The 211,633-nt window shown below is 43.4% G+C and overlaps 2 protein-coding genes across 10 annotated transcripts; both read left to right on the forward strand.

Annotated features, from left to right (window-relative positions):
- The first annotated feature begins 16,967 nt into the window (after positions 1–16,967).
- SFMBT1 (Scm like with four mbt domains 1) lies at positions 16,968–150,818 on the forward strand. 2 transcript variants are annotated; one of them, XM_032650306.1, is made up of 22 exons: positions 17,060–17,217; positions 92,475–92,629; positions 101,768–101,862; positions 112,790–113,030; positions 116,643–116,783; positions 120,007–120,095; positions 123,280–123,526; positions 124,232–124,326; positions 124,833–124,934; positions 126,826–126,976; positions 129,374–129,456; positions 131,814–131,940; positions 133,002–133,115; positions 135,086–135,128; positions 137,316–137,380; positions 139,600–139,739; positions 140,490–140,599; positions 141,665–141,840; positions 146,039–146,217; positions 146,398–146,643; positions 147,507–147,635; positions 148,744–150,818. In XM_032650306.1, the coding sequence occupies exons 2-22, from the start codon at positions 92,602–92,604 to the stop codon at positions 148,882–148,884; spliced, it is 2,742 nt and encodes a 913-aa protein (XP_032506197.1). In that variant the 5' UTR covers positions 17,060–17,217; positions 92,475–92,601; the 3' UTR covers positions 148,885–150,818. The 2 variants fall into 2 exon arrangements, with proteins under 2 accessions (XP_032506198.1, XP_032506197.1); XM_032650307.1 differs by lacking the exon at positions 116,643–116,783 and having other exon boundaries at positions 16,968–17,217.
- Positions 150,819–156,319: 5,501 nt separating this feature from the next.
- On the forward strand, positions 156,320–210,879 carry LOC116762578 (store-operated calcium entry regulator STIMATE). Of its 8 annotated transcripts, XR_004352284.1 has the most exons (11): positions 156,351–156,631; positions 192,581–192,629; positions 194,692–194,787; positions 198,187–198,308; positions 203,399–203,511; positions 204,552–204,629; positions 205,379–205,528; positions 207,344–207,454; positions 207,726–208,675; positions 209,144–209,233; positions 209,816–210,879. XR_004352284.1 is itself a non-coding variant. In XM_032649709.1 (9 exons), exons 1-9 carry the CDS (start codon positions 156,472–156,474, stop codon positions 207,783–207,785), a joined length of 939 nt encoding a protein of 312 aa, XP_032505600.1. In that variant the 5' UTR covers positions 156,351–156,471; the 3' UTR covers positions 207,786–210,879. The 8 variants fall into 8 exon arrangements, 4 of the variants coding, with proteins under 4 accessions (XP_032505603.1, XP_032505600.1, XP_032505601.1 ...); XR_004352283.1 differs by having other exon boundaries at positions 207,726–209,233; XR_004352282.1 differs by having other exon boundaries at positions 209,144–210,879.
- The last annotated feature ends 754 nt before the right edge of the window (positions 210,880–211,633 follow it).

Consider the following 211,633-nt stretch of genomic DNA (forward strand, 5'->3'; position numbering starts at 1 on the left):
GGAACAACAGCCTCACCCAGAGAGTGCCAACCAGAGCCACACGAAGGAGGGTGTGGGGCTGATCCTTCCACTCACAAGCACACCGCACTGCCAGCCTGGCCTCCTTCTCTCCATAAGGAATGGGAAGAAGCCATCTGATGGTTTCCCCCTGTAATCTATGCCAAGCTGGGCCCAGGCCTGGGTGGGGGTGAGTGGTAGAGGAAGGGGCTGCTCAAGTGGGGGAGTTAAGCACTAGGAGCTTCGCCTGCCCTCATACCCACCTGCACGGCCCTGCTGATCAGCTTCATGTCTATCTCTGTGGTCCCAGGGCCTGGTCCTAGGAGGTCCATGGACACTTAATGCATGAATGAATGAGTGAATAAATGAATGAATGAGTGGATGACGTATGGAGTGAGGACTGGGAGCAGAGGAACTGGAGAGGCCAGGTTGGGATGAGGAGCTTGGGGGAAGGCCTCAAAGGAGGTGTTTGTCAGGCTCCCCATCCTCCAGTCTGCCCCAGCCCTGGGGCAGCTCCCATCTTCCAGAGGGACCACTGAGGTCCCTGGCAGATGTGGCCCTGTCACTTGATCCCCCTTCAGAGAAGCAGGGACCCCAGGGCCCTTCCCCCAAGGCCCTTCTCACCTGGTGCCTGATGGGGACTGCCTCCCTGGGACCCCACAGACCTGACTGCTTTTGCTACAGGGTCTGTGGGTTCTCCTGCTGTCTAATTAGTGCTAATTGGGAGCAGGAAGTGTGTGCGTGAGTGGGGATTCGTGGGGGGGGTGTGTGCCTGGAGCTCGTATGTCCTTGTCAGAACATAGAGGCTTCTTGGGACGGGCCCTTGCCCAGAGCCACGGGGTCTCTGTGGGGCCTGGGTGGGGCTGACTGGGCATCGTGTGCGCTGAGTGCTTCTCTGCTGAGGCCTGTGCTCTCACTGGCCACCTCCTACCCTAGGTGCCAGCTGCCCCAGGGCCAGGCAGGCCCACTTTGTTCATGTGAATCCTCAGCGCCTGGCACAGAGCCACAACTCTTTGCATTTCAGACTCCAGGAATGAAGGGAAGAGGCCTCCAGGGCTGGCAGGAGAGACATGGAGGGCCTGGGGGAACGACCCAGTCCCAGGCTCAGCTCATGGTTCAGTAAAGGCAAGGAAAGACTTGTTTATCTGATGGGTTCACACTTGTGCCTCCCTTGAGGGACAGAGGATGCAGAGGCCCTCCCTAGAGAGGTGTGACTTCCCCTTAGTTTTCCCTCCTTCCCCAGGTCCCCGCCTCCTTTCACTTGGGGCACAGATGGGGGTGTCCAGAAGCAAAGCAGCTTTTGTGTCAAGCCCTAGGCTAAGTTCTCAACTCCTGTGGTGCTCCCCACATCCATAGGCACTGGTCATAGCCAGATGATAGGCTGCAATGGGGGAAGCAGGGGTGCGGGCGTGTGGGGAACCTGGGCAGAAGCATGTGCCCCATTCCAGAGCTAAGGCTTTCTCTGCTTCCTGTATTGCTTGTGTTGACCGTGGTCCGTGAGTACCCTCATCCTGGGCACAGTCAGGCCTCCCTCTTAGTGGACCCAGACCCTGTGACCCTAGGACCCTAGGACCACCAAGAGCCCGGAAGCAGGGCCCTCAGGGCTCAAAGGTGCTCAGAGATTAAGATAGCTGAGCCGGCTCCTAGGACCAGCCTCAGTTTTAGCCACTGTAAAACAGACTTGTTCCTGTGAAGCCGCACTGGAAAAGGTAGAGTGGGCAGTGGGTTCCTCTGAGGCCTGGGATCCAAAAGGAGAGGCCTGACCGCCGGCGGCCACTAGAGGGCAGGACCCTCCCGTGTGTTTCTTCCAAAGGGCTGGCGAGCAGGGTGATGGGAGACAATGGCAAGGCAGGCCCTAGACACAGTTGCCAAATGCTGAATGGCTGCTAGTCAGGTCCAGCAGAGGCTGGGGCACTGACCAGAAGTCCACCTGGGCCCCACACCCCACCAACCCTTGCTGAGCCTTTAGGCTTTCCCCTCCTGAGCCTGCTCAGCACCTCACCTCCCTTCTTAGAATATCAGCGGCAGAGGAGCAATTAGTACTGGCTCTTCAGCCTCCTCTGGGGACACTGAGGACACTGAGGCAGGTAGGAACTCAGCTGGCCACACCCCATGCGTTGGCTTGGAGTAGACCAAGGGCTGACCGTGACCCAGGCACTCACAAAGACTCCGTGGGGTCAGAGTTGTTGGGATCATGCTGCTTTGGCAGATAAGGAAACTGAGGCTCAGAGGGGCTTTTGTCTGCCCGAGGTACACCAGCAATGGTGGTACAGGGATTCCAGCCCGGGCAGAGGGACGGCAGAGCCTGTGTTTGAGCTACCACGCAGCGTTGCCATCACACATGCAGAGACACCCTCCCATGACCCTCCCAGACATGAATGTGTGTGTGCCCACAGGGCCCTGGTAGCTAGCTACAGCAAGCACAGGGTGTCTCTGCACCCTGCCTCTCCCAGCCAGAGGCTTCTGCTTCATCCGGGCCTGGCCGGTAGCGAGGCCCAGGAGCACTGCCTCCCGAGTACAGGCTCCTTGAGGATGCCCACCCCACCCCTGGGCAGGAGGAGCTGTGTGAGAAGCTGTCCATGCTGTGACCACGCCTCCTTCATGGCCCCTTGGTGCTAGTGGGGAAGTGGGTGCCAATTAAGGGAGCAGATGGTGGCCCTGTCCACCTCATGAGGCTGTGCTTACAGCCACAGGAGTCAAGGACCTGCATTTAAGCCCTTGTTTGGCCTTGTTCCTCCAACCAGGCTTGGAGCTCTTTGCCCAGGGCGGGGAGTGGGGAGTTCCTGACCCAGGCTGCCCTACTTCTGCCCTTTCCCAGAGAGGGCGAAGGCCATGCTACTGGGCATCATATTTCCGGTGAGGGCCTGAGCAGTTAGAGGCTGAGTCCAGCTGTCCCAATACTGCCTTGGAGCAGTAGAGAATGAGGGTGTCTTTGGGGCCTGTTTCTGGAGCTCTGGTCTGAACTGAGCTATAGCTCATACAGCTGATTTGCATGGAGATCCCCCACTGGGCTGCTGGGCTGAAGTAGTGGGCCCTGTTAAGGGCTGGGGTCTGGTTGGGGAGGTAGCCCTGTTGCCAGATCTTTCTCTGTGGCCCAGTTGGCCTCCTGGTGTGTTGAGACGTGTGAGCATCAGGCACGCCTGGGAGGGCAGCTCCACAGGCCAGCCTGAACAGGGTACTTGGGGGAGCCCTGTCTTCCAGCCAAGTATCTGGGAAACAAACCCCACAGACTTCAGAGTGCACCTCCAATAGTGCTAGGGTCCTCTCAACAGCTCCAGTGACCATAGGATTCAGTGCACCCATTTTACAGATGGGGACCCCCAGACTCCGGCCACACCACCTCTTCACCAATAGCTTCTTCACTGGTCTCCTTGACTTCAGTTCTCTCTCTTCCTTCCTTGTTCTCAATTAAAACAATTTTTTTAACTTTTAAAATTAGTTTTTATTACATAAGAAGTACATGAAAACACCGTCTTTTTTTTTTTTTTTTGCAGTACGTGGGCCTATCACTGTTTTGGCCTCTCCCATTGTGGAGCACAGGCTCCGGACGCGCAGGCTCAGGGGCCATGGCTCACGGGCCCAGCCGCTCTGCGGCATGTGGGATCTTCCCGGACCGGGGCACAAACCCGTGTCCCCTGCAACAGCAAGCAGACTCTCAACCACTGCGCCACCAGGGAAGCCCAAAAAACATCCTCATTTTTAAAATGTGATACAGTAAGATTAAATTGAAAGGCTCCCTTGGCCTTGTTCTTCACAAGCTCAGGGTTCACAAGGGTTAGGAGTTTGATATTTCTCTATAAAATGAGAATAATTATACTTGTGCTACCCAAGCAACAGATTTATTGTATAAAAAAAAAAGAAAGTGCTTTAGGAGAATGTGTGTTTAACACATATAGATGATTTATCAAATGTCCTGTGAATGTGAAATGGTTGTGTCCCAGTGGTGGTGCTCAGCTGTGCTAATGCCCTGGCCCTGCAGGCAGCCCATCCCATGATGAGACTGCCACTAACGCCCTGACTTCCTATCTCTGTCCCCTTATTTTGGCTTCAAGACTCAATCATTTTCTTTTAAAAGCTCACATCTCAAACTATTTTCAGAGTTTATTTTCTTTTTTCTCCCAACCCCCCACAATAAGATTTGGGGTGGGTTGGGGATAGGTAGGGACGTGAGGGAAGCCAAGCAGGGCAGGAAATGTCTAGCAGAACACCCCTCCCAGACTGTAGACCCAGGTGCTCCTGCACAGCCTGTGCGTCTGGCAAAGCCTGTGCTCCTGTGGACACGCAGCACCCCCAAACCAGCCATGTCCCCCTCCCCCTCCTCAGTCATTGTAATTGCAGCAGAGGACATGCACTATATGGATATCCTACGGGCTTATCTGTTCCTCTGTTCCTGGATGTCTAGGCTGTTTCCAGTGGGGTGCTATTCCAGACTGCCACAATGGACACCCCTGTGCACGTCTCCTCTGGGGTCTTTCAGAGATGCTGAGAACTGAACTCGCTGAGCTGAGAGGCAGGTGCTAAATCACCCTCCAGGGACTTCCCTGGCAGTCCAGTGGTTAAGATTCCGTACTCCCAATGCAGGAGGCACGGGTTCGATCCCTGGTTGGGGTACAAAGGTTCAGCATGCCACACAGTGCAGCCTAAAAAAAAAGAAAAAAAAAATCAACCTCCAAACTCTTGAGCTCACACCCAGGATCAGAAGATTTTGTTGCACTAACAACACTTTGTTGCACTAACACTTTGCCAAAACATCTCCTTTCAATGTGAATTTCTTTCATTACTCATCTTATATGTTACTTATTAATTAATTAATTTATATTGTATATATTTAAGAGGTATAACTTTACATCTTAAAGGCAGGATCTGTCTGGTGAGGCCTCTCCTGAAGCACAGCCCTGACCTCAGCTCCTTCTCCAAGGCCGGGAGACTTGGAGATTGAGGTCAGCGGCCTGCTGGGCCCTCTCCTCCAGGCTGGATCTGAACTATACCCTGGCCCCATGTTTCTTCCTGACAGCTGACAGCAGGGCTGGCTGGAGGTGTAGCTGACATGGTCCCTGCTCAGGCTCAATCTAACTAGGGGGAAACTGCCCCAAAGCAACTCACTTGGAAAAGATTGACCTTTCCTGGACTTCTCACTCTGAATTAACAAATCCCAACCTGTCTCGGCCTTCACTTTCTGCTTCTAGAAAATGGGGCGAAGGAGGACCCAGAATAGGAGATTAAGAAGCAACAGACAGGCAGGTGCTTTGGGCAGTGGGAAGATAGGGTCCGGGTCCTGGGAGCTCAGTGTGGATTCTAGCATCCGCCAGGCCAGGTGCTGGGAGAGGTTGAAGTGTCAAGTTTGGGGCTCTCCTGGGCCTGTCTCAGATGTTTTTCCCAGCCCTCCCTGAGCTCACCGTGCCTTTTCTAGGCCCACTCCCCCCACCCCCACATCCCACCAAACAGCATTGAGGATCTGCTGGCCAGTAGCCACCAAGAGCTCCAGGGAAATAGAGAGCAAGCCCATTTGATGATGGAAATGGGCTTTCAAAAAAGCCTATTCTTGGAATGCCGTGGGCTTGCTTCCCTCTGACTAAAGGAGACCCCACCTTGGAGAGGGTAAGGAGAGGGTAGGGAGAGAGAAAGTGCAGGGGGCAGGGGCCGGACTGGGCTTTCTGCCTGGCTGCAGTGCTTTGGGGTTATGTTGAGTGTCTGGGTGGATGATCACAGGCAGGTGACTTTTCTCTGAGCTCCTGTGTCATCATCTTTAAAGTAGGCAGAATACTACCTGCCACACAGTGTTGTGGTGAGAATTGAATGAATCCACACATGGACAGACCATCTAGCCAAGGGCTGCACACATGTGAAGTGGACCACAAGCAATCGCTGATCAGACATTGCCCAGTGTTTAGTGGACACCCAATAAATGGTGACTGTTATCACGGCGGCAATAGTTTATGTGCCCATGGCCGTAGGCACCTGTGCACGTCTATAAATCCACGCCTGTTGCCGGGGATCCTCCCGGGATGTGTGTGAATGAGTGTGTGTGTGGTATGTGTTTCCACATGTGGACAACCATGTCTTGCCACAGGTGTGGGTGTGGACCCCCTGGGGTCATTTGTTCTGCAGAACCAGTGCTCAGAAGGTAACAAGTAGGGGGCAGTCTGAGGAAGGGCCGGTGCTTGGATGGAAAAAGGAGTGGACAGGCTGAGCATGGGGAGAAGACAGGGCAGGAAAAAACAAAGATGAGATTAGTCTATATTGGGTGCAGTGGCTAAGGTCTGTTAAGGTCAATCCCTGTCACCCTCTGTACCAGGGCTACCCCTTAGGAGAGGCTTGGGCTGGGCCCCTTCTTCCCAGCAAGGTTGGCTATAGCTAACCTTATGCCCCGCCCCAGCCAGGCAGTCCTGGGGCCTCAGAAAAGCTCAGAGTCTAGTGGTGACAGGTGGCCCAGCTGACTTGAGGGCATGATGTGGCCTGTCCGATTGTGATCTTCCTCCAAGCCCTCCATGCTGTAAACTGCCACTTACATGTGTATGATCTCATTCACCAGCCAGTGCACTCGACATTCGGTTGAGACCAGAACCAGGAAGATCAATTCCCAGCCAGGCTCCTGAAGGATGGGTTGGATGAAGGGAGTGTTAGTGCGCACACACAGGGCCTCTGCCTGCTTCTCTGCAGCACCCCTCCCCCAGAGGCTCCTCATTTCGGAGTGCATTCTGGAGGCTTATTTTTCCTATCGAGGAATAAGTTACAGTCAGTAAAAAGCACTAATCAGGACTGTACAACCCGATGACTCTCATGCAGATGGACACCCATGTAACCATGACCAGAGCAAGGTTCATCACCTCAGAAAATTTCCTGTGTGCCATCCCAGTCTCTAGCACCCACTCAAGAAGTGATTGCTACTCTGACCTCCATCATCAGAAATTAGTTTTGCTGTCCTAGAACATCAAGTAAATGTAGTCATACAGCATGTTCTTTTTTACATCCAGTTTCTTTTGGTCAGAATGATTTCTTTTAGATTTGCCCATGTTGCTGTGTCTAACATTTGTTCATTCATTTTTATCACTGAGTAGTATTCCATTGTATAAATATACCACAATTTACCTATTCTTCTGTTGACGGGCCTCTGGGTTGTTTCCAGTTTTCAGCTATTATGAATAAAGCTGCTCTGAATATTCTTGTGCAAGTCTCTGTGTGTGGGTGTGTTTTTACTTCTCTTGGGTAAATTTAACTGAAGAGTGGAGAAACTGGATCACAGGGTAAGTGTGTGTTTAATTTTATAGGAAACACAATAGCAATGAATGTGAATTCCAGTTGTTCTTCATCCTTGGAAGTCCCTCTGTTCCAGACCCTCGGTTGCCTCAAAGAGCCCACCCCATTTCTCATCTGGAAGTGAGCCTGGCTGCTAGAGGGGGCAGGCATCCTCCAGGAACCCAGAGTCCTGCTACAATGGAGGATCTGGCTGATGTGGGAGACTACAAGTTGGGCACCACAGAAGACCTTTACTTGCATGCTTTTACTTAATCCTCTGGTTGCTGGGGTCCCACCAAGAACAGTGCACAAGACGTTTGCTGTCTGCAGAGAGCCTGCCCCCACCTGCCAAGGCTGCTTCTCCCCAGCAGTGCCTCCTGGCTGCCATAGTAAATCTATCAGAGGACCCAGCACAAAGGTGCTGGGAGGGTCTTTAGAGCCTCTCCTCCTTCCCCACCTGCACAGAGGAAAAGCCAGGCCCTGGGAGAGAAGGGACAAGCAGACTCAGGTTTTCTGCTCCCAGCTCAGGAGAGGAAATCAGGCCTCCTTCCTTGGAGAGAGGCCCTTTCTAGGACCCCCTTTCTTTGAACCAACCCTCGGGAGGACTTTACTCAGCTGGGAGCACTTCTGGGTTGGCCATTTAATAGATCTGTCTGTGCACCTCAGTCCCACCTGTGCAGGCACACAGCTGGCATCAATGAGAGGAAGCATGCATGAATGATTTAGTCTGGCTCTGCTGCTTGGAAAACTCCGTATCTGAAATATTCACAATCGTGTTCACAGCCCAATCCCAAATCTTAGACCTGAAAGAACCTCTAGACATCTTTGAGTGCATTGCTCTGCTTTCAACAGCCCAAATGTTAGTAGCCAGATTATAAGGATAAAATAATTGATATCAGGAAGTTAAAAGTGACTGTCTCAGGTTTTGTGCTCCAGAACTGACTGAAGACTGGAGAACGGAAATTTGAGGATTTAGGAGCAAGACCCAACAGGAATGAAGATCACACATCTCAGGAATTATAAAGTAAGTGATGAGAAAATTAGAATTCAATTGGCTACACTTCATTTTGTACAAAGCTACTGGGTAAAGCAAGGTCCATTGGCATTGTCTCTGATTTTGTCTGTATTATGCAGAAATCTCTTTCCTCCCAAATCCACCCAGCACTGACAAGCAGGGAAACAAGTTGGGGGCCTAGAAGTGGCACCACACATTTGGCTGGAAGCCCCGCCAGGTAACTGTGAGGCTCTTGTTTATCAGGGAGATTAAGCTTCCCTGTTGCTATAACAGGCATCAAACAAACATAACGAATGTCCGTGTTAACATGTTATAGATTCATACCAATATCCTAATAGTTATTGAATGTAAGCTATACCTTAATAAAAAAGGAAAAATGGTAGCTTGGGAAGAGGCAGGGAGTGCGATGGAGGGCATGGGACAGGCGGGGACTGTGGTCTCCAGTCATGGCAAGCAGGCAGGGGATGGAGAAAGGACTCTGAGCATCAAAGGGATGCAGGCTGTGCTTGCCCAAGCCCAGCAGCTGGCTTTGGGGAGAGGCTGGGAGGGTCCACTGTCATGTCGCCCTTTACTCTTTCCTCTCCTGGTGGGCTTACCCTGCTAACTCCCTTCCAAGGGCCCAATGGCCAGCTCTCTTCATGAACCTCCCACCTCTGACCCTTTAGGAGGCCATGACAGGCTTGGAGAATGTTCTGTGCCTGAGTTGGCCCTACTCTCTACTCCCTCCTGGCTCCTGGGTGGCAAGTAGCCAAATACAGGAGCCCTTGGCCAGCATAGTGAGCCTTGGTATCCTGATTCCAAATGCCAGCTCCTCAGCCCCAACTTGACCTCCAGGTCTTGGAAGTGACCTCTCTGGGGTCAAGCCTGAGTGACTGCTTCTTTTTTTTGTGTGTGTGTGTTTTTTTTTTTTTTTTTTTGTGGTACACGGGCCTCTCACTGCTGTGGCCTCTTCCGTTAAGGAGCACAGGCTTAGGACGCTCAGGCCCAGCAGGCATGGCTCACGGGCCCAGCTGCTCCAGGGCACGTGGGATCTTCCCGGTCCAGGGCATGAACCCGTGTCCCCTGCATCGGCAGGCGGATTCTCAACCACTGCGCCACCAGGGAAGCCCCGACTGCTTCTTTTTAATGTGGTTTTCAGAACAGGTGGGTAGAGGACCACAGGGAATGAGGACTAAATGTCCTATCAAAGACATACACATCAGATAAAAGTGTGTATGTGTATTTAGGTATTTACATATATATGTATGTGTGTGATATATATATACTTTTTAATGTGTATGACTGTTGATGGGACATTTATTATATATATTCAAAATATTTAATACATGTTATATTAATTACATTTTATTATATACTATAAATTATATTTTTATTTACATATTACACATTTCATATCACACATACATATCTCTATACATTTAGTATTTCATATTGTTTTATTATATATTTTCATAGATCATATGTTATATTACTAATTAATAATTAGGAATATTTCTAGTACATTATATTTAATATATTACATAATATATATGCTGTTAACAAAGAGGAATGAAAACACACATCCACAGAAAGACTTACATATGAATGTTCATAAGAGCGTTACTCATAATAGCTCTAAATTGGAAAGAACCCAAATGCCCATCAACAAGGGAACGGATACACAAATAGTGATATACCCATACAATGGAATACTATTCAGTAAGAAAAAGGAATGAGCTACTGTTACATGCAACAGCATAGAGGGATCTCAAAGTCATTAAGTTGTATGAGAGGAGACAGGCAAAAAAAGAGTACCGACTATTTAATTCCATTTATATAAAATTCTAGAAAATGCAATCTAAACTGTAGTGAACAAGCACATCAGTGGCTGCCTGGGGATGTTCGCAGAGAGAGGGATGAATTGCAAAGAAATATGAAGAAACTTTTGTGGGTGATGAAAATATTTGTTTTCTTTATTGTCATGATGCTTTCATGGGTATATTCATATGTCAAAACTAATCGGATTATAAAATTAAATATGTGTAGTTTATTGTACTTCAATTATACTTCAGCAGTGTAAAAAAAGAAGCATTTTTAATCCCATTCCTTTTTTAAACAATATTATTTTTCATGTATATTTTTTAATATTGTTAAAAATAATCATTTAATATAATAATTTGTGAGGGCCAAAATGATTATACTCCTTTGATAAACAAAATGAAAATTATATTAAAGTAGTATTTATCTTACCTTTACTTCTTCCTTTTAAAATTTCTATATATTGTGTATGTTTTATAATGCATGTAATATTTTACTAGATATAATAGTATGTGTGTATAAAATAATGATTTAAACATAAATAAACATACTGGAGGGTATATGCTCAAAAATTCACTGATACGGGTACAATATTTTGAAGACCAGTAGAAAAGAGAGGTGCTGAATCTTCATTCCTTGGGCATTCTGTGTGATTAAAATAGTATTATTTAACCTGAAATAAAGGAGTGGTTGAACATCAGAGGAAAAGGGAATAATCTTCTGATACATGTAACAATGTGGATGAATCCCAAAAACAGACACAAAAAGGTATTACTCTATGATGAATTTTTTAAAAACAGACAACACTAACCATGGAGACAATTAAAACCCGATGCAGCCAAATAAATTAAAAAAAAAAAAAGAAAGAAAAGAAGTCAGATCAGTGGCTGCCTGTGGGCAGGAGAGTCACTGAAAGGGGATGGAAGGAACTTTCTGGGTGATGGAATGCTCTGTATCTTGATTGTGGTCGCGGTTACCTCTGTCAATACTCAGAGACTGCACATTTATAAAATGGGTGCATTTTACTCTATGCAAATTACCCCCCCCCCCAAAAAAAAGTATTGTAAAAAAACCTCACTGTGCAGGTCAAGTAAAGTACCACCTGGGGCCACATTTGATCCAAGGGCTACAGGCTTGTGTCCTCGGAACCAGTCACTGCAGACTTCTCTCATACAACTTTTAAATGGAGATATTACTCATATACCATAAAATTCACCCTTTTAAAGTGTACAGTTCTGCAGTTTTTAGTATATCATGAAGTTGTGCAACCATCACCATATCTAATTTTTGAACATTTCATCACCCCAAAGATAAATGCCAGCCATGTTTTCCCTGCATTGCTGAGTATTCTTGGTCACCAGTTCTGTGCCCTTAAACTCTTGTTAGCAGATAAGAAGTTGAAGGGGCAAAAAGGCTTAGGAAAATTGCATGGCCCAATAATATAAAACTGAGAACATTGTGCCCATTAATTTTGTTTTCCTCCATGAATTGGGAAAAGAGAGCTGTGGAGGTAGAGAGGGATCCCTGGGAATGAATTGTGCATAGCCCTGGGCTTGTGATACTCAAGGATGGAAATGGGGTCTGGTGAGCCTGTGCTTTTCCCAAGGTAGGTGACTGGGGAAAAGCAAGCTAAGTGCCCTACGTAGACAGAGAAGGAAGTGGAGAGATCTTGGGAGGCCTCCTGCAGGAAGTGGCTTTGGACCAGGCCAATTATTATAATTCTGTTGTGCTTCGCAGTTTGCAAAGAGTGTTTATGAACATTACTGCCTTGGATTCTCAGGACCCAGCAAGATAGGTGGCTTTATCCCCATTTTTATAGAGGTGAGGAAACTGAGGCCCAGAGAGATGAAGTGTCCCATAAAGGAGGTCTTATTGGGGAATTCCCTGGCGGTACAGTGGTTAGGACTCTGTGCTTCCACTGCTAGGGACCCGGGTTCAATCCCTAGTCGGGGAACTAGGATCCTGCAAGCCACGCGGCGTGGCCAAAAATGAATAAATAAATAAAAATAAATACATTAAGTAAAAATTTTAAAAAAGGAGGTCTCATAAATAAACAGTGACTAAATCTGGACTTGACCCCCAAGCTGTGTGCCTCCAAGCACACTGCTCTTTTTCCCTTACAACACGGTATAGGAGAGAGGGATGCCTGGCGGGGTGAAATTACAGGAGCCAAGACGTGGAGGTGGAGCCAGGCAGGTGTTGAAGGGACACGTGACAGTGGCCTGTGCCCCTAGGGAAGCAGGGCCAGCATAGTGAACTGGGCTTCAATGGAGAGTGGCATGGTGTAAGCAGGGACTCTTTGGTGGTGGTCTACTTGATCCTTTGCATGATTAGCCACAGGGCATCATCATGTGACTTGCTTCCCTTGGGCTGATTGAAGGGTGCTGGCTGGTCAGTGGCAATGGAGGGCTGCTGACAGCAGGGCCTGGGAGACTGCAGAACTTTAAGTTCTTCTTGGGTGGAAAATGGGCCCACGTCCTGGCTGAGGGCTCTGTGGGTTCCCAGAGTCCAGGCCTGGCCCTAATGCTCTCATTCAGAACAAGGCCCTGAGTTGATACCCACCTGCAGAGAGTAGGACTGCTTGGAAGTAGCAGGGGACGGGGGTTCATACGGAATGATCACACGCTGACCCCTTGGTCAGTGAGGGCAGGAGGTCATAGCCTCCACCTCCAGAACCAGTAGGAAGTGGAGACTGAGTTGGGAATAGCCAGGGTACGTCATGGGTGTGCCAACCTCTGGTCTCAGATGTTGCCAGCTGACCCACTAGCCACCCTCTCATCAACCTGTTGCTTCTCAGGGAAAGGGCCAGCTTCATAGTGAATGAAACAGGCACATCTCTGCCCTCAGGGGGACTGATGTCTGTGGGGTTATTAGACAAGGGTGACAGCCCCCACAAAATGACAAAAATACAGATAAATTATAGGTACCAATTGTGGGGAGAGAGAGAACCTGTTAGGTGGAGTGGGCAGGGACGACTTCTCTAAGGAGACCTTCTTATTTATTTATTTATTTAATTTGTTAATTTTTGGCTGTGTTGGGTCTTTGTTGCTGTGCACGGGCTTTCTCTAGTTGCGGTGAGCGGGGGCTACTCTTCGCTGTGGTGCGTGGGCTTCTCATTGCGGTGGCTCCTCTTGTTGCAGAGCACGGGCTCTAGGTGTGCAGACCCTAGAGAACGTGGGCTTCCGTAGTTGCCGTGTGTGGGCTCAGTAGTTGCCACACATGGGCTCTAGGGCTTGTGGGCCTCAGTAGTTGTGGCACACGGGCTCAGGAGTTGTGGTGCCCGGGCTTAGTTGTGCTGTGGCATGTCAAAACTTCTCAGACCAGGGATCGAACCTGTGTCCCCTGCATTGACAGGCAGATTCTTAACGACTGCACCACCAGGAGGAAGTCCAGGAGACTACCTTCTTAAACAGATACTGGGACAATGAGATGGTACTAACTATGTGAAGGTGGGTGCATGAGGTGGGATGGAGGGTGTCCCAGGCAGTGGGAACAGAGTGTGCAAGGGTCCTGAGGTGGGAAGGGGCTTGTCATACTTATGGGATGGAAAGGATATAGGTACAGGTGAACTGCAGCAAGCAAGACTGGTGAGTGGTGCCTGGTGAGTTTGTAGGATGGCCAGGGCCAGTCTCAGAGGCCAAAGTAAGTCTTTTGGCTTTTTCAAAGTGCAACGGGAAGCCCTCGGAGGCTTTTGAGCAGGGGTGTGCCACGATCAGAAGTCAGTTTCCTCCATGCTCCTCTGGCATTGCCTCCTCTGTGAATAACTACTATATGAAATTCCAAGTGGCAGAGGGGTTGAGGGGCTGGTCCACCAGGTTTGTGGTCTAGCTCTGGCTCTCACTGAGTGACCTGGAAACTCCCAGTTTGCTCTTTGTCCATAGAGAATGCCATGACCTGCCCTGGGGGATGTTGCAAAGGGTAAAGAAGATTTCCTGCATGTGCATACATGTCCACACCTACACGGGGCCCTGCACGAGCCAGACTCTTAAATGGTAGTTTTCAATTGTTCCTTGTGGCTTTCTGCTCTTCCTCTTCCTCAGGGGGTCGTGAAGGTGAGCAACAGAGAGAGGCTGGAGTCAACGAAGGACCTCGCTTCTGTCTGAGTTTTAACATATTTGGAGGAAAGATAGCACATGTCCTGGTTGGGAAAATGAAATATTATAGAATATTTGACCTGTTTAAATGAATTCATAGGTTTAATGTAACTCCATGCAAAATCCCATTTTTTTGGGAACAATATCAATAACAATGCTGATATTTACTGAGTATATATATATATACACTATATGACAGGCATTGAGCTTGTGAGGCAGGTGTTACTTTTATCCCCGTTTTACAGACCAAGACCATAAGGCCTAGAGGTGATAAGCAACTTGCCAAGGTCACAGGGCTGGTGAGTGTTGAACCTGGATGATCCCATCTCCAAAGCCAGCACTCTTAAGCCCTGTATGATTATCCTAAAATGTGTACGGACTTAAACCAGTCTGGATATCAAGTGATATTCTGAATAAAAGAAGACCCCATGAGGAGGATTCTAGCCCTGCCAGATGTGAGAACCTATTTTAAAGAACCAATATTTACATCCACATGGTATTTGCTTAAACCAAAGTCTGTGAAAGGAAATGGACAATTCAGAAATAGACCAACCAAAATCAAAAGCCTAGCATAAAAGTAGATTTTACTAAGCAAAGGATAAGGGAAGAATTATTTAATTAATGGTGACTGCATAAAAACTGGTGATGATGGTGGTTAGTTAAATCTGTATTTTACCCCACACAGCAAAATGAACTTGCCATGGATAATCACCAAAGAACTAGATGTAAAATGAAGTTTTAGAAAACTAGCAGAAAATAAGACTATCAGATGGGTCGAAGAAAGGTTTGTCTGCATTGAAACAATTTTAAAAAATCACAAAGGACCAGAATGACAGATTGAATAAAACAAAAAAGAACAATGGACTGGGAAATATTTGGATCACTTATGACAGAAGAGCAATATCTATAACATAAAAAATGCTTATTCAATGTTAGAAGAGGTTCAAGTCCCCAAAAGATGAATGGATATAAACAGATCATTTACAGAAAGGGAAATACAGAATAGTAAATGCATGGAAAAAACATTTCTTTTTAAAGTCATCTAAGAAATACTGAAGTAACCTTGAAATACCAATAGACACTGTTAAAATAGGGGAGAAAAAATGATGGTACCCAACGCTTAGAAATGTGTATTGAACTCTTTTACACTTGTTCCTGGGAGGTGCAGAGTAAGTGGGGCAGCTCTTTGGGAAGCCCTATGGCACTGTGGGGCAAGAACACCTTGCTGTTCCTTAACCTTCCACCTGGTTATTCGACTGTCAGGAATTTGTTCCAAGTGCAGAACTAAGATACACATTAGCAAACAATTACAAGGAACCAAAATAGACAATATTAAGAGACTGAGTGAATGGATGAGGATACCTGCACACATTAAAAATGAATCGTGTGAACAGAAGAAAAATGTTAGCGATGGTAGCAAACACAAAAGAGAATGTGTAGTTGCAACTATGTAAAGACGTGCATATAAGCGGAAGGTTTCATGTGTAAAAAGTTGCATTTTGTAGTAGTATTATGGATACTACTTTATTCTTTTTTCATGTTTCTTTCTCCCTGGTTTTCTTATTCTTTTCAGTGGCAGTTAAAACAAAAACAAACAAAAAAACTGGATTCAAATCTAGCCAGCAGCGTGACTTTGAGCAACTCTTGTCTGTAAAGTGGGGTAATATTTTCCAGCGCGATGGTTGAGGTCAGTAGGAAGTGATTTGAGCCGCATTTGGCACCCCAGACCTCCTTCTTGCGGTGGGGGCGCCTCCTCCTCCCCGAAAGGCAGGAGCCGTCAAAGCCCTCTTGGAGACCTCCTCCCTGGGCCCGGAAGTCCAGGCACTCCTGGGTCTCCACGGCGCAGGGACTCCTTGCTGCATGGAACTCTCCAGAGCAGGTGGGGATAGGGGTGTCCCACTGGCACCTGCCCTCGCTGGGGAAGGGGCAAGCTTGGGGAACATAACGCCCGTGGCCACCTCGGGTTGCGGGGCTGGCTTGTAGCCACCTTCGAGCTTCTGTCCCGACCCCGGGCCCCCTGCACTCCCGCCGGAATTCGGCAGCCGTCTTGTGCCCCCTCGCCGGGGCCCCGAGCGGCAGGAAAACTCGGATTTACAGGGCACCTCCTGCGGAAGCCTAGAGACATCGGGTGTGCCGGGGGTCTGGGTCTGACTTCGCAGACAGGGAGCACTTGGGTGCCTTCCCAGATCTCAAGGGTCGCGCCACGTCTCCGACGTGGGCCAGGCGGGCGGACGCAGCCCTCTCCCACGGCGACACGCGCCGATCTGGTATCCAGCTGTCGCTCGGTCCGTTCCTCCGCTAATGCCATCTTGCCGGAGGCTGTCACGTGCGGACGACAGCATCGCGCTTCCCCCGGCTCGGACGCCAAAATCTACACAGGGACGCCACCCGGTTTCCTGGCCTCTGTCCACAACCCGAGGTGAGGCGCGGGGGCCCTTCCCTCGTGGGTTGGAGCAGGGACAGGATGGGCGCTGGGTCCCTGGGGGCGCGTCTCCCTGTCGGGGCCAGGCAGCGCGGGGTCGCAGCGCCGTCGGGGGCCGGAGGCGCCGCCGCTTGCCTTGCGCCACGGCCTCGGGGGTGTCCGCTGCAAGTTGTGGGCTGCGGGCACGTGGGGCTGGGGCAGCTGGCGGCGCTGGACACCCCAGGACCCCAGTCCGCGGCCGCCTCGCCTCCCGCAACCGCCCAGCGGTGCGGGAAGACAAGCGGGCGAGTTCTGGGAGGCCAGGCCGGGGGGCGCCACGCGTGCGGCGCGAGGGGCGCGGGCTGCCGGGAGGAGCGCGGATGGTGGGGGGGCGCGGGCGCATGCGCCCTGCGCCCGTGCCATATTGGAATGAGTCGGAGCGCTGAGCGCCGCCGCCGCCGCCTCCGCCGGAGCGCGGGTGGAGGGGGGCGGGGAGAGCTGCCGGCCGCCCCGCTCCGCGGAGCCCAGCAGGAAGAAGGGCGCGAGCGGGCGAGTGCAGGCGGCGCGAGCGGAAAAAGCGCCCGCACGGGGGAACGAAAAGAAGAAAAGAAAGAAAACGAGCGCGAGAAGGGAAAAGCGAGCGATCGAGCGAGTGCGCGCGCGAAAACTCCCGACAGGTAAAAAAGCGGGGCCGCCGACTGGGCCTTCCCGCGCGGCGGCCTGAAGGGGCGGCGGCGGCGCCGGGGCGGTGGACCGCGCGGCGTCCCCCTCGAGGCAGCCACGCAACTTTGGCAACGAAAATCCGCCGGGAGCCGGAGGGCGGCGGGCGCGCGGTCTGAGGCGCCAACGGGCGGCGGCAGCACGTTGGGGGCGGGGGCGGGGCGGGTGTGTGGGGGGGGAAACGCGGCGCCCGCGCGCGGCCTGGCGCGTCCCCGCGCGCCGGCCTGCCGGGCAGCAGGAGCGCGCCTGGGCGCCTCGCCGCGGCGGCGGCGGCCGGCCGTCCCGGGCGGACAGCGCGCCGAGCGGCAGCCTTGGGGCGTGAAAGGAAAGTGGCCGGGCGGCGGCAACGCCGGCGCCCAAGTTCCCCGGCGCGCTGGGCCCGCCGCGCGCCCCTCCCCGCGCGTCCCGCGCTCCCGCCCGCCGAGCCCCCGCGGACCCGCCCCCCGGGCTCGCTCCGGGCCGGGGCGCGAACCCGCAGCAGGGCCCGGGGGCGCGCCGCCCGCGCGGAGGTCCGAACTTCGCAGGGCCGAGGCGGCCGCTGAGCGTCTAGCGGCCGCCGCAACCGGTTGCTTCGGGCCAGCGTGGTGGAGTGCGCTGGGCCTTCCTAGCGCCGCGCGAGCGGGCCGAGGGCTCGCGGGGAACCCGCTGCTCGACCCCAGCTGGGCTTGCCGCTCGGGAGGTCCGTGACCGTTTCGATTTCTGTTTTTAAAGTCTCTTTTTGGACCTTGAAAAGAGGCTATGGAGAGGCGAGCAGAGTGTCCTGAGAAGGCAGGCCTGCCCTGTGGGGAGCAGAAACGCCTTGTGAGAACAGAGATAAATTCCCGCGGAAAGGATGTATGTTAAGTTTTTCACAAGATGTCAGCTGCTCACTGGGTTCTAAAACTGAGCCGTAAAGGACAGGTCACCTGCACGTTTTGTTATGCGCCAGGATTGGGGTAGGTAGGACACCCTTGCCAGGGCCAGGCGTTTTATTTAGTGGGGGTTATTCCCAGCGGTTCTCTCAAAGCCATGCGGATGGACGGCCCTGAGCGAGGTTTCGTGAGCCCTACTTAGCAGTGATATAGTCTTGAGAACCAAGAAACCATCAGAGAGATTTGAAAGGAAATAAGACGGATTTTGTCAATCCCTGCATATGCCTTCTCCTCTGGAACCACATTTTTCAGATGTCACACTTTATTGCATCGCAAGCAAAATGCCTGAAAATGTAATTGTTCATTTGTCAACTGTCTTGACAGGAGGAAGGAAGATGAGTGTTTTCTTGCATACACTTTGGGGCCTTTTGGCCTCGTGTTTTGAGGGATATGTTGAATCTTTCTAGGCCACAGGTAGATTCAGAGTTGAGATTTGTTTATAATGTCAGAAAAGTAACTGCTTGGTGGAAACGGGAGTGGCCCAAGATCAGGAAACAGTTACATTACTGCTGTTGTCATTGACTAGCTGCCTTATCTTGGGTATGTTTCTTACCCTTTACAGATTTGGTTTTCCTTATTTGCAGAGTTAGAGGATGAGTGGATCATTATTCTGCTGCTTTCAGTTCTAAAATTCGGTGACTTTTTAAAGTGAACGATTAAAAAAATCTCGGTCTGTACTTTGAAAGGTTCTACATAAAAGTGCTCACAATGTGCATCTTTATTAAAATACATTTAGAGAAAATATCTTGGGAGCTCTGGATGATTTCATGTAATTATCTGGAAAGATAGTTACACATGTATTTTAATATGCTTTTGAAATTTTATATATATATTTATTCATTTATTTATTGAGGCCTAACTTACAGTAAAATTTAAGTACATAGAGTTCAATGACTTTTTACGTATGTATACGCTTTGGTAGCTACACTCAGATTAAGATATAGAGCATTTTCAGCCTCCCGAAGGGCTCTCTTTACATTCTTTCCGTTCAGTAAACACCTTCCCCCTTCCAAGGTGATCACTATACTGACTTCCATCACCACTGGTAAGTTTTGCTTTGCAACAGAACTCTTTTGAGGGTGAAAGGGGGCAGTATTAATAAACTGAAGGACAACATGTGTGTAAACCTGGAGTTATGGTCGTTTTCGCCCTAATCCTGATGCTTTTATAACAATTCTTACTTTTTTTAATATCTAAAATAACTAAAAATTCTGACCTGGGAGACTTCTTAGTCAGAAGATCACTTTTTAGCTGAGGCAGTACTGTGCAGGTTTGGATCTGTGGTTTTTGGGAGTCCTTGTGGACATGGGGCCTGTATTAATCTGTTATTTCTCGTTTTTGGAATACAGGTATATTTGCAGACATTAGGTTTGAAGGATGAATCATGAACTTTCCCAAGTCAGATTTAAGTTGTCAGTAGATGAGTCAGTTCCTTAAAGCCTAGAATTTGCTGAGAAAATTAAATGAAAATGGATTTTTTAAAGTTCAGTGAATTAAAGAATGTGGGCATAAAGCTTTAACAACCTTTTAAATGACAGCAATTAACTTGATTTATATATGCAGGATATTTGCCTGGTTTATCAAATCATTAAAACTCTAGCGATGAAAGCAAAAACAAAAAGTAACTAAAAGTTGTATCAGGTGTGTTTTTTTCTTTTTAATTTCAACATGATTAAGATACCTTTTTGTGTTAGACCTAGGAAGTTGGGTTTTTTACATTCCCCCCCTGAAGCAAGTACTTCAGCAATTTGCTTATCCTACCCAAATGCCTTTTAGTATATTCTTGTACCCTTTCTTGTTTCTACTGCTGAAGGAGAGGAGTTAGAGGTTGTAAGTGAATCCTTGTTAGTTCTCACAAAGGTCTGTGTTTTTCTACTGCATGGCCATCTGTGTGATACAAAGTTGGGAACTGTCTGAGGCCTGTGGTAGGGATGTATGGGGCGTAGTCCACAAAGTTCAAAGATTTTCTTTTGTGAAATGATTCTGCTGAATAATTGTGTTTTTCTGTGACTAAGTCAGACAGCCAAAAACTAAGCTGAATTTGGTCACTCTACCCCAAGATTCATAGCATCATTAGGAAAGTAATTCATCACTTAGTTGTTATTGATCCACCAGTTTTTATCTCTCCTTCCTTCCTTCCTCCCTCCCTCCCTTCCTTCCTCCTTTCCTTTTTTGGTGGCTCTTTTTAGATTTCTTAGCTTTGGCATTATCAGATATTTAACTTAAAATTTGTTAACTTTTTGAGAGATGCAACTGAAGAGATGCAAAATGAGAAGTACATATGAAAGGGAATTCCGTCTTTTGTTTTTTTGTAAACTATGATTTTTCTCTTTAAAAATGCTTTTCTTATTCATAATCTTGCTGCTTCTGTAGGGTACTTTTGCTTTCACAGTGGTGACTAGACTGGGCTTAGCTGTAGAATGATGATGTAGAAGCTGCTATCTTTTGACTCTGAAGTCTATAGAAAAGCTGAACTGTCCAAACTTCATTGGCCTTTTTATTATGACTTCATGTCATGTTCACATTAAAGAAATGAATACAATCCAGAAAGCAGAAGACCATAAGGCAGGTATTTTGAATGCTAAATATTTTTTATTAAAACTTTTCTATCTTATAATTTCCTGAAACTTTTCTTTCTGGATTTATTTCGCTGTTAACCAGTATTTCAGAATAATTTAAATGAGAATGAAAGAACATTTAATCAGTAAATGGTATGGTTTTGTTATGGCAGGGTATTTTTATCTCTGTAAATAGAATTTGTTTTCTAACTGGAATGTTTTGTAATTGAAAAAAAAATTTCTTCTTGTACATAGTTGTTAAATTGGCTGAAAGTCTCTGGGGATTTTGGTTACCTGGGAGATTTTGAACCATTAGACTTCAGGGAGTGGGATTTTGATATGACTCTATACTTCTTCAAGTGGAACTGGCCCCATTGGAAAATGTTTACAATAGAAAGGATGTGGTCAGGTTGTTACAAGTTCATTTTTAAGCTTTACAAAAGTGGGAGAGAGGATAAGAAGACAGGTTATTAAAAGAAAAATTATGACTTTATTGTAGACGTTTTAACAAGTTTGACTGTAAATCTTTGCCTGTTGCTGAAAGGCACCTAAAGATTTGTAGTTATTTTTTAGTCTCTTTTATTCAAGAGGATGTTTATAAATTTATTCAGCTCTTTTTGACTTTAGATCATCACTCAAGGACATAATTAAAAAAAAATGTTGTCTATATATTGTGCTAAAGGTATTAGGTCCCTGCTGAACTTTGTGGTTTGATAGTTGAGTAACTGCAGAGCCACGCACTGGACTGTGTGGGTAAAGGCTATACAGTGGCATTTCTAACATGGTGTACAGTGCTGCACGCAGGTGTGTTTGCTTAATCTAGGGAAAGGTTAATCACTAGACTGATTTGGGGTGGATAGGGCAGTTGAGAGTACCTGCTTGGTTTGGGAAAGTTGGTTTTGGGCTGAGATGACATTTGGAGAGGGTCTTAGATGAGAGATGGAGGGAGGTTTGTTGGCAGCTGCAAGTGCAGGACAGTCGTATTTGGAATGACAACTTGAGATGGACTGAGAAATTTATCAATCATTAAAATACCTCAAGAGTTTTTCCTGCTGAAATTCAGTTTAAAGTGTTAACCAACAAGTACTTCGACTTAATTCCAAAATATTATATATATATTTTTTACCCAGAATAGTTTTAAAATTTATTTTATTTATTCTTGGCTGCGTTGGGTCTTTGGTGCTGCGCACGGACTTTCTCTAGTTGCGGTGAGCGGGGGCTACTCTTCCTTGCAGTGCGTGGGCTTCTCATTGTGGTGGCTTCTCTTGTTACAGAGCACGGGCTCTAGGCGTGCGGGCTTCAGTAGTTGTGGCTCACGGGCTCTAGAGCGCAGGCTCAGTAGTTGTGGCGCACAGGCTTAGTTGCTCTGCGGCATGTGGGATCTTCCCGGATCAGGGATCGAACACTTGTCCCCTGCATTAGCAGGCGGATTCTTAACTACTGTGCCACCAGGGATGTCCAGGTTTCATTTTTATTATTGAGCAAAATGGGCAGGGGTAGGTGATCTAGTAGCTAAAGCTAGATATATGAAAAACTTTGGGTATTTGATTGTTATTATGGTCATTTATGATATCTGAACCCCTTGACCTCTTAATATAGTTGATGCTTATTATTTTCATTTGTTTCCCTTTTGAAGTTGATTTTAGTCCTCAATCATGGTTTGTATTTGCATTTAAAATATACGTAAGTTTTTATTATTGTTAATATTGATACAAGTAACACTGTACACAAATTGGGAAACAGACTTAATCTGCTCTTAGGCATTATCTGTGCCTGGTTTTCCTTAAGGGCTCCTGGGTGAACTGAGAGAAATTTTAAGTGGCTCTGTTGCCAGTAGTAGTTGTGACACGGGAAGCAGTGGGCTGGGTGGGCTCTTCTGGCCTTGCCTTCTAGGGTGGCTCTCCCTTCTCTGCTGTGAGTGCTTGAGGAGGGCTCCATGACTCCTACAGCCAGATCCAGAGCTTTAAGGCACAACAGGGTTCTGAAAACCGTTTCTCCTCCCAGCCCACCCCTTGACCTTTACCCTGATTTTGGCTTTCTATTAACTTTGAGAGGAGCTCTTTCCAAAGCAGCTATACTACTGAAACCTCAGGTTCTGGTGTGGTATTCTTTTTTCCGCCACCTCCTTGAGAGGCTTCCCTACTCTTCCTGTGTCATCTTTGACCTCATTGTTAACCTCCTTTTCCTCTCAAAGAGTTCCAGCCCCTTTAAGCCTGGACCCATTGTCCAGTCTTTTCCTTCCTGGCCAGTACCCTTTACTCTGGTCCCTTTGCCCTTCTGCAGCTTCTGCTCTGTTGAGTACCACCCCTGCCAGTCCAGCCTGTGCCTGCTCTGCTGTGGACAGACTGCCCACTTCAGACCCTGAAGGAGACTTCAGGGTCTCCTCCTATGTGCCACTAGCTCCACACAATCTTAGCTCGAGGCAGACCCTTTTCTTTTTGCCTTCTGTGACCTTTTTGCCTTCTGTGACCTTTTCAGACCTTCCCTTGGTGGATTCCCCCACATTTAGACTTCATCTAGCCCTTATGCCCCCCTAAACCTTTCTGCTGAGCTTCAGATCCATATATCCTCTGTACCATATATCCTCTGTTCTCTGGGCCTGTCCAGTTTGGATGCTCTGCTGGCCTCTCAAAATCTACAGGTCCTGAACAGAATCCCTCAGTCTACCTTAAAGCTACTCCTCTAGCCGGCCCATCTGCCTAGGTCTCTTTTTTTACCTTCCTTCTTAGTGATGGCTTCCATTTTTTCCCCCAACAGCTTTCCCGTGGAACTGAGTTTTATTCTTGAATTACCAACCCTTTACTTAAGAATGTGCAGTTCTGACTCCTTGGCTTTCAGACCTTTTTAGAAGCTATGGGACCCTTTGTTAAGTGAAATCTTTCTAGGAAACCCAATATGTAAAATAAGTAAAACTAGAGTTCTGGTGGAAGGGGAGTGAAGGGTCAGCATCCTGTCCTGCCACTTAGGCCTTCTGGTGCTGCCCTCTTCCTCTTCCGAGGCAGAGCTGGTATCTGGTCCTTAGACTCTATAAGTGGAACTTTCTGGAGTTGCTCAGTACTGCCTGAGGGCACTCTGTTTGTCGGAAGATCACTTGATCTGTTCTGCACCCCACCTCTTTCCCATTGGTTTTATTTTAATTGTGACTGGTAAATATAAAATTAACGCCGCGATGAATCTTGCCAAGGAAAAGGAAAGCCACTTTGGAAAGTGAAACTAGGTATTAAAAAGAGCCAACTCCTTTAAATGCTGAAACCTTCAAAAGTGCCCAAGGGTTTCTTTCAAGTTTTATGGAAGTCTCTACTAACTTATCTTATTCTCTTAAAAGCTGCTTTTCTACAACATGAACATGCAAGTAAACTTAGTTTAGTTTTACTGTTTTTGTTTTGTTCCTTTACCAGTATAGCAGGTTTGTTCAACCCATAATATAACTAAAATGTTAAATATTTGCAGTTAAAAATATGTTCTGTTGCCTCCAAATGGTTGTCCATACCCTCCGTCCTCTGCCCCTCCTTCTCCAATCCATCTGACACACTGTGGCCAGATAGCTCTTTCTAAACAAACTTGATTTTATCACATAAACTTATTCTGCTGCCAGCAGGGGAAAGTCCAGGCTCCTCAGGAATGTGCACAGAATCCTTGAGGAGCTTGTCCCCTCACCTGCCCAGCTTAGCCCCCTCTCACACACGCCCGTCCCTCCAGCCACGCCCACACCCTGGTCCTCTGCACATACTCTCCTCTGCATGTCCAATGTGTCCTCCACTAACACAAGGCTCCCCAAATATCAGTCTCGCATGTACCAATCTCATGCTTTTGGCCATATTTGATTACCATAATTATTCTTTTAATATTTTAAAAATTTACTTTAAATTTTTGACTATTTTATTTTTTAAAATATTTATTTATTTATTTGGTTGCACCAGATCTTAGTTGCGGCATGCAGGATCTTTAGTTGTGGCATGCGGACTCTTAGTTGTGGCACGCATGCGGGATCTAGTTCCACGACCAGGGATTGAACCCAGGCCCCCTGCACTGGGAGCATGGATTCTTACCCACCAGACCACCAGGGAAGTTCCTAAAATTTTGACTTTTTAACTTAAATTTTATAAATCATTATTACATTTTAAAAATAAAAATAATGAAATACAAGTAATAGTAAGTCTAATCGTTTTATCCAAATATATTCCTTCAGTAAGTTTCTTATTTATTTATTTATGGCCGTACCATGTGGCTTGCGGGATCTCAATTCCCTGACCAGGGATTGAACCCAGCCCCTGGCAGTGAAATCCTGGAACCCTAACCGCTAGGCAGCCAGGGAACTCCCAAGGTTCTCAACAAAGCCTTTGTACTTAAAATTTTTACAAACTATGTACCTCATAACAGGAGATATTACGGATCTTTTTTTTTTTAGGTGTGATAATGGTTGTGACTATATATGAGAATGCCCTTATTCTTGGGAGAAGCAAGCTGAAGAGTTTAGAGCTGAGGTATCATGATGTCTCATGATGTCTTCAACACTTTCAAATGGCTCATAAAGTATACATGTATGCACATATGTATAGAAAAATAAAGCAAATCAGGAAAATTTTCATAACTTTTGAGTCTTAAGTGGAGAGTATTTGGAATTTTTTCAAAATCTGTTTGAAAATTTTGATTAAAGGTTGTCTTGGCTTAAGTATAAAAATGGCTGCAAAAAAAGTTGGTATTAAAAAAAGTTTTTAACCCCAGTACACAATGAGTAACATACATACATACACACACACATACACATACATATACAGAGAGCACAGACCCACTTGTTGAAGTGATATTTAGACTACCCGCATATTCAGTGTTGTGGGAAAACCAAATGCTAGTGAAATTTTTTTTAAAAAAATTTAATTTTTAAATTGAGGTATAATTGACATACAACATTATATTAGTTTCAGGTGTAAAACTAATGATTTGATAATTGTATATATTGGGAAATGATCACCACAATAAGTCTAGTTAACATCTGTCACCATACCTAGTTACAAAATTTTCTTCTTATGATGAGAACTTTTAAGATTTACTCTCTTAGATACTTTCAAATGTGTAATACAATATTATTAACTATAGTCGCCATGCTGTACATTACATCTCCATGACTTATTTTATAACTAGAAGTTTGTACCTTTGAAGTTCTTAATAAATCCTCTTTAAGCAATACCTGTGAAGTTGCAGTTGCATGTTTTATATGTTAACTCTTTTTCCCATTCCACCTTAATGATGCTATGTAAATACTTGAAAAGAAAGTCTTCAGCAGCCCCTAAATTTTCTCATGTTCCACCAGTGGTTTGGGTGTTGTGCTTAGGGGACTACACTAAGGAGATTCTTGCTTGTCCTGTAAGACTCAGGTCTCCTGTAGAGTTTTCCTCCCTGGACTTCTCCAGGCCAGATTAACTACCCTTTGCCCTGGGTACTCACAGTATTCTACATATTCTCCTCTTGTGAATATTACAATTATAATTATTTGTTCAGTGTCTATACCAGATTGAGGGCTCATGGTGAGAGACCCTGTTTTATTCTTTATCGGTACCTTGCATACAACGTAGCAGAGAGTAGACAGTAGATGAATTATAGCCGAACGAAAGCATAGAAGCAATACTGCAGCACGATCATTTATAACATTATTTCTACTCTAAAATGTATTATTTGCTAAACAAGAAACTATGATGTTTAATCAGATCCTGTCTTGTCACTCCTAGGCTTAGAGCCTGCTAGCGGCTTTCCATAGTAATTACAATAAAATCCAAACTCCTTTTGTGGTCTGTAATGCCCTTTGTGATTTGTTCCCTGCCCACCTCTGCCACTTTTCCGCCTGCTTTCCCACAATCCAGCCACATGTCTTTTCTGTCCCTCCAAGTACACTGAGTTTGTTACATTTAGTTCCTTTTCATCAGAGGGGTCAGCTCAGTAATGAAACCTTTCCTAAACATCCTTACCTCTGCTCCCCTGGCTTTTCATGTCTCGTTACTGTTTGGTTTTCTTCATGGCACTTATCGCTATGTGAAATTATCTTATTTTTAGCTCATTCTAATATTTAAATTTAAAAGTTTAATTTATTATAAAGTATTTTAGAGCCCCACTGTAGAGAATATTAAAACCTACTCCAGGAATGTTTTCCCTTATTGTTCCTTGTGGGAAAACTAGACAGTGCACTAATGCATTGTTCTTCTGTTTGCTGTTGTAAACTCCATGAAGATAGGAACCAGGTCTGTCCTTTAATCAGCATGGCATCCCTGTACTGAGAATGGGGCGTAGCAAATACATATATGTTACGTGGAGGTATGAATAAACAACCAACTTGTAGATGATCTAAGAAAAAAATGTTTTTAAACTCTGGAGATTTGGGGGCAGTATTATAGTTTAGTTTTGAATCTTCAGAATTTTTTTTTATGAGAAGTCAATATTTTGTCATATTTTGCAGCTTGGAGTGTCTGTTTATTGTTTTAGGTGAGCCACATTCCTTTCCTCAACTTCATTTTCTTTATAACTTATAACATCACTTTTTCGAGGATAACTGCCCATCTTCAGATCTTTGACACAAATGGATTTCCATTAGTAAAAATCAAATTGAAGGGCATTAGCTCCAGTCATTTGCTTTACTTTTCATGATAGTAGTTACAGAGAGGCAATCACCAGTCTGGTTCTGTATGAGCGTAGGATGGGGCAATTCTGTTGATACTTCCTTTGCCCTCATGTAACTAATGAGAGCCTGTTATTTGCAGGTGCATGAGCCCCAGGTTGAGCTTCAGAATAAAATCCAGTGGATCCATTGTCCTCCCACCATTGTTAATTGAATTGATGCTCTTACTGTGGTGGGAGTGCTGATGATGTTGTATCTGTATGAGGACTGGGGGTACCTGAGAACAGGGGAGGCACCACAGAAGTGAAAGAGGGTTGACCAGACTTAGACTTTGCCTATAATCCTTCCCACCCCCTCCTCAGTCCTGCCTGGAAATGGAGAAGTTTTGGAAATTGTGACGCTGTGGGGGGAAAAAACCCTCTATTTTTTAATGAAAAAAAAATTTTTTTTTTGGTTTGATATATTTTGTTCTGCTTCCATGCACAAAGGAAAAATGAGTCAATACTCTAGTTTTTTTACTTAACTGATTTTTGGCTGGAGAGACTTTAGAAAATTTGGACTCTTCAGTAATTCTGAAGTTCTTTGTTTAGAAACAAAAAGATATGTAAAACTGTTTACTCATAGTATGTGATATTAACATGTAAAATGTAATTGAACTTTATTGCAGGTCTATTAATATATTTGAATCATTTAAACTTTGATTACAGTGGAGCCAAACATTTAAGGGATTTTTGCATCTTGGTTTGAGGAGGAAGTATACATTTTTTTTTTTATCACGGTTGGCAAAAAGTTGAAAGTTACTGTGGGTAGAATGAACCTCTTCCTATACCACCCCTCCACCCACCCGTTTTACTGAATTCAAATGTTGCCACAAAGAATTTAGAGATAATAAATTCTTTTAATAGGCATCACTTTTTCTTGCATTGCTTTGTTTTTACCATAATTCTAGACTTAAGTACTTAATCTTTTTGTTTGTTTGCTTGTTTTCCAGCCACTCGGTGGCCGTGCTTCATGTGAATCTTAGTTCCCTGACCAGGGATCAAATCTGTGCTCCCTGCAGTGGAAGCTAGAGTCCTAGCCACTGGACCTACAAGGAATTTCCTTAATCTTTTTTTTTAAACAGGGATACATGTACATAGTAAAATATTTTTTGAATAGTGAAAAAGAGTGTACAGTACTCCTTTACTGAGATCCCTAGTCCTTCAGTCCGTTCTGTACAATTTTTTTTTTTTTGGCCACACCACACGGCATCGATCTTTGTTTCCCAACCAGGGATCGAACCCGTACCCCCTGCCTCGGAAGCTTGGAGTCTTAACCACTAGACTGCTAGGGAAGTCCCCTCAGTCCCTTCTGCAGGCCACTGTTATTCCTAGTTTTTTTTGTTTCCTTCCAGAAAAATTCTATTTGTATAATGATATATATTTCTCCACCCACTTCAAAAAACTTAATTGGTAGTGCTCTTTTCATTTAAAATGTCTTGGATATATCCAAGTTCGCAGAGATCTGCCTTGTTGTTTTTTTTTTTTTTTTTTTTTTTTTTTTGCGGTACGCGGGCCTCTCACTGTTGTGCCCTCTCCCGTTGTGGAGCAACAGGCTCCGGACGCGCAGGCTCAGCGGCCATGGCTCACGGGCCCAGCTGCTCCGCGGCATGTGGGATCTTCCCGGACCAGGGCACGAACCCATGTCTCTAGCATCGGCAGGCAGACCCTCAACCACTGTGCCACCTGGGAAGCCCTGCCTTGTTCTTTTAATGATTGCCTAGTAGTCTGTTAATGGCTGCTCCATAATTTATTCAGTCAGTATTTCCAGTTTTTTATGCTATAAACAGTGTCATGGACTAATAATGATAACTGCATTTGCTTGGATTAAGACAAACTTTCTAATACTGAATGTGTTTTTTCTGAGTTAATGTGTTTGTATAAGTAGACTGTTCTTCAGCACTGGGTGCAGTAGAATAAGGGGAGCAGGAGATAAAGTCTCTGCCACTCCTTCCCCTTCCTGTGGGGCAGGAGGGGTAGAGGGGGCAGAGTTCCCAGCCAAGTCTTGGGAGGCTGAGATGTCTGAAGATGTCCACAGACTGTGAGGTGTTAACCATGCCTTTAAAGCCCAAGACCTGTGTGTGTGCTGCTTGTTATCAATTTAGTTTATTTGTGTTTGTGTTTTGGTTTTGAGAAAATCACAGCAGCATGGATTGGCTAACAAATTATTTTCCGGAAATTTTTTTGTATTTTGTTCATTGGCAGTAATACAGCTAATTTTTTTTAAAGTTGCTTTTTATCTGAGCTACTTGATAAGGAATTTTAAACAGAATGCTATGGTTCCAGTATCGTAACTTCTGAAGAAACTGAATTTGGAATCATGATGCATTATGTAGCTGAATCTTAAAGTGTTATTATATTTCAGTAATCTGAGTTCTTACTTCTTACCCTTTATTGGAAGAACTTGAGAACACTCCCTCAGAGCTTACATTCATACCCCCATCAGTATCTCCTCTGTGTACTGCCATTGCCTCTAAAATACTGTCATCAAAAAATGGGTAACAATTCATGGTAGTATATTCCTAACCCAGGGCTGTCATCACTTGCGCAGAGGGTGCACACACTGGGCCAGCAACGGGCGGGCACTGCTGGTCCACAAGTGCTAGTGCCCTTCCCTGCAGGGGCTTGCAGCCGCTGAGTGCACTATGGGCTTTCCGGAGTCAAGTGTGTTTGCTTTGCTGTGGCATTCTTTCTGCCATTTAGTTTGTATTCTAGTGAGTAGTTTTGACCCATGAAGGCAGACAGAAGGATGCGACTTGTAGACTTGGACTTGTGGCAAAGAGACAGCATAACATAGTATGGCAAAAAGCAAGTTCTTATGGGTTGATAAGGTGCCTTCAGAAAGTGATCTCAGGACTTTCCTGGAGGTGCAGTGGTTAAGAATCCACCTGCCAATGCAGGGGACACGGGTTCAATCCCTGGTCCGGGAAGATCCCACATGCTGCGGAGCAACTAAGCCTGAGAGCCATAGCTACTGATCCCATGCGCCACAACTACTGAAGCCTGTGCACCTAGAGCCCCTGCTCCACCACAAGAGAAGCCGCTGCAATGAGGAGCCTGCGCACCACAACAGAGTAGCCCCCGCTCGCCACAACTAGAGAAAGCCCACGTGCAGCAATGAAGACCCAGTGCAGCCAAAAAAATAAATAAATAAAATAAATAAATAAGTGATCTCAGGAAAAAGAAGTATAGAAATCGGCAATTAGATTTAGTCAAGTTCCTTATATTGTGAAAAGCATTGTAAGCAACAGGGTAGCGTGGCAAGTTGGACCGTTCAATGTTTAAAGAACAGGTGGAAGAAACAATGGTTTGAAGGCTTGCTTTAACGTCAGAGGATTTGAAGAGGACTGTAGAGCAAGCAAATTACCTGTGGATAATGCCTAATAAATTCACACAGGAGCTCTGCTTTAACGCCCTCTCAGGTGAAAAAGGCACTCCCAATTGGTCAGTGTGCACACCAGGACTGTCAGCAGTGCTGACCTTGAGGCACCTCGAGGTAGTGGGCACTGAATTTCCTTCTCTTGTGAGAATGACATTACCCCTCCCTGGAGGCAGGAACATTATTGCTGCATTAGAAAGTTGTGGTTTTTTCCTCTCTACTGAATTGGAGGTACCGTGATCTGTTGACATAGAAATTTATTCAGAAAACTTCATAAAGTGGTGGTGCCAGGAGTTTAGGGAATACAAAGTTGAGTAAATTCCCTGCCCTTGAGAAGCTTATAGTACCAGGATAAGATATGATACAAAATAGCTAGCGTTTAAGTGCTGTCAGAAAGGTACAAAGTGCCTCCTATGGAAGATAGTTTGACAGGGCTGGGAGGAGGGGCTAACATTTTTGTAGGGTGTTATTTTGAGAAATGGTTTTTGTGGAATAATGTTTGTGGGAGTAAAGGTCAGGGAGTGAGTAATCTTTGAATACTTATATATTATTAGTGTAAGACTTTCTCAGACTTAAGACATTTCAGTTTTTGTTTTTTTTTAAACAGTGTTTATTAACTTGGACTTTGAATTTAACTTACAGCATGTGGCACTTGTGATTTATTTATTTATTTATTTTTGGCTGTGTTGGGTCTTCGTTTCTGCGCAAGGGCTTTCTCTAGTTGTGGCAAGCGGGGGCCGCCCTTCATCGCAGTGCGCGGGCCTCTCACTATCGCGGCCTGTCTTGTTGCGGAGCACAGGCTCCAGACGCGCAGGCTCAGTAGTTGTGGCTCACGGGCCTAGTTGCTCCGCGGCATGTGGGATCCTCCCAGACCAGGGCTAGAACCCGTGTCCCCTGCATTAGCAGGCAGAGTCTCAACCACTGCGCCACCAGGGAAGCCCCAACATTTCAGTTTTTTTTTTTTTTTTTTTTTTTTTTTCATTTCAGTTTTTAATGGAGACAAGGTCCAGTATAAAATAAGAAAATAATCCTGAACTTTTCCTTTTCAAATCCCTTTCCAAGCCTTTATCTTTAGTGCTGCTTCCTCCTAAAGCTGTTTAACTTTGGTGAGGTTCCCACCAACTTTCCCTCTTTGAGAGTACCAGAAGAAGCAAACAACTAGCTACAGTGATCTTGGGCTATTTATTATATCTGAAACTGAAGGCAGGCTCATTGGGACCTGCCTGGAACTGGAGTGAGCAGCAGTCAGAACACGGGGATGGAGGGGAAACTCTGTTAACTTGTGTCCATAAGCATGCAGCTTGGCAAGATTACAGTATATCCTAAATGGGCCCCAAACTTTTTACTTTGTTATCTGTTGAGTTCCCCTAATTTGCTGTTTCATTGCTGAGGGAGGTTATTATGCTGAGTGCTTATATGTGAGTCATTTGCTGTTTTGATTTATTAAAATTTTTATAACCCTGGCATGTTATGTATTAATTTTTCAGTATATTGAATATTATAGGAAGTTAATTTGCAATTATCACATTTTCTTTGGCTAATTATATTCTCACCTGGTAGGAGTCAGATAGAAATTTTTTTTTTTTATAACCTAGGAGGGTACAGTTGCCTGCATCATCAATTTTATTTATATTTAATTAATTAATTAATTTTTGGTTGCGTTGAGTCTTTGTTGCTGCACGTGGGCTTGCTCTAGTTGCTAGGGGGGGCTACTCTTCATTGTGGTGCGCAGGCTTCTCATTGTGGTGGCTTCTCTTGTTGCGGAGAACGGGCTCTAAGCACGTGGGCTTCAGTACTTGTGGCACGCGGGCTCCGTCGTGCAGGCTCAGTAGTTGTGGCTCACCGGCTCTAGAGCGCACGCTCAGTAGTTGTGGCGCGTGGGCTTAGTTGCTCTGCAGCATGTGGGATCTTCCTGGACCAGGGCTCGAACCAGTGTCCCCTGCATTGGCACGCAGACTCTCAACCACTGCGCCACCAAGGAAGCCCTAGAAATTTCTATTGTTGTGGATTTCAGGGACCAGCCCGTGACTTTTTAATGATCACATAGGAGTTCAAGATATATTCAGAATTTGCTCAGCATCCTCACTGTCATTACTTTCGTCTTAGCTATCATCCAGTCTCATTTGGATTATTACAGTAGCCTCCTAACTGATTCCCCTCCTTCTGCCCTTGCTTCCTCCAGGCTACCCTTGACACAGTGAGATTCTGTTAACAGGTAAGTCAGATGATGTCACTCCTCTGCTCAGAATTTCCTGCTTTCACTCAAGTCTTTGTCATATCCCACAAGGCTCCATGGCTTAGCCTTCCCACCTCTCAGACTTCCTCCCCACTATCTGCTCTCCAATAAGCCCAGGGGGCTCCCACCTGAGGGCCTTTGCACGTGTTGTTTCCTCTGCCATGAATGCCTTCCTGGAGATATGTGCATGACTAGCTGTCTTGCTTCCTTGGGGTCTTTCCCCCAAAATCACCTCAGTGACCTGTGTGATTAAAATTTCAACCCTCCTGGTATTACGCTCAGTGAAGTAAGTCAGTCAGAGAAAGACAAATACTGTATGATATCACTTATATGTGGAATCTAAAAAATAAAACGAACTAGTGACTGTAACAAAAAAGAAACAGACTTGCAGATACAGAGAACAAACTAGTGGTTACCAGTAGGAAGTGGGGCAAGATAGGGGTAGGGGATTAAGAGAGGTACAAACTACTATGTATAAAATAAATAAGCTACGAGGATATATTGTCCAGCACAGGGAATATAGCTAATATTTTAATAACTATAAATGGAGTATAACCTTTAAAAATTGTGAATCACCATGTTGTACACCTGAAACTTATTACCTATTTTTTTTGTAAATTTATTTTATTTAGTTATTTATTTTTGGCTGCGTTGGGTCTTCGTTGTTGTGCGTGTGTTTTCTGTAGTTGCAGCGAGCGGGGGCTGCTCTTCCTTGCAGTGCAAGAGCTTCTCATTGCGGTGGCTACTCTTGTTGCAGAGCACGAGCTCTAGGCGTGTGGGCTTCAGTAGTTGTAGCTCGCGGGCTGTAGAGCATAAGTGCAGTAGTTGGTGCATGGGCTTAGTTGCTCTGTGGCATGTGGGATTTTCCCGGACCAGGGATTGAACCCGTGTCCCCTGCATTGGCAGGTGGATTCTTTTTTTTTTTTTTTTTTTTGCAGTACGCGGGCCTCTCACTGTCGTGGCCTCTCCCGTTGCGGAGCACAGGCTCCGGACGCGCAGGCTCAGCGGCCACGGCTCACGGGCCCACCTGCTCCGCAGCATGTGGGATCTTCCCGGACCGGGGCACGAACCCACGTCTCCTGCATCGGCAGGCGGACTCTCAACCACTGAGCCACCAGGGAAGCCCTGGCAGGTGGATTCTTAACCACTGTGCCACCAGGAAAGCCCCTTAGTACCTAATTTTGTAAATCAACTATACGTCAATTAAAAAAAAAGAAAGTTTTGGGCTTCCCTGCTGGCGCAGTGGTTGAGAGTCCGCCTGCCGATGCAGGGGACGCGGGTTCGTGCCCTGGTTTGGGAAGATCCCACATGCCGTGGAGCGGCTGGGCCCGTGAGCCGTGGCCGCTGAGCCTGCGTGTCTGGAGCCTGTGCTCCGCAACGGGAGAGGCCACAACAGTGAGAGGCCCGCGTACCGCAAAAAAAAAAAAAAAAAATTTCAACCTCTTGCAAAATTTCATATCCCTGCCCCTGATTATTATTTTTCTCCTTAGCATTTATTATCTAACACTGTGTATTTTACTTCTCTAGCCTGTGTATTATCTCTCTCCTGCACTTGCATGTTAGCTCTTTGATGACAGGGATTTTTGTCTATGTTGTATCTCCAGCACCTAGAACAGGGTCTTGCCTACAGTAGGTGCTCAGTAAGAAGTTGTTGACTGAATGGATGAATGAATATTTTATAGCATAGCTCCCCACCCTGGGTTGTGAATTACATAAATTCTGAATTTGGTAGGCTATCAGACAATGTCTAGTCAGGAAACCACTCCTAGGTGCTTCAATCAAAAGGGGCTACAATTCTATGTGTATAACTGAGTCACTTTGCTGTACTGCAGAGATTGGTACAACATTGTAAATCAGCTATACGTCAATTAAAAAAAGGGGGGGTATGATTCTAGGAATTGGGTACAAAAGGAAGGGCTGGAGGAGCAAAGAGGAAGGTGGTATTGCGTAGAGCCCACACACCACCATTTTTCACCTATACTGCTGGAGTTCACTAACTGCCAAGCAGGAACGCCTGCCAGGGCTGCTGCCAGAGTGGAGTGAGAGCACAACTGACAAGGGGGGCTGGCGATGCAGATTCACACCTGATGATTCAGGGAGAGTCTAGAATGTTAAACATGGGGCTGAGTACCAACATAAACTATCCAGCACAGGTGGTATTTATTTAATTCATATGTAGAGATAAATAAACTTAGATGTAGGACAAACTAAATTAATAGCAAGGGTAAGATCTGAGATCATGAGTGCAACCTTAAAAGCTAAGAATTAAATTCCAACTTAGCCTAGTCACATCCATGTGTTGAACCACAAAACTGAACTCAGCCTCTCAAAATGGAACACGACAGGAAACATATCTTCACTGTGGCCGTGATCTCTTAGTGTGATTAAGTGCTCATTTCCGTGAGTTCAGAAAATCTGTGTTTAGGCCCAGTTGTGTCCCAGATTAGATCTCTGTCACTTACAAGATCATACTGGCCTCTCCTAATCTGATTATAGTCCTTACTCAGAGCCCTGATATCAGTTCTTGGTCTAAGATGTGACAGGCTTGTATTTACGGTACCTCTGATTGAGTGCTCCCCCCTTTGCTGCTCAGATCATTCTCACCGCCCCCACACCCCCCAAGACACATTGCCAGCATCTTGTTGCTCCTTTTCTCGCTTATGAACAAGGATACCAAGGTCTAAATATACTTGATTGCAAACTATATTCATGTTCAGTGCTCGTCAGTATTTATGACATGAATCTATTACTGATAAGCTTATTTTTGATTAGGGATAGCAACATTTAAATCTCTCAAGATGTGGAGGGAGATCATAGTGGAAATGGTAGGAATTAGTGGGACTTCTGTTGCCTATTTCCCTGCTTCTCTAGGCCCCAATTAAAATTGGCCTAGGGTTTTAGGTTGAATGTCTGTTTCTTGAATGTGAGGTCTGTCACTGATAGATCAAAAAATACTTCTTCCACCTATCCCCCAAAAAAGAAAGACAAAATGAAATCCTATGCAGTGATTACATTTACAGATTTAGAATTCTACTGTAATTTATTTATGAAATTCACATCTTTGCTTTTTTCCTTAAATCTGAAATTCTAAGGGCTTTTAATGTTAAAAGTTATCTTCAGGGAATAATTTATCATGTTTTTGGTGAATTAAATAATTTATGTTCAAGTACTAGCTTATTTCATTCATCAGGTTATTTTGGATTTCTGTAATGCTAATTATTTTTCTTTTTTTTTTTTTTTCTAATTATTTTTCTTAAACGATGATCCTTTTCTACTTGTAAACTAAATAAATGGATCTTTCATGTGCCAGTTTGGATCCATCTCATTATGTTCATGGATTCACTTGTAAGGATAAAATCAGTCTTAAAATTGTGACTAGCTGCAGTCCCTTACTTTCCTAATAGGATTATTTTCTTCAGTCTAAACAAACTGAAAATAAGCTTCTATGATTTTTGTTTTCCCATAGACCAGAGTATTTCTGTAGCAAAAAAATTAACTACTGCCAGAGCAGCTTATATTCTTCTGTTCTCTGTGCCATCTAATAAATGAGGCCTTCACAGCAGCATCTCTACCACTGACAGCAGCAACATTTTGAAATGTTGGAGTCATGGAGGAGGAGGGCCATTTTGGCTGGGGATGCTGGCCTCTGGTGGATTTGCATTTAGTCTTCTGTAAGTCCCTTTCAGAATCTGAAGTGTGCTTTATTTATTTATTTATTTGCGGGTACGTGGGCCTCTCACTGTTGTGGCCTCTCCCCTCTCCCGTTGAGGAGCACAGGCTCCGGACGTGCAGGCCCAGCGGCCATGGCTCATGGGCCCAGCCGCTCCGCAGCGTGTGGGATCCTCCCGGAGCAGGGCACGAACCCGTGTCCCCTGCATTGGCAGGCGGACTCTCAACCACTGAGCCACCAGGGAAGCCCTGAAGTGCACTTTAGAGAGAAATATTGCCTCATCAGAATTCTAGGAAAAAAATGTTCTGTTTAAGTTTAAGCAAAAACCATTTATTTTCCCTTTCTGCATGCTTCCACTACTTCCTCCTTTTAAACGATTTTATTCCTCCCCTAAAGTTGCTCTGTTTTTGAGCTGTGGTTGTTGGAGACTGTCATAGAAAGGAGACTGGGCTGGAAGTCTGTGACACTGAGCCAGTGGGAGGGCCCGCAGACACTTCCAAGGAGCCAATGTCTTAAGAAAACACCTTTAGAAACTGTTATCAGTTCATTTAAAATAAGTCTCCAGAGGGCAACAGAGCTCACTTGAGCTAGGAAAATAGCTTTGACCCAGAGATACTTACTTTTTTTTTTTTTTTTTTTTTTGCTGTACTCGGGCCTCTCACTGTTGTGGCCTCTCCCATTGCGGAGCAACAGGCTCCATGCGCAGGCTCAGTGGCCATGGCTCACGGGCCCAGCCGCTCCGCGGCATGTGGGATCTTCCCGGACCGGGGCACGAACCTGTGTCCCTTGCATCGGCAGGCGGACTCTCAACCACTGCGCCACCAGGGAAGCCCGAAATACTTTTGACTTCTTAGAGGCATTTACTCTTATTTAACTTTTTATTATGGGAAATTTTAAACATACACAAACGAAGAGGTTTTAACAGTGTATCCCGTTTACCGATCACCCCTCATTAACATTTTGCTCTTTTAGAGGCATTTTTTCTAACGCATTTAGGCATAAAGTGCTTGCATTTTGTAATTATCTTTTTCTCCTCTTGGCATTACGTTTTAAGCAAAATTTTCTCCTCATTTACATTGGCAAATTTAAGTGTGTACTAGTAACTCCTGAGACTAGTTGTAGAGAAGCAATAATTTGATCTTTCAATAGAAATGCACTGAGTATAAAATAAACAGATTGCTGCTAGAGCTGTACTTTACAAATAGGTTATATATAGAATATTACTGTTAGGCTCAACTTAGCCGACAGTGAACCTCTCCTTTCACTTACAGTATGGAAAAATCTGTATTATAAAACTCTGGTGGAAACCTGGCTATAGATAGGAAACGTTTTCTTTTCTTCCCTTCTTTTCTCTCCTTCCTATGTCCTTGAATTATTTCTTCTTTCTGCCACTCATTCTACAAATATTTGTTGGCACTGCATGTACAACCCAAACAGGGAAGCTTGTATTTTGGGAAAGTAGGGAGATAATAAACTAGTAAGGAAGTAAATAGAAGCTAGTATTTGTGATAAGTACTTGGCTGGTAGGCTGAGTGATGTTAGAGAATAAGATGAGGACATGCTCGGTAGGGTGATGAGAAAAAATCTTCCTGTGCTGGTGACTTTTAGACTTACGATGTGAAGGGTGAGAAGCAGCTGTGTGAGGAGCACTTTGGGCAAGGGGATAGTACTTAGGAAAGAGTCTGAGGTGAGTTAGGAACCAACAGAGGGAGTATGATTGGGAGGAAGATGGAGTGTTAAGTAGGGACCAGACCTTCCAGGGCCTTGTAGATCCTGGTAAGGAGTTTGGAGTTTATTACTTAGGAAGTTACTGAAAGGCTTTAAGTATGATCGTGACAGGATCTATTTTGCCTTTTTTTTTTTTTTTCTAGCTGTGCCGCATGGCTTGCAGGATCTTGGTTCCCAACCAGGGATTGAACCCGTGCCCTCTGCAGTAGAGGCGTGGAGTCCTAACCACTGGACCACCAGGGAATTCCCTCTGCTTTGCCTTTAAAAAGATTTCTATCTGCTGTGTAGAGAACAGACTTCCAAGTGTGAAAGGAGAGGCAGTTTGGAGGCTACTGCAATAGTCCAGGTGGCTTGGATTAAGAAGATGGTGAAAATGGAGAGAAGTGGTTAATTTCAAGATATATGGTCACAATAGACTCAGTAGGATTTGCTAGTGGATGGAGTGAGGGTGATTGAGCCATTCACCATGGTTTCTAAGTTTTTGGCTTGGTTGGTTGTTTATCACTGAGATGGGGAAGGCTGGAGAGGGTTGGGTTTAGAAGCAAATTAGAGTTCTGTTTTGCTTGCCTGTGCAACATTGAAATGGAGATTCCAAATGAGTAGTTGGACATACGTGTCTGGAGCTCAGGGAGCAAGTGCCATGAATTTGCATGATATCGCCCAGGAAGAGAATGTTGGAAGTATATGGGAAAAAGAGAACTCAGCACTTAGCTCTGAGGAATTCCAAGATTTAGGGTTTGTGTGATTCTGGAGGAGCCAGCAAAAGAGAGTGAGATGGATTGGACAGAGAGGAAGAAGGAAAACCAGGACAGTAGTGTCACAGTAGCTGAGAGGAGAAAATGCTTTGAGTAGTTTACTTTATAGATAGGGGGGCCTGGTGAGACCAGAGAGGAAACCAGTGGACTTGGTGATTGAAAGGTCATTGGTGATCTGACCAAGAGTAATGTCAGTGTGTTAGGATAGACTAGCCAGATTAGGGAGGAAGTGAGGAAATGGCACATGTAGACAAGCTTCTGAGATGAGATTTCTTACTGTGAAGGGAAAGCAGAGAAATGGAGTTCTTAGAGGGCATGATGGGGTCAGGAGAGGTTTTCTTTGATTATTGAGATGGCAGCATTAGAGTGTTTGTATGTTCCTCTGATGTGACTAATCCTGTGGAACAGAAGGAATAACTGATGGGTGGTGGGTGAATTTAGAGCCTCTGGAAAGGGCATTTCCTTTGTCTGAAAGATGGAAACAGATGCAAGCAGGTGATGGGAAAATAAAGGTAGTTCTTGGCCTCTCGCATTGCTCTGAATAGTTACCTCTTTTTCTCTCCTAGTTCTTTATTTAAAATTTTTTTTTATTTTTGACCACGCCACGCAGCATGTGGGATCTTAGTTCCCTGACCAGGGATCGAACCCATGCCTCATGAAGTGGAAGCATGGAGTCTTAACCACTGGACCGCCAGGGAAGTTCCTCTCCTAGTTCTTGAATTCTTCTATTTTCTGAATATGCATAGACATCCCATTTGTAGTAAAGAAATGAAGCAGAAGTTTATTACTGCTTATTGTACATAGAAATGCATCTTTTTAAAGAGGGAAAGAAATGGGTTAAGAAATAGAACAAGATGTATGCTCATTTTGCTTACAAGAAGTCATGCTCATTTTTTTAAGGTAATTTGGAAATATTGCTAATGTTTTTTGAAAAGTGAAAGTATAAGCTACAGGAGAAGGGAAGAGGCATGGCAATGCTTCCTTTCATGGCGTTCTGTCAGTGTGAAATGGTGAAATTCCTTCAAGTTGCTATTTAAGTTCAGCCTTAAACTTGACAGTGCAACATGTTGCAGTCCTATTGCTCTGCTTTTGAGGAAGTATTTCTTTTTTTTTTTTTTTTTTTTTTTTGCAGTACGCGGGCCTCTCTCTGTTGTGGCCTCTCCTGTTGCGGAGCGCAGGCTCCGGACACGCAGGCCCAGCGGCCATGGCTCACAGGCCTAGCCGCTCCGTGGCATGTGGGATCTTCGCAGACCGGGCCACGAACCCATGTCCCCTGCATTGGCAGGCGGACTCTCAACCACTGCGCCACCAGGGAAGCCTGAGGAAGTGTTTCTTTATTAAGTGTGTAAGACTGGGTCATGCAGAAGGGACATGGGACACTACTTATGAGCAGGTTAGACGTAAGCCCTCAAGAGGATAGGGACTTTGTTTTGTTTATCACTTGATCCCCAGAGTAGGGAACAATACCTGGCAGGTAATAGGCACTCAATAAATATCTGTTCCCTGACTATTAAAATAAAGTAAGCATTTTATTAGCGGACCTGGAGAGTAAAGTGACTACTGCATCCTCAAATGAAAACGTTTCCTCTTTTATCCAGAGATCAAATTCTTACCTAAAACAGTGTGGTATGGTAGAAAGAACACGGGCATTAGATGAGACAGATGTGGATCCCATCTTTATCTTTTAACACCTTGGACTTGTTTCTTAGCTTCAGTTTTTTCATCTGTAAGATGGGAATAGTAACAGTGTACTTCGCAGAATTATTGCATATTTGTATAAGGTATGTAAAATACTCCTAGCTGGCATAGTAGGTCCTCAACAAAAGAAGGATCTCATTAGTTTCCTGTTTTGCTCAGTGGTTGAATCTAGTTACTGGGGTCAGATCTAGTTCCCAATAATCAGTTTTACATGTAGTGGAAAAAAATGAAATTGAATCTTTCCCTTGTAGCTGATAGATTAAGGAACTGAATGTAGAGGCATAATTTTAAAAATTTTAGGTAATAATAATAAGAGAAGATCATTGTGACTTTAGGGTGGGGAAGAATTTTTTAAAACAGGTGCAGAAAGCACTAACCGGGGACTTCCCTGATGGCGCAGTGGTTAAGAATCTGCCTGCCAACGCAGGGGACACGGGTTTGATCCCTGGTCCAGGAAGATCCCACATGCCGCGGAGCAACTAAGCCCGTGCACCACAACTACTGAGCTTGCGGTCTAGAGCCTGTGAGCCACAACTACTGAGCCCACATGCCGCAACTGCTGAAGCCCCCATGCCCTAGGGCCCGTGTGCCGCAACTACCGAAGCCCGCATGCCTAGCGCCCGTGCTCCGCAACAAGAGAAGCCACTGTAATGAGAAGCTGTGCACTGCAAGAGAGAGTAACCCCCACTCGCTACAACTAGAGAAAGCCCGCGTGCAGCAGTGAAGACCCAACACAGCCAGAAAGAAAGAGAGAAAAAAAAGAGAAAGAGAGAAAGAAAACAAAAAAGCACTAACTACAAAGAAAAGGTTGTTAAATGTGACTACACTAAAATTAAAAGCATTATCAACAGATACCATAAAGAGAGTAAAAAAATTAGCCACAGGCTTCCCTGGTGGCGCAGTGGTTGAGAGTCCGCCTGCCGATGCAGGTGACACGGGTTCGTGCCCCAGTCCAGGAAGATCCCGCATGCCGCGGAGTGGCTAGACCCGTGAGCCATGGCCGCTGAGGCTGCTTGTCCGGAGCCTGTGCTCCGTGACGGGAGAGGCCACAACAGTGAGAGGCCCATGTACCGCCAAAAAAAAAAAAAAAAATTAGCCACAGAGTAGGAACATAAATTGTAATTACATATAACTGTCAGAATATATAAAGAGCTCTTTCAAATCAATAGGTAAAAAAGACAGCCCAGGGCTTCCCTGGTGGCGCAGTGGTTGAGAGTCCGCCTGCCAATGCAGGAGACACGGGTTCGTGCCCCGGTCCGGGAAGATCCCACGTGCGGCGGAGCGGCTGGGCCCGTGAGCCGTGGCCGCTGAGCCTGTGAGTCCGGAGCCTGCGCTCCGCAACAGGAGAGGCCACAACAGTGAGAGGCCCGCGTACCGCAAAAAAAAAAAAAAAAGACAGCCCAGTGGAAAAATGACTTGAGCAGGCACTTCCCAAAAGAGGAAATCCAGTGGTCAGTAGACGTTAAAAAATGGTGTTCAACCTTACTTTAATTGGGGAAATGCATAACAGAACACAGTGAGCTACCATTCTACACTTGCTAGATTTGCAAAACTTAAAGAATCTCACTGGGAAATGAGTTTGTGGAGCCGTGGGATCTCAGTTCACTGCTGGTGGGGTGTGAGACGGGAAGGCCACTTTGGGAACGTTGGACATTGTCTGCTTTAAATGTTGGATATAAGCTCATCCCGAACTCAGCCAGACTGACACGTCTGTGGCTTCAGGCTGGCACTGGGATGATCAAGATTAAGGCTGTGATTGTATGGTTACTAGAACTCAGGGGGGCCTGTGGTGTCTGATAGTGAGTGAGCAAATCGCTCCTACTTTGGAGGTAGGAGTGTGAACTTAGAGCTCTAATGATTGTTCTTCCTTTGTCCTTTAGCTATTAATGACTGTGTTCTGTATCTTAGAAAGCCCCGCATTTTCTTTTCTTTTACTGCTAAAAGTAGGGTGCTAAAAAGACAGCAGTCTAAATAAAAGAAAAGCAGTTGTTTGTTTGTTTTTAATTTTTTTAATTTATTTTTTTTGACTGAGTTGAGTCTTCATTGCTGCACGTGGGCTTTCTCTAGTTGTGGTGAGTGTGGGCTACTCTTCTTTGTGGTGCGCAGGCTTCTCATTGCGGTGGCTTCTCTTGTTACAGAGCACGGGCTTTAGGCATGCGGGCTTCGGTAGTTGTGGTGCACGGGCTCAGTAGTTGTGGCTTGTGGGCTCTAGAGCACAGGCTCAGTAGTTGTGGTGCACGGGTTTAGTTGCTCCGTGGGATGTGGGATCTTCCTGGACCAGGGATAGAATCCGTGTCCCCTGCATTGGCAGGCGGATTCTAAACCGCTGAGCCACCAGGGAAGACCAGTTATATTGTTTTTGATGAAATAAGTCTTCCCCCACTGCATACATTGCCATTTGAGGCAGAATATTGAAAAACAAACAATTGTAGGCTTTACTTTTTCTCTTATTTTTTAAATTTTTAATAGTTTAGTGCCTCTATTCTTTTTAAATTAATTAATTATTATTTTTTGGCTGCATTGGGTCTTCGTTGCTGCACGTGGGCTTTCTCTAGTTGCTGTGAGTGGGGGCAGATTCTCAACCACTGTGCCACCAGGGAAGCCCCTTTTTCTTTTATTTTAAAAATAGCTTTATTGAGATTTGATTTACTTATCATGAAGTTTACCACTTACTCAAAGTAAACAATTCAGTGATTTTTAGTATATTTCCAGAGTTGTGGAAACTGTCTTTATGATCAAATTTTATTTTTATTAGTTTTTAAAAAAAAGTTTATTTATTTACTTGGCCACATTGGGTCTTAGTCGCGGCATGTGGGATCTTTAATTGCAGCATGCAGGATCTTTTTAGTTGAGGCACGTGGGATCTTTTAGTTGTGGCATTTGAGCTCTTAGTTGCTATAGGAGTTCGAATGGGATCTAGTTCCATATGGGATCTAGTTCCCTGACCAGGGATCGAACCTGGGCCCCCTGCATTGGGAGCGTGGAGTCTTAACCACTGCGCCACCAGGGAAGTCCCCATAATCTAATTTTAGAAGATTTTCATTATTCCAAAAAGAAACTTTGTACCTGCTAGCAGTTACTCTTTATCCCTACTTCCTTGCTTCCTCAGCCTAAGGCAACCGCTAATCTACTTTCTCTCTGTCTAGATCTGCCTATTCTAGACATTTTGTATAAATGATATATAATATGTGATCTTTTGTGATTGGCTTAACTTAGTATAACTTAGCATAAGGAGAAATCATTTAACTTTCCCAAAGCTACACACCTAGTAAATGACAGCCAAATCCAAAACCTAAGTTCTGTCTCCCCCATACTAAGTTCCATTCAAAAACAAAATCTTTACACATAAGCTTTAGCAAAATAGATTTCCTCATTTTCTATCATTTCCTCTTAGATGTTTTTCTACGTATTCTAAAGCCCCAATTCAGGAAAGAAAACAAGTCACTTCTTGGAATGTTTTCAGAACCACCACCCAGTGAATCAGCTAACAATAAATTAAAAATATATCTGAGAGCTGTCACTGGTAACAGGTATTCCTCTGTAAAAAGCCCTGAGGAACAACAGCACAGCTAGTCTACCTTCTAATTGTTCGGCTCTTTTATCATATTCTTTATTCTCATCACAAAATCAGGTGTCCTAGGCGCTCTAGGGACTGGTTCCTTAGAAACAGACAGGCCCCCTCGATGAGTGTTGATGGAGTGAATGAATAAAGACACAGCTAGCATAAACTTCAACACAGCAGAGAGAAATTATGAAGCTAGAGGATCCTCAAAATGAGAGCATAAAGCAACCTCACCTCAACAAAATCATTTTAAAAAAAGCCAAAACCATATTTGAGTCATACAAAAAATAATAGACCTCCACATACTCACTCCCTACATTTGGATTTTAAAATATCAGCATTTGCATATGAGTGCATAATGGCATCTCACTGTATTTTAATTTCTATTTCCCCAATTAAAGCCACAAAAATGGCTATAATCAGGAGAGAGAGAGAGACTAGCAAGTGTTGGCAAGGATGTGGAGAAACTGGAACCACCACACATTGCCGGTGGGAATGTAAAATGGTGCAACAACTTTGGAAAACAGTTTGGTGGCTTCTCAAAAAGGTAAACATAGAGTTACCATATGACCCAGCAATTCCATTCCTAGGTATATACCCAAGAGAAACGAAAATGTTATACACAAAAACTTGTACGCGAAAGCTCACAGCAGCATTATGTATAACAGCCAAAAAGTGGAAACAACTAAAATGTCCATCAACTGATGAATGGGTGAGTCAAATGTGATATACCCATACAGTAGAATATTATCTAGTAATAAAAATAAATGAAAGACTGATAGGGGCTTCCCTGGTGGCACAGTGGTTAAGAATCCGCCTGCCAGTGCAGGGGACATGGGTTTGAGCCCTAGTCTGGGAAGATCCCACGTGCTGCGGAGCAACTAAGCCCATGCGCCACAACTACCAAGCCTGTACTCTAGAGCCCAGGAGCCACAACTACTGAAGCCCGCGTGCCGTAACTACTGAAGCCCTCATGCCTAAACCCTGTGCCCTGCAACAAGGGAAGCCAGCCACCGCAATGAGAAGCCCACGCACCGCAACCAAGAGTAGCTCCCGATTCTGCAACTAGAAGAAATCCAGTGTGCAGCAATGAAGACCCAATGCAGCCAAAAATAAAATAAACCTTATTTCCTGGCCTTTAGAATGGGACTATTTCTTTTTTTCTTTTTTTACTTTTTTATTATTTTTTTACCATATATTAAATTTTTTATTTTTATTGAAGTACAGTTGATTTACAATGTTGTGCCAGTCTCTGCTATACAGCAAAGTGGCTCAGTCGTACACATATATACATTGTTTTTTTATATTGTTGTCCATAATGATTTAGCACAGGATATTCAATATAGTTCCTTGTGCTATACATTAGGAGGACCTTGTTGTTTAGAACGGGACTATTTCAGAGGGTGGTGGAATGGATGAGGTATTATATCGCACAATGCCTGGCACAACAAGTCAGCTGTCTTCCTCCCTGATCTCAAGACTTTTTAAAGGAAACGATGCTGCATAAATAAGCTATGTTCTTTCTTAAAGCAATTGAAACTATCAATTAACTGATTAGTATCTAATAGTAATGAAAGTGTGAGAGCATTTTGGCAAAAGAAAAAAACAAGAGCTAACACAGTAATATATACAGTTGTAATCATTTCGTAGAATGTAACAAAATTGATGCAATTTTATTTTTTATTTTATTTTTTTGTGCACACGTGGCATGTGGGATCCTAGCTCCCTGACCAGGGATCGAACCCATGCCCCCTGCAGTGGAAGCGCATAGTCTTAACCACTGGACCACCAGGGAAATCCCGATGCAATTTTATTTTGTAAATTAAAAAAATTTTTTTTTTTAATTTTATTTTTGGCTGTGTTGGGTCTTCATTGCTGCACGCGGGCTTTCTCTAGTCACGGTGAGTGGGGGCTACTCTTTGTTGCAGTACAAGGGCTTCTCACCGCAGTGGCTTCTCTTGTTGCGGAGCACGGGCTCTAGGCATGTGGGCTTCTGTAGTTGCGGCAGACAGGGTCAGTAGTTGTGGCTCACGGGCTCTAGAGCGCAGACTCAGTAGTCGTGGCGCACGGGCTTAGTTGCTCCATAGCACGTGGGATTTTCCCGGACCAGGGCTCAAACCCATGTCCCCTGCATTGGCAGGCAGATTCTTAAGCACTGCAGCATCAGAGAAGTCCCCCGATGCAATTTTAAATCACTCTTAATTCTTAGGAGTTACCTTTTTTTTTTCTTGTCAATTCTAGATTTTTCTGCTATTTCAAGTTATAAGTAAAAATTCTTCACAGGAGAAGATTTTTAGAGGTCATGATTATATTCTAAAACAAAATGTACTTCTTTTTGCAATAGTAACTTGTAGGAATGTTTCTGATATAAGTCACGGGGAAATGCTCATAAATGCAATGTTTTATTTTCCATCATTTTCTTGAAAATTATTAGTATGTCCTTGACGGAGAAAACTGCTCTTTTTTTCTATATGGTAAGATGGTGTTACATGCTTTGTAACAAGTGAGGTTTGCATCTTGAGTTAATGACTCTGTAAGTATAATACTGTTACATTTTGAACAAATTTAAGAATCTCTGAGGAACTTGTCCAGAATTTTTTATCTGGTGGCATAGTTCTTGCATTGCTTTCAGTATTATGAAATTCTAAAACAGTGGATTTTTAGCAGAACACTGCATCTGGTCAGCTTCTGGTCAGCTTTGAACTCATCCATATATACCACTAAGAGTTGTATTCATGATGACATATTCTGCCCATTCTAAATTTATCTGTTACTTACAGTCCCCCGTGTAGAAGAGTTTATTCTTCAGATAAAAGATTGAAGAATGAGTACTTTTATTATTTTGAGTACAAACTAATGCATAAGTTGTAACTTAGCAAGTTTTATGATTGGCTGGGACTATCTCTGTTTAAGGCTCAACACTGGAAACATGGAAAAAATTTTCCATTGAACCAGTGAGTGTTTTTGCAAATCAAATTCTATAGCACTACAATTCCTATAGCAAGTTTCTAGATGATTGTGATTGGTCTTTCAAATGTTTTATTTATAAAAACATGGTTTAGGATTTCAAAAAGTTAGTGTGAAATATTTATAATTTTTTTTATAGATTAACAAGCTCTTTGTGTCTTTGTTGTTGGTCTCTCAGCACTCAAAACCTTTCAACTGTAAAGAAGACAGAATATGTTCCAATCAGTGTATGTTAATTTGTTATATTTATAGCTGAACTCTGTTCGTTATGGAATTGAGCTCGCAAAGACTAAAATGTGTCTGTCATTTTCCTTTAATTCTAGCACCTTCAATAATGAGAAGTATGGGCGCTAACCTTTGACTTTTGGATTTGTTGGTCAGTGTTTTCCTAATTACTTTGGTGAACAAAGGATTGTGAGAACTGTTCGACATTGCTGCCCTTTTTAAGGGGCCATTAAACCTTGTCCATTTGCTGCTTGTTCGTTTTATACCTAAATATATGGTTGCTTCTTATTCACTGCATTCACTTTGTATCCCCGCCTTCTCCTCTCAGCCACCCACGTCGCAGCCTCTGCTCCTGCCACACAACTGGAAAGCTTTCTCTGATGCTGCCGGTGATCTTTGCATTGGCATGTCCAGTGCCCTTTTCTCACTCTTCATTATCCATTGATCTTCCTTTCATAATTGTCTTTGTTGATGGTGCACTCTTTGCGAGAGGGCATTTTCTTGACTTACTGCATTTATATTTCTTCTCTATTTAATGTATGTGAAGTGACTTTGATAGTGGCCAGCAAAAAGTGCGACCTCCTTTCCCCTTTTTGTTACCTCCTTTTCTTCCTCTTGGGTTTTTCTGAGAAGTAGCTTCCTGCACTTGCCAGGTGACTCATAATCTACAGCCCAGCCTGTCTTATACTCTGTCATCTCTTAGCAGCCTAATTTTCACCTGCCTTTGGGACTTCACCTGGATGGCCTACTCTTAACCCAGGAGTCCGTATCAGTCATAAAGGATGCACCAGTCTTTGACATGTCCCCCACCCCAAAACCTCAGTTCTGTGTCACTGCTATTTGGCCTTTCACATGGCAGAATTTGGAGTCATCTCTGATTTTTCTGTTATTTCCTACTTTGAAATATCTCTTAGGTTTAGTGTTTCCTCACCATTCTGATGGCTGCTTCTCTGCCCCAAGCCCTCAGCCTTTCATCTCTGGGCTGTTTTCTGCTGGTCTGCCTCTAGTCCTAATTCTCCTTTAACTGTGTATGTCAGCTGACAGATAAACTTTAAAATGTAGTACTCCTCGAGTCTTTCCTATTTGGTGCCTTTTGTGTAATATGTAACTTTCTACTGTGTACACCCCTCTGTGTGGCCTTATGCTATACACCAGCAGACTGATCTGTCCTTCCACCTTACGTGCAAGCACACTCCCCCCACCCATACACACAGCTAATGCCAGTCTCATGCCTGCCTTGCTGCCTTTTGCATCCTGCTTGCCCTGCTAGGAATGTCTTCTACTCTTTCCTCTACCTTTCCAAGGTTCTGTCCATTCTTCTTCAAGATGAAGTTCCTTTACTTTTACATGCAGCTGTTGTTTTTTTTTTTTTTTTTGGCAGCTATCTTGACTCACGGTTAACTTTTCCTTCTCTGTGCAGCTGGTTTTCTAATGTCTTGCATTTCAGAAATTCCCCACCCCCCCCCCCGTGGCTCTGTCCCTAACTGTAAAATCCTTTAGGGCAATACTGACCTTTGTATCATGATCTTCCATCCCTAGTGTAGTGCTGGGAACGAAAGAGGTGCTCAGTAGTAGGTGGAGGTCAGTTGCGAGAAGGGTTGAGAAAACATTGTAAACATGTGGGTTTCTAATTGCATTGGTAAATATTGGAAGACAGTTCTAAAGATAAAGATATAAAACAGATGTTCATAAGGTTGGTGGTATTCCCCTGGGATGGTTTTATCTTTTACCTGGTGCCGTTTTGTTGATATGGTATAACAAATATTGTGGAATTAATATTCAGTGGGGGAAACTTTGAGCAAATTATTTAAACATCATTTTTATAAGTTAAGTTCTATATAGAGAGAGAGACTCATTTGCCACTTTCTCAGTCAGCTACTGTAAATACTATATTATAAATAAAATATCATTAGTCAGACATACTGTATTTTTTTTTTTTTTTTTTTTTTTGTGGTACGCGGGCCTCTCACTGTTGTGGCCTCTCCCGTTGCGGAGCACAGGCTCCGGACGCGCAGGCCCAGCGGCCATGGCTCACGGGCCCAGCCGCTCCGCGGCATGTGGGATCTTCGCGGATCGGGGCACGAACCCGTGTCCCCTGCATCAGCAGGTGGACTCTCAACCACTGTGCCACCAGGGAAGCCCCAGACATACTGTATTTTGATTGTACAGATTAAGTGAATGTCATCTTATTTTGAAACATGGCTCCACTTTACCCCCTTGTACGTTTTCCCATCTACATTATGTAAAGAAAGTTAAGAAAATTTCTTGTTTAATTTTCCCAGAGCATCTGTGGAATAGAAAGGGCCTACCAGCTCTACAGAGAGTTAAATCAGGACCCATGAGCTACTTGCCCTGGCTGGGCAGCCGTGTCCAGTCACTGCCCAACTGTTCTCTCTCTCTCTCTTTTTTTTTTTTTTTAATTATTTTGGCTGCGCTGGCTCTCAGCTGCGGCACGTGGGATCTTCGTTGCGGCATGTTTAGTTGGCAGCATGTGGACTTCTCAGTTGCGGCATGCATGCGGGATCTAGTTCACTGACCAGGGATCTAACCCGGGCCCCCTGCATTGGGAGCGTGGAATCTTACCCACTGGACCACCAGGGAAGTCCTGCTGTTCCCTCTTGATAGCTGTCTCCCTTTGCCTTTCCCTGGGCTAAGGATGGGCTGCCAGAAGCCCCCTGCACTCCAGGCTGTAGGAGCAACTGAGAGCTAGAAGAGCTATCTGATTCTTCTCCCTTTACTCAAATTGTGCCTTGTTTGTTTAGTGAGAAAACAGAAAACCTCTTCTTTGAGTTCAAAGGTTTCTTTTGCCCTTTTCCTCTAGGCCTTAAGACATTCTAACCTTGTTACTTGCTTTTGTCTCCTTTCCCACTAGTTTGAGGCAAAGGGGCAATGTTTTATCTTTATAGCTGCTTCACAGTACAGCACAGTACAAGAACCAAGTAAATATTTGTTGAATGAATAAGTGGTTCATGTGTTTAACAGCCAAACTTTTTTCCCCTTTATTCTCTCAAATTCTCAGCAGATTAACAGCTTTGTGTTTCAAAACCAGGGGTTCTTAAGCTTTTTGATATGCATGTATCCCTTTGGTAAACTAGTGAGGCCTGTAGACCATTCTCAGATTGCTGGTTTTAAATAAATAAAATACATAGGATTAAAAAGGAAATCTTTATGTATATCTGCATCATCTGTAATGTGATATGAAGATATGTGTTCTTTCTGTGGTGATAAAGTTACTGTTAATATTGCTGTGTCGCCTACACTCGTATTTGAAGGAAATCTTAAATTTCAATTTGAGATTAGTTAAAACAGATGTAACAGCTTTCTCTCATTCACATTCATGCGCCCCTGAATTCTCTTCATGGATCCTAGCACTTCAGGTGAAGAACCTTGCTCTAAACAGTAGGAATAAGAAACTATTTAAGGTAGGAAGACATTTTAAGAAATTTGAAACTGTTGCTGATTTTTAGTAAACAAGTCTGTGATAGGGGAAGTTGACAAGATTATTGTAAATTGCTGAGGATGTTGATGGACGAAGACTTGGGGGTTAAATAATTTCTGTTTTATAGTGATAACAGGGAACTGTGGGGGTAAGGGAGTAATTTCCTGAGTGCATAGTGTACAGAAAAACGTTTTAAACAAACATATGTGGTGTCTTTCTTAATCACATTTGGAAATAATAGAGTTAGCATTTAGTGGGAAATTCATGAGTGTTGGAGTCAGAGAGACCTGAATTCTGAGTAAGTTTCTTAATCTTGCTTGAACTTTGGTTTTCTTACCTGCAAAATCATTATAATGCTTGCTTCCAAGTTCTGTGAAGATGAAACGAGAGCGTGTCACAGTGCTTGGAGCTCCCAACCAGTGCTGGTGTCTCTGTGATGGGAGTGGTTTGCCTTTGCCTTGCGTAAGTCCAGGGTCTCGTTTCCTTCTCTGTAAAGCAGGGGTATTGGAGTAAAGGATCCTTAATATCCCTTTAACCTGAAAAGTCGTTTGATATTAGGAAGCGTACTCCTTAGGCTTACTAAGATGTAAACTTACTAACTAGATGCAAGCTGTAAAGAGATTGTTTAGAAGTGGGAGAGAATTAGTCTTGAGTGTCTATAATCTGGAAGGCATTCTCAGAGAAACCAGTTTATTTCATCCTCAGAGCCACTCTGTAAAAAAAGTGGTATTCCCACTTTATAGATTAGGGTATTGAGACTCAGAAGGGTAAAAAATCTTCCAAGGCCATGAATTCATTTGTGATGAACTGGAGTTTGAAGTCAAGGTTACAATGTGGAAAACCTGTTTTGGGCTTTCGTTTTTTGTCATACAACACTGTTTCGCACTACTTTCCTAGTGATCAAATGCCAGACTCAGTTTAGTACTCGTCTTACAAAGAGAACACTCTTGTTGGAAAGAATACATGTGTATGTGTTAAGATTATATTTATTACTTTCATTTTGGAGAGATAACCAATCATTTAAAAATATTTTTAAAATTTTGAAACAGCCAAAAACAGGGAAAACTTATAAGTACAATAGGGAAAGTGTTTTCCCACCCCAGAGTCCTTGGCAGTAAGTTGTCCATCTGATGCTCCATCACTCCAGAATACCCTGCTGTGTTACTTCTGCAGTAAGGACATTCTCCTACATACGTACAATATAACTCTCAAAATCCGGAAATTAACACTGACACATTACCATCAAATACACCTCAGACCCCATTCAAGTTTGACTAATTGCCCCAATAAAGTCTCCCACTTCCCCACTGCCCCCTGTTTTTGGTAAAAGCAAAGTGATCCAGTTGAGAATCATGCTTTGTATTTAGATGTCAAGTTGTCTTCAGCCTTTTTTTTGATTTTCATGATCTTGATGTGTTTGGAGATTATAGGCCTGATATATTTTAGAATGATCCTCAATTTGGGTTTATCTGATGTTTTCTCAAGATTAAACTCGGGTTATAGGTCTTCAGCAGGAACATCACAGAAATGGTGCTGTGTCTTATGTACCCTGAAAGGAGGCACAGATTTCAGTTTGTCCTATTTCTGATGATCATCTGTGCATGGTGGTATGTGCCAGGCTTTCCACTGATAAGTTACCCTCTTTCCATTTGTAATTAATTAGTGTTTTGTGACTAAGTACTTTGAAACTATGTAACTATCCCATTCTTTGTCAAACTTTTAAATTTATTGATTTATTAATTTATATAAGTATGGACTCATGGTTTTCTGTTTTATTCAGTGAGCTATAGTCTTGTTACTTGTTATTTTTATTTATGTGTAAGTTGTCCTAGATTTGGCCAATGGGAGCCCCGTTAAGCTGGCTTCTTTGTCTTTTTGACCTGTGTCCATCATTCTTTGGAGCATTTTCTCACTTTTTGGCATCAAGTGTTCTAGGCCAGGGTTTCTCACCTTTGGCACTGTAAGTGCTCATATGCATGGCTATTAATCTTAGTATCCATTCCATTCTGCAAAAAAATAGAACATTTTTGAAAAAAATAACTACCAATTGTCAACGTTTTTGTATCCTTAGTAATATATCACTTAGTGTGACTTTCTGATACTACTGTGAAGGTGACAGAGAACCTGATATTCCCTTTTGTGCATTTTTCTTCTCTCCTACCTAGGGGAAAAAAGAGGTCTTGTCTAGCAACTGCCCAAAAAAAGGTAGTGTAATTGTCAAAGCTTTTCCGTTGTCAGAACAAACATTAAACAAAGCAAAACAAAATAAACATTTCAGTGTCATTGGCACAAGAGTGGAAGAGGAAATGTGTTCTTCAGTTATTTGCTTGCTCGTGTATCATGTATTAAATGAATATCTTCTGCTATCAGGTACTGAGCAGGGCTCTTTGCAATGCAGCTGAGATTCCAGGGCGAACAAATCAATGGTTCCTGCATACCCTCAAGGAGCTGACGGTCTGGTGGTTTAGAGATGAGTAATCATGAAAAGAAACATGGACTGACAAGATAGTCATAGAAGGAAATGCCCTGAGCAGCAGTTCCTTACTTACGAAATGTGACAGATGTTCTACTTTACAAATTGTTCTGAGGGTAAAATGAGCTCATTAAAGGAAAAGTCTTTTGGAAACTGCAGACATCTTATATAAATGAAGTGTTTCTTTCCTGTCACTCTATCTTCTGGTGTTCCTGGTCTTCTTTTTAGAATTACTAAAGTAAGCATCCCCTGATCTAGCTTCCAGGCTCTTCCTCCCAACTCCAATCCTGAGCATTACTGCCCATCTTTCTATGTGTACACTACCATTCACTTTCATGGCACTTAACTCTGTTCGAGTGTTCCCATATTTCCTTCAGGTTGAAGTCCAAACCTTTGGTAAATAAGGCCTCCAGGTTAGCGTCAACCTAGCTTTCCAGTCTTGTCTTGTCACTTGTATTGAAGCTCTCAACCCAAACCAGATTGGTCTAGTTGCTGTGTCTGAAATACACATTGCACTTTTCCAACTCTGTACCTTTGCTCTTATCCTTCTGCCTGGAATTATCTTCATTTTCTCCATTTTCACAGTTACATCCTCATTCTGGACCTGGCTCAATCCAAGGCCTTCCTTTGCTTTGCTCCCATTGTGTGTGGTCTGTCCAGAGCACTTGGTAGTCATCATTGTCCTCTTAGGTCACTGTAAGGTTTGCCCGGCTGGCATTACATGCTTTCAATGTATAGGGACCATATTTAACATGTGTTTTATATTTCCCATATTTATGTAGTGTTCAATGAATTTTTTCTAATTGATAAGAAAAGTGATTAATTCAACCCAACTCCGAAGAATTTAAAAACAAAAACAAAGGGCTTCCCTGGTGGTGTAGTGGTTAAGAATCCGCGTGCCAATGCAGGGGACACGGATTCAATCCCTGGTCCGGGAAGATCCCACATGCCACGGAGCAACTATGCCCGTGCGCCACAACTACTGAGCCTGTGCTCTAGAGCCTGTGCCCCACAACTACTGAAGCCTGTGTGCCTAGAGCCCATGCTGCACAACAAGAGAAGCCATCTCAATGAGAAGCCTGCGCACCGCAACGAAGAGTAGCCCCTACTCGCTGCAACTAGAGAAAGACCGCGCACAGCAACGAAGATCCAACACAGCCAAAAATAAGTAAATTAAAAAAAAAATCCATTATCTAAAAAACATAACAAAACAAAAACAAAGCCTAACTTTTCAAAAACACAAACTGAGTTTGCACTGCAAAAAATTGTTGCTCTGTACCAATTTTGAATTTTGTTAAAAGTTACAGGGGCGCAAAATAAATAAATAAAAAGTTACAGGGACTTCCCTGGCAGTCCAGTGGTTAAGACTTTGCCTTCCAGTGCAGGAGGTGTAGGTTCGATCCCTGGTCAGGGGGCTAAGATCCCACATGCCTGGTGGCCAAAAAACCAAAAAACATAACACAGAAGCAATATTATAACAAATTCAATAAAGACTTTAAAAAAATGGTCCACATCAAAAAAAAAAATCTTAAAAAAAAATTACAGCACATCTGACTTAAACTTGTCCCTTGCCTCCGCAAAATATGAACACTTTTGCACTGTGAGTACACTGTTGTCAAGAAGGAGGCTTCAAACTGAGACAGTTGCAACCCCTTTTGTCCCTCTCTTTTGGCCCATTTTGGTACCAGGGATGGACTGCTTCAGCTTAGCAGTTGGATGTATTAGCTGGGGTCAAATGGGGTGCCGAAGGTGATATAAGTGGATGCTGGTGGTGCTGAAAGGGGCTTAAGACAAGACCCAGTATTTCCCTTTTGTACATGAATGATAAAGAAGTTGTGTCTCAGAATCTGAGGAATCTGCCACTTGATTATCTACCATAATTAAAAATGAAAATCAGAATAAAACTGAAGTCATTAAAAGCAATCCATTTTACTAAAAAGAAAAAAAAAAAAGAAATGCCCTTGTGTACTATGGGCAAAATGGGAAAAATGTCTCATGCTGTGAGAATAGAAAATAGGAGGAACCATGAGTTTAGGTTTCAGTAACCAAATGTGATCTAATAATTGGTGTTATTGCATCTTTTTGAGTTGAAATTCCGTATTATATCTAGATGGATTTTCAATGATAGACTGTTTTTTTCCCTTACTGCTCCAACTTCAACATTCACTGTTGAAAGAATGGGTTGTTGAAGAAAAGAATGGTCAGAAGTTGGAAATACTCAGATAACAATGATGATCTTTTAGTCAATGCATACTTGTTAAATATCATTGATTTTCCAGAAAGATCTCTAAATACAAAATACATTTTGGATGTAATGTGTTTTGGACGTGATGTCCAAAATATAATTTGGGATATTAGTCGTGGGAGTCGCCTCACGCTGCTGAGAATGCAGCAGGTTTTCTCAGAGTAGTAGCATCCATGGATATCAGGATGTCATTTACCATGCACACTCTTTATTTCTGTGTTTACAGCAATTAATGCTGCTGCTGCTTCTTTGTTGTAGCCTCTAAGAAGACTGATTTATCACTAATTTTTTTATGGTCTACTTTTCATTATAACAGTATTCAAACGTACATAGAAACAGAAAGCCCTGCTACTTGGTTTCTGCAATTATCAACACGTGGCTGGCTTATTTTATCTGTATTCTTTTTCTCTGACACACATAATTTTGCCTCCCTCACTGTATTGTTATACAGCAAAACTTGAATTATCACTTCATAAATAATTCAGTGTTTATCTCTAAAATGATGACTTTTTAAACCATACATGTTTATCACATGTAAAAATCAGTTAATTCCTTCATACTATTAAATATCCAGTTGGAAATATCACATGATATCGCTTATATATGGAATCTAAAAAAATGGTACAAATGAACTTATTTTCAAAACAGAAATAGAGTCACAGATGTAGAAAACAAACAACGGTTTCTGGGGGAAAGGGGGGAGGAAGGATAAATTGGGAGATTGGGATTGACATATACACACTGCTATATATAAAATAGATAACTAATAAGGACCTACTGTATAGCACAGGGAACTCTACTCAGTACTCTGTAATGGCCTATATGGGAAAAGAATCTAAAAAAGAGTGGATATATGTATATGTATACCTGATTCACTTTGCTGTACACCTGAAACTAACACAGCATTGTAAATCAGCTATGCTCCAATTAAAAAAAAAATCCAATTGGTATCATCACTATTTTTTTTTTTGCGGTATGCGGGCCTCTCACTGTTGTGGCCTCTCCAGTTGCGGAGCACAGGCTCCGGACACGCAGGCCCAGCGGCCATGGCTCACAGGCCCAGCCGCTCCGCGGCAGGTGGGATCTTCCCAGACAGGGGCACAAACCCGTGTCCCCTGCATCGGCAGGCGGACTCTCAACCACTGCGCCATCAGGGAAGCCCTATTTTTTTTTTTTAAGATTTAATTTTATTTATTTTTGGCCGCGTTGGGTCTTCGTTGCTGTGCGCAGGCTTTCTCTAGTGGTGAGTGGGGTCTACTCTTCGTTGCGGTGCACGGGCTTCTTGCGGTGGCTTCTCTTGTTGCAGAGCACGGCCTCTAGGCAGGCGGGCTTCAGTAGTTGTGGTGCGCAGGCTTAGTAGTTGTGGCACATAGGCTTAGTTGCTTCGCGGCATGTGGGATCTTCCCGGACCAGGGATCGAACCTGTGTCCCCTGTGTTGGCAGGCAGATTCTTATCCACTGTGCCACCAGGGAAGTTCCATCATCACTATTTTGAATTCTCTTCCATGTGAAGATTAGAATTTGACTTGTGGTATTGGCTGTTATGCAGAACCTGTAGAAGTTTTTTTCTTTTGAAATTGAGATCTAAAAAGAATAGCTCTGTTTCTGGAATGAAAATCGGAATACCATAATTTTGTAAAATATTTCGGGCTAAGACCAAAAAAAAACAACAACCAACCACTGAAAATCTAGTAACAACCTTGATTAAATTAACTTGAATGATTGTGTTTTTCCCATTGCTTCAGTACTTCATGAATACCATACTACTTGTTGGAAAAAAGAGGAGGCTGTTTTGCAAATTTGTGCTCCAGGTTTAGCAAGCTGGTGCTGACTAGGTGATGAGTTTGTGTATGGCTCTGGGTGGCAGTCACTGGTCTTGGACTATGGGATTTAGGATGCTCGGGACAGGCATCCAGTTATTCAGTACAGTTAATTTTAGCAGGTGCTTAAATGAGCACTTACTCTGTGCAAATTAAACTGAGGAGACTATCTCCTAACTACTGAATGTTGAGTTAATTTGAAATGATAATTCTCTTATTTCTGTTATAATTCAGAAATATCACAATACATAGTGCAAATCGTGTTTGAACTTTTAAAAGTACAAACTGGACCACTCCATAGAAAACACATTTTAAAATAGGTTATGGGTACTTCCCTGGTGGTGCAGTGGTTAAGAATCCGCCTGCCAATGCTGGGGACATGGGTTCAAGCCCTGGTTCGGGAAGATCCCACATGCCGTGGAGCAACTAAGCCTCTGCAGCACAACTACTGAGCCTGCGCTCTAGAGCCTGTGAGCGCCAACTGCTGAGCCCACAAGCCACAACTACTGAAGCCCACGTGCTCTAGGGCCCGTGCTCTGCAGCAAGAGAAACCACCACAACGAGAAGCCTGCGCACTGCAACAAAGAGTGGCCCCCGCTCACTGCAACTAAAGAAAGCCCACACAGCAATGAAGACCCAACACAGCCATAAATAAATAAATAAACAAGTAAATAAATCCCTTTTCTCCATACCCTCTCCACCATTTATTCTTTAAAAAAAAAGTTATTTATTTTATTTATTTGGTTGCACTGGTCTTAGTTGTGGCTCTTGGTCTCCTTAATTGCTGCTTGCTGGCTCCTTAATTGCGGCTTGTGGGCTCCTTAGTTGTGGCATGTGAACTCTTAGTTGTGGCATGCATGTGGGATCTAGTTCCTGGACGAGGGATCGAACCTGGGCCACCTGCATTGGGAGCGTGGAGTCTCATCCACTGTGCCACCAGGGAATTCCCACACATGCTGTTACTTTTTAAAAATGTGTTGCACAACAATATGAATGTACTTGATGCCACAGAACTATACACTTAACAGTGATTAAAATGATAAATTTTATGTTATGCATATTTTACCACAATAAATAAATTTTAAAATATCGTTTACAGGATCCAAAAGGCCATTGCATTGCATTTGGTCTCTTAATTCTCTATGTTTTTTTTTAAAAAATTGCTTTATTGAGGCATATTTTACACCTTAAGTGAACAGCTTCATAAGTTTTAGTAAGATTATACAGTTGTACAACCATCATCAAAATTTAGTTTTAGAACACTTCCATCACCCCCAAAATGATCTTTTGACCATTTACTCATAATCCTGCCTCTTCCTGGCCCCAGGCAACCGCTGATCTGCTTTTTTCTCTACAGTTTTGCCTTTTCCACACATTTCATGTAAATACAATCATTCAGTATGTAGCCTTTTGTGTCTGGCATATTTCATTCAGTGTGTTATTTCTGAGGTCCATCCCTGTCATTGCATGTTTTGGTAGTTTGTTCCTTTGTATTTTGCTGAGAAGTATTCCATTGTATAGATATACCATATTTTGTTTATCCATTCACTACCTGATGGACATTTGGGTGGTTCCAGTTCATAGCAGTGAACACTTGTGTAAATGTCTTTGTATGGATATATTTTCACTTCTCTTTGGTAGATGCCCAGGAGTGGAATTGCTGGGTCTAAATTTTTTTTTTTTTTTTTTTTTTTTTTGCGGTACACGGGCCTCTCACCGCTGCAGCCTCTCCCGCTGCGAGGCTCTGGACGTGCAGGCTTAGCGGCCATGGCTCGCTCACGGGCCCAGCCGCTCCGCGGCATGTGGGATCTTCCCGGACCGAGGCACGAACCCGCATCCCCTGCATCGGCAGGTGGACTCCCAACCACTGCACCACCAGGGAAGCCCCTGGGTCTAAATTTTTAAGAAGCCGCCAGACTGTTTTCAAAGTGGCTGTACCATTTTACATTCTTTTACATTCATTCCAGTATTGTGTGAGAGCTGCGGTTTCTCCACATCCTTCTTAACGCTTGGTATTGTTAGTCTTTCACTTTAATCATCTTCATTGGTGTGTAATGATATTTCGTTGAGGTTTTAATTAGCATTTCCCTAATGACTAATGAAGTCGAGCATCTTTTCATGTGCTCATTTGCCATTCATATATCTTTGTTGAAGAGTCTCTTCACATCTTTTGCCTATTTAAAAAAATTGGATTGTTTATTGAATTGTAAGAATTTTTATATACAAATCCTTTATTGGATATATATTTTGCAATTATTTTTCCCCCAGTTTGTGGCTTTTCTTTTTCTTAATGGAATCTTTGAAAACACTTTTAAACTTTGATACAGTCACAATTTATTGATTTTTTCTTTTGTCGTTTGTGCTTTTTTGGGGGTCATATCTAAAAAATCTTTGCCAACCTAGGTCAAAAACATTTTCTCCTTTTTTTCTTACGTTTTGAAATTTTAGCTCTTATATTTAGCTTAATGATTCCTTTTGAGCTTTTATGTATGGTGTGAGGTAAAAGTCGAGTTTGATGTTTACCATGTTCCTCTGACTTCTCTGTTGGATCTAGAAGCTCAATCTGATTCAGGTTTGATTTTTTTGTTTGTTTGTTTGCAAGATTGTTTCATAGTTGGTGTTCTGTTCTTCCATCATTAGGCAAGTAACCTTTCAGCTTGTTTTTTGTTTTTTGATTGGTGTAAACTGTTTGTTGATGGTCAGCACTCAGATCCATTAACTGTATCAGAGATTCTGTCATTCCTTCATCATGTGTTAGCTGGATTACTTTCACTAAAAGAACTCCTTATCTTCTATTTCGTTATCCAGTGGTATAGTTGTGTATGATCTCTTTAGTTACAAATGCAGTGACTCTTATTATTAACAAGTCGTTTGGGTTATTTTTCCTAATGCACCATTTCGCAAATGACTTGGCAGACAGAGTTTCAGCTAATAAGCAAGTTGAGTTTTTTTTTTTTTTTCTTCCTCTGTCTCTGCATTAATGGCTTATGAACAAATCCTTCTGTTGGAAACTCTGGAAAGTGTTCTACTTGGCTTCTTTGTAGGCAAAGACTGTATGTATCCTGAATTATTGCTTTATAAGAGCACATTGCAAGCTTGACCTTATCTTTTCCCAGCATAGTATTTTATAGTGAATATATAGTAATTGCTTGCTTTTTTCTGTTTTTAGAGCTCTGATTTATGATGCTGCTGTCTCTTATGATGCTTTATTGTTATGAAAAGGTTTTCTGTTCTTTTCTTGATCTTAAGTGTAAATAAGAAAAGTTATAAAGTTGACGTACATTCTACTGAGTTTTTACTATTTTTTTTTCATTTTTTGTACCTTAGTTATTAACCCTGTTTTCAGAATTCTCCCTAAATGGGATGATTTCTTTTTCATTTTTTTTTTTGGCTGTCAGTGTATCTGTTTTAAATACTAATGTCACAGTAACTCTGTAGTGTTTTGTAAGTAGATGTACCTCTTAATTGGAGCTGTAGGTAGCAGGTGCTTAGAGTGGTCAGAACTAAGTTAATGGATGGGGCCAGGGGTGGGGAAAGTTTCTACACTAATTGATCAGCCTAGATTTAGTGACTTTGTTTCCTTTGGATAATACCCAGAAGTGGAATTGCTGGATTGTATGATAGTTCTATTTTTAGTTTTTTGAGGAATCTCCATGCTGTTTCCTATAGTGGCTGCACAATTTACATTTTCACCAACAGTGCACAAGGATTCCCTTTTCTCCACATTCTCACCAGCACTTGTTCTCTCTTATCTTTTTGATAATAGCCACCCCAGCAGGTGTGAGGTGATAGCTCATTGTGGTTTTGATTTTCATTTTCGTGCTGATTAGTGATGTTGAGCATCTTTTCATGTATCTGTTGGCCATCAGTATGTCTTTGGAATAAAGGTCTATTTAGTTCTATGATTGGTTAAATTTAAAGAAACATAATGAGAAAGGAACAGTTCTTTAGTCCATCAAGACTGATTACCAAGATCTCAGTATCGAAGTCTAATTAACTGAGCAAACTTAGTTTTGAAATATTTTGCCTGGTCACATAAGTAGTGGACTGTGTAAAGTGAAATCAAAATCATTTTAAGGTTTTATTTTATTCTTTTGTATTCTGTTGGGATACAGACACTGAAATGTGTTTCAGAGGAAGACTAGGATGGTGAGGGAACTCAGGACCTGTCTTAGGGAGAACTGTTCTTTCAGCTATGGGAAGGGCTCTTGTATGTGTGAAGGTGCAAACTCATTCTGAATGGGCAATGGGTATGGGTAGAAGCCATTGGAAGTTGGGAGCAGTTCAAAGACAGACTATGTGGTGCAGCTGCTCAGAAGTAGAACAGATTGTCAGAGAAGGTATACGTGGGAGTTTTCTGTACTGTATCATTGATGGTGTTGGAACACAGAATGGACAACTTACTCAGGGATGGGCGGGGAGAGACTTGTTAGAGAAGCACCATAGGTTAACGGAGAGATGTTATTTGTGGAAATATTAAGGCATGAGAATGGCATATAATCACAAAACTATGAGGGTCATTGGACTAGATGTGACCTATTGAAGTTTTTTCTAGCTTTCAGATTCACCAATATCAGTTATTTAGTGAGACAAAGAAAGATTTAAAAACAATCATGCAGGCAGTTGACTTAATGTATTGTAAACATATAGTGCTAGGTATAGTTCCTGATGGCACTAAGCAAATGTTTGAAAATGAGACAGTGATGTGAGCATAAAGTATTTAATTGTTTTGGGGAAAAAACGAGTAAAGGGAAAAAGGTTTATATGTTGAACTTCATTACTCATTTGAGTAAGGTGGAAAAAGTATTTTATGCTCTTCATACTTCACCCCACTCCATCAGTATCCCTCCAAAATTGCAAGGTTGACCGGGTAACCCCACAGTAGTAATTTTTATTTATTGGGTTTATTCACATGTTTTACAAGGTGTGCTGATGTCTAAATTCCCAAGGCCAAAATTCCATGATGTTTAGTTCTCATTAGAGGACTTGTTAAAATGGGAGAAACTTTCCCTCCCTCCCTTTCTTGACAAGACTTTTTCATTATGGTGGCTCTTTGAAGTCTAACTGGCAGTCTGAATTTGTTTGACATTTTGTTAAAGATTCAAGTAAGAGCAGTACTCTGGTGTTTGAATCGCTTATTGATTTTTTTTCTTAAAAGATTGCTTTGAGAGGAATTTGAAGTGAGCTTATGACTTTTTGGTAGTTAGATTTGATACTAAGCCTCTTCCAGCATTGGATTTTGGTTTCCAAGTCAGCAAGGACTGACTGAGTGTCCTATTTGTCTGTCATGTGACTGGTGGTTATGAAATTCCAACTTGATATATCTAAGCCTGGGATAATCTTCAAATTATCATTTTGGAGGAATTGAATGTGAGTTTAAACAACTGAGTTGAGTTCTCTTTTCTACTTTAATAGAAAATAATACTGTATTTATAATCTCATATCCTATAAGAAAATACTGAAGAAAACATGTTAATGATTTATAGGGTGTACTTTGAATTGTTATTATCTTTATGATGATGTTTTTCCTGAGTGAGTGGCTGTGTTTTGACCAACTAGTTCATTTATTTATTTTCTGAACAGTTTAAATACAATTAAAGTAATAACCATGTCTCCCTCCCACCCCTCATCGTAAAAAACGACCAGCCGTTGGAATGTAAGTCAGAACAGTTTTCATAGATGGTGCTGGAAATTTTTTCCCTCTGAAAGAGACATTAATCACCAGTTATTTACCTCAAGCCTACCTTTTGTTAACTTGCAGATAGCAAAGTTTTGATTTCTTTTCAGCTTGCTTTGATGACTTCAGGCACCTGTCTCTGTTTCAAACTGAAAGAAGTTTTATACTTTGTAAGAACTATTTTTTTCTTATAAAATATGAAAATTAGCGCAGCATAGTCAGTGTTGTTAAGGACTGAATATTATGTAGATAATTTTGTACTACACGCTAAAAAGTGGAATTGGTAAGTGCTAATCTTAGAAAACTGGTAACCTTTGTAGTACCGTATTTAAGTTTACTTAAATAGTAATTTAATGGCAGGAAAAATAACATCATTTTTAGGGAAAGAATAGAGAAGTGGGGGAGGAGGCATTGTTTTTGTTTAAAAAGTATGGAGATTTAACCAAAAATCTCTCTATATTTAGCATAGGCACTTCTAGTTTTTAGAGGATGTTCACTGTATATATTAATATATGTGGGTATTGAAACCGACAAAAGCAAATAACAAGCTGCAACTAAGTTAGGGTTTTGGTTTTACATCTTGCATGTGAATTTATTTATCTATTACATCTTGCATATGAATTTATTTATTTATCTATCTATTTATCTTATTCATTCATTCATTCATGGCTGTGTTGGGTCTTCATTGCTGCGCATAGGCTTTTCTCTAGTTGTGGCGAGCAGGGGCTACTCTTCATTGTGGTGTGCAGACTTCGTATTGTGGTGGCTTCTCTTGTTGTGGAGCATGGGCCCTAGAGCACGTGGGCTTCAGTGGTTGCGGCTTGTGGGCTCAGTAGTTGTGGCTCGCGGGCTCTAGAGTGCAGGGTCAGTAGTTGTGACGTATGGGCTTAGTTGCTCCGTGACATGTGAAATCTTCCTGGACCAGGGATCGAACCCATGTCCCCTGCATTGGTAGGCAGATTCTTAACCACCGCACCACCAGGAAAGTCCCTTGCATATGAATTTAACTGGATTCCTAATTAGTTAGCATAATTTAGACTTTGTTTTTCTCATGCTTACTTAATACTTTGCACTGAATTATTTTATAGGTCTAACACATTTGCAGCATATCTCCAGTAGTGACCAGAGGTTTACTCCTTTTTTGGAAGCACTTATTTTTTTTATTTATTTGTTTTTGGCTGTGTTGGGTCTTCATTGCTGCGTGCGGGCTTTTCTCTAGTTGCGGCGAGCGGGGGCTACTCTTCGTTGTGGTACGCAGGCTTCTCATTGCCATGGCTTCTCTTTGTTGCGGAGCACGGGCTCTAGGTGCATGGGCTTCAGCAGTGGCTCGCAGGCTCTAGAGTGCAGGCTCGTGGGCTCTAGTGCGCAGGCTCAGTAGTTGTGGCACACAGGCTTAGTTGCTCCACAGCATGTGGGATCTTCCCAGATCAGGGCTCGAACCCGTGTCCCCTGCATTGGCAGGCATATTCTTAACCACTGCGCCACCAGGGAAGTCCCGGAAGCTCTTACTTTAAAAGCTACTGAAGAGTTATTTTGTTTTCTGAATAATATATGCTTTTTCTAAATAACTTATACTTGTTCCTTGTATCATTGTTATTAAACGTTCAGCATGCTTCTTAGGTTTGTGGACCACAACATAATGGCCCGGTGTTTTGCAATAGACAGTCGCCATCATGCTATTTTCCAGGGATGCCTCAGGGGGCAGCAGCATTGCCCTGGAGTTGGGAGGTGTTGAGGGACTGGTTTTGTCTGCTCGTGCAGTATGGATACATATAGTGATTTTGAGTGGTTATAGCCTATCCAAAGTTACTTGGCATTTATAGCTGATAATCTTTTAGGGCCTTAAATTCTTTTTAAAAATTCCAATGAATTAATCGTACTGCACACGTGATTATAGTCCAGGAGTCTGTGAAGTCTGACATAAAGCTATTTAAAAATACCTGTGCGCTTAATGTAACAAAACAAAGCAGCAAACTCCCCAAAGCATTCTGCCGTATAATCACGCCCTCCGTTGAAAGCTTTGAGGAGAAAGAGTGGGAGTTCAAGTTTGGTGAATGATTGGATAAAAGTGAAGCCTCCCAGAGGTCTGAAGACATCAATCACTGCAAATTGCCCTTGGTTCTCTTCTGGAGGCCTCTGGGGTAGGCAGAAGCCTCTTTACTCCCTTTGGGCAAAGGCTTTGTTTTTGTGCTTTCCTCCTGATTCTAAGGTTTTCAGTAATGGCTGTTGATCACTGATTCTTTTTTTAGCCTTTTGACTGTTTTCTAAACTAACTCAATGTCATTTTAATACACCAAAGAAGAATTAATAAAGAAATGTACTTTAATTTTTAAAAAAATGTGTACTGTATAACTTTGCTAGGAGGAGTTAGGAGGATATTTGGTAAGAAAAATAAAGAAATAAAGAGGGTGTTCCGGGGGGCTTCCCTGGTGGCGCAGTGGTTAGGAACCCGCCTGCCAGTGCAGGGGACACGGGTTCGAGCCCTGGTCCAGGAGGATCCCACATGCCGCGGAGCAACTGAGCCTGTGAGCCACAGCTACTGAGCCCGTGAGCCACAGCTACTGAGCCCGCGTGCCTAGAGCCCGTGAGCCACAACTGCTGAGCCCGTGCACCTAGAGCCCGTGCTCCGCAACAACAGAAGCCACCACAATGAGAAGCCCGAGCACTGCAACAAAGAGTAGCCCCTGCCACAACTAGAGAGAAAAGCACGTACGAAGACCCAATGTAGCCAAAAATAAATAGATAAATAAAAAAGAGGGTGTTTCAACTATGTATGGTCTGGGAATCATTTTAGAAACAAAAGGTATTTTCATTCTAATAAGAGCCTTGTTAAAGCAATAATAGCTAATATTCGAGGGCTTAGTGTGCTGTAAACTTTTACGTGCATTAATTAATTGAATAATCAAAGTAGCTGTATGGGATAGGTACTATTGTTAACATCTCCATTTTACAGAAGAGCCTACTGAGGCATAAATTGATTCTGTAACTTGCCCAAGGCCACACAGCAAACAGGCTGTGCGCCTGTCAACCCTTAGCAGTCTGGCTTTTGAGGCCACATGCTTCCTTACCAGAACTGTCCAGTTACTTTTGATATGGTGTTGATCATTCATACACCTTGATTTCCTCCCTTTTAGAGACCTAAATTAACCACTTAAAATATTTTATTAAACTTCCTGAACTTTTGAAAGTTGTAATGTAGCTTCAGTAGCCTCTAAAATTTATGATCCCTAATAACTTCCTTAGCTGGGAAGACATGGTTGTATGGAAACATGAGGGTTTAAACATATCTCTAATATTCTGATAGATAGGATTTATTAGGTACCTGCTGTAAGTGTAAATTATCATTTACTCTTCACAACAGCTCTTTACCATATGTCCTATTTAACAGATAAGGAAACTGAGCTAGTAAGTGGTGGCCGGGGGATTTAAGCTGGATCTCATTTTTATAGTTAGTCTGGTCCATTATTTCACTATCTGCCATTCCCCGGCATGTGAATTTTGTTGTTCACTATTTAGAGAAAAATTTGCCCAACTGATGAAGACAAAGGCACAAAGTCAAAGAAGAGTTCTCTTCTAGGCACCTGTATTGGCTTTACCGAGTGATCTTTTTCAAGATACTTACTGTGCTGAACTTTGGGTAGAACAAATTTAGTTATACTCATTATTCAGCTTCAGTTGATTTTTCATCCTCTTGAAGAGAATAGTCGGCTTTTCAGATTCTTCAGGTAAAAGAGGGAAGGGCTTCCCTGGTGGCGCAGTGGTTGAGGGTCCGCCTGCCGATGCAGGGGATATGGGTTCGTGCCCCGGTCTGGGAAGATCCCACATGCCGCAGAGCTGTGGGGCCCGTGAGCCATGGCCGCTGAGCCTGCGCATCCAGAGCCTGTGCTCCGCAACGGGAGAGGCCACAACAGTGAGAGGCCCGCGTACCGCAAAAAAAAACCCACAAAAAACTAAAACTAGAATTACCATATGACCCAGCAATTGCACTACTGGGCATATACCCAGAGAAAGCCATAATTCAAAAAGACACATGCACCCCAATGTTCGTTGCAGCACTACTTACAATAGGCAGGTCATGGAAGCAACCTAAATGTCCATCGACAGATGAATGAATAAAGAAGATGTGGCACATATATACAATGGAGTATTACTCAGCCATAAAAAGGAATGAAATTGGGTCATTTGTAGAGACGTGGAACGACCTAGAGACTGTCATACAGAGTGAAGTCAGTCAGAAAGAGAAAAACAAATATTGTATCTTAACACATATATGTGGAATCTAGAAAAATCGTACAGATGAACCAGTTTGCAGGGCAGAAATAGCGACACATATGTAGAGAAAAAATGTATGGACACCAAGGAGGGAAAGCGGGGTGGGGGTGGGGGTGGGATGAACTGGGAGAATGGAATTGACATGTATACACTAATATGTATAAAACAGATAACTAATGAGAACCTGCTGTATAGCACAGGGAACTCTACTTCACCGTACAGTAGAAACTAACATAACGTTGTAAAACAACTATACCCCAAAAGAAACTTAAAAAAGAAACAAAAAGCAAAATATGATGCAGGGACACAACTGAATATTCACATGCAAAAAAATTAAGTTGCACCCTTATTTTACACCACACACACACACACACACACACACACACACACACACAGAGAGAGAGAGAGAGAGAATAGTCGGCTTTTAATGAACTATAATTGGCTTTTATGTTACTTCAAACAATTCATGAGTCAGAGAATTTGCAAATACAGTATTACATCTAAGGCAGCTAGGAACTTGGAGACAAAAAAGTGTGGACTGTCAGATGGTGGTTTGTTTTGGGCTGGTCTGATGCCCCCTTTTTTCCTGGCATGGGTATGTGCACTTAGTATCTCATTTAATTGACCTGCTTCTCATATTTCTAATGTAGTTATCAAGGAGCTTTCAGACTTTTCCTCTGCTCCCAGTGGTCTTCCTTTTGAGGGTGCTGCCTATAATGAGATGAGCACATTGGTAGCTATTTGGGAGGTAAAGACAAGTAACTTTCTAGGCTTGATTTGAACTTCTGCGTTCTTTTGGTTTGTGGTCAGTTCCTTAACCTTGTGCTAACTAAGAATCTCAAAAACATTTGGAGTCCTTTCTTTCAGGTTTCTGCTTTATTTTGTCTGAGCTGAGCTCTTACAGTTAAACTATTAGTGTCTCTGGTCTCTCGATGATCCCTTTTAAGTATTAATCTTTCCTCTTGCCAGGCTCCCTTGTTTCTTTTCTTTTTTTTTTAGGCTGCGTTGCGTCTTCATTGCTGTGAGTGGGCTTTTCTCTAGTTGCGGCGGGTGGGGGCTACTCTTCATTGCGGTGCGCAGGCTTCTCATTGCAGTGGCTTCTCTTGTTGCGGAGCACGGGATCTAGGTGCAGGGGCTTCAGTAGTTGTGGCGTGCAGGCTAAGTAGTTGTGGCTTGTGGGCTCTAGAGTGCAGGCTCAGTAGTTGTGGCTTGTGGGCTCTAGAGCGCAGGCTCAGTAGTTGTGGGGCACGGGCTTAGTTGCTCTGTGACGTGTGGGATCTTCCTGGACTAGGGATCGAACCTGTGTCCCCTGCATTGGCAGGCGGATTCTTAACCACTGCGCCACCAGGGAAGTCCCTCCCTTGTTTCTTAATGTAAATTTGATCAAGTGCCTGGGAGTTTTAGGCCACTTTTACCAGAGGTCCACATTATAGTCATATGACCCATTCTTCTTGATCATGGTAATTGGAGGGAGAATAGGGGAATAAGAATATCAAAATCCACAAATAATTTAAACTATTCATGATTTTGTTCCCAGCTCCACTTTCCCTTTTTATCTCTCACAGTAGTTTTTTGTTGTTGCTTTTTTAACATCTTTATTAGAGTATAATTGCTTTACAATGGTGTGTCAGTTTGTGCTTTATAAAAAAGAGAATCAGTTATACATATACATATGTCCCCACATCTCTCCCCTCTTGCATCTCCCTCCCTCCCACCCTCCCTATCCCACCCCTCTAGGTGGTCACAAAGCACTGAGCTGATCTCCCTGTGCTATGCGGCTGCTTCCCACTAGCTATCTATTTTACGTTTGGTAGTGTATATATGTCCATGCCACTCTCTCACTTTGTCCCAGCTTACCCTACTCCCTTCCTGTATCCTCAAGTCCATTCTCTAGTAGGTCTGCATCTTTTTTTTTTTTTTTTTTTTGCGGTATGCGGGCCTCTGACTATTGTGGCCTCTCCCGCTGCAGAGCACAGGCTCCGGACGCGCAGGCTCAGCGGCCATGGATCACGGGCCCAGCCGCTCCGCGGCATGTGGGATCCTCCCAGACCGGGGCACGAACCCATACCCCCTGCATCGGCAGGCGGACTCTCAACCACTGTGCCACCAAGGAAGCCCAGGTCTGCATCTTTATTCCCGTCTTGCCCTTAGGTTCTTCTGACCATTTTCTTTTTATTTCTTTTTTTGTTTTAGATTCCATGCGTATGTGTTAGCATACAGTATTTGTTTTTCTCCTTCTGACTTACTTCACTCTGCATGACAGTCTCTGGGTCCATCCACCTCACTACAAATAACTCAATTTTGTTCCTTTTATGGCTGAGTAATATTCCCTTGTATATATGTGCCACATCTTCTTTATCCATTCATCTGTTGATGGACACTTAGGCTGCTTCCATGTCCTGGCTATTGTAAATAGAGCTGCAATGAACATTTTGGTATGTGACTCTTTTTGAATTATGGTTTTCTCAGGGTATATGCCCAGTAGTGGGATTGCTGGGTCATATGGTAGTTCTATTTTTAGTTTTTTAAGGAACCTCCATACTGTTCTCCATAGTGGCTGAACCAATTCACATTCCCACCAGCAGTGCAAGAGTGTTCCCTTTTCTCCACACCCTCTCCAGCATTTACTGTTTCTAGATTTTTTGATGATGGCCATTCTGACTGGTGTGAGATGATATCTCATTGTAGTTTTGATTTGCATTTCTCTGACGATTAATGATGTTGAGCATTCTTTCATGTGTTTGTTGGCAATCTGTATATCTTCTTTGGAGAAATGTCTATATAGGTCTTCTGCCCGTTTTTGTATTGGGTTGTTTGGTTTTTTGTTATTGAGCTGCGTGAGTTGCTTGTATGTTTTGGAGATTAATCCTTTGTCAGTTGCTTCATTTGCAAATATTTTCTCCCATTCTGAGAGTTGCCTTTTCGTCTTGTTCATGGTTTCCTTTGCTGTGCAAAAGCTTTCGAGTTTCATTAGGTCCCATTTGTTTATTTTTGTTTTTATTTCCATTTCTGTAGGACATGGTCAAAAAGGATCTTGCTGTGATTTATGTCATAGAGTGTTCTGCCTGTGTTTTCCTCTAAGAGTCTGATGGTGTCTGGCCTTACATTTAGGTCTTTAATCCATTTTGAGTTTATTTTTGTATATGGTGTTAGGGAGTGTTCTAATTTCATTCTTTTACATGTTTCTGTTCAGTTTTCCCAGCAGCACTTATTGAAGAGTCTGTCTTTTCTCCACTGTATATTCTTGCCTCCTTTATCAAAGATAAGGTGACCATATGTGCGTGGGTTTATCTCTGGGCTTTCTATCCTGTTCCATTGATCTGTATTTCTGTTTTTGTGCCAGTACCGTACTGTCTAGATTACTGTAGCTTTGTAGTATAGTCTGAAGTCAGGAACCCTGATTCCTCCTGCTCTGTTTTTCTTTCTCAAGATTGCTTTGGCTATTCGGGGTCTTTTGTGTTTCCATACAAATTGCAAAATTTTTTGTTCTAGTTCTGTGAAAAATGCCAGTGGTAATTTGATAGGGATTGCATTGAATCTGTAGATTGCTTTGGGTAGTAGAGTCATTTTCACAATGTTGATTCTTCCAATCCAAGAACATGGTGTATCTCTCCATCTATTTGTATCATCTTTAATTTCTTTCATCAGTGTCTTATAATTTTCTGCATACAGATCGTTTGTCTCCTTAGGTAGGTTTATTCCTAGATACTTTATTGTTTTTGTTGCAATGGTAAATGGGAGTGTTTTCTTAATTTCACTTTCAGATTTTTCATCATTAGTGTATAGGAACGCAAGTGATTTCTGTGCATTAATTTTGTATCCTGCTACTTTACCAAATTCATTGATTAGCTCTAGTAGTTTTCTGGTAGAATCTTTAGGCTTCTCTATATATAGTATCATGTCATCTGCAAACAGTGACAGCTTTACTTCTTCTTTTCTGATTTGGATTCCTTTTATTTCTTTTTCTTCTCTGGTTGCTATGGCTAAAACTTCCATAACTATGTTGAATAAGAGTGGTGAGAGTGGGCAACCTTGTCTTGTTCCTGATCTTAGTGGAAATGCTTTCAGTTTTTCACCATTGAGGACGATGTTGGCTGTGGGTTTTTCATATATGGCCTTTATTATATTGAGGAAAGTTCCCTCTATGCCTACTTTCTGGAGGGTTTTTTAATCATATATGGGTGTTGAATTCTGTTGAAAGCTTTCTCTGCATCTATTGGGATGACCATATGGTTTTTCTCCTTCAATTTGTTAATATGGTGTATCATGTTGATTGATTTGCATATATTGAAGAATCCTTGCATTCCTGGGATAAACCCCACTTGATCATAGTGTATGATCCGTTTAATGTGCTGTTGGATTCTGTTTGCTAGTAGTTTGTTGAGGGTTTTTGCATCTATGTTCATCAGCGATACTGGCCTCTAGTTTTCTCTCGGTTTGGGCATCAGAGTGGTGGTGGCCTCGTAGCATGAGTTTGGGAGTGTTCCTCCCTCTGCTATATTTTGGAAGAGTTTGAGAAGGATGGGTGTTAGCTTTTCTCTAAATGTTTGATAGAATTTGACTGAAGCCATCTGGTCCTGGACTTTTGTTTGTTGGAAGATTTTTAATCACAGTTTAAATTTCAGTGCTTGTGACTGGTCTGTTCATATTTTCTATTTCTTCCTGGTTCAGTCTCAGAAGGTTGTGCATTGCTAAGAATTTGTCCATTTCTTCCAGGTTGTCCATTTTATTGACCTATAGTTGCTGGTAGTAATCTCTCATGATCCTTTGTATTTCTGCAGTGTCAGTTGTTACTTCTTGTTTTTCATTTCTAATTCTATTGATTTGAGTCTTCTTCCTTTTTTTCTTGATAAGTCTGGCTAATGGTTTATCAGTTTTGTTTATCTTCTCAAAGAACCAGCTTTTAGTATTATTGATCATTGCTATCATTTCCTTCATTTCTTTCTCATTTATTTCTGATCTGATCTTTATGATTTATTTCCTTCTGCTAACTTTGGGGTTTTTCCCTTCTTCTTTCTCTAATCGCTTTAGGTGTAAGGTTAGGTCGTTTATTTTATTATATATATTTTTTGCGGTGCGCGGACCCCTTACTGTTGTGGCCTTTCCTGTTGCGGAGCACAGGCTCCGGATGCGCAGGCTCAGCAGCCATGGCTCACGGGCCCAGCCGCTCCGTGGCATGTGGGATCTTCCTGGACCGGGGCACGAACCCGTGTCCCCTGCATCGGCAGGCGGATTCTCAACCACTGCGCCACCACGGAAGCCCTAGTTTGTTTATTTGAGATGTTTCTTGTTTCTTAAGGTAGCCTTGTATAGCTATAAACTTCCCTCTTAAAACTGCTTTTGCTGCATCCCATGGGTTTTGGGTCATTGTTTTCATTGTCATTCGTTTCTAGGTATTTTTTGATTTCCTCTTTGATTTCTTCAGTGATCTCTTGGTTATTAAGTAGTGTGTTGTTTAGCCTCTATGTGTTTGTATTTCTTACACATTTTTTCCTGTAATTAATATCTGGTCTCATAGCATTGTGGTCAGAAGAGGTACTTGATACGACTTCAGTTTTCTTAAATTTACCAGGGCTTGATTTGTGACCTAAGATATGATCTATCCTGGAGAATGTTCCATGAGCACTTGAGAAGAATGTGTATTCTGTTGTTTTTGGATGGAATGTCCTATAAATATCAATTAAGTCCATCTTGTTTAATGTATCATTTAAAGCTTGTGTTTCCTTATTTATTTTCATTTTGGATGATCTGTCCATTGGTGAAAGTGGGGTGTTAAAGTCCCCTACTATGATTGTGTTGCTGTCGATTTCCCCTTTTATGGCTGTTGGTATTTGCCTTATGTATTGAGGTGCTCCTATGTTGGGTGCATAAATATTTACAATTATTATATCTTCTTCTTGTATTGATCCCTTGATCATTATGTAGTGTCCTTCTTTGTCTCTTGTAATAGTCTTTGTTTTAAAGTCTATTTTGTCTGGTATGAGAATTGCTATTCCAGCTTTCTTTTGATTTCCATTTGCATGGAATATCTTTTTCCATCCCCTCACTTTCAGTCTGTATGTGTCCCTAGGTCTGAAGTGGGTCTCTTGTAGACAGCATGTATATGGGTCTTGTTTTTGTATGCATTCAGCCAGTCTGCGTCTTTTGGTGGGAGCATTTAATCCATTTACATTTAAGGTAATTATTGGTATGTATGTTCCTATTACCATTTTCTTAATTGTTTTGGGTTTATTATTGTAGATCTTTTTCTTCTCTTGTGTTTCCTGCCTAGAGAAGTTCCTTTAGCATTTGTTGCAAAGCTGGTTTGGTGGTGCTGAATTCTCTTAGCTTTTGCTTGTCTGTAAAGCTTTTAATTTCTCCATCAAATCTGAATGAGATCCTTGCTGGGTAGAGTAATCTTGGTTGTAGGTTTTTCTCCTTCATCACTTAAAATATGTCCTCCCACTCCCTTCTGGCTTGCAGAGTTTCTGCTGAAAGATCAGCTGTTAACCTTATGGGGATTCCCTTATGTGTTACTTGTTGTTTTTCCCTTGCTGCTTTTAATATTTTTTCTTTATATTTAATTTTTGATAGTTTGATTAATAATGTGTGTTGGTGTGTTTCTCCTTGGATTTGTCCTGTATGGGACTCTCTGTGCTTCCTGGAGTTGATTAACTATTTCCTTTCCCATATTAGGGAAGTTTTCAACTATAATTTCTTCAAATATTTTCTCAGTCCCTTTCTTTTTCTCTTCTACTTTTGGGACCCCTATAATTCGAATGTTGGTGTGTTTAATGTTGTCCCAGAGTTCTCTGAGCTTGTCCTCAATTCTTTTCATTCTTTTTTCTTTTTTCTGCTCTACAGTAGTTATTTCCACTATTTCATCTTCCAGGTCACTTATCCATTCTTCTTTCTCAGTTATTCTGCTATTGACCCCTTCTAGAGAATTTTTAATTTCATTTATTGTGTTCATCTCTTTTTTTGTTTGTTTGTTTTTAATTTATTTTATTAATTTATTTTTGGCTGTGTTGGGTCTTTGTTGCCACGCGTGGGTTTTCTCTGGTTGCAGCAAGTGGGGGCTACTCTTTTTTCTTTTTTTCTTTGGTTGCATTGGGTCTTCATTGCTGTGTGCAGGCTTTCTCTAGTTGCGGTGAGCGGGGGGTACTCTTTATTGTGGTGTGCGGGCTTCTCGTTGTGGTGGCTTCTCTTGTTGCGGAGCACAGGCTCTAGGTTCGCAGGCTTCTGTAGTTGTGGCACTTGGGCTTCAGTACTTGTGGCTCACGGGTTCTAGAGCACAGGCTCAGTAGTTGTGGCACACGGGCTTAGTTGTTCCACGGCAAGTGGGATCTTCCCAGACCAGGGATCGAACGTGTGTCCCCTGCATTGGCAGGTGGATTCTTAACCACTGTGCCACCAGGGAAGCCCCATCTCTGTTTGTTCTTCTAGGTCCTTGTTAAACATTTCTGGTATTTTCTCCATTCTATTTCCAAGATTTTGGATATCTTTACTATCATTATTCTGAATTCTTTTTCAGGTAGCCTGGCTATTTCCTCTTCATTTGTTAGGTCTGGTGGGTTTTTGCCTTGCTCCTTCATCTGCTGTGTGCTTCTCTGTGTTCTCATTTTGCTTAACTTACTGTGTTTGGGGTCCCCTTTTCACAGGCTGTAGGTTCGTAGTTTCTGTTGTTTTTGGTGTCTTTCCCCAGTGGCTAAGGTTGGTTCAGTGGGTTGTGTAGGCTTCCTGGTGGAGGGGACTAGTGCCTGTGTTCTGGTGGATGAGGCTGTATCTTGTCTTTCTGGTGGGCAGGTCCACGTCTGGTGGTGTGTTTTGGGGTGTCTGTGGACTTATTATTTTAGGCAGCCTCTCTGCTAATGGGTGGAGTTGTGTTCCTGTCTTGCTAGTCATTTGGCATAGGATGTCCAGCACTGTAGCTTGCTGATCGTTGAGTGAAGCTGGGTGCTGGTGTTGAGATGGAGATCTCTGGGAGATTTTCGCCGTTTGATATTATTTGGAGCTGGGAGGTCTCCTGTGGACCAGTGTCCTGAACTTGGCTCTCCCACCTCAGTGGCACAGCCCTGACGCCTGTCTGGAGCACCAAGAGCCTGTCCTCCACACGGTCAGAATAAAAGGGAGAAAAAAAAGAAAGAAAGAAGAAGATAAAATAAAATAAAGTTATTAAAATAAAAAATATTAAGAAAAAAAATTTTTAAGTAATAAAGAAAAACGGACAGACAGAACCCTAGGACAAATGGTAAAAGCAAAACTATACAGATAAAATCACACACAGAAGCATAAACATACATACTCACAAAAAGAGAAAAAGGGGGAAAAAAAAAATATATATATATATCGTTGCTCCCAAAGTCCACCTCCTCAATTTGGGATTATTCGTTGTCTTTTCAGGTATTCCACAGGTACAGGATACATCAAGTTGATTGTGGAGATTTAATCCGCTGCTCCTGAGGCTGCTGGGAAAAATTTCCCTTTCTCTTCTTTGTTCGCACAGCTCCCGGGGTTCAGCTTTGGATTTGGACCCGCCTCTGCGTGTAGGTCGGCTGAGGGAGTAACCCCGTCACACAGGACGGGGTTAAAGGAACAGCTGATTCGGGGGCTCTGGTTCATTCAGGCTGGGGGGAGGGAGGTTTACGGATGCGGGGCAAGCCTCCGGCGGCAGAGGCTGGAGTGACGTTGCACCAGCCTGAGGCGCACCGTGCGTTCTCCAGGGGAAGTTGTCCGTGGATCACGGGACCCTGGCAGTGGCGGGCAGCCCAGGCTCCCGGCGGGGGGAGGTGTGGATAGTGACCTGTGCTCGCACACAGGCTTCTTGGTGGCTGGCTGCAGCAGCAGCCTTAGCGTCCCATGCCCGTCTGTGGGGTCCGCGCTGATAGCCTTGGCTCGCGCCCGTCTCTGGAGCTCCTTTAAGCAATGCTTTTTTTTTTTTTTTTTTTTTTTTTGCAGCACGCGGGCCTCTCACTGTTGCGGCCTCTCCCGCTGCAGAGCACAGGCTCCAGACGCGCAGGCTCAGCGGCCATGGCTCACGGGCCCAGCCGCTCCACGGCACGTGGGATCGTCCCAGACCGGGGCACGAACCGGTGTCCCCTGCATCAGCAGGTGGACTCTCAACCACTGCGCCATCTGGGAAGCCCTAAGCGGTGCTTTTAATCCCCTCTCCTCGCGCTCCAGGAAACAAAGAGTCAAGAAACAGTCTCTTGTTTCTTCGGCAGCTCCAGACTTTTTCCTGGACTCCCTCCCAGCTAGCTATGGCGCACTAGCCCCCTTAAGGCTGTGTTCACACAGCCAACCCCAGTCCTCTCCATGGGATCCGACCGAAGCCCGAATCTCATCTCCCAGCCCCAATCTGTCCCGGCCGGTGAGCAGACAAGCCTCTCGGGCTGTTGAGTGCTGGTCGACACCGATCCTCTGTGCGGGAATCTCTCCGCTTTGCCCTCCGCACCCCGTTGCTGCGCTCTCCTCCGTAGCCCCGAAGCTTCCCCCCTCCGCCACCAGGAGTCTCCACTCGCGAAGGGGCTTCCTAGTATGTGGAAACCTTTCCTCCTTCACAGCTCCCTTCCACTGGTGCAGGTCCCGTCCCTATTCTTTTGTCTTTGTTTTTTCTTTTTTCTTTTGCCATACCCAGGTACGTGGGGGAGTTTCTTGCCTTTGGGGTGGTCTGAGGTCTTCTCCCAGCGTTCAGTAGGTGTTCTATAGGAGGAGTTCCACATGTAGATGTAATGTATTTTAGATGTATTTATGGGGAGGAAGGTGATCTCCGTGTCTTACTCTTCCGCCATCTTGAAGCTCCTCCTCTCACAGTAGTATTTATTTGTTTTTTGTTTTGGGGGTGGCCAGAAATCAGATTTTGAATTTTGATTTAAATCTTCATTGACTGCTTCTCTGTATTTAGTGTACTCTTTAAACATATTCCTTAGAGTTATAGTGAAATTAATACTGAAGGAACACTTTCTCTTTCAGTTAACGCACACATACTATTTTTGAGAAATTGGAAATTCTCCAGTTTGCTTATAATAAGTATAAATGCCTACCAATACTTATTACACTGAACATTCTCTGGTATCTTAAAAAAAAATATATATATATATATATGTATATTTTGTATAACAAAAACTGGTCTAAAGGTACAATATATAAAATTATCTGAATATTAGTTTCAGTTAAACTTTTACTATTTTACAGCTTAAAAATAACTTAAAAAGAAAAATAAACCGGGCTTCCCTGGTGGCGCAGTGGTTGAGAGTCCGCCTGCCAATGCGGGGGACACAGGTTCGTGCCCCGGCCCTGGAAGATCCCACATGCTGCGGAGCGGCTGGGCCCGTGAGCCATGGCCGCTGAGCCTGAGCGTCCGGAGTCTGTGCTCTGCAAGGGGTGAGGCCACAGCAGTGAGAGGCCCGCGTACCGCAAAAAAAAAAAATAAAAAGAAAATAAAAAGAAAAAAAAACCCAAACCAATTTATTCTACCAAAGTTTTAGTTCAGTAATTAATCATTTGAATTTGCAGTTCGTTAATTCAACAAGTATTATTTGAGTACCAACTGTGTCTTAGGAGCCAGGATTTTAATGTCTCATTTGTTCATGACTCTACCCTGGTGCCCAGCACAAAGCCTGGCATGTACTAGGCATTTAGTAAATATTAGTTGAATGAAACAATGCATGTTCTTGTGGAGTTTACTTTATAGTGTATGTCCATATCTAGCATTGCAGAGGCCCTAAAAGAAGTAGAATACATAGTCTGTATACATTGTAATGGGATGTGTTTGCTAACCCTAGCTGTGCCAGTTACCACTGCAAGGTGAACACTGGGTGATATTAAAGATTCTACACATTTTGAAACTATCTTGCCTTTCTTATTAGGAATGAAAGTATATTTCCCAGAAGCTCCCCAGTAAGTTTTGCCTTATTTTTGAGCCAGGACTGGGTCACATAGCCATAAGGAAGACTCAGAACACAGTTATCTGACAGAGGGGAATGAGACTGCCTGAGCATGATCCATTATGTGGAACATGGGACTTTGCCATCATGATCAAATGTGGACTTTGCCATCATGATCAAATGTGGAGTTTGGTGGCAATGAGGAAGAGATGGAGGGAAAGACATATTAGGCTGTGCTAGTAGTGACCATTACAGAGTTGGAGAGAGTTGAACTGGACTGGGCTTCACTTTGTACAGTGCTATGAAAAAAGTAGTTTCTAGGTGTATAAAGGAGCAAGGTGGGAATTTAAACGTACTTGAGAAAAAACTTTAATCTTAACACTTTAAGCAAAAGTCTCATAAATCCTTTTCTTTGGAGATTAGTTTATCATTCACTTAAAGAATAAGAAAATTATATTTCTTTTTTCAAGTGTTCATTAATTCAGAGCTTTTAGGCTTTTATTCTTTCATATGAATTAACCTAGTTAAGGACCTAGTAGAATAACATTTTGGGAGAAATTCATTGATGGCAACACCTATCTAGGTACCATTCAGACTCCTGGTTACTTACCCTTGTAGTCGAACAGTGTAGAACCTTGAAGTTAAATAAATGAATAAACAGAAGAACTAGAGTGTAAATCATTTAGGGCCATCACTTTGTGGTACAGGAGATAGACACTTCACAGTCATCCTGAGCTACAGGAAAACTAGAGGCATTTAGCTCAGGAATCAGGCTAGGGTTCACATGCTGCCTCTGGTGTTTCCTAGCTGTATAAACCGACAGGTTATTTAACTTCTCTGAACCTCAGTCTCCTCTTCTGTAAAATGGGGTTATCATGTATGTGATAAGTAAATGGTTGGTTAGGATTAAATAAGATATAATTTTAAAATAGTTAACACTTATATTATGCTTACCATGTACTGTTTGGCAGTGTTTTATTTACCGTATAACACACAAAAAAAGTGCCAGGCACATACATAGCAGATACTCAAATATTACTTCTTCCTTTTTCTTTCTTAAGATAAATGGCTAACAAGCATTTGTTGCGTTGGAATGAAGTTTCTCATCTGTCATTTGACATGAGAAGGCTGAGAAACAGCGACCATGGAATTAGAGAATAGTTTCCTGGCTTTTTGTAACTAGACATGGTCTCTTCCTGTAATCCTTTTATAAAATTATTAAAAGTGGTACATTTTGACAGCGTTTGTGTTGGTGAATCAAATACCTCTTTATTTAATCAGATTAAAGACATATTGACTCTTTTAACATGTGCTCGTGCTACTGGCTCCTGTAAATAAAGCCTGTAATCAATGAGAAATGTGATAATATTTGAGCTCTAGAAGATCTGCTATTTCTGCAGCTTACAAGATAATGTGAGGATAAAGAAATGCTTTTTAAATGCTTATGTCATATTTTGGTACAGTGAAAAATAATTTCAAAACCTTGATTTAGTAGTCTTCGTATCTGGCATAGTGTAGGTGCTTAGTACCCTGGTACTAATTAACAATTGCTGAGGAAACAGGACTGCAGAATGGCCATACTTAAAACTGTGAACCAGGAATTTATAAATTGGTTGGCATAAAATTTCCAACCTCATTATAGTATGATTCAGTTTTCAAAATTGTCTGAAATTTTTGTTAGATGTGTATTAAAGAAGGCTTAGAAAAATGGACATTTAAGTGCTTTTAATAGAAAATTTGTGGGTATTGAATTTGGGGTTTTAAAATAAGACAATAAGACAGCATAAATTACTAAACTGGTATGAGGAAGTGCCTTCATGGATGATTAGTAAACCTAGAAAAAAAAGGTGAAGTGTAAGAGAGGGATTGAAGATGACAAGAAGGTTCCCAAGGTGTAAGATAAGGATTGAACCCATCTAGCTGTTGTAAAGAGTTGTTATTTTGCTCAGATGAAGTATAGCAGATAAAGAAAATAGCTTATAAATTGGAAACACTTTACATAGTAATAATTCTGTTGATTGAAAAAGAATTTCCCTGAACACTCAAAGAGCAAACCCTTAATAATGAAGAAGGCAATCGTATTGCCCAATTTTGCATTGAAGCCCTCAGTTTGTCTTCCTCAAACCACTCCTCCTTTAGACTTTGCTTTTCCCCAGGTGGCAACTACATCCTTTCTGTTGCATAGACAAAAAACTTAAAGAGTCAGCCCAGGTAATGCTCTTTTCTCACACCCCACATCCAGTTTCTCATTTACTATTCTCAGTGTTTTTACTGCTTCTAACCTGGACTTAGCCACGAACACCTCTCACCTGGATTATTCCAGCGTCTTTTAAATAGGTCTTCCTGCTTCTACTCTTGCCCATTTACAGTCTTTTCTCAACATAGCTGCAGGATAACCTTTATAAAAAATAGGTCAAGCTGTGTCTCTCTTCTGCTCCAAATCTTCCAGTGGCTTCCCCAAAACTAAAATCTTCACAGCAACCTACAGGTGTACATGTAATCTGGCTCCCTGGTACCTTTCTAAACTCACCTCCTAGATCCCAGCCTTGATCATTCTGCTGCAACAGCAGTGACCTCAGATATCCTGCACAAGCTCTCACTTGAGGGTCTTTGCACTTATCCTTTTCCTGCCTGGAATGTTCTTCCCTCAGGTGTGGGCTCATGTCACCTCATCACTAAGACCTTAATCACCTTTTTGAAAGTAGTACTTCTGTCCTCCTTCCTTGCTTCATTTTCCTCCTAACATTTATTTTTGTTCAATATGCTATATACACTTTGTTTTTCTGTCTCCCCGCGCTGGATTGTGAGATCCGTGAGGGCAAGGTTTTCCCCCCTCTATTTGTTTACCTAAAACAATATGTGGCAGATAGTATGTACTTAGTAAATATTTATTGATTAATTGAGAAAGCAGTTCCATGGCAGTTTGTTGTATCACTACTGTTGATCCGTAGAGGCTTCTTTAAATAAAATAACTAATATTAGCTGTTGATATGAATTCTAGAATATGGCAATGCTAATTCTAAACACTCATATTTACTAATGTCGGGAAGTACTGCATTAGAGTTCTCGGCTTCCCTTAGAGCAGATGGGTCATGTGACTAAGTTTTAACTAGCAGACCGTGGGTAGAAGGGAGGTGCCGCTTGCAGGCCTGGCCCAGGAGAACCTCCCGTGAGTGATCCCCCTATACTCGAAGATTTGAGAACCCTTTGTTGAAGATGGAGGAGGTGTGAGGTAGAAGGCACTTGACTCCATGAATTACCACGTGGAGGGGAGTTGCCCCACTCATTAGGAACATCTGTTTGGACTTTATGTGTGTGAGAAATAAATATCTGTTGGATTAAACAACAGAAATTTGGAATTTATCTTTTAAAGCATTGACTTAGCTAATACACAACAGTGACAGCTAAATTATCTTTCCTTGTTCTGTTGCATATCCTAATGGTGACCCAGACTCCTTGTCTCTTTTTGTCATTGGCTTCTGTATTTGAAAATGGGAATAATGTTATTTTAAAAGCACAGTTGTGTCCTTAATATTTTTTTACAGTTTTTATTTTTTTACCTTTTTTTTTTTACAGCTTTATCAAGATATTTTTACATACCATAAAGTTCACTTATTTAAAGTGTACAGTTCAGTGGTTTTTATTCAGAGCGGTACAGCTATCACAACCACCTAGTTTTACAATGTTTCAACACCCCCGCAAGAAACCCTGTACATGTTAGTCTCTCCCCCAGCCTGGGCAACCACACTAATCTGCCTTCTGTCTCTGTGGATTTGCTTCTTCAGTACATTTCATATAAATGGAAGCATATAATATGTGGCCTTTTGTTTTTGACCTCTTTCACTTGGCACAGTATTTTCAAGGTTATCTATGTTGTAGCATGTATCAGTACTTTGTTCCTTTTTATGGCCAAATAATATTCCATTGTGTTAGATATCCCATATTTTATTTTTCTTTTATTTTTAAATTTTTGGCTGTGTTGGGTCTTTGTTGCTGCGCATGGGCTTTCTCCAGTTGGGGTGAGCGGGGGCTACTCTTGGTTGTGGTGCGCGGGCTTCTCATCACGGTGGCTTCTCTTGTTGCGGAGCACGGGCTCTAGGCATGCGAGCTTAAGTAGTTGTGGCACACGGGCTCAGTTGCTCCATGGCATTTGGGATCTTCCTGGACCAGGAATTGAACCCGTGTCCCCTGCATTGGCAAGTGGATTCTTAACCATTGCGCCACCAGGGAAGTCCCCCATATTTTATTTATCCATTAATGGGTGGATGGACATTTGGGTTGTTTCTACCTTTTGACATTACAAATAATGCTGCTGTGTACATTCATGTACAAGTGTTGGTGTAGACATATGTTTTCAGTCATCTTGGGTATACACCAAGAAGTGAAATTGCTAGGTCACATGGTAAATCTATGTTTAACATTTTCAGGAAGTGCCAGACTGTTTTCTAAAGGGATTGCACCATTGTACATTCCCACCAGCCTTGCCTTTATGTTTTATCACCCCCAGAGGAGCAGGGTCCTGGTAAATATCATAGTTCCCTAAGGACTGTAGGTGGGAGACAGTCACAAAGGAGACTGGGGGTGTGGCAAACAGTGTGAGGTTGACAGCTGTCTTGCCTCTCCTCTCGCTTGCTTATTTATGTAGCCTGTACTACCCTGGCTTCCTTGCTAGTCTTAGAACACACCTCACATGTCCTCATTCTAGGGCCTTTGTTCTGGGTTTTCCCTATGGCTGGCAGGCTTTTTCCTTCTGTTTGTCCTTCAAGTCTTTGTCCAAATGTTACCTTTTCAGTGATGCTCCCCCCCCCCCGCCCCCCGCAACCTCCGCATTCAACTTTCAGCCTATGCGTCTCCCCTGCCCAGCTCTATCACTTACCATATTTTGAAAAGTACTTTTTCTCCTTCCCACTAAAACATAAGCTTCATGAGGGCAGGGATTTTGGCCAGTATTCTTCACTGATAACATCCCTAATATTTTGATAGGGCTTATTAACACAGAGTAGGTTTCTGGTAAATATTTGTTGAAAGAATGAATAAATAACTTTCCATGTCAGTAAATGCATTTTTTTCTTAAAATAAAAATTTAAGTCATAGAAGTACACATATGAATACATTCTTATCATAAAATGTTTATTCAAAGCAGATAAAGCACAAATTCCCTTTTACCGTATTCCTGAATCTCACTCTCCTAGAAGTAACCACTGGTAGTGATTTGGATGCATTCTTCCAGATCATTTTAAAAGTATCTGTAGATATATAAAGAAATGTATATACTATAGAAATATGTAGTTTTATGTATATTTGAGTATGTTTTATAAGCATGCACACACACACAAACTACTGTCTATACCCAAAACCTTTTCATCACTCCCAACATAAACTCTGTACCCATTAAACTATCTCGTTCTTTTTAACTCTCATCTTAACGGGATGTGCCCTAATTTACTGATTGATACTGAGGTTTCCAGTTTTTCCCTAGCCACAGACATTGCTCAAGCATACATTTAGGCTTTTGCACTTTGTACGTGTGGGAGTGTCTTCTCTGTGTATGCCCTGGAAGTGAGAACAATTTAATCTCTTTCTTTGAAATCGTTATGCTGCTTATTTATTTTTTGGATAGTTTTCTGAAATAGATATTAGAAATTGAATTGCTTGGTTGTAGAGAATACAGGTTAAAATTTTTGATGAAATAAAATTTCTTTCTAAAAGGGTCGCATCCATTTATGCTCTTCAACCGGTGATAGCAGCATTCATATCTCCATATCTTTACCCATATTGGGTGTTATTAATCTTTTATTTTTGCCAATCTGTGAGTGAAAAATAACTTGTTTTAGCTGTTGATGTTAAACATATTCTCATATGCTTATAAGTCATTTGCATTTCTTCTGTAAAATTCCTGTTTATATCTGACTGTTTTGCCCCAATAAGGTTTGGTCATTTTTCGTTGATTTATAGGTGCTTTCTGTAATTATGGCTGTTAATTCTTTGTCTATTATATTGATATATGCTGGCAGTATTTTTTTCTAGTCTATTAACTTGGCTTTGAAAGTTGTTTATGGTGTCTTTTTGCTAATCAGAAGTTTTAAATGTTTATGTAGTCAAATGTATCCATTTTATAGCTTCCTTGCTTAAGGAAGTCTATACTATACCAAGGTTATAACCATATTCTCTTGTGTTTTTCTTTTAATTTGTTTGGAGTCTTAATTTTCATGTTTTGCTCTTTTAATTCACCTGGGATTTATTTATGTTGCAGCATGAAGTAAGGATCTAATTTTTTTCCTCCCAAAATGGATAGCCAATTCTTTATTATTAGCTTGTTCATCCTTTCACAATTGATATGGGATGCCATCGTATCACAAACTGTACTCTCATATAAATGCATCTATTTCTCAATCTCATTCTATTTTATGGGTGTATTTGTCTTTTCTTGCACTAATACTACACTATTTTAATATTTTGATAGAAGGAACTAGCTTCACCATATATCATCTTTTACAAATATGTAGCTAGATTGTACATTTTCTCTTTTAGATGCATTTAAAAATTAGCTCATCAAGGTGAATAAAATACCCTATTGGGATTTTGATTGGGAAGGAAAACATTTCTCTAACACAGTTTTATTGGCCATGTAGTAATACAATGTATGCTTGTACCATATTTTACTTAAAAATTTCTCATTGTTAGTCCAAAATAACCCTTTTAAAATATTGCCTCATAATTTGGCTTTTTAAAAGATTGAGATATAATTGACATATAACATTGTATTAGTCCAAGTTGTACAACACTGTGATTTGATATATATATATATATATATTGCAAAATGATTCGATTGTGTATGTATATATGTGTACACAGCATCTTCTTTATCCATCCATCCATGGACATGAAACAAGACATGCTTCCATGTCTTGGCTATTGTAAATAATGCTGCAATGAACATGAGGGTGTAGGTATCTTTTTGAGCTAGTGTTTTCATTTCCTTTCATTTCACATACCCAGAAATGGAACTGCTGGATCATATGGTAGTTCTATTTTTAATTTTTTGAAGAATCTACATAGTGTTTTCACACAGTGCCTACACCAATTTATATTCCCACCAGTGGTGCACAGGGATTTCCTCCACATCCTTGCCAACACTTGTTATTTCTTGTCTTTCTGATAATAGCCATTCTGACAGGTGTGAGATGGTATCTCACTGTGGTTTTGATTTCCATTTCCCTGATGATGTGATGTTGAGCACCTTTTTAAAAAATCAGGGTATTCTTGAGTTGTGGGCTTTATTTAAAGCTTTTACTGGTTTTGTAAATTAATAAGTACTGATTTGTAAAGCTGAGATAGATGTGCCCTGTGTTGCATTTACATAATCATGAAAAAGTTAAGTTAGGGTCAGATTTAACTTAGATGATTTGAGTGGCTAAGATGTGTCAACTTAACGGACTTATTTTTTATCTCCCTAGTTAAACATGTAGCAGTGGGTTAAAAACAATAACAACAAACAACTTAATGAAACAATTGAAAATTTCTACCCATGATAATCAAGTTACATTGACATTTGACAGATGGAAGCATAAGATTTAATTTAGATAGCCTGTCAAATAAGATGTGCACAAGGTCAGGGAGTGATGATTAACCCTTGTGGAGAGTGAAAGGCCAACTGAAATCAACACCTGTTGGGGAACAAAAAATACAGTGACTCTACCACTAGCATTTACCGTCAAGGGCAGGGTTAACTTTGCAAATCTGCCCAAAATGGAGCATCTGATTTGCTGAATTGTTTGCACTTACCATATTTACAACATACTTGAAATTATTACTGACCTTCCATTTGTTCGGTTGAGGGAGAGGAGTGCAAATTCAAGCATGTTAGTTAGTGGGAATATTCCTTTTAACTGTCTGGTAAATATTTACTGAATTAAAGCATTTTCTTGCAACCACCATACATACTAGGTCATATCTTTATAGTCACACTGAGTTTCTGTCCTTCTTCCTAAGTGCTTTAAAAATTATATCCAACATGTTAAATCATTTGGCTGAGGACTCATGCTACAGAAATCTCTCTTGCATTATTGTAACTTTTCTACATTATAAATACTCTTACTCAGTGTTTAATCTTAGCCTTGAAAATCAAGAGCATTAACGTGCAGCCGAGTAGTATAAGCTTAGAGTGTGGACTGCATGGGTAAACTGAAATAGCATGGGAGGGGAAGCATCATGTAACTGTTTGTTGTTCAGATGACTTTTAGATCTTTTTAAAAATCTATTAAAGTATAAGTATTCCATGGTGGTTTTATTTTATATTGATATATCACTAAAAATGAAATAGCGAATTCAGTTTTATTCTACCTGGGTTTTGTTTCTGTTTTCTTTGTGTGCCTGTGTGTGTGTGTGTGTGTGTGTGTGTGTGTGTGTGTGTTTGACATCAAAGCTGGTTTTGTACAATTAGCTTTGCTTTTTTAAATTGTTATTTATGTTTCTTAGAAGTGTTTCCTATTTTAAAATACTGGCTTTAGTCTCTTTTATTAGAACCTCCTGTAAATATCTAGGCTGCTGTTTAGTTCACTGAAAGAATTCTTAAATAAGATGAACAACGTCCAGATTAGTTAGTTCATGAGAACTTACTTAAATAATTCTGATGTATTCTGGTCACCACAAGAGGAATTATAATACCAAAATCAGTGATAAATAAAGACAGTAAAACAGTTTAACATGAATAGGAAATAAATGAAAAGTGAATTAAATTTTTATATTTTAAGCTCCTCGATATTTTATTGTTTTTTTCCTCACTGCATAAAAAGAGAGCAGACTAGCAATAAAGAGAAAGATCTGACAGATGTTCTACAGCAAAAGGCTTCATCAGTTTATTTCTCATGATCCTATTAAGACAATGAACTGATTATTTATTAAAATCTAAGTGATGCTGCTGTAAGATCAAAAAAATGTCACAGCCCTTTTTAACAACTTTGTATGTTGACAGATGGTAAATGGTCTTCTTGGAGTGATGTATAAAAATACTGGGGGCTTCCCTGGTGGCGCAGTGGTTAATAATCCACCTACCAATGCAGGAGAGACAGGTTCGAGCCCTGGTCCGGGAAGGTTCCACATACCGTGGAGCAACTAAGCCCATGCGCCACAACTACTGAGCCTTCGCTCTAGAGCCTGCGAGCCACAACTACTGAAGCCCACGTGCCTAGAACCCATGCTCCGCAACAAGAGAAGCCATTGCAATGAGAAGCTCGCGCACCGCAACGAAGAGTAGCCCCCCACTCACTGCAACTAGAGGAAGCCCGCGCACAGCAACGAAGATCCAATGCAGCCAAAAATAAATAAAGAAAAAATTAAAAAAAAATACTGAATCACTACACCTGAAACTTATGTAATAATGTGTGTTGATTATAACTTAATTTTTTTAAAGTTACATTCTTAGTTTCAGCTACATAAGACTTGCATTTCCCCCAACTCATGTCTTTTTGGCTTTGAAGATTTATTAATAATAATAATTATTATTATTGCACTGTGTGGCTCTCTGCACAAAATATGCTGACGTATTTCAAGAGTTTATGAGTGTAAGCAGTGGATGACATCTTCACAACCTAGTAAACCAACAGATAATTGTGTTACATCAGACCCATGATGAAGTTTCAAGACTATATGTAGAAATGACCCTAAGTTAGTGCCATAGGAACTTGAATCTGTCAATATTGCCTAACAGTTAACATTAACTCAGCATTTACTATGTAGCTCTATGCTACATGCACTTCATTGTTTATCCTACTTATCCTGTCAGTCTGGTGGGGTAGGTACAGTACTGTTACACTCCATTTTATTAGTGATGTCATTGGCACCAATAAGGTGATTGTTGAAAGTCACATAGCCAAGTAAACAATGGACACAGGATTTTGAAAAGTTAATATAAATAATAATTGTCCTTCACTTGCTTTTTTCATTGAGAATATAGATGACATTCCCATATGCTTTTATGGATCTACTTGAATTCTTCTAATGATTACAAATTATTTCCTAGTGTAGGTGTATCATGTCTGTAGCCATCTCATTCACATTTGATGGACATATATGATGGACATATATAGGACATATAGGCTGTTACAGATAATACAGCAGCAAACATCATTGGCTATGTAGCCTTCCACACATTTGTGTTGTGTGAAAGGCTCTTTTGTTGTTATTCAAGAGTGCTTTTTTTAAATTTATTTTTTATTGAAGTATAGTTGATTTACAATGTTGTGTTAGTTTCACGTGTAAAGCAAGGTGATTAAGTTATACATACATATATATATATATATTCTTTTTCAGATTTTTTTCCATTATAGATTATTACAAGATATTGAATATAGTTCCCTGTGCTCTACAGTAGGTCCTTGCTGTTTATCTATTTTATATATAGTGTGTATCTGTTATTCCCAAACTCCTAATTTATCCCTCCCCTGCCATTACCCTTTGGTAACCGTAAGTTTGTTTTCTATGTCTGTGAGTCTGTTTCTGTTTTGTAAATAAGTTCATTTGTATCACTTTTTTAGATTCCACATATTGTGTTGTGTGAAAGGTTCTTAACAGTAGAATTATTGCTCAAAGAGTTTGTCTTTTAAATCATTATATGTTAAATTATTTATCATTAAATTCCTCTCCAAAAAGGTAGTACCAATATATACTCTCTCCCTTTGTCTGTCTTCCTTGCCAACTCTGGAGATTTTCAGTTTTAAAAATTTTACCAGTTGGAAAGGTGAAAAAAATAGTATTTGATTAAAAAGTCTCATTATGGGGGCTTCCCTGGTGGCGCAGTGGTTGAGAGTCCGCCTGCCAATGCAGGGGACACGGGTTCGTGCCCCGGTCCGGGAGGATCCCACATGCCGCGGAGCGGCTGGGCCCGTGAGCCATGGCCGCTGAGCCTGTGTGTCCGGAGCCTGTGCTCTGCAACGGGAGAGGCCACAACAGTGAGAGGCCCGCGTACCGCAAAAAAAAAAAAAAAAAAAAAAAAAAAAAAAAGTCTCATTATTTCACTACTAATGAGATTGAGCATATTTTTGTAAGTATTAACTCTCATTTTTAGTGTGGATTAATTACATATTTTACCGATTTTTCTTTTCTTTTTTTCTTGTTGAATTATGGGAGCTTGTATATGGAAATTAATCCATTATCTTACATGTTGTTAATATTTTCACCCATCTCAACTGTCTTATTTATTTATTTTTATTGAAGTAAAATTGACATATAACATTATATTAGTTTAAGGCATACAGCATAATGATTTGATATCTGTATACATTGTGAAGATTACTGCAATAAATCTAGTTAACATCTGTCACCATACATAGTTAGAAAAAATTTTTTGTGTGTGATGAGAACTTTTAAGACCTACTCTGTTATCTTTGAATTTTATTTACGGTGTCTTTTGCCATGTAGAAATTTTATACTTTTATGTTTTTTTGTCACTCCTTTATGGTTTCTCTGATTGGGTCCAGAGTAATTTTTTTTTTTTCCCAGAGTGATGTTTTTAAAAACACAGATTTGATCCTTTCTCTGCTTAAGAAAACCCTCGGTTGCTTCCCATTGAGAGGCACTATAATACGGCGTTTGAGGACATATAATGTTGACGTTTTGCTAGGTTTGAGACCTGGTTTTCCTACTTAACTAGCTGTGGGACACTGGCAGGTAGTACCTGTTTTGTGCCTGTTTCCTCATGATAGTGATGTCACCTTGTCCAGTTGTTGAGAGTATTAAATGGGTTAATATGTTTAAGTGCTTTGGACAGTACCCAGCTTATGGTAAATCCCCAGTTTGTATCAACTGCGTTATTCCTACTCTTCCTGTCCAGTTTCATTGTGTGCCACTTACCCGGTTGGTTCCCATGCTCCAGCCACAGTGGCCTGCTCTCAGTTCCTCCTCACCTTAGAGCCTTTGTATGTGCTGCTCCCTATTCCTGGACTATTCTCTCCTTTCTGCCCTTTTTGCCTAACTGCTGTTTCCCCTTTAGTGTCAGCTTAAAATACCTTTCCCCGCCCCAGGGACGCTGTCAGTGACCTCTTAGTTTAGGTTAGGTCTGCCATTATGTTCTATCTTAGCACCTACTGCTGCTTTTCCTTCATAGCACTTTAAATAATTGTTTTAAATTGTTGGCTTAAATTGTCTTACACCAGTTGAAAATAAGCATCATGAATGCGGGAACCAAGTCTCTCTTGATTGCTTTACCCTTATTCCCTAGAATAGTGGATGGTAATGAGCTAGTGTTTAATAAATATGGGGAGTGAATGAATTGGCAGGTGGAATGGTACAGTTTGAATGTTTTGGGCTTGGGGTAGGAAAGTAAACTGAGAGAAGAAAGCTTATTTAGAGGCTTTAAACCTCACTACCAGGTTTCTATTCAGTTGTTCCTATCTGCGAAAGTGTGAGTTTCAGTGCTTATGTTGTTGTATGAAAAGATTTTGGATAACTGGCAGTTACCTCAAATGGAATATCCATAATTTTAACTGTTATTAAGATTTTCTGTATGCTTAATATGAAATTTAGTTTTAAAATCTGAAAATGTTACACTCATTTTACAGATTTTAAAAATGGACATAATAGGGCTTCCCTGGTGGCGCAGTGGTTGAGAGTCTGCCTGCCGATGCAGGGGACACGGGTTCTTGCCCTGGTCCGGGAAGATCCCACATGCTGTGGAGCGGCTAGGCCCGTGAGCCGTGGCCACTGAGCCTGCACGTCTGGAGCCTGTGCTCCGCAACGGGAGAGACCACAACAGTGAGAGGCCTGCGTACCGCAAAAAAAAAAAAGGACATGATATAGTCTGTATAAGATTGCACATTTAGTTATGGGTAGAGCTGGGACTAGAATCTGGGTATCCCTATCACCCAGCTCACACTGTTGTACTTGAGATAGCTTGTACCTTTTCAAAGAGTATGTTAAAATTTAAACTAATTTTTTCTTAGTGTTTAAAAGATTTTTATGATAATCCTTTACTGGGGATCTAATACAGAATCAGAATCTTTTTGAGAGGTTCAGAGTTGTTTGCTCTTGTAGGTATCACCCAGGCAGCTGTGGCTGTTGAGTTGCTATTCCACCTTTATAGTTTTCTGCATTGTTGCCCTTGAGGTTAGTTCACATCACGCCTTCCTGCAGCAGCTCCTATTCCCCCTTGCATTTACTCTTTCTAATCTGTTAGGCATATATAAAGGCAGTATCTTAGATTGTTTTACATGTATGTAAAGCAAGAATAAATAGATTCATCCATGCTGCAGCATGGATGGGCCTCAAAAACATGCTGAGTGAAAGAAGTCAGGTGCAAAAGACCACATGTTGTATGATTTCATTTGTGTGAAATGTCCAGAAGAGGCAAAATCTCTAGAGACAAAAGCAGATTAGTGGTTGCCTGAGGCTAGGGATGGAATGGAGAACTGCAAATGGGGAATGAAGTTTCTTTCCAGGGTGATGGAAATATTCTAAAATTGGATTATAGTGATGGTTATACAACTGTAAATTTACTGAAAATTATTGAATTGTACACTTAAAATGGGAGATTTTGGCATGTGAATTATATCCCAATAAAGCCTTTTTAAAAAAGAATAAATGGTTTCAGAGGTTATTTTGGAGGGATTGAGCTCTCTTTATAAGTGTAATTGTAGACAAATATAGTTGATACTTTTTGGTTCCGCATAATATTCTAGGTAAATGAAATGGAAAACTAGATAAAATAATATGTCATATCCTGAATCTTATTTACTGGTTAAGACAGGGCATTGAAAGCTAACTTTTCCCCCCAGGATTTCATTAGGAATTAGAGTTTTTGTGGATAGTGGTGCTCAGTATTACAATCTAAGTTGAAGGGGTAGTGATTCATATATATGTTGATTTTTTGTGATTTTTAGATATCAAGATCTTGATAGCTTTTTCTCTCTCTCTACACACACACACACACAGTCTTCAAAATTAGAAAAGGTGTCAAAATTTTTTTCTCTAATTCCATCTATTCTGCCAGTGTATTTTTGTTTTATCTGCCCTTTCAACCCACCAGAGTATCATGTCTTATGACTGAATAAACACTGGGCTGCAGCCTGTTAATGTGTTCTTTTTGATTTTTCAGCACTTTCGTTTGGACCCTTGGATGCCCATTGAACAGATGCTTGAGAACTGCAAGTAATCTTCAGATTGTAGCATAACTATAAGGCCTGTCCTCTGTGTGGGGAGGAGATCACCCATGTGCTGTGGAAATGAACGGGGAGCAGCAGATTGATGCAGGTATTGGTTTTGCTGAGCAAAATCCATTCTTCAGAGTGCAGAATTCCATTACTTACCTGTGTTATGTTGTATGGCTTATCTTTCTACCACTAAATGGGAAGCTCTTTGAAGACATGAGTTGTCTTTCTTTGTACCTGGCAGAGAACCTGGCACTGAGGGGGGGTGGGGTGGGCGTGTACTCAGCATGTTTGTTGAAAAAGTAAGTAACTTTTATGAGCAGACTTCGTTAAAAAAAAAAAAAAGTTTCTTTTGAGGTAATTATCAATTCATAGGAGCTTGCAAAAATACTGACAGTTCTCATGTACCATTCACTCGGTTTCTACTGTAAGTTACATCTCATTTAAGTATAGTACAATATAAAAGCTAGGAAATTGATCTATGTATAAAATGTATGTAGTTCTGTCATTTTATCACGTGTAGATTCCTGTAAGCACCACCTCAGTCAAGATACAGAACTATTCCATCACCACACAGAGCTCCTTTGTACTGCCCCTTCATAGTTACACCTATTCCTCTTCCCCAATATTCCCTAACCCCAGGTAACCATTAATCGGTTCTTCATCTCTATAATTTTGTCATTTCCAGAATGTTACATAAATAGAACCACACAGTATGTGACTTTTTGAGATGGACTTTTTTCACTCAAAATAATGCCCCTGAGCTCCATCCAAATTCTTGAATGTATCAGTAGTCTGTTCCCTTTTATTGCTTGGTAGTATTCCGTGGATATAATGCAGTTTGGTTAACCGTTCATCTGTTGCAGTACATTTTGGTTCCTTCTAGTTTTTGGTTTTTATGAATAAAGATGCTATAAACAATCATATACATAAAATTTCATTTTTCTGGGATAAATGCCGAGGAGCACAGCTACTTTCCAGAGTGGCTGTACCATTATGCATTCTTAGCAGCAGTATATGAGATCTGATTTCTTCACATCCTCACAGCCATTTGGTATTGTCACTATTTTTATTTAAGTCATGCTGATAGATGTGTAATGATAGCTCATCCTGGTCTTAATTTTCTTTCCCCTATTGGCTGAATGCAAATGATGTTGAGCAGGTGATGCAGGTGATGTTGAACAGGTGCTTACTTGCTATCCCTGTATCCCCTTCAGTACCATGTCTTCGTATTTTTGGCTCATTTATTAATCATATGGTTTGTTTGCTTTTTAATTAATAATTTTTTTAACTATTGAGGTTTCCTAAAAACATCTTTATTGAAATATTTTTCTTTTTTTAAAGATATAATTCACATACTATAAAATTTACACTTTGAGAGTATACAGTTCAGTAGTTTTTAGTATATTCAGAAAGTTGTGTGACCAACACTACTACCTAATTCCAGAACATTTTCATCACTCCTCAGAAGAAACCATTAGCAGTCATTTCTTGCTTAATCTACCCTCTGGCAACCATGTCTACTTTCTGCCTCTACAGATTTACCTATTCCTACTTTCTTTTTATTAATGTTTGCATGGTATATCCTTTTCATCCTTTCACTTTCTTTTTTTTTTTAAATTTTATTTATTTTTGGCTGCACTGGGTCTTTGTTGCTGCGTGCGGGCTTTCTCTAGTTGTGGCAAGCAGGGGCTACTCTTTGTTGCGGTGCGTGGGCTTCTCATTGCTGTGACTTCTCTTGTTGAGAAGCACAGGCTCTAGTCACATGGGCTTCAGTAGTTGCAGCTCGCAGCTCGGTAGTTGCGACATGCAGGCCCTAGAGCGCACAGACTGGCTTTAGTAGTTTCGGTGTGTGGGCTCAGTAGTTGTGGTGCATGGGCTCTAGAGCGCAGGCTCAGTAGTTGTGGCCCACGGGCTTAGTTGCTCCGCGGCATGTGGGGTCGTCCTGGCCCAGGGATCGAACCCGTGTTCCCTGCATTGGCAGGCGGATTCTTAACCGCTGCACCACCAGGGAAGTCTCTCATCCTTTCACTTTCAACCTGTGTAAATTGTTATATTTGGAGTAAGTTTCTTGTAACAGCATGTAGTCATTAAAAAATTTTTTTTCAGTCTTGTAATTGGTGTAGATCATTTACACTTAATGTAATTATTGATATGTTAGGGCTCACGTCTGCCTTTTTTTTTTTTTTCTTCCGGTACGCGGGCTTCTCACTGCTGTGGCATCTCCCATTGTGGAGCACAGCCTCCGGACGCGCAGGCTCAGTGGCCATGGCTCACGGGCACAGCCGCTCCGCGGCATGTGGGATCTTCCCAGACCGGGGCACAAACCCGTGTCCCCCGCATCGGCAGGCGGACTCTCAACCGCAGCGCCACCAGGGAAGCCCCGTCTGCCATTTTTGTCCATTTGTTTTCTCTGTTTTTTTAATACATTTATTTATTTACTTTTAGCACGTTGGTGCACACAGGCTTTCTCTAGTTGCTGCAAGCGGGGGGCTGCTCTTCGTTGCAGTGCATGGGCTTCTCATTGCTCTGGCTTCTCTTGTTGCGGAGCACAGGCTCTAGTCACACGGGCTTCAGTAATTGTGGTTTGCGGGTTCAGTAGTTGTGGCTTGCGAGCTCTAGACCACAGGCTCAGCAGTTGTGGCGCACGGGCTTAGTTGCTCCACGGCATGTGGGATCTTCCCGGACCAGGGCTTGAACCTGCTTCCCCTGCATTAGCAGGCAGATTCTTAACCACTGCGTCACCAGGGAAGCCCTGTTTTCTCTGTTTTTTTGTTCCTATCTTTTCCTGCCTTCCTGTGGGTTACCTGAACATGTTTTTAGAATTTCATTTTGTTTTGCCTATACAGTGTTCTTGAGTGTATCTCTTTATATAGCTTTTTAGTGGTTGCTCTAGGTATATATATACTTAACTTACCACACTGTGCTGGTTTTATCATTTTGTTAATTTGAGTGAAGTGTAAAAATTTTACCTATTTTTATGTCTCTTTTCCTACTCTTATTTATAATAAACTTGTCTTAAATATCCTTCTACATGTTTTGAGAACCACATCAGATATTGTTAAAAGTTTTGCTTCAACTGTCAAATATAATTTAGAAAATTCAAGAGGAGAAGGAAAATGTAGTATGTTTTCCAGTATTTTTACTCTTTTCATTGTTCTTTATTCCTTCCTGATTTTCCAAGATTCCTTCTCTGTCATTTCATTTCTGTTTATAGAACTTCCTTTAACCATTTTGTTAGGGTAGGTCTCTTGGTGATAGAATTCATTAGTTTCCCTTCATCTGAGAATATCTTAATTTTGCCACTTATTATTAAAGGATATTTTTGCTAAATATAGAATTCTGAGTTGAAAGTTCTTTTCTTCATCTCCTGAAAAATATTGTGCCTTCTGGCCTCCCTTTCTGATGAAAATTTGCTGTCATGGGAATTCTGTCTCCCGCCACTCCCCTTAAAAGAGGTATTGTTTCTCTTGCTGCTTTGAGGATTTTTTTGTCTCTAGTTTTCAGCAGTTTGACTCTGTGTATCTGTGCACAGATTTCCTTGGGTTTATCTTGTTGGGAGTTTTCTTACCTTCTTAAAAGTATAGGCTTATGTCTTTTGACAAATTTGGAACCTTTTCAGCCATTATTTCTTCTAGGACTTCTTCTGCTCTGTTCTCTTTGTCTTCTTTTGGGACTCTGAAGACACTTTTGTTAGGTCTGTTGCTATTGTGGCATAGCTCTGTGAGGTGCTTTTCATTTTTTTTTCTCTCCATTGTTGAAATTGGGTGTTTTCTATTGCTCTTTAATTTTGGTGTTTCTTTCCCTGTCCTCCTCATTCTGCTGTAGAGCTTATCTATAGAGGAGTTTGTTTTGTTTTGTTTTTTGGTTATTGTATTTTCAGTTCTAAAATTCCTGTTTTGAGCTGGGGAGGAATGAAAGATGGGAATAGCTCCAACTTAAAGAGCCACAATCCCACGATTCTAACAGAGGTTCTGTAACTTGTCTTGATAGATGCTTTTCAGTTTGTTCTGTGCCTTCAGTTAATTTCAGAACTTTGAAATGGTCAATTTTCATTGTTTAGCCAGTATTTTTGCTGCTTTTCTGGAAGAGTGGTTTCACCGAGGTACTCACTCCGCTATTTAGGAAGTTGATTTGTTTTCTTTCAAGTGTTATTATTAACTCATATCGTATATACATTACATATATATTTTATATATGAATTTGAATTTATTGCTATCATCATTCATTTGATGATCAAATTGCCTCATTCTAGACCAATGAGAGTTCTTTCAGATTTGTTCCTGTGTTCTTTGGATGTGATGTCATATATCTTTGATAGTTCTAGTCCTTGCTTTCTGGTATAATAAGATTCCAAGGTACCTCTTGCACATTTCCTGCCCCAAGCTTGCAATTTGCCATTTCTCTGAGGAGCTCTCTTTTTTTAAGTGGATATGATATTTACAGTCTACAATCCAGGTGCTGGGGTGCTCATTGATAGCAGATTGCCATTTCTTCTAGGTCTTCTCCATAGCGATGGCTAGGAAATACACGTCTTTTGAAGAGAAAAGAAAATCAGATGGCTTCATCTGGTATTTACAATTTTAATTTAAAATTACAGGGTTTTTATTTCTTTGATTTTATATTCATGTCTCTTTTCTTTTAGAAATGTGTTGTTTTGTAATGTCTTTAGTATCATCACTTATTTGTTTTTATCCTATAATATTCATATAATTTTTTCACAATAACAATACCAACCTTCCAAATATCAGTAGAATAATAGTGTATAGTTTAAGATTTCTTTATGTTTTTGCCTTTAGATATATTCCACTTGGGTTTGTAGTCAAAATTTTGTATTTTATTAATGACTTAAAGGGATCCTGTTTTCTTTGCGGTTTTGACACCAACAGTTAGGCATATTTAAGTTCATTTTCAGTTTTTAGAATTTTTAATTTAAATGTTTCTGAATCGTGTAAAGTATATACATAGTTACAAAGTCAAAATGATATAACAACATTCCCACTTTCAGCCTGATAGTATTCATCCTTTTTATCCTTCTCCATATATATAACAAGTTTTATTACTTTTTATTCTATTTTTCATGTTTTAAAATGTAAAAAGATATGTGTGAGCATTTACATATATATTCATCTCTCTCTCACCTTATACAAAAACTAGAGCTACAATAAAAACTGCTGTGTGTTTTGCTGTTTCACTTAGTGTATACTGAAGATTATTCCACATCAGTATATGGAAATTATTCTCATTCTTTTTTACAGATGTATAGTACTGGATGTATATACCGTATTTTATTCACCCTGTTCCTTATTGATGGACGTTTGGGTTGTTTCCAGTCTTGGTATTACATATAGTACCGCAATCAGTAGCTTTGTACATGTGTCTTTTTGTATTTTTGCCAACATATCTTTGGGATAGATTCCTAGAAGTGGGATTGCTGGATCAAAAGGTAAATACATATGTAATTTTGCTAGATATTGCCAAGTTCTTTCACCGGGGTTGTGTCGTTATGCTTTACCTGCTTAATTACCTGCCTCACCATGGAGTGTGTTGTCAGACTTTGGAATTTTTTCCATCTGATATCTCAGTGTAGTTTCCATTTGCATTTTTTAAAAATGAATAAATTTGCACACGTTTCCATATGTTTAAGGACTATTTGCATTTTTAAAAAATAAATTCTCGGGACTTCCCTGGTGGCGCAGTGGTTAAGAACCCGCCTGCCAATGCAGGGGACACAGGTTCAGGCCCTGGTCCGGGAAGATCCCATATGCCACGGAGCAACTAAGCCCATGTGCCACAACTGCTGCATCTGCACTCTAGAGCCCACGCCACAGCTACTGAGCCTGCGTGCCGCAACTACTGAAGGCTGCACACCTAGAGCCTGTGCTCTGCAACAAGAGAAGCCACCACAATGAGAAGCCCATGCACTGCAACAAAGCGTAGCCCCTGCTTGCTGAAACTAGAGAAAGCCCATGCACAGCAACGAAGACCCGACGCAGCCTAAAATAAATTTATTAAAAATAAAACAAAAAAATTCTTTTCATGTGTTTTGCTGACTTTTCTATCAGATCATTAGTCTAGTTTCTTCTCAGTTTTTAGGTAGTTTTTGATGAATGAGAGATTTTAGTCCTTTCATTCACTGCTTTTATTGTTGTTATTGTTTATTTTTAAATCAGCATGCTATTTGAGGGACTAGGGTTCTTGCCAAGGACCATGAATATGAATGTCCAGCCTTGTTGTGTTTTAGTGATGGAAATTGATTTTCTACTGGCTCATACTTCCAGGATGCTCCCAATAAAGTCTTTGTTGGTTTGTTGTATTTCTAGGGAAAAATTTCAAATACATAGAAATGAAAACAATATAGGAAACACCCACGTACCTACAATGCAGAATTTTAAAATTAATAAATAATAAATTAACATTGTCCAATATTTGTTTTCATTTTCAAAATTGCGGTAAAGTATCCATAACATAAAATTGACCATTTCAGCCATTTTTAAGTGTACTGTTCAGTGGCATTACATTACATACATTCACATCATTGTGCAACTATTACCACCGTCCATCTCCAAAACTTTTTCATCTTCCCATACTGAAACTCTGTACCCATTAAACACTAACTCCCCATTCCCCTCTCCCCCCAGTCCTTGGAAACTACCATTCTTCTTTCTGTCTCTATGAATTTGACTACTCTAACTACCTCAAGTAAGTGGAATCATAGAATATTTGATCTTTTGTGGCTGGCTTATTTCATTTAGTGTAATGTTCTCATGGTTCATCCACATTGTAGCCTGTAGCCTGTGTCAGAATTTCCTTCCTTTTTTTCAGAGATGTGGTGCTTTTTTTATATATATATATATATATATTTATTTATTTATTTTTGGCTGCATTGGGTCTTCATTGCTGCATGAGGGCTTTCTTTAGTTGTGGCGAGCAAGGGCTACTCTTCGCTGCGGTGCACGTGCTTCGCATTGCGGTGGCTTCTCTTGTTGCAGAGCACGGGCTCTAGGCATGCAGGCTTCAGTAGTTGTGGCACGCGGGCTCAGTCGTAGTGGCTCACGGGCTCTAGAGCTCAGGCTCAGTAGTTGTGGCGTACGGGCTTAGTTGCTCCGCGGCATGTGGGATCTTCCCAGACCAGGGCTCAAACCCGTGTCCCCTGCATTGGCAGGCGGATTCTTAACCACTGTGCCACCAGGGAAGCCCCTCCTTCCTTATTATGACTAAATAATATTTCATTGCATGCATATAGCACATTTTGTTTATCCATTCATCTGTTGATGGACACTTGAGTCAGTTACTTCTGCCTTTTGGCTATTGTGAATATTGCTGCTATAAACATTCATGTATAGATATCTGTTTGAGTCCCTGCTATCAGTTCTTTTGGGTATATACCCAGAAGTGGAATTGCTGGATCATATGGTAATTATATTTTTAATTTTTTTGAGAAACCACCAAAAATTTTTCCACAGTGGCTGTACCATTTTATATTCCGAGACCAGCAGTGCACAAAGATTCCAGTTTCTCACAGTGTGAGGTGGTATCTCACTGTGGTTTTGATATGCATTTCCCTAATGATGTTGAACATGTTTTCATATGTTTTTTCTTTTCTTAAATAAAACATAATACAGTTTAAGGCTCTTTTGTACTTTCCTTCTAATCTTCTTTGCTTCCCTCCCTCCCCAAAGGTAGCACTGTTAATGTTGATGTATATTCTTCCCATCCTTTTTTTATACTGTTATTGATTTGTATTTATAAACATTATATTGCAGTTTTGTTTTGAAGCCTAAATTGTATCTTGTGCTTTTCATTCTGCACCTGCTATTTTTACTTGATGTCATTTTTTTGAGATTTATATATGTCAGTATAGTTCATTTATTTCAGCTGCTATATGTAGTAGTACTCCGTTGTAGGATTGCCATAATTTATCTATTCTTCTACTGATTGCTTCTGTCTGTTGCTGTTAGAAACAGTGCTGTGGTGAGCATCCTTGTATTTGCCTCCTTGTGTTTGTGTGAAGCACAGGCTCCCCAAGGGTATACTCATTCAGCAGCTGTTTATCACAGACTTCCTAGTGACACGCATTGTTTTGGGCAGTGGTGATAGTCAGTGAACAAAACCCTGCTCTTAGGGAGTTTATGTGAATTGGGATTATTGGATTCCAATGGAGTGTTTGAATCTTTGCTCACTCATCAAAAATGTATTGAGTCTCTGCTGTGACAGAGATGTAGGAGTGACCAAAACAAAGCTCCTGTCTTCACAGGGTTTATTGTCTAATGGGGAAGATAAAAAGACATGGTATGCTTGTAGGTAGGAATGAATGCCATGAAGATAATGAAAGCAGAGGCTGGAGGTTTCTACTTTAGATGCACACTGATGGAAGGCCTTTCTGGTGGAAGGCTTTTCTGGAGAGGTGTTGAGTAGAGGCTTGAATGACGTAAAGCTGTCAGTGACAGGGGAATGAGTCTAAGCGGAGGAAATAACAAACGCAGAGACTTTGAGGAAAGAACATGGTTAGAGAGGAGTGGCAAGAAACTCAGTGTCCCTCGAGTGCAGTGAGCAAACAAGAGGCTGGTTGGGGATGCAGAGTCAGGGTCGGGAACTAGGGGTCAGATCACATAGGGCCTTTGCAGTCTCCCAAATTTTAGATTTTATTGTGTGATTAAAAGGTGAAAGATACTGTAGTTAGACCTTGCACTTAGAGAGATGGCAGTAGAAATGGTGGAAGGTGATTAGATTTGGGATATTTTTAAACGTAGTACCCAGAATTTTCTGATGGATTGGATGTGAGATGTGAAAGAAAGGGAAGAAAGTAAGGATAACTCCACAGTTTTTGGATTGAGTCAAAATATCAACCATTGGTAACTTTACTCAGTTGGTGAGTACTAAGGAAGAACAGATTGAAAATTTAAGTTTGAAATGCCTATTAAGGATCTCAGATATTTGGCATTAGATACTAAATTACAGTCCAAAGGGTTTATAGTAGTTATACTCTCACCAACTTTATGTGATCTATTTAGGTGAATCCCAGATAGATCCCAGCAGGAGACAGCATGTCACACTCTATGGTGTTGAGATTCATTGACAATCAGTGCACTAAGGGAACCTGCTATTTAAAAAGAATACTTAGTTATTTTGTGTGAAAAGTCAATTAACTTGTAAGTTAGGTTTACTAAGTTTATGTTTTTATACCTTAAGTTTTTTTTAAATTGAGTCTTACCTGTTTTTGTGTTGTTTTTAATTCCAGATGCTGGATCTGGAGTGGAAGAAGTGGAATTAAACTGGGAAGACTATCTAGAAGAGACAGGATCCACAGCAGTTCCCTACGGGTCTTTTAAACATGTGAGCGATGACTATATTGCTTGACTTACTATATTTCTTTTCTTTGACTCACTGCACCATCAGTAGAGAGTTTAGAGTTATTTTAAGGTAGAATACTTGAGAGAATTTGAGTGCTTTTTCTTTTTCCCCCCTGTTGCCACTTTTAAGAAAACTTGACATATTCTAAAACCCTTTTGGTTTTGTGTATTTTTTGCCACTCGATGCCAACCTGTCTTTTTTGACCAGTCATGAATATTCCTTTATTTTTGTCAAAAAAAACCCCCAAAACCTCTTCAGTTGAAGAAAATGATTTATAGTCTGGTACAGGCAGACCTTGGAGCTGTTGCGGGTTCAGTTCCAGACCACCACAGTAAGGCAAGTATTGCAATAAAGTGCCAGTCACACGAATTTTTTGGTTTCCCAGTACATATAAAAGTATGTTTAAACTATACTATAGTCTGTTAAGTGTGCAATAGCATTATGTCTAAAAAAAAGTACATACCTTAATTTAAAAATACATTATTGCTTAAGAGTGCTAGTCATCATCTGAGCCTTTAGTGAGTAGTCTTTGTGCTGGTGGAGGGTGTTACCTCAATGTTGATACTGCTGACTGGTCAGGGTGGTGGTGGCTGAAGGGTTGGGGTGGCTGTGGCAGTTTCTTGAAAAAAGACAACAGTGAAGTTTGCCCCATGGATTGACTCTTCCTTTTACGAATGATTCCTCTGTAGGTGCAATGCTATTTGATAGCATTTTACCCATAGTAGAAGTTCTTTCAAAATTGGAGTCAATTCTCAAGCCCTGCCACTGCTTTATCAACTAAGTTTATGTAATATTCTAAATCTTTTGTTGTCATTTCAACAATCTTCACAGCATCTTCACCAGGAGTAGATTGCATCTCAAGAAAGCTCATCCATGAGAAGAAACTCCTGGGACTTCCCTGGTGGTCCAGTGGTTAGGATTCCACAGTGCCAATGCAGGGGGAATGGGTTCGATCCCTGGTCAGGGAACTAAGATCCCACATGCTATACGACGTGGCCAAAAGATTAAAAAAAAAAAAAAAAAAAAAAAAGAGGAAGAAGAAGAAGAAACTCCTCGTTTGTTCAGGTTTTCTCATGCGATTGCACCAATTCAGTCACATTTTCAGGCATCACTTCTAGTTTTCTTGCTGTTCCACCCCATTGGCAGTTACTTTCTCCACTGAAGTCCTGAACCCCTCAAAGTCATCCGTGAGGGTTGGAATCAGCTTCTTCCAAACACCTGTTAATGTTCATTTTGACCTCTTCCCATGGATCACAAATGTAATTAAAGGCATCTAGAATGGTGAATCCTTTCCAGGAGGCTTTCAATTGTTAGATTCATTAGAGGAATCTCTATAGCAGCTACGGCTTCATGAAATGTATTTTTTAAGTAGTCAGACTTGAAAGTTGAAATGACTTCCTGATCCATAGGCTGCAGAATGGATGTTGTGTTTGCAGGCGTGAAAACGTTATTAATCTTGTACATTTCCATCAGAACTCTTGGGTAACCAGATGCATTGTCAGTGAGCAGTACTATTTTGAAAGGAATCTTTTTCTGAGCAGTAGGTCTCAACAGTGGGCTTAAAATATGCAGTAAACCATGTTGTAAACAGATGTGCGGTCATCCAGGCTTTGTTTTCCCATTTATAGAGCACAGGCAGGTTAGATTTAGTATAATTCTTAAAGGCCCTAGGATTTTTTCATGGTAAATGAGCGCTGGCTTCAGCTTAAGCTCACCATCTGCATTAGCCCCTAACAAGAGAGTCAGCTTGTCCTTTGAAGCTTTGAAGCCAGGCTTTGACTTCTCTAGCTATGGAAGTCCTAGATGGCATTTTCTTCCATCTTCTTCCAGGATAAGGCTGTTTCATCTACACTGAAAACCTGTTGTTTAGTGTAGCTACCTCCATCCATTATCTTAGCTAGATCTTCTGGATAACTTGCTGCAGATTCTACATCAGCACTCGCTGTTCCACCTTGCACTTTTATGTTATAGAAATGTCCTTTTTCCTTCAACCTCATGAACCAGCCTCAGCTAGCTTCACACTTTTCTTCTGCAGCTTCCTCTCTGAGCCTTAATAAAATTGAAGAGAGTTAGGACTTTGCTCTGGATTAGGACTTGGCCTAACCATAAACCTGAATCAGTATATGGTGAAGGGCTGCCAAATATAGTAAAAATCAAGCATGGATATAGGAAGATTTTGAGAAGGGATGGCTATGACTAGCAGATCATGGGCAAAACTGGTAGAACTCTAGAGCAATGGTAATGTATGTCCAAGCCACCGGCAGGAGTTTTACATAACCAAGTTTGGCACGAAGGAAGGAGGGAAGACAGGGCTGAAGAAGGAATTAGAGATAAACCATGTTTGCAAAGAGGAAAAGTGTAAGATAGTGAAAAAGCCTTCCTCATGGTGCATGTCTGGTGGAGAGAAGAACCCCCACTGTGGGAAAGGCACTAAGCTTTACCTGGGTCTTCAAGAACAAAAGCATCAAACTGATTGGGGAAGGGATGTAGGTAGGAGAGGGGTAGGAATACATGCTGGAGCATCAGAAGTCCCCTACAGTTGGGGGAAGGTTAGGATCACTGAGAAGTTTCCACCCCCAAGACCAAGGGACACAGAATCTCACAAGACTGAGGCTGAATCTCAGAGAATGCTTGTCCCCCACTACCAAGTTAGAAAATTGTGGGTAGTAGAGGTCTCTTTGTGGGGGAGAGGCAAGAGTGTGGAGAGAGAGAGAGAGAGACAGTCACAAAGAGAAGTGTAGTTACAACAGAGGTGTAGTCACAAAGAGAAGATCTAAATGTGAGGGTGGAGAAGCTAATGTTGAGGGAAAAAAACGTATAGCAAATGAGCCTACAGCATAAATACCAGACAGTGCTAGTGGAATCTGAAGCCTATGGTACACTGTGAATAACTGTTAGCAACAATAAAACCCAAACCCAGCTCTAGTCCTAACTAGATTGACTTAACCTTCTCTCTTGAACTTAAGACCTAAGAAGAAACATGCTCATTTCCGGGAGTAAATACTATGTGTCTCGGTCTTGACTGTTCTACCCAGGATGTCTAGCTTTCAACGAAAAATCATGAGAGACACACAGAAGGAAGAGAAAAACAGCAAAGTGTCAAGAGGCAAAGCATTCAATAGAACCAGACTTGTATGACCCAGATGTTTAAACTGTCAGAGAATTTTAAATAACTGTGATTAATACGTTAGAGGCTCTAGCAGAATAGGTGGACAACATGCATGAACAGAAGAGGAATTTCAGCAGAGATGGAAACTATTAGAAAGAATCTAGTAGAAATGAAAAACATGGTAACAGATGAGTGCCTTTGACAGGCTCATCAGTTGACTTGACACAGATGAGGAAGAAATCAGTATACTTGAAGGTAAGTCAGTAGAAATTGCCCAGACTGAAATATAAAGAGAAAAAAGTGGGGAAAAAACAGACTAGAACACCCAACAGCTGTGGACAATATTAAAAAAAAAAGAGTGTAATTTGTGTGTAATTGGAATCTCAGAAGGAGAAAAGAGCAGAGGTGAGGAAGAGATGTTTGAAGGGATAACGGCAGACAATTTTCCAAAGGAAAACAAAGATACTACACCACAGATCAGAGAAGCTCACGCAATGCAAAACAGGATAATTAATAACAATAAAATGCATCCAGACACATCATATTCAGACTGCTGAAATGCAAAGGGAAAGAGAAAATCTTGAAGGCAGCCAGAGGAAAAAAGACACATTACATATAGAGGAACAAATATAAGAATTATAGTGAAATTTTTTTGGGAAACTATCCAAACCAGAGCACAGTGGAGTAAGATCTTTAAAGTGTTGAAAGAAATGAACCTATCAACCCAGAATTCTTCCCTCAGCAGAAATTTTTTCGAGAAGTGGAGGAGAAATATAGACCTTTTCAGGAAAACAAAAAGTAAGAGGTTTCATTATCTACAAAAAAGTATTAGGAAGTTCTTAAGGCAGAAGGAATTTGAAATAAGACAGAAACTTAGATCCACAGAAAGAAATAAAGAACAATAGAAATGGCATAGATGTAGCTAGATATAAAGTTCATTGTTTTCCTTATTTTTAGTGTCTCTAAAAGATACCAGTTTGAAACAAACAAAAAAATGGTAGCAGTATATTGTGTGTTTATAGCATATGTAACTATACTAGCACAAAGGATGAGAGGGAGGATTTGGGAGTATATGGTTGTAAGATCTTTGTGCAGCACATGAAGTGGTATGGTATTATTTGTAAGTAGACTGCAATTAATTAAAAGATGCATATTGAAAACACTTCAGTGTTAAAGGTTTTAAAAAAGTTAACTTCTTCCTCAGTGTTGTACAACCACTAACATTCTCCATTTCCACAACTTTTTCATCATCTCCAACAGAAACCCCGTATTCAGGGTTTCTCGCCTGGGTGGCTCCTCCCACTCTCCTCCCCCAGCCCTTAGTAACCTCTATTATACTTTCTGTCTCTGTGAATTTGCCTATTGCACATAAGTGAAATCATACAATATTTGTCCTTTTATGTTGGCTTATTTCACTTAGCACATCATTATACTTTTAAAAACTTTTTTAGTGGTTGCCCTTGTTTTTGCAATATACATTTACAACTAACCCAAGTTCTCCTTCAAGTAACACTATACCATTTCATGGATAGTTCCAGTAGCTAATATCAGAGTATTCCCAATTACTCCCTCCCAGGCCTTATAACATTGTTATCATTCGTTTCACTTACGCATAAGCTATAATCACCAAATAATTTGTTGCTGTTATTAGTTTGAACAGTTATCTGTTAGATATATTAAGAATAAGAGGGCTTCCCTGGTGGCGCAGTGGTTGGGAGTCCGCCTGCTGATGCAGGGGACACGGGTTCGTGGCCCGGTCCGGGAAGATCCCACATGCCGCGGAGCGGCTGGGCCCGTGAGCCATGGCCGCTGAGCCTGCACGTCCGGAGCCTGTGCTCCGCAACTGGAGAGGCCACAGCAGTGAGAGGCCCACGTCCCGCAAAAAATAAAAAAAAAAAAAAAAAAAAAAGAATAAGAAAAATTAGATTTTATCTACATTGATTCTTTTATATGTTTATTATATATTTATTCATTTATTCTATTGCTCTTCCTTTATGTAGATCTAGTTTCTGACATATATCATTTTCCTTCTTTCTGAGGAATGAATGAATGAAGTTTCCCAGCCGCGCTGTGTGGCTTGCGGGATCTTAGTTCCCTGACCAGGGATTGAACCTGGGCCCTCGGCAGTGAAAGCGTGGAGTCCTAACCACTGGACTGCCAGGGAATTCTCTGAAGAATTCATTTTAATATTTCTTGCAAGAAATATTACTGGCAACAAAGTTTCTCAATTTTTGTTTGAGAAAAGTCTTTTATTTTGCTGAGTGCAGAATTCTAAGTTGGTGTCTTTTTTCTTTACATAATTTAAATATTTCACTCCACTATTTTCTTACTTGAGTGTTTTCTTAAGAGGAGTCTGATGTAATTTTTATCCTTGCTTCTCTATAGGTAAGGTATTTTTTTCTCCTCTGTCGTCTTTCAAGATTTTTTTCTTTGTCTTTGTTTTTCTCCAGTTTGAGTATCTTATGACTAGGTATAGATTTTTTTGTGTTATTTATACTGCTTGGTATTCTCTGGGCTTCTTGGATCTGTGGTTTGGTATCATTAATTTTGGGAAATTCTCAATCATTATTGCTTCAAATATTTCTTCTATTCTTTCTCTCTTTTCCTTCCAATATTTATAGTACACTTATGTCACACTTTTTATAATTGTCCCACAGTTCTTTGGTATTCTTTTCCAACTTTCTCATTCTTTTTTCTCTTTGCTTTTCAGTTTTGAAAGTTTCTATTGACATTTTTTCTAGACAGATTCTTTCCCTGGCTGACCCCAGTCTTGTGGTTGAGCCCATCAAGGAATTCTTCATTTTTGTTAGAGTGTTTTTGGTGTCTGCCATTTCATTTTGATTTTTCCTCGGAGTTTCTCTTTTCTTGCATCACCCATCTGTCTACTCTTTTCATTTAGAGCCCTTATCATATTAATCAGTTGTTTTAAATTCCTGGTATGTTACATCTCTGCCATATCTGAGCCTGGTTCTAATGTCTGCTCTGTTTCTTCACACTGTGTTTTTTGTCTTTTAGTAGCTCTGTAAGTTTTTGTTGAAAGCTGGACATAATATACTGAGTAAAAGGAATAGAAATAAATAGGTCTTTAGTGTTTTATGTTTACCTGGATAGAAGTTAGGTTGATTTTATCGTTTGTTGTAGCTATAGGTGTCAGAGGCTAAAATTTACTTTGGTGTCATTTATTTTGTCTCCTCTGTTTTACAGGAGCCCTCTTGATATGGTGGTAAGGTGTGAGGAGAGCAAAAGCATTCTCTAGCCTTGTGAACTGGTCTCAGTGTTTTAGTGAACCTGAGTTGTGCATATCCTTTCCCCTATTTTGGAGGCTAGAGGGGGCTGGAGTTGGGTGTTTCCCTTACCTTAGATCAGGAAAACTCTGGTAAAAGTTTTGGTAAAACTAGTTGATTAGGACCTAGTAAAATAGTTTTTCTTGAGGGTTAGTCTTGTTAAGAAGAGCAGAATGCTTTGGATGTATTTCACAATGCTACTTTATTCTTCCCTCTGCCAGAGGTACTAGGAGATTTTTCTCTGATCTTTATTGTGAAAACCTGGTAGGACTCCTGGGCGGGTGGAGGGGGCGGTAAACTCAGAGAAGTCCATGGGCTGCCCTGAGACTGGGCCCCCATGGAGTTTTTACCTCTCAATCTTGTCCATACTGAGCCCCTAGCAATTCATTAATTACAGTTTGAGGTTTCCTACCCTGGTTATAGTCCTGCAGAGGTTTCTGCTCTGTCTAGTATGTTGTAATTCTCTGTATCTGTCTGTCTGTCTCCAATTTTGAGCACAGCAGTTTTGCCCTATGACCTCAGTTCTCTGCTGGATCTAAGAAGAGTTGTTGATTTTTAGTTTGTTGAGGTTTTTTTTCTTCTTAGGACAGGAGTTCCAACATGCAAAAATCCTTACATGTCAAATTGAAACCCAGAAGTCCTGTATTGTTTTTCTGTTCTCTGTTTTATTTATCACTACTCTAATCTTTATTATTTCCTTCCTTATGCTAGCTTTGGGTTTAATTTGCTCTTCTTTTTCTAGTTTCTTCGGAAGTAAAGTTAGGGTGTTGATTGAGATCTTCCTTCTTTTTTAGTGTAGTCACATACAGCTACACATTTCCTGCTTAATGCTGCTTTTGCTGCCTCTCATAAATTTTGATGTATTTTTGTTATAATTTGTCTCAAAGTATTTTCTAATTTCCCTTGTAATTTCTTCTTTGATCTATTGGCTATTAAAGAGTGTGTTTCATATCCACGTATTTGTGAATTTTCTAGTTTTCCTTCTGTTATTGAGTTCCAGTTTTATTTCATGGTGATTAGAAAAGATACTTTGTATGATTTGGTTTTTGCCCTAAAATTATGGTCTGTCCTGGAGAATGTTCCATGTACATTTGAGAGGAATGTGTATTGTTGTTGAGTGGAGTGTTCTCTATATGTCTGTTAGTTCTAGTTGGTTTATACTCTTGTTCAAGTCTTCTGTTTCCTTTCTGTCTGATCATTCTATCCCATATTGATTGTAGGGTACCAGTTTGTTTAGAGATCAGCACAATCTTGATACCAAATCTAATAATATTTCAGGAAAGGAAAATTAAACAGACATGTCACTCATGACGACTAATGCATAAATAGCATAAAAAATAATACCAAACTAAATGTAGCTATATTTAAAAAGGATAGTACATTAATAAGTCTATTTTTTCCAGGAATACAAGATAGCCTGAGTGGCTTAACATTTGAAAATTAATGAGCATAATTCACCATAGTAGTAGAGTAAAGGAGAAAAATCACATTATCATCTCAATATATAAAAAAAATTATTGATAAAATTCCACATCCACTTATGATAAAACTCTTAGCAAACTACAGATGGGAATTTCCTTAATTTGATGAAGTGTATCTATAAAAAAATCTACAGCAAACTTTATTAATGGTAATATGATACACCTTTCTTTTTAATATGGAACAAGACAAAAATCATGCTGGTTAGCATGATTTCTGTTTGATATTGTTTTGGAGGATCTAGCCAATATAATAAGGTAAGAAAAACAATTAAAATGTATAAGAATTAGGAAGGAAGGGAAAAAGTCATTATTTGCAGATGAATAAAATAATTTACAGCTATATTATTAGAATTAATGAGTAATTTTAGCAAGATTTTTAGATACAAGGTCGGTATAAAAAGCCTTTTATTTCTATATACTAGCCACAAACAGAAATGGAAACTGAAAGATGTGATTTACAATAACATAAAAAACATCAAATAGCTAGGAATAAAATGTAAGAAATATTTGCAAAGAAACTTCAAATATTTATATAAGTTAAAATGAAGGAATATACCTGTTCATCTATTGCAAGACTCACTATTGTAAAGATGTCAGTTCTCCCCATATAGATTTGTAGATTGACTGTAACCCAAGTCAAACAGCAAAAAAAAATTTAAGTAGAAATTGACAAACGGATTCCAACAATTAAAACCTGACCCCTACCTAATACCACACACAGAGATTAACTCAAGGTGGATATTAGTTCTCAATATAAAAGGCTTCTAGAAAATAATATAATAGTATATCTTATGACCTATTTTGTTTAAAAAGTTTGTTTAAAAATATAGTTTGTTTAAAAGTTTGTTTAAAAATATAGAAAAACCATTAACTTTTTAAAGGAAAAATATTGATGAATCAGAGTATATTAAAATTAATAACTTCTGTTTATCAAACAACACCATCAAAAAAGTGATATTTGTAATACAAGTAATTGACAAACTGTATCCAGAATATTGACTCAATTAAAAATTGGCAAGAAATTTAGGCATTCCCTGGAAGAAGAAATCTAAATGGCTAATAAATAAAAAGGTTCTCAACTCTATTAATAATCAGAAAATGCAAATTAAAGTTACAGTGAGATAATATAATACGTGTTTCAAAATGGTTAAAATGAAAAAGGTAGAAAATACAGTAATGTTGGTTAGAATGTTAAGGCAGAAGGATTTCTTGTATACTACTGGCAGAGTACATTGGTGTAGCCACTTTGGAAAATATTAGTCTTTTTATTGTAGGAATCCATGTAGGTATGCATCAAATGACATACAAAACTATTCATATAATTATGAGAATATTATCAGTAGTCTTCCAAAACTGTGACCTACCCAGAGTGCCTACTATGAGGAGCATTAGAATGGATAAATTATGGCATATTTGTATAATGGAATACTATACAGGAAGGGGAAGACATAAAGTACTGTTACATGCAACAGCACAAATGAATCTCATAAGCAATGTTGGACAAGAGAAGCGCCACACAGAAAAACATTCATACTGCATAATTTTGCTAACATAGTCCTGTAACACAGGCAGTGTTAAACTGTAGTGTTATAATTCAGGATAGTGATTACCTTTCAGAAGTACAGCAGGTTAGTGATTAGAATGGGGAGGAATTTTACACAGAATGCGGACTTTCCCTCTCTGGCCTCTCCTTTCCAGGAGCCCCCTCATTTTCTAGTGGTTATCATGGCCACATTGCGCTTAGTTGTCATGTCTCCATCGTCTCCTCCAGCGTGGGACAGTTCCTCATTCTCTCTCTGTCTTTCATGGCCTGGATACTTTTGAAGCACATATCATATACCAGTTACTTTGTAGAATGTTTCTCAATTTGCGTTTGGGTTTTCTCATGATTAGCTTGAGTTTATGCATTTGGCAAGAATGTCATAGAAATGATGATGTGCTTTTCTGATATGATATCAAGGGTATATGATATTGATGTTTTAGGACTGGTGATGTTAACTTTGATCCGGTAGTTAAGGTGGCGTCTGCCAGATTTCTTCACCGTAATGTTACTGTTTTCCCTTTTGCGACTAAGGAAGAATTTTGTGGAGAGAACCTTTGAGACTATGCAGATATCATAGTCGTCATAGTCATTTTGGCATCCACACCTCTGATTTCAGATCAACACCACAAGATTCATTCTGGTTTTACCTTCTTCTTTTTAAAATTTTATTCTATTTTATTATTATTATTTTTTTTTGGCTGTGCTGTACGGCATGCAGGATCTTAGTTCCTTCACCAGGGATTGAACCCATGCCCCCTGCAGTGGAAGCGTGGAATCTTAACCACTGGACTGCCAGGGAAGTCCCATTCCCCTCTTCTTATTTTTACTTCTTTCTCCCACAGTGAGAAACCTGGCTCTCATTATCCATAATATATTTATTTAATTTTAGTATACACATACAGGAATTCCAGAATTGCAGACCCCTAACTTTGTGACCATATAATTTATCATCTAAATTAGGACACTTTTGAGAGAGATAAGAGGCATTATTATTATTCAAGAATAACAGGTGTAAACACAGACGGTTTTAGGGAAACTGGGAAATATGGCTCATTTTGTATGGTATATATTATACTAATTTATTATCAGTATAACTTATTTTTGTCCTTTACCTTTTCTAGCTTCATAAATTTTCTTTTGAATGATCGAGAAATCACTCTTGAAAACTTAATGTGTTGAAGGTTGTTAAAATGGTGAACATTCAGTGATTTGTATACTTAATAGAAAGCATATTCTATAATCATAATAGACTGCTTTGGTGGAATATTGAGTTCTCTTAAAGCTCCTTCAGAGTCAGATGGAACAGAGCAGCATTGCTAGTCCCTGTTTTGTTTGGATCACTCCTGTGAGTTAGAATTGGAATTTCTCAGGTTTCCCTTGAGAAGATTTTATTGCATTTAGTGCTTCAGAATTGTAAGTCTTAAAGAATGTTGGCCAAAGAAGTATTCATTTGAGATGTTTTCCTGGTGGTTAATAACATTTCCCTGTTCAGGTGGACACACGTTTGCAGAATGGATTTGCTCCTGGGATGAAACTGGAGGTGGTTGTGAAAACCGATCCTGAAACCTACTGGGTTGCCACCATCATTACCACCTGTGAGCAGTTGCTCCTCCTCCGCTACGATGGCTACGGGGAGGACCGGAGAGCAGACTTCTGGTGTGACATCAGGAAGGCTGACCTCTACCCCATTGGGTGGTGTGAGCAGAATAAGAAGACCCTCGAAGCCCCGGAAGGTAATGCGATACTTCGTATCAAGGCGTGATGTGGTATTGCTGTAGGAAAATTTGGGCTGTCCACAGTCTTAAGGTTTTCAGTTTCCCAAGCACATAGGTCTTCCTAACTTCTTTCGGTTAGCATTTTGAATGACAGTATTTATAAGGAATAATTTACATTTCCCTTTAAAAAAAAATTATATTCTGTGCTCACTAAGCTTCAGGCTTTTATGACATTCATAGGAAGCATCTGTTGCTTATAATCCTGTAGGTCTGTGAGGCTCTCTTAAGTTTGAGACTTGTAGGTCTGGTTGTCTTTGAGTACGTTGGGCCAGATTGATTCTCTTTCTGATTTTATCGTCCTCCCTCTTATGACCTACAAGCAGTCTGGGACCTGTGGACCCTTAGAATAAACCAGCTGAAGCTCGCTTTCAAGAAAGAGCCCTACTGGGAGTAGAATCCAAATTAAGTAGGACAGAGACAATAGGACAAAAGAAAGAGAAGGGTCGTATAAATGTGCAGAAAGGAAAGACAGACCTTAAGAAAATTCCAGACCTTATATGCTTTACTTTCAACTTCTTATTTTTTTTATAATTTCAGATTTACAGAAATACTTCAGATTTGCAAAAATATTATAGAAAATTCTTGGGGACTTACTGCCAACTTTCCCCAAATGTTGACATTTTACCACATTTACTTTGTCCTCTCTCTCTCTCTCTCTCTCTCTCTCTCTCTCTCTCTCTCTCACACACACACACACACACACACACACACACACACACAGGCTTTTTTAATGAACCATGAGAGTCAGTTGTACATGTGATTTCCTTTTACCCTTTACTTCTAAAAACAAGGACATTCATGAACACAATAAAATAAAATCAGGAAATTAACTTTGATATAATACTGTTATTTAATCTATAGACCTTGTTCAGTTTTTATCAATAATGTTTTTGTAGTAAAATGTTTCTACAGTAAAAGAAAATCCTGGATCATGTGTTAACATTCATTTGTCCTGTCTCCTAAGATTCCTTTAATCTGGGACAGTTCCTCATGCTTTCTTTGACTTTCATGACTTTGACATCTTTGAAAGGTACAGGCCGATTTTCCCAGGAACGTTCATTATGTCCTGGGTTGAGTACTGTTCATTATTCCTCATGTCTTTTCCTCGTCCAGGATTCAGTGCATTTAGCTGTCATATCTTTTTAGTTTCCTTAACCTTTCTTTGTCCTTCTTGGCATTGACGTTTTTGAAGAGTACAGGCTGGCTATTTTTTAGAATGTCTCACAATTTGGGTTTGTCTGATGTTTACTTAGATTCAGATTGTGCACTTTTTTTTTTTTTTTTTTTTTTTTTGCGGTACGCGGGCCTCTCACTGTTGTGGCCTCTCCCGTTGCGGAGCACGGCTCCGGAGGCACAGGCTCAGCAGCCATGGCTCACGGGCCCAGCCGCTCCGCGGCATGTGGGATCTTCCCGGACCGGGGCACGAACCCGTGTCCCCTGCATCGGCAGGCGGACTCTCAACCACTGCGCCACAAGGGAAGCCCAATTGTGCACTTTTGGTAGGAGAAATGCAGAAGTGATGCTGTGTCCTTCTGGTGCATCATCTTAGGAGACACATGCTATTGGTTTGTCCTGTAACTAACTTGTGATATTAACTTTCATCACTTGATTAAATTGGTATATGCCAAGTTTTTCCACTGTAAAATTGCTTTTACTGTTTTTACTTAGTATCTTGTGGGAAGATACCTTGAGATTATGTAACTATCTCATTACTCTTCAAACTTCACCCACCTTTTTTGGCATCCATTGATAATTTTTATCTGAAACAGTTATTACTCTAATGATTACCAAATGGCATTTTCTAATTCCTTCTTTGTTTCATAATTGGCTTTCTACTATAGAAAGAGCTTTCTCTTTTCTACCATTTACATACAGGTATTTATGTATGCATGTGTGTATTTATGTATCTATGTCAGTATAGACTTATGAGTATTATTTTATTCAATGGATTATAATCCTTACTATCATTATTTATTTTGATGCTCGGACTGTCCTAGATTTGGCCAGTGGACACCCCTTCAAGCTGGCAAATGTATCCTTTGCTATGTTCCCATTATTCTTTGAGTAGTTTCTTGTTCAGGAAACTTTTCCCTGCCTCAGCCCTGAAATCAGCCATTTCTCCAGGGAGCCCTAGGTTTTTTTGTTTTGTTTCATTTTGTTTTTTGAAGGATGGTATTTAGAAACGTAGAGTCCTGGGTTATCGGTGGGCTTCTAGCTTGCTCTTAACGTTCTGTGAAAAAACAATGTAAGAGGAAGCTCTAGAGACATGAAGCTACCTGGCCCACTATCACATCTTAGGAGTATAGGAAAATTCACCTCATTTAAACATGAACAAGAGAGAACGATTTCAGTTGAGTCTCATACAAGGTCAAGTTAGGATAATTAAAAAAAGAGGAAAAAAGGGTAGAATAAAATCCTTCCAGAGCAGGCTTCCCTGGTGGTGCAGTGGTTGAGAGTCCGCTTGCCGATGCCGGGGACATGGGTTCATGTCCCAGTCCAGGAAGATCCCACACGCCGCGGAGCGGCTAGGCCTGTGAGCCATGGCCGCTGAGCCTGCGCGTCTGGAGCTTGTGCTCCGCAACGGGAGAGGCCACAGCAGTGAGAGTTCTGCGTACTGCAAAAATAAATAAATAAATTAATTAATTAATTAATGTTTTTAAAAGAAAAGAAAAACGAATGAAGAAACATTAGCTTGAGAATTGTTAGTGAAACACTAAATGTATATATGACTGTAGAACTTCGAGCTAAATGATTGTTGTAAGAGAGACAGTATAGTATATTAAGGCTACATGGTCTGACAACATAAATACAGTCTAACTATAAAAAATGTGACCACAGTGGGGCGAGCAAGTGAATACAGTGGTATAAGCTTACTCATCCCTCCTCCCCTTTTAAAACAGGTTTATTGCCTAGTAATTTAACTAATTGCCTTTTAAGTGTTAACTGGGAGTAAAAGGCTATTTTACCTGAAATGAGATGCTGAAAGAGAGGAGAAGAAAGACATTATAGCTAACTTTAGTATTGTTTATTTAAAAAAAAAAAAAATGAAATAGAAAATAGTCCGAAAATAGAGAGGACTAAAATTGTTATATAAAGATATTAGTAGGGGCTTCCGGGGTGGCGCAGTGGTTGAGAGTCCGCCTGCCGATGCAGGGGACACGGGTTCATGCCCCAGTCCAGGAAGATCCCACATGCCGCGGAGCGGCTGGGCCCATGAGCCATGGCCGGTGAGCCTGCACGTCCAGAGCCTGTGCTCCACAACGGGAGACGCCACAACAGGGAGAGGCCCGTGTACCACAAAAAAAAAAAAAAGTAACCAGAAGAAATAAAAACACAAACCTTTGTAAATGCCAAAAGATAGCTTTTAAAAAGTATATATTTAAATAAAATAGATCACATAGTGAAAGACTGTACACATACACAAGCAATTTATGTGATACTTAACAATATGACAGAATTGAGGTCGTATCTTTTGGTAATATAAATAAATGTTAATGGGCTTACTCTTCTATTAAAAGTAAACAATTCAGGTTGGCTCACAAAATAAAACCCACTTCTGTGCTATTACAGGAGACATACCTAAATGGAGATATTCTGAAAGAATAAACATAAAAGGATGGACAAAGATACATAGACAAATGCAAATAGAAAAGAAAGCAGGAGTCTCAGTCTTGATATCTGACAAAGGTGGAATTCAGATCAGAAAGCACTGTAAGAAACAAAGAAGGGTACTTTATTATTATTTTTTAATTGAAGTGTAGTTGATTTACAATGTTGCATTGGTTTCAGGTGTACAGCAGAGTGATAATCTCTTGGTTCATCCATGTTGCTGCAAATGGCATTATTTCATTCTTTTTATGGCTAAGTAATACTCCTTTGTGTGTGTGTGTGTGTGTGTGTGTGTGTGTGTGTGTGTGTGTGTGTGTATCAATATATATCACCTTTCCAAAGAAGAGTACTTCATAATAAAAGGTGCAATCAGTCATTAAAAAAAGAAACAGGGTGGGTCCATGTACATATATCCAAGGAATGGTCTCCAGATATCTTGTTATATGAATAAAGAAAAATATGTATTGAATGAGGGAGGAGGAAGATGTATGAATGCCTGTGTATGTGTGTGTTAACTTCGTTTTTTAAAACTAAAGGAATCTTTTTTTTAAATCGAGCTATAGTTGATTAACAATAAGGAATACACCATTTTAAAAAGTTGCCTGTGGGTAAAGAAGGGAATAGGATGAAGGGGACAAGGTTAAAAGGTGGATTTTCTGAATGTACCTTATTTTGTAGATTTGAATTGTGAACCATGTAAATATCTTATATAACTTATAAAGCAGAATTTAAAAAAGTAATTTGTGGGGCTTGCCTGGTGGCACAGTGGTTGAGAGTCCGCCTGCCGATGCAGGGGACACAGGTTCGTGCCCCGGTCCGGGAAGATCCCACACGCCACGGAGCTGCTGGGCCCGTGAGCCATGGCTGCTGAGCCTGCGCGTCCAGAGCTTGTGCTCCGCAACAGGAGAGGCCACAACAGTGAGAGGCCCGCGTACCACAAAAAAAAAAAAGAAAAAGGCAATTAAAAAAAAAAATGCAGAAGCAAATAAAGAAACCTGTGTATGGAGCTTGTGAAGTAACTACCCAGAGAACAACTATTTCAGTGACTTGCAAATACAGTAATTTAAATATATGTCCCTAGTAAGGCTATACCAAAAGGAACCAAAAAAATTACCGAAGTAGCAACAACAACTCAAGCTGTGTTTAGTAATCATATTGTTGGTGGTAGAGTTGATGTTATTTTGAAATCATTATTTGTGTATTGTGGGATAAAGCTGGATTGGGACAGGAAATGTACAAGAGGAGCACGGAACATCTTTTTATACCAAAAGTGAAAAAGAGATCAATAACTATTTACTACGGTTATATCAAAGGACTCAGGAGCCAACCTGAAGAGACCCCCTCTTCTTAAAGATGAGACACTTTGAGCATCAATAGGACAGTAGCTGCAGTGGCCTGAAACATATATGTGATTTAATCTGTAACTTAATGGTGAATCTTTTAAACAAAGCCCTCATTGGTCGCTTTGGGACGATGCTGGAGAACCAACTGATAATTTTGAAGGCTGGTAAATACAGAGAAAGAATAAAGAGAATCAAGCATATATCCTGCCTTCTTTGTGTGATCAAATAGTAGAAGAAGAGAAATTTTTCTTTTTAGAAGTATTTTGGTTAGTAAATGAAGAAGGGGTGATAGAATATCACCATTTTTAGCCCCTAATGAATCAGTATATCTATGTAGTGACCATTAAAAGCTGCTAACATCACAGAAGGAGAGACAACCAGAATGAATGTGCCTCTTTTTTTTTTCGGTACGCGGGCCTCTCACTGTTGTGACTTCTCCCGTTGCGGAGCACAGGCTCCGGGCACGCAGGCTCAGCGGCCATGGCTTACGGGCCCAGCCGCTACGCGGCATGTGGGATCTTCCCGGAACGGGGCAAGAACCTGTGTCCGCTGCATCAGCAGGCGGACTCTCAACCGCTGCACCACCAGGGAAGCCCGAATGTGCCTCTTGATGGAAAAATACAACTCCATTTATGAAGTAATCTTACCCCCAACCCCAGAGAGTCAAATCTGAATTTGATCAGGCCTCTAGATCTAAATACTGATTTATAGAAAATGAAAAGGACAGTAGAGCAACTGGTTACCACAAGGAGGCAACCAGTAAAACCAGACTCTGAAAAACTCCATTTAGGACAAAATGTTGAGTCTTAACAAATATGCTGCAAGAAGAAGAGGGAGTGGGGTATACGTACACATTAAAAGAGATTTAGTTGATATATTAACCATTTGCAATGTATGGCTCTCATTTGTATCATGATTTGACCAAACAAATTGAAAAAATCATTTTTGAGACATTTTGGAAAGTTGAACATGGACTAGGTATTTGATATGAAGGAATTATTGTAATTTTTAAAGGTGTGATGTTATTGTGGTTATACAAAAAGTTATTTTCTTTTAGAAATGCATACTGAGATTATATTAGATGAAATTACGTGATATCAGGAATTGGTTTCTGAATAATCCATGGTTGGGTCGCAGGGGGCGGGGGGAGTATGTGAGGATGTAGATCAGGGTTGACAAAGTAGCTATAAAGGACCAGATAGTAAAATATTTTAGACTTTTCAGGCCCTGTGGTTTCTGTCACAGCTGCTCAACTCTACCTTTGTAATGTGAAAGCAGTACTTAAAAAATGATGTTGGCTGTGTTCCAATAAAACTTTATTTACAGTAAAGACAGCAGGCCAGATTTAGCCCACACTTTGTCATTTGCTAACAGCTCCTGGTCTAGATATAAAGGTTGACCATGAAGTGACAGTTTTTGAAGCTGGGGATTCATTATACTGTTTTCTCTTTTTTTCTATATATTTGAAAATTTCCATAATAAAAAATAAAGTAGTTCATTTTTGGGTAAAATTATACTAACAGGGAGTTGGGCCTATTCTCTTTTTTCTGGATACAACTCTTATTAAACTAACCAGGAAGTAGCTCTGTCTAGAGGAGGATTATTTTTAAGCTGTCAAAGAAGCAATATTGGGCTTCCCTGGTGGCGCAGTGGTTGAGAGTCCGCCTGCCGATGCAGGGGACATGGGTTCGTGCCCCGGTCCGGGAAGATCCCACATGCCGCAGAGCAGCTGGGCCCGTGAGCCATGGCCGCTGAGCCTGCGTGTCCGGGGCCTGTGCTCCGCAATGGGAGAGGCCACAACAGTGAGAGGCCCGCATGCCACAAAAAAAAAAAAAAAAAAAAAAAGAAGCAATATTTTGGGCTGTTAAATATTAAAATGACACATGAACCTCTAAACCATTTTCACTCGTTTAGTTTCTCTGTATTCTGCTTAGTTTAATTTCTGTGTGTTTTGTGGCTGACAGTATGATTCCTTCATCTAGGCATCAGAGATAAAGTGTCTGATCTGGATGAGTTTCTGCAGCAGACCCTGATGGGAGCATGTAGTCCTCCTGTTCCGCTGCTAGAGGGCGTGAGTATTATTGCTTCCAGAATCAGTGTGGAAAACCCTTCCAATCTTCCTGTCCAAGGAATCTTAAAATTGCATGCTCATTTACCACTCCAAGACAGATCAGCACTATTCGTACAGACATAGGCATAGGTATTGGGGGGTGTAAACTTACCTTCAGAGGTTGCAAACTGGTGGCTTGCTTAGCGCATAAAAGGTTTTTGAATTAGTTGCAAACACATGAAAATCTAGTTTTCCAGATTCTTTCACTCAGTTGGAAAATGTGGCCATTTTGAGCTCTCACTTGGAACTGAGCAAGGGCTGACTCTACTTCAGCATGGACATTTGTAACTCCCACACCAGGTGACTTGAGACCCCTTTTCTTTTGCTCGGAAGACACTGGACCACCACCTACCTGCTTTCAGCAGTTCTTTTAAATTAGTATAGCTTTTGAGCTTGTTGGTGAAAATAGATTTCTTGTTTTTGTGAAATAAATGTATTGATTATGACGTTTCTAAGTTATATTTTGTCACTATCTGTCGTACCAGCAACATTCTTTGTATCATACGTGAAATGCAGTTTATGAAGGTTCCAATTTCTTTACATCCTTGGCAACACCCGTTATTCTCTTTTTGGTTGTAGCTATCCTAGTGGGTGTGAAGTAATATCTCACTTCGATTTGCATTTCCCTATTGACTAATGATACTGAGCATATTTCTATGTGCTTTTTTGGAGAAATATCTGCCCATTTTTAAATTGGGTTATTTATCTTTTTATTATTGGGTTGTAAGAGTTCCTTATAAATTCTGATTACAAGTCTAGATCAAGATATATGATTTTTAAATATTTTCTCCAATTCTGTAGATTGTCTTTTCACTTTCTTGATGGTATTGTTTGTAGAACAAAAGTTTTTTATTTAGATGTCATCCAATTTATCTATCTTTTTCTTTTGTTGCTTGTACTTTTGGAGTCTTATCTAAGAAGGCTTTGCTTAACCCAAGGTCATATACATTTACTCCTATATTTTCTTCTAAATGTTTTATAGTGTTAACTGTTATATTTAATTCTGTGATCCATTTACAATTCCTCTTTAAACTTGATTGGCGAACACTCTGTTTCTAGGTGATCTTTATATTTTATACAGGCATACCTCATTTCATTGTGCTTCACTTTATTGTGCTTTTCAGACACCGCATTTTTTACAATTTGAAGCATTGTGGCAACCCTGCTTTGAGCAAGTGTGTCGGCGCTATTTTTCCAACAGTATTTGCTCACTTTGTGTTTCTGTGTTACATTTTGGTAATTCTCACAATATTTCAAACTTTTCATTATTTTTATATTTGTATGGTGATCTCTGATCGGTGATCTTTGATGTTACTATTGTAATTGGTTTTTGTTTTGTATTTTTAAATTAATATATGTGCTTTTTTTTTTTTTTTAAGACAATGCTATTGCACACTTAATAGACTACAATATAGTGTAAACTTTATTTTTTTTTTTTTGCGGTACACGGGCCTCTCACTGCTGTGGCCTCCTTGTTGCAGAGCACAGGCTCCGGATGCGCAGGCCCAGCAGCCATGGCTCACGGGCCCAGCCGCTCCGCGGCATGTGGGATCTTCCCGGACTGGGGCACGAACCCGTGTCCCCTGCATCGGCAGGCAGACTCCTAACCACTGCGCCACCAGGGAAGCCCTAAACTTTATTTTTATATGCACTGGGAAAGCAGAAAATTAGTATGGTTCACTTTATTGCAGTATTTACGTTATTGTAGTGCTCTGGAACTGAACCTGCAATATCTCAGATGTATGCCTGTACTCTGACTCATTTAATTACGTTTAGTCTGGGCCCGGCTAAACACTCAGTAACATTGGAATGAATGAATGAAATCATGAACAAATGAATTAATAAGTATCCTGCAGTACATTGATCTTGATTCTGCTATTCTTATCTTTAGCTGTGAATGTGTTCCTTCATTTGTTCATGTGTTCTTTTGCATATATATGAATATGTAAGTGTCATAGAGCAGTTCTTTTTTTTTTTTTATAAATTTATTTATAAATTTATTTTTGGCTACGTTGGGTCTTTGTTGCTGCCCAGGGGCAACTATTGGTTGCGGTGTGCAGGCTTCTCATTGCAGTGGCTTCTCTTGTTGCGGAGCACAGGCTATAGGCATGCGGGCTTCAGTAGTTGTGGCACACGAGTTCGGTAGTTGTGGCACGCGGGCTCTAGAGCACAGGCTCAGTAGTTGTGGTGCACGGGCTTAGTTACTCCGTAGCATGTGGGATCGTCCCAGACCAGGGCTTGAACCCGTGTCCCCTGCATTGGCAGGCAGATTCTTAACCACTGTGCCACCAGGGAAGTCCGAGCAGTTCTTATTAGGAAAAAAGTGTAAGTTTGAACATTAAGAAGTGGTTAAGTGATAATATTGGAATCAGCCTTTGTTTTTATTCTTTTTTCTAGCTTTTAATATGTATCTAGAGAGTGAGAATTAAACTCTTCCTTTCCCTCAGTGTAATCAGAACACTCATTGCATTCATAAGAACATCGTTGTGAAATGAGTAAAAAAATCAGAACTGAAATGCCATCAGCAGATAAGTGGATAAATTACTGCCCATGTATAATACATAATGTTAATAAAACAGATTAAAAGAATGAGGGAGATTTATATGTGCTATAATAGAAAGATAGCTATGAAATATTAAGTGACAAACACACATTGAAAAACAATATACATTTTTCAAAAAATACAAAAGAGAAAAAGATAGACATGGGTGGATGTTGACTTGTGTGTAGAAAACCCATTCTCAGAGAGTATATGCCAAAGTGTTTATCATGGTTCTTTCCTAGAGGTAGGATTGTGGGGGATTTTGACTTTTGTCATATTTGATTTTTTTTTTTTTTTTTTTTTTTTTTTTTTTTTTTAAATGATGATCATATTTGCTTTTACAGAGACTAAGTAATGATATTTTAAAAATTCTTTCTAGATGAAACTATAATATAGTCCTAGAGACAGAAATCTTTCTTTAAGATAAATATTTTCATATCACCAGAAATAATACTATAGAGACTTGTATGATATTAGGCAGTTCAGTGTCACTAGCTTTGAATGGGTAAAAATATAAAGGTTAATTTGAGTTCATTTAAAACTTGATTTTAAAAATATTATGTTACCTCTCTTATATAATCATTTTGCTTTTTTTACCTACAGCTCCGTAATGGGAGGAATCCTTTAGATCTCATTGCTCCAGGTTCCAGGCTGGAATGTCAAGCTTTCCAGGACTCTTTAAGTACTTGGATTGTTACTGTAGTAGATAACATTGGAGGAAGGCTGAGGCTGCGTTATGAAGGACTTGAGAGTTCTGATAATTTTGAACATTGGTTGTATTACTTGGATCCATTTCTTCATCATATTGGTTGGGCTGCTCAACAGGGATATGAGCTTCAGCCCCCATCAGGTGAGGAGCAATATAACATTTTTCTTTTAATATTACATTATTGTTTATTATATTTTTATTAATATCTATGAGACTGAAAAATACATTATTCTGCATATTATGGAAGCCTTTGTTAGTTTACATAATAGAGATATTGAAAAAATGTATATGGAGTAGTTAAATGCCTTTTTTTTTTTTTTTTGGCTTTATTGCCTTAGTAATTTGCCACACATATTGATATACCTTCTGCTCCAACTTTTACTAACTTCTGCCCCAACTCATACTGATCCGTTACCAAAACTGAAGAAAAATTCTCTAGGTAGCATGTACATAGTTACAGGAGTAGGACAGGTCTTGAGTTCAAAGCAAATTGTTGATTAAAAGATATCCCAATAATATTAAAACAGGAGTTAATGTTTGAATCAATTTACATTCATTATTATGTGCCCCAATTTGGATGCTGTATTATATTATTTTGTGGACAACAGCAATCCTTATGATCTTACTGTAGGTATTTTCACCAAACCACTACCCAGGTTCTGAACAGAGGAGACAAGGTACTGAAGTTAAAGTTATAAGTTCTGTGAGTAAAGATGGTATAAGTGGGCTTGAACCCCTTCCTTTTCCCAGTGGAAAGTGACTTTTTTATGTGAATGCTTTCAGAGCAGTTATAAAATGTGTCAGTTCTCACATCACTTAAAGCATCCTGTCTTGTTTTAACTAAAGCCATCAGACATCTGAAAACTGAAGTTGAGTGGCAAGAGATCTTGGCCAAAGTGAAAGAGGAGGAGGAAGAGCCATTACCATCTTACTTATTTAAGGTAAAAACAAAAATGTTGTAGATAGGTACTTATCTTCTCACAGTAGAGTAAAGCAATATGGGGGAGCTGCAAAGCATAAAATAACCCCTGGCGTCAGTGAGAGTGCTGTGATGCCTGAAGGAGGGAAGAGGTGTGAAGGCTAGCGAGAGTGATGATCATCCTTTTTTCCTAAAAGTAGTCCAGGTTTTTTCCCGAAGCGCTCTTAAAGCATTTTGAGTCTTTTCTTTTCTACTCTTAACTACATAGCCTTGACTTGTTATAAAATAAACTTGTTTTTTCTCTGTATGACCCTCGTGTTCCGAATGTAGAGAATAGGAGTGCTTCCTTTGGGTTTTTTTTTTTCCTAAATAATTTTTTCCAGGCTGGGAAGGCAATTATAGGATTAGATTATTTACCAGAAGCTGGACAGTTCCATTATTTTAATTAAGAGTAGTATTCAGCTATATATGAGTATAAAATTAATGTGCAGATACTATATTTTATTCCCTCTTGGCATTTACATTCAGGATAAACAAGTGATCGGCACTCATTCATTCTCTGTAAATATGAAATTGGAAGCTGTGGATCCCTGGTCTCCTTTTGGGATCTCTCCTGCTACAATTGTTAAGGTAAAATGGAGGCAACTCTCTTGGTAAGAATTCTTGTCAGGGTGACTGGTTTAGGAAATTGGTAGTGTTTTAATCTTCAAACTCCACTAATCCAACCCATTGTTTCTCCTAAGCTGTGAGGCTAGAATTAGTTCTGTGCACATTTTACATTTGTAATGTCTGGTTCTTTGTGGCCCATTCCTTTGTCAGAGCTTGGCTGCCCCAGCTAACCAAAGCCTGGGCACCAGAGTAGTAGGATGCACATTCTTTGGGGCAGGCCTGGCTGTACATAACTATAGAGGAGATTTAAGCGGCAGGTGGCCCACGGTATCTGAAAAGTTTGGAGGCAGGCAGTGTCATCAGTGTCCAGCTAGGTGCAGGGCTCGTTGGGTGATGTGTGGGGAACAGTTGATTAGTGTCACAAGATCTGCCAGTAGGATTGCTCCAGCCATGGATTCCAGATCCAGACTTTAATCTTTTGGAAGACTGACAAAAGCGAGGTTCTTGTTAGAAGTAACCACAAGAACTGGGCAGGTTGTCAAGGCCCAGTTACTCAGTAACTAGAACTGAGGCATAAGGTAGAGGATTTCGTTTTAAGAGTAGAGCAGAAGCCCATTTACTGAAAGTAGAACCAAAAGTCAAGTGTGACAAGAGGAATAGTTATGTGGACACTAAATCGTCTGACCTGTTGAGATTTAAATTTTCCTTACCTTAGAAGAAGATTATTCTTAGAACAAGAAGGGGGCTTCCCTGCTGGCACAGTGGTTAAGAATCTGCCTGCCAAGGCAGGGGACACGGGTTTAAACCCTGGTCCGGGAAGATCCCACATGCCGCGGAGCAACTAAGCCCATGTGCCACAACTACTGAGCCTGCGCTCTAGAGCCCATGAGCCACAACTACTGAAGCCCATGCGCCTAGAGCCCATGCTCTGCAACAAGAGAAGCCACCCCAGTGAGAGGCCCATGCACCGCAATAAAGAGTAGCCCCCGCTTGCCGCAACTAGAGAAAGCCTGCGTGCAGCAACAAAGACCCAACACAGCCAAAAATAAATAAAACAAAATAAATAAATTTATTTAAAAAAAAAAAAAGAATAACTTCACAAAAGGAGGGGGAAAAAAAGAACAAGAAGGGATTCTGAACCTGCAGTGGAATCAGAAGGTCCTTCCTGAAGTTGAAGGGTAGGTGGTAAGGAGCCAGGGGAGTTTCATAAAACCTTCTCTTTGGCATTTGAAACTAGGCTAGGATCTGATCTAATAAACTGGTGTAGTTGACTCCTCACTGAGCCTGAACTAAGCTTTGCTTGGAGCTCAACAACTTGGATTTAAATCTAGGTTCTGTTTCTTCCTGTCAGTGTAACATGGAACAGGTTATTTAACTGCTTTTTAAACTCAGTTTCCTTTTCTGCAAAATGGGGTTGATAATGGTACCTCGTTAGAGTGTTAGGAAGATTAAAGCTGAATTAATACAAAAAAAGCATTTAAACAGTGCCTGACACAGAGATAACATTTACTGAGTGCTTAGTAGTAGTATTAAAAAACGCTTAATGTTACTATTAACGTGGCTATTAACTTTTGTAACACGTTCAGCTATGCCAAGGAAATGACGTGTGTGTGTGTGTGTGTGCGCACACATGCGTAAACATACACGTATTGGGATTTACATATATACACTACCATGTGTAAAACAGCTAGTGGGAACCTTCTGTATAGCTTAGGGAGCTCAGCTCGGTGCTCTGTGGTGACCTAGATGGGTGGGACGGGTGGGAGGGAGGTCCCAGAGGGAGCGGGTATATGTACACATATAGCTGATTGACTTCGTTGTACAGCAGGAACTAGCACAACATTATAAAGCAACTATACCCCAATTAAAAAATCAAAATTTGTCTATTTTATGTGTTAAATCATACATACAGGTTTTTGATGAGAAGTATTTTCTGGTGGAAATGGATGATTTGCGACCAGAGAGTCGTGCACAGCGATCCTTCGTGTGTCATGCTGACAGTCCTGGTATTTTCCCTGTGCAGTGGGGTCTGAAGAATGGTTTACACATCAGTCCCCCTCCTGGTGTGTATTCATTCTTTTCTGATTTGTTTGCTTCAAAATGAGATTTATCAGATGGCTTTACCTGGATCTTTTGTCCCCCCCTCTCCTCACACCCAATCCTGTCCTTAATGTTTTGGGGGCCCAAGACAAGAGTAAACAAAGACCTATATTCCAGTATCTACATATTTAAAAGTTATAAATTAAGCTTAAAAACTAGTAAATAGGGACTTCCCTGGTGGCACAGTGATTAGGACTCTGCGCTCCCAATGCAGGGGGCCCAGGTTCAATCCCTGGTCAGAAAACTAGATTGCACGTGCATGCCACAACTAAGGAGCTGGCGAGCCACAACTAAGGAGCCCGCCTGCCACAACTAAGACAGGTGCAACCAAATAAATATTATTTAAAAAACCAAAAAACTAGGGCTTCCCTGGTGGCGCAGTGGTTGAGAGTCCGCCTGCCGATGCAGGGGACACGGGTTTGTGCCCTGGTCTGGGAAGATCCCACATACCACGGAGCGGCTAGGCCCGTGAGCCATGGCCACTGAGCCTGCGCGTCCGGAGCCTATGCTCCGCAACGGGAGAGGCCACAACAGTGAGAGGCCCGCATACTGGAAAAAAAAAAAAAAAAAAGAAACCTAGTAAATAAAGTATGTCCTACTACCTTGATAAATATCTTCATAACATCCTGGGGTTCCATGCAGCTTCCTTAGTTCATTCCATCTGTGTCTGCTGGGAGGCAACAGGGGTGAGGGTAGGATGCAATGAGTGTTGGGAGCTGATTTATGAGAAGAGGCCTTAGAGCCAGAGTTAGGAGGTAGATTACTGATTTTTATGTTTCTGGGCCTCCTCTTAGAGGGAGACTCTTTGGACCTCAGAGGGAGATTTATGGTCAAAAGTAGAACTCAGACTGTAAGTAGGAAGGTAGCAACTCATTTTCCTCATGTTTGCAACTTTGCAAAATTTAATCTTTGACCCTTTAATCAAGGTTACTAAATATGACTTATTTGAGCTGAAATTTTAGGTATTTTTTTAACTTAGAGTATCTGGAAGTGTAAGGTGTTTATCTGATTTTTATGTCAGCAAATCAGATTATTTGACTGGCTGTGTATATACTTTATTGGTAAGCTCTTGGTAAAACATAGCTTCACTTTCTAAATGGTGATTGCTGGAACACTGGGCTGGAAGTGCTCTTTTCTGTTAATAAGAGTCACAGACTCCGAACCTTTGTCTTCCGTTCAGCCTTCATTCATCCATCAAACATTTTGTGGAATGTTTGCTTTGAGCCAGGCATTGGACTAGTCACGGGGGAAACAAAAGTGAGAATGGCAGTAAATAGGGGAAAACCATAACAACCCCCCAGGTTCTCCCTCATCAGTGAACAGACAGTGGAAGTGCCTGCCTGGTGGTGATGGTTGGGGGGACATACGTACAGGAGCAAGTTCTTGCTTTGCAGGAATGCTCTGAACATCCCAAGTTCCTTATCTTGCCCGCTGCCGTTACATGAGAAGAAAAAAAAATTAAAGATATCACCTCTCTCAGCATTGTTGTAGACAACTCAGCTGTCTTTGTAAATATCAGTAGAAGGAAAGTAGTAGATTATGTAATTTAAAATGGTAGTTAATTTACTGTCAGGAATTGAGGGGGAGGCAGAGAGAACATGGTGCCACTCTGAGGTGGGCAGAGGAGGTGACTGCAGGGGCTGTTTGGCTGTAGGCTGGTGTGCTCTTGAGTAGCTTGCTCTGTGCCTGTGGGAAATTGAGCTCTGGGGAGCGGAGGTGAGCTCAGACACGGCGAGGCAGCCAGACTCAGTCCAGCTCCTTGCACAGAGCCGGTGCCATCAGGGTGTCAGGTTAGAGGGGCTTCTGCCAAGAACCTGTAGACTTAAGCGGGGAATTAAGCTCAGCTTTTTTCCTGAAATGAATTCATGATTCAGCTTATAGAGCACTGAGATTCTATAGAACACGAATCTGAAACCTGTGCTGGGAATATTAGTAGTTGCTAAGACATGTTTAAGGGAATAGCTTTACGAAAGAAAAAAGTCTTCACCGATTAGATAGTGCTGTAGGTTGCTCTTTTCCTTTAGACCCTGGGTCTCTCTCCTTTAGAGATGGGATTTATTAGCACAAATCAAATTCAGTCATAACTGTCTTAAATTCTTTTGGTAAACTGTCAGCAACTAATCATATAAAATATTGTTCAAATAAATGCCTAATTTGAAGTGTGAGTTTAAAAATTTATCCAGAGTTGCTCTATTTTATAAAATTAATACTTTGGATTTAATAGGGTGTTATTTCCCCTCTCTAAAATGATCAAAGTCCTCAAATTAGCAAAATTAGAAGTTGTGGGTGGACACCTGGCAGAGTGGCAAAGCCAGGCAGGCATGTGAGGTGTGAATCATTGCTCTTTTGTCCCTACCTAGGCTACCCAGGCCAGGACTTTGATTGGGCCGACTACCTCAAACAGTGTGGTGCTGAAGCTGCTCCCCAGAGGTGCTTCCCTCCGGTGAGAATCCTGTCCCCTCAGGGCCACTGCTTCGGGGCTGCTGGGGACTGCTGTGCTTCCCTTGCTGTAATGATGTTTACTCTGAAGCCAGTTCTCTCATGCAACCCCAAAACGCCTCTTGTTGATTGTAATAAAATGGTCCAAGGAAAATTTCATTTGCTGCGGAAGTTAATTTGTTAATTTAATTAGCTTAACAGTTTATCAATTTGGTTTTTTTTATTAGCTGAAATCATGTGAATTTAAAATTTTAGTTTATGATTAGTTTTGATGGTCCATTAATATGAAAAAATGTCGAAATATTAAGGAGAGAAAATTATTAAACTTATTTATGGTTTACAGAGCCAAACAGCAATAAAAAGCTTAGAACATAAAACAACAGTTTCCTGCTCTGTCCCTTTCCATGGCTTCCCTTCCCAGAAGTATTCACTTCCTATTCTTCTCACTGTTTGTTATTCTCATATTTATACTTCCTCACTTATAATTCGCTGCTATCTTTTGAGTTAATTTTAGATGTGTCTCTCAATTCTGTATTACAGTAAGTGAGTAATCTAGCTATTTTACCTTACCTTTCTCCTCTGTCTTACCTATCTGCTCTTCCTATTAGAGTGATATTACAATTCTCGGTTAAGTCTGAATTTGAGTATTTACATTATCATGGGCATTTAGGTGTTACTCACAGATTAGCAGTGTAGTATTTTACGATTATTTTCTTCTTTTATTTGTCCTCAAGTTAATAATCGCTTTGTTTTTCATAGCCTAGTTTTCTTTGCTTATAATACTAGTTCTTCCCACACCTTCCAGTAGATTCTCAAAACTATTAGCGTATCAGGAAATCTGTCATGTCTAATATATATTTTTTAGAGACACCCCTCTTAGCAACCTCTTTTTAGACAGGTTACTGTCTTGGCTTGCCATGTAGTTTTAATTCTGGAAACTGCTCTGCTGTGTCACCCAAGGAATTGCCTCTCCTTCTTCTTAGGACTTGGGATTCCAGTTTTATATATCTCATGGCCTCTTCTTTTTTGGTTTACTCCCTTGTTTTGATGGAGCCTGTCTCTCAGTAGCTTCCTGAAATGGGATGCAAGAGATGTAAGTGTTAGTAGACTTTTGGTGTTTGAAAATATGTTCACTCTACTAACTTGACTGATCGTTTGGCTCAATGTGGAATTTTAGAATGCAAGTTATTTCACTTTAGAATTTTGAAAACCTCAGTTGTTTTCTACCTTATAGTGTTGGTATTGAGAAGTTGAAAGCCATTCTTATTCTTGATCTTTCATATATGACCTGCCCTTTTCTCTATCCCTGGAAAGTTATAGAATCTCTTTTGTCACTCCCTTTCAGTGTCAAGCTATGGCTTGGCCTGTCTTCACCCATGTGCTGGGGCGTGGAGAGCACATTCTCTCTGGAAACTTGCGCCTCTCTGTGCTGGGAAGTTCCCTTGGATCTCTTCTTTGATTTCCTTTTCTTTTTCTCTCTTCTCCTTCTGGAATTCTCATTTTGGTGGCCCTCTGGACCAGGCCTCCAATTTTGCCGCACCCTCCCCACCCCCACCGCTTTTCCTGTTTCTTAGGGGTTTTTTTTTTTGCTTTGCTTGCTGGAAGATTTCCTAAACTTTATCTTTCAACCCTTATTTTGAGTTTTTAATTTTTGATATCACATTTTTAATTTTTAAAAACTATTTCTGAATATTTTTAATAACATACTGTTCTTATTTTAAAGATGCAATAGTTTTTCTCATCTTTCAGAGGATGTTAATTACCCCCACCTTTTGTGAGTTTTCTTCTTACATAATCTTTTTTCTCCAAGTTGCTTGTTTTATCTGTTTTGGTCTCTAGTTTTCATACGTTTAGATATCTGGTAATTCCTTGGTGGAATTTGCTTGCTTATATTTAAGAAATGGGAGACTAAAAGAAAAAGCTGATTGGAAGCTCTGAGCATGTGGGTGGGGCTTGTCAACCTTGAACTTCCCTATTGGGTAAAATCTGTCTGGCCATTTGTTGGGGAAACCTAAATCCATGTCTTTATGTGTTCCTTCTTGTGCTTCATATTGCCACAAGAAGTCTCTTCCATTTGCTCTCATGGAGGGTAGTAGCAGGGACTGGGCCTCAGCATTCCACATGCTAATCTCTGTTCTGGACAGCATGCATGCCCTCAATAGTTCCTGTGTCCTCCTGCCCAGGGATCTGTTGTTTTACCCTCTGGAGGATAAATCTTATCTTCTGTAGGGAGGGAAAGGGACAGTTACCCTGGGGTGTGGAATGGAGGAGTTGCTCTAGGATTAACTGTTACTTGGAAAGTTCTCTCAGATGAGCACGTGAGTTAATACTGAGTATGTATTTGATTAATTTATCTTCTAGTCAATTTCTGAGCACGAATTTAAGGAGAACATGAAGCTTGAGGCAGTGAACCCTCTTCTCCCTGAAGAAGTGTGCGTTGCCACCATTACTGCAGTGAGAGGCTCCTACCTGTGGCTCCAGTTGGAGGGTAAGCATCAACACCCCTGAGAAGCCTTCGTCTGACCACTCTTCTTTGCCTTCCTGTTTACCCCTGTAATGTGGCTTGTTAAACTTAATTGATTAGCTAAATAGGGGTCTTGTTCAGAGACTTCTAATTTGTAATGTAAGACTCTGAGCTAAAAATTCATCCTCCTGTCCTTGACCTTCAAATTTTAGGAAATGAATATGAATAAAAGCCTTCACTTATATGGCCCCCTGTTTTCTTGAACAGGAAAATACAAGTTAAATAGCATATATTTTGATGTGACCAAAATACATGAGCATGAGCATTAGTAACTAGCTTATTCAAGAGATTATATTTTGGTTGCCCCCAACCAGTAGAACCAAAAAGTATGTAAAATTGAAAAGATATATTATGCTAAAAGTAATATTCAGTGATGGGACAGGTTTGTGGACAGAAAGTAGTATGCGAGTACTCAGCACTACAGCTAACTATGCCTGGGTTTCTTTTTTTTCACTGCTGAGTAGTCAGACTCGGTCCTTACTGTTGTTCCCAGTTTGTAGAATCGGCCTTTAACATAGGTGTCAAGGACAGTATTGGATGTACATGTTTATGCAACCCCTGCTGAGCAACTTTGTTTACATCACTTTCTGACTTGAGCCCACCAATCTAACTTCTGGCTTGTTTCTGAGTACCAGAAGTAATGTTTTTATTGAGTAGAACTATAACGTTTGCCTTTTATTTTCCAGTTATTTCATGGAATTGACGACCATATTTGTCAACCACCTGAATGATATTACTGGTAGTTCTAGGTGCTTATTTGCTATTCCCTAACTAAGGGTGACCCTGTACATTGACTACCTGTTTTGGTCTTTATACAGTTACGCTTGGGGGACAGTTTGCTTTTTCTCTTAATGTTTGTCACACATGAAAAAGTATGACTTCTGTGTAAAGGGAACTTGCTTAAGAGACTTTGTGTCTGTATTATTGCAACAGTAGAACACTGTCTCCTAGAACATTGTCTAGAAAGTAGTTTATGAAGAAAGCTATTTAATAGTCTTTTAAAAAATTTTTTTAAATCTAAACAGGTTCTAAGAAACCCATACCTGAATTTATTGTGAATGTGGAATCCATGGATATATTTCCTTTGGGCTGGTGTGAAACCAATGGCCATCCCCTCAGCACTCCTTGCCGAGCACGAGGTAGCTGTCTATTTCTGGGTTAAAGGATTGATTGTTAAATAATTTGCTGTGTGGCTGTTACCAAGTAGGATGAATCTGGACATTTCAGAGAAAAATAAAATGATATTCTGGTTATCCGTTTCTGCATAGGAAATCATTCATTGCAACAAAACATTTATTATCTCACATTTTCTGTAGGTCAGGAATCTGACGCAACTTAGCTGGGACCTCTGGATCCGAGTCTCTGGTGAGGCTGCATTCAGGGTCTCAGCAGGGCTCTTGTCATCTCAAGTCCCAACTGGGGGAGGATCTGCTCCCAAGTTTACTCAGATGGTTGTGGGCAGGAATTCATTTCCTTGTGGGCTGTTGGACTGAGGGCCTCAGTTCCTTGTTGACTGTCAGTTGGAGGCTTCCCTCAGTTTCTTGTCATGTGGGCCACTTTGTGGGGGAGCTCACAGCACAGGAGTTGGCTTCCATCAGAGCCAGCAAGCAAGAGAGTGAGAGATTGAGCAAGACACAAGTCCCCTAATCCTAAAGTGACCCCCTCAACTTTAAAAACAGCTTTATTGAGAGGTATTTATATACCATAAAATTTGCTCCTTTAAAGTACAGTTGACCCTTGAACAGTGTGGGTTTGAACTGTGTGGGTCTACTTGTATGTGGATTTGTTTCAATAAATATGTACTACAGTACTACATGACCCCTGGATGGTTGAATCTGCGGATGCAGTACTGCACATATGGAGGGTGGAATGTAAAGTTATACATGGATCTTCGATTGCTTGGGGGTTGGCACTCCAACCCCTGCATGGTTCAAGGGTCACCTATATTTAAAACCTAGTTCTGAGGGCTTGCCTGGTGGTGCAGTGGTTGAGAGTCTGCCTGCCGATGCACGAGATGCGGGTTCGTGCCCTGGTCCAGGAAGATCCCACATGCCACGGAGCGGCTGGGCCCGTGAGCCATGGCCGCTGAGCCTGTGCGTCCGGAGCCTGTGCTCCGCAACGGAAGAGGCCACAGCAATGAGAGGCCCGCGTACCGAAAAAAAAGAAAAAAAAAAACAAAAAACCTAGTTCTGTGTTTTTTAAACTAGCAAGTACTATAAGTATTGCTATGTCTTTATACAGAAACCAAAAATAATATTTTTAAGCCTCCCTGGGACAGCCAACTTCTATGAATATTTTCTGGGGGGGAATAAAATGGTGTAGCTGCTTTGGAAAACAATCTGGCAGTTCCTCGAAGTGTTAAATATAGAGCTATGTACTCATGAGAAATGAAAACATATATCCACATAAAAATTTGTACACAAATGTACATAGTGGAACCAATCCAAATGTCCATCAACTGATGCACAGATAAACAAATGTGGGATCTCCACACCATGGAATAGTATTCAGAAATATAAAGGAATGAGGTGTTAGCACACACCACAACTTGGATGAACTCTGAGAACATTATGCTAAGTAAAAGAAGCCAGTCACAAATCATACATGTTGTATGATTCCATTTATGATATAACAAGCAAATCTAGAGAGAGGAAAAGTAGATTAGTAGTTACCTAGGGCTCGGGGGTGGTTAAGTGGAGAGGTGATTGCTAAGGGGTACCGAGTCTTTTTTTGAGATGATAAAAATATTCTCAAATTGACTGTGGTAATAATTGCCCAACTATGTGAATACACTAAAGACCAGTGAACTGCGTATGGTTGTCCCTCCATATATGTGGGGGATTGGTTCTGGGACCTGCCATGGATACCAACATCTGCAGATGCACAGGTCCCATAGTTGGCCCTCTGTCTCTGCGGTTTTGTATCTGAGGAATCAACTAACTGCAGACTGTGTAGTACTACAGTATTTACTGTTGAAAAAAATCCACATATACTCAGACCCATGTTGTTCAAAGGCCAGCTGTAAGCTAAAGTTAGCTTAATGCATATGTAACTTTTCCTTTGTCTTTTTATTTTTCTTGACATTTATATTTTTTTTTTCTTTGTACAGTACACAAACAGAGGAAAGTTGCAGTGGTTCAACCAGAAAAACAGTAAGTGATAGTATGTTTGAATAGTTGACATTTGAAAGTTAGATATCTAGAAGAAGAAATAACTATTTCAGAGAGTATATCTCCTCATATATTGTTTTCTCAGATGGAAGCATAATCCTTTAATCCAGCTTTTGATAGTTTATATACTTCTCCTTACAATATGAGCATTTCCTAAAGTGGCATTATATATATTAAAGGGTACAATGCATTCTCAAGATGTTCCCCAAATTGAATTTTCTTTGGCTTTTAGACCCTGAAGACATTTGAATAAGAGAGGAAATAGAGTCTCTATGCTGGTATTTGTTAAGGAAAACAAAAAATTTTTAATCAGGTTATGATTTGTCACAGTGAAAAGAACTTGAGGAAGAAAACAACTCTACAAGAAAAGTCACACTCAGAGGAGTGCTTCTGTCTCCCATTAAGAAGCCCTTTGGGACTTCTCTGGTGGTCCAGTGGTTAAGACTCTGCACTCCCAATGCAAGGGACCCGGTTTCGATCCCTAGTCAGGGAACTAGATCCCACATGCCACAACAAAGATCCCGCACGTGGCAACGAAGATCCCACGTGCTGCAACTAAGACCCGGTGCAGCCAAGTAAATAAACAAATAAATATTTTTTAAAAAAAAGCCCTTTGTAGCATTCCTTCATACACACTGTTGAAAAGCAAAGAATTAGTGGTGCCTTTAAAATACAAGGGATTCTGTGTGCATGTATATTTTTTAAAATTGGGTTTTCAATTCTGTCTTAGCTCAGGCTGCCAGAACAAAATACCAGAGACTGGTGGCTTAAACAACAGAAATGTATTTCTCACAGTTCTGGAGGCTGGAAGTCTAAGATCAGGTACCAGCCTGATTTGGTTCCTGGTCAAGGCTCTCTTCCTAGCTTGCAGATAGCCATCTTCACGCTGTGTCCTCACATGGCAGGAGCAAGGAGGAAGGGAGTTCTTTCTTTCTTGTTCTTCTTATGAGGCCACTGATCCTATTGGGTTAGAGCCCCACCCTTATTTACTGCCTAAAAGGCCTATGTCCAAACACACTCACATGGGGTGGGGGTGGAATTAGGGCTTCAACTTATGAATTTAGGAGAACACAGTTCAGTCAGTCTGTAGCAAATTCTGTATAATTTATAGCTGCTTTCATGGCTATGTGAGTAATAAAACAATTTCTCTCCAATTGTGGTGGAGAGAAAGGCTGCAGCATTCTAACCCAGCTAGAGGACTGAGAAAGCAATGACAAAAAAACTGGCTTTGGATTTTTCCTTGACTTAGTCATCAAGACTGTTCCAAAGGTTTAGTGAGGAAGTATTCTGAAAAGATAAATTAGCCTTTTTCAGTGATTGCTGCATATGGTGTAATTCTGTTTTTGTAATTTGTCTTTAATTTTGAAACTGATAGAAGGAAACAGACCCTATATAAAAATGCTTCTGTTCTTCATCTATTAAAAAAACAAGTACAGGTCTTCCTCGATTTATAATGGGATTATGTCCCAATAAACCCACCTTAAGTTGAAAATATCATAAGTTGAAAGTGCATTTAACACACCTAACCTACCAAACATCGTAGCTTAGCCTACCTTAAATGTGCTCAGGACACTTATACATTAACCTTCAGTTGGGCAAAATCATCTACCACAAAGAATACTCACGTGATTTATTGACTACTGTATTGAAAGCAGAAAACAGAAAGGTTGTAAGTGTATTGATTGTTTACCCTGTGATCTCCTGCCTGACTGGGTTGCTACCCAGGAACATGGATTGTACCGCATATCACTAGCCAGGGAAAAGATCAAAATTCAAAGTATGGTTTCTGCTGAATGCATATTGCTCTTGCACCATCGTTAAGTGGAAATATCGTTAAGTCGAACCACTGTAAATTGGGGACCATCTGTAGTTTACTTGCAGTTTAAGAATCCAACAAGGAATTCTATAATTTGTTGCTCACATGAATGCAAGTTCATTGGAACATGCAGTATCACAGTACTGTCTACAGACTGTTGTCCCCTTAGAACATGTCCATGGTTTTTAAAACAATTGCTGTTTCTAAAAAAAGTACAATTGAGGAAGCACCTTTTGTTACCAATTTTGCAATCTGCCACATTTGTTTTCTTCTTAGATTTGAAGGAAACTAATCCTCACATTTTACTGACCTTAGGAATTATCTCATTATTTTGTTGTGTTTTCTTGATGCAGAATACCATCCTCAAGGACTGTCCATGAGGGTCTGAAGAATCAGGAGCTGAGCTCCACAGACTCAGGTATAAGTGCATGCAATCTTAGGGAAAAGATGACCTTTAGCTTCCTTTAATGGACTATATCTAAAAATAACTTATTAAACAATACCTTTGATTTATGGGATGTAGCTTTATAGAGGGGTCTCTTAATTGTGATTTTAAAGAGTTATAATTGTCTAAGATATATTTAGTTTAATAATTATCTTTAGGCTGGTATTTCTGTCCATTATAAATGGACATTATAATATTTTAGCCATTATTTACTGATCACTTGTCAGTGTTAAAGGCTCTGGAGGTCAATATATCATCCCTGAGTTTAAATAAAGAAACTTAGGCTTTTCAGATCATGCTCTTTTTTTAAACTGGGTGGTTGAGAGATAGATATTTATTCTTCTTTAAAACCTTTTTATGATATACACACTTTGTATATATATTTTACAATTTAAAAAAACAAAAACAAAAAACACTGAAAAACAGATTGTTCCAGAGGCAATGCCTGATAAATTAGACAAGGATCCTTGCTGGAGCCCCAAGCCTTTTGACCAGGGCTCCTTGGAACTACTCTTGACACCACTTTGCTGGTTGTATAATGCTTAGCATCTTAGCTCTGTGTGTTTTAGCACAGATTAGGCATTTGGGTGGTATTTAGTAAATGCCTAGAAAAGAAAGGAAACCAAAGCTCAAAGAGGTCACACAGCTTACAGTAGAAGGGTCAGAAATGGAACTCAAATTTTTCTCAAGTTCAAAACCTGCACTTTTGTCTCTTCTACCCACTGCCTTTTCATAACATCATTTATACATAGAGGATCAGGGCTGCGTGAGTCCTTATTTTTGACATGTTACTGACCGTTCTAATGCCTACTAAAACTAAAGAATTAAGACATTAATATCTCATGTGACCACAGCCAAAATGTGTTTGCTTTGGGTTTTGTCATATGTCAAGTTACCTTGGAAACAGAGCCTGAGACTCTGATATTTGCATGCAGGAGTTTCATTGGGGAGTGCTTTTTGAAACACTCCTGGGAAGGGTAAAGGATGCAGGACTGGGCAGAGGGAGAAGTTGAGTCACAGTGCAGTTGTAACAGAAGTCTCTTCCAGTCCCACAGGGAGCCTTGGAGCTGGTATAGCCACTGAGTGTCCCTCAGTGGTGTGTCCCTAGAGGTGTGGTGGCCACACCCTTGTACTCCCTCCTTGGTCAGTTATTGGAAGTGAGCTGCTTCTCCCTCTCCACCTCACAAAGGGTGGGACCTTGGGCAAGGTAGCTCTCTCCTACTGAGGGACAGTTCTGGACTGAGAGATATTCCAGGATAGACCCACAACTGAGAGCTGTAAACTCCCAACATTCCCAGCAGCAGGGAGCATCCCCTGAGGGGATCTGGGTGACAGAGTTCAAATGGAGAAGTGGGCACCGACATGCTGACCACTGTGGTAAGACTGGGTTCTTAATTAGAGAATGAACACTATGTACTTCAGGGTGCTATCAACACTGGGCAGTGTACACGCTCGTTTCCTTTTGATTAACAGGGCAGTGTCCATCAGAAGAGCTTTCTTTGCTTTATATGAAAATGGAAAATGTTTTAGTGTCCTTGAATTTTTTTACATTTAGTAGCTGAATTGCCAACTACTCATATGAGGGAATTAAAAAAACCTTATATTGGAGTACAGTATTCATACAGAAAAATAGTTGAAGAGAAGGGTCTCTAGGCCTAGTTATACCCCGTAATACCTAAAGAATTTAGAGATGTGGCCACAGAATGCTTTTATCCCTCTGAGGAATCACAGTGATGGGTGGGCTCCCACATCACCAAACGCTACCAGCATACTAGTTTGGTAGTTTTAAGGGGACAAACTGTAGTTCTGGATAATATTCACCATCACTGTCTAGAAATATTCTAGAATCGATTGTTGAGTCATTGATCTTCAGGAATCATCATGAGTTCTTGAAGTAAATCCTCCACTTCCTGTAGTGATAGATGCGTGGGGCTCTGGAACAATGTTGCATTAACCAGGAGTTAATCTGCAGTAAGGATGTTGTTGATCTCAGCAGAGTGATAGCTCTGTAATAGACTTGTTGTAAGTATAAGGTATTTCACACTCAGACAGTATGTTAAACTCCAAAATAAGTTAAGTCCTGACTGTATGTAATGGTGGATATGCTGGGTTTTTTCTTCAGTAATTCAGCTTTGGAAACATAGGGTAGAAAACTATTCTGTTCTGAATATTTGTTTCTCTTCATTTCTCAGTTATGATTAATGGAAAATATTGCTGTCCAAAGATATACTTCAACCACCGTTGCTTCTCAGGGCCATATCTTAACAAAGGAAGGATCGCTGAGCTGCCTCAGTGTGTGGGACCCGGGAATTGTGTCCTGGTCCTCAGAGAGGTAAGGTTCCTGCCTAGAGTAAAAGAATTTAAGAAATTTCACAGCAGTCTGGTAGACTCATTCAGACAAGGATCAGCGTGCTGTAGGTGTGACAACTCTAGGTTTTATCAAAAGTGACTCACTTTTCTCATGTATTGGACAGTGAACTAGGCACATAATTATTTTTGCTCCATAGGAAACATTCACCTAAGCAGTTCTTCACGTGGCAGGTTCACCTCTGTCAGTGTAGAAAGGTCTTCTGTCAGAGACCACGTGAGGACCATGCAGGAGTGAACATGAGAGTAGTCTAAGCCTGAGAGGCTGTGTGGTATTAACCTGGGACCGTGATAGAACTACATACACATCTGCTGGACTTGAGCTTCCTAGGCAGGGTGCTGCACTGTGGGTAAGAGATGTGAGGGTTCCAAACCTATCAGCCCTTAGGGTGGTGAGGCTGTGTCTGGGGAGGCCGGAGCTTCTGTGTGTACCATGACTAGGAAGGGATTTGGAAGCAAATGCTAGAGTAATTTTAAATTTGTGGTGCCTATTTCTTCCTGACCATAATGTTTAGAATATTTAAGAGGGTCTCATTACTGTCTTATTTGCAACATTGGTCAACTGTCATATCTTCAGTATTATTATTTTGTTAATGTTTGTCAATTAATATGACTAGAATTAATCACCTAGGTGACATTCTAGGGAATAGCAAGGTTCTAATCATCTGCTTTTCTCCTCCCCAACCCATATTTCTGCTTTAAAAATGGAGCACAGGTCCTCACTTTACTGATCAATGCAGCCTATAAACCCAGTCGTGTCCTTCGGGAGCTGCAGCTGGACAAAGACTCTGTGTGGCATGGATGTGGAGAAGTCCTCAAGGCCAAGTGAGTAGGCTTCCCTGCCCTTTATTCTTTTTTTTTTGGCTGCATTAGGGGTCTTCGTTGCTGCATGCGGGCTTTCTCTAGTTGTGGCTAGCAGGGGCTACTCTTTGTTGCGGTGCGTGGGCTTTGCATCGTGGTGGCTTCTCTTGTTGCAGAGCACAGGCTCTAGGCGCACAGGCTTCAGTAGTTGTGGCTTGTGGGCTCAGTAGTTGTGGCTTGTGGGCTCCAGAGTGCAGGCTCAGTAGTTGTGGCGCACAGGCTTAGTAGCTCCGAGGCATATGGGATCTTCCCGGACCAGGGCTTGAACCTGTGTCCCCTGCATTGGCAGGCAGATTCTTAACCACTGTGCCACCAGGGAAGCCCCCCCTGCCCTTTATTCTTAATCATGGTTAACAGGTCACAGAATTGATTCTTCCATGGATAATATTAGGGTACTTACGTTCCCTTGGGCAGTGCTTCTTCAACTATTTGTGGTAAAGGACCAGGTTTGTTTTCTTATTTAAGTTGCTATCCTATTATACTTTTATAAAATATGGTAAAAATGAGTTACAAAAATATGGAATTCAAAAGACATACAATGCAGGAACAGCTTTTTTGTTACTAGATTTAAGAGCCATAAAATTACTTTTGCAAGTTACTGTGAAAGTTTATAAAACATTTGGTCTTGTTTTCTGACCTCATCTTGTCATGGATGGGTAACAGTTGGCAGGTTATATTGGTCCGTGGACCATACTCGTGGAACCACTACTCTAGGGTCAAGGAAGACTTAATGAAAGTCACTGTTTTTTTAGTGGTTAGTGTAGAAGTTATTTGAAAACCTTAAACTTAGGAACAGAAAGCGGGGCCCTTACTTTGCTAATTTAAAAAGTCAGCTTTTAGTTGTCATAGCTTGCTAGATTATAAATTTAAGTACAATATAAATTCCTCATTGTTTTCAGAGTCCTCAAACTGTAAAGGACATAGAATATTCTAAGAAGCAAAAATATTTTGCAGGTCTGTTAATATACTTGATTTTTCTCTGTAATCACCATCCCAATAAACTTGGTATCTGATGTCTTCCAATGGCAGATACAAAGGAAAGAGTTACCGAGCTACTGTCGAGATAGTGAAAACAGCAGATCGGGTGACTGAATTCTGCCGGCAAACCTGTATCAAACTGGAGTGCTGTCCTAATCTCTTTGGTCCACGGATGGTTCTGGATAAGTGTTCAGAGAACTGCTCTGTACTTACAAAGACTAAATATAGTGAGTCAAGTTTTTTAAATTTGCTAACTGTAGCAGCTGACCATATCTCATATCCTAGAAGGTTTTTATTTTGCAGACATTCAGATATAGCAGAGGTATGCAAACTTTTTCTATAAAGGGCCAGATGATAATATTTTAGGCTACGGGTCATAGGATCTCTTTTGCATATTCTTTTTGTTTTGTTTTAATTTTTTAAAAGAACACTTTTAAAGATGTAAATACTATTTTTAGCTTGTGGGCCATACCAAAACAGGCCATGGGTCACATTTGGCCTACAGGCCCTAGTTTGCCAACCTTTATGTACAGAGTGTATATAAATTAACTGTTGCATCTAATAGGATATGGAATCTGTTTATACAGTCTGCATGTATTTATTACGGGTCCACTGTGTGCTGCCGCTGTTCTAGCACTGGGATACAAATGTAAAGAAAACAATTCCTTTCCTCATTGAGTTTACATCTTAATGTGAGAGATAGATAATAAACAAGTGAACAAATAGAGGGAAGTACTATGGAGAAAAATGAAGCAAAATAAGCAAAGTAGGAGAGTGAGGAAGGCTAGCAGGTGGGATGCTGTTCATACAGGTGGCCAAGGAAGTGAAGGAAGCAGGAGAGCTAGCTGTGCAGACATTGGGGTGAGAGTGCTGGGCAGGAGGCAGGAGTATGTCATAACAACACCTGCTGCCTCTCATTGCTTATCTTCTCTTTTGTGAAACGGCAAAAAAAAAAAAAAAGGCATTCAGAATGAAATGTTTAATTTGGAGTCTTGTCAAGGCATTGTTACCCAAACACAAAATTCTGATCCTACTTTTCCTTAAATCCCACAAGCCCTGATGTCACTTAAGAGAATTAATACAGAGGTGGATTTTACCTTGTCAAACTTGAAGATTTCTTTTAGGGGGTCTCTAATTTTGGGCCCCTTAAGCTTTATTATGCGTGCAAATTCTGAGGATCTTGTTAAAATAGAGGTTCTGGTTCATCATGCCTGTGGGTATCTGGGGCCTAAGTGTCTGCATTTCCAACAAGTTCCCAGATGCTGGTGATGCTGCTGATCCAAGGTCCATATTTAGCATGACAAGTTTTCTAATTAGTGTATGAATCACAAAATCATATGAGAGTATCTAACCTAGTTTCTACTTATATTTATTGGATTATAAACTCCTTAAGAGCAGGGTTTGTCTAACTTATTATTGTGTCAGATTCAGCACAGTAAATTGCAATGATTATTAGTGGCCAAGTGAAATGTACTGTTCATATAAGCACACGTATAAGTACACCAATTTGAGCCTTTGGATGTATGTGGATTATGTTATGCTTTTTGTCTTGAATTTATTTTTCACAATGATATAATTGAAATTAGCCTAGATTTTAGGACTCTTTATAATTTTTCCCAATTAGTAATTTGAATGATATCAAATGGATTTATATCCTTTAGTATTCATTTTTTGCAAAAAATTACATTATATTTTGATATTACTTTAATATGTAACTCAGAGCTAAACTATGTATATTTCATTTCTGGAATTGTCTCTATATTCTAAAATTTATATGAAAATACAAAGGACCTAAAATAGTCAAAACAATCCTGAAAAAGAAGAGTAAAGTTGGAGGGCTTACTCTATCTGACTTCAAGTTTTACCATAAACTATAGTAATCAAAAGTGGGGTATTGATGAAAGAATAGTCAAATAGAGTGATGGGACAGAATAGAGGGTCTAGAAATAGAGACAAACTTATATAGTTAAAGAATTTTCAACAAAAATGATAAATTTAATGGGAAAGGAATTTCTTTCAACAAATGGCACTGGTACAATTGGATATCCAAATCGAAAATGCAAAAACAGAGCTCCTTGGCTCCACCTCACTATATACAAAAATTTATTCAGGGTAATTAATCATAGACCTAATGTAAAAGCTAAACTATAAAGCTTCTAGAAGAGAACAAAAGAGGTATCCTGAAGATCTTGAGCTAGGCAAAGGTTACTTAGAGAGGACACAGAATTCACTAACCTGAAGGAAAAACTAATACATTAAACATTACCGAAATTAAAACTTTTGCTCTCGGGCTTCCCTGGTGGCACAGTGGTTGAGAGTCCGCCTGCCGATGCAGGGGACACGGGTTCGTGCCCCGGTCCGGGAAGATCCCACATGCCGCGGAGCGGCTGGGCCCGTGAGCCATGGCCGCTGAGCCTGTGCACCTGGAGCCTGTGCTCCGCAGCAGGAGAGGCCACAACAGTGAGAGGCCCGCGTACCGCAAAAAAAAAAAGTTTTGCTCTCTTAATAATACTACTTATAAAAAGGAAAAGACAATCCACAGTCTGGAGAAAATATTCCTGTTTATTTGTTTGTTTTGGCATCCCTGAGGGCGCACAGATGAGAAGATATTCTTAATACATATATCCAACAAAGAACTTGTCTGCCAGAATATATTGAAAACTCTCACAACTCAATAAAAAGAGGAGTTTTGAAACTAGAGAAAGCTGGTAGCTGTACAACATTGTGACTACACTAATACCACTAAATTGTACATTTTTGTATGTTTAGTTGTTTGTTATGTGACTTTTACCTCAATTTAAAAATAATAAAAAGAGAAACAAGATGATCTGGTATTCGATAGTGGTGATGGCTGCACAACAGTGTATTCATTCATAGTCTGTGTCTAAAGACTGCTGAATATGTACAAATGACGGATTTTATGTTATGTGAATTATATCTCAGTAAAAAAATTAAATAAACAGAGAAAACCATTTTAAAAAGTGAATAAAAGACTTGAATAAACGCTTCACCAAAAAAAGATACGCACATGGCCAATAAGTAAATGAAAATGTGCTCAGTAGCATTAGTTGTCAAGGAAGTGCAGATTTAAGCTATGATAAGAAATTACTATATATCCACTAGATTGGCTAAAATGAAAATTACTAACAATCCCACATGTTGGCAGAGGTGTACAGAGCAGCTACGTCTCTCGTACATTGCTGGTGGAGTGTAAAATTATATAACCCTTTTGGAAAACTGTTAGCAGCCTCTTGAAAGGTAATCATATGTCTACCATATGATCCAACAATTCCATTCCTAGGTATTTACCCAAGGAAGATGAAAACATTGCCCACTAAAAGCCTTGTACAAGAATGTTCGCTACAACTTAATAATTGCCAAAATCTGGAAACAACCAGGGGCCCATCAGCAGGAGAATAGATAAACTGGTATATTCATACAATGGAATGCTCTTCATCAATATGAAGAAATGAACTACTCATACACACAACATAGATGAAATCCAAAAACATTATGCTGGGACTTCCCTGGTGGCGCAGTGGTTAAGAAGCCAATCCGCCTGCCCTAGAGCCCGTGTGCCACAACTACTGAAGCCCGCGTGCTCTAGGGCCCGTGTGCCATAACTACTGAGCCCACGTGCTGCAACTACTGAAGCCTGTGCACCTAGAGCCCATGCTCCACAGCAAGAGAAGCCATCGCAATGAGAAGCCCGTGCAACTAAGAGTAATCCCCGCTCACCACAACTAGAGAAAGTCTACGTGCAGCAACGAAGACCCAATGCAGCCAAAGATAAAAAAAAAAGTTAAGGGCTTCCCTGATGACACAGTGGTTGAGAGTCCGCCTGCCAATGCAGGGGACACGGGTTCGTGCCCCGGTCCAGGAGGGTCCCGTGTGCCGCGGAGCGGCTAGGCCCATGAGCCATGGCCGCTGAGCCTGCGCGTTCGGAGCCTGTCCTCTGCAACGGGAGAGGCCACAGCAGTGAGAGGCCTGTGTACCGCAAAAAAAAAAAGTTAAAAAAAAAAGAAACACTTAAAAAAAATTGTACTGAGTGAAAGAAGCCTTGTTGGAAAAAGTATTTACTGAATGATTCCTTAGATGAGGAAAAACTAGTCTATAGTGATGGAAATTAGAATAGTGATTACTTCTAGTGAGGGGGACTAACTAGGAAGTGACCCTGGAAACTTTCTAGGTTAATGGAGATATTCTGTATCTTATTAGGGGGAGGATTATTCAGGTTTATGCATTTGTCAGTTACTAATCAAACTGTATATTCAGAGTCTGTAGTCAAGATTATTCCATTGTATGGAATTTAACCTTAATCAAATACACTGTACCCATGTTGTGCTATGCTAGTGGAATCTCTTGTGGTTTGAGGTACACAAAAATAATGAAGCTACTTCATTTTTCTTTGTCATTCACATTTAGCACACTACTATGGAAAGAAGAAAAATAAAAGAATTGGGAGGCCACCTGGTGGGCATAGTAACTTAGCATGTGCCCTGAAAAAAGCGAGTAAGAGGAGAAAGAGGCGAAAAAATGTTTTTGTTCATAAGAAGAAACGCTCCTCTGCATCTGTTGATAATACCCCAGCGGGCTCTCCCCAGGTACGAGATCTATGATGTACCTGTAATGTCTAGAAGCCAAGAGATCCCTGGTGTACAATACAGACAGAAGGAATACCTGCAGGTCTTTCTATTCGGATCTCCGGCCAATGGAAGATGGTCTCGTGGTCCAGGAACTGATTTGTCCTGAATTTCAATGAGATTTCTCTCCTTGTCCTCTAGGGAAGTGGAGGTGAAGATGAGGATGACCCAGATGAAGGGGATGATGATTCCCTAAGTGAGGGCAGTACATCTGAGCAACAGGATGAGCTACAGGAAGAGTCAGAAATGTCAGAAAAAAAATCATGCTCCTCCTCTCCCACCCAAAGTGAGATATCCACATCACTGCCTCCAGACAGACAGAGAAGAAAAAGAGAGCTTCGCACTTTTTCATTTTCTGATGATGAGAATAAACCTCCTTCACCAAAGGTACCCGTTTTAAAACTACAGTCTTTTTTTCTCTCTTGACAATTTCCCTCTAGAATCTAACCGTTAATGATGTTGGTGTTACACTTATTTCACTATGGCTTCAGTTGAATTTCCTGTGTCTTTTTAAAAAACATCCCAAATTCAGTGATTTACTTGCATTTCAAGGATTATTTGGAGATCAACTACTTATCAGGAGGAAAGTCTCTCTCAGAATGGCTGCTTGTTTTAAGTAAAAAAAAGTTTCATTGGTAGTTTATTAGTAACTTGTCATTTAGTTTAGGGGAAACTGCCTTTTGATATTTTTCATAATATATATGGTTTTGTAGTAATAAATTATCTTTTTGGTTCTGATTAAACCATTTTGTTTGGTAGATTCGTACATGCGTATTAACACATACATGCATTATAAGAATGGCAGTTAAGTTAGTGTTTTAAAACTGGATTGCTTTTTAAATATAGTCTGTGAACAGAAGTGGTTAAAAACGATTTCTCCTGATAATTTAGTTAAGCCTTCTCTTATTGGAAATACCAGCCCATCTACTTCTGCACCCTGCCAGAGAGTGACCTGAAATAAATCAAGGAACAAGTGGAGGATTTTAAAACTATTCTTCTCTGTTAAATTGTCCAAATTATTTGTGCTGAAACTTTGAGATGAATTCTTGTCTGTAAATATTTCTTATTATAAAAGACAAACATTTCCTGATTACCTAATGTGTATGGACCTTTGCCATCCTTGCTGGGAGAAATCATGTCCTAAAACCACTTTAAATCCTGCCTTAAAAGGTTATGACTTTATGTAGAGACTTTCTTAGAATGAAATAGTTCTAACACCATTTGGTTTGCTTTTGTTGTGGGAAATGAAGGAAATAAGGATTGAAGTTTCTGAAAGGCTTCACCTGGACAGTAACCCCCTGAAGTGGAGTGTGGCGGATGTTGTGCGGTTCATCAGATCCACCGACTGTGCTCCGCTAGCAAGAATATTCCTAGACCAGGTAATCACAAAGACCTTGAGGTTTTAGTAATGTATCTCTTTAGCAGAGGTCTGTGGAGGTAATAGCAATTTATTTACAAGTCTAAGGAAAAATATTTCTATCCAAAACAAACAAAAAATTATTTCCCTTCTCAGGAGTAGAACTATGATAAAAAGTTACTTGTTTGACTGCCTCCATAGTTGAAGCAGATTATTACTGCATTCTCATTTTTCCTAAGAGTTCGTTTCCATCCCCTATTAAATAGCTTAAAATTACGCATGCTATACTTAATTATCCTCCTCTTTTCCAAAATAACGATCTGCTTGTTTTAAAAAATAATTAACATCTATAAATGTGTTAGGCTCTAACAGAAATAGTCTGTGGCCTTAAATATTGAAATAAATTTTGTTTTGATAATTCAGGAGATTCAAAACTGAACATCTTTGAAAAGCTGGTCAGGCTTTTATGGATGTTACAGAGTAGGAAAACATTGCAGTTGATAGGTAATATTTTCTTTCAGATTTAGAAAGAGTCCTCTAAAAAGATATTTCTTCTGGCACATTTAGTTGCCGGTTACTGTTAGGCTAGTTAATTTACTGGATTTCTGCAGAGCAGAATGGATTCTTACCCTTGGTAAAACTTTTATTACACATTCTTTTTTTTTTTAATTTATTTGGCTGTGTTGGGTCTTAGTTGCGGCATGCAGGCTTCTGTCTAGTTGTGGCACACAGGCTCTCTAGTTGTGACAGGCTCAGTAGTTGTGGCCCACGGGCTGCAGAGCGTGTGGGCTCAGTAGTTGCAGTACCTAGGCTTAGTTGCCCCACAGCATGTGAGATCTTAGTTCCCCGACCAGGGATTGAACCCACGTCCCCTTCATTGGAAGGCAGATTCTTAACCACTGGACTACCAGGGAAGTCCCCTTTATTACTAATTCTGAAGATTGATTAGTATGGAGGACTATGAGAGGCATTTAAAAGGAAGTGTGTGATACTTATTTAAAGGGAAAAAGTGATGAAAGGAAAAGCACAGGGACTTTTGATTTTGACAAAGCGAAGTGAACCAGGGCTGTAATGGTCGAGCTGCCACTCATATGCACATCACAGATGATTTGTATTTTATGCTTTAACAGGAAATTGATGGGCAGGCCCTGTTGCTCCTTACCCTTCCCACCGTTCAAGAGTGCATGGACTTAAAACTGGGCCCTGCCATCAAACTTTGCCATCACATAGAGAGGATCAAGTTTGCTTTTTATGAACAGTTTGCCAACTGAGAAGGACAACCAAAGTGAGCTGTATCTTTGAAGCACAAATGCAGCAAATCCTTCGCCCTGCTCTACAAGTGGAGCTGAAATAGTCCTGGGGCTCTGGGCCCTGCAGGTGTCGGCTTGCTCTCTTTGCACTTTCAGGGAAGGAGGACCCACACTGAGTAAGCAAAAACTGCACAGAAGTGGCTCTCCTGCCAGTGAAAATGTGGGCATCTCTTGTTCAGCAGATTGCAGTTTAAAAAAAATAAAGGTTGTGAAGAAAAGACTCCTATAGAAGAATAAGCATTTCCACTGGTGTGGCCTGAAAACGAAGAATAATCTGGGTTGCTGGAAAGCACCCTTTTGGTTTTCTTTTTGTTCTTTCTGTTCCTTCCCATTGTAGATTGAACTTTGTTCTCTGCTTTCTCTTTCTTGGAAAGAGAGAACATAGCTTTAAGTCAGCACTGATTTGGGACTGTGCCTAAGGCACATCAGTGCTTCATTGTCATTGTGTTTTTTAAGCTTTTTTAAATTAAAACAGTTCATTTTGGGGATGATTATGTGGCTCTAGGGTTTTGAATGTACAGTCACACTTTGATCCATTTTAAAATCTATTCTTAGGAGTTCCTTTGTTTACTACCTCTGTTGATAATTGAGCTTATAGCCATGTATGAGGTTGTTTTAATGATACCATTTTTAAGCTACATGAACACTAAAACTATGACAGAGTTGGAGGAAAAAAAAACACTGTTTGCTTTCTTAAAAATAATGTGTGGCACTTAACACCAATTCCTTAACTGACTGATCTAAGAACTCTACTGTCATTGTTTTGCATCTTGACCCAGGTTGGGCTGCCTGTTTCAAGTAGTTCAAAGATTGTTGCTATTTCAGTTGAATTGCTTTCTCCCTGTTAGTTCTCAGAGGGACTTCAGAGGCTTTTATTTTGTGTTTACTTTTCTCTATAGTTGTTTGTCTTTCATTTTGAGAGTCCTCACTTTGGGTAAAAATCAGTAGGTGTTCCCTGGACCCACAGTAAAGCCCATTTCCCCATCTTTCTCGGTGTCTCCAGGCAGATAGTGTAGAAGCACAACAGAGAAAATAAGTTTTAGGAGGGGTGATGCAGAGCATGGCATTTCCATCACAGTATGTCCTCAGTGGCTGGATAAAGATTGAGAGATGGTTAAGGATTCTAGAAACGTCTTTGCCTAGTCATGTTTACTCTTTCTTTGGTTAAACCTTTAAATTGAATGTATTCTACGGTCAATTCCCACTCAACAACTCAAGTTTCCTTTTAGGTGTTTCTTTTGACCCAGCTCAAGTTGGTATTAAACAGGCAAATTTTCACTTATGATTGCACTGTTAGCTATTATAGAATAATAGCATTTGCTGTACTGTTCCAACCATGTGGAATGAGGAAAGATACATAGGTTGCTTCCTTTAAATGGTTTGCTTTGCTGAGTGTGTGTGTGTGTGTGTGTGTGTGTGTGTGTGTGTGTGTGTGTTTTGATTATCCTAGTTACCTGCAAATATATAACCTAATCATTCCTCTTCAAGATTTGAAAATGTTTTAAAACTACAAACTGGGTAAATTCTAAACAGTTATACAAATATACGGTAATTTTATTACAAATTTAAACTGATTGTGATTTTTTCATTTTCTTCCCCCGCTGCCCCACGTGTTTTTATGGACCTTGGCAAACATTTGTAATCTGAATCTTCTCTTCATTGGATAATTTATGAACCACCTTAACTCAGGCCCTCCAACCAAACCATATATTAAAGCATCAACTCTTTGCTTAGGTTACTACCAGATATACCTGGAAAGACGCTTCATTTAAGTAGAAGTTAATATGTTTGAACTTATCGGAGATATAGTTTTTAAAGTTTTGATTCATTCTGTGCCCCTGGAAGAGAAGCATATATATGATGCTTGGGAACAGTTAGCATTAAGTAGATAGAGTTTCGGCGGGAGGGGGGTGGGGGTGGGGTGGGGGAGGTGGGTATCTTGCATAATAAAATTTCCTGAGAGCTCAGCAGTCAAGGCACTAAGGCAAAGAGTTCCTTGAAGAAGATCAATGAAACAAAAAAAGTCTGGAACTAATTAACATTGTTGTCTTATTTAGGAAAATGAGATTTTCTATAAGAGAGAATTTACCAAATGCAACAGTGAATATATTGTCTCTCTCTTGACTTCTTCAGAAACCATAGAATTTAAAACACCTCCCTTCACAGGTGAGGGGGCAAAGCCCCTGCAAGATGAAACACATGGCCCTAAGTAGTAGTCTCTGATCAGGTAGAGTCGGGCCCTAGCCAGCTTGTCTATTTATGCCATGATTATTCAAGCTCAGCTTTCTCCCAGAGAGAAGCTGACTCTAAATTTAGACAAGTAAGTAGGGTTTCCTACTTACTATTCCTACCTACTTCCTATTTTTTGCATTCTCATACCAAGATAATAGTTTATCAGGCAACTACATTAAAGAAGTATTATATACCCCCAGTCCCTATCCCTGGCTGTCACAGAAGAGAGGATAATTGTTTGGGAATTTGGCACAGGGCTTTTTTTTTTATTTTTTAAGTATAAAATTTAGACTCCATTTGCCTCATAATGTGGCTGGGGCTGGACTGGCCAGCAGTGACAGTCTGATTGTCGTGATTCTAAAACATATATTAAGCCTGATAACAGCTCACCATGTTGGGGTAAAATGTTTGTTATGTTGCAATAGGTATATGAACTTTGGTTCTTAAAGATACCAACCTCTTAAATCTGTGCGAGGTACATTATGAGGGACTGCATTTGTCTAAATTTCACCTTCAGCTGGCTCCATAGCCTCCCTAAGGTCAGGAAGTTTTCCAGGATCCATTTTTGATCCTGAATGGATTGTATCATGCTCCTGGACCTTGAAGCCTATTATTGTAGTGTTGGCGTGTTAGGGAAACCTTTTACTGCATGCGAAGATTTGCTGTGACATTTTGACTATATTTTGTGGGCTTCTGGGGACTGTGCTGTTTTCATTTGTAAACCACCTCCATTCCTCTCCGTTGAAGCAGAACTGTGGTGGCTAATGCAGGAAATGCATTAATGGGAGCTTTCATCCTATCTGCCTTTCTTTAGTGTTGTAGGTGGCTCCCAGCATCTACATTATAGATATGAGAGGTCAGGGAAGGATAGTTACCAACCTCTGGAAGGGATGGGCTTCTTGGGTAAATATTTATTGAATTACGATAGAGGCAGTCGTAGAAAACCAGTTCAGAACTTGACCTTTATATGCTCCTTCTCCTGGAAGTAAAATTTTTCCCACTGTGAGAGAGAGGGCATTGGACCAAAGCTTCCTGAGGACTTGAATACATTTTACTTGTTCTCTTGTACCAATTCAGTCGCTAATACCATAACTGAATACAGAGTAAAAGCTTTAGGAGGCCTCAGGTTGGATAGTACTCAGAACCATCCCCTCCCCCAAGCCAGAAAGTATTTCTGGGGCACACACAGAACATCAGGGAACTGTAGGTAAGATTTAACTAAATGGGGACATTGGGAAAACTATCACAGGCACTTCTGTTTACTTGGTGCCTATCACCAAAGACATTTATTTAAGACACCATGTGCTGGTTTGATTGATGCCCACAGATACTCTTAGAGAGCTGTTAGGAGCATAGCCTCGGCAGTGGAAACACACACTAAGTTTGAACTTTGGTCCTGTATATTGGGGATGTTTTGTGTGCGTGTGTGTGTGTGTGTAAGTTCAAAAGTGTTCCGTGTTATCACTTGGCCTTTCGAAGATGAAGGAGAACGGAGCACTAGCAAATGGAGTATAAGTCTCAATAGGGACTGGGTACCCCCTTTAAAAGTTTGAATGTCTTTGGTCTTGGGCCCACCCAAAGTAACCATGTGTCATGGTCATGGTGCTGGCTCGGAAACCCTGTAAGACAGAGCCTCCTGCAAAACCAAAAAGAAATCAATCACTTTCATGCACGTATAACTCTTGCTTGATTTTATTCACTTTACAATGTTTTGCTAGTGAATTTTGATGATTCCCTCCCATTGTGTCAGGATGTATATGCTTTGGAAATTTGAATTTATCTAAATAAGTCACCTATGGACTTGGAGTTTTGGCAGGAGAGTTCTAAACTCCAAGCCCAGTCTAAATGGATCTGGTTCCAAGCCTGCTCACCTGGGATCTCCTCTGTACTTGTACCACATTTCACAGGTAGTTCTGTTTCTGAGGGCAGCCTTAGGGGTGAAGGTGTAGAAGGTGGTGGGCCATAAGTGCACTGGAGATCGATTTTCTTCGTTCTAGGGTTTCAGAAGTCTTAGATTTTTGCAAGAACCAGCAGAACCAGGAGTGGGGGTTGGAGGAATGGAGAAGTAGGCCTAAAACTCCATTCCTTTATGTCTTTTCTGACCTGACACACCATTTGGGGCTGTTCTGGTGCTGTGGCCTATCGCAAAGGACTGTCTTAAAGGGAAATAAGCCACAGCCTTGCCGGACATGTCTTTAACTCCAGCAGTAATGGAGTTAAAGCTGTGGGAGGCAAGGGTCTCCGACTATTTCTGGAGGCAAAGGATGACACTGGCTAGTGACATGAAGCTACCATTGCTAATAGGTGTGCCTGTTCTCAGGATGTGTGGGAACTCAGTCCTACGGGTTTCTACATGTTTTCGTTTATCTAACTGCATGCCTAACTTGGCAGAGTGGATGTGAGCGTGAGCAAATAGTGTTGAAAGGATGAAGGTAGGCTCTTGGGGCAAATCAAGTCACAAAGCAGATGACTGAGGGAGGTTACAAAGTTTAGACAAAACTTATCTCCTTTTGCAAGAAGTCTCTAGGGAAGTGTACTTTGAATGTTTCTCTTGAGATTTTTAAGTGCTCATTTTTTTCCTCTTCCTTTTTTTTTTTTTGCTGTTGACTATTCTCTGAAGACAATCAGAGGCCTGCCAGTGTGGGACTCCTGGCTGGTTCCAGCACTGTCCTTAGGCCCTTTTCTAATACTAACTCATTGGAACTGATGCACTTTAATGTATGTTGTCCTTTTTTTTTTTTTTTTTTAAGCTGCTTGTTTGGAACAAAATGAAATGCATATTGCGTTGTATCCTTCCTGCTTACTGTTTTTCTCTTAATTTTAAAAGTTATGCATTGAGGATAAAGCATACTTAAGGAGAAATATGCACAAGAATACCTATTAAAATAACTCCCATCAAGTTTGATGGTATAACTTCAAGGGATTAAAAAATAACTATTTTGGATGAATATTTTGCGTGGGGTTTTTTTTTTTTTTGGTTTGTAAATAAGAGTGTATATAAACGTGTGGTATGTTATGACAGTTTTAAGTGGTCGTGAGAAAATTAAAACAGGTCTTAAGGTATATTTAACTTCCTTTGACAGCAAAGAAGGCATCTTGACCAGAGTAAATCCTTCAAAACTGTTTCCAGTGGGACCTCAGAGAATCATCTCTGAATGGAAGAGAAAGTTCCTTCCTGCTTCAATAAAATTAACCTTTCCAGAATTCTCCCCCCATCCTTCTGTCTGATCCTTTCCCCTCTGGATCTAGGTACTTTTTAACTGCCGTTCAGAAAAGGTAGGAAGAGCAGAACTTCCCATAGTGAGCTTGCTCCCGGCACCGAGGACTCTGCCCCGATCGCTGAAGACTGCTTCTTGTTCTTTACATTTGCCTTGGCACAGCAGCGACGGGCCTTAGGGTTCCTCCACATCTGGATGTGCAGAGCACTGCTTTGTCAAAAAAATTAATTTTTCAGCTCTGTGTGCAATTTTCCTTGAGCTGTGTCTTCAAGCAATTAATAATCTCCTTATGCCCAACTACATAAGGAGTTTTGTAGGACTTTAAGGACACATCCTATTGTTTGGTTCTCTCTAAACGTGGACTGTAACTGTTGAGTATACATACCCATAAGGGACCTTTTTAGACTTAAAGACGGTAATGCAACTTTTCCTTACCTGTTTATTTTCTTAACCTGATTTTCTGTATTTTCCCATGGTCAATACTTGTGGAGAGTTTTTAATTTTATAAATTAAAAATCAATTTAATTTAAAAAGCATTTTGTTGCATGCTCTCTGTGCCAGGCACTATGTTGGATTCAAGGCTGAGAGAAAATCAGTTCCTGCCCTCAGGAGGCTTACACTCAGCTGGGAGAGAGAGGTGTGTACAGCCGTCTAATTTAGCAGTCTGAAAAGTTCTAGTGGAGCAGCACACACAAGGTAATGTGGATGCACAGTGGGGACAGGGGTGTCAGGCAGGCCTTCAAGCATGAGTAGCAGTTCATGGAGCAGGGAAAAGGGAACAGTATTCCATGCAGCTAGAATGCCATGTAAAGGCACAGAGGTGTGGAAGTGCATTGTAAGAGAAGGGCCGGAGAATTGGCTCTAGGGAGCCAGTAGCATTTGTGTTCTCCAGATAATCAAGTTAATATTCCTGTTAACCAAGAAAGCTTTTGGATATCATAGAACCTTTTATGTAATTGGAATTTCTTGATGGCTATCTTTAGGGGAACTTGCCCTAGGTTTGGTATTTATTGTTCAACAAGTATACCCCAGTGTCTATTGGAATAATACTGTGTGTACACTGGCATTAAGTGGATGCAGTCCTGGTCAGGGACCTGAAAGCACCAACAAGAGGTGTCGGGAGAAAAGCCAGAGGCAGCTCAGAGGGTAGGTGACAGAATGGGGACTAAAGGCCCTAGTAGAGGAAAGGAGCAGGTTCTGAGGGGTCAGAAAGGGTTGAGTGGGAATAAATGTGTGTGTGTGTGTGTGGAGGGAGGCCCTGGAGACTGACAAATACCAACAACCTGGTTTTCTTTTATGAATCACGTTCAAAGTGAACAAGATGGGGTTACATCCACGTGTTTACAGCATATACCCTGTATATTTTTAAATGAAGGCAGTTGGATTGAAATGACCATTTAAATTACGTTTATGGGAGGAAAAGTCGATTCGGGGCCTGAATGATGAATCTAAGACAAGCCTTTGGCCAGGATACTGGTACTAACAAGGAAAGTACAAGGACACCGAAGGTCTGGGTTGGAAAGAATATGCTTGTGTGCGGAGTCAGATTGTTTTCCTCCACGACCTGCCTCAGAATAATCCAGCCTGCTTGCCGAAAATGCAGATTGTTGGCCACCGTCTGAGAACAACTGAATCGGAATCTGGGGGTGGAATCCAGAAGTATTTTTTCATAAATTCTTCAGGGGTTTATCTTAGAGGGAAAAAAAAAATTTCGTCATAGATCTTCCCTGCTCCTGCCCTCCCGACCTGGAGCTCGGAGTCCGGGCTTGGGCTCTCAATCCGTTTTGCGCAGCCCAGCTCACCTGGTCTGTCCTACCTGTGGTCAGGATCCAAAACACCGCTCCCTCTCCGGCCGGAGCCCCGCCCCTGGTGGGGGGAGAGTAGGAGCGGCCAAGGCCCGCCCTCACGCCGGGCCTGGCCAATCAGGCGCTGCGGTCTCAGACGTCGCGTTACGCGCCGCGCCGAGTCGGCCGCGGGGCTGAGGTACCGGTTCCCGGTTCGGACTCCGGGCTCTGGGCTCGGTGGCGAGGGCCCCGCACGTAGCGAGGCCGGGCGGGCGGCCGGGCGGCGGCGCCTAGCGCCCCTCGCCAGGCCCGCCATGCAGGGTCCTGCCGGGAACTCGAGCCATTCACTGCCGGTTGGGTCGCCTTCCACCGTAGCGTCCGGCGCGGGCCGCTGCGAGAGCGGTGCGCTCATGCACAGTTTCGGCATCTTCCTGCAGGGGCTGCTCGGCGTCGTGGCCTTCAGCACGTTGATGCGTGAGTCTGGGACCCCCGCCCTCCTGAAGCCCTGCGCCGCGAGCCTCGGGCCCACCGGCCTTGGGGACACGGGCCCTTTGGCGAAGGTGCCTTCCTCCCGCGAGCCCAGGCTGGGCATTCCCAGACGAGGGGGATCTTTGGCCCCGACCCAGGGTCCTGGGTGCCTCGCCTTATCGCGGCAGCTTCTAGTCAGGGGTCACCCCTACTACTCTTCTCCCACCCGCGCACACCTCTCTTCTGAGATGCCCCCCTGCAACCGTGTCATCGCAAATTAAAGCTACCCCACTTAACAGCCTACGGCCATGACCCTCGGGAGGCATATTCTTTTCTGCCCCCTTTTAAAAGGCTCTTCTTAGCCTCCCCTTCGCCCCCAGTCTGATACTGAGCTTTTTTCTTCACCTTCACTTCAGGATTTACTATATCCCGTTCGCATATAAATCCTGCCACCTTGCAATACCTGGCTTATTAGGCCGTGCATTCTGTTCCCAGTACTACTTCCCCCGGCCCCGGCCCTTCACCCTCAGCTTAATTTTCTGTTTTGGTTGGAGCCGGACCCACCCAGAGTGCCTTCTTCCCCGCATCTCCTTTTTCCTCTCCTTTTCCTGAACAGGCTCACCTGTTCCATCTCTGGAACCGTTCCTAATTAAGTTGCATCTCAAGTCTCCCCTGGCTGTTCCCTTTCCCAGCCCACTTTTGTTTATATTTCAGGTATCCTTCCTTTACATGAGACTTGGGCAACTTAGGAGCTTAGTGGAGAAGCAGACTCAGAGGGTCTGAGAAGGTCTTAGAATTCCTGTGCTAAGTCACAAGGGCCCTTCCTTGAGAGCTTCATAATGGGGAAGAAAGCCCGAGATAGCCCTTCTGGAAAACCAGAAGTTCCAACGTGTTGTCATGTGTGCCACGTGTTGAGGGGTTATGTTTTCTTAGTGTACATCCTTCCTTTTATTAAAGTGACAAGAGACCTAGTAGCCCTGTGATTGCATTTCAGGGAAAGGAAGGGTTATAACTATTTTGACAGAGGTGTTATTTCCAAAATGACTTGTTCTCAAAATTTCCCCACTGTGCTCACGTGGGCAGAATGGGAAGTTCCTGCAGAAGGTATGCTCCTTGGCATCTGGGAAGGATCCTGCAGCCGTGTGTGTGCATCTTGTAGGGTCCAGTTGCTGGAGTTGCAGCTTTGCTTGTTTATGATGTGTGGCTTATTTGGGTGAATTCTCCCAAGCTTTAGGGAACCTTGAAGAGGCTATTCTTGGACACCACTTTTTTTCTGGTTGCCTGGCCTTCGTAAGTCTTGCAACAAGTCCCAGACTGTATATGTTTGTTACTTTTTCTCTCCTTTTTAGTCTCTACTTGCCTTGCTGTTTTCCCTGCTGAACAAATACCCACTTGTTCCCACAGTAATAATTTGTGACGACTTAGCGAAAATCAGCTTCTGACTTGGGTGCATGAACTGTATGTCTGTATGTTGGAGACATTGTGCGTGGGTCTGCACTCCCCTCCCCACGTTTCTCTCCTCCAGCTGGCCTTCCTTTCTCCCTAAAGGAACTCCAGGCTTAGGTTTTATGTTGTTCCCTGACCTAAGATTTCTTAGCATAGCCCTGGCTATTTTCCTGGGTTTGATTGGTGCTGATGGCCCCACTTATTCCCTGGGGTTTGATACTTGTGATTCAGAGAGGGAAATGTGATTATGACAGGCGGAGTTGCTCACAGCTGAGAAGTGTGCTGGGTTGAATGTGTTCAGAGTGATGGTGCTGGCCCTGCGAGTCTTCAGGGACACAGTCACTTCTTAATCTTCACTGTAAGCACGAGTGCAAATCCCGCCGTGGTTGGTATATTCCATATGCAAAGGTGGAACTAGGAAGTGGTTTCTTGCTCAGTGTAAGGCTAGATGTGGAGGGAGCTTGTGGCATTGGGTAGTAGGTCCTGGGACAGTGATGAGTAGGGGTGATGGGGGGAAGAGTTGGAAAGGCTAGAGCCGTGTCTGACCTGAATACAGGCATGGACATGGATCGAGAGCCCTATTCTCCCACCTAGAAGCAGACAGCAGCCCAAGGGGAGTCCCACTGATCGAGACCCAGTCAGGGAAGTACCTTTCTTCTCTTTAACTTGTTGGTTCTATTAAAATAGAACTGTGGGGCTTTTCCATTTTGCAGGGCTGGGAAGAGGAGGAAATCTCTTAGGAACTGCTTTACATTTTGAAATGGACTTTATTGGGGAAAACGAAAGGGGGTGGAGGTGGTCTCAAGGAATTGCTCCTGCAAGCTGCTTGGCTGTCTTCCTGGTCACAGTGCCTGTTCCTCAGTCTGGCAGAGCTGCTGTCAGGAGTGCCAGGCTCCCATGAAAAGACTGCTCACCTTGCAGCCCTTGAGGGAGGTCTGGGTTCGTTAAGATGAGGCCACTCCATCCTTTATCAATTCCATCATTGGTTTCTTCAAGCATATTTTTTCTCTCTCCCTCTCTTTTTTTTTTTTAGTTGGCTGTGCTGCGTGGCATGCGGGATCTTAGTTCCCTGACCAGGGGTCGAACCCGTGCCCCCCTGCAGTGGAAGCACGGAGTCTCATCCACTGGACCACCAGGGAAGTTCCCAAGCACATTTTAAATACCAGTCATCTCTCCTGAGCAGTTGAAACTAACAGTCCCTCTCCTCTTTGGAGTCACAGTCTTTTCCGTTCCGGTGCTTTCCTCCTCCAGGGCAATGGGCTTGGACACTTCTGACAACTCCCCAGTTCTTGGGGCAGGCACTATTCCGTTTTCCTGTTGAACCAGCTCTGTTGTATAGGATGGACCCATTTCTCTGCCAGACAGGCTGTGTGGTATTTTTCATCACTTCACATCCTGATTTCAGTGAATCCTCAGACTACTGTTTTTATGTTTCTTTTTCTACCCAGAAAATTACTTTTTCTCCATTTACAGGTTGCTGTGTTTTTTACCTAGAAGTAAGGGTTACCTGGAGGAAGACCCTCTTATATCTCAGGAGAGGATTTTGATTCTCACGGGGATTTCTCATCCTGGTGCTCAGCTCACTGTGTAGGGATCTCCAGACGTCTCTGGCCAGGCAGTTGAGAGTTGGTGTGCCAGTTGATCTATATAGCTGATTCTTTAAGCTGCATAAACATACAAGCCGCCATCTGCTGGCATGTACCAGTGTCAGCATCGCCTTGTTCAGGGGGTGAACTTTCCGGAGGCTTCGGCTAAGGTACCCTGTGTGTCCAAGGAAAGCCAAACAAAGTCAGAGGCAAGCTTTTAAAGGGCCTTCCCCCTCTAGGTTTTCTGGAGTGTCACTGAAAGTCGTTGGGTGTCTGAGTAGAAGGAAATGCTTTAAACGAGGGACCTTTGTCATGCTCTACCTGCCGAGCAGCTTGTTTTGGTGGCTTTATCTGTAGTCTGTGACTCAGTGAAGTCACAGCACAGCAGAGCTGAGCAGTCCTGGAGCTGCCCTGTGTGTTCCAGTACAGGGCAGTGGCCCAGCCATCAGCGAAAGGTCAGTATTGGCCAGTGTGTGTGTTGGCATTAGGGGTATATTTACTCTCAGGACCTGTAAATGCAAAGCAGACTCAAGCCTCCTTCACCATGCACCATCAGAGTCCTGGGCTGAAGTGTAGACAATTGGCTTTTTAACAAAACAAGCATTTTGAGAGCTTGGATAAATCTACCTGCCTATTTTCATGTTACAGATTTGGGGACTAACCAACTGAGAGAAGGTGTCATTGTTTTATGAGGACACTGATGGTGCTGAGAAATGATAGCATTTTTCCTGAGGCCCAAAGTAACATCACAGACTAGTCTACCCAGCTTTGAAATCTTTTTTTTTTTTTTTTTTTTTTTTTTTTTTTGCGGTATGCGGGCCTCTCACTGTTGTAACCGCTCCCGTTGCAGAGCACAGGCTCCAGACACGCAGGCTCAGCGGCCATGGCTCACGGGCCCAGCCGCTCCGCGGTGTGTGGGATCTTCCCAGACCGGGGCATGAACCCATGTCCCCTGCATCGGCAGGCGGACTCTCAACCACTGCGCCACCAGGGAAGCCCCCCAGTTTTGAAATCTTAATCTCAAATGAGTCCCTGCTGTTCTGGCACGTGGTGAACTGGCCTCCCTTTGTGTTCTGTACAGACATAGGCATGTTGGGACAACCTTTCCTGGAATCACCTGTCCCCACGCCATCCTAATTTTTATCTTAAAAAATGTCAGGTATACAGAAAAGATGAAAATAATACAATGAATGCCTATCTGCCCTCCACCTCGATTCAGAAATTGTTCACCTTTTGCCACATTTACTTTATCTCTTTATACTTTTTTTTTTTGGCTGACCCATTTGAAGCTAAGTTGCAACCACCATCACACTTTATCCCTAAAAACTTCAGTTGAGTCTCCTAAGGATAAGAATAGTTGTCTACATAACCACAGTTTCTTTTTTTTTTTTTTAATGAATTTATTTTTTATTTGTTATTTTTTGGCTATGTTGGGTCTTCGTTGCTGCGCGCGGGCTTTCTCTAGTTGTGGTGAGCGGGGGCTACTCCTCCTTGTGGTGCTCAGGCTTCTTGTTGCAGTGACTTCTCTTGTTGTAGAGCACGGGCTCTAGGCATGCGAGCTTCAGTAGTTGCGGCCCGCGGGGTCTAGACGCGCAGGCTCAGTAGTTTTGGCACATGGGCTTAGTTGTTCTGCGGCATGTGGGATCTTCCCGGACTAGGGCTGGAACCCGTGTCCCCTGCATTGGCAGGTGGACTGTTAACCATTGCGCAACCAGGGAAGTCCCCATAACCACAGTTTCATGATCACACCTAAGAAAATTTATAACCCTGCAATATCACTTAATATCTAATATTCACACTTCCCCTAACATCACAGGTCTCTTATAGCTGGAGTTTTTTAAAAACTATGATCTAATCAAGGTCCACACTTTGCACCTGGTTATGTTTTTAAGTCACTTTCACCCTAAAAGAATCTCTCCTGCACGCACACACACACACACACACACACACACACACACGAGTATTTTTTGTTTTTTGTTGTTGTTTACTGACATTGCCTTTGGAAGAGTCCTGGCCAGTTGTTGGGGACGGTGCCCCACCTTCTGGAGTTGTCTGGGTGTTACCTTGTTGCGGTTTTCGGGCGTTTCATGGACCCCTATGTTTCCTGAGTTGGTCTGGAGGAGCCATTAGATTGCGATAACCTTTTTTACAGCGAGAACACTGCGTGAGCAGTGTTGCATGTTTCGTGTTACACAGCAGAGAGGCAGAGAGGGCACGTCTCCAGCTCTCTCCCTTATAGGGTACATTTTCCCCTTTGCAGTTAATACATTATCTCTCTGGTGGTAATACTTTGAGATCTTGTGAATATCCTGTTTCCCGGTAACTTTTCACTTCTGGTAAAATAATGAAACTCAGTGATGGCTGAAATGGAGCTGGAGCTCATATGTGAAGGTGCCATCTCTGGGCCTGGCACCCATCACACGGTCAATAATGTCATCTTCCTTTCCTACCCCACCCCGGAGTGCCAGCCAAGGCCCAGGAAGAGCATTCTGTCCCAGGCTGCTGTGCCCACAGGGGAAAGGAGTGCAGCCAACATTAGCATGGAGGCCGGTTAGGGGGTCTTTATTTTCAGCAAGTTTTCGGTTTTCTAAATGCTGATTCATCTGGTAGCATTTATCCATAATGGTGATGGCCTTCATTTACAATAAAACTTCACTAATTTGGAATAAAATCAGGGCAGGAGGGAGTTATCTGAATTAGGGGACAATCTGAGTTGTAATGCATTTTTTGCCTTTTAAATACCTTTGTTTTTCAAGTGTTTCTCTATTGGAACCTATCAAGCCTTTACTGCTTTAATGAGCTGTTTAAAATCCTCTGCAGTTAGTATAGTGTTTGCATGAAGATGAAGTTTCCTCCTGTTACAAATGGTTAAAAATAGCAGAATCCCTGGCTCTGGAACCCATCTGACCTGGGTTTCATTTCTGCTTCTGCCACATACTGCCCTTGAGCAACCCACGTATTTCTTGAAGCTTTGGTTTCCTCCCCAGCAAGATGGGAGTGATGATTTTTCTGGAACTGAGGATTAGAAGGGTGTGTGTAAGGAAGCTGGGTTAGTGTCAGGCACATGTTGGGCCCTCCATAGTAGGAGGGGGGATGTCATCCTCATTGTCATTACAGTATTCACATTCAGAACTCAGTTGAAGAACATCTCACAGGTGCTTGAGTAACTTGTTTTCTGAATTAGGTTAAACATTTCCCTTTCTGTCTTGTTTACTCAACATGTTTGCCTTTAGCCCTCTTCTCTTAGACTGCATAATAGTAAAATAAAACTGTAACGCAGACAGTATAGCGATTGCCAATTCCAAGTTAGCAGACACTCAAACCAGGTGGCTTTGGTGTAAGTAATAATCTCCTTCCTTCACCTGACACTTTCTTGTGTTTTCGCCTACAGAGTCTCATGTGGGCCCTGAGCGGGCAGTGCATGGACTGGGGCAACCCATTTACAGGTGATGAACCTGCATCCAAGTCCCTGGCTTCAACATACCCAGGTCCTGTGGTAGCAGGTGGTAACACTGGCTGCTGGAGCCCACTTTCCTGCAACTGGCTTTTTACTGAGTCCCTAGTATGCCAGCTCTTGTGCTCAGCACTTGACAGTGCTTCACAGGAACCTGGAAGGGAGGGGTTGTTTTCATTCTGCAAACAAGGACAGTGGGCAGGTGAAGTGTGTAGCACAAGGTCCCGGTTGGTAGGTGCAGAGCTGAGATGTAAGCCGGGTCCCTCAGGCCCCAGTCTCTCTCAGCCACTTCCCCTGATGCCTTTTTTCACCCCTTTCCACAGGTGCACTTATTACTCTCTATCCCTGGCTACTTCACCACCACCACCCCTTTTTTTTTTCCTATTTGTATAATTCCGAGTTTCTTCCTTAATGATTCTTCTTTATGTCCAGAGTATTATCTGGAACTTCAGATTATTTTGTGGCTATTGATAACGTTAAACGTATCAATTTGAAAAGACCTACCAGTCCTTTCGTGCATGTTTGAATTCCATCTTAGGTTCGCTTTTCTGGCCTTGGCCTTTGTGAAGGTTTGCCCTGGCTGTGTGAGGATGGCGAGCCCACCCTGGGACTGAGGTCCAGCCTCTGAGGTGGAGCCTCCCGGAGCTGCAGTGAGGCATACATGAGTCCGTTCTGTAACTCGTGAGGAGGGATTTCCAGGGCCCTTGGTATTTCAGGTTACCTGCAAGTTTTCACAGAATTTGTTTCCCTGGTGCTATATGATTATAAGGAGCGTAGTTAATAATCTTAAGAGTTAGGGATGGCCCTTAAGAGTTATCCTTTTCTTCATGTGTACATAGAAGTGGTCCGTGCATCTCTTTTAGATCACTCCACTGCTAGGAAGTTATCCATCTAACCCAGGGTTTTTCAACTTGGCACCATTGACATCTTGGGCCAGATAATTCTTTGTTTTGGGGGGCTGTCCTGTGCATTGTAGGATGTTTAGCAGCATCCCTGGCCTCTACCCACTGGATGCCAGTAGCTCCCCCACCCCTGTTGTGACAACCCAAAGTATCTCCAGACATTGCCCAGTATCCCTTGGGGGGGAAATCACCCCTGTTAAGAACTACATTTGTTCAGTTTGTAGACTCAGTCACATGCAGACTCTGATGTGAGCTCTAGCAGAATGGATCTGTTAAGGACCTGGGTGCCAAGTGTGGCCTTGACAAAGAAGAGCTGAGACCCAGTCCCCTGTCCCTGAGGGACTCACAGCTGGCGTGGGCTGTGTACATGCTGGCAGATCATTCCATTGCAGTGTGAAGAGAGAGGGCTGTAGATGTTTGAACAGACTTGAGAGGAGTGATGAGGGATTCTGCCAGGAGACCTTGGGAACCATCTCTGAGGAAGCCCTGCTTGGTCACAATACTGGAGGTGAAGGAGATGTGAGGGGCTCTCGAAACAGAGGGAGTGGTGAGGGCAAAGGTCCAGGTAGGAGATCATAAGCGTGGCCATCGGTTCTGGGGGCTGGAGATAGTGGGGACAGAGGCTCCCAGAAAAAGAGGCAGTGTGCTTGGAGGGATTCCAGAGAGCTGCCTTTTTTCAATTTCAGGCCTATTTTCTACAACTTAAAAAGGAAGTTGAATTAAGTCAGGTTCTGTGTTTACCTCAGGCTCCTTTTGTTTGTTTGTTTTGTTTTTTGGCTGGGCCACGCAGCATGTGGGATCTTAGTTCCCTGACCAGGGATTGAACACTCGCCCCCTGCAGTGAAAGTGCGGAGTCTTAACCACTGGACCGCCAGGGAAGTCCCTATCTCAGGCTCCTTTTGCATTGTTTCTTTGAGAACCTTTGTTTTAAAGCAGTTTCATCACATTCCTTTTAGACCTCATGGGGTCTCCCAGGGAAGGTCTACTGTTTGTATCTTTGGGGCTGCAGGAAAAGAAAGGGGAACCCAGTGACCTTCTCCCAGCCCCCTAGCCTATTGGCAGTGTGCCTCCTGAGATAGGTGGTGTGATGATGTGGGCAGACCTGCTGGGCCTGCTCAGTGCCAGGCATCGTGTATTAGCCCAGTTAGTCCTCACAGCCACCCTGAGAGGTGGGTGCTAATATTGTCTCCCTCTCGTACATAAGGAAACTGAGTCACAGGGAGGTTAAGTAACCTGTCCAAGGTCACACAGCCAGGAAGTGGTAGAGCCAGGCCGTGTGGCTCTGGAGACATTGCTTTTTGCTTTTAGCTAATAAGGGAAGCAGCTCCTTATTTGTAACCGGCTTCTGCTGACTGTCCACCACACTCCACACAGGTGTAGACAAAGTGGAGATGCTTCCATCCCTGGATTTTTGGTTCAGCCTTGGTTGTGGACAGCTGTTGGGTGTGGTCACAGAGAATAAGCCTGGAAACCTCTAGCCCCTTTGGGGCCCCAGGCTGTGGTGGGGTTGGGCTTTGCTAAAGAACCTCTCCCGTGAGAACTCCAGTGCTCAGCAAGTTCTAGAACTCCTGCACTAGTACTGCGGGGTTGCCAGCCCCTGAAACCGCATGTTTGCCTGCGAGAAAAGGACTTCTCATTTGAGTTACTCCAGCCCCGGCTTATCCGACATGACCCCCCCCCCCCCCACCGTGTTCCCTTTGATTTAGAGCATCCTTTGCATTCTAAAGGGCATCTTGCGCTGTGGTCAGGTTCCACTTGAGCCACTTTGCTGGAGGAGGAAGCAGGAGCTGGCGAGGCTCAGCCTCCCCCAGGGAGAGGGGGGAGGAAGGGTTAGGCTGGGGCACTCAACCAGTGTTTTCCTTGGCTCTAAAATTTCTTCTAAAGACTTGGTTTCGAGGATTTGTGGCTTTTCCTATCACCAATGAGTGATAGGTGTCAAGAGCTTCATGTTTTTTCTCTGTTCTCTCTCATGGACCAAGTTGTGTGCACAGTAGTCTGGGACACATGCGTTCTTTACACATTTACCTTTCTCAAAAGGCTTTATTTCCCGCCAGTTTGTGTTCTAGTCTGTGGGCTTTTCCAGCCTCTTAAGCTCATCAGTGTTCTTCATGGGCTTTTCCGTTTTCTTTGAAGACATTTTCGCTTAATAACGTGAAAAATGATGCAGAAAGATGACGCAGTGACAACTCCTGGGTTAAATGACACAAGCCGGGCCGCGGTCCTGAGGAAAGAGAGAACAGTGCGAGCGCACACGAGCCTCTTGCCAGCCCCGCGTACACTGTGTCTTGGCCCCGGCGGCATCAGAGCATGAGAGCAGGTTTTTCTATCTGGGTAGTAAGTTTGGAGCTAAAATATTTGCGGGTGGTTCCATCTAGGCCGTGCATGGAGCGGAGACTCACTCAGCAGTCCCTTGAATGGCACGCAGCACACATGCGCTGACCTTCCGGCTGGGATTTTGCTCTTGGGGTTTCCAGACAGCAGGCTTGAGGACTGCAGGTCTGCTGTTTCCACCGCTGCCCCACCCTCAGGCTGGTGACGAGGGCCGGGTGTTGGGGTCCCACAGACACAGTGTAGGGAGACTTAAATGAATGTGTTTATTCTGGCAAGAGCCCTGCTTGTATAATTCTCTGTGAGAAATTCTCTGTCCCCAAATTCTCTGTGAGAAATCTCATCAGTTACTGGCAAAAAAAAAAAAACATCCAGTTCTGTTACATGAAATTAGAGTAAACAGGAATGTTAAATTGCGTCTCAGTCTGCTTAGCAGATTACATATTGATTTGTTTTTCTCAACATGTGTTAAACTAAATAATTTACTAATACGCCAAATAGGTAAAAATCTCTGGGGAAACATCCAACAAGCACTGTAGTCTTGCTAAGGACCTGCCTGAGTTCAAGGACCACTGCTGCGGATGGGACAGCATCCTGGGTGCAGCCGTTATACAGTGATCTTGTTCTCCCAGCAGTGGAGATTCTCGGGCCGGGCCAGCGTGGACAAGGCTCAGGCTGAATTTTGCTCAGCAGTGATGTGAGGCGTGAGGACAAGGAGAGCTCGGGCCGGGGGGTGTTGTCTGACGCTGTTCAGAGCAGGTGGACCGCTGAACCATACCAGGAGCTCCTGGGTCCTTGCCCCCACTGGCCATGGCTGCCAGTGGTGTTATGCAGTGGGTCCTTCTCTGCCTGGGACTAAGATGGCATCCTGGCATCTTGAAGGACAGCCGGGCTCCTAGACCTGGTGCCCCCATCTTTGTTTCTGAGCTCTTTCTTTGCTACAGACATTCCAGCCACCACAGTCTGCACTGTAGCCCAGGCCAAGGAGAACAGCCATGATACCAGACAGTGGGTTGCAGCAAGATGCCACCTGCTGCTCTTCTTTCAGCCCCAGCACCTGCCAGACCCGTTCCTACCTCCTCCCCTTACCCACAGTCCTCTTTCCCCTAAGTGCTTTTCTCCTCCCACCCCACCTCGCCATATCCTCCGCATCTTCCAAGAAGCGCGCTCCCTAACGACCTTAGCCATTACTACTCTCCTTTGAAGTTGAAGGACATACAGTCTGTACTGTACAGGTTAGGCCTCTGCATGGCTCTGCCTCTCGCTGGGCTGGGCTGGGCTGGCTTGGCTGCCAAGCTGGTGCTGGCGCCCTGGCTTGGTGCTCAAGGCCAAGGCAGAAGCTTGCTCCCTACTGGGAAGCTGCTCAGAGGGAGAGCAACGGGGCTTAGGAGGTGGGGGAACTGAGATCTTTCTCTTCTCTAATCAATACACTCTAATCACTACATAGTTCAGAATTCATTTTCTAAGAACACAGGTGTTCTCTTTTAGAACCATGGTACAATTATTAATGCTCGGGAAGTTTAACATTAACATGTTATTGTCAATCCGCAATCCATATTCAGATTTCATCAATTGCCTGAGTACTGTCTTCATAGCTGTTTTCTCCCGGTCCAGGGTCATACTTTGGATTCAGTTGTCGTCACATCTCTTTAGTCTGTAACAGTTCCTCAGCCTTTCATTGTCGTCTTAGCTTTGATGCTTTTGAAGAGTATAGGCCAGTGACTTTGTAGAATGTCCTAGATTGGGTTTGTCTGATGTTTTCTCATGATTACATCCAGGCTGTGTGTTTTTGGTGGGGATGCTGCATAAGTGATGCTGTGACCTCTTCAGTGTGTCAGACCCTCAGGCACCTGATGTTGGTTTATCCCAGTATTGGTGAAATTCTCTGACATCTTGGGTAAGGTGGTTCCTCTGAGTGTCTCCAATGTGAAGGTAACATTTCCCCCTAGTACTTAATAAGTAAATTGTGGGGAGGTATTTTGAGACTATTTAAATGTAGGATCTATTTTCAGTCTTCCTTGTAAAGCCTCTTCTGGGTGGGAGGGCAGAACCACAGGCTCTGAAGGTGCTTTGGCCAGTTTTGGGTCTGGTGACAATACTAGCACTCACATTTGTAGAGTGTTCATTATGTGCCAAGCCCTGTACATGCCTTACCATTTACTTCTCACATTAGCCACGTGAGGTGGGTACTCGTATTACCCATTTTATACCTGGAGAAACGGAGGCACAGAGAGGTTAAGTGAATTGCCTAAGGTTGTGGCAGCCAATAAGTGGGATACTGGAATTCAAACCTGGTGGGTCTCACTCCAGTGCTGGGGCTTTTTTTTTTTTTTTTTTTTTTTAATTTTTTTTTTTTAGAAGATGTTGGGGGTAGGAGTTTATTAATTAATTAATTTATTTTTGCTGTGTTGGGTCTTCGTTTCTGTGCGAGGGCTTTCTCTAGTTGTGGCAAGTGGGGGCCACTCTTCATCGCGGTGCGCGGGCCTCTCACTAGCGCGGCCTCTCTTGATGTGGAGCACAGGCTCCAGATACGCAGGCTCAGCAGTTGTGGCTCACGGGCGTAGTTGCTCCGCGGCATGTGGGATCTTCCCAAACCAGGGCTCGAACCGGTGTCCCCTGCATTAGCAGGCAGATTCTCAACCACTGCGCCACCAGGGAAGCCCCAGTGCTGGGGCTTTTCACTGCTGTGTGTGCAGTGTTCACATGCAGTTCGTGGCACAGGGACGCTGCTTCTCTAACCTCTGGGCTTCCATGTCCTCTGTGTGTGGAGTTCTTCAACACCATTTGGTTCTCATTGTCCCTCATCGGCTTGGTTTTTCGCTGAGAGCATCAATGCAGTTATTTTCCTAGGCATGATAGGTGGACTAGGAAAAGCCAAAGGCTTTTCATTTTGAGATTGGAATCCAGTAGGGCATGTCGCTGAAGCTGGAGGAATCTTTCCTATGTGGGTAAATTTAACACTTGAGCCCATGCAAATGTAGATGAAGAGGCTTTTGCCAGAGAAGGGGCCACTGGTATAGAACTCACCCTCCTTCTATAAGCAGTCAGAAAAGAGGCCAAAATATTATGAAACAACCGTTTGCAGAAATTGGACAACAGGCAGCTCAGGATCCCTGAGGGAAAAGAAAATAATGAACTGAGCCCTCTGGTCTTCCCCTCAGCTTTCTGCTGGAGGTAGTTTCCAGATCTCAGAGTAGTGAGGCGCAACCCAGAGTCCAGCAGCCTTGCTGAGTTGAGAAGACAAAGTTGAGGAAGCCAGAACAATTGGAAATGTCAGGGACAATATGGAGAAAAAAGGGCTACATAGAGGAAAAGCTCAAGACATTTGTTCAGAGGTCTCAACTCCTTTTCTGGATATTAATCTGTGTGTGCATAGGTGAAACTCACAAGACAGAGCAAAGGGGAAGCTGTTGTTACCGAAAGCTCTGCCTCTCTGTGCACCAGTGCCAAACTGAATCTTGGAGACAGAGTTTTAGGTGAAGTAGAAGAGAATAGCTTTATTACTTTGCCTGGCACAGGGGGACACAGCAGGCTCCTGCCTCAAAAAACTGTGTGTCCCAACCCCAGATGATTTGATGAGGGTTTTACAACCGTGGTTCAAGGATGGGGTCTCTGACAAGATCTGGGTGTGTATAGTGTCTGCACTCCTTTAATCTCATCTCAGGTGGTCTCCTAATCTTGATGACCTTCTCTGGTCCCTTTAATCTTGCCTCAGGTGGTTTCTTGACTGCTCCTCCCTTGATTAGCAACTGTTCGAATCTGCCCTTTGGAACTCAGAAAAGGTCATGGAGGCTGGATTCTTGCCTACAAGAAATGGGGGACAAAAAAGACCTCCATGCCTGGGGGCCCCACAGGGCCCTGCTCAGTTTCACTATGAGCTGGACTACTTAGGACGGGAAGAGGTTTTTCTTTCCAGTTAACGTGAGAGACGTTGTTGAACACTGGGGGCATTCACTAGACACCTCAAAAGAACCATGCCTTATCTAGCCCTAGAAAAAAAGAGTACATGGCTTAAAAACAAACCTAGATACCATACACAAAAATTGAGTAAAGGGCTTCCCTGGTGGTGCAGTGGTTGAGAATCTGCCTGCTAATGCAGGGGACACGGGTTCAGGCCCTGGTCTGGGAAGATCCCACGTGCCGTGGAGCAACTAGGTCCATGAGCCACAACTACTGAGCCTACACGTCTGGAGCCTGTGCTCCGCAACGAGAGGCCGTGATAGTGAGAGGCCCGCGCACCGCGACGAAGAGTGGCCCCCACTTGCCACAACTAGAGAAAGCCCTCACACAGAAACGAAGACCCAACACAGCCAAAAATAAATAAATTTTTTAAAAAACTGAGTGAAAATATGTCACAGCTCCAGATGTAAACATGAAAACTGTAACACTTCTAGAAGAAAACGTAAGAGAAAATCTTTGTGACCCTGGGAAAGGCAAAGGTTTCTTAGGATACAAAAAGCTTGAACCATTAAAAAAAAATAATAAATTGGGTTCCATCTAAGTTAAGTATCTCTGGCCTTCAAAACATACTGTAATGAAAATGAAAAGGTAAGCCACAGACTGGGGAAAAATATTTGCAATATGAATATCTGACAAAGCATTTGCATTCAGAATATGTAAACAATTCTTACAATTCAGTAAAAAGACAATGCAATTTTAAAATAGGCAAAGCATAGACATTAAGATATACAAATGGCCAGTAAGCACATGAAAAGATGTTCAATATCATTAATCATCAGGGAAATACAAATTAAACAATGATGAGATACCACAGTACACTGACAAGAATGGCTAAAATTAAAAAGATTGATGATACCAAGAGTTGAAGAGCCTGTGAGCTTTGGAACGCTTATAGTACTGCTAGCAGAAATATAAAATGGTACAACTACTTTGGAAAACTTGGAAAGTTTCTTATAAAGAAAATTACACCTACCATACCACCTAGCAATTTTACCCCTAGATATTTATTTACCTCAGAGAAAAGAAAACATTATGTCCATGAAAGCACTTTCATAGCAACTTTATTCATAATTGCCCCAAATTGGAAACAATCCAAATGTCCATCAGCACATGAGCAGATAAACAAATTGTGGTATATTCCTACAATGGAATCCATGTCAGCAGCTAAAAGGAATGAGCCACTGATAAAACAACATGGTTGAGTACGCTGAGCAAAAGTACGCAGATAAAAAGAATATATACAGACTTCCCTGGTGGTGCAGTGGTTAAGAATCTCCTTGCCGGTGCAGGGCATGTGGGTTCAAGCCCTGGTCCAGGAAGATCCCACATGCTGCGGAGCAACTAAGCCCATGCACCACAACTACTGAGCCTGCTCTCTAGAGCCCACAAGCCACAACTACTGAAGCCCACGCTCCTAGAGCCCGTGTTCCACAAGAGAAGCCACTGCAATAAGAAGCCCGCGCACCACAACTAAGAGTAGCCCCCACTCGCCACAACTAGAGAAAAGCCTGCATGCAGCAATGAAGACCCAATGCAGCCAAAAATAAATTAATTAATTAAATCTAAAAAATAATAATGAGCACAGTGGAAGATAGAACAGTGAACCAAGTGGAATGTCTGGAACTGAAAATATAATTTCTGGAAATTTTACTGGATGGACTTAACAGAAAATTAGACTCTGAGGAATAATAGATTAGTGAATTGAAAATACAACCACAGAAGCTTTACAAGTTGAAGCACAGAGAGAAAAAAGACCGAAAAAAATGAACAGAGGGCTTCCCTGGTGGCGCGGTGGTTGCGAGTCCGCCTGCCAGTGCAGGGGACATGGGTTCGTGCCCTGGTCCGGGAGGATCCCACATGCCACAGAGTGTCTGTGCCCGTGAGCCATGGCTGCTGAGCCTGCGAATCCGGAGCCTGTACTCTGCAACGGTAGAGGCTGCGGCAGTGAGAGGCCCGTGTACCGCAAAAAAAAAAAAAAAATTAACAGAGTCTCAAGGGACAATATCAAAGGTCCAACATGTAATTGGATTTCTAGAAGAGGTGGGAGAAAAAGGGCAGAAAAAATATTTTAAGAGTAATGGCTGAGGGACTTCCCTGGTGACGCAGTGGTTAAGAATCCGCCTGCCAATGCAAGGGACACAGGTTCGAGTCCTGGTCCGGGAAGATCCCACATGCTGTGGAGCAACTTAAGCCTGTGCACCACAACTACTGAGCCTGCACTCTAGAGCCCGCAAGCCACAACTACTGAGCCCACGTGCCACAACTACTGAAGCCTGCACACCTAGAGCCCGAGCTCCACAGCAAGAGCAGCCACGCAATGAGAAGCCCGTGTACCTCAACGAAGAATAGCCCCCGCTCACTGCAACTAGAGAAAAGCCCGTGCGCAGCAACCAAGACCCAACACAGGCAAAAATAATAAATAAATAAAATTTAATTTAATTAAAAAAAAAAAGAGTAATGGCCGAATATTTTCCAAAGCTGATGAAAACTAAACTCACATAGGAATTCCGTGGCAGTGCATTGGTTAAGACTGGGTGCTTTCACTGCTCTGGGCCCAGTTTCGATTCCTGGTCAGGGAACTAAGATCCCACAAGCCACGAGGCACTGCCAAAAAAACCACCAAAATGTAAACTCAGATCCAGGAAGCTTAACAAACCCCAAGTAGGATAGACACAAAGTAAATCACACTAAGCCACATCATAATCAAATTGTTGAAAAACAATAATAAAAAGAAAATTGTAAAAAGCAATGAGAGGAAAAAAGACATTATGTAGAGGGAAATAAACATAAGAACTAATACAGACTTTTCATACAATTATTCAAGCCAGAAGACAATGGAACATCTTTTTTGTAAATTAATTTATTTATTTTTGGCTGCGTTGGGTCTTCGTTGCTGCGCTCAGACTTTCTCTAGCTGCGGCAAGCGGGGGCTACTCTTTGTTGCGGTGCATGGGCTTCTCATTGCGGTGGCTTGTCTTTGTTGTGGAGCACGGGCTCCGGCTTCAGTAGTTGTGGCTCGTGGGCTCTAGAGCTCAGGCTCAGAAGTTGTGGCACACGGGCTTAGTTGCTCTGCGACGTGCAGGATCTTCCCAGACCAGGGCTCGAACCTGTGTCCCCTTCATTGGCAGGCAGATTCTTAACCACTGCGCCACCAGGGAAGTCCTGGAACAACATATTTAAATGCTGAAAGTAAAAACCTGTAAACCTAGGATTCTATATCCGGTGAGAAGTATCTTTCATAAATGAAGGCAGGAAAAAGAAAAAAAAAGGATGATCCTTTTTTACCCAAAGCAAGTGCCTCCAGTCCTTATATACTGCCATATCAACTCAGCTCCTGGAAGCTTTTACAAGTTTTGTCATCTTTAGTTATAATCTCAAGAGTTAAGTCTGATGGTAGCAAATTACAAAATTGGGGAGAAATTGAGTTGTTTTCCTAACTTTAAGAATAACTTTCACCACATTAACAAATAGCAGTGCAGCAGTGTGGCTTTGAGCTCTTAGAAGGCATGCTGGGAAATCGTGATCCCAGTGCCTCCTCTTTATTGTCAGCTCCTCCACCCTTCCCTGCTCTGCCGAGGCGTGCTATAAATACCAGGCCCTAAGTCCTTCTTGATACCCCTCCAGGGCATCATTTGGGTCCATGCTGCCCTTGTCAGTAGACTTCATGGCACTGATAGGATGTCCCCTTGTCTGGGTGAGTGAGAACCTGAATTGAGCTTGCAATACCTTTTTGGTTGTTGCAGTAGAATAGGGGAAGGGAAAGCTCTTGTAGGGATGGACAGAAACACTGGTGACAGCATCTAGTTCCTTGTTCTTTTTTCTTGCCTTGGAGGGCTGTTAGCCACCTAGGTCAGCAGAGAGCGTGAGCGTGTCAGCTAAGATTGAGCTGAAAAGTAAAGCAACAGCTTCAAGTTTCCACTTGAAAGGTTCACCCATTCCACGTTCAAAAATAAATATTTTTTTAATTTAAAAAAAGCAATGTACACACCTTAATTAAAACATACTTTAGGGCTTCCCTGGTGGCGTAGTGGTTGGGAGTCCGCCTGCTGATGCAGGGGGCGCGGGTTCGTGCCCCGGTCCGGGAGGATCCCACATGCCGCGGAGCGGCTGGGCCCGTGAGCCACGGCCGCTGGGCCTGCGCGTCCGGAGCCTGTGCTCCGCAACGGGAGAGGCCACAGCAGTGAGAGGCCCACATACCGCAAAAAAAAAAAAAAAATTATTGCTGAAAAATGCTAATCATCATCTGAGCCTTTAGCGAGGAGTAGTCCTTGTGCTGGTGGAGGGTCTTGCCTTGATGTTGATGCTGCTGACTGGTCGGGGTAGTGATTGCTGAAGGCTGGGGTGGCCGTGGCAGTTTCCTAAAACGACAGCAGTGACGTTTGCTGCATTGACTGACTCTTCCTTTCACTTGAACACTTAGAGGCCACTGCAGGGTTATTAATTGGCCCACCTTCAATATTGTTGTGTTTCAGGGAACAGGGAGGCCTGAAGAGAGGGAGAGTGATAGGGGAACGACTGGTGGAGCAGTCAGAACATATGGTATTTATGGCTTAAGTTCAATCTTATATGCACGCTGCTTGTGGCAACCCAAAACAGTTACAATAGTAAAATCAAAGGTCACTGATCACAGGTCACCATAACAAATATAGTAATTTTAAAATCTAAAATATTGAGAGAATTACCAAAATGTGACACCGAAACACAAAGTGAGTAAATGTTGTTGGAGAAATGGCACCGATAGATTTGTTCGACGCAGGGTTGCCACAAACCTTCAATTTGTAAAGAACATAGTTATCTGCAAAGCACGGTAGAAAGAGGTCCGCCTGTATTATTATTTACCTTGTCTTTAGCAAGCCAGCCTGTTGGCTCACTGCTTGTATTATAACGGTAGGAAATCAGAGTTTCTACATTCCACACTGGATTGTTGATACAAGATAAATTTCAGACTAATTTGCTGTATAATGAGCTTTGAGTTGTGTGTGGGAGTCAAATAGGGGCTAATCTTTGAAGTGGAGCCTGCTCATTCTGTGCAGGTGATTTTTTACACATTTTCAGTCTTCTCAAGTTGCTTTTTTTGTAAGGAGGCAATTGATCTTCCTTCTCCTCCCTCTTTCAAAGGGGGGCTCATATCTCAATGCTAAGGGAGAGGAAGTGCTCAAGTTCTAGCTTGTATACAGTATAGAGCTTTGTTCTACAGAGTTGTATAGAATTTTTGTTCAGTGCCCTGAGCACTCAGTAAGTCTCTCCAGAGCCACCTGCTCTTCCCTTGCCCCTAGAATGTACTTAGGTACAGTCAACACTATCCTGATTCTTGTGTCAGATTGGTCATTTCCTGAGTAAATGAGTGAGCTCTGTCCTTGCCCACCGACATCAGGGGTTCAGCCTCTGGCTCTGCTTGCACAGTGTCAGGTGTGGTAAGATGCTTATTAGCTAGGTCTCCCGTGGGTAGCTTGGTTGAGGAGCAAGCCCAAAGGAAGCATATTCCCAGCACTGTTGCTGGGTTGGAGAGTCTGAGGACAGGTAGGCAGGCCTGACCTGGGCCCTATGCCTCCTTTTTTCCTGAGGTCTCGTGAATTGTGCCAGGACTTTCTGATCAGGAGCTGGCATTGGCAGGCCTGTTTCAAGTGAGAAATAGCAGGACCAAGGCACGCTGGTTCTCTGGGGTTCATTTATGTTCATTCTAGACTTCTAGGAAGGCTGGAACAAAGGCAGACACTATTGTGAAACAATCCCGGATCACCCAGCAAGTGCTTCTCCAAAACCCAGCACACTCAGGTGGCTTCTCCTCACCGCCTGTAGGTGTGGTTCGTAGCCCTCAAGGAAAGAGATGGAGGCTGACTTCCTTTCCACCGGCTCTTCAGCCAAGCTGTCAGCCTAGCCTAGCGGCATCCCTGAGGCCGCTCATGCACATCCTGCATGATAGGACAAGGGATGCAGAAAAACCTGATGGTGCCTCTCATGACCACCACGCCATGTGGTGGGAGTTTTTCCAGCGCTCTCATGGAAGGTAAATTGGAGGGATCCCAGTAGACAGACGAACAGAGAGAGCACTGGGAGTACAGGAATCCTAATTTGACCCAGACCCGCCTTTCCTAGGACAGCCTGGGGCCCAGTCCTGGGGGTTGTGGTTTATTATGTTGTCTCTCCCCCTGTACTGACGTACACACTTCTCATTTATTACTCCTTCCTCTCACCCAGGCCACTTGTTCTTCCTAAGTGGAGAAGAGGTGAAAATAGCTGTGAGAGTAACCCAAGGTGCCTGAAGCATCTGACAGACTACTCTAGATGGGATTCCCACTGCCAGCCAAGGAGGACTTACAGATATTTTAGTTCATAGGGGACTGATGATTTCTTCACTTAAGGTCCCAAGGCTCCCTGGAGTCAGGATATTATTGTAAAGTTAAGGTTTCCTCAGCTGCTCTCTGCTGCCCTGACACCTGATTCCCAGGCTTTGGGACTGAGGAAATGAACTCTGTTGATTGTCTTCTGCTCAGATTCTGGTTGGTTACACAACGTATATTGTTGAAAAAGAGAAGACTCTGGGTGCCAGCTGCCCTGAGTTGAGAAGCTAGGGAAAAGGTCTTAAATGTAGTTTTGTAACTGTGGTATCAAGAGAAGAGCTGCTCTTCTATTAATTCCTCTGTTAAGGGTGCTTATCAGCTCATTTCAGTTAGAAGGTGAAGCCCCAGTACATTCCCAGAGGAAGAGTGTTCTGCTGGGTAAATGTGTGGTATTCTCACAAAGCGGTGCCCCTCACTTGCATGGGCGGTGGGAGCCTCTCTGGTCTGTGAGCAGACCTTCCTAACTGTGGCACTTGGTCCTGACAGCCCAGGAGCACAGAGCCTGGAGCAGCAGCCAGTGGGAGGGGGCATAGGGCTGTGGGGATGGTGGAGGGATATTGCAGCCGCTGGGAGACCTGGGGCTTTCCCCCTTCCTGCTCCAGCTGCTTGGGCTGCCCAAGAGCCTGGGCTGTGCTCGGGCTGTGCTCAGCCTGGGCTGAGCTTGGGCTGCTCAAGAGCCTGGGAGGCCAAGTGGTGGCAGGAGCAACCAACCTTGGGCAGCGCTTGTCAGAGACCTGTTGTAGCCTCAGCCGCTGTGGCCTCTGCCTGTACCAACGAACTTCAACAGCAAACAGTTTCAGTTTCCACCTGCATTAAGACTTGAATTGACTTTTTAACTGCAAGCTTTGAAATTTTGGATGATGCATGTATTGTGGATATATATGCTATAGCTACCGTCAGTACAGAACAAAGTTTTTGAACTATTTTTCTATCTATACTTAAATTTTCTGAGTGAATTCTCTTTGGGAGGCTGTTCTTGACTTTTGTTAATGCTGTCTGGATTGCACATAGAGGTTTGCATTTCAGAAACTTTGCAGTTTATACCGAGGGGCCAAGCCCAGGCAGTCCTGATGCTGAGACTTGTTTTGTGGGGAGTGAGGGTCAGCAGTGGCCTGGGTTCTGTTCCTGACTACCACTTGCCACCTGTGAGACTTCAGCAAGTTCCTTAACTGCACTGAGATTCAGTTTCTTCATCTAGAACTTGGGATGATACTATCCTCCCAGGGTGGATGTGAGGAGTGATTGAGTTGGCATAGCTCGAGACTTCAGTATTCTGATGATGACGATGATACCGTACGTGATGAGGCTTTCTCAGAAACCCTCCTAGAAACTCAGGTGAATTAGCCATGCATGTTGGGTTTAGGTAGGAGACAAGGTTGTTTTTCTTCGAAGGTGAGGCAGGGTTTGTTTGGAGACCCTGTTGGGTGTGAACCTGTCCTCGGCCAGTTGCCCTCACACAGCTTCCAAAGTGTTCACAAGGGCTACTGGATGAGGGAGATGAGGGGCCGGGGGACCCCTTCACCACTGCCAGGGAGTGGCATTGAGAGTATATGACCTGCAGAAGGTCAGAGGGCAAGTGGAGTCATCTTTATGAATGAAACAGTACACTGGGGTTTTCCTCCTAGTAAGATTCTTGGAGCTGAGTGAGCCAGGTAGTGAGTGGCAGCCTTGTGTCCAGTCCTCAGCTTCTGTTTAACTCTTGGTGGGTGAATGTACAGCTGGACCTCTCCTTCCAGGATCAAGGTGTGAACGCGACATCCCTATACCCATTGTATATGTTCTGTTCTCTGCTGAGTCTGGACCACCCTGAGCAGCTGGAATCATTTCAGAGCCTTGGGTTACAAGGATGAAAACCCACCCTGTAGTCTGCAGCTCATCACTGAGCAGTGGGGCGAGTGGGTGTTTCCTCTGCCTGTCGGAAGCAGCAGTGAGACAAGCTTCTGCACTGCCTGAGCCGACGATCATCTTCCATGGTGGCACTGGGCCCAGGCTGCAGGTGTTAGCTCTGAAAAACAGACTCTGGGGCCACTTGTTTTTCTGTTTGATTAGCCTTGAGGTTGCAGTGAAGGGCTGTGTAAAGAAATTTTGTAGTCAGAGGCCTCTTACCCAGCACAATCAGGATTGATTATTGGTTGGTTAATTTTGAAAAGGCAGGGAATCTGGGGAATCCTGTAAAATATAAACATATATGATAAACATTTTATTTGAACCTGTGCCTGTGAGCATCAGGTGTGAGGGGAGCCCCTGGCCTGACTGACAGGAGCATGGTGGCACATCTTGTCCATCAGGGATGACAAATGGCGCAGTAATGATCCTTGCCCCTGCTTGACGTGGACTAAATGGGCTGAAGTGACATATTTCCTATCTCTAGTGAGTCCTGCCTGCTGGAAGCTTTTCTGGCAGAAAGAAATTTTATGAAGGAGTTAAGTTTGAGGAAGGCTATAAATTAACCTAATGTGCAAAATTGTATTATTGTCATTTTTAAATTATTGTTTTTGACAACAGAAGCTTTTTTCTCAGTTAATTGTTTTTAGCCCTTTTTTTCTCCTACCACAAAGTAATACATGCTCTTTGTAAACAACTAAAGAAAACATTATGGAAATACATAGCATAAAAAGCAGAAGTTCCTTATAATTCCATGCTCTAGAGAGCTACCCATGGTTAACAGTTTATTGTGTGTGCCTTCAAATTTCTGCATGTATATATCATTTTAAAATAAAAATAGGCTAAAATGACACATTACTGTTTTGGTGACTTGCTTTTCTCCATGAGCGAGCCAGGTAGTGAGTGCTTTTTTTTTTTTTCGGTGACATGGCATTTTTCCATGTCAATGCAGATAGATTTACCTCACTTTTTAGAAAACTTTACTGAGGTGTAATTTATATAGCGTAAAATTCAGCCACTGCAAGTGTACCATTTCTACCTCACTTTTTAACAGTTGAATTCCACTGTATGATAACTTACATTTAACCCCTCCCTTATTGATAGACACTTAGGTGGTTTTTAAGTCTTCCACTCTTACAGACAAAGCTGCAATACACTCTTACACAGACTTTTGGGTATTTGTGTGAGTATAACAATAAAAGAAAATGCTAGAAGTGGATTTTCTGGGCCGCAGTGTGTAAATATTTAAAATCAAAACAGACATTACCAAAATATCTGCTGCAACTTTTTAAGTGATCTGTGGATTGATAGGGAGAAAACCATGCATGTCTCCATCCACTAGGAGATCAAATGAAGTTCATAAATGTATTTGGCCAAGGAATCCAGTTAGCAGTGTGGTGGTGACGCAGCAAGAGCAGATGCAGCAAATCTCTGTCAGTTCCCTAGGCCTAGAGGGTCCCCAGTTGCCCAGGGACACTGGCTCTCAGGGCAGAGTCCTAGGACGGCCCATTCCTGAATCCTTGCGGCTTCAGTCAGTGTTCAAGGAGAATTTACACTACCCATCAAGCCTTCATTAGGAATATTTATAGGTCTGTAGCTCCTCCTGCTTCTGAAAGTCACACTGTATCCTGGAGGCCTCTTCATCCACCTCCAGCAGCATCTCTAACATCTCTGCCTACAGCATCCCTGGTCCCAGGAGGCTCCATTCACTGTGACCATCCTGACATCAATTTAATGATCCTGGGGACCGGGATCACAGATCCACTTCCACACATTTCCCTAGTGGTTGTACCATTTACTTTTCTACCTGCAGTTAAAGAGTGCCTGTTTCCTAATATCTTCACCAAATGTTTTAATCTTTGCTAATCTGGGCAAGAATAATTATTAATTTGCATTTTAAAAATTGACCTTATTGAGGTTGCATATCTTCTTGTGTGCTTATCAGCCATCATTTCTTTCCATCCAAGAGTTCCCCGTGGAACACTCCCACCCTTGCTGAGGTCATCAGCTGTAGCAAATGGCACCGCCACCCTGCTCCCAGGGAAGCTGTGCTTCTAAGGAGGCCCCGTGTTTAGAAGGCTAAACATATTTATTTGCCAGACAGTTTAGCTTTTTCTCTCGCTTCTCTCTCAGCCTTTGGCCCACCCACGCATGGGAGGATTAAACCTGGCTGACTTAGAACCTCGGCTTCATCTGTCCAGAAAGAGTCCTTACAGAAAATATTCATGAGCACTTAAACTGATTAGAGTGTCCGGTTCTTGCATCTAAGGCCAGATATGGGGAGGGAGGCCTTGACAGGACGGTTCACCCTGCCTTGTGGTTAGTTAGGAGGAGGAAAGGTCTGGGGTAGTGTCCTCTGGCAGTCTTGCTGGCAGATTACTTTGGCGCCAAAGAGAAAGCTAAGCAATTTTAGTCCTGTTGCACGACTAATGGTTTGCAAACCAAACTTCTGGGAGAACTCACTGTGCAAATTCATGGAACTTATTGAATTAAAAATAGATACCTGGATGGTACTCAATAACTATGTCTTAAGTTACAGACTGAAGGAATTCCTTTGTTCAACAAATATTGTGTAGCACCCTCTTAAGAGCCAGGCGCCCTCTAGCTGCTAGGAATGTGGGGTAAGCAGAGCAGAAGTTCCTGGTCTTACAGAGCTTCCTTTCTAGTGGGGAGAAAAAAGACAGTGGTCAGGAAAACACAAAAGAATTTCTGAGATGAGAGGCATTAGTGCTGTGAAGAAAATGAGATAGGGAAGTGAGATTGAGGGATGGGGGCAAGGCAGGATGCGCACACCTGGAGCTGAGGTGGTTGGGAGAGGCTTCCAAGGAGGTGTCCCGGAAACTGGAACAAGAGTGAGAAGAGGGGCCCGCCACTGGGCAAACTGGGAGAAGAGTGTCCCAGACAGAAAGTGCAGCTGCGGCAGGATGGAGCCAGGTGAGTGTGGTGCATAGAGAGAAGGCCGGAGGGGATGAGGGGATGAAGTCAGAGAAGCAGAGAGAACCCAAAGTGACGCGATACCTTGGCCCTGAGAAGGAGCCTGCGTTTTATTCTAACTGCTGTAGAAAGGCATGGGAGGGCTTTGTGTTTGTTTTTAAAATGTTTATGGAAGTGTCATTTACATAAAGTGCACAGCTCTGAAGTATAAAGTTTGCCTTTTGACAGATTTGTGGCCATGGGAGTTTTAAGTGGAGTGGAGGGACACCCTCAGCTGAACTCTGACCCCAGTCCCCCCCCCCCCCGCCCCGCAACCCCCACTGCAGGCACCTGCTCAGCCAGCTTGTGGGACAGCAGCACCAACCTGCTCTTCCCCCTGGATCGGAGTGTGATGACAGGGTCTCATTCCATGGTTTCTCGAATCGTTGACATGTTGGTTCAAATTTTTTACTCACTCTGATTGTAGAAGAAATTCTGCAGCGGCCCCGAGTTGATTTCATGGTGCATCTCCCATCTTCAGCTAAGAGCAGCGTGAGGTGTCTTGACAAGAACCAGCCCTTTTCCCCAGTGACCTTCTGAGCCTTCCGAGTTGGTCTTGAGCCCTCTGTCCTGTCAGTCCCTCGGTGTTGCCTGAGCATGTCCCGTGTTTGCTGCCTGCTGTGGTGAGGTGGGAGGCCCAGCCGTGCCAGCCTGAGCTGTGCCCTGCTGCTCTGCCCGGGGTGTCCCTGTCACCACTCTTCAGTGCTCACCTTTCAGAGCACCAGCATCTGGAGAGTTCTTCCAGTGGCCAACCCTTGGGGCTGATGGAGGCTGACGGACCAGGGAACAAAGAGCACAGCCTGCTATAGCTTCGTTCTGGTCCCACATGGGAAGTGCAGGCCAGAAGGAGATTTGGAACCAGAAGTACAGTGATATAACAACTAATGATCTTGGTGGTATTCAGATGGTGACATTTTAGATAATTTCACTTTCTCTGGTTTCCAAACTTACCACAATGATTTATAATCTATAAGAAAAAAGATTTTAGGGAGGCTCTGGATCCACAAATTATAATCAGATGAGTGCTTTTTTGCTGTCTGCAGCTGGGCTTTGCACCTGAGGATGCACTGTTCCTCTAACAGTAGCACCTCTACTCCTTGCTGTGATGTGCACAGTACTTGCTGAGTATAAAGCACAGTTTTAAATACTCTATGAATATATTGTTTTGCTAATGCTGCGGTGAGACGGGTGCTGTAATTTCTTCCACTTTATAGAGAAGCAGATAGAGGCCCAGAAAGGTTAACAACATTCCCTGGCCCCACGTAAGTTGCTGATGTGAGGTTTTGAGCCCAGAGCTTTGCACACTGAGTGCTAAGGTGTCACCTCCTCTGGCCTGTGGCGAAGCCCAGTGTGCTCTGCTCCATTTGTTCTGTCAGTGCCTGCTTCCTTCTAAAAGGTGCTGAGCTGGGTGCGGAGGGTGTAAACACGAATAAGTTGAGGAGGCGTGTGCCTCCTTAACTAATTGCCTGGCGGGAGAGACAGATCCTTAGTATTGTACGTGAAGTGTTAATCCAGGGGTGTGCATAGGAGACCTTGAGGAGCCAGAGGGAGGCAGGAGGCTTAACCCTGTTGCAAAGGAGGCATGTCTTAGAGTTGTCTGAACTTAATCTAACAGTTTTCCAGGAGAAGAAATGTGGAGGCCCTCCCAAGCCAAAGGGACAATGTGAGTGACAACTAAGTTGGGAGATGCCAGGCCACGGGTACCTTGTTTGCCAACTTGAAAAGTCAAACTTGTGTTCCCTGAGGGATGGGAGGTGGGGTAGACTCTGGAAGCTTCTAAGCAAGGCGTGGCATCTCAGCTCACTCCAGCTGCTGTGTGGAGGTGTTTAAGGGAAGAGAACCAGAGTCGTGAGGACATGTTGCGGGGAGGAGGTGGGCCCTGACCTCAGGGAGCCTCCTGGGCTCTCTCTGCCCTTGCGGTCCAGCCCTACAAGAACCAGCGTTGTCTTGGATTAGGCTTCCTCAGGTTGGCTGGTGGGGGTGGGGTGGGGGGAGGATGTGGGTGCTGGAATCAGGTAGATGTAGATGCACATGTTGGTTGTACCACTTTTGGCCTTTGGCAGATCCTCTGACCTTATGTGTAAAACAAGGATGATACCTTTCACGGTTGCTGTGAAGATGAGAAGTAATGATGTAAAATCCTGGATTGAATGCCTGACGAAGGGTGGTGGTGAGGCAGTCACACCACTCACCTGCTACAGCTGCTTTTGTCCCAACATTGACCCTATGACGTAGACAGCTGAGGACACTTAGACCCGGAAGAGTTAAGTGACTGGCTTAAAATAATAAAACTTTTGATAAAGCAGGGACTAGATTTCAAACTACCCCCAGCTGGACTGCCTTTAGTCCCTTGTCATAAGAATCACGTGGCTCTTCACTTCTTGAAAAGCAGCCCAGTCTGGGTGTACAGCTGTCCTAGGCTAGAACTTGGTCACACAGCCGCACCCAGCTGCAGGGGAGGCTGAGGACACAGTCTGCAAGCTACCGAAGGGACTTCCTTAGTTTCTCACTAAGGAGAGAGGGGTCAGTGGGTTTGGGGGGCAACCAGCAGGCTACCTCAGTGTCTTCCTGGAACTTTCTCCCTGCTCTGAAGACACTGAGTACCTCTGGGGTTTTCACACCACTAGGGAGCATTAAGGAGGCTTGGATATTGGGATGATCATTTATAATTTAGGGACAGTGCAGAAACACTTCTGGGTTCCTCCTAGATTGCTGCTTCCATCGGGGAGGGTGGATTTACTCACCCCCAGGAGTTTCTGTCCTTTGGGATTGGGGTCCTGGGAACACAGAGCCAGCAAGCTGTGGTTTGAGGTCACTGGCCCAGCCAGTACCAGTTACAGAAAGAGGCCTGTCTCAGGTGGCTCGGATTTCACCCCAGCTCCACTACTAAGTACCTGGAGCTCCTGGACAAATCAGCTCTTCCCTCCCACTTTCCTCACCCTTTACACCGAAGAGGTTGGCCCCTCAAGGACCCTTCTGGCTCTGACTCAGATTCCAAACTGCCTAGTTTATGAACTGATCCCCAGCTGGCACGGGTGGGGGCTGCTTGCCATTTGCCCTGGTAAACAGTCTGTTACCCTCGACAGGAAGCCTCTGTTGCATGAGCCACTGAACCGTGGTACAGCTTGAGAAATGAGGCCATCAGAGTGTCGTCCTGGTCAGCAGCCTGTCACTGGGCAGAAGGCTCTAAAACTCTGGGTTTTTTTCTGGCTGCAGGTCATTGGAAGGAGAGGGTTTGCCCCCAGGGATGAACAAGAAAGCATGAGCTCATAGTCTCTGGAGCTCCCCCACCCCAGGGGGTGGAAACCTGCTCACATCCCGAGGCCCCTGGTGAAGAGCCTGTAACTCATTTCCGTAGCCTGTGACGTGGCACCATCCAGGGTGTCTTCTGTTGTATCACTTTGTGAAATGCCAGATGCTAAAGTGGCTGCTGTGTGGTCTGTGATCACCTTCTAGCTTCAAGATTACACTTTAGTAGTAAGAATGTGAATGTCCCACACGTTTTATATTGTAATTGAATTGCCTTGGTGGATTTTCACAGCAAAGAGAAGCTCTCTGCCAAGAAGCCTACCGGGTTCACAAGCCCCTTCCTGTACTGTATCCGCAGCAGGGGTGATTTTACACCCTCATCATGCTGGTTTGGGAAGTGCCGTCAGATAAAGAGGGGCTCAAGGGACTGCTACCTCCTGGTAATCACATCTTCTGAAGCCCAGTTTACCCCGTTGTCATTCAGTTGAGCCCTGCTTTCTCTTCACCAGTCAGTCAGGAGCCTCTTACTGCCCTTTACATGCGTCTAACTCTAATTCTCTGAGGGTGCACCCGGCACGGACATGGCTCTCTTAAATTGTGTGGTTTAATTTCTAAACAGTTGTGCTTTTTATGACTCGGTTTCTAAGTAGGACTGCAGCTGCTTTGAGGATATTATTTCCCTTCCAATTCCTGTGATTTGACTTGCAATGCCACCTCTTAGGTCTTCTTCCTTGTGATATAAAAGGAAACACCCCTGTATAAAATCCCATCTCTCTTCCTCCACTCAGCAAGTCCCTGGGGCATCAACTGGCGAGGCTCCGAGGAGGACAGGGAAGTGGATTGCAAGGTACCTGCCCTCTAGGTGCTGACTTAGAGAGGTGTGTGCAAAACCAAGTGACGAGGTTGCCGGTGTGAAACAGGTAGAATCTGATCACCCATACTGCCTTCCTGTTGTGTGGCACCAAAAACACAAAACTTCTGGAAGAGTGAGCACTATGCCCTGGTACCCTCAGGGGAGGGTGTGAGCTGAGGCCCAGAGCAGGTGGGCAGAGAGGAGGGCAGGTGGGAGTCTTGCCAACCTCACTTGAGCTGCTTCCTGGGCGCCCACGTGCCTTGATGAGTGCACTCTACAGCCATGCTGAGGCTGCCTTTCAGTGATCACATTGTCAAAGCAAAAAGTTTCATTAAGGGCTTGCCTGGTGGCGCAGTGGTTGAGAGTCCACCTGCCGATGCAGGGGACACAGGTTCGTGCCCCAGTCCGGGAAGATCCCACATGCTGCGGAGCGGCTAGGCCCGTGTGCCACAACTACTGAGCCTGCACTCTACAGCCCACGTGCCACAACTACTGAGCCTACGTGCTACAACTACTGAAGCCCAGGTGCCTAGAGCCCGTGCTCTGCAACAAGAGAAGCCACCACAATGAGAAGCCTGTGCACCTCAACGAAGAGTAGCCCCCGCTCACCACAACTGCAGAAATCTCTTGCACAGCAACCAAGACCAACACAGCCAAAAATAGATAAATTAATTTAAAAAGAAAAAGAAAAGTAAAGGGAATTCCCTGGTGGTCTAGTGGTTAGGGCTCTGTGCTTTCACTGCTGAGGGCCCAGGGTTCAATCCCTGGTCAGGGAGATCCCGTAAGCAATCCGGGTGCAGCCAAGAAAACAAAAACAAAAAGAAAAAGTAAAAGTAAAAAAAATTGCCTAATTAGTTTTTTAGGGATGCCATAACAAATAATCACAAACTTCTTGGCTTAACAAAACAAATCTATTCTCTTACAGTCCTGGAAGCCCGAAGTCCAGAATCAAGGTGTCAGCGGGGCCATACCCCCTCCACTGGCTCTAGTGAGGAGAATCCTTGCCTCTTCTACTTCTGGTGGCTTCAGAGGTTCCTAGGCTCCTGTCTTCACAAGGCCTTCTTCTCTGCTCTTCTCTCTCATAAGGGTACTTGTAATTCGATTTAGGGACCCCCCACACCCCCCGTTAATTGAGGATTATCTCTTCGCAAGACCTTTAACTCAATTACATCTGCAAAGACCCTTTTTCCAAGTAAGGTCACATTCACAGGTATTGAGGGTGAAGATTTGGACATACCTTTTTGAGGACCACTCTTCAGTTGCCAGCCCCATTTGGAGTGGGGGGAGCTCAGCTATATGTCGCTTACAGTAGACCCACGTTAAGTATAAAGTTGAAAGAAAGGAGATTGAAAAAGATGTACCCTACAAGTTCTAACCAAAAGAATGAACTATATGGATTTTATACACTTTACCTCTTCCAAAAGATGTATTTTAATTCAAAAATGAGTAAGATTGGAAAAGAAGGGAGCTGTGTTTCAGGCAAGTTAAATGATGTGCAGTGTAATTACACTGAAAGTTCCTGAGGGCAGGGACTGTGTTTGTGTTATGCGTTTTAGTATCGCCAGCACAGAGTACCTGCTGGCTGTGGGTGGGATGGGGAGGGGAATGGGTGGGCAGGTGGGTGGGTAAGGTGACTGGGAAGAGGCAGTCTCATTAGCATGGGAAAGCAGTCATGAGGACCTGGACTAGTTCAGTGGTAGAAACGGGGAAAGGGACACGTCCAGATGACTCCTCAATTGCAGAGTTGGTGGGAGAGATTGACAGAGTCAGGGGAGGAGACTATGGAGGCCCCAGAGGTGAGGAGACTTCCATTCTATGCAGAAACGGGGAAGCCAGGCAGGACTAGCAGGGTGGGCAGGAGACACGACTCTGCGGGACCAGGCTGCACTTGGAGGGTCACTGGGTGCCAGGGCTGGGGGAGGAGGCTGATGAACCCTTGGCATAGAAACCCTGAGAGGGAGGGCTTCTCCCCAAGGGTCAAGCAGAGGAAGGAGAGCCTGTGGAGGGAGGAGAGAGCCATTGGGAGGTAGAAGGGAGCCACAGAGGAACACTCAGAACATTGGGGGGATTCCTAGAACCCTTCTAAAACCCTGAGCTGCCTGCAGGCGCAAGAGGGAGGCTGGTGTGGAGAGGTCAGGTTGCGGCTGGCAGACCCTAGGTCACACGCTTCTCAGAGACCAGGACCAGGATGGGGTGGCTGGGCCCCAGGACTGGGAAGAGTGGACACAGAGGGGAGGAGAGGGAAGACGGTCCAGGACAGGGCCTGCAGGGTGTGGTTTGCTTTCCTGAGCACGTGTTCTGTGCCAGCTGCTTCCACCTGTTTTCTCTTGTTTAATTTTGAGGTCAACCTGCTAGATCATAGAGGCCCCCCTCCTTTTTTTCTTTTTACATAAAATCACATAGTAGCAGAGGACTCACAGCGCATCTCTCTGGCTATTGGCCACTACTGCTTTTCTGGCGATGGGGCCCCACACGTGTCTCTGGGACGTGTGTGCATGAAGGCAGACAGCTTGCTGGGAGCCCCCCGAGGGCTGTGCGCCCCAGCAGCCCCCTTGTCTGCCCCCCACTCTCAACACCCCCCCACCCCCCTTCTTTGTCTCACGAGGGCCTCTCTTAGGCGCTGCTCCGTCAACCTTGGGTTCCAGCTCCAGTGTCGTGGAGTGTCAGGGGCCTGACCTACCTTTGAGGTGTGCCTGCTTCCCCTCCACTAGCCCTCCGGCCTCAGGGGACGTTGGTAGATACGTTAGAAAGGATGGATTGCCCTTTGCTTTGCCCTCTTGCACTGTCTTGAGTTCTCTCCCTCCTGTGGAAGCACCAGGAATTGAGAAAAGATCGGTTGTCCGAGGGCTGAGCCTGAATCACTCTCTGGAGCTTCTGAGGGAGCAGCTGCCACAGCCCCGTGGGGAACAGGCCTGTTTGGGAATGGTTACCTGGCTCGTCGTCCATCAGGGACCCGGAGGCAGCTCCTCATCTCTTACCTGCAGAGAAGTCTTGTGTCCCCTCAGTTTCCCACCTTTCACCACCACCAAACCAGAACCGGAAGTGCAGTGGAACAGTGTAAGTTCCCAGCTCTGGAGTCGTCCTGGACTGTTCTCTTCCTCTCACACCCCCACCCCATCCACCCTGTCGGCAAGTCCTGTCGGCTTAGTGTTGAAGATACAGCCAGGATCCCACCTCCTGTCGTCCTCTCCTGCTGCTAGCTGGCTAAGCCACCGCTGCCTCGCCGTGGGTTCTCATACTGATCTCCCTGAAGGCTGCTCAGCACAGCAGCAGGGGTGAGCCTATTCGACTGTAGGTCATAGCGTCCTGCCCTGCAGCTGCCCCCTCGTCACTGCAGGCAAAGGGGAGCCTTTACTCCCTGGGCCACAGGCCTGGGAGGCCTGACTTCATGTCCCGTACTCCCGCCTATCCCTGGCCTCTGCCTGACGGCTATTCCGCAGACACGGTGATTCTCACTGACTGATGCTCTCCTTCCAGGCCTCCTCATCTGTCCCTGCAAACCCACTTCACAGGCCCCTTCACTCCTTTCCTGCTTTCCTATCCCTTGTTGCTGCCTGGCATGCTCTGTGTTTACTCCTCTCTCCCCCCTTGAAAGTAAGGAAGGTGGGGGGTTTTGTCCATTTCGTCGCCTGCTGAACTGGCCCCATAGCACAGCAGGCCCCTCAATAACACATGGCTGGGTGAACGGGATCTTCTGTTCTTTTCCAAATTAGATCTAGAGTAGCTCTCTTAATGCTTCTTCTTCCTTTAATTAAAAAAAAAAAAAGATTTTAGACTCACATATTTTAGGGAAAGGGGGTAGGACATGGAGAGGGAGAAGGCAGGAGCCACACGTCTGCTCTTCAGAAGAATCTGAATCCACTCTGAGTCCTGTGTAGGGTGCTCCTGCACACGGACAGCCTGCACACACCCTTCCTCTCCCTTTCTTGAACCAGAGCCCAGCTGTGAGTCACATCACTTCTCCCATGTCCCACTTTGCTGCATTAATACAAGTCTCTGACACAGGCTTGTCTTTTTTTTTTTTGAAATAAAAAGAATATGAACATGGAAGAATGTTTAAACCATTCAGAATGATATAAAAAGTCTATGGGTCCCCTGACCCATAATTCCTTTCATCAAAGGAAGCCTTTGTTAACAGTCACTTACATATCCTAGGGAAAAAACCCCTGCGTAATACCAGCAGAAATATATATTCTTTAAAAATGGGTCTGAACAGAATCATGGTAGGCATATTATTCTGCAGTTTGTTAATATAATTTGGAAGTCTTTCCATATTAATCCATGCAGATCTACCTTGTTTCTAGTAACTGCATGGTGTTGCCTCATACCGTGATGTATATACCCGACCCCACGTTGATGGCTTCTTCCTGGGTTTTTGTTATGACAGTGAAGACCTATATACATCTTGGCATGTGCTGCAGTAAGACCTGTGCAACACGTACCTGGCAGTGCACTGCAGGTTAAGGGGTGTGGGTATTAACAGTTTTGATCGATATTGCCAGATGAATGTTTGGACTGGTTCATTCTTCTAGAGTGTGTTTTCTTCCCAGCTTTTTATTTCAAAAAATGTTAGACCTAAAAAAAAGTCTAAATAAATTTAATGAATACACAAATGTCCTTCATCTAGGTTTATCAATTACTGTGTTGCCACATGTATTGGTGTGCTAAGGCTGCCATAACAAAGTATAGAATGGGTGTATTAAACAACAGAAATTTATTTCCTCACAGTTCTGGAGTCTGCAAGTCCCAGGTTAAGGTGTCAGCAGGTTTGGTTTCTCCTGAGGCCTCTCTCCTTGGCTTGCAGGTGGCTGTCTTCTCACTGTGTCCTCACATGGTCACCCCTCAGTCTGTGTGTGTGTCCTAATCTCCTTTTCTTATAAGGACACCAGCCATGGTGGATTAGGGCCCACCCATGGACCTTGTTTTACTTTTATTACCTCTTTTAAGACCCTGTCTGCAAGTAATCACATTCTGCGGTCCTGGGGGTAGGACCTCTTCATGTGAATTAGGGGGGTGGGAGGAGGAATACAATTTGTCGCATAACACCATATTTGCTTCTCTTTACTTATTGTATATTATATTAATATAATTATAAATATTATGTAATTACTTTGTATTTATAATTATAGTGTAATTATTTATAAGTTATACCATTTATAATATGTTTATTATATATAATTATCATAAATAATGTATAATTTTCCCCCTAAACCACTTGAAAGTAAATTGTACCCATTCTGGTACTTTAGCATGTATCTCCTAAGAATGAGGACATTCTTCTTGGATTATGTTTTGATGTCCTTTATTTTATGCTGATGGGGACAGACTCCCCTGAGGAGAAGAACACATGAGCAGGAGGCGCTCTGGCCCTGCCTGTGGGCTTTCCCTCCAGATGGCTTGTCCTGGCCAGCTCCCTTCCGCATCTCCTTCCTGAGCCCCCAGCCCCTCAGCCCAGAGGATACTTGCAGAACCTCTGGGCCTCCCTCAGCTCCTCCCTCAAGACTCTTCGGCCTTGTTGATGTTTTGGATCTGTCATGTGTCAACGGGATGAGACCCCTCCTCACAATTACACCTGCTTTTTGGTCTCTCTATCAAAATGTCTCTAAACACCAGACATTTCATTTCTGTGCATAGACAGTCCTTGCTTTGCAACCCAGGGGCTGCCTGTATTTATTTAGGGAAGTAGGTCTTATTGATTGGCCACCCGTTTCTTTCTCCCTGCCTTCCCCTTCCTGCATCCTCATTGCAGCTTGGGGCTCTGCCAGAAGTCTGTTCTTGCCTGCTACCATCGTGTCTGTTTCTTCCTCTATACTTCTGTGTGGGAGAACATCACACATGCGGCACTTGCATTGTTTGTTTTAGTAGATAAGAGTCGTTGTGGAAATAAGTCTGCCTAGGGCTTCAGTGGAGGACAAGACACTTAGAACTTTTTTGTTTCCTTCAGTATAAACGGTTATGTCTCAGACCCACCTGAGGTGAAGCTGTCAGTCTGGGGAGCCCTTTGCCATTTGACGTGGTCAGGCTGTTGCTGAATGAGCGTCCCGCCTCCACTGTCCTGTGCTGGGAGTGCCACTGCCTGGTGCTGGGACACAGTCAGCATCCTTGCTCAGTCCTCTCCACCCCCAGAAACCCACCATCTACACAATTCAGAGCCGCTTTTCCGCCATTTCCACCGTGTCTTTGCCTCTGCTTAGGTCTCTTCCCTGGCTTTTCCTTCCCAGCAGGATTCATTCCAGACTCCTTGGCCTGGCACTCAGGACGCTATCTCCCTTGTTACCTGCAATATTAAAGGCAAATCAAGTTATGCCACACACACTCTGTCACGTCATGTCCCTGTGCCTGTCAGCTCATGGTGTGTGCTCTGTCCAGAACGGCTGTTCTCTCCCCTCCCTGGTCCGTTTGCTAGCCTCGCCCCCGGTCCCCAGGACTGGGCTTGGCCACCTTCCTGACTGGTGCCTTTCCTCCAGGCAGGCAGGCGGGCTCCTGCCTTCACTCTGCCTCAGACTTATCTGTTCTCAAGCGCTCGCCACCCTTGCGGGTACGTGTCTGCCCTCCCCTACAGCTGCCTCTGCCTTTGTCTCCACAGTGCCTGGCTTGGAGCAGGCACTCTGTGAACGTTTGGGTGGGTGGGCGGATGGATGGATTTGTCGTTGGATCCTGAACTTAGAAGTAGCTACATTCCCCTTTGCAGTTTCCAGTCCCTGTCTGAGAGACCCTTGTCACAAAGAAGAAAATACAATTTTCCACACGCTGTGAGGAGCCACTCTTCCTAAGTAGCCGGTTCGGAAGAGTCCACTGGTCGGTAGCAACAGGGCCTCTGAGACCTTCATGGCTTCTTGCACATCATCCCATGTTAAAGAGCAAGTACCCTGACTCAGTGGTTTTAAACACTGAGTGTGCCGAGAACCCCCAGCTTGTTAAATGCACTTCGCTTCCTTATCACTGTAGAAAGGTATTGAATATCTATCTTTTCTTTCAGTCAAACGCTTCAGAGAACCAAAGCATGAAAGACGTCCTTGGAGGATATGGTGCGTATTTAAATATTAACTCATTCCTAGAATGCTTTTGACTATTTGGGGGGTTTTTTGGGGGGGGCATGGAATGTGAGCAATTATACATAACATAAAGTGTTGAAATCCATTAGTCCAGTTAATCATCAGGAGCTGTGTATAATATGAAAGCACTTCTGTTTCTCCAGATAACTGTTGAGTCCACTATAGGGCTAGTGACAGCCAGATGGTGGCGATTCTGTCATAACTCTGCTGTCTAGTTTGAGGAGGTGGAAGATGATACAGATGTATCAGTCCGTGCTGCAGGCTTTGTTAGTTATGTCTGCCTGTTGTTGGACTATGTTAAATCTTTGGACTCTCTATGCATAAGCAAAAAAATCATCTAAATTTGGAGATAAGTCAAATGTACCATGTAGATGCCCCTCTCCCCAAAACTAGTCTTTCTTAGTCCCAGGATGACCTTGTGGCAACAGTTTTTCCTTCATAGAAATGGTGGTTAAAGCTTCAGACATAGCTTCCAAAGACAAAACTCCAAAAAAATAAATCACTTAGAAGGAGACAGCCAGCTCCTCAGGACAACATAATGCCCTCAAGAAGCCATCTTTCTTGCACCTGTCCTAACAATAGCTACTTTCCCTCCAGAGGAAACTTCTGATAAATCTCTGTGATAAAGGCCCCTTAATAAAATTATAAGCATATTCTTGATTGATCTTCAGTGCATTATTTCTCAATGTTGATAATTCGTTTTTATTTTCCACCAGTCGGTTTCTCTCAAGTCTGGGTATCTAGCTTAGGTGGGGGGCCTGGGGGAATGTGGAGTTGGGTTTTACACATAGTCCCCTTTGGCAGCTCCTACTTTGCCGTGATTTTAGGAAATGATTTTCAGGCCTCAGTTGCAGGGTTGGTCTGGATAATCTCTAAGGTCTGTTCCAGCCCTGAGACCCATGACTGTGTGCCCCCTTTATCACCCCTGTCAGTGGCCTGGCCCAATTCTGAATGCCCAGCCTGGGAGGCCAAGAGAGGCGACCACAATCCAAAGGTTCCTCGACCGCAGACTGTGAGTGGTCCCCAGGTGTTCATGGCCGAGGAGAAACTGAGGGCCCACGTTATCTCCACAGTGCTCCTGCCACCTGTCCCAGAGACTACCAACTTTGTTTTTTCTTTTCTGAAACTCCTGTCCTCTAGGCCAAGGGCTGGCAAGCTGTAGCCCGCAGGCCCAATCTGACTGCCGTCTGTCTCCATAAATAAAGTGTCAACGGGCTGCTAGTGACCGGCCGCTCTTACACTGCAGCAGCAGAGTGCATAGTTGCTGCAGAGCACGATGGCCCGCAGCCTAAAATATCTACTCTCAGACCCTTTACTGAAAAGTTTGTCTGCCCCAAACGAGCCCATTGTTTAAGCGGCAGCAGCTGAAGGTTGTTTAGGGTTCCAGAGGCAGTGCTGGATGAGTGCAAGTCTCGTTAAGCTTGCACATCATTCAGCTTGTGTGTGAAGTCGGTTGGGAGCTCTTTAAAGTAGAGGCACCTCAGACCCCATCCAAAGCTGTGTTCAAGCATTTTGTTTTGAAGTAACAAAAATGAAAAAGTGAGGGCTTCCCTGGTGGCACAGTGGTTGAGAGTCCGCCTGCCGATGCAGGGGACACGGGTTTGTGCCCCGGTCCAGGAAGATCCCACATGCCGCGGAGCGGCTGGGCCTGTGAGCCATGGCCGCTGGGCCTGCGCGTCCGGATCCTGTGCTCCACAACGGGAAAGGCCACAACAGTGAGAGGCCCGCGTACCGCAAAAAAAAAAAAAAGGAAAAAGTGAAAACACACACTTTAAACGTGTTTCGTGTGTTTAAATCTGTGTTATTAATCAGTGGCCTTTCAGGGATGCAGTGTTACTGTTTTGAAAGGGGGCTGAAACGCCAAGCCTGAGTTAGTCCCAACGTCCCAGGAAGAGGTGACTAGTAACTGGAAGTCTGGGGTCTCCCCAGTGGCTTTTTTCTTTTTTTTTTTCATGTTTTAGACTTATCATTTTCCCCAAATTGGTTATTACCCTCCTGTCAGAGTGATAACAAGCGCTGATTCTATTTTGTACAGGTTTTTAGACACTTCCAAACAAGCCATAGGAATGCTGTTCATCCACTTTGCAAATGTATACCTAGCAGATCTCACTGAAGAGGACCCTTGTTCACTGTAAGTGGCCCGTAGTTGAGTGCAGACATCACCTGCCCCTCCATGCCTTGCTTTCTGCTGCCAGTCATGTTCCCTCTAGCTTGGGGAGGGGGCAACTCCCCTTCGTCTCTGTGCTCATCTGAGAGATTGTTGTGTGCGTGCTGGGTGTTAAGGTTTTGCCCAGTGACAGTTGCCCTGTGCTCTGGCTTTCTGCTAATCAACCTAAGTTCTGTCCCTTGGCCTTCTAGTGCCCTTATGTCTCCCAGTTTCCAAGCAGCCCCTGGCAAAGCAGCATAATGCCCCAAAGGAGTGTCTGTGCTGGAGCAGTACACATAGGGGCTTCTCTGTGGTGTCAGCCATTCAGGGTCAAAGCCATTGTTGACCGTTTATTGACCAACATTGACCTCTTTGACCTGAAGACCATGGGTGGTTCTGCCTTGTCAGTGCAGTCAGTGTGCCTTCCACACAGCCCCCAAAGCTGTCTGCCTAAAACCCCAGTTGGGCCATGATACCTGTCCTCCTTGCGGACAGCACCCGAACAGTGCCACTCTTAGCAGATGGAGTAGAAGAGGATGCTCCCCTTCCCTATCCTGGCTCCATCTGCTGCCTTCCTCGCTCAAACTTAGTGCCCCAGCCATGCTGGGCTGCTCCTGGTGGCCCTCGACCCCACCAGCTGTCTCCTGCTTCTCTGCCTTTGCTCGCACTGCCCTCTGCCTGGGATGCCCTCCAGCCCTGCCGTGCCTCTGAGGGAGAGTGGGGTGGAGGGCTGGTGAGTCCCTTGCCAAGAGGTTCAGTGTATATTTAAGACCATTTGGACTGGAAGATTCCTTTAAGCTTCTCTTGTTTGGTGACAGTGTGTAATTTTGAGATTTAGTTCAGGTCCCGATTCAGAAGGAGGTTGTAAAGTCTTCCCTCCCCAGGGTTTTTTACCTTAAGACCTGGGTAGGTTGTAATCTGTTAGGGTGTAGTCCCACAGCAGGGGGCCGGAAGGGCGATCCTCCCATAGGGGAGTTGGTTAGGAAAGGGCCTTGTCCTTCTAACCCTTGAGCCCAGCGGCAAGCTTGTGTCATCCTCTGGTGGATTTTCTTGGTTGGCCAGGATATGCTGAGAGCCAGCTGCTCACCCTGGAGGCACTGGGGTGAGGAGACCTGTCTCCTGGTGCCGCCTTGGTCACTGGTGGACTTTGACAAACTGAATCACAGCTGGGATGGAGAAGGGACTGCTGACAGATCTCGAGTGCTTAGCCAAAGGAGAAAAGGCCCAAAATGGAGTTAGGGGTGGTGAAAAGAGCCCTTGAATGGGAGGCCAATCAGCGGGAAGGCAGCTCAACTTCCCCGAGCCTCTGTTTCCTCATCCAGATCCCCAGGATCACCATGAAGGTTTCATGAGGTGATGAGTACATGCAACGTTGGAAGTCATAGAGGCACTTGCCAATGAAGATGTTAATAGCTCAATCAGAGGATATTGTCATTAAAACATAGGAAAGACAGGTGAGCTCCAGCAGTCGGTTGAAGAGCTGTTGGAGGGAGACTAGGCAGGCAGAGCAGGCCTTGCCCCACAGAGTGGAGAGGTCCTGGCCTGTGGAAGAGCAAGTGCTGCAGCAGGATTCATTCCAGCCCCATCATCCGTGAATAGCCCTGTGACTTTTTACGAGTGGGGGAAGGGTTGGGCTGGACCTGGGGCATCTTGGTACTCTACAGACCTAGAAGGGAAGCCAGTCAATTCAGGGAGAGGAGAAGTGTACAAACAGAGGAGGGTGAACAACTTCCTGTGGCTGCAGGGGTGCCCCGTGCTGGGGATACTGCTCTGGGTGGCAGTTTGGCTTTTGTGACATCCGAGGGGCTATGATTCTAACAGCACATTTGTGTAGCACTTAATACGTGGCAGGCACTGTTCACGTATGTTGACTCGTTTGATCCTCATAACAGCCCTGCAATATAGATACTTGGATTATCCTCATTTACAGTTAGAGAACTGAGGCAGAGAGAGATTTATATAACTTAATTGAGTTCACACAGCTCAAGAGTGATGGAGCGGGGATTTGATCCCAGCCAGTCTGGCTCCGGGACCCACAGGATACCCTGTTGGCTGCCAGTCTCACCTGTGTTGAGTATAGAGTCTAGAGCTTTCTGTCTTTATTCCTAAGGCCTGGCACACAGTAGACTCGAATCAGTGTTTGGTGAGGGATGAATGAACTAATGCATGCGTGTGTATCAGGTTCTCTTGATATTTTCAGGATGGGTCCCAGATGTCAGAACCACTTGAAACCAATGCAGTTTAAGCATCTGAGAGCAGCTTTAGCCTAGGGCCAGAGCTCAGCTGTGAACTTGGAGAAACTGCCTGGGAAGCAGTCGCTATGCCTTCTCTGGTCTGTGGTCTGAGAGTGACCCCTTGTGATTTTAAAGAGGAAGGGCAGGCAGGAAGAAAAGGCCGTCCCCTCCCTCTGGTCTTACCACTCCAGGGCACTGGCAGCCGCCCCCTTCCCCCCTCAGCACATGCTCCCTCAGGTTTCAGAGTGCTGTGCATGTCACTGAGGCCGCTGAGGCTGGGCCTTGGGGTTGGGGCCATGGGCCTGCATAAAATGTCTCAAGCCTGAGCAGCTCAGCAGTGCCGCAGTTGGTCTGTGGTATCCAGAGCTTCCCTAGGGGGGTTTCCTAGCCATGTGGCATCTAGAGGGCTAGCACCTGACCCGGTGACTGCTTGTCTCCTGCTTTGTGTGGAGAGCTGCAGCCTGTGTTCAGGGGCCTTTCCTTGGTGAGGGAAGGAGTGTGTGTCGGACAGATGAAAACAGACCCCACGAGAACGAGAGGTCAGGGTGGGCATGCTCTTCTGACCCTCCTCTCCTTCCTCCATCATCTTGCCTTTTCCATGGAGGGTTAAGCTCTCTCTTTAGAAATATTTACTTGTGCTTGCTTCCATGGCAGGCTCTGAAGCACAGGGATGAGCAGGGGCCACGTGGCCCTGCCCTCTTTGGTCTAGCAAACCCCGGGGGCCATTTCCTGAACTGCTCTGCTGCAGCAGCACTGTCTCGGGGCCTTGGGAGGGCTGGGCCTCCAGGGAACGAACAGTTATGGCACAAATTATTTTTATCGATTAAGTTCTGTTTTGCTACCGGCCTCCTTGGCTGCTTCCAGGCACTCTGTCCCAGTCTTCGTTTGGCAGGAACACTTGAGGGCTTTTGAGTTTCTTGGTCACGCCTCCATCCACTTTGAGCAGTGCACTGTTCCGGGGCGTGAGGCCTTCCTGGGCTCCCGGAGGTGAGCCCTGCAGCCTCTTGCACAGGGGCACCGGAGGCTCCCACCTCCCAGAACAGGACCAAACAGTGCTGGGTCCCCAGCCTTGACCTTGGCCCTGGAAGCACGTGGGCCCAGCTCCCTGGGTGGTGTTTCCTGATGGTGCCACTGTGCCCTCTTCTCACAGGTACCTCATCAACTTCCTCCTGGACGCCACCGTGGGCATGCTGCTCATCTACATGGGCGTGCGCGCCGTCAGCGTCTTGGTGGAGTGGCAGCAGTGGGAGTCCCTGCGTTTTGGCGAATATGGTAACGTACCACGGACGCTAGACAGGGCTGTGGAGGGGGCTTCCTGGAGGGGGCTCTGCTCCTTGCCCCGTACAGCCCTCCAGGCTAGTGGGTTCGGAGAAGGTCCAAGAGCTGGTGGCTGTGTCCTCTGTGTGGTGGAGAGGCTTGTTCTGGAGCCTGAGCTCCAACCTCCTGCCACATGCCCGAGGCAGGTGGGTGCCTGCTTCGCTGCCTAGGCTCCTAGGAGACAGGAGACACCCTAGAGGCAGGGAGGGGCACAGCCCTCACCTGCAGGGCTGTAAGGCCACCTCGCTCTGCCACAGTTCCCACCAGGCTCATACCACCTGCCCACCTCACTAGAGAGATGGGAGGCGGCTCTCAGTTTGGGAGTTGCCCCTCTTTTTGCTGCATGTCTGTGCTTGTCCTGTCACTGGGCCATTCCACTACTGGGGCTCACAAGGTCAGGACTGGAGTGTCCATCCCCCAACCCCGGGGCCAAGTCACCTTGCTGACCGTGGGCTGCCCCCACCCCAGCATCTGGCATGTACGGTCACCAGGGACACCAGGTGAATCCTCAACTCACAGAGACACAGCTTGAAACAGGTGACCTGGGGATGCTGGCCCAGCTTTGACCCACTCCATCTTGTCATACCCCATGGGATACAGCCTGGGTAGGAAGCTGCCTTCATGCTGGCTCCGGGCACAAATGCAGTGCCTTTTACTTGATACCCCCAGAGAAACAGCTCGATGTGCCCTCAGCGGGGCTGCTGGTGAGAGGGGCTTCTTTTGGCCTTGCCCCGCTCTGGGGATTTAGCTGTCTCCCACCTTCACAACAGGCCTTGCTGTCTGGAGCCAGGAGCTCCCATTCATGGGAACAGCATCAGTGGAGCCTTTGCCATGAGAGGGGCACGTGGGACAAGAAGGAGGGATTCTGTGATGGAACGACCGTGGGATTCTGGATCCCACTCTCCTTTCCTGGTCACACCTCCCAAAGAGCTCATGGCTCTGGGCCCAATGGCCGCTCACCACTACATGGCTGAAGACTCACAAGGGACTGACATTTAAAAGGGGAGCCGGTTCGTGGAGCTGGCTGTGAGTGCCTTGGGTATTTCTAGAAATCTTAAGTAATTGTTTGTCTCCATTGATGGGAGATGAGCTCAGGGAAGGGCTTTTCTTAGCCTTGTTACTTGATGCCTGATGAGTCACTGACTTAAGATAGTGTCCGACACACAGCGTGCGCCCCTGTGCCTCCAGGGAAGGCTGCAGAGAAGCTCCAAGTCACTGACTCCTCAACTTGGAGGATGGAAATGGACCACAGCGCACATGGACCAAAGCAACATCATCCTCATTTATAGGATAGGCATCCACAGGGGTTGAGTGACACAGGAAGCTCACCCAGACAGTGCACAGCTTGGAGGGCCTCTTGGCTACTACACTGAGATATGCAATCCTTCCACCATCTCCAAGAGCAGTGCTCATAGCTTCTTCTTTGCTGTTAAGATCCCTTCCGGAAGGCAGGGCTCTCAACTCAACTGTAGCTGAGCAGTGCTACGAGAGAGCCACTCATAGCCAGTCATGCCGCTCAGTGACCTGGGAGTGGAGGCCAAGTCTGGTCCTGATACGCTGGACATTATGGTACCACCTATTCCCAGTGTATTTTGTTTGCATCCTTAAGAGAGATTGAAAGGAAGAAGGCAGTGGTTGTTTAAACCTCTTGTTTCCATGCCACCCTCCTCCACCCACTTAGCCTGCCTCAGCCCCTGCCCTTGCGTCATCCCACCCCTGCCTTTGGGAACCAGAGTCTTCAAGCCAGGGTGTTTCCACGTGAAGCTGCCCTTTATTGAGGACCGTCTGGGTCCTCCCTCCCCAGGCTGAGGAAGGATGGTGGATGTCAGTTACCTGGTTTCTATTTCTGTCAATTTCTATTATTTTTTCTTGCGGCTAAAACAAATTACCACAAAACTAGTGGCTTAAAACAACACAAATTTATTATCTTACTGTCTGTAGTTCAGAAGTCCGACATGGGTCTCATGGACTAAAACCAGGGTGTCAGCAGGACTGGTTCCCTCTGGCGTCTCTAAGGGGAGAATCGGTTTCCTTGCCTTTTCCACATTCTGGAGGCTACCTACATTCCTTGGCTCGTGGCCCCTTCCTCCATTTTCAGGGCCAGCAGATGCAGGTTGACTTCCTCTCATATCATATCGCTCTGACCTTCCCCCACCTCCTTCCACTCTAAAGTGCCCTTGTGATTACATTGGCCCACCTGGATAGGCCAGGATGCTCTCTCTTAGTCAGCTGATCAGCAGCCTTAATCCACTTGCAGCCTTGAGTCTCTGCCACAGTAGCTCCACAGTCACGGGTTCTGGGGATTAGGTTGTGGACATTATTCTACCTATTGCACCTGTTAACCGGCCCATCCACTTGAGGCAGTAGTTCCAGGTAGGCCACAGAGCTCTCTTCTCAGGTGAGAGAAGAAAAGGGGCTTGTTTTCTAGGTGTTTCCATGGTCCCTAGAAGAGAAGGTGAACTTGCTAACAAGAACATGGGCCGTGGGGAATAGACCACACAGCCCTGAGGGGCGAGACAGGGTCCAGGGAGTACGTGGTGTCTGCAGTCTGAAGACCAGGCTGCTCTTCCTTAGGCAGAAGCCCTGAAAACGAGGTCTCTGTCCTTTGGGCACCAGTGGTGTGTGGGCTTTGCTGCCCGCCGCTGTCCCTGTGCTCCCTCCAGAGGCCTCTCTACAGACGTGTTCCGTCCTTTTGGTCCCATCCATCCCTGTGATTTATCCTGAGGAAATAATCCAAAAAAAACAAACGCCCACGTACCTCAGTGTGTCCAGTGTGGTAAAAAGCAGAGCATGCGAGAATGCCTGGCTTGTCTGTCCTTAAAAGACGAGGCTGTGGACAGACTTTCAAATGAAACAAACCAGAAAAACCAGCTCATGTGCACTCACTCCAGCTGTGGCTACGAGGGCTGGATGCTTGGAGGAAATGGTGTGTGAGAGTGGGGTCACATGTGACTTTTTACTTTTTTTTCCACCATGTATTTATTTATGTTTGTTTATTTATTTATTTATTTGTTTTTGGCTGCCTTGGGTCTTCGTTGCTGTGCGTGGGCTTTCTGTAGTTGCGGCGAGTGGGGGCTACTCTTTGTTGTGGTGCACGGGCTTCTCATTGTGAAGGCTTCTCTTGTTGCGGAGCGTGGGTTCTACGCACGTGGGCTTCAGTAGTTGTGGCACACAGGCTCAGTAGTTGTGGTGCACGGGCTTAGTTGCTCCGTGGCTTGTGGGATCTTCCTAGACCAGTGCTCGAATCCGTGTCCCCTGCATTGGCAGGCAGATTCTTAACCACTGTGCCACCAGGGAAGTCCTCACCGTGTTTTTAGACTTTCTTACTCAAGCATCTACATGAAAAACAGAGGCAGCTGCCTCTTAAGTTGTGGCTCTGAAACTCAGAGCAGTGGAATTCAGGGGGCAGTGTGAGGCCCCCTGAGAAGGAAAAGCATCTTCTTTTTGTCGGCCACTTAAAACTTGGAGCAAGTTTTAAGTGCTCCAAGTGAGCATGCTGAAGTGAGCATGCTCTGAGCAAGTATATTTTCTTTTGATATTAAATGTTAACTCGTTGTGTTGACTTTTAAACACACTAGTCCCAATTCAGACTAGATTGGGATTCAGTCCCACTCCTACCAAGTGCTTCTGTCTGACTGTCCCCCGTTTCACTTAACAGTTTTTAACAAGTATTTTCAGCTGCTGTTCTTGAGGACTTTCCTCAATAACATCAGGTAGTTTACCGAAAGGATTACAAAACTCCATTAAAAATCTAGTTAGGAGAGATTGCACTTCTGAAATGACTTTTTGGCTCAAATGTGAAAGTAAATAGGACACCGCAGAAGAGGCAGTGACGTCTTTCTGCATGTTTTCTGTGCACTTCTCCAGAGGTTTTCCAGAAAAGGGAACAGCCTGGGGTTGTGTCCATTACGGCTGCTGGAAGGTGTCCACTGGGTTTCCACCACATACAGCTGGCAAGGCTGCGGGCCTCCGGCACCCATGCTGGACAGGGATTGCTGCAGAAACTGCAGAATCAAATGAGAAGCTGGATGTTCCTCTGGAGACCAGATTCTCCTCACAGCCTGGATTGGGGCCTTTGTCTCCCCTGCAGCGTTACTCTCTAGCCCTCTCTGGGCCAACGTGGTCACAGAGCTCCGGCAGGGCTTCCAGAGTGGCCCCTGGTGGCCTCCCCGCCCCCCCCCACTCTCCCCTGGGTCTCTCGCTCTGGAGGCGTTTGTGGTTCCCAGGGACTCACCCATCCCTTGGGTTCTGCCTGTCACTGAGGTTGTAGGATGTTCCCTGGAGGGGTCCTCCACCCTTCATCAAGTCCCTTTTGAAACTTTCTGGAGGCACTGAGTGTCCCCCAGTACGGACTGTTGGATTCCTGTGATTCCTGTGCTGTTTCTCAAGCACAGTGACTAATGGGATCACAGACGGACCTTTGTCACAGCACCTCCTCACCTTGGAGGCTCCTCTCTTTTCTTCCATGTCCCCAGCCCAAGGTGTTTTGGGGTGCCCCCCTAAACAGAATCTGAATTTCCCCAGAATCAGGTTTCTGTTTTCAGGGCTGAGGGCAGCAGGAATGGCCGGGAGAGTGGGCCAGGGGTAGGAGGCAAACAGAGAGGTCATTTGCTGCCTTCATGATTCAAACCCTCAGCCCGCTCATGGACGGGGGAAAGGATGGGTAGCACTACAGCCACTGGAAAAATCAACAATGGATAATAATAGCAGTCTTGCTTAACACAGCCTCTGCTGCCAGTGGACAAAAAGAGCCAGCTTTTCTGAGCTCCAGCAATGGGCACTTACTAACTTTAGTGCTTTGTAATTATATCTTGGGCTGTCTTGGAAGAAAGGCCACTTTGGTATCTCCAAATTAGGAATTCTCTGATTTTGTTTAAAACACCCACATTTGTTTGTTCGGCCGAGCTGATTCTTGGTGCTCTGGAGGGCTCATTCAGGAGTTCTGGGGTGGGGTGGGGTGTGAGGGCTCACAGGAGCTGTGGGCAGTGGGGGGGGCGGGGCATTGGTGTTTGCGCCCCGCGTGACCAAGCCCGCTCTCCCTGCAGGAGACCCTCTGCAGTGCGGAGCCTGGGTTGGACAGTGTGCCCTTTACATCGTGATCATGATTTTTGAAAAATCTGTCGTCTTCATTGTCCTCCTCATACTTCAGTGGAAGAAGGTTTGGCTCCTGTTCCCTTCTTTACCAGCTCCTCGAGACGCTAAGCAGGACAGTACTCCCCGACCCCAGCCCTATTGGGAAACTAAATTGGTGGTTGTTGTTGTTTTTTTTAACTCCATGAATACACCTGGATTGGTTCTGATGGGGCAGCTCCTGGCTACCTATCAAGAGCAGTAACTGGTCAGTTTTTTACGTAGCATCCTTCCACTTCAGCCATACACGTCTGCTCTAGATTAAGCCTTGGAATATATAAAGCCCATGAAAATACAGTCCCCACCCTGGGCTTGCTTACGGTGGTCGGTTAACTGTAAGTGTTGTCAGCGGGTGTTCTCTACGTTTGCAGGTGCTTCCTCATACACCTCTCTTGGCCAGTGGTTTAACCGAGCCTTTTGGTGCCACAGGCAGTGTGGCTGGTCACAGGTTCCCATGGTTCCTAACCCTGCCCTCTGACCCCAGGGCTGTGCAGTTAAGCTTCCACTGCCCACAGGAAACCAGCCAAAGAGACTCTGGGGACAAGTAACTCAGATCTTGACCTGCTTTGGTTTTATTTGTGGCTGACATTTATTTTTTTAAGAAAATAAACCAAGGCTTTTGGGAGCTGTTGCCCTTGAGGAGGCGGTTGGGGTGCAGGGTTTCTGCTAGAAAGTGGTCGGCACCTCATTGCTAGTAGCTGTGATGAGCGCCCACCAACCTCCTCCTCTCCTCACACTCTCCAACCCCACCCCGTGCCTGCTTCGTAAAGTGCTTCCCGCCCCACCCCTGTCCCCCATCCCCGCGTCGCTTCGCTTCTCAAGCACTAACTGCTCCCAGTGGTCTCCAAGGGCGTCAGTCCCTTGTTAGCTGTCAGGTCTGGGGGCTGTGCGGCCCTGGGTGTGAGGTGCTGTTCTCATCAGGGCTCTGGGGGGAGTGTCTAAGCTAAGCCCCCTCGCAAGGCCTCGTGGGTGATTTCCAGTGCCGCATCAACCCTCCACTCCCCCACCCCTGCCCCAAACTTTCTCTGGGGTCTCCTCCACCCTCACTGAGTCTGCTTCTCTTTACAGGTGGCCCTGTTGAATCCCATTGAAAACCCAGACCTGAAGCTGGCCATCGTCATGCTGATCGTCCCCTTCTTTGTCAATGTCAGTGCCTTGTTGCATTTTTTACCCTGTTTGCCCCCTGCCTTCCCACGTCTGTCAGAATTCTGAGTCTGATGGAGAAAACACCTTATAGCCCTCGGGTCCCTCCATGCAAGCATTTGCCACCTCCTATCCCCACCCCGGACCTGGAAATAGCAGGATTGCTTCCTCAACATGCACATCCCTGCTCCGGGGCCTCTGTGCAAAATCAAGGGTTCTGGGATCTTTGTCTTGCCCTCCCTGCTCTGTGTGTAACAGCAGCTTCTAGATTAAGATTAAGATCGTCAGGAATTCACCCCCGTCGTTTATTCCTGACCGCAGGGCTCCAAGAGGAACTCATGAGCACTCTGGCTAGAAATTAAGAAATAAGAAAAGAAAACGGTAAAGGAACCTGGGGATGACAGATGTGGCAGGTGTGCCGGCCAACTGCTCGGCCCAGGGGAGGAGCCCCCACTAGGAGTCCGGAGACCTTGGTTCAGGCCCCACTCTGCCAACTGCTGCGGCACCCGGAGCAGGCTGTCCCCATCAGTCACCACCACAGAACCCCTTGGGGTGAAACAGAAGAAGGGACATAGAGATTGGGAATCTCTTCGTAGACTGCTGAGAGAGAGAGCAGGGGGCCTGGATGTTTTCCTTTCCCTGGTTCTCGATGCTGTGATCTGGAGCAGGGGTGAGAAGGATGGGTGTGGGGCTGCTCAGCTTGGTTTCACAAATGGCTTATCCCGGAGTAACCTGCACTTTTCTTCCCCCAGGCTCTGATGTTTTGGGTAGTGGACAATTTCCTCATGAGAAAGGGAAGGACGAAAGCTAAACTAGAAGAAAGGGGAGCCAACCAGGACTCGAGGAACGGCAGCAAGGTCCGCTACCGAAGGGCCGCGTCCCACGAGGAGTCAGAGTCTGAGGTAGGGCCGAACCCTCGTGCCGCTGACCCAGGAGGGGTCTGGTCTCGTGTTTGCATCTGTCCTTCTCTTGAGTGCTGAGTCACAGCGCCAGCCAGCGGGAGGGAGAGGAGGCTGACAGCTCCCATCCAGCCTGGACCCACTCCTGCTGTCCCGTGGGCCTTCCTAGGGCTGGGAGCTGGAGCATCTGTTGGGGGTGGCTCGCCTCCAGTAGCCCCTCTGTCAGTGGAGAAAGACAGGAAAGGGAGGAGCTGCCTTGTTCCAGGGAAGCTGTCAAGGATGTGTGGGCCTGGTCGTCGACCTTTAAGCATCAAGGCGCTTGAATCCCTGCCTGTCCAAAGAGCAAGGGAAGTGTTGGCTAAGCCACCAAGAAACTTCTGTAGGAGTAGCCAGACCTCCCAGGGAGAACCTTACCTCCCCATATTTTCAAGTTTCCTGAGTTCAAATATTTGGACTTCAGGGAGATTGGTGGTCATAAATAGGAGCCTGGAGGTGAGGTTGTGTGTCCTAGGCAGCCCACAGCACCCACTTTGCACCTGCACTGCGCTGTGGGATGGGGGCTACAGAAATAGCTGAGGCCTTCAGACTTTTGGACAAGGAAGATGACAGCCTGCACAGCCCATCGTAGCACTCTGCGATAAGTTCTGAGATTGAGGCGTTGACAAAGCCCTGTGAGGACTTGGAACAGTTGGTTTAGCTCTTGGGGGCGTCCTGGAGGGAGCTTTGAAAGCTGACTAGATGGAGGACAGAGGGGAAGCCCGTCTCTTCTCTAGGTGTCCCTAGAATCTGGCACGAGGCCTGTCGGGTTGTAACAGCGCAGTGAACATTAGGTGAATGACAAACAGTGTTTCAGGCAGAAGCAGCTGCTCCTGAGCAGTTGTGGTCATGTGGTTTGGCATTTGGGTACTAATGTGAAATTCACTGTGGCCAGAGTAGCATATATTCCGGAGGGTAGGATGGAATGACAAGAAGTAGGTACAGGCAGAGCTAGCTGGGCAAGGTGCTTTGTGATCCAGGGTGAGGAATGGGAATGTGCTGGTGCAGCAGGGAGGGAGCCAGAGTGTTTGATCAGGAGACCAAGACTGGAGGCAGGAAGCCCTACAGGGAGGGGTGGTGAGACCGCCCTGCCGGGGAGGGGAATGAGCTCCCCTTGCATAGGTGCGCTTCGGGCCTCTCCATCCTGACCTATGCTGTGCCAGTCCTTCCCTGGTGCTCTGAGGTCTGTGGAGCCAGGCAGTTGGGCAGTGAACGAGTGTTTGCCCTGGATGCCCTAGCTGCGTGGCTGCATCGTTCTGGGGGCTCAGAAGAGCAGAGGGCTTCTGTTTGTCTTCAGAAGTTTACCAGGTTGGCTCAGAGCAGACACTCTGAAATCTCCCTGCTTTATGTTGTGCCCCACAGGTGTTTTCCTTTCAGAACGGGGCTTTTCAGTCTGCTTTTGCTGTATTTGAACCAATTTCAAGGACCTAGGACTCCATGTGTGAAGACTGGGCTTTTTTGCCAGGATGACCATAGGCTAAGTTTGCTCTGACGTGGGTTCGGTCACAGCCGGAGGTTGGATGGAGAAGCGGGAGCAGAGGGGAGGCGTATCGACTCAGCACTGGTATCAGTAGCCCGTGGATGCACGTGGTGTAAAAAAAAAGTCTGGGGTGGGCCAGCTTGTCTCACTCTGTAAAGAGGGCCTCCCCATCACCGTCTCCTAAAGAAACCCGACACTTGAGGCCTCCTAGACAGGCTGGCATTCTGTGCTGGGGTCCAGGGTGGGTAGGTGAAGAGGGCACTGCAGGCAGTGACTCAGGGCCACGCCTCTCCACCACTCAGATCCTGATCTCGGCCGATGACGAGATGGAGGAGTCCGATGTGGAGGAGGACCTCCGGAGACTGACCCCCCTGAAGTCCGTGAAGAAAAAGAAGCACCGCTTCGGGCTGCCTGTATGACGCATCCTCAAGCTGGGGTCGGGTCGGGGCCCGGCCAGCCGCCAGTTGGCCAAGGGTCACTCCGCTGCGTCTTCCCTCCCCTCCTCTCTCTGCCCCTCTTCTACCTCCACTCCTCCCACGGTCTCTGCCCACTCCTAGACTACTGTGACCCGAGGGAGGGAGGCCGCTGGCCCGGCGTGGCAGCTGGAGGTCCCCACTCAGTTGCACTACAAACACTGACCAAATATGCAAGCGAGGCGTTTTGTTTGTGTGTTGTCGTCCCAAGTGGTGTTGTGAGGGACCCAGAAGCCCTGTCCTGCGTCTGGCCGGGTGGCCTCGAGGATGAGAACTCACGTGCACACAGACCGTGGGTGGAGCCTTTCGCCAAGGCTCGGGGGAATGTGAAGACGTAACACGTTTGGGGGCTAAAAGTTACACATTGACCAGGTTGGAACCGCAACGCTTTCTTACTCGAAATGGCTTTTGTAACTATTGATTTCTATAGCTGGTTTTATGAGCTGTCACAGTGTTAATGTTTTTTGAGTATATGTTTATTTCCTATGGGACTCATGGGCAAAACATAGATTTTTAAGTCTTCCGTATACTGTTAACTTTTATATTTTTAAGTTATATTTTCATACTATTGTATTTAAAAACTCTTTTTAATCCCCAAAGAAATGGGTTTGTTTGCCTTTCATGGGTTGTGAACTGGTGGGTGGAAAAAGTCGGGAATTTTTTATTTGGAATATTGTTAGGTAATCTACGATCAGATGAGGTAAATGATTCCGGTAAGAAGGGAGGTGGGCCCTCATCTGAAATCAGCAAACCCGGTGGTTCTGCAAAGGTCAGGCCTGAGCAGGAGGTGGCCAGTCCAAATGTGGATCCAGGGCCCACCAGCTCCTTGGCACTTCTGCCGGCAGGTTAGAGGTCTTACTGAAACATGCTAGAAAAAAGAGCGTAAGAGGATTTTGTGTCCAGAGAAATTGAGACTCCGAGGCCACTCCTGTTTGTTCCCTGCCTCTCTTCAGAGCCTCCAGATCTGAAGTTTAAAACACAGTCTTGGCCTCCCCGCCTCCCATGGTGCAGCCTTCAGAACCAGGCTCTGGACCCAGCTCTGGGAACTTCCTCTCAGGCTACGCCTTGCCTGTCAGCTTAGTGTTGTCGACTCGTCTTCTAGAGAACGCCTGTCTGGCCAAGTGATCCTGTTTTTCACATCCTCCAGAGCAGCGGGTGGAGGTGAGCGAGCTTGCTCTCTGTGTCCACAGGCAGGACGAGGTGTTTCAAAGCTTGTAGCCCCCACTCCCCAGCATGGGCATAGGCCCCGTGCCTTTGGGAGTCTGCTGCCCAGCAGTGGAATGGGCAGACCCAGGCACTTGCCCTGCTGTGGGAGCAGCAGCCCAGTGTTTTGTCCCAGCCCAGAGGCAGTCATGGAAGTTTAGGAATAGAGAACCGCGTGGCTAAGGTGCGAGCTGGAAGTGAGATCAGTGCAGGGAGGCCACACCACCCAGAACCTTCTTTTTAGGTTCCTACCTAAAAACCTACATAAAAACGTGTCACTCAAACAGATTGTGTCTGAATTGTGGCATGTGAGCCACGCTGTTAAACCAGGCATCCTGGGCCTGTCCTCTGCCTCCCACGGTCTCACCTGTGTGGGTCATGGAGAGACAAGCCTTGCGGAGGCCTTCTCAGCCTGTCGTCCTGTAGGAGTCCAGAGGGCCAGAGGAGCTGGGACCTGAATTGCAGTGGGCGGCGACTCTGTTACGCTGGGCACCTGCAGCTGGAGAGGAGAGCAGGGTGAGATCGGAGCCCATCTCCGCTCTCCCTTAGCTTTGCTCTCATTTTATGCTCCTCCCCCCTCCCACCCTCCGCTGTGTTAGTGGGGGGCTCCCCACTGGGAAGACCAGGACTGACATCAGTCCTGGTAGGTGGCAGGCATCGCTGACTTGCCTTACTCTGTCCTCCTGTTTTGTCTTGGTTTGAATAACCTTTGGCCACAGCTGTTTTCTGCACCTCCCTGAGCCCAGAATCTGAGCTTCACTTTCAGTCTTGAGCTCCTCATGTTTCCAAACCAGGGACGAGGGTGGGGAAGCCACAGGTGTGACGGATGGAAACTGGGTTATACAGACCCCAGATGATCTGCTCATCTCAAGGCTCATCCCAGCGCCTGCTGGGCAGTGGGTTTGGGGGACAAAGAGGTAGCGAGCGAGCAGTGGTTTCTCCCTGTATCCTGGTTTTGAAAGGGCTTTAGTCTCTGAGCGTCAGTTGTATAGCTGGCTAACTAGGACATGGACGTCTAACAGGGAGTCTGATCGTACAGGGCCTTGTCAGCGTGCGGGCCTAAACGGCGTGGCCTGATGTGTTTGGCCTTATCCCTAGGATAAGCTTCCTCACCACCTGCTCCAAGGTGCCTTATGAGGTGCAGCTCTTCACCTGCCACATGGCAAGCATCATTGTGCTTGAGAAACCACGGAACACCAACTGTGTATTGTGCGCCATCCGTCTGATTTGTCCAAATCTGGACCTCAGCCAAGCCACCCATAATGGAAACTTGTAAGTCAAGGCCATGAACAAGTTTCTTGTAACTGATAGAAATAACCCGATGAGGTAGAACTGTCATATCCGAATGGAAGAGATCGTTCTTGCCCATTTTTCCTTTCACTGACAGTGGGTTGTTGACAATGGCAAGGAGGGATGTTGGTGAGATCCCAGGCAGTGGCTTCTTGGTCTGCTCAGCCCAAAGACCTGCCACGTGAAGGCCTGTCAATTAGCCTTCGGGCACACTGGTGGCCTCCTGCCTCAAGCTTTAACCTGTGCCTCTTCCTGACAACAAGGAGTCATGGGTTAGGTTGACCTGTCATGCCTTTAAAGGGGAAATATATAAAGGCTCAAATTCAGGTTATTTCTTCCCCTCTTCAGTGTGGGCCTGGAGGCTGTAGCCCAGAGTCCCCATCTGAAGGCTGCCCCAGGAGCCCGGAAGGAGCAGCAGCTGTCAGCAGCTCTCTCTGCCCTCCAGACTGCAATTCACTGGCCTTTTTGCAGCCAAGCAAATGCAGACGGCTCTGGGAACTTGCCGTCAGCCAGAGCAGCCACCTTATAGGGGGCAGGGCTGGCCTTTAGAAGTTTCACACATTTCCAACTAGGAGTGGAGAGCTCTGTGTTTTACCCTGTGAAACATTGGCAGCTCTGAAGGGCTTTGCTCTTGGGGAGGGACCTTGAGCTCCTGAGTGGGTGGGTGGGTTGGTTTAATTTGATTTCTCTTTTCATGAAGTTTATTAGAAGTCAGACCTACGTAAGCAAACCATGACCGACTTCCACTGCCCTCCCAGCACGGGTGGTTAAATCTGTGGTGTTACGATTCACAGAAACACATTTTTTGAAATGAAAGGGAAGATGATGTACTTAACATTGTAAAGTGGTTTACAATAAAGTTTGACATCTTATTACAGTTTTTTAAAAAAAGAAACCATCACTTTTGTGGTTGTTGGTTGTGTGTTCTGTGAAGTTGAAACAGCTTAGTGGGGGTCAAGAAAATGTCCCCAGTGAGTTAGAAGGTTCTCCCCAGAAAATAGAGTGAGAATGAATCTGACATCTCCTTATGGCAGATGTGGAAGCCAAAACCTGCCAAGGGGAAAAAAACCAAACATACTCTTGCCATTTCCACTTCCCTGTTAATGCGAGTAAAAGCTACTCTGCCTGCCCCCCCGCCCCCTGAGGAGCGAAGGGTGCCGGAGAGATGGAGTGTGAGGAGTGAACATCCCACATCCTTGTTCCTGAGGCCACGGGGCTGGAAGGCAGGTGCCCCCCCTGGGCAGAGCTGGCTGTGGGGGCCAAGCTGAAGCGCTGGGAGCCAGCAGCAGTGCCCTCACAGGCCAGGCCTGCCCTCAGTGCCTCTTGGCCCCTGCTTGGAGCCCTGGGTCTGTGCCCGTCCAGAGGCATTCCTCATGTCAGCACTCGTCTCAGATGGAGCCTGGCAGGGCTCGCATTGGCCTCCTGGGGCCAGGACCAGGCAGGGGGTATCGGGGTGGGTTGAGGTCTGACAGCAGCAGAGCGGTGTTCCAGACAGCCAGACATCAGTGCCTGGCTGGGTTTTGTCTGCCCGGAGCCTTCAAGGATAAAAATACTCTCCATCACAAACTGACAAGGAGCTTGGGCACGTCTCATCCAATGGGGCAGACCCTGACCTCCTACCCACAT

This window comes from Phocoena sinus, chromosome 11 (assembly GCF_008692025.1).
Source record: "Phocoena sinus isolate mPhoSin1 chromosome 11, mPhoSin1.pri, whole genome shotgun sequence".
In the NCBI taxonomy this organism is placed as follows: Eukaryota; Metazoa; Chordata; class Mammalia; order Artiodactyla; family Phocoenidae; genus Phocoena; species Phocoena sinus.

What these genes read in the sequence shown, in the direction of transcription:
- SFMBT1 (XM_032650306.1), top strand. Translation starts at nt 92,602, where the DNA reads ATGAACGGGGAGCAGCAGATTGATGCAG. An exon ending in GGAGCAGCAGATTGATGCAG is followed by an intron (nt 92,630 to 101,767) that starts GTATTGGTTTTG and finishes TTTTAATTCCAG; the next exon opens with ATGCTGGATCTGGAGTGGAA. An exon ending in GACCCTCGAAGCCCCGGAAG is followed by an intron (nt 113,031 to 116,642) that starts GTAATGCGATAC and finishes GTGCTATTACAG; the next exon opens with GAGACATACCTAAATGGAGA.
- LOC116762578 (XM_032649709.1), top strand. Translation starts at nt 156,472, where the DNA reads ATGCAGGGTCCTGCCGGGAACTCGAGCCATTCACTGCCGGTTGGGTCG. An exon ending in CCTGCGTTTTGGCGAATATG is followed by an intron (nt 198,309 to 203,398) that starts GTAACGTACCAC and finishes CTCTCCCTGCAG; the next exon opens with GAGACCCTCTGCAGTGCGGA. An exon ending in ACGAGGAGTCAGAGTCTGAG is followed by an intron (nt 205,529 to 207,343) that starts GTAGGGCCGAAC and finishes TCCACCACTCAG; the next exon opens with ATCCTGATCTCGGCCGATGA.